Below are 279,487 nucleotides of genomic sequence, written 5' to 3'. Positions count from 1 at the left end.
CTGCCTTTTTGAACTGTTGCTGCCCATGTTATGTGGGCATGTCCATGGTTAAGAAGGGATGAGGATATATTTCCAGGTCATATGGTGTGTGACCTTTTGGAGATGGGGTGGGTGAGGGGCGTTGCAATCTTGCATACGATGGTGTTTCCATTCACCTATTTCCTTGGGCTTCTCGGCATTACAAGATGGGGATTTGGCAGATGCTGTAAAAAAAATGTTTGGGAAATGGCAGACGTTGTGTAAAACAGAGACACATGATTGGGTTGCCTAGTTTTGAGTGCAAAGATCTACATAATCAATCTGGCATGCAGAACGTGTAGCAAAGAAAAAGCATTTCTCTGAGGGTGAGCTTAGCGCTCAACAGAAAGTGGAGAAATTCATGTGAATTTTGAAAGAATATATTGATAAATTTTGATAAAACGTCACAGAACTGAAAGGATAACTGTGTCTCTGTTGAATGATATCACTTGATTTGCTAAGGTTATCAGGTACTTTTGTGTTTTTATTTTAAAACCATTATCCAGATACGACAGAGTAACCTCAGAAAATCTTCCTGTGTCTGGAGTTGAACTGGCAATAAACATACAAACAGCAAGTTTTTCCTTGTATTCTGCCCATGAATATTACAGCATTATGATGATAATCTCCTTGGGATAGAGACCATACTTAGATGTTTAACAGTCAAGTTTTATCCGTAATCATTGAAGGCAAAAGAAGTACTTGCTGCTTGAAAAAGGCAACAGCTTTGTGAAGACAGCTTAGCAATGAAGAAAGTGACTGATGCATTTTAGAACCTATAGGATTACCACCACCTGTATGTTTCACACCAAGTCACATATCATCCTGATTTGGAAATATATCATGGTTCCTGCATTGTTACTGGGTTGAAATCATGGATCTCAAACCATGCGTATACGTGTATCACATATACTGAAGTGACTGAAGAAGCCAGCTCACCACCATCCTGTCAAGGGCAATTGGCAATGAAAAGTGAGTCTGGCCCAGTCAGCAACAGTCACACATCCCATGATTGAGCAAAAAGATTGTCTCTTGCTTCTGCTGCGAATTCACAAGCTCCTTGCAAACGAAGTAACTGTTAGGATCTTTTTAAAAAGATGTTACTCAGTGTGGGCTTAAGTGCTTTAATTGGGATTTTATTCCTCATGTTAACTTATCTGCAGCAAAAGATCCATTAAAAGTCTATTCTTCTTGTGATTCATTAAAACTGTGGTTCAATTCTGTAATCCAGGTAAAATAAACTTGTATCTACAGCCGATAAATGCCTAGTATCCAATTTTCAGTTTAAATTTTGCTCATTATTTTCCCTTCAGGTATCTATTCACAAACACTTGTAATTCCCTGTTTGCATTATTTGCCATGTTTCCAGTTAACCTGTCATGTTAATCATGACAGGACATGTTTCAGCATCATTATAAGTGATCTCTAGTTATCAACCTTCCCAATTCTCCTTTGCAAATTTGCACAAACTACTGGGCATTATACTAAATAGTTGTTCAAGTCTTAGTTTGAAAGAGATCACCATTGTTTTGCACAGCTCACAATAAGAGAAAAAAGATCTAAAATAAATCTACATTACCTATGCAGAAATCCTAATAGTACAATTATATACATAAGATACAGAGGGTAGAATCTTCTGGATCAGCTGGGAGTGTTCAGTAGAATTAGAGGGGGAGCTCTATTGAATAGGAGGCCAAAATTCAGATTCTCAATTTCGAGTTAAAGATTTGGTGAGGAATTGTCAGGATATTTCAGACATGTCAGCCTTTCTCATCCTGGATATCAGGAACCACGTTTGCATTTGTTAAAATTCCTTTTATTCATTCATTAGATGTAAAGATCTCTGGTTGCCCATCCGTCTCCCTTTAGAAGGTGGTGGTGAGCTGCCTTGAACTACCTTAGTGCATGTGCACGTGCTGTCAGTTAATGCACAATGCAGTTCAGGAGGGAATTAGCAAGAGAATGCAATGAATACTCATAAACAGCCCAGCACACTGGAATTTTCTTCATGGGTGCCGTCTTGTTCAGCAAAAATGAGGATCGTGAGTTCACAAACCTGACACTATTGATTCCAAGATAATAAAATGTGAGGCTGGATGAACACAGCAGGCCAAGCAGCATCTCAGGACCACAAAAGCTGACGTTTCGGGCCTGGACCCTTCATCAGGGCTCTGATGAAGGGTCCAGGCCCGAAACGTCAGCTTTTGTGGTCCTGAGATGCTGCTTGGCCTGCTGTGTTCATCCAGCCTCACATTTTATTATCTTGGAATTCTCCAGCATCTGCAGTTCCCATTATCTCTGATACTATTGATTGCATGTTTGGTGCTCAGAGCTGAATGGTAATATGCAGCCACAGTCCTGAGCAGGAAAGGATTTCACTCCCTCAATAACCAACTTGTTTGTGGACATGGGCAACAATTCCTGCAGGTATTCGCCTGCTATCCAGGGAGCTGTCACATTGCTTAAATTCTATACAACTGTCGGGGTCCTCCAATGCTCGCTCTACTGCTTCATCACTGCCTTGTGTGTGACAAGGGATACCCCCAGAAGGCATAGCCAATGTCTCCAGTGCAGAACACTCGGAATATCAAACAGTGTTACAGTTCAGTACATTCATCCACTAGGGCCTTCCTCAAATAGACAACTGATCAACTGAAGATTCACTTCTATTGAAGGAGCACTCCTTAGCCCTGGGGGCAGGGTCTCCAGGAAATTATGTGTCTGCTGCACCCTGCATACCATGCCTGCACAACAGGGTAAGAACATGGCAGAGGTAGAGTTCATACAGCCACCTGTCTCCTCAGACAGGATGGAGTGGAATCTGATGGATATGCAGAGGGAGGCAAAGATGATGCTGGTGCTGAAGAATTCTGTGCAGCACTGAGACGTGGTTGTCTGACTCAGGTGTATCTTACTGTGGCTTTGATTTAAGATTGAATGACCTTGGACTAATACGTGTTCATGGGAATCAATTGTGACTGAGAAACATCTTGAAGGGACCGTTGCTTTCTACCATTTAGACTTTATGCTTTGTTGTATGGCATTCACTGCAACTTAGACCATAAGACATAGGAGCAGGAATTAGGTCATTTGGTCTATTGAGTGTGCTCTGCCATTCAATCATAGCTGGTAAGTTCCTCAACCCCATCCTCCTGCTTTCTCCCTGTAACCCTTAATTTCCTTTACAATCAAGAACCTATCTATTCTGTCTTAAATATATTCAATGACCTGGCCTGCACTGCCTTCTGTGGCAATGATCCATAGATTCACCACTTTGGCTGAAAACATTTCTCCTTAGCTCTGTTTTAATGTGCCTTCCTTTTACTCTACCATCGTGCTCTTGGGTCTTAGTCTCTCCTGTCAATGGAAACACCTTCCTTAAATCCACTCAGTTCAAGCCATTCAGTATTGTGTAAATTTCAATCAGATCCCCCCTATCCTTCTAAATTCCATTGAATATAGACCCAGAGTCCTCAAAAGTTCTTCATATGTTAAGACTTTCATTCCTGGAATCATTCTCATGAACCTTCTCTGGACCTACTCCAGGGCCAGTACATCCTTTCTGAGGTATTGGGCCCAAAATTGCTCATAGTACTCTAAATGTGGTCTGCCCAGAGCTTTATAAAGCCTCAGAAGCACATCCCAGCTTTTATATTCTAGTCCTCTAGAAATAAATGCCAACGTTGCATTTGCCTTCCTAGTTACCAACTCAACCTGCAAGTTTACCTTCAGTGAATCCTGGACTAGAACTCCCAAGTCCCATTGCACTTCAGATTTCTGAATTTCCTCCCCACTTCAAAAATAGTCCATGCCTCTATTCTTCCTTCCAAAGTGCATGACCTCACATTTGCCTACATAGTACTTCATCTACCGCTTCTTTGCACACTCTCCTAATCTGTCTAAATCTTTCTACAGTCTCCCTGCCTCCTGAATACTACCTGTCCCCCACCCCTCTTTGTATCATCTGCAAACTTAGCCAGAATGTCCTCAGTTCTTTCATCTAGATCATTAATGTATAAACTGAAAAGTTGTGGTTCCAACTCTGACCCTTGTGGAACACCACTAAAGCCACTGGCTGCCATCCTGAGAAGGACCCTTTTATCCCCACTCTCTACTGAATAACTGCACAGAGGCCAGTGTCCCAACACCAAATCACTCTCTATTTACTTGTGCACAGTACACTGGCTGTGGCCAGCCAGTGCAGATTCAGTCCTCAGCTGAGGAAGCTCTAATCTCCTGGTTATATTAGTCGGAAGACAGCCAATCTTCTATCCATGCTAGTACCTTTCACCATGGCTCCTTATCTTACTCAGCAGCCTCCTGATTGGCACCTTGTCAAAGGCCTCCTGAAGTCCAGATAGATAACATCCATTGGCTCTCCGTGGTCTATCCTGCTCGTGAACTCCTCTTGATGAAACGACGCTGACTTTGTACTATTTTACCATACATTTTCAAGTATTCAGAAATCTCATCTTTCACAATGGATTCCAAAATCTTACCAATGACCAAGATCAGGCTAATCGGCCTATAATTTCCCATTTTTGCCTTACTCCCTTCTGAAACAATGGGGTTACAGTAGTGATTTTCCAGTCCTCTCAGACTGTCCCTGACTCCAGTGATTCCTCAAAGATCGCCATTAATGCCTCCACTATCTCTTCAGTTATCTCCTCCTACATGTGGGTGTAGTCCGTCTTGTCCAAGTGATTTATCCACCTTCAGTCAATTCAGTTTTTCTAGCAATTTCTCCTTGGTGATGGCCACCATACTTTGCCCCCCAACTCTCTCTACATTTTTTTGGATATTACTCGTGTCTTCCACTTTGAAGACTGATGCAAAGTACTTATTCAGTTCTTCAGCCACTTCTTTGTACCCCATTACTACTTGTGCAGCATCATTTTCCATGGTCAATGTCCACTTTTGCCTGTTTCTTGCCCTTTATGTATCTTATTATCATTATTACTTAGCTTGTCAACTTTTCTACAATGACCTCCTGCTTTTAGACCCAATGCTGCACGAAGGGCAGAATCTCACCAGCCCACAAGTGGTGTGGGCATTGGTGAGAAAGTTGAGAGAATCACATGAGTTCAGCATACAAGAGCTTTGGACACTCAGTCAAGAGCAAAAAGTCCCATTATCCAAACAAGTGTTCAGAGGAGAGATGAGATTCTTGTTCATGATAGGTGAAAGGCCTATTTGCATGCATTAGCATCCTTATTATTACATCATGTCCTCTCATTAAGACACATTTTCCCATTCTCCCACCTGCCAGATAGAAACTAGTCAGTGACAATTGCACACGTGAAAGTCAGAGCAGTAATCTGGCAACTCCAACTCGCAACTTGCTCCTCACATCCCCTGTCATCTATCAACATCCAGGACACACTCAATGAGCAATGACTGCACTCACACCCCATCCACAAGGACCTCCAAATTCCCATCAGCAAAGCAGGCTGTCGATTCCCTTTGGGTCCAACATGCTTGTGGCAATTGACAGGATTCAAGCAGGACAGCTCCAGTCTGCCTGCCCTTAACTGTGTCCATGGCTGGGCTTTAAAGATGGCACCAATGTCAGAAATCCCAGGAGGTCCTGGCAGTGGCCAATACTCCGGTGTATGGCTAGTGGGAGAATCGGACAAATGGGAGGTCATGGAATCATAGTGCATACCTAATAAGGTGAGTTTGAGATTGTAGAACAAAAAAATCAGCTAAGCCTAATGGAGAGAAATGCTCCATAAAACTCGCCATATATGATACTAAGCCAATTTATGTTCAGATTCAGCCCCCAAGGCTCCAAAAAAATAAGATGCTGCCCCGTGATTCAAGTTCATTGGATAATTCCATGAGATTTACTCAGCTGTATCAGTTGTGCTGTTCAATGTGACAAGGAAACGAGCAAATCAGAAACAGGGAACACATTCCACCAAATACATTCCTCTGAAACCGAAATAACTGCACAGGCCAGAGTCCCATCACCAAGTCACCCTTTGTTTACTTGTGCACAATATGCTGGCTCTGGCCAGCCATCTAATCTCCTGGTTATACTGGTCAGCCAAGGCTTTCCTGATTAATAACCCCAATCAAAAACCTAACAAGGTTCACCTGGTTCCAATCACTATAAAACATTTCTCTTCCCTGATCCATTTTCATGTCATTTATCTCTCTAAGCTTGGGGAGGAGGTAGAATTGATTTTTGTCCTTGTAGCAATCGAAAAGAAATATCACCTTGCCTTAGTCAAGCGGAATTTTATATCATTTGTAAAAATTGTATTCCTAACAGGAATTTGGCACTTTCAAAAGACAATGGCACACATTACAATGTTTATCCATAGCTCTGTAACTACAATGTTATCTACATTATATAGCAAAAATACTGTCCCAAAGAACATTATTCCATGAATGGTTAAATGTTTTGTAGTCATCACTTTTTTTCTATCTGCCACATGTACCGCACTACAAGGAGGACAGAGAACTGGAATTAAAGCAAGTAACAGATCAAGATATAATTTCAAGTGATCATGATGGAGATGTTCATGGTAAGAGTGCTAGCTAACAAAACTGGGAGAAAAAAATTCCATACCCAACAGAGAAATATCTCAACTTGGTGAACTCAGAATTTTTCAGGAAATTCTCAGGCTGAAAGACCACCCCACCCTCCATTTCACTGGAATAATGATCCTTTCATGACAGATACGGAAAAGATCCATTTTGCTTAAGGTATTGCAAATCATTTTGACTGTCTCATTGCATTTGGTGATGCATGGTTTTCTTCAGCGTGTTGAGTTTGTTTAATGGCCAATTGAATATTCCCTTATTATTTTAAATTATTTTTTGCACATTTCAGACATGAACTTGTTCAATTGGAGTGTTCCTGTATTGTTTGCAGCAGTCGATTAAATGTTGCCCATTGCGTCTGTAACACAAATTCCATTTAAAATTATTATCTTTAATGGACAATATGTTATGCTCTGGGGCAGAGTTCATTGCCTGTCACTGACTGAGCTTCAAAAATATTCATTAGAAACAGCTCAATTTCAGTGACTATTGTATTCAATATAGCTGTATTTCTTCAATTTGAACTGTAAGCACAGATGATTAACTGGTGCTATGATGTTGTGGCCATAACAGAGACATGGGTGTCTCATGGGCAGGAATGGTTGCTGGATGTTCCAGGGTTTAGAACATTTAAAAAGAATAGGGAGGGGGGGAAAAAGAGGAGGGGGTGTAGCACTACTAATCAGAGAGGGTATCACAGCTACAGAAGCTTCCTTTGTCGAGGAAGATCTGCCTGCTGAGTCAGTATGGGTGGAAATTAGGAACAGCAAGGGAGTAGTCACCTCGTTAGGGGTTTACTACAGGCCCCCCAATAGCAGCAGGGAGATTGAAGAAAGCATAGGTCGACAGATTTTGGAAAAGTGTGCACGCAGTAGGGTTGTTGTAATGGGTGACTTTAACTTTCCTAATATTGATTGGAACCTCCTTCGAGCAGAAGATTTGAATGGAGCTGTTTTTGTAAGGTGTGTTCAGGAGGGTTTCCTAACGCAGTACGTTGACAGGCCGACGAGGGGAGAGGCCATTCTAGACTTGGTGCTCGGAAACGAGCCGGGGCAGGTATCAGATCTTGTGGTGGGAGAGCATTTTGGTGATAGTGACCATAACTGCCTCACATTCTACATAGCTATGGAGAAGGAGAGGATTAGGCAGAATGGGAGGATATTTAATTGGGGAAGAGGAAACTATGATGCGATTAGACATGAGTTAGGAAGCATGGACTGGGAGCAGTTGTTCCATGGTAAGGGAACTATAGACATGTGGAGACGGTTTAAGGAACAGTTGTTGGGAGTGATGAGTAAATATGTCCCTCTGAGACAGGCAAGAAGGGGTAAGATTAAGGAACCTTGGATGACGAGAGCGGTGGAGCTTCTAGTGAAAAGGAAGAAGGTAGCTTACATAAGGTGGAGGAAGCTAGGGTCAAGTTCAGCTAGAGAGGATTACATGCAGGCAAGGAAGGAGCTCAAAAATGGTCTGAGGAGAGCCAGGAGGAGGCACGAGAAAGGCTTGGCAGAAGGAATCCGGGAAAACACAAAGGCATTTTACACTTACGTGAGGAATAAGAGAATGGTCAAAGAAAGAGTAGGGCCGATCAGGGATAGCATAGGGAACTTGTGTGTGGAGCCTGAGGAGGTAGGGGAAGCCCTAAATGAGTTTTTTGCTTCTGTCTTTACGAAAGAAACCAACTTTGTAGTGAATGAAACCTTTGAAGAGCAGGTGTGCATGCTGGAATGGATAGAGATAGACGAAGCTGATGTGCTGAAAATTTTGTCAAACATTAAGATTGACAAGTCGCCAGGCCCGGATCAGATTTGTCCTCGGCTGCTTTGGGAAGCGAGAAATGCAATTGCTTCGCCACTTGCGAAGATCTTTGCATCCTCTCTCTCCACTGGAGTCGTACCTGAGGACTGGAGAGAGGCAAATGTAATTCCTCTCTTCAAGAAAGGAAATAGGGAAATCCCCGGCAATTATAGACCGGTAAGTCTCACGTCTGTCGTCTGCAAGGTGTTAGAAAGGATTCTGAGGGATAAGATTTATGACCATCTGGAAGAGCATGGCTTGATCAAATACAGTCAACACGGCTTTGTGAGGGGTAGGTCATGCCTTACAAACCTTATCGAGTTTTTTGAGGATGTGACTAGAAAAGTTGATGAGGGTTGAGCTGTGGATGTGGTGTATATGGACTTCAGTAAGGCATTTGATAAGGTTCCCCATGGTAGGCTCATTCAGAAGGTCAGGAGGAATGGGATACAGGGGAACTTAGCTGCTTGGATACAGAATTGGCTGGCCAACAGAAGGCAGCGAGTGGTAGTAGAAGGAAAATATTCTGCCTGGAAGTCAGTGGTGAGTGGAGTTCCACAGGGCTCTGTCCTTGGGCCTCTACTGTTCGTAATTTTTATTAATGACTTGGACGAGGGAATTGAAGGATGGGTCAGCAAGTTTGCAGATGACACAAAGGTCGGAGGTGTCGTTGACAGTGTAGAGGGCTGTTGTAGGCTGCAGCGGGACATTGACAGGATGCAGAGATGGGCTGAGAGGTGGCAGATGGAGTTCAACCTGGATAAATGCGAGGTGATGCATTTTGGAAGGTCGAATTTGAAAGCTGAGTACAGGATTAAGGATAGGATTCTTGGCAGCGTGGAGGAACAGAGGGATCTTGGTGTGCAGATACATAGATCCCTTAAAATGGCCACCCAAGTGGACAGGGTTGTTAAGAAAGCATATGGTGTTTTGGCTTTCATTAACAGGGGGATTGAGTTTAAGAGTCGTGAGATCTTGTTGCAGCTCTATAAAACTTTGGTTAGACCGCACTTGGAATACTGCGTCCAGTTCTGGTCACCCTATTATAGGAACGATGTGGATGCTTTGGAGAGGGTTCAGAGGAGGTTTACCAGGATGCTGCCTGGACTGGAGGGCTTATCTTATGAAGAGAGGTTGACTGAGCTCGGTCTCTTTTCATTGGAGAAAAGGAGGAGGAGAGGGTACCTAATTGAGGTATACAAGATAATGAGAGGCATAGATAGAGTTGATAGCCAGAGACTATTTCCCAGGTCAGAAGTGGCTAGCACAAGGGGTCATAGTTTTAAGCTGGTTGGTGGAAAGTATAGAGGGGATGTCGGAGGCAGGTTCTTTACACAGAGAGTTGTGAGAGCATGGAATGCGTTGCCAGCAGCAGTTGTGGAAGCAAGGTCATTGGGGTCATTTAAGAGACTGCTGGACATGTATATGGTCACAGAAATTTGAGGGTGCATACATGAGGTTCAATGGTCGGCACAACATCGTGGGCTGAAGGGCCTGTTCTGTGCTGTACTGTTCTATGTTCTATGTTCTATTAAAAATCTTTATTTGAATGAATGAAGTCTGAATCATGTCAATAAACTGCTTTCCTGATATTCAACTGTGATGATTTGTGATGATAGTGCCTCAATTAATTCTCCTTTAGTGTCTGCTGAGCTGATGATTGAGCTGTCTGTCTTCGCTAACCACCATCCTTGCTTCAGCCTTCCCTTTCCTAACCAAAGGTCTCTGCTAAATCTGTGTGCCTTCAACTGTGTGTTTCAATCTGTCTGGTCAGATTTCCTGTCCTGCAGCTTTCACTACAGTCATAAATGACAGCTTGTGTGATTGTGACTGAAGTAAGTGAAATATATCCACAAAGGCTGGTATCTCGTCACCAAGTCAGTCTTTATTATACAGGCACAGTAAATGACACTGATCCAGCTAGCTCAGAGCTGGCTCCAAGACATTCCTGTTTTTATTTGTCAGGAAAGGCTTCTTAATTGGGTCAGGTTTACTACCCCAATCAGGGAACTCATATTCTGTGAGGTCCACCTGGTAGACCTCATTCCAATCATTGTTTTATAAATGTGAAGCCTAACTTTATTGCTTTTTTAACAATGCTGAGCTTTACAGTGTCGAGGATCTTATTGCTTTTCTGACAGCCTTAGCAACTGTTCCTGCAACTTTTAAAGACCACTGTGCATGCATTGCAAAATATCTCCATTTCAGCAGCCCCTGCACGGTAAAATTTACCATGCAGCCCTCCTCATTCTTCCAACCCAAATGGATCAAGTCTTTACACTTCTATCTTCCCATCCACGCTCCTGTTTCATTTATCTGACCACATCCTCACAATGTCAGTTCCTATTCTCCTCCTAGTTGACTGTGTTTATGATTTTCACATCATTTGTTAGCATTGAAATTGTTGCCTGCGTACCTGACTACAGGTAATTCACAGCAGTAAAAGAGCAGTGATCCTATCACTCACACCTTGGAGACAATTGAACATTTTCCTTCAGTCTGAAAAACAACTGTTCAACACTACACTCTGCTTTCTGTCCCCACAAAACCACTGGGCCTTCATCCCATGGGATTTTCTTTAAACTAATTTGCAATAGTTTCACAGTCAGCTTCAATCCTGTTATTTCCAGAGTCCCTCTGTTCTTGATCCTTCCCATTTCTCAATTAAATGCTGCTCCTCAGCAACAAGATCTTGCCATATAAGGTAAGGTACCACATACACATGCTCAATTGGATTAACTTCACCATAATGTGTAATGGCTAGAATCAGAGAGTTAGGAGCAGATGTAGTATAATGGGTTACGGCTGACTGATATCCTAATGAACACTGTGTAGCTCATGATGGTAGGTGGGGGTAGGAGCACCCTCTTTTAAGTTCTCTTCCTATCTAACTTGTTGTGATTGTACACTATTGTGCAGCCTCAAGACAAGATAAAGCCACAGTCAGACATTTCTTAACTAAAGACCTTATTTTCCTTACAGCTGTGCAGATTTTAAAATATTCTTTGCAAGACCAACCAAACACAAAGTATTATAACCATCAGCTTTCTCAACTCATCCAGTTATTTCTGATTTGTCGTTTTCATTGTCTGACCTTCTGTATTGATGAGCAAAAATACCCTCCACTTAAATATGGGTAGCCAGGAACCATTGTCTTATTCCTTAACAATGTTCCTCAGCAGCAACACCATTCATCCCCCTGCTCACTATTGAAGTCTGAACCATTCAAAAGTTTGGCATGATATGCAATCCTGATCAGAGCTTCAAACTCCATACCCTCAATATCATGCAGCCCATCAACCCTCATTGCCATCTCCACCTTTATCTTTGTGCATCTACTCTTGAAATTCACATCCAAGCTTTGATGATCTCTAGTCTGAACTATTTCAATAAGCTTGAACTCATCCAAAACTCTGCTGTTCTTATAATTCAAATGAAGCCCTATTCAGCCATCAAACCTTGAAAATCTACACTGGGTCTCAGTTTGGCAGCATCATGATTTCAAAATCTGTTCCTTGATTTCAAATCTCTTTATGACCTCATCTCCCTATCTCTTAACTTTCTCCAACCCTTTAAACCTTGAGGATGTCTGTGTTCTTGAACGTCTAGATTTTCCTGATTTCCTTTGCCATTGACACCGGAGCTCCCTCAGTTTCTTTGCCTTTCATCTTTAAGATGCACCTTAAAAAATGAAACTTTTGACCATACTTTGATATCTGCACTAATATCAACATATATGGTTCAGTGTCAGATTTTGTTCAATAGCACCCCCTTGTAGCCGCTTGAGATATTTTGCTGTGTTTAATGCATCACGCAAGAGTTGTTAAATATTGACAGCATGGAACATACAAACCATTGGCATCTTCTCCTATTTCTACAGTCAGCAAAAACAAAAGAAAATGAACTTTTGAACCGCACAGAACTGATCTCACATGATTTCACACTCTACAGTAATATTCAGACTGCAATCTCATTACATGGTCCCTGATGTTGTCTTTATCTACAATAGGAATACATATTTATTCATGTTTTTCATTACTTTCTGCATCTGTAGTAAAGGGATTAGATAGGCTTTTGTACAGAAAAATACTGTGTATTTCTCTCAATTATAAATTTTAATCAATGAACATGTAGTTTTGGAATGTCAGTGCGCTGATTTTCTTCATGGTATGAGAAAATTTGATCCATTGTGATACTGAGCAATACAAATTGAAAGAATTTCTTAACCATGATTGAAGATCATTTTTTTAGGGAAATAATTTATCCAGTCCAATAGAACTGTTGTTTTATAGCAAAAACGGAATCTTTGCTAATATTGAGCTAATATTTCAATATTCATTCCAAATGACCTGCGCATTTGGGTGACTTACACTCTGTGCACTTCACTAAATTAGCAACTTTCCAGAACTCAATTAATTATCAGAGTAACCATTAATCACAAATTGCCCCTGATTTTCAGTCTCACATTTTCCTCAAGGAAGTAAAGCTCTTTAGTGGTGCTTATATGAAAGCATTTCAGGATCATTGGTTTGATTTTGAAGTTTTACTGCATGTCCAACACTCATCTTTTTCTAGCTTTGATGTACTGTTGCAAGCCTCAATGGTGGGGTGATTTTGAGTGAAACAGGAATGCATCACACTCAGTTGGGTTGAAAAATACTGGCAAATTTGTCCTAGCACCTGATCAATGTAAGCAATAATTAATCATTTAAGAATGAAGTATTTAATAATTATAAAGTAATTCCTCAAATGTTGGAATACTTGTCTGTGACAAAGGCACCATTTTATTCAGTCTTTCCATTTTTCTCCCTGTATTAAGCAGTTCTGTTGCATCTTCTTACTGAATCTTCCACAAGTTGCACAGCCACAATTGGAAAATTACCAAATGAGAAATGAAAAGGCAACTGGGTACCCGAAAACTTGCACCATCACATTTTACCATCTCCAAGTCTTTGAGCTAAGCAGCTGACTCTAAAGGCCATTTACATTAGCCATAAATGACTAAATAATCAAGATGAAAACCTAGCGCCCTGTTTTGCACTGTCTGTGACCACTAAGTGTAAGATAAGAATCACTTATACTTAGGCTACATATTGTCTCTGCTGCAGCTGCACTTGGGAACATGGTTGTCACTTATGCACTCTGTATATGGGGAATTATAGCAAATTTTTGGAGAAAAGTATAACCCATATTCACGTTTCTTACTGATAAGATGAGCAAAAATCATGACCATTTGCCTGAGATAACCATATTTAGAGGGTTCAGCTATTTTGAATGATGAATGATTTAATTCAGTGAAAGTTGACATAGCGTTGGCTTAGTATGACAGAGCATCAGACATGTCCATTCTCAGGTAAACCGTGAGGTTGGTTCCCAGGAAATTTTCTTTTCACCAAGACTTTACAGTAGAACTGAAAAACATGTCCATGGTTAAAAATTCACTCTAACTCTTTGAAAGGCAAGTTGACATGTTCCTGGGTGAAGAAGACATATTCATAGGTAAGCAGTCAGTGATGAGCCAAGATGACATGACTTGTGAGTAATCACAGTCTTCTGAAATATGACTGAATTAACTTGCTGCTTTCACAAGGAATTTCCCAAATGTTTCTTGAATTCAGTTTTTTCTATTTTCCTCCTAAAGAAATGGACAAATGTATGAGTCTGGATAAGTTTGACAGTCTTTACTGATCCTTTTCCTCACTTGTGTGCTTCAAAGATTGACATAAAGGACAATCTCTTCTTATAAAGTACTTAATTCCATCATTTGCATTTTGATACTTTAATGTGAGTAATTTTTAAAAAGACAGACCAACAATTGCAGTGAATTAGTCAGGAAGGCTGGAATGACAGTCTTCAAAGTGTGTCATGTAAATTAGCGCAAACATTCAACTCTGCAGCCCAGAAGGAATTTCTTGTGTAACACTGAGAATGTCTAATTGATCACAGCAGCTCCCAGTCACAGATGGAAAGAAATATCATAATTACATCAAAACAGCTTCTCACAATGGGCAGACAAACAGAGAATATCATTTAATTTAATGGCTGCAATATTACATTTACATCTAGCCCATGCTATACAACAGTGAATGTAGCAAAATTGCCCTGTCTTTAGTCATGAGACTCTTAGATTGACATGTGGCACTTGTTCTAAAATGTGACTCATAAGCACAGTCCTGCTATTGTTATGATCCTCCAAGTATTAATATTCTGAAATGGCAAGCTTCAAAAATATTTTATGAAAAGTTGCAAAACAAAACTGAGCTTGGCATTTGGCAAAGCATTGCAATTAGTTAAAAAAATTGACATTTCATAGCATCCATTAAAGCAGAATGCCAGACAGGACCTGAATATCACAATTATATCTTCTTTCTCATTTATAGTCTATTTAACCTCTCCTCTCCCTACTGCACAGACCACAAACACCATCTTCACTTCAGCACCCACTTACTCAGAAACAGCACCCTCACTCCTGTCCTGGCAAATTACCATGCTATCTTTAACATCTTTTTCCTCTCTGTATTTGTTGAGTGTGTTTTTACTTACCAAATTCCTGCGCATCTTTCTGACAATTCTTATTTCATCATTCTATTCAGATTTTAACCCTGTCAGTACTCCAAAGCATCTCGAACAAAAATTCAGAAAGGCATTCCTGTGACCAAGAAATATCTTTGCACTTTGATCACTGTGCCAAATGGAACCCTTTTCTATACATTCACAGCCAAAACATCTCAAGAAATGGCATTCTTTTCTCATCTTTTCTGAGCTTTCCTGGAGTTCCTCCTCTTGGTCATGCCAAAACATCTCAAGAAATGAATTCTTCTCTCCTTTTTCCTGAGCTTTCTTTGGAATTCCTCCTCTTGGTTATGTACAGGCAGGCTCTTCCCTAGAGACATGGAATTATGTTTCACACTGTATTTCCCTCTTTCATCTCTCATTCTAGGAGGTCCCTGTTTAACATCTCATCCAAAAGAAAGCAGTTCTAACAGCACAGCTGTCCCTCAACTAGAGTATAGACTTAATTCTTGTGCTCCCAAGTTCTAAAATGGGATTTGCAACTTCAACTTTTTACTCAGGAGAAAATATCATCTGATGAGTCACACAATCATAAAGATATGCAGCACTGAAACAGACACTTCAGACCAACTCGTCCATGCTGACCAGATATCCTAAATAAATCTAATGCTATTTTCCAGCATTTGGCCCATGCCCATCTAAACCCTTCCTATTCATATACCCATCCAGATGACTTTTCAATGTTGGAATTGTACCAGCATCCACACTTTCTCCGACAGCTCAGCTCATACATTCACCACGCTGTGGAAAAAATTTGCCCCTTTGATTCCCTTTTAAACCTTTCCCCTCTCACCTTAAACCTATGCCTTCTAGTTTTGGACTCCCCCATTCAGGGAAAAGACCTAGTATATTTACCCAATCCACACCCCTCATAAACCTCTACAAGGTCACAACTCATCCTCCGATGCTCCAGAGAAAATAGCCCCAGCCTATTCAGCCTCTCCCTATGGCTCAAACCGTCCAACCCTGGCAGCATCCTTCTAAATATTTTCTGAACCCTTTCAAGACAACACCCTTCCTAGAGCAGGGAGACCAGAACTGAATGCAGTGTTCCAATAATGGCCTAACCAATGTCCCATACAGCTGCAACATGACCTCCCAACTGCTATATTCAATGCACTGACCAATAAAGTTAAGCATACTAAATGTCTTCTTCACTATCCTGTCTACTTGTGACTCCACTTTAAGAAACTGTAAACAAGGGGAGGCGATGGCCTAGTGGTATTATCACGGGACTGTTAACCTAGAGACCCAGACAATGTTCTGGGGACTTAGTTTGAAACCTGCCATAGCAGATGGTGGAATTTGAATTCAATAAATAGCTGGAATTAATAATCTAATGAAAACTATGAATCTATTGTCACTGGTCGAAAAAACCCATCTGTTCACTAATGTCCTTGAGGGAAGGAAACAGCCATCCTTACCTGGTCTGGCCTACATGCGACTCCAGCCCCACAGCAATGTGGTTGACTTTTAACTGCCCTCTGGGCAATTAGCAATGGGCAATAAATGCTGCCTATCCAGCAACGCCCTTATCCCATGAATGAATTAAGAAAAAAAACCTACACTCCATGATTGTTTTATTCGGCAACACTCCCCAGGACTTTATCATTAAGTGTATAAGTCCTGCCCCGATTTGCCTTTCCAAAATGCAGTACCTCCACTTATATAAATTAAACTCCATCTACCACTCCTCAGCCCTTTGGCCCATCTGATCGAGATCCTGTTGTACTCTGAGGTAACCTTCTTCAGTGTCCACAACACCTCCAATTTTGGTGTCATTTGCAAACTTACTAACCATACCTCCTGCGTTCACATCCATATCATCTATATAAATGATGAAAAGCCGTAGACCCAGCACCGATCTTTGTGGCACACTGCTGGTCACAGGCCTCCAGACTGAAAAGCGACACTCCACCACCATCACCCTGTCTTCTACCTTCTGCCAGTTCTGCCACATAGCTAGTTTTCTCTCTATCCTGTGTGTTCTAACTTTGGCTGTGCTTTATTAAAGTGAAAACTATGATATATTTGAGCCAGCATTACTTTCAGAGTATTTTGTAGTAAAAATATAACAGCAGAAGTATGATGTATCAGGCAGCAAACAAGGAGCAAACACTTTCTTAGAAAGTGATAAATATCAGAGTTAAAATGATGGTTGGTCAGAGCTCTGGTATACCCTTTCCTAGAGAGAGTTTTATTTCAACTCACAAACTGTCAACTCCAATTCAACTGACTTTTTGTTTCCCCCTTTATGTACACTGATCATGTTTTATGCTAATCATCTTTATTTAATATGTAACCAATACCAGATCCTCACTTTATTTGGCCTCAGACCCTCCGAAATAATAACAATAGTAGATACACAACCATTTTTGCCAACAGCCCTAATTTTACAGTTGATTGCCAAGTGACTCGTCTCATTGGAAAACGTCCAAAACTCTTTACACATTTCATGGTGAAGCAATCAGATGAAATTATAAACAAGTTGAAATAATTTCTAATAGGACATGACTTTAGAGCTTCATTTAAGTCATTTCTCAATCATATCAGTTGTTTTTGGGCAATGCTGTTTACTTTTCTCAAAATGACTAATTGACTAAATTCCTACAGCACTCTTTGTTTTGAGGTTACCATTAGCAGCAACTATAAAAGCAATACCAAAACATTGAATTAAAAATCCCAAAAGATTTTATGGAACATTTTAAACATCAGCGTTACCTTCAGAATTTTGCGGAATGTCATAGACACATTTTCAAAACTTCACATGCTTTTCAAGTCTGCTGAGGACATGACATTTGAAAAGAAACCTGGTTATTTGCATTAAGGGGGATTAAAAATATACCTAACATTGTCCCAAAGAGTGACAACGATTGGAGAATAAATATGTATAAAAATAACTATTTCCATTGATATGATAATGTCCAAGGCCAGAGTTTAACCCAATGCATTTTACAGCAAATGAACTACTTTAGAAGAGTTATTTCAGTTGTGATATAAGATGTTTCACAGGCAATGTGTGCACAGCATGATGCCACAAACAGCAACATGATAATGACCAGATAATCTATTTTGAATGATGTTGATTGAGGAAAATGTATTGCTGAGGGCACCAGGAGAGATACTCTGCTGCTGTGAAATAATTTACCACCACCTGAGAACAGGCAGGGCCTTGCTTCATCATCTCAAAGGACACCACTTGGATGATCCACCGATCAATCATTACTGCACTGGAGTGTCAGCATAGAATTTTGACCCACATCCTTCTGACTGAGAGAGTGCATGTGCAATCAAGCATACATAGCTGACACCACAAAATTACTTGCAGCTTGAAAACCAAAAGGCAGAAGTCAGCATAAATCTGACAAGTTGATGCAGCAGTTGTGTTTGAAACCACCCAACTGTGAGTTGTCCTGTTTGTTTTGCATTCCATCTATGCATTCCACCTTGTTTGCACATCATTGATTGCTGTAAGCATGAACAAAGTTTCATATTCGTACTAATGGTCTGAAGCAAAAGAACCGCAAAGATGCATCTTTGCCTCGACTGGAATTATTCAACACGCAGTGAAGCAAGGCGCAAAAACCTTCTGACCCAGTCTCAAATCACTTGGCTTTGGAGGTCAGAGTAATTTTTCAGCTCCTTCTTCCTTTTTTTTAACATCAGTTGAAGTCACTTTGCATTGACGCAAAGATAGCCATAAGGATGAGTGAAAGGTTCTTTCTGCATCTGTCATAATTTTAGATGTTGAAGTTATTAAATTAGAGTGGGAACAGTTTATCCCAATTGTTTCCAAGCACTAACACTCAGGCATTGCACAAAGATCCACTGTAGTCACACAAAGAAAATTAGCTGGGACTGAAAATAGCCTTCCCAGTGATTGCATGTGAAATTGGAAGGTGAACAGGGGTTGGTGGAAGGATAATAAATTGCTTTTGAAAAATTGGGTTCAGAACTGCAAAACCTCAAATGACACAAACACTCTGAAACTTAGGTGAAAAGGTGCCTGGCCAGTTTAATATTGTTTGACTTCGTCATTTCCCATTGTCTGTCTGCTGCTAAAATACTCATCGAAACATAGAAGATAGGAGCAGGAGGAGGCCATTCAGCCCTTCGGGTCTACTCCACCATTCATCACAATCACAGCTGATCAGCCAATTTGATCGCATTGTCCCAAGTGCTATATCTTGCCACCTCTTGAGTACATTCAATTGTTAAAGTTCACACTTTACTTTTGACATTTACAGACATTTATGGTGTGCTTCTAAAGGGCATGATTAGTGAATTCTGTCTGGATAATGCAGTAGTCACAGTGGTCAAACTATCAGCATTCACTGTCATTATTTCTCTAAAAGTCAGCAACTTCTGGAGTCCACAGATATGCAGTTAAATGTAGCAATGGATGTCAGTGATTCGACACGTATATTGCTGTGTGCTTTTGACATTTCTCCTGTGTGGAAACAATTAGAAATCACTGAAGTGATGAGAACTTGCCCTTCTGCTCTGTCAGATTTTGTGTTAATAAACATGCCTTATTAAATTAGGTGTAACTGGACTTTAATTGGTACACCAAGTTCATAACCATTGCTGAATAATGTCTATCCTCTGAAAAGCTAATTTAAAAAATGTTTGACTTCAGATGAAAATTATCATGTACTTTTTTATGCAAGGATAAGATTTTTCAGCTTCTGGCTTAACATAACATGCACATATGTCCTTTTTTTATCACTCTCTGTAAAAGGTACAAAGTGAGAAATCTTCAATTGTTATGGAAGGTAGCCTAGACCCCATTTTTTTCTTATTTTAAAGGCGGATGTGAAGCGGGTGCTCCAGGTGTGATGTAATTGGTCAAACCACTCGGATTTAAGTAAAACAAAATTGTTTAAACACTACAGTCGAAACACAAACAAAAGAAAGCAGAATTTAAAGTAACTATTGGAAAATCTAACTGTCCTGATATAGCAATTTAACTAATTAATTGCTCCTGTAGAGTAGCATCCCATAAAATACCTCTTGGCAAAATTCAAACACAGATTCTTACAGGCAGGAGAGATTTCCGAGAAAGCCAGATGAGTCTTTACTGAGGTTTGCAACACTTCTGGACTCAAAATATCTTGTGACCACTACAGCTAAAAAAAAATTTGAGAAAACCTGTTTTGGGAGAACTGGCCATTCCCCTTCTGGTGTTAAATTGTTACTTCCTAGACACTTTGGTATTCTCTGTCTTTACCACCTCTCTTCAAAAAAAACAACAAACCTAACTTTTTAAATGTGGCAGCACTGTCGCATAGTGCTTTTAATTGCTTAGTTTAATGTGTGTGGAAATAATGCAGTAGTTACCCTGGTTGATGACATCCACATTCCTGGACACATGGAAATACACTTAATTATCACAAGGTTAAAATTAATCTTGAGGATAAAACGGGAATCCATCTGACAGAAATCACTATATCTCTGTGTGCAGATTCCTTCAAGGTCAGCAGGGAGTAGCATTGCATTCCTGCTGACTGCAAGATCTAAAACATTCATGCTCCAAATGGTTTACTTCCTGAGAATGTTATGCCGAAGACATCTTGGTTCCAGGGTGCACTGCACATGCTGGAAAATTTTGTGGCATAGCACTTTTGATGTTTAGTTTTCTTCATGTTTAAAAAATACGGGATAAGCGGATGTTCATCATGCGTCAAGGCTCCCACCTCATAGAATAGAATGAAGGCAGTGATGCAATATGCAATATACCAGATGCCTTAAAACAAGTTATACTTCAGTGACAAGTTGCACAGGACTTTGGGAAAAGGAAACCTGTGTACAAGTTTGGTCTATGCACCAAAGGAATGATGTCACTACCTTACAGGGGTTGCAACCGAGGTTCACCAGCCTGATTCGTGGCTATGAGAGAGTTCTCTTAGGAGCAGACATTGGGCAGAATGTGCACATGCTCTGTGGAATTTTGAAGAATGGAAAGTGGTCTCATTGAAAAATATAATGATTTTGAAGGTGTTTGATTGCTTCCCTTCAGCACCTAGCCCTTTTTACCTGGTCATCTCAGAACAAGGGGCTGGCCATTTTGGGCTGAATATGGAGGAGGTCCTTTACTTCGAGGATTTGGTTTATATGATTCAAATGACGTTCAGTTATTGGTTATGTTCAATACAGCAAGTCCCCATTTAAAATTATCCTGGTTTCAGTCTTCCTGCTTTCAAGTCCTGCAGCTTTTAGGATTTGCACCTTCAACTTTTAGTCAACTGTAGCATTTTGCTTTGTAATTGTGCATCATTGATTTGCACATGATTCAATCAGCTGCCATGACACAATATTTGCCACTCCATAGCGATTGGGACCAGAGGTAATCATTTACCCTCAAGGGAACTGCAATTTCTTTTTGTCATGAAAATGCTGAAGCAAAGTTCTCAACAATGAATATCCAAATCCAGGAATAAATTGATGCCTGGGCTTTTCATTTATGTGAAAAAAAGCTGGTTTTAATTTGGAATGCTAGTTATGCCTGCTGCAGAGTGTTACATTGGATGAGGCAAGAAGGTCATTTTAAAGACTGTGAGAGACAGAGATTTGCCATTATTCACAGATAAAAGTATTTGCCTTGTCTGGGGCTTGTTATGGGTGAAAAACAAAGGGTATAGTACTCAAGCTTCAAGAGCCTGGCTCTGCAATTTTCCAACTCATTGTGGAGTCCACTCTCTGGGCAGCAGGAGAGGCTGAGATGCTGTTCTCGAGCCAATGAGAGAGCCATTTACTGCAGGAAAGGCAGAGAAACCTTTTAAAAGTCTTTTGCAATTTCTCCAGGCTTATGATTTCTTTTTATTGCGATCCCTTCAATTCACTCTAAGGAGTCAACAAGTAATGGTCATGAATCTGCTGCTCACAGAGTTATGACAGGGCTTCCAGCAGCGGGTGGCGATGGTGAGGGAGGGCAGTGAGCAGGGATGCTTGAGCAGTCAAGTGGACCCTCTCAGGAGGACGTGTGTTTTAGGAAGGAAGGGGTTTCTTGGAAGGAGTTAGAGATTAACAAAAAGATTTCTTCAAACAGATGTGAACAACTTAATTCAAGGCAATTATCTTGATTTATTACTTTAATCTGAATTTCCCCTCATTTTAGTTAAGATCTCATGCTAGTGGAAGAAATGAACCTTGTTTGATGATTTTTGGGCTGATTGTGGGTTCCAATCACATATTAAATTTCTGGTATTCCATTGTACTGGTATCAATTCATGATCAACAAGGTTGCGAGGCATCTGGCTGAGATGGGAGAGATGGTGGAGGGGTTGACATTGGACATGTCTATGAAGGCCTCAGTGGAGGGAATCTGGCCTTTTGACCAAGGGGGTCCCTTTCTGCACCCATTTGACTCTTAGTCAGATATTCTGCTTGCTTGATTCAGCAATCAACTGATGAACCAGAATTTGAAAATTGGATTGAGGACCACTGGTTAAGTCATTGAGGAGACTCAACATGAGTGAGCAGGCACTATTTGTACGGAACATGTGTGCAGAAAAGCCCATTGGGAAATATGGAAGTTCACAGTCAATCATCGAGATCCTGACAACAGTTTTGACTTTTTAACAAGGGTTTCTGGGGATAACAGCAGCATGTCACGGCTCCAGCAGTGACTTGAGTAAAAGCATGCAAAAGGAGGGGACCTAGTGTGTGTGAAGTTGTTTACCTGGATCTCTCCTTCAAATTAGCCTGGGGACAAACAGCTGAAGGACTACCTAGATAAAGTTGTGAGGGATGGGAACTTTCAGATGGAGTTGAGGAAATTTAAGTCAAAAACCTCAACTCTCTTTCTTTGAAGCATGGAATCACACATCCAATCTACTGGAGACATCACTTTCAAGGAACTATGAACTTGCACTCCAAGGTCTCTTTGCTCAGCAACACTCCCCAGGACTTTAACATTAAGTGTATAAGTCCTGCTCTGATTTCCCTGTCCAAAACACAGCACTTCACATTGATCTAAACTAAACTCCAGCTGCCACTCCTCAGCCCATTGGCCCATCTGATCAAGATCTTATTGTACTCTGAGGTAAGCTTCTTCAGTGTCCACTGCACCTTCAATTTTGGTGTTGTCTGCAAATTTACTAACCATATCTCCTATGTTCACATGAAAATCATTTATATAAATGACAAAAAGCAGTAAGCTGAGGTAGATTATCAATCAGTCAGGCAATCAAGAGTTAAGTGGAGGGCAGAAAAGTGAACAAGAAGTGTCAGATCAGCCCATTGAAGGAGGTGGTCAGAGGATGCAGCAGGAATGATCCTATTGAATGGTGGAATGAGCTCAATGGGCCAATTCATCATGGTCTTGTGGTCAAACCAGGTAATCAATTTTGGCATTAACTATGACAAGCAGATCAACTGACTAGAAGAAATTGACAGTGTCAAGAAAAGAGATCCAACAACAAGTTCTTACAGTCATTGAGTCAACAGACCCTTTGGTCCAACCAGTTCATGCTGACCATAATCTGAAGCTGAACTAGTCTCACCTGCTTGTTCCTTGCCTATCTCTATCCAACCCTTTTCTAATCATGTAACTATCCAAATGTCTTTTAAACATTGTAATTGTACACACATCCACCACTTAGGAAGTTCATTCCACACACAAACCACTCTCTATGTAAAAAAATTGCCTTTTGTCTTTTTTAAATCTTTCTCCTCTCAGTTTAAAATGTGTCCCCTGGTCTTGAAATTCCCCATCATTGGGAAAAGACAACTACCATTTACAACATCTATATTTCTCGCTATTTTATTACCTTCTATCATGTCGCCTTTCATCCTCCGAAGCTCCAGTGAAAATCGTTCCAGCCTACCCAGCCTTTCCTTTTAACTCAAATCTTCCACACCCAGCAACATCGTAGAAAATCTCTCCTGAATCATGCCCAGCTTAATAACATCCTTCCTATAACTGTGCAACCAGAACTAGACACAGCATTCCAAAAGAGCCCTCACCAATGTCCTGTACAATCTCAACATAGCTTTCTGATCTGAAGCCAAACATGATCAGCATCAAAGGCTAAGTGCTCAAAGCCAATGCACTGAAATGTTTCAGGATTGCTGCACTCAAACCATCCCTGAAGAAACCAAACATCTCTACTAACTGTTGACCAACCAAAACACAACAAGGTCTTTCAGGAATACACTAGAGAGATGTTTTCAGGAAAATGCAGAGGTGAAGTCAAAGCAACAGAGAGAGTGCAGAAACCTCCAAATAACTTATCCAACCGCTCCGCTGAGGAACACCTGCATAACATATACATTAACAGAGACTGTAGAGTGCACTTTCATTTTAAAACCATGTGGAAACAAGTCATCCTGGAAGCCGCAGGACTGCTCCTGAAGAAAAAGAGACTGGTGAGTGTTATCTAACTTGAATTTATCCATGATTTGCCTTAGATTTAGTGATTTCTTTCAGATTGCAAGTGATTTCAGCTGATAATGCATAGTATTGCACATTTACTAGTAAATATCATGACTTGTACATTGGTTTTTTTTGTGGGCAATAAATACATAAATTCATCCATGACTGGGTTTTAACATCGATTCCTTTGGGAAGCTATGATTCATTTAAAACTATTACATTTACGGTCAGGATTTTATAGAACACAGTCATACTTGAATTGAGGACTTCCAGTAGTTGAGTACTTATAGATTTTTGGACTCCAAAGTAATAAAAGGCATGGGTAAGCAAGTGGAGTTGATATTGAGGATCATGTATGATCTTCTTGAATGGTCTTTCAGACTCAAATGGCCTCTTCCTTACATCGTTATCTTCCTATTCTTTGAAGTAGTCGTGTATGGTATAAAGAACAAAGCGACCATTATGTTTAACTTAATAACTTAAGGACCAAAAGGCAACATTATGTATCCAAATCAATTTAATAGAAATCACAACAGAGGTAAAATGGGGGTTCTGGACATTATTCTCATCAACTAGTCAAAATATCCGTGTCCCTGATAAAAGTTGCAGTTATTTCAAGAATATTTTTGTGTTTCTTCTTCCAAATGTCTTTTGAACAACTTAGAACGCCATCTTTAGGAGGATTCCAAAAATGCATTGTGCTTTGACAGTTGATTGTATCGACGTTAGTAAAAAGGTTATTGTTAAAATGTATCAGCAAAATACTTTTCATTTATTGAGTAATTCAGAACCATCAACCAGTGAAAAGCTGCAGTCTATATTTGGTATGCACATGCATAATTTTAAAAATCTAATGCACACTTCCCTCAAAAGGTTAGAAATATTGCTGTCAGAGAAAGTCTAAATGGCTTTTAAGTTTTGACAATAAGCATTTTTCTGCTCCTGCATTACTAGATTTGAAGAACTGATCTGTCTATAACGTTTACTCCTCTTCAAATTGTACTAAATTTCCCAAAATTTCATTAAGACTTGAAGATGTACTACCTGTGTTTACTGACTAATCTGTAGCAACTGCTACTTCTTCTGATCATATTTTACAGCTAATATTTCAAAACACATTCTCATCTGATACAATGTTACGATCCTCTGACATCAAAATGCAGGCAAATGATTTTATTAGCAGTTTACAATGCTCATGTAATTCAGTTTGTTCAGACCTACTATGCAATATCGATTGAAACACTCCAACGTTTGATATAATGGCTCACAGAGCAAATTCATTGTTACAATTGCACTGCATTGGAGTATTCATATACAACACATTATACATAAGTGTGGTGCTCTGTGTTCTCCAAATAATATTCCACCAAGCTTGCAATGAAGAGCTGTTAAAATATATTATCACATAACATGACAACATTCAACAAAATATGGCAACATTGATTTGACATCCTTCCAAAGATCAACACACTTTTCTCTCATCTTTTTCCTAATCTCATCAGAAAGTTCACTGATTCACATTCACCACATAGTGATCATGACTTGATGGAATCAGAAAAGCGGATGTGGAAGAGAAATTGGTGCAGATTGCATGTTTTTCAGTGCATAAATTGGAAAAAGGCATAAAAGTATTTCCACATGGGGGCATTCTATGCCCAATTTGCATCCTAATGCTAAATTTGTGGAGGTGATTCATCTATTGAGGGTCATATGCATCTTTGTTAGCATTGTGTTGGGTAGGCATCATGATTCTTCATTGACCCACCCAAACAAATATGAGTTGTAAATGTGAGATAACAAGTGTGGGGCTGGAAGAACACAGCAGGCCAAGCAGCATCTTAAGAGCACAAAAGCTGGTGTTTCGGGCCTAGAACTTTCATCAGAAAAGGGGGTGGGGAGAGGATTCTGAAATAAATAGGGGGAGAGGGAGAGGCGGACCGAAGATGGATAGAGGAGAAGATAGGTGGAGAGGACAATATGGGTGGGGAGGTAGGGAAGGAATAGGTCAGTCCGGGGAGGACGGACAGGTCAAGGGGGCGGGATGAGGTTAGGAGGTAGGAAATGGAGGTGTGGCTTGAGGTGGGAGGAGAGGATAGATGAGAGGAAGAACAGGTTAGGCAGGCGGGGACGAGCTGGGCTGGTTTTGGGATGCCAAAATGTATCCCCTCATCTATCCCCTCCTCCCACCTCAAGCCGCGCCTCCATTTTCTACCTCCTAACCTCATCCCGCCCCCTTGACCTGTCTGTCCTCCCCGGACTGACCTATCCCCTCCCTACCTCCCCACCCATACTCTCCTCTCCACCTATCTTCTCCTCCATCCAAGTTTAGTCCGCCTCTCCCTCTCTCCCTATTTATTTCAGAATCCTCTCCCCATCCCCCTGTTCTGATGAAGGGTCTAGACCCGAAACGTCAGCTTTTATGCTCCTAAGATGCTGCTTGGCCTGCTGTGTCCTTCCAGCCCCACACTTTGTTATCTTGGATTCTCCAGCATCTGCAGTTCCCATTATCTACGAGTTGTAAATGTGTTTTTGTTAAGAGCTGGAGTAAGAGAAGTGTTCCCGCAACTCAGCACAAATTGCAGTTGACCCCATGGCAAAGATTTACCAGCACAAAGAAGGTCATGACTTAAGTCTAGTGATGTTACAAGCATTTATGCTGACCCATTTCTCAGATCACAACTTAACCCATTTAAGAACATTATAAATAAGAGCAGGAGTAGGCCGCTCAAGTCTAGATAGTGGCTATTCATCAACCTCAACACTACCCCTGCCTCATCCCTAATTCCCTCAATTCCTGAGGGTCCAAAAATCCATTCAGCTCGGCCTTCAATGTAATTGACAGCTCAGCAACGACAGCTTTCTGGGGTCAAGAGTTCCAAAAATTACCTCTCACTGAGTTAAGTACTTTCTCCTGACCTCAATTCTAAATGGCTAACTCTTTGTCCTGAGATGATGCCCCACTGTGCAAGATTCTCTCATCATTAAGATTTCAGGACAAGTTTCCAGTGAATAATGTTGTTATGCTCAATAGGACTAAAATCATTTCAGTGTGTACTTAAATCATTTTTCTATACTCATTGGGTGTTTTCAGACTCACTCACAGAAAACCAATCCACGTGAGCTAGGGTCAGCATGTGATGTTGTACTCGTAATATTGAAAGACTGCTGAGTTTCTGTTCATGCTGTTTGAGACATTCCCTGATGGGAATTCCTGTGAAACCAAATGAAACTTAGGACATCTGCATTTTTTCTCATTGATCGAAATGACTGCCACATTTGGCATGTAAATAAGAACCCATAAAAATATGAAGAAATATATGACAGGTCTGAGAAATGGCATGTTTCATTTCACCAAGAGTGCTCAAGTCTTAAGAGAGGCTCAAGCAAATGTTATTAAGGCCCTGATTATATACATGTGCAGAGTGAAAAATCAAACAAAGCAGAACTCAGTTTCTCCCCACCAGAAACAGGGCTTGACCAGCCGGCAATTTTTGTTCCTCAATTTGTGAAAGGGGTATCAAGTAACTTACATTCAGAATTTTATGTTCACTTCATGCTGATCTTAGGTTTTGTTACTGCAGTTTCTCAGCACATGGGGACATTATTGCATCCAATCTGACTTTAAGCAGTTCTTCAAAATTATTTCTAGTGAAGAATTTGTTTTACTTCGACCAGACATCCCTTTAACAAAGGATCAGAAACAGAAATTTCAAGGACAGTGCAACAGGTCTGACAGCATCTGCGGAGAAAATCCAGGGTTAACATTTCGGGTCCAGTGAGCATTCTTCATGGTAGCCAAGAAAAGGCAAGTATTTGTGCAGAGGATGGGGTGGTGGGAGGGGTGGAGTAAACAATAGGTGACGATTGAGTCAAAAGACAGAGAAAAACAGTTGGGCAGGCAAAGGAAATTTTAAAGATCACCCTGGGAGAATGAGTAGCTGCTAATCGGAACTATTAGCAGCTGACATGGGGTTGTGTGTGGTAGCAGCCCATGTGATGACAAGACCTGGTGTGCAGGCGTTGCGGTAAGGATGTGGGATAAGGTGCTCAATCCATCACATGGCTGCTACTTCTTACAGCCTATTGTCAGCAAAGAAAAAAATATTTCCAACATCCACAGTTATTTTGTTTTTTTTCATTTAGCCTTTAACCAAGTATAGTTGGATGATAATAATGCTGTTTTGAGAAGAAGCACCAAAGAAAACAATGACATCAGTTCACGTTAACTTGCTAACAACAAGACCACTTTATAAAGTGGCACTTACTCAACTGAATGTAATTAAATGATACACAGATTGATAGTGGAACGGCAGCTCGAGAATTATAATGCCCATAATTTTGACAGCTGTTGTCAATGGCCTGCTGCATTAACATTCAATGCCTGTTAAATAGTCTCTTTACATAGGAGGCTTCACTGAAGTCTGTGTTTAAAAAAAACAATATTTTGAGATGTTTCCTAATCAACCTGTTCAGAGATGTTATTACACACTTCCATTTTTTTAAACACTACCAATTTAACAGTCCCAAAGAATCATATTGGACTTGAAATACTCTGTTTCTCTCTCCAAAGATGTTGCCAGACTCGTGGAATTTCTTCAATATTTTCTGCGTTTATTTCAGATCTTCAGCACCCACGGTATTTTGCAGTTATTCTATTTATAGTGTACTTTGAGATTCTCTGATATGCTGTAAAATATATTACTTTGAATTCTCTGCAGGGTGCAAATTCTGTTTAATAACCTGCACAGAAGTTCTGTATAGAGGGTTTTGGAAACCAATGTTCTAGATTTTCATCATTTCCCCATTGCAGCAGACTAATCAGGCATAGAGTCAGAGTCAGAAAGCTATACAACACAGAAACAGAACCTTCAGTCCAACTTATCCATGCTGACCAGGTATCCCAATTTAATCTAGTTCAATTTGGCTGCATTTAGACCATGTTCCTCTGAACCCTTTCTATTCATATACCCATCCAGATGCCTTTTAAATATTGTAATTGTAACAGAATCCATCACTTTCTGTGGCAGCTCATTCCATATACTCACCAGCATCTGCATAAGAAAATTGTCCCTTAGGTCCTTTTTAAATCTTTCTCCACTCACCTTAAACCTCTGCCTCTAGTTTTGGACTCCCCCACCTCAGGGAACAGGCCTTGACTAAGCACCCTATCCATGCCCTTTGTGATTTTATAAACCTCTGAAAGGTCACTCCTCAGCCTCCAATCTTCATGGAAAATAGCCCCAGCCTATTCAGCCTCTCCTGATAGTTCTAAACCCCCAAACTCGGCAACATGCTTGTACATCTTTTCTGAACCCTTTCAAATTTCACAACATCCTTCCTATAGCAGGGAGACCAGAATTGCACACAGTATTCCAAAACTGACTTAACCAATGTCCTGTGCAGCCTCAACATGACCTCCCACCTCCCATACTCAATGCACTGACTAATGAAGGCAAGCATACCAAACACATTTTTCACAGTCCTATCTGCCTGTGACTCCATTTTCAAGGAATTATGAACCTGTGCTCCAAGTTTTCTTCATTCAGCAACACTCCCCAGGACCTTATCTTTAAGAGTATAAGACCTGCCCTGATTTGCCTGTCCAAAACACAGCACCTCACATTTATCAAAATTAAACTGCATCTGCCACTCCTCGACCCATCTGTCCACCTGATCAAGATCCCATTGTACTCTGAGGTAACCTTCTTCAGTGTCCAATACACCTCCAATTTTGGTGTCATCAGTGAACTTACTAACCATACTTCCTATGTTCACATTGAAATCGATTATGTAAGTGACAAAAAGCATTGGATCCAACACCAATCCTTGTGGCACACTGCTGGTCACAGCCTCCAGTCTCAAAACCAAACCCCTCCCACCACATTCTGTCTTCTACCTTCAAGCCTGTTCAGTATCCAGATGATTAGTTCTACCTGTATTCCATGCGATCCAATCTTGGTAAACAATCTACCATGAGGAATCTTGTTAAATGCTTTACTGAAGCCCATATAGATCATGTTCATCACTCTGCCGTCATCAATCCTCTTCATTACTTCTTCAAAAAACTCAGTTATATTAGTGAGACACAGCTTCCCACACACAAAGCATTGTTGATTATCCCTAATCAGTCCTTGCCTTTCCAAATACATGTAAATCCTGTCTCTCCAGATTCCCTCCAACTACTTGCCTACCACCGATTTCAGGGTCACTGGTTTATAGTTCCTTGGCTTTTCCTTACCTCCTTCCTAAAACAGTGGCACAACTTTAACCAACCTCCAGTGTCCTGGCACCTCACCTATGGCTGTTGATGATACAAATATCTCAGCAAGGGACCCAGCAATCACTTGTCTAGCTCACCACAGAGGTCTTGGGTCCTTGATTAGGTCTTGGGGATTTTTCCACCTTTATGCATTTTGAGCTGTTGAGCACCTCCTCCTCTATAATATAGACATTTTCCAAGATGTTGCCATTTATTTTCCCACATTCTATATCTTCCATATCCTCTTCCATAGTAAACACCGATGCAAAATACTCATTTAGTATTTCCCCCATCTCCTGCGGCTCCACAAAGTGGTGGCCTTGCTGATCTTTAAGAGCCCCTATTCTCTCCCGAGTTACCCTTTTGACCTTAATGTATTTGTACAATCCTTTTGGATTCTCCTTAACCCTATATGCCAAAGCTATCTCATGAGCCCTATTTGCCCTCCTGACTTCCCTCTTAAGTAGACAACTACTACCTTCATACTCTTCTAGGGCTTCACTTGATCTCTGCTGTCTTAATCTGACATATGCTTCCTTCTTTTTCTTGACCAAAACCTCAATTTCTGTAATCATCCAGCATTCCATATATCTACCAGCCTTGCCCTTCACCCTCACAGGAACATACTGGCTCTTGCCACTCGTTACCTCAATTTTGAAGGCAGTCCCTTCACCTGCAAACATCTGCCCCAATCAACTTTTGAAAGTTCTTGACTAGTACCGTTAAAATTGGCCTTCCTTGAGAAATTTAACTTTTAGATCCAGTCTATCCTTTTCCACCACTATATTAAAACTAATAGAAATGTGGTCACTGGCCCCAAAGTCATCCCCCACTTACACCACAGTTAGCGGTCCTGGCTAATTTCCCAAGAGTAGGACAAGTTTTGCACCTTCTCTATTATGTCCATTCACTGGCTGAATCAGAGAAATTTCTTGTACACTCATAACAAATTCCTCTCCAACCAAGCCTTTAACAACATGGAAGTCCCAGTCTATGTTTGGGAAATTAAAATCCCCTACCGTTACCACCGTGTTACTCTTACAGATAACTGAGATCTCCTCACAAATTTGTTTGTCAATTTCTGGCTGACTATTGGGGTGTCTATTTTACAACCCCAATGAGGTGATTATCACATCTTCCCGGGAATATCCTCCCTAAGTACAGCCATAATGTTGTACCTAATCAAAAATGCCACACCCCCTCCTCTGCTATCCCACCGCGCGCCCCCCCCCCCCAAACACCACCACCCCACCGCTTTCTATCCTTCTGAGAGCATCTATACCCTGGAACATTAAGCTGTTCCTGCACCACACCTCTGTATTCATTTAAAATTCATTAAACCAATTGCTTAAACAGAACAATCAGTAGGACCACTTTGAAATCCAAAGTACTCAAATATGTAGGGAATCCACTTCAGAGTAAAGATGCTCATCCCATTCATATTGACACACACTATCATTTGCAGTCAAGATTCAGCATGCAATAGATCTTATAGAAACCCTTCAGTGTGGAAAGAGGTAAGTCAGCCCACCAAGTCTGCACTTCAAAGAGAATTCCAACCAGACGTAGTGCCCTCATCTTATCCTTGTAACCCCAGCTAATCCATTTAGCCTGCACATTTACAGATGGTTTAGCATGGCCAATCCACCTAACCTGTGCATCTTTGGACTGTGGGAGGATACTGGAGCATCTGCTGGAAATTAAGGCAGACTCAGGGAGAACATGTAAACTGCACATACTCAAGGTTGGAATTGAACCCAGGTCCCTGGCATTGTGAAGCAACAGTGAACCACTGAGCCACGGTTTCGCTTCTTAGTTTTGCTCCTATTTTACTGGTTTTGATATCACAAGAGATTATGATTTGTTTTTAATCGTTCTTTGGTTAATTCCTATTTTAATATCAATCTGGCATGAAGTTGAGAATGGTGCATTTCTACCTCTTGCTAATTTCTATAGTTTTGGGTAAAATTCGGATGTGCCTTTTTTTCTCGCAAAACATTTCAGAGGAAGAGAGAAGCAAGTCAAATGCCCTGAAGGCACTCAGATTAATTCTGTCCTGAAAAGGGCTTTACACCAAACTGTCAGTTTCACTGGAACTGTTTTCCGTTTTTGTTCAATTGGAATGCGATTTCAATGTTACTTTTGTCATCTACGCCTTTAGTTATTATTTAAAACAGATATAATACAATTTTAATCGTACACCTCCTCCTCTCCACCAGCCTGCCGCTATCAATATGAAACATTTTCCCATAAAAGTTTTATGGATATTTGTGCAGTCTCCTTGAATAGAGATGAGTGAGTCTTCAGGGAAACCTTGCTGAGATCTTCTGACAGTCGTCTCTGCGCACAGTGCCTCAGTTTCCCTTGAATCGTCTAAATAGCGAGGTACTCGAACATCCTCTCTAAAATTGAGACGTTATGCATATTCAGTTTATTGTCGATTTATCCCTGTCGTATTGTAGACCATTTTGCGACACTGAAAAGTGCAGGGGAGCTAAACAGTGATTGCACTAAGGCGACTGAAAAAAAAGACCAACAACCACATAGATGTAGTTTTCAACATTTATTTAAATTGTAAACAAAAATCATGAACAATGTTCATAAAGATGGCTTTGGAGTAATCACATGCAAAGTTCCATCAATAAATACACCATGTCCCGTCTAAGTTTCTCGACAGTCCTTGAGTCCTACCCGCCAGCCCCTTCCGCCTAATTGGCGTCTTCTGACTGAGAGCTCCAGACTGTGCCCTCCCGATTTTAGAAGGAAATTGGAAACGTTTGGAAGCTGTGATGGAGCCCTTGGCCGAGCTGCCCAGTGCGATTCACACACCTATAATATCGAAGAGGCAAACGATTTGCACATTTGAGAACAAATGTCTGTCGTTTCTTCTCGAGAACGTCCTTTGCTGCAGCTTTAGGAGCGTCCTGCGATTTGTCTCTTTCAGTGAAAGCAAAATGCGCGACAGTCTCCGTCGTTCCCGTCCATTTCTCTTTATCGAGGACTTGAGAGAAGCTGCAAACGTTTCCCGCTAAGGTGGAACAGTTGCAGGAGTTTCATCCTCTTCCTGAGCTTCAGTGCGATCAGAGCTCGAGTAATCTCCTCGCTGCCTTGGTTTGTGGAAATGATCCTCGCCCTCTCCTCGGCTTTCCTGTCTCCTGCTCGCTCGAACAGGCGTTGCAGAGCCGCCTGGTTCACCGACTCGAAGATGTTGGGCGCTGCTCCCTTGCGAAGCTCACTGTCGAAGCGTTGCCCGTAGACCAGAGGGCTGACGCGGTGCGAATAGCAGTACTCGGTGTCGGGGCAGGTGGCCATGCTGTGAACTCTCGATTGCCCACTTCTCCCTCTGTCTTTCTGGCTTTAAGGTTCGTGGTGTGCTGGCTGCAATAGCTCAGCCTCCCCGAGCCGGCTACTTATAGGGGATCCGAGACACAGGGAGGATACCAGGGCAGTCTGCAACAATGACCTCAACAGAATCCCTGGCGCCCCTTGCAATCTCCACCCTCGCCCCTACTTGGACAGACGCGTCTGGCAGCTAAATTTAAACCATTTCAAGGCTCGCCTCCAATGCTAAAATCGAGTTGGAGTTCATTTTCGCTGTGGAGATATTTTCAGTATTTTTTTCCAATAAATAAAAATTCAGTCCGTACTCTTTAAACTCTAATCGGTGCTCTTAGAATTGGAGGTGAGCGACCGAGCGAAAAAGCCTCAAATAATAACCACGTTCATCAATGAATGGACTGGTCAACACAAGTTCATTCCCCCAGCAAGTACAGAAAAATGAGGCAGCGTTAACCAGCTCACTCGCTCGTAATTTTCTGCCCTTTATCGCATAATTTCGTTCAGGGCGGTTTGAGATTCAAGAGAAAGGCGAACTTTATTTTAACCCGTGAAACCAAGTAATGAGGAGACGGTCTTGCTCAGACGGGATGTGGAGGGGGCGGTGTTGGACTGGAGTGGACACGGTCTGACGAATACCTGAAGAAGGACTGAGGCTCAGAAAGCTTGTGTTGTCAAATAAGCCTGTTGGACCATCACCTGGTGTCGTGTGATTTCTGACCTTGCTCAGAACTGAAACTGGTCGCTCAAATCTAAGATGATGGATGTTGAAGCAAATTGCGGTGTACTTATTGAAACTATCTACGATCTATCTGCACTGTTACTGACATGGAGTACCACACGCACACACACAATGTCTGTCACAGGCATTGCTGCAAATATCGAACGTGCTAGAGACTCAGCAGGCCTGGAATCATTTGAGGAGAAAAAAAGTTAACTTCTGAGCTTCTCCAGCACTCGTCTGTGTTTCAGATTTTCGTGGTCCGAAATTACTTTTTTGTTTTTATTAACGTCAGCAGTATTCTTTAAAATTGGTTGCATTGCAGAATAGCTGCCGTCACACCTTTCTATTATTCATTTAAGGTATAAGAACTCCTATTTACTTTCCCTTCACACCTCATCTCTTTTTACACAATCATAGTCTTTCTTCACACAATGGACATTTTCTTCTCAGAGTAACACCATTGCAATTTTAAATGACAAATTCTTGGTTGCACCTCCGGCGGAGCGCTGCCTGACTGCTGGAGTGTTCAAGGTCAGCACGAAAGGGGTTCAGAAAAACTCCCCTCTGGCCTCAAGGTAAACGACAGTCTCCCTCGCATCCTGAAGCAAATCTTGACTTCAGGACTCCCACTTAAAATGGACGGAATCAGCAGCTTCACCATAAATCCAACCATTCTGATATCAAAAAAAATCAGGTTTTTTGTCCAACTGTTTGGCAAAAACTAGTCTCCCACTTTCCGTAATGTTGTCGAACCAGTGTCAAAACAGAATTCACAATCCAACCTTGTATCAATAACAATTAAACATTTGAAAAATGTATGTTTGTGCAATTTTGTTCACAAAAGTAATGACAAGAAACATTGGGAAATTAGGACACCAGAGATGGGTTTCATCCTTGAGAAGGTGACAGTGAACTGCTTTCTTGAATACAACTATTGTGTGGCTTGCTTTGAGCATTTCAGAGGACAGGGGAAATCAGCACGTTACTGTCAGTCTGGAGTCACATGTAGGCTGATTCTTTCCCTGAAGGACATTGGTGAAGCAGCCGGGTTTTTAACAACAACATGGCAATTTAATGGTCCCATAAGTAATTCTAGTTTTGTTTTAAAGTTCATGTTTATTTAATTAATTGACTCTGCATTCTCCAACTGCCACAGGTTAAAACCACGTAAAGGATCATTAGTTCAGATCTCTTGATTATTTGCCTTGTAACATAATGACCGTGCAGTCTCCTCAGTCTTAACAAAGAGGTCCCTTTATCCATAAAAGCCAAATGAAAATAATAATATAAAATAATTACAACATGATAAAAAGAGTATATTTTAATTGTTATTCCTTCAATGGGATAGGGGTATCACTGGAAAAGACAACATTTATTGCTGTTCCCTAATTGCTCTGCTGTTAGGAAAGGAGTTATGGGATTTTGACCCAGTTATACTGACAGAATGTTGGACACCTCCACCAAGTCAGGATGGTGATTGGCTGGGATGGGAATTTGCAGATGCCAGTATCTCCACCTATCTGCTGCCTATGTCCTTCTTGATAGTAGTGGTCATGGCTTTGGAAGGTATGAATCACCTTTGCTGAATTTCTTAGGTGCAGTTTGTAGATGGTACATACTGCTGCTACTGTGCATTGATGGTGGAGGGAGTGGATCTTTATGGATGTGGTGCCAATCAAGCAGAATGCTTTGTCCTCAATAGGTCAAGCTTGGGTGCTGCACTGGTCCTGCTGGTAGCGTACCTCTGTGGACTTTGGATAAAAAGTAACTTAGCTGTTATACACTTTCAAAATGCTTGCCAATACTAAGCGTTTTGACTGGCATAAAAATGATTTACATCTGCTTATTTTTAGCATGCTGTTGGCATCTGTGCAACTGTATAACATCACACATCAGGAGAACGTTAGAAAAACAGCTTAAATCATAGTATTTCTTTCCATGAATTCAGAGAATGAGAATATAGTTGATAATACTGTCCCTTACCTTTCTGGAAAAACTCATTAAATTGCTTATTGATGACTAGCAGATAAAAGTATAATTTTAACAGAATATCAATCATTGCCATGGCCTGTGCTAAAATTACGCATCACTTAGCGTCAATATTTAGGGCACTGAGGTTACTCACTTCTACCACAAGTCTTGACCTCAGATGCATAACAAAAAAATGTAATAAAACAAAGAACTGCAGATGCTGAAGATCTAAACATGTTCTGGAGAGGGGTCACTGAACTCAAAATTTTCACTGTTTTCTATCCACAGATGCTGCCAGAACTGCTGAGTTTTCCCAGCCATTTATGTTTTTGTTTAAAAACACTGTGATGTTTAGACAAAAATTGGTTTATTGGACACATATTTTTGGGATGCTTCCCCATTTAGTTGAGCTAAGAAATTGAGATGGGTATCACAGATGGCATTACAAAGCCAACTGCAAATATTTCCACAATTAGCCCACATGAATGGGCAGAATTGGGATTTATTCATCAGCTCCATAATTTGATGCCACCTGGATAATCTAAATGCTGTAGAAAATTGAAACTGTTTTGGAAGTGAATTGATTCTATTTCTGGTTCATATTACATTCTGTTCAAATTACTCATTTTAACGTTGACAAATAGAATATACAAAAATGTTTGCATTTTTAACATTGTAATGGTTCACAGTTTTTAACGTTCCCGTTTGGGGCCTACAAATGGAAAAAAACACAACAAGCACATAAGTGAAATGGCAGCAATAGCTAATCAGTGCAGTAAAGAAAATACTGAGCATAGGATGGCAAAATAATCACACTAATAGTTTTTGCAAAAAAAAAGTCAGTGGCAAAAGTTTATTCTCAGGTGTTAAGAGTTTCTAGTATACTGGATGAAGTTATCTTGTGATATTCAGCTGTACAATAAAGCTAGTTAATTTTTATGTTCTAAGGTATTATTATGGATAATGGATAACTTTTCCATTTCAAACACACAGTGTTAACACACTAAGAATGGCTGAGCATGCTTACCAGTTCTGAGAATTTCCAGGTCTCATATGGCCTGCTGCAGACAGAAGCCTCTATGCTGTCCAACTGAAATGTTTCAAAATACTGCCTTAAAATTTTTCAAAATACTGCAGAAACTTCCATTTTCAACATTAGCCAAGTCTTATAGTGTCAATTGGTAAGGTTGCTAGTTCAGTGCCAAAGTCAGGGCAGTGCAATATGATAAACTTGCATGCAGAACAGGGGGATGACAGCACCCAAACTTCAAAACAGGATGCTTGCACAGTAACAGAATGCTTTCCATCTGCACCAATAGAAAGCAAGGCCCCAGAGGCAAAAAGACAATTTGGAAATTCAACGCACCAAAGAGTTTACTCACTACTTATGTATTTTACTTTTGCCTTTCATTTCCCCTGACAATCTCACTGACAGTATCTATTACTAGATGTGATCAAGAGCTGGCACTGTGGATTGCTTGGAGATAGTAAGAACTGCAGATGCTGGAGTCAGAGATGTCACAGTGTGGAGCTGGAGGAAAACAGCAGGTCAGACAGCATCAGAAGAGCAGGGAAATTGATGTTTTGAGTCGGTACCGTTCTGAAGAAGGGTCCCAACCCAAAACTTCAACTTTCCTGCTCCTCTGATGCTGTCTGACCTGCTGTGTTCCTCCAGCTCCACACTGTGTTAACTGTGGATTGCTTGTTTGTTTCATTCCTGAATATCACTTCTGATTCAAGTACTACCCCATTTGGAATTAGTTTGCAAGTTAGAGGTCAGGCTTTGAATTTAAGACATTTTTTCTAATTTTAAGGATCAGCTATTTGTTTCATTGACAAACAAGATCAATCTGAACTATCTGCCACTCTTATCTGAAAATGGAGGCGAGATTCAATGGCTTGAAGGGACAAGACAGCCAATTATTTTGAAATGTGTTGCTACTGTTCTTTAATGCAATACCCATGAATGTGAGCAAGACATTTAAACAAAGAAATGTGTGTGAATTTGCAACATCATTATCAGTCAAATATAGGCCATATTTTAAAAAATCTATGTATGAAAACAAAACCAAAAATGTAAAACAATAGGAGGTATGCCCTATCTGCTGCAGTGCAAACTTTTTCCAACTATTTAAGACTTAAAGTGCATGTTAGTTTTAGCCTTAAATATACAAAGTGAGGCGCTTGAACTGAATGTTCAAAGTGAGGCTGCTTTGGAATGAAACCAGTGTAGAAACTGAGCAAGCGTAGCTGCACTATCTCCTTAAATAGCAAAATGTGAAATAAGAACATGTTCTCAATATCATTAATCCCAATAACGGTTCAAAAATCTAGCCTCACTAATACAAATCTGCTACACAATCATTACAGGAGCTATTTATAGAACCATGAACCAATGTTGTGAAGAGGCGCCTTAAAAGGAAATCTGGATGACACAAGCGGCTGTGTATCGTTTTCCTTCAAGATTGTAGAACAATAGTGGACAGCGAAGTTCAATACAAGGAAACAGCTGAGAGGTGCAGTGACCAGACGTACTTCATCTTCAGGACATTTTATACAGATCCAGAGAACAAACGCTGATACACCCTGGTGGGGCACTTCTTGCAGCCAAACTGTATCTTTGCAGGATTTTTTTTCTGAACCATTTAGGGGATACAGATGTCCCTGACAAGGTGAATGTTTATTGTTCATCCCTAGTTAGTGTTGAAAAGGTGGTGAGTCGCTTTCTTGAATTACATAAATGGTGCTCCAAGAAAGCTGGTCTTTGTAAAACAAAATACCTTTCGATTCTGATATCTCTATTATCATATTACCAACTATTAACTAACCTGGAAGGTAATCAATCCTGCTGACCAGACAAAAAGAAATTATGGTTATTGGTACAAGAGCATTATTAAGTTAGTGCTTAATTCCATTCAACTAAAAATTCAAGAGCAGATATTCTTTCCCAAAGTTTGATTGTGAAACACCAGGTACAGTAGAAAATTACCCTGCTGCTGAACATTGAAGATCATTCCGCCCAGCTAAGAGGTCTGTCTCTCTGAAGGTTTGCCTTGGACACGTACAAGTTTTATCTCATTTTTGATATTTATTCCATCCAGGGCAACAGCCCATTCAACAGTAGCGTCATCATAATGAGTATATGCATTATCACGATCACACTCGTACTGATATTATGAGCATTGCTGTTTTTATGAAACAAATTATTTCTAATTGGATACTCTTGCAGAAATATTGTCCAATTCAGATTGATCAAAAATGCTTTTTAGCTGTTAAAAGAAACTTTGAGATTATTTTATTGCAGATGATTTTCTGAAACATTATAATGAAACGAAGAGCACGTATTTGCTCTGAGGAAAGTAGCCAGGCAGAATGAAAAGAGAAAGCCTGAAGGGCATAACATGTTTACCTATGACTCAATGTGATATAACTCACTTGCACAATATCACAGTTCCCTCCCTGTATTTTCCTAATACTTATAACAAGCTCACTCTAACAGCCACGGTTGAGTAAATGACAATGTCACCTCTTGAAACAGAAGGGTGTGGGTTCAAGTCCTGACCCTAGGACTTGAAGTCAATCAATCAGGCTGACACTTCAGTGCAGGACTGAGGGAGACTGTACTCTTAACACTATGAAATCAGCACAAACAATGAAGAACAACTTTATAGACTGGTGGAGGCAAGGGAAAATTGCCAAAAAAATGAAAGCAGTGGAGTGATACGTAAGAATCAGGCAAGTTCTATAAAATAATGTGCATATACGATGATCTAATGTAGATAATAGGTAGGCTTCAAATTTCTATGTATAATAGCCATTCAAAGTTTATTCAGAAGACATTTTGGTGTGATACTCTCCCAACTGAGTCACACGTCAATGACCTCATGGTACTGACCTCTCACATTGGGAATTAGAAAAAAATGCCAATTTTGCTTCCAATTTCCATCCTGCTCGCATCTTCACTTGGCCTATCTTTGATTCCTTCCTTCCCTTCCTTGACACCTTTGTTCCCATTTCTGGGAATAGCTGGCCACCAGTATCCATGACAAGCCCACTGACTCCTGCAGTTACCTTGACTGCTTCATCAAAGGACTCCGTTCTATTCTCCCAGTTGACTGTCTCAGTCGTAGCTGTCCTGATGGTGCCACCTACTGGAGGGAAGCCTTAGAAATGTCCACCTTTTACCTCAGCTGAGAACTGCCCAACACTGGCTAACAAGGCCCTTAGCCGTGACCAGTCCATTTCTTGCACATCAGCCTCACACCTTCTCTTCCCTCCCACAACAATGATAGGGATCCCAGTCCTTACTTTCTACCCCAAAAGAATCCACATCCAAAGGATCATAAGCTGTCATCTCCACCACCTCTAGCAGGATGCTACCACCAGACACACAGTCCCCTCCCTTCCCTGGGCCATTCTGTCTAGGATACCTTGGTCTACTTCTCCTCCACTCCTAACATTTCCCCACACTGCGACGGCCCTTTACCATGCAATCACAGAAGTTGCAACTATTGCCTGTTTACCTCTCGCTTATGACCCAAAGCCCCAGACACTTGAAGTGAAGTCGTAATTAACCTCGACTCCATTCAATCAAGCCTCCTCTATTTTGCTCACAATATGGCCCCCTTTACATCGGGAAGACAAAACGCAGAATAGGTGACCGCTTTGTGGATCACATGCTCTTTCTATAAAAGTGACACTGACCTTCCATTTGCCTGCCAATTCAACACACCACCATGTTACCATGCCAACGTTTCTGTCTCAGGCCTGCTGCATTGCTCCAGTGAAGTGCAACACAAGCTGCGGGAAGACCACCCCATCTTTCACCCAGGTGTCTTAGCCTTCAGGACTCAACATTGAGGTTAACAATGTCAGAGCTGAATACCTTCCTCCATGCTCTTTACCCATACCCGAGGTCAGGTTCTGTATGTTCTGATTGTTTCCAGCATAACCAACTCATTTTGAACTAATTACATTTCTTGTCAGTACCCATTCAGCATTTATCTCCCTTGTGTCTTTTCATCAGCAACCCCTTCATTCACCTCTCCTTTTTTCTCTCTCTCAGTGCCAGCTCCATGTATTCTACTCATCCCTTCTCACTCTCCCAACCCCCAGCCAGATCATCAGTGAAAATTCCACCATTTCCCGGCTGTTTTTGGTTCTTTCAAAAGGTCACTGGATTTAAAATTTTAGTCTGTTTCTCTCTCACAATGCTGCCACACCTGCTGAGTTTCTCCAGCGCTTTCTGCTTTTGTTTCAGGTCTCCAGTATCCACAGTTCTTTGTTTTATTTTGAGCCAAACAAGTGCTGGCTAGTGACTAACTTGAATAATAAAGTCTGCTGTTAACCTCCTGACAATTGGTTGGTGAAGGAGGAAACCAGAAGCTAATCCTTCCTCACAAAAGGTTGATTCTTATGTTTTTTTGGTGAAGTGCGAGTGGCATTGAGTTTTTTGGAGGGACTCTCACTGTGAGATCCAGCAAGATTTATCACCAGAACTAGTAGGAACTGCAGATGTTGGAGAATCTGAGATAATAAGGTGTAGAGCTGGATGAACACAGCAGGCCAAGCAGCATCAGAGGAGCAGGAAAGCTGATGTGTCAGGTCTAGACCCTTCTTCAGAAATGGGGGAGGGGAAGGACATTCTGAAATAAATAGGGAGATAGGGGGAGGCAGATAGAAGATGAATCAAGGAGAAGATTGGTGGAGAGGAGACAGACTGATCAAAGAAGCAGGGGTGGAGCCAGTAAAGGTGAGTGTAGGTGTGGAGTTGGGAGGGATAGGTCAGTCCAGGAAAGACGGACAGGCCAAGAGGGCAGGATGAGGCTGATAGGTATGAGATGGGGGTAGGGCTTGAGATAGGATGAGGGGACAGGTGGGAGGAAGGACAAGTTAGGGAGGCAGGGACAAGCTGGGCAGGTTTTACGATGTGGTTGGGGGTGGGGAGATTTTGAAGCTTGTGAAGTCCACATTGATAACATTGGTCTGCAGGATTCCCAAGCGAAATATCAGGTGCTGTTCCTGCAATCTTCAGACCAAACCTGCCTTATAAATACCTGCATTTGTGTCTCTCTCATTTGACTTAACTCCATCTTCCCAATCCTGGGTAAAAGACCTTGGCTATTCACCCTGTCCACGTCCTTCATGGTTTTATAAACGTCTGTAATGTTACCCCTCAGCATCTGATGCTCGGAGGCAAATAGCTATAGTCCATTCAGCCCCTCCCTTTAGCTCAAACTCTCCAACTCTGGCAACATCCTTGTAAATCTTTTCAGTGCCCTTTCAAGTTTAACAACATCTTTCCTCAAGGAGGGAGAGAAGACTTGAACACAGTATTCTGAAAGTAGACTAATTAACGTCTTGTACAGCTGCAACATGACATCCCAACTCCTATACTCAAAGCCCTGACCAATAAAGGCAAGTGCACCAAATGCCTTCTTCATAACCATGTCTGCCTGTGACTCCACCTTCAAGTAACTATGAATCTCTAATCCAAGGTTTCTTTTTTTCCCAAGAGGCTACCATTAAGTGTATAAGTCCTGTCCTGATTTGCCTTTCCAAAACACAGCACCTCACATTTTTCAAAATTAAACTGCATTTGCCTCTCCTTGGCACATCAGCTCATCAACCAAAGTCCCATTATACTCTGAGATAACCTTCTTCACTGTCCACTACATCAACAATTTTGGTGTCATTTGCAAATTTACTAACCTTCCTCCTATATCCACATCCAAACCTTTCAAGTTGAATAGAAGCAATGCAGAAGGATATAGAGAAAAGGCAGGAGAATGGCATGAAATCAGAATGTTCATTTTAGAAGACTGGTGCAGACAGGAGATACCAAATGGCTTCCTTCTGCACCTGAAAACTTCTTTGATTTTGTGATGTTCACACAATTCTTGACTTGGAGACATATCTTGTTTGGAGACATTGCCTTGTTGTTGCTGGGTCAAAAACCTGACCCTCACAATCTACTAATACGGGGACTTGGATTAAGTGGTTTAAAAAGGCATTTCTACTATCTCAAGGTCAAGTAGGAATGGGAAATAAATTCTGGCTTTGTCAGCAACACATAAATCGCGTGCATATATATGGATTCCACCCATTCCATTTAAGTTCATTAAATGGAAGAATCTTTATAATTACTGGGAGAGGTTAAGTTCAGTCTTGATGAATTTACTCACTGTCACCACTCCCTGATCAAAATATTTCCTCTTCGGCTCCTACAGCAACAGTTTCAGCTGCTGGAGAATGGCATGTTAAAATCTGCTATCGGGGTTGAGAGGGTCAGAAAAGCATCAAGTACTTGAGAAAAGGTTAAAACTCTCAAAAATTCAACACAACGCCTCCAAGGAATCATCGACTACAATGTATACTGTAATCTGGAAGCTAAGGTTTTTGAGAGTCAAGGTCTCATGGTACATAATGCAAACATACATCTCAGTCCTCACAATTCCTTTCCACACAAAATGAATGACATTTCTTTAGACAATGTATCAGTCATTGAGGACAAGATTAAAGAAAAAACTAAACTAAGATATACAACCAGTGTAAAAATTCATTTGCTTTTTTTCTAACAGTAAATTAGTTAAAAAATTAGCTTAAAAGGTTCTTTGACCTTCCAACAGACCATACTGAATTTTCTTTAAAAGATTGCTTTGCACCAATGTCATTCTCAATGAAGTCTGGAGAAGGAGATGAAACTGTGGACAGACCTGGGGATTTATAATTTGTCAGAATGTTGACAGAAAGTCATTTTAAATGATACTTTCTGCAAGTAAATCTTCGGATTCCATAAATCCCGACAATATTCAGCACTCAGGAGAATTGAACATGTTATGGTTACAGAAACTGCAAACAGGGCAGTAACTATGTGAGTCTTTTGTTGCAGACAAGACAGGAAATGCTTTGTGAAGTTGAGATAAGGGAATGGCTTCAGAGTTAAAAGGAAGTTATTGGGCTGCCAAAGTCTTTCATGTGTTCTGGCCTTTGTGGGGGATTTTTATAAAAGGTTATATCTGAAACAGATGAGGATCTTCAAATGAATATGTACCTGACAAAACTAATAGCTCTAGGAGTCTTAGCTGTACTAAAAGCTTTAATTTGGATCTTTGTTCATTTGCCTTCTCTGGCACTTGATGCATTCTTGCGCTTACCTCAGCCCGATTGCTGGTGTTCGTGCCTCCACTCTAAAGGTCACACTCTGAAACTTCCTTCACCATCTCACTATCTGCTATCATCACTTGTCCATTTGCATCTACCTTAAAACACAATGCTTAGGCAAAACGCCCTATACACCTGTATTCCTCATGCAAATGGCCTCAGGGCCCTCCGCTTCTTCCTGTCCCGCAGGCCTGATCAGTCATCCTCCTTCGACACCCTCATCCGCCTAGCCGAACTCGTCCTCACCCACAACAACTTATCTTTCGCTTCCTGCCACTTCCGACAGGCAAAGGGGGTGGCCATGGGTACCCGCATGGGCCCAAGCTATGCCTGCCTGTTTGTAGGTTACGTGGAACAGTCCCTCTTCCACACCTACACAGGCCACAAACCCCACCTCTTCCTCCGTTACATTGATGACTGTATCGGCGCCACCTCTTGCTCCCCAGAGGAGCTCGAACAGTTCATCCATTTCACCAACACGTTCCACCCCAACCTCAAGTTCACCTGGGCCATCTCCAACACATCCCTCACCTTCCTGGACCTCTCAGTCTCCATCTCAGGCAACCAGCTAGAAAGTGATGTCCATTTCAAGCCCACTGACTCCCACAGCTACCTAGAATACATCTCCTCCCACCCACCCTCCTGCAAAAATTCCATCCCCTATTCCCAATTCCCCCGCCTCCACCGCATCTGCTCCCAGGATGAGACATTCCACTCCAGCACGTCCCAGATGTCTACGTTCTTCAAGGACCACAACTTTCCCCCCACAGTGGTCGAAAATGCCCTTGATCGCATTTCCCGCAACACATCATTCACACCCCGCCCCCGCCTTAACCGCCCTAAAAGGATCCCCCTCATCCCCACACACCACCCCACCAACTTCTGGATACAACGTATCATCCTCTGACACTTCCGCCATCTACAATCCGACCCCACCACCCAAGACATTTTTCCATCCCCACCCTTGTCTGCCTTCCGGAGAGACCACTCTCTCCGTGACTCCCTTGTCCGCTCCACACTCCCCTCCAACCCCACCACACCCGGCACCTTCTCCTGCAACCGCAGGAAGTGCTACACTTGCCCCCACACCTCCTCCCTCACCCCTATCCCAGGCCCCAAGATGACATTCCATAGTAAGCAGATGTTCACCTGCACATCATCCAATGTGGTATACTGTGTCCACTGTACCCGGTGTGGCTACCTCTACACTGGGGAAAGCAAGCGGAGGCTTGGGGACCGCTTTGCAGAACACCTCCGCTCGGTTCGCAACAAACAACTGCACCTCCCAGTCGCGAACCATTTCAGCTCCCCCTCCCATTCCTCAGACGACATGTCCATCCTGGGCCTCCTGCAGTGCCACAAAGATGCCACCTGAAGGTTGCAGGAACAGCAACTCATATTCCGCTTGGGAACCCTGCAGCCCCAATGGTATCAATGTGGACTTCACAAGCTTCAAAATCTCCCCTTCCCCCACTGCATTCCAAAACCAGCCCAGCTCGTCCCCTCCCCCCACTGCATCCCAAAACCAGCCCAGCTTGTCCCGGCCTCCCTAACTTGTTCTTCCTCTCACCTAGCCCCTCCTCCCACCTCAAGCCGCACCTCCATTTCCTACCTACTAACCTCATCCCGCCTCCTTGACCTGTCCGTCCTCCCTGAACTGGCCTATCCCCTCCCTACCTCCCCACCTATACTCTCCTCTCCACCTATCTTCTTTTCTCTCCATCTTTGGTCCACCTTCCCCTCTCTCCCTATTTATTTCCGAACCCTCTCTCCATCCCCCTCTCTGATGAAGGATCTAGCCCCAAAATGTCAGCTTTTGTGCTCCTGAGATGCTGCTTGGCCTGCTGTGTTCATCCAGCTTCACACTTTGTTAGCTTAGGCAAAAGTGTTAGTTACACTTTCAAATGTCTCTGATTGCTCAACATATGTGTGATTATGCTGCCGTGCAGTGCCATGGCCTATTTTTCCCAATTTCACAAGAGGGGGCCGGAGTAGAGTTATGAGCCTTTGGAGTAGTAATCCAAAAATCGAGGCTAATATTCTAGGGGTATGAGTTTGAATTGCAAATGTCAGAATGTGAAATTTAAATTCAACACATACCTGGAATTGAAAAAAAAATGCTGGTATAATGTCAATTGTTGTTAAAAGATTTGGTTCACTAATAACCTGTAGGGAAGAAAATCTGCTGTCTGTAACTGTTGGCTGTACTCTGACATAGCCTAATAAACCACCCAGTTGTATCAAATCCCAGCACACTTGAGGAAGTGGTCATCTTCCAAGATTCATTAGATTAAAGTAACCCAACTGTTTAAAAAGGGAAGAAGGGTCTCGACCCGAAGCGTCAACTTTCCTTCTCCTCTGATGCTGCTTGGCCAGTTGTGTTCATCCAGCTTAACACCGTGTTATGTCAGATTCTGTAGCATTGGCAGTTCCTACTATCTCTGTTTAAAAAGGGAGATAGAGAGAAAACAGGGAGTTGTAGACCAGTGAGTCTGTCATCAGTAGTGGGGAAAATGTGAGTCAATTCTCAAGGATTTTATAAGGAACAAAGAACAAATACAGGACAGGAACAGGCCCTTTGGACCACCAAAGCTGCACCGATTACTAACCCTTACTTAGACCCATCTGCAGTTTCTTTCCCTCTGTTCATCTCCTGTTCATGTGGCTATCAAAATACATCTTAAATGTTGCTCATCTGCCTGCTTTCACCACTTCCGCTGGCGGTGCATTCCAGGCACCTACCATCTTCTGCGTAAAAAGATTTGCCTACACTTCTTTGCTTAACTTTCCCCCTCTCACCTTGGACTTGTACCTTCTTATAATTGACCTTTTCACCCTGGGAAAATGCCTCTGTTATTCACCCTATCTGTGCCACTCATAATTTTGTAGACCTCTACTGGTTTGTCCGTCAACCTCCATCTTTCCAGTGAAAACAATCCAAGTTTATCCAACCGCACCTCATACCTAAAGCCCTCCAGACCAGGCAATATCCTGGTAAACTTACACTGCATCCTCTCCAAAATACCCATAACCTTGTGGCGACCAGAACTGCACACAAATTCCAAATGTCGCCAAACTAAAGTTTTATACATCTGTAACATAACTTTCCAACTTTTATTTTTGATGCCCTGGCTAATGAAGGCAAGTGTGCTGTGTGCCTCTTGACCACCTTATCCACTTGTGTTGCCACTTTCAGGGATCTGTAAACCATGATATCCAGATACCTCTGTATGTCAATACTCCCAAGGGTTCTACCATTTATTGTATAATTCAAACTTGAAGTTGATCTTCCAACATACCTCACCTCGCATTTGCATAGGTTAAACTCCATCTGCCATTTCTCTGCCCAAATCTGCAATTTGTCTTAATCCCACTGTACCCTTTGACAATCTTCCTAACTGTCTCCAACTCTGCCAATTTTTGTGTCATCTGCAAGCTTACTGATCAGACCCCCTACATTTTCCTCCAGATCACTTATATATGTTACAAACAACAAAGGTCCCAGCACTGATCCCTCCAGAACATCACTAATTACTGAACTCCATCCCAAGAGCATCCTTCCACTGCTAGTCTTGGTCTTCTTTGACCGAGCCAATTCTTTATCCATCTAACCATCACACCCTGGATCCAATGAGACTCCACCTTATGTATCAGCCTGCTATGAGGTATCTTATCAAATGCCCTACTGAAGTCTATGTAGACAACATCCACTGCCCTTCTCTCATCAATCATCCTTGTCACCACCTCAAAAACTCAAGCAAATCGGTGACACAGGACCCTTGCTGCCTATCAGTAACAACCCCGTCTGCTTTCAAATATGAATAAATCCTGTATCTCACTATCTTTACAGCACTCAAAAAACAGTGGTAAATCAGTTACAGTCAGCTGAGATTTACAAAAGGGAAATCATGTTTGACAAATCTACTGGAATTCTTTGAGGATGTAACTAGTACAGTTGATCAGGGAGCCTTTGGATCTGTATTTTTTTGGACGTTCAACAAAGACCCACATAAGACATTAATATACAAGATTAAAATTTGTGAGATTTAGGGCAGTATATTGAGATGGATAGAAAATTGATTCGAGACAGGAAACAAAGGATAGGTATAGCCCAGTTTTGAATGGCAGGCAGTAATTAGAGGAGATCAGCACAAGGACCCCAACTATTCACTGTTTCTGTGAAAGATTTGATGATGAAACTGAATGTGATATCTCACAATTTGCAGATGACACAAAGCTGGGCAGAATGGTGAGCTGACAGAGAATGCAAGGATATTGCAGGGTGATTTGGACAGGTTGAGTGAATTGAATTGAATTGAATTCAGTGCCATGTTAGGCATAAAAGTATCCAGATACAGACTCTTAAGAACAAATTGTCTTAAGAACAAAATAAAATTTAAAAACTGAATTAATAAGAAGTCCAGAATTGCAAATTATAGAAATAAATTTAAAAAATAAAGAAATGAAATGTTCAGAACAACATTCGTTCCAAACCAGTCCATGCTGGCACCTGGCTCCAGGAACTAAAAGGGAGACCTCGATCGCCTCTCCACCACCTCGCTGCTGCCTGTGCCAGGCCCAACAATGTAGGAATTGCTACACTTTAGGCACCATCTCTTCACCAATTCCGCTGAACCCACACTCACCTCACAAAGTGAAGCCCCACTCTGGCTCTGCTGCAATCGCAACCAGGGGTTCCTGGCTCAATTGCTGCCTCAATGACATCAGGAGTCCCCATTTCAGGAAGAACACGGTACTGCCACACAGCCATGCCAGGAGTTCCCACTCTGCGGTCAGTGCAACTAGAGTCCCTGGCTCCACTGCCAGGCCAGGCCAGGCCACTGTCGGATTAAGAGTCCTGCTTTGGTTGCAGATGTCACCTTGCCAGCGCCACCATCTTGAAGAGTCTTCCACAACAAGCAATGGCACCACTGCTGTTCCCCTCCATCACTGAAGGAGCTTTGCTGCCATCACTACTGGCCCCAACTCATGGGAGGATGTTCTTGTTGCTGCCGCTGCCGCCTCCATGTTAGGGGTCAAATGCATGCTAAATGCAGATTGATGTGGATAAATGTGAGGTTATCCAATTTGGTAGCAAAAGTAGAGAGGCAGATCATTATTGAAATGGGTATAATTGAGAGAAAAATGTTCATTGAGATAGCAGTGTCCTTGTGCACCAGTTGCTAAAATTAAGTGTGCGGGCACAGCAGGAGGCAACAAAAAAGGGAAAAGTGTATTTCCCCTGATGAAGGGGAAAGACGATTTGAGTACATGAGAAAGGATGTTTTGCTGCATTGGTGAGGTCAGACCTGGAATATTGTGTGCAGTTTGGTCTCCTTATCTGAGGAAAGATACTTTTGCTGCAGAGGGATTGCAGCAAATTGATTGCAGGATGGCAGGATTGACGTATTCACTGGAGTTTGGAAGAATGACGGGGATCTCATAGAAATGTTTAAAGTTCCAACAGGTCTAAATGGTAAAATGGCTCCACCTGTACTATTTTCTTCTTTTTCTTTCTTTTCTCCCTCTCTCCTTTGTATTGGCCTCAGACACGCAGTCTCAGCCTCTGAAGCAGGGTCACTGGAGACACCAGTCGCTGGATGAACAATGCCAGTGACCAGCAGCCAGAACAGGGACACCAATAAAGAGTGGCCGGAGCAGGGATGCCAGCGGCCAATGGCCTGAAGCAGGATCGCCAGTGTCCGGAGGCCCAGTGTAGAGCATGGGGGTAGCCAATGGTCAGACCACATGGTGTCCTTTGGAGAGAGACTGTGATATTTGTATTTTTTACTTTGCTTCTTGTTTTTCTGACTCATACTGTGTGCAGCTGTAACGTAAATTTTATTTCTTCTTTTCTCTGTTCTATAACTAAAGATTGTAACTAGGCACGTTTGTACCTGTGATAGCACTATCAGTGGCACATTAAACTTTTCACTATACTCATTGAAGTACATGTGACAATAAACCTAATTCAGCTCAAGGCAGATTAGATGCAGAAAGGATGTTCCCAATGGTCGGGGAATCCAGAACCAGGGGTCATAATCTAAGGATAAAGAGGAAATCTTATAGCTGAGGAGAAATATCTTCAACCAGAGAGTAGTGAGCCTGTGGAATTCACTATCACAAAAAGTGGTTGAGGCCAAAACATTGTGCATTTTCAAGAAAGAAGTCAGTATAGTTCTTGTGGATAAAGGAATCAAGGAATTTTGGGGGGGAGGATCAGATTAGGTGTTGAGCACAGTGATCAGCCATGATTATATTGAATGGCAGAGCAGGGTTGAGGGTCAAATGGCCTACTTCTACTCTGATCTTCTATGTTTCAATCCTTACAAAATCTAAAGGAAGGAACAAAATCAGACAAACCATTGGTATTAACATAGAGACCAAAAATAATAGTGGCAAAGTCAGTCCTGTTGACCCTGTGAATTCCTTCTTCCAAGCATTTGAGGCTAGTGTCAAAATTGGGAGAGCTGTCCCAAACATAGTCTGACATACAGAATCATACCTTGCACACAATGTCCCAGACACCACCATCACCATCCTCAGTATGTTCTGTCCCAGTGGCAGGACAGACTGACCAGAGATGGCTGCACACTAATATACAGTCAGGAAGGCATTGCTCAGAGAGACTTCAAAGCTGACTCCAAGGCTCAGGAAGTCTCATGGCATCAGGTCAGACATGCGCAAGGATACTTTCTGTTGATGACTATGTACTGCCCTAACCCATCTTCCCTTCTGTTGACAAATCAGTGCTTCTCCATGTTGAACACCACTGAGTAGCAATGGCACAAGAATATGCTCTGGGTGAGGCATTTCAATGTCCATCACCAAGAGTGGTTTGGTAGTATCACAGCTGAGCTGGATTAGTCCGAAAGATCAGAGTCACAAGACTGAGTCTGTGGCAAATGGTAATCCAACAAGGCGGTACTGAAGAAGAGTCATACTTGAAACATTAGTCCTGTTTTTTCTCCTCTGATATATCCCGACCTGCTGAATTCATCGAGCATCTTATGCGTTTGTTTCAAACTTACTTTTATTAGATGGAAAAACCTTAACGGAAACAGATTCTTCAGTCCAACTCATCCATGCTGACCAGATATCCTAAATTAATCTAGTCCTATTTGCCAGCATTTCACCCATATCTGTCTAAACCCTTCCTATTCATATACCCAACCAGGTGCCTTTTAAATGTTGTTATTGTACCAGCCTCCACCATTTCCTCTCGCAGCTCATTCCATATACAGACCACCCTCTGCATGAAAAGTTGCCCATTAGGTCCCTTTTAAATCTTTCTTCTCTCACCTTGGACCTATGACCGGTTTGGACTCCCCCATCCTGGGGAAAAGACTTTGCCTCTTTACCCTATCCATGCTCCTCATGATTTTACAAGCTTCTATAAGGTCACCCCTCAGCCTCTGATGCTCCAGGGAAAATAGCTATCATTTGCACAATCCTCAAAGAAGGCCTACATGATAAACATGTTAAAACAAGTTCAGAGACACTTAGTTGATCTCATGATGCTTGGCAATTATGTCAGATTACATTAAATCTGTGGCCAGCACATTATCTGATAACTTCATCATGAACCTCTCAAGATTTATAAATAGCCACAACAGACACTTGTGTATGAAACAGGCAAAACAATACATACAAATACATACAGAACATACTGAGGATGGTGACGGTGGTGTCTGGGACATTGTGTCTGAGGTATGATTCTTTGTGTTGGACTATGTTTGGGACAGCTCCCCCAATGTTGACACTAGCCTCAAATGCTTGGAAGGAGGAGTTCACAGGGTCAAAAGGACTGACTTTGCCGCTATTATTTCCTGGTGCCTAGGCTAATGCCTGTTGCTATTTGTTCAGATGAATATACACAAATCTGTTCCGTCACCTCGAGTACAAAGTTTATGTTGCACTTACAGTGACATATGTTTAATTTTAACAGCAATAGAAAGTTCACTTTCAGTTTAAGCTTGAAGCTTTCAGTAAAAATCAACTATGACATGGCATATCACTTTCAGTGCTTTCTCGTGCTCCTTTCAGGAAAAGCAGTGATTTGCTTGTACTTCATTCAGTTTACAGCACTTCCTTCGCAAGAACCTGCTCACTGATGCCCAGTTTGGCTTCCACCAGGGTCATTTACCTCTTGACCTTATGACAGCTTTGGTTCAAACATGGACAATAGATCTGAAACCTCAAGACGAGTTGAGAATGACTACTCTTGATATCAAGGCAAACATTTGACCAAATGTGGCATCAATGTGCACAAGCAAATATGAGGTCCATACAGATCAGGGAAGGAAAACTCTGCTGGTTGGAGTCATGTCAACACAAAGGAAGGTGATTGTGGTTGCTGGCATTCAGCCATCTCAGCTCCAGGACATCTCTGCAGGAGTTCCTCAAGATTGTGTTTGAGGCCCGAACATCTTTAACTGCTTCATCATTGACCTTGCCTCCAACATAAGATCGAAAGTAGGGACATTCACTGATGATTTTAAAATATTTAGCACCATTCAAATCCTGAAACATTTCATGTTGAAATGCAATAAGACCTGGATTGTATCCAGGCTTGAACTGAAAAAATGATAAGTAACGCTTGTGCTACACAAATCTCAAGTAAATCCCTCTCCAATAAAATACAGTTTGTGGTGGCGTGGTGGCACGGTGGCTCAGTGGTTAGCACCGCAGCCTCACAGCGACAGGCACCCGGGTTCAATTCCAGCCTTGGGCGACTGTCTGTGCGGAGTTTGCACATTCTCCCTGTGTCTGTGTGGGTTTCGTCTGGGTGTTCCGGTTTCCTCCCACAGTCCAAAGATGTGCAGGCTAGATGGATCGGCCATGCTAAATTTCCCATAGTGTTCAGGGGTATGTGGGGGAAGGGTCTGGAAGGGATGCTCCAAGGGGCGGTTTGGACTTGTTGGGCCGAAGGGCCTGTTTCCACACTGTAGGGAATCTAATCTAATCTAATCACTGCCCCATGGCATTCAATGGTATTAAAATAACCAAATCTCCAACTTTCAGTATCCGCGGGTTACCCTTGACCAGAAACTGAACTGGATTCGCCATAAACAGACTGTGGCTACAAAAACAGGTCAGAGGCTTGGACTTCTGCGGTGAGTAACGCACTTCCTGTTTCCCCAAAGCCTATTCACCATCTACAAGCCACCAGTCAGAAGTGTGACTGAATATTCCCTACTTGCCTGGATCAATGCAACTCCAAAATCACTCAAGAACCTTGGCACTACTTAGGCCAAAGCAACCTACTTGACTGGCATAACATCCACAAACATTCAGTCACTCCACCACCAAAACTTAGCGGCAGCAGTGTGTATCAGTTACCAAATGCATTGCAAAATTCTGCTGAAGATCCTGACACAACGTCTCCATACCAATGACCACTTCCATCTGGAAGGACAAGGGAAGCAGACACATGGGAACACCTTCTCCTTCAAGTTCCCATCCAAACCACTCAGAATCCTAATATGGAAATATATCATCCTTCCTTCATTATTGCAGAGTTAAAATCCTAGATTTCATTCCCTAATGGCATTGTGGGTCTCCCTGCAGCACATGGACTGCAGCAGTTCAGGAAGTCAACTCACCACTGCCTTCTCAAGGGCATTAAAGCCAACAACAAATGCAGGCCAAACCAGCCACCTCCACATCCCAAGAGTGAATGAAAAAAGCTCACTGCTCAAAATGTACTAGGGAGACCAAATGCAAATTGGGTGTTCGCTTTGTGGAACACTCCAGCACAGTTCATGATCTTCTATTTGCTTGCCATTTCAAATTGTCACATAGGCCTCGCACTGACATTTCTGTGCTTGGCCTATTGTAGTGTTTGGTGATGTTTAAGGCAAGCTCAAGGAATATAAGAACATAAGAACTTGGAACATGAGTTAGCAATTCAATGCTTTGAGGCTGTTCTGCCAATGGATATGATGTGGTTGATCTCATCTTGGCCTCAACTCCACCTTCCTGCCCACTCTCCATAACCCTTCAATACATTTTGAATTTAAAAATCTTTCTGTTGCCTCCTTAAATATATTCACTGTCCTGGCATCCACAGCACTCTGGGGTAGTGAATTCCACATATTCATGACCCTTTCAAAGAAGGCATTTCTCCTCATTTCTGTTTTAAATTTGCTACACCTTATCCTGAAATGATGACTTCTTGTTCAAGATGGCCCCACATCCTTTCTATGTCTACTTTGTTAATCCCCTTTAGAATCACATATCCCTCAATTAGATTTCCTTTCATTCTACTAAAATCCAGAAATGATAGGCCTAAACTGCTCAATCCCTCTTCTCGAGACATGCCCCTCATCTCTAGAATCAATCTAGCGAACCTATTCTGAACTGTCCCCAATGCAGCTAGATCCCTCAGAGGGACCAAAATTATATGCTTACTCCAAGAGCAGTTGCAGCAACATGTCCCTATTTTTGTACTCGATTCCTTTCGCAATAAATTTCAAAATTCTATTTCTGTCCTTATTACTACTATACCTGCATACTAGTATTCTGCAATTCACGCAGAAGGATACCCAGATCTCTTTGCACTAAAGCACTCTAAGATTTCTCTCCTTTTAGATAAAAAGAAGTTGTCTTTCTGTTCCTCCAAACAAAATGGATAATATTGCATTTATCCATGTTAATCTTCATTTGCCAAATTTTGCTCCATTCACTTAGTCTATCCATATCCATTTGTAAATTTCTTATTTCTTCATTGCTATTTACATTTTCACCTATTTCAGTGTTATCTGCAAGTTAAAAATAGTATTTTCTAACCCCTGCATTCAAGTCATTAATATTGATTGTAAATCATTTGGGCTTGAGCACCAAACCCTGTGGCAATCCGCTAGTTACATCTTGCCACCAGAAGACTCATTTATCTTGACTGTCTGGTTTCTGTTGTTAGCCAGTCCTCTATCTAAGCGAATGAATTATTCCTAATTCTTTGTGATCTTTCCTCGTGTACTACTATTTTGTGCAGCACCTTATCAAAATGCCTTTTGGAAGCCCAGGTATACTACAAGATCCCCATGATCCATATTGTTCCTAACGTCATTAAAGAATTTTAGTACATTTGTCAAACATGATTTACCCTCATAAAAACGTGCTGAAGTTAATGGATTGCATTTTGACATTCCAAATGTCCTGTAATTACCTGCTTAAAAATAGATTCTGACAATTTGATTTGATTTATTTATTGTTATATGCATTTTGTTGCCAAATACGGTGAAAAATATTGTATAGTGTCGCCATTCACTGGTGTCATCTTAAAACTCTGAAAAATAAACCAAAACGCAGATTATAAAGGCAGAAAAATAAAGAAATGAAGAATAAGTGTTCAACTTTACATTCCACCTTGTTAAGTGCTCCACCATTGGCCTGGTTACCAGGTATGAGTCTCCTTTGCTGCGCTGTCACCATTAGAACAAAAGTCACCACTCTTCGGCACCATCTCACGTCCATTGATACTCTCACCACTATGACTCCTCACTGGACTTTGCCAAAGCAAATGCCACCGATGCCACTGGATACCACACCAGCCCAAACTCAACTCCACTGCCATGAGTCCACTTCAGGCCCATCTTGCCACTGCCAATGCTACGGGTTTCATACTGAGTTCAAACTCACATCTGCAAATGCCTCTATGAATCTCTGCTCCGTGCAGGCGCTGCTGGGAACCCAAACTTGCATCCACCCAGCGACCATGAATCACACGTGGACCACCCCATTTTTGGAGAAGGTGCCGGGAACCCAAACTCGCCTCTGATGCTGTCGCCACAAGCCTGTGCAGGGCCCATTCACTGCCAATGCTGTTGCCATGACTAAGCTCTTCAATAAGAGGTAAGTAAATTAAAAGATTTTTAAAAAAAGAAACAAAAAGAGAAACAGACAGAGTGGACGAGCCCTGGGGTCAGAAGATATACTCCACTGCCGTGTTACTGTCATTCACATTCCCTTTTACCAATTTAGCATTTTTCCAATCTACCGGAACCTTTCTTGCATCCAGAAAATTTTGGAATAATACAATCAATGGATCCACTATCTCTGCTGCCACTTCCTGGAAGTCCCTCAGATAAAGGCTGTGAGGACTCATCTGCCTCTGTCGCAAAGAATCACAGAATAACTGCAGTGCAGAAGCAGACTGTTCAGCCCATCACGTCCACACTGAAACTGAATGAAATTATGGCTTTGTGCCTTCCTCCCATCTCTTTCCCAGAACCCATATTTTACTTCCATTTAAATAGTCACCCAATACCCTCTTGTAAGCCTCGCCTGAACCTGCCTCCACCACCCTACCAAGCAGTGCATTTCAGACCTTAACTAATTGCTGTGAAAAAGATTTTCCTGAATCACATTCACTTCTTTTGCATCTTGCCTTTTACCTGTGACCTCTCCTTGGCAATCCTGTTATGAGAGGGAGCAGTTTCTCTCTGTCCATTAAATTTATTGAAATGAGTTTGATTTGAATTGTAACTCTGAACTGCATCTTTCAGAAAATATAGCACTTGTTAGTTTTTGTCATCATTTTTCTTCCCACATTTGTGCTTGAATTTCTTTTTCACACATCACAGTTGATTGAGGGTATAGGTGTTGACAAGTTATTTTTCTTGGTTTATCTTGTCTCTAGTCTGGAACATTATGCCAAAATGAACTTCTATTTTTGTGCTGTTTTGGAAAGTTTGCATTTTAATATTTTCCTTCTGGCACTTCATTCAAAAATTATTTTCAGAAATATATCTGTTCTTTGTCACATGTTCTGGCACTTCACTTCATTTGGGCACTGTATATCCAAGGAATATGTGTAAACTTTACAGTTTCACTAATTTTGAACTGAAATAAATTTATGAAGTGGTTGGCATTCAAACTCACCAAAAATAAATTATCTTGGGCAAGTGTGAGACTTCAAAATCAGAACTGAACTGGCTCCATTAGCCACCGAACATGCATTGTTGTGAAAACAGGCCAGAACTCTAAGCTCAAAGGTTAATGTTTGGTCAGAGCTAACTTCATAGCATTTTAATGAAGGTTTTGACATCAATGAAAAGGCAAGGCACTCATACATGGAAATTACTCACAAAAGTGGAAACCTAACACCGACCAAATATTCAAGTTCCACTACCTTTTCATCAAGTGTATGAGCATCAACTGCCATGGGTCAAACAATTTTTTCCACATCAACACGGAAGGTATATTGCAACACAATGCCATGTTAGGCAAGACTTGAACTCATACTACCAGACCTCAAGCTAGGGAAACCACCACTGCATCACTCTCTTCTACTAGTGTTACACCAAAATCCCTTCAGTTTGAAAGTTTGTGAATCATGGAGTACAAAGTGATAAACTACACCAAAGCTTTGTCTAAGTAGTCCAAACAGTGAACGCTTTTCATAGAATCCCTACAGTGTGGAAGCAGGTCCTTTAGGCCATCAAGTCCACACTAACCCTCAGAGCATCCCACCCAGACACACTCCCCTAAAACCCACCTAACCTACACATCCCTGAACACTATGGACAATCTAGCATGGCCAATCCACCGAACCTGCATATTTTTAGACTGTGGGAGGAAACTGGAGCACCTGGAGAAATCCCACACAGACATGGGGAACTCCACACAGATAGTCACTTGGGGGTGGAATTGAACTCGGGTCCCTGGCGCTGTGAGTCAGCAGTGTTAACGACTGAGCTACCATGTCGTCCCCAGTGAACTTGTTGCTTCAACCTTCTGCAGTCATTCTCCATAGTAACAGTGGTGCTGACATGATTCTCAGTGTTTCTCCTATCCATTTCTTTACAGGGATTCTTTCTACTGTCATCAGGCAAAGCAACAAAGAACAGTCCTAAAATTTAAAAAAACGAAAGTGCTGGAGAAACTCAGTAGGCCTGGCAGTAATTGTGTTGTATTTTCAGGATAATATAACTCTTCTTCACAACTGAAAGTACTCGTAGTTGTAGTTTTCATGCTGTAAACAGAGGGCGGAGGAGAACCCAAGTGGAAAACAGATGAAAACAGAGGGAGTGCTAATGGTGGTAAAGGAGGGATAGGGATGCAAAATAGGTGTAAACTATAGATGTGAAAAGAAAGTAATTCTGCTTTGCTGAGATCAAAGCTAGCAAGAAATGTAAAGGTGGCGGTGGTACTGATCAAAATAAAGGACAGAGTTTGCTTTGAAATTGCTGAACTCAGTATTGAGTCTGAGCAGAAAATGAATGTTATTCCTCCAGCTTGCATTGGGTTTTGTTGGAAGACTGTAGTAGATCCAGGATGGAAAAGGTAGCCTAAGTACACAATGGATCATTGATATGGCAAGCAACCGCAAACTAGAGATCATTCTTACAGACAAGCACATGTGTTCTTCAGAGTGGTCAACCCCAGTGTGTGTTTCATCCCACCAATTTAAAAGAGACTGTATTGTGAGCAGCAAATATAATGGATGAGATCAAAAGACGTACAATTAATACACTGCTTCACCTGGATTGTTTGTTTTGGGCCTTGAACAGTGAGGAGGGAGGTGACATGTTCTCCATTTGCTTCAATTGATGATTCCACCCCCCCCCCCCACCCACCCTTCCATCATGTTGACAAGGGCCTCAACTGTGTCTGACCCATTTTCTGCACTTCTGTCTCTATCCCATCCCCTCCCTCCAAGAACGACAGGGTTTCCTTTGTTTTCAATTACCACCCCATCAGTTTTTACATTCAAAGGTTCATTCTCTGCCATTTTCACAGGATACCACCACGAAACACACCTTCAACCTCCCCCCACTGTCAGCATGCTGCAGGGAATGTTTCCTCTGCAACATCCCAGTCCACTCCTGCAGCTCTCCTTTCATTTCCTCATCTCCCCCAGTCTTTTCTCACCCACTTTCCCCATTTTCTCCTTTTGACACCTAACGCTTAAATCTATTTTACATCTCCATCTCTTCTTCATCACCACTGGCACTCCCTTTGCCTTCTGTTCTTGGCACCCTTGTCCCTCTTTGTCAATTCCATAAAGAACAGCATTTTCCACTCCCTGTCAGTTCTGAAGAAGACACAAGCATTAACTCTATTCCTCTTTTCACCAAGGCTGCCAGACCTGCAGACTTGCTCCAGCATTTTCTGTTTTTTATTTCAGATTTCCATCATCATTTTCACACAGAGTGTAGTGCACATATCAAATGAGCTGCCAGAGGAAGTGGTAGAGGCTGGTGCAATTTCAATATTTAAAAGGCATCTGCATGGGTATATGAATAGGAAGGGTTTGATGGGTTATGGGCCAAATGCTGGCAAATAGGACTACGTGAATTCAAGATATCTGGTGGGCATGGATGACTTAGACCGAAGGGTATGTTTCCATGCTGTACAGGTCTATGACTCTATGTGCAGAATTTTGCTTTTGAGGAATAGTCTGGTTTTTCTAAAAATATATGTTTCAGTCAGAGGATCCTTCAAATGTGTTCTGTACCTAAATATTATGTTCATTCAAAAGGGCTGAAAGACAGACCTCGTCTCTGGAGTACTGTGTTCCAGAAGATTGCAATGCAGCAAGCCTGCACGTACTACAAACAAATTAATCTAATTTCAACTGCCTTACGTGCTCTCACGAATTTAAGAATTGTCCATAAAGATAATATCTTATTTGACAATGTGATTGCTTACAAAACAAAACTCAGTAGCCATTTAATGAACTATAAAGTTATCTCTTCGTCTGAAACCTGTCTTAAAACATTGGGATCTGAAAGTCAGTTGGATAGTTGCCTTTCCAAAAATAAATCTGCATTACAATTATTGCAATTTAACGGACATGGGAAGGAGGGGGTTTCTGTACACAGATTTATTTGAACAACCTACATCTAGCAATTATGATGGGTTTGTTAGAAACTACTTACCAAAAACAGCGCATGAGTAAGAAATTATTCAAATGTGCCTTAACATAAGTACACATTCCATGGAAACAAGGACAAATAAAGACACGTAGACTCTCCAAACTCCAAAGTGTTCACCTTACTTTAAGAAACCACCTTACGCAATCTATTGCAAACAAATGACCCTCTTCATACACAGAGTGGAATTTTATGTGCCGCAATTTGCTATGTTTTTCTCCTCATCTTCTTTAAGTGTGACATCTCGTTGTAGCTTCCTAACATTCTTTTATTATTCCTGAACTCAATGGTAGACTTTTTGTGGACATGGGAGAGGTTTTGCATAGAGACAAATACTTGTGATAAACAGACAGCAATAATGATGGGTCACTTTAATCGGCATATAAATTGGAATAATCACAGATTGCCAGGAGTGACCTAGATGCAAAGTTGCATACGTGATAGTTTCTCAGAACAGCATGATCTGGAAGACACCAGCAAACCTAGATATTGTCCACATCTGGCTGCATTTTGACATGGGCCTGCTTCAGTACCTGATAAATTGTAAATATTGCTGGATGTTGTGCAGTTATCACCAAGTAGCAGGTAGTAGTAGATGGAGGAAAGGTTAGTGATGAAGCAAATAAGTTTAGTTGACCCTGGTGGAACCCAAACCGAGCATCAGTGAGCAGGTTAATGCTTTGCAAGTGCTGCTTGACAGCAATTGATGGCATCTTCCATCACTTCACTGATAATCAAGAGTCGAACAATGGAGTGATAAATAACTCTGGTGGCTCTGTGCTGCCTTTTATATTTAGTACATAAGTGGGCAATTTTCCACAATGTCAGACAGATCCAAGTGTTGTAAGTTGACAAGGGGCGCCTTGAGTTCCAGAGCACAAGTCTTCTGCACTATTCCAAAGAAGGGTCGCCGGACCCGAAACGTTAATTCTGTTTTCTCCTTCATAGATGCTGACAGACCTGCGGAGCTTTTCCAGCAACTTTATTTTTGTGCCTTCTGCACTGTTGTTGTAGTATTGCCACAACTTATGAGTTTTACAGTATCCAGCACCTTTATTGATACCATGGAGACTGAACCAAATTGGCAAAAGACTGGTATCTGCTGGGGACTTCAGGATGAGGCCAAGGTAGATCATTCACTCAGCTGAAGATGGTTGCACATGCTTCAGCCTTATCCTTTGCATTGATGTGCCTAATGTTATTACTGATATTACAGTGTGATGACTTGCATGATATACCCAAATCATCCCTTGAGGGAAGAACTTCTCAGAAGGAGTAGTTCTTTTGGTGATAGAACTAGAGAGGCCATGAAACTGGTCATGTCTGCAGGAATTCTGCTTACAGTTTAAACTTGTGTTTAATACTTCAGTCCACATTAAAAATTACAGCAGGAGCACAAACCTCAACTGAATTCAGAGGCAGAGTTCCTGAGGTCAAGATTTAAAAAGTGACATAGGGCAAGAGGATTGGCTGCTTGGGAACGAACTTTAAAAACTGAGTAGGAGGAAGACAGAATGTGGAATCCTTATTTTTGTTGTATGTCGTTTGTTAGGACAGAGAGAGACGGAAAAAAAATCTGAGCAGTAAGGTTGATAATGTTGAGTAGTTGGTTCCTTGTTTATTGGATGTTGTTGATAAGATTCACAATAGCAGGAGAACTCAGCCCCGTGAAATGCTCCTTTTGCAATATGTGGGAAATCAGGGACAGTTCCAGTGATTTGGAGACTACTTATGCAAGAAGTGTTTTCAGCTACAGCTCCTGACTGACAGCATGGACTGCTGGAGCTGGGGATGGGGTCACTATGGAGCATCCGTGATACTGAGGACATGTGGAATGCACATTAAGGGTGTTGGTCACACCACAAATAAGGGCTCAACAGTCAGAAAAACTTTGGGTAGGCACCAGGAAGACCAGTAAACATTGGCAGGCATTGCAGGAGTTCTCCGTGGTCATTCCCCTCTCAAATAGGTGTCCTCTCAGGACGTTTATTTTCCTCTTGGCTCCTTCACCTCTTTCCACAGACCCAGTCTTGCATCTATTTCCTTTAGAACTCAACCGGCTTTGTCACTGTGCATGCTTGCATATCATTTTCAGTTATTATTATCATTCAGTAAATTAATGCTAAAATGTCAATCAAAAACTTAAAAAATAAAGTCTCATCAGTGACACAGGGATGGAAGGTGCAAAATTATCCAGCAATTTGACAACATTTGTTTTATTTTTCTCTTTAATATCTCTCTTTAAGAAGTGTGCTTTGGCAGACAAAGAACCAGGAATAGCACAAAAATGTGTTTTCCTTCAAACTTAATGCTGAGAGTTAACTTTGCTCAAAGATGAAAAGCCCATCACCAATGAAGGTTCTTAACTATTTAAACAAAGCTGGCACAGATGTTCTTTTGAACAAAACTCTCCACTGAACAAGCTGGACATTTTCTTGGTCAGTCATCCAGGTCTTCTGGCGATGTCCAGGGGAGAGTGGCATCTCAGAATTTGATGGCCAATCCTGAAATGAATCTTTCTGAAAATCTTTCTGAAATGTTCAGAAAGATGGGATTCTCCCTCCACCCATCAGTTTATCTTCTGGGCCTCCAATGTTTTCAAAGACAAACCAATGTTTTCAGACAAATACAGAAATTGCTAGAGAAACTCAGGATGCCTGGAAGCACCTGTAGAAAGAAATAAAGCAGAATAAACCTTTCAAGTCTAGATCTAGATTAAAATCATACTCTGTTTTCTCATGAACAAAAACAGAGCTGCTGGAAAAGCTCAGCAGGTCTGGCAGCATCTGTGAAGGAAAAAACAGAGTTAGCATTTCGGATTTAGTGACTCTTTCTCAGAACTGATGGTGGCTGGGAAAACGGCAGTATATATACAGAAAAAAGGAGAGGGGGAATAGGGTAGGGACTGAGCGATAGGATAGAGCCTAAACAGAGAGAAGAGCAGTTGAACAGACAAACAGTAGAGAGCAATCAGGTTGGGAGAGTGAATAATTGTTAATGGGGACTATAAGTGACTAATAACAGGTAGTGTGAAATGGCAGGCTATGTGATAACAAGGCCTGGTGTGTGGGGTAGAGGGCTGTGACATGGGAGAGTTTAGGCCCTAAAATTATTGAACTCAATACCGAATTCGGAGGGCTGTAGGGTCCCCAAACAGAAAATGACGTGTTGTTCTTCTAGCTTGCATTAAGCTTCAATAGAACACTGCAGCAAGCTAGAGATAGACATGTTGGTCTGGGAACAGAGTAGTGCATTAAAGTGGCAGGCAACGGGCAGTTCAGGTTCTTTTTTGTGAGCAGAAGGTAGATGTTCTGCGAAGTGGTCACCTAGTCTACGCTTCATTTCCCAAATGTAGAGGAGACCACATTGTGAGCAACGAATGCAGTTGACTAGATTCTGGGAAGTGCAGGTGAAGTGTTGCTTCATCTGGAAGGTATGTTTGGGCCCTTGGATACTGGGGAGGGAGGAGATAAATGGGCATGTGTTGCACCTTCATCGGTTACAGGGGAAGGTGCTGTAGGGCTGTGGGGAGGTGTTGGGGGTGAAGAAAGTGTGGACTACGGTGCACCTGAAGGAATGGGTCCCTGTGGAAGGTAGACAAGGAAAGGGAGGGGAATATGTGTCTCGTGGTAGCATCTTGCTGGAGGTGGCGGAAATGGCGCCTGATGATGTTTTGAATTTGGATGCTGGTGGGATTATAGGTAAGGACAAGCAGAAGAGAAGGGATGAGGGCGGAAGTTCAGGAGATAGGTCAGATCTGGTTGAGGGCCCTTTCGACCATGGTGCAGGGAAAAAGTGGACATTTCGGAGTTGTTGAAGTTGGCCTCATCTGAACATATATGATGGAGACAGAGGAACTGAGAGATTTGGATGGAGTCTTTACAGGAAGTAGGGTGTGAGGATGTATAGTCAAGTAGCTGTGGGAGTCAGTGGGTTTGTAATGGATATTATTGGCCAGTCTATCCCCTGAAATGGAAACAGATATCGAAGAAGGGAAGGAAGGAGTGCGGTGAAAGTGAGGGTAGAGTGGAAATTGGACCTGAAATTGATGAAGTTTACCAATTCTGGATGAGAGAGGGAAACAGCACCGATGATATCACTGATGTATTGGAGAAAGAGTGGTGGATGGGTGCCAGAGTAGGACCAGAACAAGGAATGTTCCATATATCTCATGAAGAGACGGGCATAATGAGGGACCATGCAGGTACCCATGGCAATCCCCCTTACCTGAAGAAAATGAGAGGAGTTAAAAGAGGAGTTGTTGAGGGTGAGGACAAACTCGGCCAAGCAGAGGAGGATAGTGGTGGGTGGGTTCAGGTCTTTGCTCCAAGAAGAAGCAGAGAGCCCTAAGAACGTCCTGGTGGGGAATGGACGTGTAAAGGGATTACATGTCCATGGTGAAGAGGACGCAGCTGGAAGCTGAAAACTACAAGTTTGGAACTGGTGTAAGGCATCAAAGGAATCATGGATGTATGTGGCCAGGGATTGGACCAGGGGAGAGAAGGCTGAGTCAACGGAGGAAGAGATGAGTTCTGTGGGGCAGAAGCAGGCTAAAACAATGGGTCTGTCCGGACAGTCCTGTTTGGGGATTTTTGGGAGGAGGTAGAAGCGAGATGTGCGGTGCTTGGGTCTATCGTTTTGGAAGCAGAGTGGGGGAGATCACCACATGAAATTAGATCAGTTACTGTAATAGGTATAATGGCCTGTGTCATGGTGCGGTCATGGTCCAGGGGAAGGTAGAAGGAGGTATCTGAGAGTTGGCGCTCAGCCTCTGCAAGGTAGAGGCCAGTACACCAGACTACAACAGCACCACACTTATGCGCAAGCTTAATAACGAAATCAGTTAGATCTGCGTGCACGGAGTGCAGTCAGTTTGGAGGGAGATAGGTTGGATTTGGTGAGAGGGGCAGAGAAATTGAGGCGTTTAATATCATGTCAACAGTTCTCAATGAAAAGATCGAGTGCAGCTAAAAGGTCGGAGGGAGGGATCCAGGTGGAGGGAGAGTGTTGGAAATGGACGAAATGGTCTGCGGAACGGGGAGAGGACTCTCGCCCAAAGAAATGGGCATGGAGGTGAAGAAGGCGTAAGAAGAGTTCGGTGTCATGTCATGACCTGAATTCGTTAAGGTAGGGATGCAGAGGAATAAAGCTGAGGCCTTTGCTGAGCACAGAACATTCAGCATCAGACAGCAGAAGGTTAGGAGAGATGGTGAAAACCCGACAGGAGGTGGGGGGTGGGGTGGGGGGGGGGCGGTGTAGGAGGGAGGGGATGAAGTCAGAGGGAAGGGGAGGAGAGTGAGGTTCCAGAGCGCCATGGGTATCTCTGTCTTGTGGGCCTTGAGACCTTAAAAGAAAAGTTTCTTGTTAGCACGACAAATAAGCCGGAGAATGAAGTGGGACTGCAGCGTGGTGCAGCCCTGAGCCAGTGTGTTGTGGTACTTTTGGAGGGAAAGGTTGAGACTGTGCATGGCACATAGTGTGGATCTCAGGATGTAGCGAGAGCAGCTGTCCTTGGAACGTTGAACATCACAGGAGATATCTGTGATTCTGGGAGAATTCAAAACGTGAGGGATGAAACTTCAGTTGGAACCCACGTTGTGGGAGGCAGTCACTGAGGAATATGACGTGGCTGTGGAAACCAGTTTTCTCAAATGCTTGGCCAAACACCAGGAGTGACACTGAAATTAATGTCTGTGGGCAAGATTACAGGTGTAGCCCTGTTGAGTTTCACTGGCAATTTCAGGGGGCCTTATTTTTCAGATCTTAAGCATCTGTAGTTGTGTTTTAATTTTATAATCAACCTGTTCAGAGACACGTCTGCAGCACGTCGGACTTGAATCCAGGCTCCAGCTGGGTTCAGGGATAGATAGGCCACTACAGCACCACAAGGAGTCCGCGAAATTAACCTTTTCAGATGTGTGAATGCCACCTCCATGGTGCAGGTGGGATGTGAAGCCGACTATCCTGGCTGAAAGACACATACACCATCGCTGCACCACAAGAGTACTACAATTATTCTGATTCTTGCCACCACCCCCCCCCCCCTACTACTTCCACCCCGACAGCCATAGGGAAACGGTACCTTCATATCCAGCTGCAAGCCTTGGATGGCACGTGTCGCTTCGCTGTCAGGGGCAATGGTCGGGGAGCGGGCTGCGCTGCACGCGCGCTGCCCTGACCGTTAACGGTTTCGGCTCGAGGCGGCGCGCGCGTGAGTGGTGCCGACGAGCTCCGTCATTCCAGCAGCATTGCTGGGGGCGCCACGCCAGGGAATAGGGCGATGCTAGGTAAGTAAATGTGTTTTTTTTTCAAAAAGTGTTCGGAGTTTATCATCTCCCGAAGTAGCTGCCGCCTTGCCCTGGGGCGAGGGTGTGTATTTCATCCGACCCCAGAGAAAAAAATAACCTTCAACTGCAATTGCATACCCCACCTGCCCCACACAAAACAAACCGCTGAACAGGTTAATTGGAAAACGTCTATTCCACTTTCGTACGAGATGTACTGTCCACCCCCTCCCTAAATTCTCCTTCCTTTTTCCTCCGCTGAAAATCTGTCAACGCATGCTTTCCGGACGGATTTCCTGAAACCAATGCAGTTAAAGAGTTGAACGACTTGCATTTACGTTTCACCACCACTGTGCCACTGTGTAGCCAACAAAACACTATTGAAGTGCCCTCACCTTTTAGAAAATTAAACCCACAGTCAACTTGCTTACCCCAAGGTCCCACAACCACTCAGTGCCTAAAAGATGGGGGAACTATCACAATATTTAGCGAGTATTTGAAAAAACACTTAAAACACCATTTCCTTCAACGTTACCAGCCTCGTGCTGAAAACTGGGACTTGAGTAGTTCGGTGCTTGATGACCGGCATGGACGCGATGGGCCACATCTTTCTGTCCTGTGAAATGTTGTGGGCTGAATGTTCTTTGAGCAAGTTCAAGTTGCATCGGGTTTTGGAGAGAAGTGAGTTTTCTTCCATGTCTTACCAAACTTGTCTCATTAGCTTCCTGACTTTCCCTCAATTCTGGCCCCATGTTACCACATGTCGCCAGTCTGCAGATATTTACTAATAGCTCTTGTGCCTGTGCCATCTTTAAATGCCTTTTGTGCATCTGGAAAAGCACTGTCAGTCTGGAGGTGCTCTGCACAATTCCTGACATTTGCGCCAGACAGGGGAGACAGGAGGAAATCAACACCCTCCCCCCATTACAGGCTGGAACCTGGAGGTCCTGCTGCATGGTGTGGTGCCATCACAGAATTTCCTCTTCTCCCAAAATTAAAAGTGGAGGACAAAATACTCTGATTGAAAGCTGTCCCCTTGACAGAGACCAGCTGAGAGCCATGACACCTTCCATCCTTTCGTTTGTGCTGAATGGCAAGGCAAGGCAGAAGTAATATAAATCTGGTATTGCTGGCTGAGGGCAAAAAAGCATAAAACAGCAAAGCATTGGCTGTGTAAGGCAGGGATGAAGTGAGCATCCAGCAAGGCTGAAAATGAGTGTGTGCTATGGCAGGGAGCAAAGAGCCTGGGGATGCCTCAGAATGATGTCTGTGAGCCGGGTGTCTCCACCCCCCACCAAGCACATACTGACCTTGCTGCAGTGTTACATAAAAGCTGGCACTGCAGCATTCAAATGCTGAAGTGACCTCTAAGGGGAGAGGAAATGTATACTGTAAAGTTTCTTCAAGGGTGGCACATATTAAATGCCAATATCTGTGGTCATGGATGCATGTGACCAATGCCTGAGATATTGGTACCTGACGTCCAGCATGGCAGTCCCTTAGAACAAGTGGTGAGCTGAACTTGACACTCTGTATCCACTCTGGTTTCCATGTTGAGTTTCATGACATTTTGCATGTATGGCAAGTTTAGTGAGAAAGAAATATGAATATTAATGAAGCGTGCTGGGTCTTAACAATGTGTTTGATGAGCACTAATTCCTATTCATTGGCAACTCATTACTGCATTTTGAGAAATTTATGGCAACGCTTGTGAAAAGTACAAAAGATGGAACAAAATGCTCCCAGTGTCAAGACCAGCCTCACCAGACTTGTCATCCAAATCTGCTACAAATCACTGCTCTAACCCCTGTACAATTCCAACACTAAGCAGCAATGAGATGATGAATAAATACTGTATTTGAAATGTTGGTTGGCAGTTAAGTATTGGTCATGACAAGTGGGACAAGCCCTCTGCTTTTCTTCATATCAAAACTGCAGGATCTTTTGCATTCTCCTGACCGAGCCTCAGATTAAGTTGCCCTCCAAAAGACATCATCTCTGACAGTGCAAAATTCCTCTGCAATGCAACAAAATGGCAGCTTTTCGTTCTTGCCTCTGTTGTCTTGATTTGTAAACAAGCAACTGCTGGAGACTGAGTATAGCTTTTACGATAATTTTATTAGAGTTACGGAAGGAGAGATCTGCCTCAGTTATTCGACTCAAGCAAAACACAAAACCGTGCAGAAGGATTGATTGTCATTATGCTTGATTGTCATTATGCTGTGAGCATCCTCTTATCCACATTCCAATCTTTTTTCAGACATAGCAAAGAAAACAAATGTCACTTATGAGTCCCAGGTTAATATATTAAATCTCCTTTGCCTCGTCAGGGAGTAAGTCACCAATCTCACCCTAAAATGCTAGATAACTAAGGTGTCAAGCTGGATGAACACAGCAGGTCAAGCAGCATCAGAGGAGCAGGAAAGCTGACGCTTCTTCATTTCTGAAGAAGTGTCCAGACCCAAAACATCACCTTTCCTGCTTCTCTGATGTTGCTTGGCCTGCTGCTTTCATCCAGCCCTACAACTTGTTATCTCAGATTCTTTGGCATTGGCAGTTCCTACTATCTCTGGATGATCGGACAAAAAAAAAATCAGCCAGTTGCATCACAGTTGATCTTGCAAGTTAAACACTTGAAAGGAAGCCACATGCAGATCAAGCTTCAGTCCAAACTGCCCAGATTTGGAAAAACACCTGAGATCATGCCTGAAATGGGCATTTTTATTGATGTGCATTGGATCATAATCATTGCGTGCTGCTAGCACATCACATGAACAATTTGAGAGCAATCATAAGAGATAGTAGTAATGGCCTTAGTTGAATTTGTTTTTCTTCACTAATGGGATGTGGGTGCTGCTGGCTGGCCAGCATTTATTGCCCATCCCTAATTGACTTTCAGAAGGTGATGGTGAGCTGCCTTCATGAACGATTGCAGTCCATGTGCTGTGGGTTAATGCACAATGTCCTGAGGGAGGGGGTAGCAGGATTTTGACCCAGTGACAGTGAACGAATGATGATACATTTCCAAGTCGGGATGGTAGAGCTTGAAATTCAACCACATTCTTTTGCAGTCCAGACTAATAAAAATATTTTTGTATTTTGGGTTTTCCTTACTCCCAAATGGTTTCCTACTGGTAATTTGTGTACTACCTGCAAAACCTCCTTTCTGCAAACCGCCTGTAATAAGCGTGATGAACAACTGCCCAGTTTTCATCTGTCTGAATGTGTAATGGTCTCCATTTTCTCTTTTTAAGATAATAACATTCTGAGATAGACTCAGATTCTGTGTGTGTTTTTTGATATAATTACTTCCGTTTTCCTGTTTGTATTGTAATTCAGCCAACTTCTCTGAACTAAAAATATCCACTTTATCCTCCACCTGTTCTTGTTTTTTCTCAACCATTTGATCAAACCTCATTTCTAACAAATTGGACTTCAACTTCCTTATCTTTACTCTTTGATTTCTTCTCCTGCTTCAATCCGTGGTTTTGTAACCTTGTTACCACACAGTCAAGAAAAATCCCACAATATACTTCTGACACCTCAGTTGTCTGATGTTCTACTGGCTTTTCAACCACAATAGGCATCACTCATATCCGTGATCCAGCTGTGTCATTACCAAGGATAACCTGTACTTCTGGAACCAAGAATTTCTCTATTATTCCACCTGCACTTCACCACTTTCTTTCAGACCTTCCAACCTCACTTGATATGATGGAACAGTACTCTTCATACTATGAATTCTGCATATTACCATTTTTTGTGGCAATATTCCTTCTAAGTCACGTATCTGCTCACCTTTCACCAAAGATTGACTTGTTATTGAAGCTCTTAAATTCTTAAATTTCTTCACCTGCTCCTTCTGGCATACATGAGGAAACCTTACCCATGTGAGTAAATTCTTTAGAGAGATCTGGAACTTTCTTCTCAACTGACGTGATCAGGCTGTATATTCTTTTGCAGCTTATTCGCTTCCACTGTGCTTTTCTTTACCATTTCAATGAAACTGACTGGCTTATCCTGTTTTTCCACATCCATCTTCCCAGTACTTTGTCGAAATCAGCAACATTCCAACTTCATGCGACCTACTTTATTGCAGTGAAAACACCTGAACTTTCCCTCAGGTTTCCTTTTTACCTTTTGGTAAGCCATCTTTACTACCTTCAATGAGATTTCCGTTTCTGTTACCACCTGAGGGTTTATCTTTTCCTCAGTTTATATCCCTTACTAGATTGAAATTGATGTTGGAAGCCAACATTTGAGTTATGAAACAATTCAATCATCTGCCACTTCCATTGCAAATCTTGCAGTATTAAATTTTCCCATCTTCTGCCAGAGTTCTCACTAGTTTAGCAAGTGAATATTTGAATTCCTCCAAAACAATTGTCTCTCCAAGATTGTCATATGTTTGATCTATTCTCAATGCCCTTATCCATCTATCAAAATTACGTTGTTTAATTCTTTTAAACGTACTGTATATTTGACCAGGTTCCCTCCTTGGATTCCTAAAGTGTTGTTGGTCAGCTTCTGGTGCTAACTTTAATGCACTTAAGATGGCATTTTTCACCTCATCATACTCCCCATATACCTCCTCTGATAGTGATGCAAATACCTCACTAGCTCTACCTACCAACTTTGTTTGGATCATCAATACCTATTTCACATATTTAGCCACTTTGTCAAATGAAATGAGAAAAGCTCCAACATAATTGTTGTCAAACTTTGGCTTGGACATATTTAAAAAGATCCCCACCAGGCCATTGGCTCTAATGGGATTGCTCTCCATCATGTCCTCATCACTACTACTTTTCACCTCTATTTTCACCATTTGAAGTCGACTTTTATTTCCAACTTCTGAAGTTCAAAAACTCTCTTGCTCCCTTCTGCTAGAGCCATCATTTCCTTTTCTTTATCTCCTACTATTAATTGTAATTCAAACTGTTTCACTTCCCTTTCCCTTTCTAGTCTTCTGCCAGGACCATTCTTTCCCTTTTTGTTCTGTCTGGGCTATTCACGTATGTAACCCTATTTTTCTCAATTTCATTCAATTTCCTTTCAGAATAAATTGATTGTCTGCACATCGACCATCTGCAGAGACAAGGAGTTCCAGATCAACATCATTACAACGTTAAACATTAATTCACTACCTGCTTGTACCTCTCTTAAATCTGTGTTTTCTCCCTTAGTCCGAGGATGCTATCTGTACTGGAAGGTTTAAGTTATAAGGAGAGGCTGAACAGGCTGAGGCTATTTTCCCTGGAATGTTGGAGATTGAGGATGCCCTAATAGGAGGTCTATAAAATCACGAAAGACATAGATAAACGTAGATGGCCAACAGCTTTTCCCCATGCTTAGGGCAGCAAATGAAAAAGGCTAAGGTTTAAGGCGAGAAGGGAGAAATAGAAAAGGGTATAGAGAGACAATTTTTCAAACAGACGGTGGTGAGTGGACCAGTCTGCTAGAAGAAGTGATGGAGGGGAGTACAATTTTGTCATTTAAAGGAACATTTGGATAGGTATATGGATTGGATAGGTAAGGAAGGATATGGACTAAATGCAGGAAAATAGGACTAGCTTAATTAAACTGGATGGCCTGGACAAGTTGGGCCAAGTGGCCTGTTTCCATGCTGGAAACCCCTATGATACTATAATTGTGTTGATGCAGAGAGGTTACTTCCCCTTCTGAGAGAATCTAGGACCAAAGTGTATCACCGCAAAGGAAGAAGTTGCCTGTTTAAGACAGAGATAGGAATTTTTTTCTGAGGGTGGGGAATCTGAGGATCTCTCAACAGAAAGATGTTGAGGTTGGGCCATTACATATGTTCAAGGCTGAGAAGACATTTTTCTAATCATTAAGTGAATCCAGGTTATGGAATACAGGATATAGGTGGAGTTGAGGATTGTCAGATCAGTAATGGTAGAGTGGACTCAATAGCCTGAATGATCTACCTCTGCTCCTAGGTCTTATGATTTTATGTCCTTCCTGAAACAACATGAAGAAACAGAATTATTTTAACTACATTTGGTTATGTCAAAGTGAAAGCTATTAAATCTCTGTTACCAATTCAGTGTTCAGCTCGATGCTTGTTTTTATGCGTTATGTAATTGTATCAAGCTGATTAGGGACAGAGCAACAGATGCGGGCCTTGCCAGCAACACCCACATGCCCAGCAAGAAATTTTAGAAGTAGTTAATGTCAGTGTTGCTACTATAGTGAAAATGTCAATGATTGCTGCTGATATTTGAAGATTTCACTGTTACTTCCCATTTAACCAATAAATAAGCTGCCTAGCTTCCTAAAGAATTATATATTAGTTAGATATTTTAACATAATAAATGAATTAATCTCCGTTGATCACATCAAATGTTATCGATCATTACTTTCTTAGTCGAATCTCGGACACTTTTAAGCAAACACATGATTCCTGATCCACCCGTTCCCCTTTCTGCTAAGGAATCTGGAGCTTTCTTTAAAAAAATTGCTGAGCTATTTAGCTTGGCTTTCTCTTCTTTTGCTTTGACTGCAGTTATCGTGATATACCGAGTGACGACTGTGATGTGATAGTTCCTCAGATCAACAAGCGCAGCTATGCAATCATTGTACAGCTCACGGAGAGGCGGATTTCTGCTGAGCATGATGTACTCTCGCACAGACGGTCCTGAGGCGATTAATTGGATAAAAGCCTTGTGGGAAGGAGGCATGTAATCCCTCATCCGGTGCAGGAATTCAGCTGTAACAAGAATTACACGTCAAATTGGATATCAAAATTGGGAACATATTCATTAATTTTAATTATACTCCTCAGAAGGTAATAGCTACATTTGAGCAGGTTTTACACAATTTTATATAAGCTACAAGAAAGCACATTTGTAAGTTTTACAGATACTGCAGATGACTTTCCATAATAAAAACTGGATCGTGCGATAAGAGCACTGTGTTTAATGTTATGGACATCGCTTACCGCTCTCTTCCTCATGATGTATCCTCAAAAACGCGTCAAAGGACTGCAAAGTGGAACTTTGTGCGGCACTCCCACCTGAGAAAAGCCTAGGTTTATCCCACACTCCTTCATACAATAAACCTTCCGGAAAGGCTGGATTATCCATCCATCTGCAAATAAAAAAGTGACATGAATCATAGCACATAACCTGTTCATTCAACTCGGTGAGGCAACTGTTTTTAACTTGGCTTTGAAAATGGTCCATGGAGCGCAATCAATTTATTTGTGATTCAATTTTTTTGATGTATCAGGCTTACTCTTTAATGTCCTTTCTCGAAATTCTGCTCAATCACATTCATATTCTGGAAGGAGACATGGATTTTAGTCGAATATGAGTCTTACCTTCTCCACATCTCCACATGATTGTTCTGATTTTCATAGGCTGTCAAGATCACTGTTCACTATCTGTGAACAAAAAACTTCAGCTTCCCAGAGATAGCAAGAACTGCAGTTGCTGGAGTCAGAGTCAATACACAGTGAGATGTTGGAGGAACACATCAGGCCAGGCAGTATCAGAAGAGCAAAAAAAGTTGACGTTGATGGTATGTCAACTTTCCTGCTCCTCTGAAACTGCCTGGCCTGCTGTGTTCCACTAGCTCCACATTGCTGTTTGTGACTGCAACTTCCCAACTGTCTCCACCTGACTCTTGGACATCTGGAACTGCATGTTTCAGGAATGGCACTGATATAGAGCCTGTGTTGGTTCTTAAACAACCACCAGATCATTAGAAAGAAGTCTATTTCACAGCCTTCTTCTGTAACAGAAACTTTGTAAAGTGGCTATACGCATTCATTGGCATGGTACTTACTACCCACCACACCAGTGCACACAATCACCTCTTGCAGGCTGCAAGATATTCAAGGTCACCGTAGAAGTGGAAAGATCCAGTTGCTATGGTCAAGGTACGCACTATCCATACAGGTACTAAGAAGGAATGAGAGTAGCCAGAGGATAAATTTAAAAATCAAAACTAAAAAAGGTAATAATGTCTAGATTACAACCTAAACCATAAACTAATTGGAACAAACTGAACAAGATTAAAGAGTTAAATGCATGGCTCAAAGATTGGTAAGGCAGAAATGGAATAGAATTCATGGATATTGACAGCAGTACTGAGGAAGAAGGGAGTGTTCCAATGGGACAGGCTCCATCAAAATCATGCTGGGACCCGAGTCCTGGCCAATCACAAAGCAGGGCTGCAAGTAAGACTTTAAATTAAACTGTTGGGGGCTAGGGGTGGGGTTTAGCATCATGGGAAATTATAAAATCAGAAGTAAAGGAGAAGCTAAGATTGCAGGTTAGTGATGGGTTTGATTGTTAGGAGAAAATAACACATGGGACAGAATGTGTGAATGTCATAATGTACTTAGAATCAATAAAAGTGCAGGGAAATTCAATCATAAAGCAAAATTTCAGGCTTTGTATCTTAATGTATGAAACATTGCAATAAGGTAGACCAACTGACAACAACTGAAAGGCAAATGAATATGATCTCATAGCCATTGCAGAAACATGGTTCGAGGGAAATCAAAATTGTGACCTTAACATTCAGGGATATTTGATCTTTTGGAGAGACAGGAGAAATGGAAAAGTTGGCAGGGCAGCATTGTTAATAAGAAACAAGATGAGGACAGTTAAGAGAGAATGATCTGGGCTCACATGGTGAAGAGTCCACATGGTGGATGTGAAAAAACCAACAATAGAAAGACAACATTAGGGATCTGTACAGTCTTCCTACCAAACAGTAACCAATCTATAGGAAAGGCTGCAAATCAAAAATATTAGGAACATATGAAAAGAATAAAGAAATAATTTTGGGTGACTTTAATCTTGTTGATAGGATTAGTCAACTTGAAAGGGTAGCTACAACAATGAATGCACAGAGTATTTCCTGAATTATTCAGCCAACCAGGGAGCTGGCTATCTTTGATCGGATAATGGGGAATGAAGCATGTTTAATAAATAACTTAAGAGTAAGAGATCCCCTTGAAGGTACTGATCATAATATGATTGTATTTAATATCCAGTGTGAGAATGAGAAACTTGCATTGGAAGCAACTGTATTTAACTTAAATAAAAGATATGATGAAATGAGGGTTGATTTCACTGAAGCAAATGAGTGAATGGATAAGCAGGAATGACATGAAGCAAGCTGTGGCAGACATTTCATGAGGTAATTCATGTCTCTCAGCAAAAATATGTCCCAGTCAGGAGGAAAGATTCTGCGAGGGTAAACCAATCATGGCAAATCAAGGAAGTTAAGGAGAGTATTAAGTTTAAAGAAAAAGCAAAAAAAGGAGGCCAAAGTCAGTGACATCCCTGAAGACCGGGAGAAACTCAATCCAGCAAAGGAGGATGAAAAAGGACATAAAGACAGGGAGACAATAAACAATGAAGGTAAACTAGCGAGGAATAGAAAAACTAGCAAAAATAATTTCTTTATAAGTAACCAAGGGAAAAGAGAGATCAAAGTGAACTTAAGCCCTTTTGAAAATGAATCTGGAGAGATGGTTTAAGATAATGATCAGAGTCCTTATAGCTTTGGAGGCGGCCATTTGGCCTATCAAGTCCCCATCAGCCCTCTGAAGAGTATGCCAGACCCATACCCTATAACCCTGCATTACCCACTGAGCCTGCACATCCCGGGACACTATGGGCAATTTAGCCTGCCCATCCTTGGACTTTGGGAAGAAAACAGAGCACCCAGAAGAAACCCACACAGGCAGTCACCCAATGTTGGGATCAAACCCAGGTCCCTTCGTGATGTGAGGCACTATTGCTAACCACTGTGTCAGCATGTAACATACAAGGATCAGGGAAACAAGCAAACAGCAGAGGAGTTAAATTGTTTTCATCATTTTTTTAGTGGAAAATACTTTGAAGGTTCCAATAATAAGAGAATAGTAGGGAGGAATTAAGGACCATCACCATCACTGAAGTAGTAGTGCAGGACAAATTCACGGGGCACAGGGTCAAAGTCATTGGACTCTGGAGATGTACTAAAGATTAGAAAACTGCTAACGTGATTCTATTCAAAAAGGGAGGGAGGCAAGCAGCCAGTAAATATGACCATTTGGTCTAACATCTATTGCTGGAAAAGCATAAAAATCAATTATTAAAGAAGTAATAGCAGAACATCAGCAAATCATAGTCAGATGAAGCAGAGTCAGCAAGGCTTCCTCAAGAGGAAATTGTGTTGGACTAATTCAAGGGGAACTGACAGATGTGTTGTATTTGGGCTTCCAAAATGTGTTTGTCAAGGTAATCACAACAGGCTAGGTCATAAGTCAAGAAATCAGTGTTGGAGGTAGTATATTGCCATGGATAGAGAATTAGCTCATGGGTAGGAGACACCCATGAGCTAATTCTCTATCCATGGCAATATACTACCTCCAACACTGATTTCTTGAGATAAGGGCTTCCTTTTCAGGTTGACAGTCTATGATTGGCAGGGTTCCACAGGAATCAGTGCTGGGACTGCAACTGTTTTCAATATATATTAATAACTTGGAGGAAAGAAGTGAATTCACTGTAGCCGTATTTGCAGACATCACAAAAATAGGTGGAGAGGCAGGTTGTGAAAGGGACACAGACAATTCACGGAGAGATATTAACAGATTAAATAAATGCACAATAAGTTGGCAAGTAGAGTTGTGTGTGGAAAAATGCAAAGTTGATCATTTTGGAAGGGAGAATGAAAGAACACAATATTACTTAAATGTGGAAAAAGTGCAGGAAGCTGTGACACAAAGGGACGAGGAGATAGTTGTGTACAAAACCAAAAAGGTAGCATATAGGTGAAGCAGGTAATCAGGAAGGCTAATGTAATATTGACCTTTGTTTCAAGGGTGTTGGAATATGAGACTACGCAAGTCTTGTTGCAACCGTACAAGTAGTCTTGAGATCAGACCTGGAATACTGTGAGCAATTTTGATCAGATCATAAGGTTTAGGAGCAGAATTCAGTCATTTACCCCATCAAGTCTGAACTGCCATTTAACCTTGTTTCAGAGATAGTAGGAACTGCAGATGCTGGAGAATCTGAGATAACAAGGTGTAGAGCTGGATGAACACAGAGGCCAAGCTTACCGCCTCAACCTCTCCACTCCTCTCACCCACTCCAACCTCTCCCCTGCAGAATGGGCAGCCCTCCGCTCCCTTTACTCCAACCCCAACCTCACCATCAAACCCGCAGACAAGGGAGGCATAGCGGTAGTATGGTGCACTGACCTCTACATCACCGAGGCCAAATGCCAACTCTCCGACACCACCTCCTACTGCCCACTAGATCATGACCCCACCCTGAGCACCAAGCCATCATCTCCAAAACCATCCATGACCTCATCACCTCAGGTGACCTCCCACCCACAGCCTCCAACCTCATTGTTCCCCAACCCCGCACTGCCCGTTTCTATCTCATTCCCAAAATCCACAAACTCGCCTGCCCTGCTCGACCTATTGTCTCTGCCTGCTCCTGTCCCACCGAACTCATCTCCACCTATCTGGACTCCATTTTATCCCCCTTGTCCAGGAACTCCCCACCTACATCCGTGTCACCACCCACGCTCTCCACCTCCTCCAGAGCTTCCAACTCCCTGGTCCCCAGCATCTCATCTTTACCATGGATGTCCAGTCCCTATACACCTGCATTCCTCATGCAGATGGCCTTAAGGACCTCCGCTTCTTCCAGGCCCGACCAGTCCCCCTCCACTAACACCCTCATCCACCTAGCTGAACTCGTCCACACCCTCAACAACTTCTCTTTTGATTCCTCCCACTTCCTACAGACAAAGGGGGTGGCCATGGATACCCGCATCGGCCCCAGCTATGCATGCCTCTTTGTAGGTTACGTGGAAGTCCCTCTTCCGCACCTACACTGGCCCCAAACCCCACCTCTTCCTCCATTACATTGATGACTCTATTGGCGCCACCTCTTGCTCCCAAGAGGAGCTCGAACAGTTCATCCTCTTCACCAACACCTTCCACCCCAACCTCTAGTTCACCTGGGCCATCTCCAACACATCCCTCACCTTCCTCGACCTGTGTCTCCATCTCAGGCAACCAGCTAGAAAGTGATGTCCATTTCAAGCCCATCGACTCCCACAGCTACCTAGAATACACCTCCTCCCACCCACCCCCCTGCAAAAATTCCATCCCGTATTCCCAATTCCTTCGCCTCCACCGCATATGCTCCCAGGATGAGGCATTCCATTCCCGCGCATCCCAAATGTCCACGTTCTTCAAGGATCACAACTTCCAACCCCGCAGTGGTCAACGCCCTTGACCGTGTCACCCGCATTTTCTGCAACACATCCCTCACACCCCGCCCCCACAATAACCGCCTTAAGAGAATCCCATCTCGTCCTCACATACCACTCCACCAACCTCCGGATACAACGCATCACTCTCCGACACTTCTGCCATCTACAATCCAACCCCACCACCCAAGACATTTTTCCATCCCCACCCTTGTCTGCCTTCCGGAGAGACCACTCTCTGTGACTCCCTTGTCCGCTCCACACCCCTCCAACCCCACCACACCCAGCACCTTCCGCTGCAACCGCAGGAAGTGCTACACTTGCCCCCACACCTCCTCTGTCACCCCCACCCCAGGCCCCAAGATGACTTTCCATATTAAGCAGATGTTCACCTGCACATCTGCCAATGTAATATACTGTATCCAGTGTACCTGGGGTGGCTTCCTCTACATTGGGGAAACCAAGCAGAGGCTTGGGGGCCGCTTTGCAGAACACCTCCACTCGGTTTGCAATAAACAACTGCACCTCCCAGTCGCGAACCATTTTAACTCCCCCTCCCATTCCTTAGACAATATGTCCATCATGGGCCTCCTGCAGTGCCACAATGATGCCACCTGAAGGTTGCAGGAGCAGCACCTCATATTCCACTTGGGAACTCTGCAGCTCAATGGTATCAATGTGGAGTTCACAAGCTTCAAAATCTCCCCCTCCCCCACTGCATCCCAAAACCAGCCCAGCTCATCCCCTCCTCCCACTGCATCCCAAAACCACCTCAGCTCGTTCCCACCTCCTTAACCTGTTCTTCCTCTCACCTATCTGGTCCTCCCACCTCAAGCTGCACCTCCATTTCCCACCTACCAACCTCATCCTGCCTCCTTGACCTGTCTGTCCTCCCCGGACTGACCTATCCCCTCCCTAACTATACTCTCCTCTCCACCTATCTACTCCTCTATCCACCTTCAGTCCGCCTCCCCCCTCTCCCTATTTATTTCAGAACCCTCTCCCCATCCCCCTCTCTGATGGAGGGTCTAGGCCCAAAACGTCAGCTTTTGTGCTCCTGAGATGCTGCTTGGCCTGCTGAGTTCATTCAGCTCTACACCTTGTTATCTGCCATTTAACCATGGCTGACATGTTTCTCAACCCCATTCACCTGCCTTCTTCCAAAAGCTTTGATTTCCTGACTAAACAAGAACCTATCTCTGTCTTAAATGCACATGATGACTTGTCCTCCACTGCCTTCTTTCGCAATGAATTGCAGGGATTCACCACTTGACTGAATAAATTCCTCCTTGTCTCAGTTCTAAAGGGTCATCTTTTCACTGAGGCTGTGCGTTTGGGTCTTGATCTCTCCGATGAGTGGAAACATCTATATCTAGATACAAGGCCCAAAGCTATTCATAATATTTAAAATGTGGTCTGACCAGAGCTTTGGTCTTTGCCATGTCTGGATATGTTTATGTCCGACTGAGTATCCAGGCAAAGTCCTGAAATATTCTTTAAGTTTGTCCAAAGGGAAAAGGATTCCCATCTGTCGTAGTCATTCTGAAAGTTTCTTGGATTGCTAAGTAACTGCACTTTTGTATTCGCAGTTTGACTGAATAGTTCTTTTATGAATTCCACCTCTTCACTCCCCATTTGTGTTCCCATTCCCCTTTGAACTCCACCTTTCCCAGAACAACTTCCAACTGTCTCCAGCCTTGCCCAATCCCACTTCTGATTCAATACTGACACCTTTCCTCACTCAGCCTTCTCCCATCCTAAGTCGCACTCTGTCAGCTCACCTGTGAATTCACCTAAAAATGACAAGTTGTTTGATACAGAGGTTGAGGGAGGAAAGCAATAAAAATAATTTTCTGAGAACATGTAACACACGGCATTTCTGCATTAAATCACTGGAGGACCTTTTGAAGATCTTGGATCTGGAACATTTTTGGCTGTCAAGTTGCAGGGTTTTATACTTTTGTGTTTTATATATTGAAGCAGAGAAATCTATGAAGCCGAAGACAAGGCAAGCAACATCCAGGTAGAAATAAATCCAACATCATTTTGCTGTGCTGGTAAGCTTACCATAACCTCTTTCAGAAAGCAATATAATTATTGTATCACTTTACAGTAAATCTTTTGTGTATTCTCACAAGTCTTATTACTGGAACATAAAATTGAGATCTGCTCAAGTGCTAGGGATCTCATAATTCATGAATGTGCAACTCTGTTCGGTTATTTAACAGTTTACTATAAATTAGAATGCAAAAACGTCATGATGTTCAGTTTCTCAAATGATTTGACTCAATATTACTCCATTTCATTTGTATTAAAGTCACTCCAAATGAAGATAGCTTCTGCCCAAGGTTCAGGGTGAATTCATGATATCAGAGATATAAATTTGGTCAGAGATGGCAGGATTGTAAGTAAGTGATTTCATGGGGGCAGGGAATGGAATGGTCAGTGATTGAGAAATCACAGTCATACCATGTCTCAAAAGATTTAAAATTGTGAACAAGATATATAAACTCAACTTTTATTCCCTTAATTTTAGGACTTGAGGGATGACTCAGTTGAAGTACAGTATTAAGATTGAGGTACATGACACAATCAATATAGACAAAGGATTTCCAGCAGAAAGGGAGGGTATAACCTTAAAATTTGAGCTGAGCCTGGAAGGGTGAAAGAAGGAAGCAATTTTTAGTACAAGTGCGCGTGGCTATCCAGAACACAATTCCCTAAAAGTCTTATAAGGTGATTGGAGGTAGACAGAGGGGAGATGCCAGAGGGAGGTTCTTTACTCAGAGAGCGGTGGGCGTGTGGAATGCACTGCCAGCAGTGGTAGTGGAGTCAGATACTTTAAAGACTTAAGCGACTCTTGGATAGGCACATGGAGGATAGTATAACGCAGGCTATACAGGGTAGTTTGATCTTAGTAGGACAACAGGTCGGCACAACAGTGGGCTGAAAGGCCCGTACTGCTCTATGTTCTATGCTTTCTGGGTCAATTAGAATTTTCCAAATTAAAATGTTTTTAAGTGATGTGGGACAAAGAGGGTTAAATGGATGCTAAGGAACAGATCAACAATGATCAAAATGAATGAAAGACAGGCTTCAGTTCATAAAGTGTTTACCTCTGAACCCATACCCACAGATTAGATACTGTCTGGAGTTTTGTGCTACACGTTATTAGCAAGATGTTGGAGCATATGGGAGAATATGGCATTGTTGTGGCAATGCAGGAGGCCCAGGATAGACATATCATCTAAGGAATGGGAGGGGGAGTTGAAATGGTTGACTGGGAGGTGCAGTTGTTTAGTGCGAACTGACCGTAGGTGTTCCGCAAAGCGGCCCCCAATCCTCCACGTGGTATCCCCGATGTAGAGGAGAACCAAGCGGAGGCTTGGGGACCTCTTTGCAGAATACCTTCCCTTGGTTCGCACGGAACTACTGCACCTCCCAGTCATGAACCATTTGAACTCCCTCTCCCATTCCTTAAACGATATGTCCATCCTGGGCCTCCTGCAGTGCCACAATGATGCCACCTGAAGGTTGCAGGGACAGCACCTCAAATTCTGCTTGGGAACCCTGCAGCCCAATGGTATTAATGTGGACTCACAAGCTTCAAAATCTCTCCACCCCCGACCGCATCCCAAAACCAGCCCAGCTTGTCCCCGCCTCACTAACCTGTCCTTCCTCCCATCTATCCCCTCTTTCCACCTCAAGCTCCAGCCCCATCTCCTACCTTATAGCCTCATCCTGCCCCCTTGACCAGTCTGTCTCCTTGGATTGACCTATCCGCTCCCCAACTCTCCACCTAAAGGTGAGTACCTTTACTGGCTCCTCTCCCACCTTTTTGACCTGTCTGTCTCCTCTCCACCCATCTGCTCTTTTAGCCATCTTCCATCCACCTCCCCCTCTCTCTTTACTTATTTCAGAATCCCCTTTCCCTCCCCCATTTCTGAAAAAGGGTCTAGGCCTGAAATGTCAGCTTTCTTGCTCCTCTGATGTTGCTTGGCCTGCTGTGTTCATCCAGCTCTATACCTTATTCATAAATGATGCCACAGTTTGAAAAAAATCCCTTCAGAAACAGTGGCCATAATATTGTGGAATTAGGCATTCATTTTGAAAGGGACGAACTTGGGTTGGAAACAACCATGCTCAACTTAAATAAGGGTAATTAAAAAGGCAGACCTACATGGATAAGTAGTTTAGCAGCAAAAATGGTTGAGGAACCATGTCAGACTTTTAAGCAAATGGTTTATTGCTCACTGTGAAGACATACTCCTGAGGAATGTGTCATCACAGTCTTAACAGATCATATGGCTGTTGTCTCATCACAGAGAGACGACTGGTGGTGGTTTAACCAGAGGGTCACCATGTCTCAGGTGAGGAGAGAGGTTGAAAAGTAGAGTCCTTAATGATAAATTCAGTCAGTCAGTCAGTGTGGGAACTAAATCCATACTGTTGGCATCACTGTATCACAAACTGGCTGTCCAGCCACCTGAACTAACCAATACCCAGAAGAAGGATTATTGGAAAGGGATAAGTCTGTTATGGTTAATCACAGAAGTTAAGGATAGCATAAGATTGAAAGAAAAAAAAGTACAACGTGGCAAAAAACCAATAAAATATGACCAAAAATGAAACAGAGACAGAAAATAAACTTCAAGGGTAAACTTGCAAGTAACGTCAAGACTGACAGCAAGAGTACCTTCACACATGAAAAGGAAGAGAGAAGCCAAAGTGAACATATGCCATTTGGAAAATAATGCTGGGGCAATAATAATGGGAAACTAAGAAATTGGAGAGGATTTTAATAAATATTTAGCATCAATCTTGAATGCCTCGTTTGAACTTGCCTTCACCACATTTCCATAAAGACAGGAACAGAGAGGCACATGAGATTAGGATTACTGTTTATATAATGAATCAATATTCATGTGGACATGTTGAGCTGAATGAGCTGCTTATGTGTTGCACTTGCACTTAATGGAAATCAGACAGTGTTTAGGAGTGAATACATACCCAGAAAGAAAGAGTCGAATTATTCCATAAAAAGTTTCAGGAACCACGTGCTCTGGGGAAGAGACAGAGAAACAAATTCTATGCGATTAAACAAACCCAAGATCAAATGAATCCATTCATGGAATAAAATTCATGCAGCCAGTTGCTGAACTTGAGATTGAAGTTTGGCTGTGGCCTAGCACCAAACTGGAAATGTTGTGTGCGAACGTTTTGTGTCAGAGCAGCATTCAAATAAACTGTTATTTATCACTATTTGAACTGAGTATGCAGTTCAGACAGACAAGCATGCAGAAGTGAACTAAAAGCTGTTTTACACTGAGAATAAATTCTGAAAATAGCACCAGGGAATTCTGATGCCTATCATCCAACATATAAGCTAAAACCCCTAGGTCTCCCTGTTCATTCCTCCCAGAGAAATATCAAAGGACACCTGCCAAACCCTTCAATGTGTCTATCTGTCAGCAATACACTCACAATCCTTTGTATTTTTTTAATCCATTGCTTTTCCACACATTCTAATGAAATATCAATATGAACTTACTATCCATCTTCTTCAGAGATTGATTCATCTTCCTAATTGATTCAGCGATATCATGCAAAGCGTTTTTAAGTGCAACATCATCATATTTCAGTATTGCTTTGGTTGCAATGGAAATAGCCTGTGGAAGGTGATGATGTAACACATTATAAATTGAAATAAAGATATCAAAACATATATCATGAAGCTGTTTTTGAATGATATCCATTGTGGCTAAGTTGATAGTCCTCTCAACTGAGTCAGCAAGTTATAAATTCAAGTTCCATGCCAGAATATGAACATACAAAGCTGACATTCCAGGGCATTACTCACAGAATGCTACACCTTTTAGACATTAAACCACTAATGGGCAAAAGTAAAGATTCCATGGTCCTCTTTTGAAGAGCAGGTGAGTTCTCTTGTTAACAATAATTCCCAGTTAATATCACCAAAACAATTTTGGTGCTCATTATCACATTGATCTTGAGTTTTCGGAGCACAAATTGACTGCCATGTATCCGACATGCCAACAGTGACTAGATTTGGAAAAATGCTTCTTTGGCTGGGAAGCATTTAAGGCCATCTAATGTTGTGAAAGGTGCCATATCAATGCAGTCCTTCCCTTTCCTTTGTCATTCCTCCCTTCCTTACTTCGTCTCTGTAATTCTGCTGGGTCTTATGATGGATGTCATGGAAATTGTGACTAGCATAGTTTCATGTCTGCTACAGCAGAAATTTATCAATTTTAATAAACATGCTTCCAGTTCAGTACATGGTGACAAATTGAGAATCTGAACACTCTAACCTGAGAAGTTTAGTAAGTAAAACCCACCAACAGTTTTCAAATGATGTGAGCTTGAACTGCAGCAAAATATTTCTTCAAATAAGAAGAAAGCTATTGTTCAGAGTAGATCATTAAGTAGCTCTAATACTGTGCCTGATCGATGAGATCAGGTACATCTGCAAGTTAAATGCGTCCGTGCAATTTCCTGGCCAGTCAACTAAATCTTTTGGGTTGAGAAACAAGCCCTTTAAAAAATATTTGTTTAAATTAACCACATCAGTCCCAAGTTTTCATTAAAATTAGTGTTTTGATTTTTGCGAAAAAGAATTAAAGTTTTGAACCAAATAACCCTAATTTAGACCACATTAAAGTATTACTGTGGTTGCTTGCATTTCCTTGGGGAACATAGAGATACATATAAAGAAGGCGCCCATTTGGACAGTCATCTCTGTGTCAGCTGTTTAAATAGTGCAATTCTATCAAGTGTAACTCAATTGCCTTTTCCACCTAGCCCATATAATTCAGAAAATAATCCTGTTCCCTTTTGAACAACTCAATTGAACCAACCTCCATCATACTCTCAGGCAGTGTGTTACAGATCCTTACCACCTGCTGAATGAAAACATTTTTCCCACTGCCTTTATTACTTCTTTTTCCAATTACCTGAACCAATTATTCTAGATCCTTCCATCAGTGGTGGAAAGAACCCGAGACCAAATGAACATCAGAGTATATAAAAATACTTCAAAGACAGAGATCATAACAGGGGAGAATTTAGCAGTCAATTTGAAAAGAAGAAACATAAACAGAAATTGCTGGAAATGCTTCTGTAGAAAGAAATTAGAGTTAATGTTTCAGGTCGACTGACCCTTCCTCAGAACTGATTGAGATATCTATGATCCTGGGTGGATTCAAAGCACGAAGGATGAAACTTGCCTTAGAATCCATGTGGGATGAATCTGAGCCAGATGCAGCCACTGAGGGATGTGATATGGCTGTGGTAAAGTTTTAGCAAAATACCTGATCAAACATCTGGAGTGACAGTGAAATTAACAACGGTGGACAAGAAAAAAAAAAGATTCTGAGGAAGATTCACTTAGCCCAAAATGTGTACCTCTGAGTTCTCTCCACAAATGCTGCCTGACGTGCTGAACTTTTCTGGCAATTTCTGATTTTGTTTCAGATTTACAGCATCGACAATTCTTTTGGTTTTTGGAAGGGAGAAACATCAGTTGGAAACACCCGTGCTCAACTCAAATAAGAGTAATTAAGGAGAAATGAACACAGACCTGACTGGCTAAGGGATTGTTTTACCACACTATTTTGTCCAAAAACCTCATGATTTTGAAAATTTCAATCAAGTATCCTCTTAAATTTCTCTTCTCCAGGGAAAATAGTCTCAATTTCTCCAAAATGTCTCGGTAACTGAAGCTCTTCATTTCAAACAATTCTTAAGAATCTTTTCTGCACCCTCGGTACAGACTGACTTGAATTGGGTGCAAAACGCCAAAGGCCAAATCAGTGCTTTATTCATAGTTAATGTAATTTCTTTGCTTTTATACATAGTGCTATTCAAGATAGCTAATATGTTGCATACTTTAACTATTTGCTCGGTCTCCCCTGCCATCTTCAGTGACTAAAGTGTAGAGACATGCATGTCTCTCTGCCCCGTACTCCCTTCAGAAGTGTACCTAGTATTTTGTATTCTCTCTTTATGATCATCCTACCACAATGAATGACTTCACACTTCCTTGCATTCCATTTAATCTGCCACTTGTTCTCCTATTTCAGGAACCTGTGCCCAATACTTGTCAATGCTCCAATTTCAGTAACTGTAGCCTGTAAACCAAAGCCTAAGTGATTAATACAAGTCAGGAAGAACAGAGGTCTTCATACTGACTCTGGGAGATTCACATCAAAAACTGCTCCAGAGTGAAAATTCTCCATTTCAATGCTGTAAGACTCTATGACTCTATCCAATAACCACTCATTTCCATTTCTAGTCAATTAAATTCATAACCATGTCCCTACCATCCATTTTATTCTGTGAGCGATAACTTTGCTCTTAAATCTGTTGTGCAACACCTCAGATATGTTTTTTTATGTTAAAAAGTTTTATTCTATAGCAATAGTTCATCATATAAGTGAAAGAATAATTTCCAAAGCTGAATTTATTGAGACTTAGTCCAGGGCAATCATGCTTCTTGCATTAATATTCATGAAGAAAATTTTAAAGTTATAATTAGTGAAAGGAATCACTTTCAATTTTGTAGTTAGTAATTTGTCTCAATGAAAAGGAACATTACATTCAGCCAGGAGATGAGCCATGCTGCAGTTTCAGGAGAGGGTACCATAAGCAATTCTATAGTATAAAATAAGTGATGTAAAGCATTCAGTTCAGCTCCAAAAGTGACTTCAATACAAACAGCTCCAAACAAAATCAGTGCTGGACAGTAGCCAAGTCGGTCTCACTTTAGAACAATGCATTCAAGTTTGGTGAGGCAGAAATAAAAGTCAAGTACTGCAGATACAAGAGATCCGAAATACAAACACCAAGTGTCAGAGGAACTCAGCAGGTTTGGCAGCATCTGCGGAGAGAGAAATACAATGTACAGAGTTCAGTAGGACTTCTTTGAAACAGTTCTGAAGAGTTGTATTGATTGTTTCTCTGTCCACTGACACTGCCAGATCTGCTAGGATTTCTCCATGACTTCCTGTTTTGCTTTATTGTCAATACAATGGACTTCGGAGCAGGAGTAGGCCATTTAGCCCTTCCAGGCTATTTTAGAAGATCATAGCTGACATGGGTGTGGTCCTAACTTCATTTTGTGTCAGTCCCCCATAACCCTAGACTCCTCTGTTTACCAAAAATCCATCAACAACCCTCAGTATTGAATAGACCCAATGGGCCAACCTCCACTGTTTTCTGGCAAGTAAATTCCACACCGTAACAGCCCTCAGAGAAAGAAATTCTCTTTCTCTCCAAGTTAAAATGAGATTTTTTATTTTTAGACTATGTCCCATAATGCTAGTTTCTTGTACAAGGAGAAATACCCTCTCAAGTACCTTCCATACTGCTGATCTAAGGTGCAAAGCATAACTATTGTGACAGTGTTCACCAAGTGCAGAATAAACAGGGTGGGAATTTGAGAATTTGATGAATAGAAACTTGGTACTGAGATGAAAAGTGGTGCTCCATCTCTCCTTTGAATTCCACAGGGTGGATATTACTAAGCAACTTGTTTAGGCTTGTATGGCACACCTCTGGAGGAGGCAGGACTTGAATGAAGGCTTCTTGGCTCAGAGGTAGGGACACTATAATTGCAACACAAGAGTGTTTTAATTCCTTAGAGTAGATTCCTAGGCCCAATGATCTTCAAATGCTTCAACAATGACCTTCTTTCCATCAATAGATTTGATGTGGGAATGTTCATTGCTGATTGCACAGTTTTCAGTGCCATTCACAACTCCTCAGATGCTAGAGCTGTTTAGGCTCAAATGCAACAAGATCTAAAGTAACCTTCAGTCTTGGGCTAATAAATGAAAGGTAATATTCGTGGCCAGTCGACCAGGCAATGGCCATCTCCAGTAAGAGAAAGCCTAATCATCTTCCTTTGACATTTAATATCATTGACATCACTTTCTATTGTCAACATCTTGAGTGTTGCCAATAATCAGAAAGTGAACTGGGCTAGCCATAGAAATACTGCGGCTATAAGAGCAAGTCAGAGATTTGTAATGTCATACAGAAGGTCCAAAACAGAAGTGTGTTGGAATACATGTCACTTGCCCAGAAGAGTGCAACTCCAAGGACACTTGGGAAGATTGACACTATCAAAAATAAAGCTACCCATTTGATTGACACCCTATCACCACTTTCACCATTCACTCACTTAACTGCCAACACACAGTGGTGGAAGTGTGTAACATCTACAAGATGCATGTCAGCACCTTGCCAAACTTCCTTTGACAGCATCTTCCAAACCTCGAACCTGTACCATTTAGGAAAACAAAGCAGCACTTCCTTCGGAACCTACAAATACCCCCTCCAATTGGGGAAACAGAGGTGCAGTGGTAATGTTACTGAACTAGAAATATTGCACCTGAAGCAAATGTTCTGACAAAGGAAGGTGGTAAAATTTGAAGTCCACAAAAACATTGAATGAAAAGTTAGTTCAAATATTGACATTAACCGCTTTTGATTGTTGCCTAACTCCATTGGGTTCACAAATGTCCTTTAGTTTTCTGCATAATCCTTATCAGTCTCACTTACATGTGAATCAACTTCAACATGGTTGACTCTCAACTGCTGTCAGGAGAACTAGCGGTGAACAATAAATAGTGGTGACTCGGTGTTGCCCACATTCTGTTTATGAATTTTAAAAAGTCACACACTGACCCAGCTTGGAACAATATCACAGCTCCTTCACTGTTGCAAGGTAAAAATCCTGGAACTCCTTCCCAAGCAATACCGTGAGTCTCCGTAGTTTGCAGCAGTTCAACAAGGTGGCTGGCCACAATGTCCTCAAGTGCATCACATCCAATGAATGAACAAAAACAAACTCTTAAGAGAGTTTGAAAGATTAGATGCTGAGCAGCTGTTTTCACTGGAGATTTGAGAAGCATGGATCATTGCTCCATAATGAGGGACTAGTCATTTAGGACTGAGATGAAGAGAAATTGCTTCACTCATGGGTTGCAAATCATTGAAATTCTCAAATCCAGAGCTGTAGAAACTTAACACATCAAAACTAAGACTGTCAGATTTTAGAGCACTGAGGGAATTGAGAAGTGTAGAGATTGAGCTATATCATCTGTGAATTTATTAAATGGCAGAGTGAGTTCGATGGACTGTCCAACTTCTCCTATTCCTATTCCTTCTGCTCTTATGAGCTCTTCATCCCAGTGGTGTTGTTCTTAACATAAATTGACTAATGACCGAGCATCCCTTAACAGAGAGAGAAATGCAGACAGGTGTAAAGAAAGCAATGTCACTTTCTTCCTGAAGAGTAGCCAAGGAGGGCATTGATGGATGTTTTGAACAGGATTTCATAAACCAGTCAATTCTGAAGGTTGAGGCTGCTGATTTAGGCAAGAAAATTGCACAACATTAATTGAGACATAGGAGTGCCAGTTTAGAAATGTAAGAGATAGAAGCTTCATTAAATCAGAAATTGTATGTTTAAACACACTTGTTGGGCCATGAACAGTTTGTTTGATAGTGTCAGCCATTTGATACCCAGTGCATTTTTATTCAGTAAATAAAAAGGTTAAGTTGCCATGGTCTTACCAGACCATCAACTTATCTCATTCGAGAGAGACACTGAGTGGTGATAACCTAACTTCAGGTGAGGGGAGAGGCTGAGGAGTGTCCTTAAAGGTAATCACAGCCATTGTGTGTTGAACCCACTCTGCTGGTATCACTCTGTGCTGTAAATGAACTGTCCAGTCATCTGAGCTAACTGACCAAGAAAATAGATCCTGAACAACCAACTTAAACAGTAAATTACTGGTAGATTTTAGGCAGTTTTAGAATCTCAGTTATATCCCAGCATACTCATGGAACATGCATCTCACAGTGTCATAGAGGCAGACAGCATGGAAACAGATCCTTTGGTCTAATCAGTCCATGCCAAACATAATCCCAAACTAAACTAGTCCCACCTGCTTGCTCCTGGCTCATATAGCCCCCAGAACCTTTCCTATTCATATATCCATCCACATGTCTTTTAACTGTTGGAAGTGTACCATATCGAACACTTCATCAGGAAGTTCATTCCAAACATGAACCACCCCCTGTGTAAAAAATTTGCTTGTAGTATCTTTTCAAAAATCCCTCTTTTCACCTTAAAGGTGTGCCCCCTAGTGTTGAAATTCCCCATCTCAGGAAAAAGTCAAATTCCATCAACTCTATCTATACTTCACATTATTTTATAAATTTCTCCAACTTGCATTTTGTAACAAGTTTTGTCTTTCATATTGTGTACCTTGATGCCTTGTACTGCTGCCAGTTCCACATCGAGTGTCACCAGGAAGAATCCTCTGACGCTATCTCCTCCCGGCAATTTGAAGATAATGTCCAAATTTCTGGAAGAAAAGGTATTACCATGTAATGACCATGCAAAGTCCTAACTTAAAAAGCTATGAATAGTTAACCCTTCTCTGACAGGTTGTTATCAATTCTTTATACAATTTACCGTGTTCCAATGTATAGCTTTTATCCTTGAAGTTTTGACCTGTTCAATTTCTACTTCTTTTACACTGAAAATAGTTGGAATGAAACTTCTTTGAAGAGATGACTTGTATTATCAAACATTCAAAGTAACAGATAGAAATAGGGCACAAAGAAGAAAAGGCTAGGTTTCAAATCACAAAGCATGAAATTATCAAATGAAAAACAGCAAGCTCTGGAATCGTGAAATAAAAAACAAGATAATTCCAGCAGACCACCACCAAACACATTTTCCCCTCACTCCTCCATCTACATTTTGCAGTAACCGGTCCCTCCAGGATATCCTAGTCCATTTCTTGCCCAGCAACATCACACCCCCATTTCCTACGGCACCTTCCCATGTAAGCGCAGGAGAAGCAACACCTGCTCCCTCACCTCTCCCCAGCTCACCGTCCAAGGCTCTCAACAGCCCATCCAGGTGAAGCAGCAATTCACCTGTACTTCTTCCAATCAGGTCTATTGCATTTACTGCACCGAATGTGGCTGCTGCACATTGGAGAAACCAAATGCAGACTGAAAGACCGCTTTGCAAAATACTTCTACTCTTTGTGCACAAATGACTCTGACCTTCTTGTAACTGGACATTTTAGCACAGCATCTTTCTCACGTGCCCACTTGTCTGTCCTTAGAATGCTGCAGTGCTCCAGTAAATCACAGCGCAAACTAGAGGAACAACGTTTCATCTTCAGACTAGGCACTTTACAATCTTCAGATTGTAAACACACTTGCATTCCTCAACTTTCCTTAGCTTTACTTGTTGTAATCTCTGTCACCATGTGCTCTCTCCTCTCCTGCCATGGCAGTGGAACTGTTCTTCCAGTTTGACAGTTAGACTAATCATTGTTCTGTGATTCTCATGTTCTGACTCTCACTTAATCTGCTCAATAAACATCCCTTCTCCCCCAGCACTCCACCCCCCTCCACTATTGCATAAATGCTGCCCTCTTCACACTACACATCAGCTCTGATGAAGAGTCGTCTAGATTTAAAACATTCGCTGGCTCTCTGCATAGATGCTGCCTGACCGGCTGTGATTTACAGCATTATTTGCTTGGAGTACAATTCCTATCATACTCGTTAGCATTTGTCAAGAGATTTTAGCCAGTTTCAGAATCTCAGTAATATCCCAACATACCTTGGGAACATGCATCACACTTACAGTTACAGAGTCATACAGCACAAAAACAGACCGTTCAGTCTCACCAGTCCAAGTTTGGATTGTACTGTATCCTGTGGAAGCAGTGGTCGAAATCCTACAGCGAGAGTTTTTGATAGTATGCGTTTTATTGAGATCTGTCTCATGATTAAACTTTACAAATATAAAACATAGTACTAAATTAGGTGGAGCAGTGTTTTTAGCGCAATAAGACTGTGCTATTTTCTGGATCTGCAGGTTGTTAAGATGCGAAGATGGGCTTTACTGGAGTGAGGTGCTCTTCCTGTCGGATGTGGGAGATTACGGAGAGTTTCCATAGAACATAGGCTTGATAGAACAGAACATAGAACTGTACAGCACAGTACAGGACTTTTGGCCCACGATGTTGTGCTGAACTTTTACCCTAAACCTAAGGTCTATCTAACCTCCATATCTAACCCTCCCATATACTATCATCCATATGCCTATCTAAGATCTGCTCAAGAGCCCCTAATGAAGCCAACTCCTCTACCCTGTCCAGCAATGCATTCCATGCCCCCACCACTCTGAGTAAAGAACCTACCTCTGACATCTCCCCTATATCTACTTCTACTCACTTTAAAACTATGCCCCCTTGTAATAGCTACCTCCACCCTCGGAAAAAGTCTCTGGCTATCCACTCTATCTATACCTCTGATCATTTTGTACACTCCTATCAAGTCACCTCTCATCCTTCGTTGTTCTAAAGAGAAAAGCCCGAGCTCTCTCAACCTTTTGTTGTAAGACGTTCCCTCTATTCCAGGCAACACCCTGATAAATCTCCTGTGCACCTTTTCCGATGCTTCCGCATCTTTCCTGTAATGAGGCAATCAGAACGAGACACAAAACTCCAGATGTGGCCGAACCAGTGTTTTGTATAGCTGGAGCATAACTTCACGGCTCTTGAGCTCAATCCTTCTATTAATGAAAGCTAGTACACCATATGCCTTCTTAACAACTCTATCCACCTGGGTGACAGCTTTCAGGGAGCTGTGGACATGAACCCCGAGATCCCTCTGCTCCTCCACACTGCCAAGAATCTTTCTGTTAACTCTGTATTCTGCTTCCAAATTTGTCCTTCCAAAATGAATCACCTCACACTTTTCAGGGTTAAACTCCATGTTACTGATGATTATGCCTGCAGAAAGTGTGCTAGATTGTGAATCCTATCGGATTGCATGGATTGGTTGGAGTGGCAGTTACAGGCAATGAGGAATTTCCAGGATCTGGGGGTGTGATGGATGGCGGTTGCAGAAAGAGAGATAAACTGAAGGCACAGTCAGATAGATGGGTGACCTCCAGGAAAGGTGGGAGAGGGAGGCAAGTAGTTCAGGAGTCTCTTATGGCTATCCCCCTATCAAACAAGCATGCTGTTTTGGAAAATGTGGACTCTCGGGGGAATGTAGCACTGACAGCCAGGTTTCTGCAACCAAAACTGGCTCTAATGTAACAAGGAATATGCCAGTTTCCATGCGGTCGATTGTGACGAGGGATTCTCTTGTCAGAGGCACAGACAGACTGTGTGTTGCCTTCCTGGCCAGGATCAAAGATAACTTGGAGAAGGTGCAGAATATTATCAAAAAGGTGAGAGGGACCAGCAGCAGATCGTTGTACACGTTGGAACTAAAAATAAGAAGAGATAACGACAAGATTCTGAGGAGAGAATATAGGAAGTTAGTCAGCAATTTAAAAATGGAGGTCCTTGAGAGGAATAATATCTGGATTATTCCCACTGCCACAAGCTAATGAGGGTAGGAAAAGAAGGGTAGAACAGATGGATGTGTGGCTGAGGAGAAGGATTTACATTTTAGGAACATTAGAATCTCTTCTGGGGAAGAAGTGTCCTCTGAGAAGGACAGATTGGAATGGGACTAATATACTGGAGGGGAGATTTGCTAAAGCTGTTTGGGAGGATTTGAATTACTGAGGGGTTGGGGAGGGAGCGGGGTTTGTGGTGGGACCCAGGAAGATAGTGAGGAAAGAAAGCAATCTGAGACAGTTGGGGAAAGGAGTAAGTCAGACAGGTAGGCCAGGGAAGAACAAAGCAGAGAATGAGATAGGACTGATAAATTAAACTACATTTATTTCAATGCAAGACACCTAACAAGTAAGGCAAATAAACTCGGGGCATGGCTGGGAACATGGGGTTTGGATATCATAGCAATTTCAGAAATGTGGCTCAGGAAAGGACAGGACTGGCAGCTTAATGTTCCAGGTATAGATACTATCAGAAAGATAGAAAGGGGAGCAGCGTTTTTGATTAAAAACAGCATTATGGTCATACTTAGGGAGGATATTCCTGGGAATACATCCATGGACGTTATGTAGGAGGAGCTGCAAAATAAGAAAGGAATGATCACCTTATTGTGATTGTGCTAGAGGCCCCCCAGGATTCAGCGGGAAATTGAGAAATAAATTTGTAAGGATGTCTCGGTTATCTGTGAGAATAATAGGGTGGTTATGATAGGGATTTTAATTTTCTAAACATAGCCCTGGACTGCCGTTGTGTTAAAGTCTTGGATGGAGAGGAATTTGTTAAGCGTATCAGGAAATTTTCTGATTCAGTATGTGATGGACCTACTAGAGAAGGTGCAAAATTTGATCTACTCTTGGGAAATAAGACAGGGTAGGTGACTGAGGCGTCAGTGGGGTACGACTTTGGGGCGATAAAAAGATAGACCGGACTTAAAAGTTAAATTTCTAAATTGGACGAAGGCCAATTTTTGATGGTATTAGGCAAGAACTTTGAAAAGTTGATTGGGGGGGCCCCGATGTTCACAGGTAAGGGGACAACTGGAAAATAGGAGGCCTTCAAAACTGAGATGACGAGAGTCCAGAGACAGTATGTTGCTGTTAGAATGAAGGGCAAGGCTGGTAGGTGTGGTGAATGCTGGATGATGAGGGAAATTGAGGTTTTGGTGAAGAAAAAGAAGGAAGCACATGTCAGGTATAGACAGCAAGGATCAAGTGAATCCCTGGAAGAGTATAAAGGCAGTCGGAGTATACTACAGAGGGAAATCAGGAGGGCAAAAATGGGACATGAAACAGCTTTGGCAAACAAGGTTAAGAAGAATGCAAAGGGATTGTACAAATACATTAAGGTCAAAAGGGCAACTAGGACCCTTTAAAGAGCAGCAGGGCTACCTATGTGTGAAACTGCAGGAGCTGGGGAAAATACTAAGTGAGTATTTTGCATCAGTGTTTGCTGTGGAGAAGGATATGGAAGATGCAAAAGGTGAGGAAATGAATCGCAACATCTTGTAAAATGTCTGTGTTACAGAGCAGGAGGTACTGCACATCTTCAAATGCATAAAGGTGGATAAATCTCGAGTACCTAATCAGGTGTACAGTACAACTTTGTGGGAAATGAGGAAAGAGATTGCTGGGCCTCTTGCTGAGATATTTGTATCATCGATAGCCGCAGGTGAAGTGCCAGAAGACCGGATGTTGGCTAATGTTGTGCCACTGTTTGAGAAAGGGGGTAAGGAAAAGCCTGGGAACTATAGACCAGTGAGCCTGACACAGTGCTGGGCAAGGTGTTGGAGGGAATCCTGAGGGACCCGATTTCCATGTATTTGGGAAGAAAAGGACTGATTAGGGATAATCAACATGGCTTTGTGCGTGGATCTCTCATCAACTTGACTGAGCTTTTTGAGAAATTAAAGAAGATGATTGATGAGGGCAGAGCAGTGGACGTGATCTATATGGACTCCAGTAAGGCATTCAACAAGGTTCCTTATGGTAAACTGGTTAGCTAGATTAGATCACATAGAATACAGGGGGAACTAGCTATCTGGATACAAAATTGGCTCAAAGGTAGAAGACAAAGGGTGGTCGTGGACGGTAGCTTTTTAGACTGGAGGCCTGTTATCAGCAGTGCGCCACAAGGATCCACTGCTTTTTGTCATTTATATAAATGATTTGGATGTGAACATAGGAGGCATGGTTAGTAGGTTTGCAGAGGATAGCGAAGAAGGTTACCTCAGAACAGAATGGGATCGCGATCAGATGGACTAGTGGGACAAGGTGTGGCAAATGGAGTTTAATTTAGATAAACGTGTGGCACTGCATTTTGGAAAGGCAATTCAGCGCAGGGCTTATACACTTAACAGCAAGTGCCTGTGGAGCGTTGCTGAATAAAGAGACCTTGGAGTGCAGGTTCATAGTTCCTTGAAAGTGGAGTCACAGGTAGATAGGTCAGTGACGAACATGTTTAGTATACTTGCCTTTATTGGTCAGTGCATTGAGTATAGGAGTTGAGAGGTCATGTTGAGCTGTACAGGACATTGGTTTAGCCACTTTTGGAGTATTGCGTGCAATTACGTTTCCCTCCTGTACGAAAGTTGTTGTGTAACTTGAATGGGTTCAGAGAAGATTTACAAGGATGTTACCAGGGTTTGAGCTATATAGCAAGAGGATGAATAGGCTGATGTTGTTTACCCTGGAGCATCGGAGGGTGAGGAGGTTTATTAAATCATAAGGGGCATGTTTAGGGTAAACAGACAAGGTTTGTTCCCCAGAGTTGGGGTGGAGAGGTGTGTGTGTGTGCGCGCGTGCAGAAGGTGGTGCATATATGGAATGAGCTGCCAGAGGAAGTGGTGGAGTCTGGTACTGTTACAGCATTTAAAAGACATCTGGATGGGTACATCAATAGGAGGGGTTTGGAGGGATATGGGCCAAGTGTTGACAAATGGGACTAGAGTCATGCAGGATATCTGGTCAGGATGAGTTGTCCCCAAGGGTCTGTTTCTATAGTGTATATCTCAATGACTCTGTGACTGGAGATCTCAAAGATGTTGCATGTGAAAACCTTTTTAGTGATAGAAGACCCAAAGTAGATTGGAGAAAAACATACTCACACAGTTGTCTTACATTCAAATTTTGAAAGAGAAACAGAAATTGCTGGAGAAACTCAGCAGGTCTGGCAACATCTGTGGGAAGAAAATAGAGTTAACATTTCAAGTCCAGTGACTGTTCATCAGAATGTTCAAGTTTTTTTGGATGGATCTTCATGCCTGCCCAGATGATACATGCCACTACCGGGAACATCGATAATTTTAGCATTCAGCACAACGGAACCTGGGATTGAAACTGCAGAGACAATGTTCCTTCCAAAGGCTTCTGAATGTCCTTAACCGCTCATAGAAATACACCCATTATTGTATCAAACATGGGTGTTTTAATTTCTGTGAGATCATCCTTGCAGTGAATTACAGATACATGCAGTGGTCATGCTTGTCTTTGTAGCATGGACTCCAAGAAATAGTCACTTGTTTCAGTTGTGATCTCCAGATCATAGTGGCGATACGCCCCTGAAAATTCCACTCCTGCTCAAACTCACGGGGTGTAAATGCAGTTCGTAGGTTGTCGACGTGTGTGAATACAAAGATATGTCCCCATTTCATCAACAACTGGTACAACTCGTCTTTGTAGCCAGGTAACCAGACTTGCAGCAGATAATTATTATTGCGCAGATTCAATCAAGCTGAAGACTCTTGTCCAATGTAGGACAGCATGAATGACAGGAATGTCATGACACTCATAAGGAGTGAACAAACAGTAACTTGAGAGTGAATAGGGCCCCTAAAGGTCAATAACACCATCTCTGTGTGGAATCACAGGAAATGGGTGAGATGCTAAATGAGTTTTTCACATCAGAGTAGAGTAAATAGGGAAGCTAAGAAGCTTGGGGAAATAAATAGTGATGTCTTGAAAAGAGTCTACATTATAACAGAGGTGCTAGAGGTCTTACACCATAAATCTCCGGACCCTGATCAGGTGCACCCAGAAATATTCTTGGAAGCTAGGGAAGAAATTGTGGGGCCCCTGGCAAAGATATTCATATCATCAACTACCACAGGTGAGGTGCCAGAAGGCTGGACGGTGGTGATTGTTGTGTCACTGATTAAGAAAGGCTGCAAGGAGAAGCCAGGGAATTATTGACCAGTGAGTTTGACGTCAGTCAAGGGTAATTTTTTGGAAGGGATTCTGAGAGATAGGATTTACATGCATTTTGAAATGCAAAGACTGGTTAGGGATAGTCAGTATGACTTTGCATGGGGAAAATAGTGTCTCACAAACTTGAGTTTTTTTGAACAGTTTACTCAGAAGATAGATGATTGCAGAGCAGTAGATATTGTCTACATGGACTTTAGCAGGCCTTCGATAAGATTTTGCACAGTCGACTGATTAGTAGGATTAAATCACATGGGATACAGGGAGAACTAGCCAATTGGGTATAAAATTGGCTTGATGGTAGGAGACAGAGGGTTGTTGTTCTTACTGGAAGTCTGTGACCAGCAGTGTGCCACAGGGTTCAGTGCTAGGTCCACTGATAGCCGTTATTTATATAAATTGTTTGGACAAGAATATAGTACGTTTAGTTGGTTAGTACGTTCGTAGATGACAACAGAATTGGTCAGATAGTGGACAGTGAAGCAAGTTATCTCAGTGTATCTCGAGGTCTTGCTCAGCTTGGCCATTGGACCAAAGATTGGCAGATGGAGTTTCATTTCAACAAATGGGAGATATTTTATTTTGCTAAGATAAACAAGGGCATGAATTACATAGTTAATGGTAGGGCCTGGGGTGTGTTGTCAAATTGAGAGACCTAAGGGTGCAGGTTAGCAGTTTCTTGAAAGTGCAATCACAAGTAAACAGGATAGTGAAAAAGGTGTATGGCACACTTGCCTTCATCGGTCAGGGTATTAAGTGGGACATCATGTTCCAGCTGTCCAAGACATTATTAAAGCCTCTTGTCGAATATTGCTTACAATTCTGCTCGCCCTGTTATCAGAAGGATGTTGTTACACTGGAAAGGGTGCAGAAAATATTTGCAAAGATGTAGCCAGGACTGGAAGGGTTTGAATTTTAAGAAGAGGCTGGATAAGCTGAGACATTTTTACCTGGAGTGTTGGAAGCTGAGGGGTGACCTTGAAGAAGTTTCTCAAATCATGGGAAGCATAGGGAAGGTGACTAGCTGAGGTCTTTCTTCCCCTGGGCAGGAGTCCAGAACTAGAGGGCATAGGTTTAAGGTGAGAGGGGAAAGATTTAAAAACACCCGAGGGGCAATTTTTTCACACAGAGGCTGATGCGTATTTTGAATGAGCTGCCAGATGAAGTGGTTAGGTCCATACAATTACAGTATTTAAAAGTTATTTGGACAGGTATATGAATAGGAAAGGTTTTGAGGGACATGGACCAAACAAAGAAAACTGGGACTTCAGAATACCTGGGTGGCATGGACAAGTGGACCGAAGGGTCTGTTTCCACGCTGTATGACTTTATGACTATGACAGTATCACTACTACCACATCTCATCCTGATATTCTATTGTTATATCAGAATAAGCTATCATTCTATGATGATTTTAATAAGGTACACAAAATACAAGTGCAATGCCAACTGTTTCAAGGTGGTACACTGATTTGTCTATAATCTAGGGTCATAGAGTCATACAACGTAGAAAAAGGCCCTGCAGTGAATTTATACTTCTCGAACACATTCGAGTTGTGGAACCTTACAACCCAGCCGAGAAAGGAGGCAAAAATTCTTTTCATCTGAATTGGTAACTAATGGATCCATCCAGGGGCTGCATTTGTGTGTTCAAAAATAAAACGTCAAATTCAGCTTCAGAGTTGCAACCAAGAACAAGCATAAACTCTAGCTCATCTGACGTTTGATAAATTTGTGTAATTAAACCTCCTGAGATCAAGTCAGGTTTCCTCTCCACACCAAAAGATAGGAAACTGTTACAAACTTACAAGTGCAATAAAATTACAAGTTACCTTTACAATTTGAGGAAAAAAAAAGGAAGACGGTAAAAGGCTATTTGGCCCAGAATTCTTACTTGCACAAACCACAACAATGTAGAGGCCATTGAACTGACTACCCATTTTAACCTCGAAACAGACAATTCTGTAAGTTTACTTCATAAGCCTAAAGCTATTTGAGTAAAATTCAACATGCCAAGTGAAAAAAAAAACTAATTATTGTATCTTTGTCGAAGACTCTTTAAGATGCTTTAACCACTAAAATGAAATTGAACCAGTTGTAGACTTGTTTTTACTGAACTGTAAAGAAGTTGCATTGGCCTCAGATTTGACAGGAGGCTATTAATTCCATCATCACACTGTCTGCTTACATCTGTTCCTACATTAAAAGGCATCATCTCGAAGGAGAAAAGATCAGTATTGCCCTTACCTCAGCTCCATTGTCCTGGAAATATTCATCAAGGATTGATATGGAGAGAAAAGAAAATGTTAGTGTTTTCTGCTGTTTACATCAAAAAACAACAATGAGTAGCCATCACAAATTCACATACATTTTTTATAATATGTAAGTGATAATTTTAATATGGAAAGTGATATGAATTTGTAGTCATAATAATGTCCCACAGAAGACGTGAGTACGCAAGATGGGATGGAGGGTGATAGCTGGCAGAGACTGACATTTGAATAGCAGAGTGGAAATAGAGAATAGGAATTAATGGGACTGTTTCAGAATGGAAAGTGTTGGTTAGTATGGTAATAAAATGTGAGGCTGGGTGAACACAGCAGGTCCAGCAGCATCTCAGGAGCACAAAAGCTGATGTTTCGGGCCTAGACCCTTCTTCTAGGCCCGAAACGTCAGCCTTTGTGCTCCTGAGATGCTGCTGGGCCTGCTGTGTTCACCCAGCCTCACATTTTATTATCTTGGATTCTCCAGCATCTGCAGTTCCCATTATCGTTGGTTAGTATGGTGTCAGATCTGTGCTTGAGCCCCAGCTCTTCCCAAAGGCATCAACTATTTCATTGAGCAAGTCAAATGCAATATTTTCAAGTTTGCTGATAATATAAAAATACGAGAAATTATGAGTGTTGAGAGGAAATATAAAAGGTTTCCAGACAGTTTAAACAATCTGTATGTGAACAAATACATAGCAGATGCAGCAAGGCATGCACAAGTATGAAATTATCCACTTCACCAGGTAAAACAGAATAACAAAATATTATTTAAGTAGATAGATTAGGAAATTTTGATACACAAAATAATCTAGGTGTTCTTGCAAATTAGTCCCTGATTGAAAGCATGCAGGTGCAGCAAGCAATTGTTAGGCAAATAGGAAGGCAAATCATACGTTGGCATACATTGCAAGAGGATTTGTACACGCAAGTAATGACATCTTGCTGCAACTGTACAGAGCTTTGGTGAGATAACACCTGGAGGTTTGTGCACTGTTTTGATCTTCTTATCTCAGAAATGATATACTTGCCAGAAGAGGAGTGCAGTAAAGGTTCAGCAGACTGATTCCTGGGATGAAAGCATTGTATGTGGAGAGATTGTGTCAACTAGGCCTGAATTCACTGGAGTTTGGAAGTGTGTAGAAGATTGAGAAAGTTTCTAACTGAAATGTACACAATTATGAGTGGGATGGACAGACTGGATGCAGGGATGATGTTTCTTTTGACCAGGAGGCTATTGAACAAGAGGTTATGGTCTCAAAATACAGGGTGGACTATTTATGATTGAGGTGAGGAGAAATGTCTTCACTTAGAGGGTGGTGAACTTGTGGAATTTTCTAATACAGAATGGTGTGGTGATGAAGTTCCTGGCCTATATTTATGGAAGAAATAGGTAGAAACTGAAGGCAACAAAGGGTATGGGTGCATAATTCTTTGAAATTTGAATCGCAAGTTGACAGAGTGATTAAGAAGGTGTCTAGCACGCTTGCCTTCATTGCTCACACCTTTGAGTTTAGGAGTTGGTACATCATATTGAGTTTGTATAGGACATTGGTGAGGCTTCTTTTGGAAAACTGTGTAGAATTCTGGTTGCCCTGTTATTGGAAGGGCATTATTAACCAGGAGTCATTTCAGAACAGATAAACCAGGATGTTGTCAGGAATGGAGGGTTTGAAATATAAAAATAGACTGGCTATGCTGACTCCTATCACTAGAGCATAGGAGGTTGAGGGTTGACTTCGTGAGGTTTATAAAATCATGAGGAGAATAGATAAAGTGAATGACAAGGGTCTTTTTCCCTAGGGCAGAGGAGTTATAAATTAGGAGGTATGTTTTAAAAAGTGAGAGGAAAAAGATTTAATAAAAAGGACATGAGGGGAATTTTTTTTGACTTAGAGAGTGATTCATGTGTCAAGTGATCTGCCAGAGAAAGTGATGGATAGAGCTACAGTTACAGTATTTAAAAGACATTTGGATAAGTTGATAAATAAAAAAGGTTTAGAGGGTACAGTCCAAGTACAGGCAGGTGGGACTAGTTTTAGTTTGGGAACATGGTTGGCTTGGACTGGTTGAACCATGCTATATGACTCTATGACCGTATGATCTGTGGATTGCCAAGGTTATAAAAAGTTATAAAGTTATAAAAAAGTTATACAGTTACGAAAAGAGGGTGATATGCAAGAAAAATATTCCAATAGGCTTTATTTCAAAGTCTGAACAAAAATGACCCAGTTTATAGTGAGAAGCATGTTTTCTATAATTTCTGTCTCTGCCTCTTGATGTAATGAAGCATGCTCCCCAATGACTTTCACACACAACCATTTGTTTCTAGCAGATGTGTGTTTATTGCAAAATCTGATGACACATGCTTCAATTGTGACATTGATGTAGCCCGGTTCCATGGAACAACATATCCATCCTTATTCATGACTATTTGTTGCTTCCCACCATGACAAGCTGTCTGCCTCTCCCTCTGTCTTAGAAACTAATGTAAGGCACAGAGGTCTGCAGCCTGAAAATGAGCACTGAAGACTGTGTTCTAAAAAAGGGGCAGAAAGTATGCAGAGGTTGGAACCTTGTGAGGCAACACAATTCAAACATACACTACAAAAGCAAGCTAAAATCCATAAGAAGCACCCTGTGCAAATGCATAAGGTACATGTGTGTCCTGCACACAAAGCAACCTGGCAGAAACATACAAGTCGTAAATGCCTATGAGTCCAAGGCAAGGTAGGAGGTAAATTGGTTCAAGAGTGGGCATGATAATGTGGTGAGGTTATGCCAACCTGTGTAGAAGTAGGAAGATGGCATTCATGTAAGATCCACTGACATTGTGCTGAAGACAAAGTTGGATGGTAGCTAGGATTTTCAGGCACAGAGTCATACAGCATGGAAATAGAGCCTTTGGTCCAATTAGTCTATGCTGACCATGTTCCCAAACTAAACGAGTTGAATTTGCCTGCGTTCAGTGAGTTGTTGCTATGTGATACCTACTCCAATTTACATGCCAAGAATTTATGCTGTCTAGTTTGTCTGGTAAGTAGCTGAGAATTAGAGGCAGTATACAGATTATGCCATTTAAAAGGTCTTAATGAGATGCAAATGCAGGGAAATAAGGTAGTCGACCCTCCTGAGCAAATTCTGAAATTGCCATTTAAGGGTTAAATGGAAAACTGGAAAAAATATTCTTGAAGCAAGATTTGAATTTTTCTTATTCTTGCCAATCTTTCTCCCCATTGCCAGTATGACACCAGGAAGGGAAAATTAACACGCAAAGTCTGCATACATGAATGGCAGAATCAAAGTTCTTACCCATTGCTGTCTTTTTTCTTCCAATTTGTTAAAACACAGTCTGCATGAACTAAGATAGGTGGTAGCCCAAGGATTTTGGATACCTCACAGTATGGCACTGCAAGACTCTTGGGCAGTACCTGGCGTTTAAAATAAATAGAACATATGTAGTAAGAAAATGAATAGGTCATTCAGCCCCTCACGCATGCTCTGCTGTCATACAATCATAGCTAATCTCCAATCTCAAATTTTATGTTCCAGCTGTATCCACATTTCCCTTGGCAACCCAAAATCTATTGACCTCTGTCTTGAACATACTAAGTGAGCTGATTAACTACAGACCTCTGGGGTGACTATTTCAAAGATCTACAACCTTCCAAATGAAAAAGAAACTCATCTCACTCTGAAATGGCAGACCCCTTAACTGGGGCCATGACTCCCCATCAATACCAAACATTTGAAATTAATCCTTTACTGCCAGTCAAGTACCCTTCAGCTTTCTAGACTCTTTGCTTTGGAATATTTTTTCCACACTTCACACTTTCTTCTCTTAAAAATCTCCTTATACCATTTTTCTAACAAATTTTGCGTTCACCTCTCCTCATTGGAATTTCTTCAGTTTCCTGTCTTATGTTAGTTATGCCATGCAACTTTTCTTTAAACTTTACACACATTAAATGAATGCAAATTGTTGAATCTGAACACATGATTTCATTTATGTCGAAGGATGCCACACAGTTGAAGTAATATCTGTAGAAATCTTTTTGGGAAATTACAGGCTCATCATACAAAAAAAATCTCTTAATTATCACCTTACCCAGAACTCAAACAATACCTATTTATCAAGACTACTGGATTAACTGACAGTTATTTTAGTGTTTTGGCCTTGTCCACTTGTACCATCTGGGATACTTTGCGTAGATCCACTCCCTCCAGTGCTTATCAGTATTCACCTATATTTCACAGTGCGAATGATAACCATGCAAAGTCTTCAGCAAAGGTAAGCTTAATCTTAACTAACAGTGAAGGTTCATTACATTGCACTTCATCCAAGCTACATGACACTTGATTTACATGTTTGTCTCATGAGTGACATCAAGCTCCTGTTATGAATAAGCCCACATTACTGTTAGCTGCATAGACTTGACACTCAAATTACAACAACTGAACAACTGGCAGTTCTGAAAAAGAGTATTACTGGACTTGAAAGGTTAACTGTTTCTCGCTCCACAAATGCTATCAGACCTTCTGTATTTCTCCAGCAATTACTATTTTTATTTCAGATTTCCAGCATTTGCAGATTTTTTTTCCCCATTTGAACAACGGGTTAGTTCCTCCCAGGAACTTTCTATCCCAATGGGCAGAGATCATCTTGTGATGTCAGTTACTAATGGCCTTATAGAACAATTATGACTCTTAATTCTTGCTGTATAGTTTCTGGCAATTGCCCAGACTTCACACTATAGCAATGTAAACAGTTGTAGTGGTGATGTCACTGGACTGGCAATCCAGAGCCCAGGACAACCTCCTGGGGTTGTGTTCAAAACCCACCACAGCAGCTTGTTGAATTTAAATTCTATCTAAATTCTGAAGGTGAGGTTATTCTCAGTGATGACAATCGTGAAACAATTGGCAACTGTCATGAAAACCCATCTGGTTCAATTATGTCCTTTTAGAAGGGCAAACCTTTTATCCTCTCTACTATGGCCCACATATGACTCTACACCCACGCTAATGTGGCTGGCTGATAACTTTCCTCTGAATGCTCTTCACAAGTCCCTCAGTTCAAGAGTAATGATTGGCCTACAAATGCTGTCCTTCCCAGTGACACCCAAATCCTTGTGAAAGAATAACGTAGAGATTAGTAACAAACCAGCAGCCAAGGAAAGAATCGTAATCAGCCCCATTGCTGTTTTACAAATGCATGGTCATGCATTTACAGCATAGAGAATTGTCCTGCAAGCCAAACCTGTACAGTGGCTCCCTATCACAGTATATGTACAGATTTCACCACCAGGATTTTCTGCAGTGCAAACTTGTTTTGACCTGTGACATAAAACTCTAACAAATGAGTGCAGGAATTAAGTTAATAATACAGATGCAGATATCATGACAAGTTTGTGACTACTTAATTTGTCAACTAAGGAAGGCAGTATTCACTCTACTTCCAGCTTAGTACTGGAATTTATAAAACTGGGCATATTAGAAAAACACGCAGAAATCAACAAATAATTATAAAAAGATAGAAAGCCAAGTATGAAGAACAAATAAAAATTCATAATCTTGACTTGCCCTCTGGTGATAAAAATGTTCTTCCAGCAATTCTTCAGATATTCAATTGCTTATTCGACCATTTCATTAACCATAAGGTTAAGAATTGGAGTCTTATTTTTTTCATTAACCGGATGAGCATCTCACAAATAGGAATCATTAATTGCCCAATCCCAATTGCCTAGAAGGCAGTTAAGAGTCAACCACATTGCTGTGGGTCTGGAGTCACATGTAGGCCAGACCAGGTAAGGGAAGGAAACTATCATCCTTAAGGACATTTGTGAACAAACCAACAATCAACAATGGATTCACAGTAACAGTTAGGCCCTTAATTCTAGATGTTTATTTGATTCAAATTCCAAAATCTGCCATGGCAGGATTTGAACACAAGTGCCCAGAACGTTATCCAAGTCTCTGAATTAACAGTCCAGCAATAATACCACTAGGCCATCACCTCCCAAGCACAGGAAAATAGTCCTTCTGTGACAGTATTGAATTTGCAGAGAAATTTGGTGGCTCCCATGATTCATTTTCATTTTGTGATTCCACAAATTATTTTATTAAATTCATTTTACAATTTGACAGATTGGGATTCCTTATCTCTAGTTTGCTAGGTGAACCCAAACAATGTTGCATGCTTTGTAAACTCAAGCTTTCGTTCATTGATATGTATCTCAAATTGGTGAGCAGACTCTGTTGTTCTGATTATTAGTGAGGAAACAGTGCTTAAAAGAGTCCTTTGCAAAGTTTCATTCCCAGGCACAGAAAATTAGACTGGATGCTGCCTGTCACAAGAAAACCGACTGAACAGTATCATCTCATAAGACACACAAACCTCACTCAATGAAATCATTAAGAGAGCCGATGATATTATGATCTTGAGATCTAGCCAAAGAACAAATGTTGTTTGAATCAGGACTTGTTCTAAGCCACCCGTCCTGATCTCTCTACAGCCCGAAAGGAGATTTGAAGAGTTCTCAGAGCAAATCATTGACCTATTGTTCTCCCCAGAGAAAGAAAGGCAAAATTAAGTGGAAGGAAAGTATGAAGACATAAAAATGCAAGGCCTCGGTAAAGCATATATTTCTGCATGTTTTGCTTCACCCAATTTGTTTATTTCCCTTCTTCCAGACAATTTCTGTGTTTAATGAGATGCAGCAACTACTTAAGGTTCACATTTGTTACACATTTGAAAGGTTGTGAAGCAGTTTCACTGCCAGACCTGACCATAGACTAACTTCAAATTGAATGTTAACATGAGAGATATTAATTCAAACCTTTGCGATGTTGTGTTCTCCCTCCTGCCACACATAGCCCATTGTAATAAAGCTGAGTGCCAGGTGTGCCAACCGTAGCTGTTTATACCCATTGAGAAAGTCTGTATTCAGGAGTTGCATCTGTTAAACCAAAGATTTGGAGACAAATGTAATTCAAGAGTCAAATAGACAGGCACCCAGCCCACTTCGTCCAATAGCATGTTTGAAACCTGTTCCCCCACCTATGTGCTCCTGAATAGCAACATACCCTGGATCTAACTTACTTGTGAACCTATCCATCAAGTGTCATCAAGCAATTGATCATTAACTTGATCAAAAGTGACACTTATTTTGAAATAGAAGCAGGAAAGCCAATGCCTCTCAGCAAGAGAGATAATTTAATTCGGGGATGAAGTTTGGTGCAGGAACCATAGTCATGGCCCTGTATGGGTACGAGGCAAGATTGACACGAGGTCGGGTTCCAAGACTTACAAAGTTTGGGCAGGTAATGTAGTCTTGAACAAACACATGGATCACCTGAAAGCTGTAACCTCACAAATGTTGCAGGAGGATGATATAATACCTGGACCATCAGAACAGCTTGAGGTATGTCAGAAACCGTAGGTTCTCCTTCTCCATCCAGTGCTGAGGAAATCTCAGCATTTAAGATGAATGCAGCATTGATACCATTACCACTAGAAGGAGAGGAGGAAACTCTCCCAAGATGACCTGGAGGCAAAAGACAGGTTATAGTCCCATACACACTGCCTGTTTCGGAGACTGAGTCAGAGGTACCAAACCCAGGCAAAAAACATTGCAGAGACAGCTAGCTGACCAGGCCTATATCCGTAGAGTGAGGGATGTAGTGATTGGAACCCAGTGAATCTTATTTACTCTGTGATCATTGTTTGAGGTTGTTAACCTGGGCCAATCAGAAAAGCCCTGGCTGACAATATAACCAGGAGATAGGAAGAGGCCTCTGTGCAGTTATTTCAAGTAGAACACAACATGGTCTTGGCAGCTTCCTGGCTTTACTGAAGCATATTCACAGGTAATTGAGTAACTCACAGGGAATGTTGAGGCAGTCATTTAAAAAAATGTCAGAAAACACACATCACCAGATTATAGTCCAAGGGGTTTAATTTGAAAACACAAGCTTTTGGAGTGTAATCCCTTCATCAGGTGAAATGAGAAAGAATCACACACAACACTGAATTTGAGTAAAAGATCAAAGGGTCACACAACAGCTGATGATATTTAAACAAACCTAAGATGCTGTTAAATCTTTAATCATTTAGCATGTTTTCATTGATTAATATGTGAATGTAATTCCCTGAATTTCTTTCAAGTCACTGCCCTCAGGGAAAGAAAAGTATATAACCAGGAGATTTAGAATCCCCTCAGCTCAGGGGACGACTCTGAGCTGGCTGGCCACAGCCAGTGTACTGTCCATTGGTAAATAAAGGGTGACTTGATATTAGCCTCTGTACAGTCATGTCAGCCTTGTTAGAAATCCTGGTACAGATTCCTCTGGTTCTCTGACAGCTGAATAAAACCGATAGCATCTCAGAATTAAATGAGGTTTGGCATAGTATATTCTTTCACCAACCAGTCAGCTCTTGCAAGGCTTTAGTGTCAGGGAAAGTTAAGCCCCTTACAACTGAAAAATGTTGAGGGTCTAAAGGCAGTCAGAAGGACTATTTGTTGCTGTTTATCTGCTCCGTTGTCATTTACCTGGACAAAAATACCACATTCCTTCCACATACTGGGCCCAGGCTTGGTCAGCAGAGTCAAATGAGTCAAGTTTCCAAAAAAAAAGGCATGATGCCAGAATTGCTTACTCCAACTCCATGATGACTATTGCAAGCAAATGTTCTTCAGACACATCCTGTTTTCTCTCATCGCCACTAAAATAGCTCTGCAGGAGCCATTATCAAGTCACTCCTTATTTACTTGTGCACAGTCCTTTAGCTGTGGCCAGCTAGCTCAGAATCAGTCACCCAAACTGAGCAGATGCCAAATCTCCTATTGATACTGTCAGGCAGGGGTTTCCTGTTTGGCCCAGGTTAACAATCCCAATCAAGTGTCTCAGTCAACAAGATCCATCTGATTCCAATCACTGCATATTCTGTCCAGATTTTAATGTTTGGAAATGTCCACTGGACAGCAGGCTTTATTGGGTGGAGATTGAGCTTGAAATGGTCAATTACTTTGCTCATCTAGGACAATTAAACAATATCCCTAAGCAGTATCCCAAGTATCTCCCAAGACCAAATTTAATTTCCACTCTTCAGTCAAATTGATGACAAAAGATATGACAGCAAGGGCATCATATTAAGCGTTAACATGAGGGAATTTGGAGTGCCCTTCCCCAGAAAGCAGTGAAGGAGAGTTTGTTGAATATTTTTAAGGCAGAAGCAGATACATTCATGATGAACAAGGGAGTCAGTGGATATCAGGAAATTGGTTCAAATGTGGAGTTAAAGCCACAAATGGGGCTGAATTGCCTACTCCTACTCCAAGTTCATATGTTCCTGTGAAAACAGGGAGTTAGGTGGGATAGGGAATAGGTGAAGCTAAGAGAATGAGTATAGTGCTCAGTCTCAGTTCAGGTGATTCAGAAAGTGACACAGTCCCAGTGGAAATAGCCAATTGCTGTGTTACCTGCACAGTATTTTCTTACAATTTATAAAATATAATAAATCAAGGTAGGGCCTTTCGATTGTAATAAAAGTGTTTCAAACAAAGGAAGGTCCTTAATTAATTAAAGTCTCAAAGTAATTAGCTTAATCGAGAGAGAAGTATGACATGAGACCTCAGATTCATGGTTGTTTCTCTTGCTTTCAGTGGTGTGACAACTACTTGTGAAAGAAGTGTGTCCAGCTGCAGTGACCGGCTAACTGCTTTTTTGGACCTGGAGCTGTGTGCAGACTTGCTGTGGAGCATCAGTGATGCTGAATGCTGTTGGTAGTATGTTTAACAAGGCTGTTATAGCACAGGATGGAATTACACAGGCAGAAAAGTAACAAAGTAAAAGGCCCAAGAAGGGAGTGCAGGAGTCCCCTTTCATCATCCCCTTTTCAGACAGACTGCTTTTGAAACTGTTGGGGCAAGTCGCATCAGCCAAGTACTTGGCGCCACAGGTGACTCTGCTGCAAAGAAGGGGAGGAAAAAGAGTGGCATTGATAGGAGATTGAATGGTAAGGGCTACAGACAGCACTTGTGTGGGCACAGACCTCAATCTAGGATGGTGTGTTGCCTTCCTGGTGCCACAGTCAGAGATGTCATGGAGCAGCTGGAGGACATTCTGGAGCAGGAGTGTGCATATAGGTATCAATGATATGGGTTAACAAAGGAATGAGGATCTGAAAGTTGGATACAGAAAGATAGGAGACAAATTAAGATACAGCCCCTCAAATGTAGTCATCTCAGGATTACTCCCAGACCTATGCATTAGTGAGAGTAGGAATAAGAGGTTGGATCAGACAAATGCATAACTGAAGAAATGGTGCACCAGGCAACAGGATAGAATTTTGAAGCATTTGGACCATTTCTGGGAAAATGGGACGTATACAAGGCTGATGGGTTGCACTTGGGCCGAGCTTGGACAAAGATCCTCAGGGGACCTTTTACTTATTCTGTTGAAAAGATTTTAACCTTGTATGGCAGGAGATGGGAACCAAAGTGTAGCTAAGATGGATCAGATTCAGATCACCTAACAGGAGGTAGTGAGTTAGTGATGTAATCAGTGACTCAGAAAGCCCAAAGAAACAATGATTAAAAAGTATCCAGCAAAGGAAATTGATGCGGTTGAACTGTTTGTGTATCAATGCAAGGCAGATTAACGAAGGGCAAAGATAGACATGTGGCAGTATGATGTCATTGTTCTAACAGAAACCTAGCTAAAGGAGGGATAAAATTGGCAGCTCCCTATCCCGGGAAGTGGAGTTTTCAGGGAATAGACTGGATGATGGAAAAGTAGGGAGGTGGTGTAGCAATATTGGTTAAGAAAGCATTACATTCATAAGAAGGGATGAGGAACTAAACAGGTTAACAAATCAGGTTTTATACGTTGGGTTTAGGAATAAGAAAAGGGGCATTCACATTACTAGGAGTCTACTACAGACCTCCAAATAATGAGAGGGAGATAAAAAACATTTATGTAGACAAATTTATGCCCGTTGGAATAAGAGGGCAATAACAGTAGGACACTTTAACCACCTCAATATTAGTTGGGTTTCAGCAATATAAGGGGCATTAAGGGTGAAACATTCATGTACTTGGTCCCGGAATTTTTTAAAACAATACATCTCAAGCCCCACAAAAGGAGATGCAATTTTAATTTGTTTTTGAGAAGATGGGGAAGTGGGTGAAATGACTGTGGGAAACCATATCGGGGATAATGACTACAATTCAGTTAGATTTAGTATTATGATGAAAAAAGACATAGATAAATCAGGAATACAAGTTTTTAACTAATTTTACAGAACTGAGAAGTGACTTGACTGTGGTGGACTGGACAGGACTGCTAAAGGAAGAATCAGTGGTAAATCTGTGAGAGGCATTAAAAAGTTAGATCTTTCGGGCATAAAGCAAAATAAGAATAGTCCTTTGTATTTTCCAGAGAAAGATTAAACAGAAAATGAAGGCTTAGAACAGTCATAGAAAATTCAACATAGCAAATAGCCAAGAGGAGCATAGGAATCAAGTTAAAAAAGAATAAGGTAATCAATGAGAGGGCATGAAAAAAATATTAGCAAGCAAGATAAAGGGAAACCTCAAAATATTTTACCATTGTACAAAGACCAAAAGGATGTTTAAGAAAAAAGCCTACCTGTTAGAGATGAAGAAGGAAATTTGTATGAAGATGCAGAGCATATATGAGCTTTTTGTCTCTGTATTCACAATGGAAAGAGATGATGTGAACATAATAATCCAAGAGGACCAGTGTGAAATATTGATAAAATAATTACAACAAGAGAGGAAGTTTTAGAGGAGTTGGAATCTTTGTCAGTGAATGAATCACCATGGCCAGATGAACTGCTCCCTAGGATGTTGAAGGAGGTCAGGAAGGAAATAGCAGATGCTCTGAGGATTATTCCCTAATCTTCATTAGACACAAGTGAGGTGCTAAAGCACTGAAGGAATGCAAATGCCATTCCATTCTTTTAAAAAAAAATGTACAAAGGAAATGCCACACAGTTAGAGGCCAGTTAGTCTTTTGTGATAGGTGAATTATCAGAATCAATCCTGAGATATCAGATAAACTGTCACTTAGAAAGGCATGGACTCATCAGGGACGGTCAGCATGGCTGTCGACGGAAGGTGATATCTTAAAAATTTGAATGCATCGAGGAAGTGTCAAGGAGGATCAAAAAGGGCTGTGCAGTGAATGTTGTCTGCACGGCTTTTTGGCAGACTGGTCAAAAAGGTAAAAGCCCTTGGGGACCACGGCAATGTGTCAAATGGGATCCAAAATTAGCTTAGTACAAGAAGCAAAGGTCAATTGCTGCCCTTACAAATGGTAAGCTGTTTCAAGTGATATTCCATGGGACTCAGTGTTGGGACCCCAGCTGTTTGTTTTGTCCATTAACTATTTGGACTTGAATATGGGCCACAATTGGGAAATTTATAGATAACAGAAAAATTGGCCATGCAATGGATAGGTTAAAGGAGAGCTGCAAGCTCCAAAATAATATACATGGATTGGTGGAGTGGCCAGGAAAGTGGCAGATGGAGATCAACTCTGATGAGTCATAGAGTCATACAGCAAGGAAACAGACTCTTCGCTCCAACCAGACAATGCCGAACATAATCCCAAACTGAACTCGTCCCACCTGCCTGCTTCTGGCCCATATACCTCCAAACCTTTCCCATGCATGAACTCATCCAAATGTCTTTTAAATGTTGTAGTTGTGCCCATGTTCACTACTTCCTCAGCAAATTCATTCCACACGTGAACGCCCCTCTTTGTAAAATATTGCCCGAGTATCTTTTTTAAATCTCTCCTCTCCTCGACTTAAAAATGTGCCTCTGAGTCTTGAAATACTCCATCCTAGGGAAATTATTAACCATTAACCCTTTCTATACCCCTCAATTTTATAAATTGCAATCAGGTCAGCTCCGAACCTCTTATGGTCCAGTCAAAAAGCCCAGCCTTTCTTTATAGCTCAAACCTTCCATATCTGGTGACATCATGGTAAATCTCTTCTGAACCCTCTTCAGCTTAATAATGTCCTTCCTATAACTGGGCAACCAGAACTGGATACAGCACTCCTGAAGATGCTTTGCCAATGCCCTGTAGAACCTCAGCCTAACTTCCTAACTGATGCTCAAAAGACTGAGCAATGAAGGTAAGCATGCTAAGCACCTTTTTAACAACCCTGCCTATATCTGATGCAAACTTCAAAGAATTATATGGTTCCCTCTGTCCTACAGCATGTTTCTATTATGTATTGTATTCCAAAATGCAATGCCTTGTATTTATCCAGATTGAATTCCATGTGACATTTTTCAGCCCATTGACCCATTTGATCAAGTGTCAGTGAAAGGGAACACACGATAAATGTGTATGAACCAAGAGGGGTACATGACGTGAGAGATCTTGCCATGCAAGTGCACAGATCCCTACAGGTAGCAGTACAGATCAATAAGGTTGTCAAGAAGATGTATATAATACACTCCTCCATTGGCAGAAGTACAGAATACAAAAGTAGGATGTAATGATGAAACTGTATTTGAGACAGGTGAGGCTACAACTGGAGTATTATGTGCAGCTCTGGTCACCACTTTACAGAAAGGACATAATTACTCCGTAGAGAGTGCAAAGAAGATTTATCACAATGTTGGCAGGAATGGAATTATAGGCACAGGGTGAGATTGGAAAGGTTGGGGTTGTTTTCCATTGACATAGAAGGCTGAGGGATGACATGATTAGGGAATACAAATTGTGAGTGGTAAAGATGGAGTAGACAGTTCATAAACAAGGGATCATAGATTCAAGTGAAATGGCAGAAGGCTTAGGGCAGATGTGATGAAAAACATTTTTACACAGAGGGTGATGGATGTGTAGAATTCACTGCCTGAGTTACTGGTGGAGGCAGAAACTCTTTTATTAAGTACCTTGATCTGCACTTTAAGTGCTATAAGCTGCAGTGTTGTGGGCCATGTGGATGAAGATGAGATTAGAAAGGGCAGCTGGTGTCTTTGGCTTGGCATAGACAAGAAGAACCACCATGGTCTCCTTCTGTGCTGTATCATTTCTATGGTTCTACCAAAACACCAAGATAGGAAACTATGGGTCTGTCAGCCTGATCCTAATCATTTGTAAGAATTTGGAGTATATTACTAAGGATGTGATCGCAAAGTACTTGGAAGTGTATGGTAAAATGGGTATGTGTCAACACCACTTCATCAAGGGAAGGTCATGCCTGACAAATCTGTTAGAAATTTTTGACGAGCCATTAGATGAAGGAGAGCCAGTGCTCATCATCTATTTGGCCTTTGACAAGGTGCTGCACAGGAAGCTGCAAAATAAGATAAGCACCCATGGTATTAGGGGTAAGGTACTGGCAATGGATAGAGGATTGGCTGACAGGCAGAAGGCAGAGAGTGGAAATAAAGGGGTCTTTTTCAGGATTGCAGCTGGTGACTAGTGGAGTTCCCTAGGGGTCAATGTTGGCACCGCAACTATAGATGTTATTCATTAATAACCTGGATGAAAAAGACTGAAGGCATTGTTACTACATTTACAGATGACACAAAGCTAGGTGAAGGACAGGGGGTTGTTGAGAACACTGGGTGGTACAGAAGGATTTGGAAAGGCTCGGAAAATAGGCAAAGAAGCAGTAGATTGAGTATATTATGGGAAAGTGTGAGGTTATGCACCTCAGTAGGAAGAACAGAGATGTGAACTAACTTCTAAATGGGGAAGGGCTTCGGAAATCTGAAGCATAAGGGGACTTGGGAGTCCTACTTCAGGATTGTCTTAATGTTAACATGTAAGTTCATTTGGCAGTTAGGAAGGCAAATGCAATGTTAGTATTCATTTTAAGAGGGCTTGAATACAAGAGCAGAGATATATTGCTGAGGCTGTATTAGGCTCTGGTCAGACTGCATTTGAAATATCTTGAGTAGCTTTGGGTTCTTATCAACAAAGGATTTGCTAGCCGTGGAAGTGGTCCAGAGGAGGTTCACAAGAATGCCCTTGAGGATGAAGAACTCACCATGTAAGGAGGGGTTGAGTATTCTAGGTCTGTACTCAATAGAATTTAGAAGAATGAGGGGGAATCTGATTGAAACCTTACAGAATGCTGTGAGGTCTGGATAGATTGGACATAGAAAAGGTGTTTCCACAGTCAGAGAGACCAGGACTTGAGGGCACAGCCTCAGAGTAAAGGACAACCCTTTACAACTGAGATGAGGAAGGATTTCTTCAGTCAGGGGGTGGTGAATCTATGGAACTCATTGCCGTAGCTGGCTGTGGAGACAAAGTCATTGAGTGTATTTAACACAGAGATAGATAGGTTCTTGATTGCTTAGAGGATCAAAGGTTCTGGGGAGAAGACAGGAGGATGCACTTCATTGAATGCTGTGATTAAATGGCGGACCTCACTTGATGAACCAAATGGCCTAATTTTTTTCCTATATCTTATAGTCTTGTGGTTTTATCCATTCTTTAATATCTATTAACTGCCACCAGAAGCAGCTGAAGACAGCAGTTCAGAAAAAAAGCTCAATGTTAAGCAGCTTTAAGATCCAAGCAGACTTGTAGATTTCCGAAAATGGCTTCACCAAAAATCACCAGAGTTAATTTTAATGGAGTGGAGGAAATCTAGAAAGAACCAAATGACCACATCAAAGGCAGAGTTACAAAAAGGAATAAAGGAAATCAAGAACTAAGAGTGGACTGAGAAAGCTAAGGAGCTGCAACTCCTTGCTGACAAGCATGACCACCAAGGTTTCTTCAGTGTTGCAGAGGCAATATTTGGTCGCAACATCCTGGACCTCACACTAGTGCAGAGTAAGGATGGAGTCCTTTTGAATGACAAAGCAGACATCAGCCTCCAATCGTGAGAGCACTTTTTAAAAAAAACTCCTAAAGTGCAATACAGTCATTGATGAGCATGTATTTGAGGAAATTACCAAACTTCCCAAACAAAATGATCTTGGAGTCCCAAATAGTGTAGCAGAAGTTGAAGCTGCCATTGGACACATGAAGAATAGAAAAGCTACAGGAGTAGATGGGATTCTTGTGGGAATTTTCAAACTTAGAGAACTAGAGCCTACCCATCACCTCCATCAACTGTTTTTAAAATCTGGGACAAATCTGCTGATCTCAGGGATGCAGCCATCTTAACCATCTTCAAGAAAGGAGACAAAGTGGACTGTGGGAATGACTGAGGAATCTCAACTTGCCGTCACTGGGAAAATCATTGTCTGGATCCTTGTTAGGTGCCTTTTCACAGTCTCTAAGGCAGTCTTCCTGAAAGCCAGTGTGGCATCTGATCAAATTTTGTCCACCGTAGTGGGTTGTGGATGCTGCACTGTCGAGTATACTTAAAGCTGAGGTAGACTGAGTTTTGTTTCTCTGGAATCACCAAATATAGACATCGTATCAATTTAGTGGAGTTCAGGCAAAAATTCAGCATGGTCATTTTGATGGCAGTTTGTTTGGATATATGGTCTACTTCTATTTTTATGTTGTCACTTCCACATTGCTATCTATGTTGATCATCACCCTTGAATATACTTTTCCTGTAAAGGTGCATATTTTAAGAGTCCAACTGAAGTTTCATTGTTAGCTAATTTGAATTATGAAAGGAATGTAAAGAGAGGTTATGTTGTAATAGAGTGAAGCACCGTTGGCAAGATTTCTTCATGTAGCAGTGAAAGTTGTAACAAGGAGTCAAGCATCACAGAAGAAGTAAGCTTACATGTGATTTTGTTCCATTTTATACCCGTATGCATTTCTTAAACAAGCCCAGTGCTGTCACTGTTCATGCAACGCAGGTGTTATAAATTAAAAACCTACATTATTGACTTCGCAACGAAGCTGATGACATTCAATCAAATGGGTTAAGTTGTTTGCGATATCCATCCATGGTTGGTACATTTTCGGCAGATCAGACTGTTGAGAAGAAGATGGTTATTCTGCAAGTGAGTCAAACATAACTTCTGTAAAAAAAGTATTTGTGTGATGCAAAACAATGTCACGTATTTTTTCATGAATTGATTTTTTAGCTTAATTTCTAATGTTCCTGAGAGGGATCATTAGTCCTTTTCCAAGTCTAAGTTAATGCAAATAATATCTGAGTTCATGACGTTCCTAAGTTATTTACATTCTTACACTGGAGGAAAAACATGAGCTGAAATGCTATGAAGGCTCTATTTGCATGTTACTTTGGTTCAGAAAATGTGGCACATTCTAGTTTCAAGTTTTTTTTTCTTTGAGTAGCTTAGTTAGGATAATGGTCCTGATGAATTAAGTGGATAGATTTTGAGATTATTCAAGGATAGAAAATAGAAGAGACTTGCCAGAAGTGTTCAAAATCATGAGGTGTCTGAAGAAAGTAGATTACAGGTGCGAATAATTGTAGCCTTGAAAAGGAAGTTGGATAAGCTCCTGAATGAAAAAAAAATGTCTGGTTTGAATGGAAAGAGCAGTAGATTGTGACAAACTAAATTGCTGTGGCAAGAGTCAGCATGAACTTAATAGGCCAAATAGCATGAAATATTACTACTCCACAATGCCATAAGTTGCCAAGTATTGTTGGCTGAAATGTGTATTACTGGAGTTTAGTACACATGACTTATTTAAAATAGCACCTTCCAAGGTGATCTCATAGAGGGGAAAAACGCATATTTGAAGTTGGGCCTCATCTGAAATATTGTTTAATTAAAGTTTCCTCAAGATTTTATTTTTCTTTCATAGAATGTGGACTTCACTAGCTTGTTGTGGATGGAGACAAGCTTCTTGAGTCTTTTTGGTGATTCACTCATCCAGTGGAGTGAAAAGTGCTATCTATGTACCCTCTCAAGTTATGCCTTGTGATGGACAATGGGGAACTGGAGTTGAGTTACTTGCTGATGAATTCTAAGCCTCTGATCTGCACTTGTAGCCACAGTGTTTAAATGGCCAGTCAGTTCAGTTTTTGATCAATGATAAACCGCAGGACGTTAGGGGCCAATAGTTTAAATAGATAGAATTTTAATTAATTGATTATAAAGTCGCAAGATTATGATTTGAGCAAGTTTACAAGCAACTGGAGTTTTATAGTATCAGAGATAATGGGGACTGCAGATGCTGGAGAATTCCAAGATAATAAAATGTGAGGCTGGATGAACACAGCAGGCCAAGCAGCATCTCAGGAGCACAAAAGCTGACGTTTCGGGCCTGGACCCTTCATCAGAGAGGGGGATGGGGAGAGGGAACTGGAATAAATAGGGAGAGAGGGGGAGGCGGACCGAAGATGGAGAGTAAAGAAGATAGGTGGAGAGAGTATAGGTGGGGAGGTAGGGAGGGGATAGGTCAGTCCAGGGAAGACGGACAGGTCAAGGAGGTGGGATGAGGTTAGTAGGTAGATGGGGGTGCGGTTTGGGGTGGGAGGAAGGGATGGGTGAGAGGAAGAACCGGTTAGGGAGGCAGAGACAGGTTGGACTGGTTTTGGGATGCAGTGGGTGGGGGGGGAAGAGCTGGGCTGATTCACCCGCTTCCAACACAAGTCCTCCTCCTGGACACCACCCCCAGGCCTCCTACCCTCCCTCAACCTCTTCATCACCAACTGCCGTCGAGACATTAACCGCCTCAACCTCTCCACCTCTCTCACCCACTCCAACCTCTCCCCCACAGAACGGGCAGCCCTCCGCTCCCACCCCAACCTCACCATCAAACCCGCAGACAAGGGTGGCGCAGTGGTAGTATGGCGCACTGACCTCTACATCGCCGAGGCCAGACGTCAACTCTCCGACACCACCTCCTGCCGCCCCCTCGATCATGACCCCACAGCCGAGCACCAAACCATCATCTCCAACACCATTCACGACCTCATCACCTCAGGGGACCTCCCACCCACAGCCTCCAACCTCATTGTTCCCCAACCCCGCACGGCCCGTTTCTATCTCCTTCCCAAAATCCACAAACCTGCCTGCCCTGGTTGACCCATCGTCTCAGCCTGCTCCTGCCCCACCGAAGTCATCTCCACCTATCTGGACTCCATTTTCTCCCCTTTGGTCCAGGAACTCCCCACCTACGTCCGTGACACCACCCACGCCCTCCACCTCCTCCAGGACTTCCAATTCCCTGGCCCCCAACACCTCATATTCACCATGGACGTCCAGTCCCTATACACCTGCATTCCGCATGCAGATGGCCTCAAGGCCCTCCGCTTCTTCCTGTCCCGCAGGCCCGACCAGTGCCCCTCCACCGACAGTCTCATCCGCCTAGCTGAACTCGTCCTCACCCTCAACAACTTCTCTTTTGACTCCTCCCACTTCCTACAGACTAAGGGGGTGGCCATGGGCACCCGCATGGGCCCCAGCTATGCCTGCCTCTTTGTAGGTTACGTGGAACAGTCCCTCTTCTGCACCTACACAGGCCCCAAACCCCACCTCTTCCTCTGTTACATTGATGACTGTATCGGCGCCGCCTCTTGCTCCCCAGAGGAGCTCGAACAGTTCATCCACTTCACCAACACCTTCCACCCCAACCTTCAGTTCACCTGGGCCATCTCCAGCACATCCCTCACCTTCCTGGACCTCTCAGTCTCTATCTCAGGCAACCAGCTTGTAACTGATGTCCATTTCAAGCCCACCGACTCCCACAGCTACCTAGAATACACCTCCTCCCACCCACCCTCCTGCAAAAATTCCATCCCCTATTCCCAATTCCTCCGCCTCCGCCGCATCTGCTCCCACGACAAGACATTCCACTCCCGCACATCCCAGATGTCCAAGTTCTTCAAGGACCGCAACTTTCCCCCCACAGTGATCGAGAACGCCCTTGACCGCGTCTCCTGTATTTCCCGCAACACATCCCTCACACCCCGCCCCCGCCACAACCGCCCTAAGAGGATCCCCCTCGTTCTCACACACCACCCTACCAACCTCCGGATACAACGCATCATCCTCCGACACTTTCGCCATTTACAATCCGACCCCACCACCCAAGACATTTTTCCATCCCCACCCCTGTCTGCTTTCCAGAGAGACCACTCTCTCCGTGACTCCCTTGTTCGCTCCACACTGCCCTCCAACCCCACCACACCCGGCACCTTCCCCTGCAACCGCAGGAAATGCTACACTTGCCCCCACACCTCCTCCCTCACCCCTATCCCAGGCCCCAAGATGACATTCCACATTAAGCAGAGGTTCACCTGCACATCTGCCAATGTGGTCTCCTGCATCCACTGTACCCGGTGTGGCTTCCGCTACATTGGGGAAACCAAGCGGAGGCTTGGAGACCGCTTTGCAGAACACCTCCGCTCAGTTCGCAACAAACAACTGCACCTCCCAGTCGCAAACCATTTCCACTCCCCCTCCCATTCTCTAGATGACATGTCCATCATGGGCCTCCTGCACTGCCACAATGATGCCACCCGAAGGTTGCAGGAACAGCAACTCATATTCCACCTGGGAACCCTGCAGCCCAATGGTATTAATGTGGACTTCACCAGTTTCAAAATCTCCCCTTCCCCTACTGCATCCCTAAACCAGCCCAGTTCGTTCCCTCCCGCCACTGCACCACACAACCAGCCCAGCTCTTCCCCTCCACCCACTGCATCCCAAAACCAGTCCAACCTGTCTCTGCCTGCCTAACCGGTTCTTCCTCTCACCCATCGCTTCCTCCCACCCCAAACCGCACCCCCAACTACCTACTAACCTCATCCCACCTCCTTTACCTGTCCGTCTTCCCTGGACTGACCTATCCCCTCCCTACCTCCCCACCTATACTCTCTCCACCTATCTTCTTTACTCTCCATCTTCGGTCCGCCTCCCCCTCTCTCCCTATTTATTCCAGTTCCCTCTCCCCATCCCCCTCTCTGATGAAGGGTCCAGGCCCGAAACGTCAGCTTTTGTGCTCCTGAGATGCTGCTTGGCCTGCTGTGTTCATCCAGCCTCACATTTTATTATCTTGGAGTTTTATAGTAGTTCACTTTTAAATGTATCTGAAGCACAAAACATTGACTGCAGTTCATGTATTGTTTTATTCAACATTGTTTTTTTTTTAAAAGACACAGATAACATGATTAGATCAAAACAGCATATTTGTAGTTTCACAGTTAAAGAGAATGTGGCCCCATTGTATTGATATAGTTTTAAACAAATCAGTCTCACCTAAAGTTGCAGCAATATTCCTGAAAAGTGTAACTTCAAGTGAATCAGATTATCCTCTTGACAGAAATAGAAAAGCTATAGTTTGCATCTTTCTTATCAGAGAAGGTATGATAACATTCAACACTATGTAAAATGCTCTATATTGCAAAATTCTTAGATTGGTAAATATACTAAGCTTCAAAATAGAATAAGTTTAAAAATATAGAAGAAATATGATATCTTTTTCCTCCAATTTCCTCCTACAGTCCAAAGATGTGCAGTTTAGGTGGATCGGCCATGCTAAATTGCCAGTAATGTTCAGGGCTGTGTGGGTTATAGGAGGATGGATCTGGGTGGGATGCTTCAAGAGGTGGTGTGGTCTTGTTGGGCTGAAGGGCCTGTTTCCACACTGTAGGTAATCTAATCTAATCTATTTTCCTAATCAGCCTGTTCAGAGATGTTGCATCAGTGATAATGGGAACTGTAGATGCTGGAGAATCCAAGATAATAAAATGTGAGGCTGGATGAACACAGCAGGCCCAGCAGCATCTCAGGAGCACAAAAGCTGACATTTTGAGCCTAGACCCTTCATCAGATTCATCTGATGGAAGGGTCTAGGCCCGAAACGTCAGCTTTTGTGCTCCTGAGATGCTGCTGGGCCTGCTGTGTTCATCCAGCTTCACATTTTATTATCTTGTTCAGAGATGTTATTTGACACGTGTGGAGCAGGTGGGACTTGAACTCAGACCTCCCAGTTCAAGGGTAGGGCCTCTTCCTCTGTGTCACAAGAAGGCCCACAATATGGAATGCTTCAAAAATTTGCATGTCATCATTGCACAGGGGACAAGCTAATCTTCTCTATTGTTCCAATTTTCATGTGCTGTCTTTAGAGAAGACAGAACAAAAATATATATTCAATCTTCCTGCCATTTCTTTGCACCCCATTGTAATTTGTCTGGCTTCTGACAGTAAAAGACTTACATTTGTCTTTATTAATCTTTTTCTTTTAACATATTTAGGAAAGCTTTTATAGTCAGTTCCTATGATTCCTGCAATTCTAATAAATTTTTCCCCTCTTGATCATATGTTTTGTTTTCTTTGGCTGAATTCTGAAATGTGCCCAGTCCTCAGGCTTGCTGCTCTTTCTGGCAATTTTACATGTCTCCTCTTTGGATTTAGTACTGTCCCTAAATTATTTTGTTAGCCATCTTTCTTCTTTTTTATTTTGCACCATACAGGAATGAATAATAGTTGTAATTCATGAACATGTCCTTTAAACATGAGCCATTGCCCATTGACCATCCAATTCCTTCAATAAAGGTTCTCCTTGAGTCTAAACTTGCTAATTCAGGCCTCATTCCTTGGTTGTTCTTTTTATATAGATTCAGGGATTTAGTTTTGGCTAAATTATCTCACTCTTCATAGAAATGTACAAAATAGGAGCAGGAGTAGGCTGTTTGACCCTTTGAGTTTGCTATGCCATTGATGATGACAATAGCTGATCATCCATCTCAGTACCCTGCTCCTGCTTCGTCCCCAGACTCTTTGATTCCTTTCACCTGAAAAACTTGAAAACATTCGTTGTTTTGGCCTCAATTACTTCTGATGGTAGAGAATTCCACAGGCTCACCACTCTCTGGCTGAAGAAATTTATTTTCAACTCAGTCATAAATGGCTGACTCCCTGGCCATTGGGAACATCCTTCCTCTATTTAACCTATCCATGCCTGTTAGAATTGCATAAATTTCTAAATTCCTAATGAAGAATTCTCGAGTATTATGATTATTCTTCCATAAGGGATTCTTTGCAACAAGATTGTTAATTAATCCTTTCACATTGCACAATACCTAGTCTAGAGTAGCCTATTCGCTGGCTAGTTCCTCAATATATTGGTCCAAAATGTCATCATGTACACACTCCACAAAATCCTCCTTCACAATGCCATAGCTAATTTGCTTCATCCAATCTATTTATAAATGAAAGCGATCATAATAAATAAATTACAATTGTACGCTTACTGCATGCATCTCTGATTTCCTGTTTAATGCCTCCCTTCCATTTCTAGTAGTGTTCTGGGGCCTATAAACAATTCTGAAAGACATTTTCTGCCCTTTGGTGTCTCATATCTGCAGCCATACAGATTTCACATCATGATTTTTAAAGCCAACATCCTTTCGCACTGTTGCACAAAATCTGTCTTCTTTACAATGCTACCCTACCTCCCTTCCTTTATTGTCTGTCTTTTCCACATATCCCTGGATGTTCAGTTTCAGTTGCTGCAGATGCATCTCTGTAATTGTAACGATATTCGAACCATTAATGTCAATTTGCACGACTAATTCTTCTACATTCTTGCGAATGCTCTGTCAATTAAGACAAAGAGCCTGAAGAATTGTCTTTGTAACCTTGCTTGTCATTTTAGTTTTATTTTTTTTCAATGGCCCTGTTCATTCCTCTCCCTTGTTTTCCTTTACCTTCCACTTTTCCTTCTTACATTTGTTTTTTTTACCTCTATCCTCATTCTTCCACCTCTGTCTCCCTGTTTAGGCTCCTATTCCCCCATCCATTCCAGTTTTAAAGGTCTCCAATAGCACTAGCAAGTTCCTCACATTCCCAATGACATTGATCCCTGTTCTGCTCAGATGCAACACATCCTAGTTGTACAGGTCCCACTTTCTCCAGAAACAGTCTCAATGCCCTACAAATGCCTCCATCTTACATCATTTTTTCACCCACTTATTCATTTGGTATATCCAGTTGTTCCTATTCCTGCCAGCACATCACACTGTCTTAATTTGACATTGTACCTTTGAGGCTCTATTTTGTTGTTATTTACATCCTAATTCTCAAAATTCTGCATGTGGGACCTCATCCTTTTTTTTTGGCCTATTGATTCATATCACGACTGCTGGCTGATCATCCTGACCTTTCTCAATGCCCTGTTCACAGACTTCCTTCAGTCTGGTACCAGGGAGGAAACATATCAGCCTGGAGTGTCTTTTGCAGCCACAGAAACAACTATCTGTTCCTTCTACTATTTAATCACCCATCACAATAGCCTTGGCATTCTTCTTCCTCCCATCTTGTACACCAGAGTCATTGACGGTGCCATGAACTTGGTTTCCATTGTTATTCCCTGAGAAGATTACCCCTGCCCCTGACCAGCCTCAACCATTCCCAAAACATATTTGTTATAGAGGAGAACAGCCACAGTAGACCCCTGCACTACCTGCCTTTCTCTGTTCTCCTGATAGTGACACATTTAATTTCTGTCTTTTCAGTCTTTATCTGCAATGAGACCACTTCATTGAATGTTCTGTCCATTATAGTCTCAACTGATGCCCCACAATTAGTCCACCTGCTGCTGCAGCTCGGAAATGTGGTGAAGCAATTGCTGCAGCTGGACATACATCCTGCACATGTGGATACTGGAAATTTTTTTGTGGCACTGCTGGTTGGTTCTCAATGTGATACACCTGTCTCTAAATTCTGCTGTAGATTAATACAATGGATAGGAATTAAAAACACACTCAAATATGCAATGAAAGACTATCATCAATGTTCCCTGTTTACATGCTTGCTGGATTTCTGGAAGAAAAGCCTGCATTTATTTCTTTCAAACATTTGTTTCTATTGTGCACTGCAAGTCTGCACAAGTTCACCAACAGATTGAAGTAGAACATAAAATTTCAGTTCATACCTGACACCAGTCGCAAAAGAAATACATACCAATGGATTCGGTAAAACAAATCCCAACTCTTTTGAAATGTGAAATTCATCCAAGTTTATATAATTTGTGCCTCTTGCCTCCCCTTCTTCTGTATTCATTGCTCAACTGCAAATGGTTCGTGCTGTTTTTACAAGAAAGACAATTATTCAGCAATGTTCTGTCAGTCTTGTTTTCAGATCTCTTTTAGCCACAGTCAGAGCAGTCAGCAGAAACAGTTCCAAATATAACAAAGTAGGACAAACATTGGACTTTACCTTCGATCTAGAACTGGTTGATTTAGAATGGCCAATCAGCAGTTTCGAAGTTTTGTGAAATGAGTGGTGAAATGCAAAATTCACCGAGGGCAGTATCACGGAACAGACAAACAGTATTTACTGTTTCAGGAGATAAATTAAATCAAAAGCTCCATGAGATAAGAAACCAGAGATAAGTCAGCGCATCCAGTAGAACTGACACGAAGCCGCAGTTGTCTCCTGTATTACTACATTCCAGTGACTATTTAATCTCCAGAAACTAGCCCTAAGAAATGCATAAACTAAACTTGGTATACCAGTTTTCTGTCACAAGCTTTACATCTTTTCCGAAATGACATTCATAATAAATCAGATGTTACTTTTTTGAGAGGAGGTGTGTCAGGTCACATGTTATGGTTTTATCTGCTGTGATACAGACTATAGAACAGTACGCAGCACAAGACCAGGCCCTTTAACCCACGATGTTGAGCCGAACATGACGCCAAATTAAACTAATCCCTTCTGCCTGCCCTCAGGCAATATCCCTCCATTCCTTGCATATTCATGTGCTTATCTATAAGTACCTTAAACGCCCCTATCAGCCCTGCCATCAGCACATTCCAGACTCCTTCCACTCTCTGTGTAAAAAGACTGCCGTCTCCTTTGAACTTCCCGCCCCCCTCACCTTAAATGCATGCTCCCTAGTAATGGATACGTCAACTCTGGGAAAAGGATTTTGACTGCCAACCCTATCTTGCACCTCATAAATTTATAGACTTATGGTGTATTAGCTTTCATTAATAGAGGGATTGAGTTCAAGAGCTGTGAAGTTATGCTCCAGCTATACAAAACCCTGGTTCGACCGTAACATGTGACCTGACACACCACCTCTCGAAAAAGTAACATGTGACTTTTTATGAATGTCATTTCAGAAAAGATATAAAGCTTGTGACAGAAAACTGGTATAATAAGTTTAGTTGTTATACCAGTTGGCCGTATAGCCCATACCTTCTCATCCAGGCAACATGCTGGTAAACCTCTTCTGCACCCACTCCAAACTCTCCAGTGTATCCAGTTCTGGTTGCCTCATTGCAGGAAAGATGAGGAAGCATTGGAAAATGTGCAGAGGAAATTTACCAGGATGTTGCCTGGAATGGGGGGAAGGTCTTATGAGGAAAAATTGAGAGAGCTGGGGCTTTTCTCTTTAGAACAACGAAGGATACACAGTGACTTGATAGAGATGTACAAAGTGATCAGAGGTATAGATAGCTTGGATAGCCAGAGGCTTTTTCCTCGTGTGGAGATAGCTATTTCAAGGAGGCGTAGCTTTCAAGTGAGTGTAGGTAGATGTAGGGGAGATGTCAGAGGTAGGTTCTTTACTCAGAGAGTGGTGGGGGCGTGGAATGCATTGCCAGAGAGGGCAGTGGAGTTGGCCTCATTAGGGGCATTTGAGTGGCTATTAGGTGAGCATATGGATGATAGTATACAGGAGGGGAGGAGGTTAGATAGACCTTAGGTTTAGAGATTTTGAAACTGGTGAAGTCCACATTTCAAAATCTCCCCTTCCCCCACCGCATCCCTAAACCAGCCCAGTTCGTCCCCTCCCCCCACTGCACCACACAACCAGCCCAGCTTTTCTCCTCCACCCACTGCATCCCAAAACCAGTCCAACCTGTCTCTGCCTCCCTAACCTGTTCTTCCTCTCACCCATCCCTTCCTCCCACCCCAAACCGCACCCCCATCTACCTACTAACCTCATCCCACCTCCTTGACCTGTCCGTCTTCCCTGGACTGACCTATCCCCTCCTCCCTACCTCTCCACCTATACTCTCTCCACCTATCTTCTTTTCTCTCCATCTTCGGTCCGCCTCCCCCTCTCTCCCTATTTATTCCAGAACCCTCACCCCATCCCCCTCTCTGATGAAGGGTCTAGGACCGAAACGTCAGCTTTTGTGCTCCTGAGATGCTGCTTGGCCTGCTGTGTTCATCCAGCCTCACATTTTATTATCCTGCCTAATACTGATATAAGTTATCCTCCCCCAATTTAGTACCTTCTGTCAAGGTCCTGATTTATCCTTATTTGTAGCTGTCTTAAAACTTAAGGAGTTGTGATCACTGTCTCCAAAATGCTCTCACTGAAAGGTCAGCCATCTGGCCCGCTCATTATGTAGTACAATGTCCAGTACGACCCTCCTGTAGTTGGACTATCCACATACTGTTTCAAGAAACCCCCAAATTCTGCCCTAGCTCAGGCTCTTGCTCTAAGAGAATCACAGTCAATATTGGGAAATTTAAAGTTACCCACTGTGACAACCTTGTTGTTTTTGCATTTTTCCATAAGATGCTTACATATTTGTTCCTCAATGTCCTAGTGGCTGTTGGTGGGGGCCTATCATGCAATCCTTTCAGAATGTTTGCACCCATCTTATTTTTGAGTTCTACCCATGTTGCATCAACGGATGAGCCATTCAATCTGCCCTCATTGAGTGCAGGTGTGACATCCTCTTTAATTAGTAATGCAACCCCACCTCCTCTTGTACAGGTCACCCCTGCCCCAGAAGAGGTCCCAACGATCCAAAACACTGAAACTCTGCCCCCTGTACCAATTACTTAGCCATGCATTCATCAGTCCTATTTTTCTATTACTAGCCTCACTGGCATTTGACACTGGTATTAACCCAAACATTACTTCGCTGGAGGTCCTGCTTTTCAGCCTCTTTCCTAACTCCCTGTACTCACACCACAGGACCTCATCCATTCACTGTGCAACTTGCCGGGGTGGGTGGGGGGCTGCCCAAAGCACAATTCAAACTACCCTGTGATTCTTATCAATGCAGCTGATGCTGAAAGTTGAATGGGAAATCTGCCCGGTCAACGTAATAGTTGAACAAAAAGACCAAGCTTTGAGGTCTTAGATGCAGGACATGAGCCTTGCTACAGGAGGTGGATGGGAAGAAGTTCCTTACCCACAGGAGGTAGAGGAGGAGGTTCTCTGGACAAACACTGTGAAGATACAGAGAGCAGAGGGCTGTGGCAATCACTGCAAGTACATGATGACATAAAGAAATTGTCAATGATGAACATCATTTCTTGATCTCAGATTTGCAACTGTCAGATCGGATACTGACACAGTGTGTATTTTAGAGGTCACATGGAAGTGCGGCACATACATAATGAATTAGAGTTACCAGTCAGGAGTTGTCTGAAGTGAGGTCTCCTTCAATTGCGTCATTTGGTGGTGCACTATGAGTTTGGGTTGAGGAGAAGGCAAAGGCATGGTAGTCTTCAGGCTTACACTTTAAAATAACACTATTTATCATACATTAAGAGTAAATATCACACTACATGACAATCATAGATATATCAGGCTATGATCTAATAGTTACAGTAGTTAAGGATAAATCTAAAATCTTCAAGTGTTCATATGACTTTATGACTAATATGATGCTGTCTATGCTGCGGTCTGTGTCTGGTGCGGACTTTTAGACTCTCTGAAGTTCTCAGGTCCTAGCTCCACCCACATATAGCTATGTATGTTCAGGTGATGTGCATCTCTGTGGCATCATTAGAAGATAGCTCAAGTGAATGAATATCCTTACACAATGTAGCAGAAGGGAAAGTACCACATATACCTGATCCCAGAGGAGAGAACGATACAAACATTTTGCTTCTGATGACTTGGATGAGGATTTTGATGGACTGGCATACATAAAAATGCTTGATGAGCATACACAGTTAAACGTTTGTGTACAGGCAGGTCTGTTGTCTCTGTCGGATCAAAAAGGAGCTTGGTACAGGGCCAACTTGGCACAGGACTCTCAACCAGTTTGCCCAAACTGCTGCCATCTGTGTTGAGGTAGTGCAGTTCATGGTTTGACCCACTCGAGAGATTGTGTAAGGCTTTCTATAGCACCCCCTCCTCCTGAAGTCAACAGCCTTTTGCACCTTTAATCAGTCATTGGGGTAACATGGCAAAGGGGCAATAGACCAGATAGAGGCATCCAGAAGACAGGCACCAAAGGATTTATTAGAGGTGAGAATATGACTTTTGAGATGGAATATTGGGTGGTTTGAATGACACCTTTGTTTGGAGTATTGTTTTATAGTCGTTCTGATTCCACATTAAAGTGAAGAGGATGCTGTCATCATCAGTAACAGAGGGTAGACATGGTTTGGACCGTTGATGAATTGGGAATTGGGATTTTGCTGAAGACTACTTCAGTTGAATCAGCTGGTAAAGGTTTTGATATTTATCTCTTCCCTTCCTCATGACTGTGAGTGACCCATCAAATAGAACTGGTAAGGACACACCTCTCATTACCGTTGTATTTGATTGAGTGGACTGTGACCATTTGTAACACAGTAAGTGTGAGAGGGTTTGTTCAGAGCAGTGCAAGCAGTGGGGATCTTCATGATCTGTTTACTAGGTAGTTACTAAGTGAATAACCCCTGTAACCCAGAAGACACCTTGTGGTTTAAGTTGGTGTCTCACATACTCATGACAGAGCAGACTGCCACAGAACAAAGGTGTCATGACATCTGCGACTTTCACCTGCGATTATAACCTGAGCCCTTGTTGCACACCATTTGCAAAGTGAACATAATGTAAAATTTGGTGATAATCAATTATGATTGTGTAGTCTCTTGTAACACCGAGCATGAAAATAAGAGGTCGTCTAATATTTTTGCAAGATGTTTAGCAGCATTACCATTGCTAAATTCCTTACATTCAACAAAGTAATCAAATTAGGCAATGCTTTAAAACCAAAAACCTGAGTTTTCAGCCCAATTCATACAAAAGACTGACATACAAACAAATACAGTTAAGGCAGAAATAAAACAAAATAAACTGGCCAGATTACTGGGGTAATGGGAACTGCAGATGCTGGAGAATCCAAGATAAAAAAGTGTGGGGCTGGATGAACACAGCATCTTAGGAGCACAAAAGTTGACGTTTCGGGCCGAAACCCTTCATCAGAAAAGGGGGATGGGGAGAGGATTCTGAAATAAATAGGGAGAGAGGGGGAGGCGGACTGAAGATGGATAGAGGAGAAGATAGGTGGAGAGGAGAGTATGGGTGGGGTGGTTAGGGAGGGGATAGGTCAGTCTGGGGAGGACAGTCAGGTCAAGGGGGCGTGATGAGGTTAGTAGGCAGGAAATGGAGGTCCGGCTTGAGGTGGGAGGAGGGAACAGGTGAGAGGAAGAACAGGTTAGGCAGGCTGGTTTTGGGATGCAGTTGGGGGAGGGGAGATTTTGAAGCTGGTGAAATCCACATTGATACCATTCCATCTCAGGCAACCATCTACAAACCAATGTCCATTTCAAGCCCTCTGACTCCCACAGCTACCTGGAATACACCACCTCCCACCCACCTTCCTGCAAAAATTCCATCCCCTATTCCCAATTCCTTTGCCTCCACTGCATCTGCTCCCAGGATGAGGCATTCCACTCCCGCACATCCCAGATGTCCTCATTCTTCAAGGACCGCAACTTCGCCCCCTGCAGTGGTCGAGAACACCCTTGACAGTGTCTCCTGCATTTCCTGCACCTCATCCCTCACATCCCGTCCCCGCAATAATGACCAAAAGAGAATCCCCCTCATCCTCACATATCACCCCATCAACCTCCGGATACAACATATCATCCTCCGACACTTCTGCCATTTACAATCCGACCCCATCATTAAAGACATTTTTCCATCTCCACCCTTGTCTGCCTTCTGGGGAGACCACTCTCCATGACTCCCTTGTCCATTCCACACTCCCCTCCAACCCCACCACATCCAGCACTTTCCCCTGCAACCACAGGAAGTGCTACACCTGCCCCTACACCACCTCCCTCATCCTCATCCCAGGCCGCAAGATGACTTTCCACATCAAGCAGATGTTCACCTGCACATCCGCCAATGTGGTATACTGCATTCGCTGTACATGGCATGGCTACCTCTACATTGGTCCCCAAGCCTCTGCTTGGTTTCCCCACTTTGCAGAACACCTATGCTCGGTTCGCAGTAAACAACTGCACCTCCCAGTCGTGAACCATTTCAACTCCCCCTCCCATTCCTTAGACGACATGTCCATCCTGGGCCTCATGCAGTGCCATAATGATGCCAGCCGTAGGTTGCAGGAACAGCAACTCACATTCCGCTTGGGAACCTTGCTGCCCAATGGTATCAATGTGGATTTCACCAGCTTCAAAATCTCCCCTCCCCCCACTGCATCCCAAAACTAGCCCAGCTCATCCCCGCCTGCCTAACCTGTCCTTCCTCTCACCTATCCCCTCCTCCCACCTCAAGACGCACCTCCATTTCCTACCTAACCTCATCCCGCCCCCTTGACCTGTTCGTCCTCCCCGGACTGACCTAACCCTTCCCTACTTCCCCACCCATACTCTCCTCTCCACCTATCTTCTCCTCTATCCATCTTCAGTCCACCTCCCCCCCTCCATATTTATTTCAGAATCCTCTCCCCATCCCCCTTTTCTGATGAAGGGTCTAGGCCCGAACATCAACCTTTGTGCTCCTAAGGTGCTGTGTTTATCCAGCCCTAACTTTTTTATCTTGGCCAGATTACTGGAGTAGTTTTCATTGGTGCATTGTTCCACATGCACAGGTGATGGTTTCTTGGTTGATTATTGAAGACTTCAATCAAGATCAACTTTCCACTTTACTCAGCAAAAGGCAGTATTACTTATAACTTTTGAGATAACAAGGTGTAGAACTGGATGAACACAGCAGGCTAGGTCACAGGAGCAGGAAAACTGATGTTTCAGGTCTGGACCCTTCTTCAGAAAATTTCTGTATTTCAGCTGCTGGAGAAACTGAGATAACAAGGTGTAGAACTGGATGAACACTGCAGGCCAGTCAGCATCAGATGAGCAGGAAAGCTGAAATATGTCTAGTTTGGCACGCACCCACCCTTGGAAAAAGGCTTTGGCTGTACATCTTATCTATGCCCCTCATGATTTTATAAACTTATATAGCATCACCCCTCAGCCTCCAACACTCAGGGGAAAAAAGCTCCAGCCTCTTCAGCATCTCCCTACAACTCAAACCTGGCAACATCATTGTAAATTTATTCTGCGCCCTCCAATGTTGAACAGCATCCTTCCTATAGAAAGGTGACCAGAATTCTACGACAATATGATTGCTTGACTCCCCTTAATAAAATCCAAGAGCCAAATATAGTAATGAAGTAAAATTATCTTTTGGAACAAATATGTGCTAAGATATTAATTGTGACAAAGTTGGGTGGCGTATTCATGAATTGGAAGGTAGGAAATTAGAACTTGTTGGAAAAAATGATTGTGTGGAAAAGAGTGCCGTGGCCTCTTTAACAGATTGTGCTTTCTCTGTGGTTTGATGTTTCTAAGTGTAGGTGCGTAGAGAATGTCCGATGGAAACATTTTGTATAGAACAGCCAAGCAGCACTTTTTCCAGACAGGATGGTTGAATTTAAATCTGATGGTGTTGCCAATCTGAAACCAGTCATTTTAAAAGAATTTGATTATGCCATTATGGGTCGAGAAGACGAGGGCATTTTGGAAAATCAGAGAGCATCTGCCACTTATCAAGAGTTAGCACCATTTAGTTCTCAAAGAAAGCCCATGTAATTAAAGATCAAAGTCCTCATTGAAGAAATTACAGAGACAAACAAAAATCCCTGACAGCAGAATTTGTGAAAGAAAGGCATTTGAAGAGAGTGGAGTAGACAGAATATTCCAGAAAACAGTCTGTGCAAACTTGGAGAGATTAAGTTTTGACTTGTTGTTTTCTTATTAATTGAGTTTATTAAGTGGGACTTGTCTTTATTTGAACAGTATTAGGAAGTAGTAGTTTAAGGTGCAATTATCGATTTGTTAGTAATTCTGTTAATTTCTTCATTGTTAAGGTTAAATAAGTAAATTGCTACTTGTTACTTGTCAAATGGAGATCAGGGATTTTCTTTCTTTTAACCACTCTTTTAAAAGATTACAAGGGGAAAGGCGAACCTCTACTCCCATCATAACAGGTTTAGGCTTGTGTTTTGGTTTAATTATCAGAGGGGTTTGGCTATCCTCCCCTTCCATGACATAGCCAATTATAAAATCCACCCTAATCTTTGGATTTTTGCAGTGTTTACTTTCAAGATCTGTGCAACGAGTTCTGGAAATTGAGTAGTTTTGTTGAGTGAAGTCCCTCAGCTGTTTCCTTGCATTGAACTCTGCAGTCAACTATTGTCTCAGTCTTAAAAGAAGGCGACCTGTTGTTACAGATGACCCACTGTGGCCCCTTTTTACACATTTGTTTAGATCCAAAAATAGCTAGCATGATGATCATATATTGTTGGCTGTCAAGTGGGGTAACTGACATTGTCAACAACAAAACTGAACAGGAAAATATGTTGGAAAGCTTAAAATATTTTAAAATCAAATCTTTAAAATGCTAACATAAATATTCAGTAATAAAGTAGGAACACAAGTAGTATGTTGATCTTTATTGCCAGAGAATGCAGTTACTGGAATCCAAATGTTTTGCTTCCAATGTATAAAGCTTCTTGAACACCCAGCCAGGGGAAAATATCATCTCTAAACTTCAGAGAATATAGATTGAGTTTTGTACAAAACTCCTGCCTTTCCCTTGATTAGATCTGTTACTCTCCATCGATGGAAAATATATCCTTCCTGAAGTAAATGGACCACAAATGAATACAGTACTCCTGGGAAGAATGCAGACATTCTTTATAATACTTCAGAGGATTCACAGGTTTATTGGGACATTGTATGCAGAACATTTGCATTTATTGCTGCAGAAGTAATAATAACTGCTCCATAACTCAAACAGTTTTCTGTTCCAAATGACTTTCAGTTCTAGCAGTCTCTTAGAGACTGTGCAGCCTACTTGTTATACACAAGTTCGGCACTGGTCTTTAGCTATACATGTCCTGCTCAGTCAAAAATCCCCATGCTCAGTGACCTTATGAAATTTAAAATTCTTATCCCTGTTTTCATGTTTCTCCATGATATTATTTCTTCCCACCTTTGTTAATAGTACCCAGGGACTTAATGTTTCGGTCCGGCTAGAAGATGAAAAAATGTAAGACATGGAGCATGCTGCTCTATAGCCTTACCATTTTATACTGTCTGTTAAAAAATGTTACATGAAGTTTCAAAGAATCCACATTAGAACATTTTCTGTGCAAAGTAGGAACTCATTTCTGGTGAGGAGTTTCTCATACCGTCAATCCATTGGAAGACACAATCATTATTTAGCCAGATGAATCAACGCACTGAAAACAGAAAACCAAAGGCAAATATAGCTTGCATGTTTTAAAAGTGGCAAAGATATAAAATTTGGAATATTAACAACACAGCTGTTCAGTGAAGGATAAAGCAAAACATCAAATCAAGTTTGGCCAAAGGTCAGAGTCACTGTCCTTATTAATCAATATATGATCATTATACTTCAAATAAATCTTGGCTAGATTAAATGAATACTTCAATTTAGAAAAAGAATCATTTTTATTTCACTATTGCTCTTTATACAGATTAAATAAAAGCCCTTTGTAATCCACAGGTGCATAATATCTTTACATCTCATAAGAAAAATCATTACTTTTGAAAAAAGTAAAACACTTTTAAACGAGTGCAAACATTCAAGTGAAGTGAATAGATTTTTAAAATTTAGATTGATGGATACCTGGGACTGAATTATAACCTCAAATCTACTTTGCTTTGGTGAATTTAAATTGCCCCAACAACAAAGCTTTAGTAGTTTCATCAAGGTTCTCTCAAATCTCATGTGGGGTTTCAACTTGGAATTCACTTCTCGATTATGTTACATAGCACAGATGCTGTTTTAGTCTGAAATGTATAAACAGGTAATCTACCTAAAAGAACACCAAAAAGATCCTGACTCATAGCATTTTACTTTATGCACAAAAGGTCACCAGTATTACTGCCTGGCTCACAGTAAGGTGCAATATTCTGTCTGTGCCACAAAAGAAAAAGACAAATGGCTCTGAGGGTATTTCAATCTGATGTATTTGTGTGGACTGCAATCTTGATATTGCATTCCTCCATCCAGAAACAGAAAAATTTCAATGAACACCAATTCTAAATGTGTAAAAATAGTTTTATCAGTGGAATGGAAATGTTTGAATGGTTTCATCTGTCACTTGGATATTTAATGAAAAGTCATGAGCTCATGCCCAGAGTACATTGAAGCCACAATCTGACAAAGTCTGGCTGCATCAAACATAACACATATTTAATCTTGGAGTCTATAGTCAACTCTCAAACCAAAGAACAGAGAGAGATTCAAACTCATTCAAAGATACCCATTTAGAGTTAAATTCCAGTCCATACCTTCAGAATCATACATTTAGATGCGTGACTGACTATGCTTCACGTTTAGGAATATTTTAGGAGGTGAACTTGACTATTTTAAAAAGCATGGTTAAAAAAAGAGGGTGTTACATAGATTAGTATTGTAATAAACCATTATCCAAACATAATTTCATGAAAGACAATGCATTCCTATGGGGATGTGAACAATAACCCTATACATAACAGCATCCCAAGTCTACGAGTATAAACCTGTTTTTTGTTGGAGACTACAAGGTTATTTGCTTCAGAGAATAGATTAAATATAAATCAACAGACCTTGAATCAGAAATGCCATTTTAAAACTCTGCAAAATACCACAGCATAGTAAATCACATCTACAACATTGTAAAATTGAGTTCCATTAAACACCTCATGTGCCATTTGTCCAGGGTACATACATTGTCTCTGCGGGAAATGAATAAGATTTATCCAAGTCTGTCGTTTTTTATTTGGTTAGAAAAACATTTTGGTTGCCAATATCTTTTCAGCTATGTTTGACTAAATTCTGCTGTTATGTCCACCAGATAGTATTTACCACAATATACAAGAGCTGTCAAGACATGGAGCGAAGCCTTTCAGCACCAGATGGAAGTTATGTACACTTTGCTGCATGAGATTTCCATTATAGTATCACTTAAAAAGGGTATTGAAATCAACATTCAAGACAGCAGCTGAAGTGTGTGCTTTCTTTAAGTACAAAAGCAAACGATGACAATAATGAATTGTCAGTGGTACCAAGGAGTAACTTTACAGCAGCCAGTTTAACATTCAGGGCAATGTTGTACCACATGGTGGTCAGATTCAACTTCACATCTGAAATTCACCGCATGATGAACACCCAGGGACTAAGGTTCTCTTAAAAAAACACTCAAGTCAAAAACCAGTTCAGAGCAACAGTCACAGCCTTCTTGCTGCTTATCACAATGCAGCATGAGCAGAGGTTGCCTCCCTTCCAACTTGGTTGTAGAGTGTCAGAAATTGCATTCAAGTGTAGAAACAAAATATAAAATAAACAGAATCTTGTTTTTAAACTGTTGATATTTCAAACTCAATTTAAAATTGAGACACAATTGAATCAAGAGTTGAGACGGATGATTACAAATTAAGTGCTAAATAAATTGAAAAGTCAAATAATGTTAATCTACTCTGCTACAGGTATAATAAGGGCCTTTCATTGATGAACCCATGTTTCTCTGCTGGTTGCCCAATGCCATCCAACAATATGAAGCACTGTCATCTTCTACAGAAAACATCAGAAGCAGGTTATTTAAACAAGCAAAGGTAGCAGTGACAGAACATGTTGATTTCGAGGGAGTGTAGTTCTCAAAACAGTAAAAATAATTACTTGTCAGTAGTGATAGTTTCATCCCCCTCCATGCTATTGCACAGCATGTATCTAAAGAAAGTGACTGGGAAAACTTCCAGCATGTTTAAAGAACAGAATTTCTCTAACCAAATCAAACATTTCAAATATTTCAGAAAAAAAATTAAAAACGTAAGAGGTATTTGGTTGTAATTTCCTTCAAAGATTGGAAATGGCAGATATGGTTTGCTTGACAAAAATGAAACATGTAAAATACAGAAGCATTAACTTTAACATGGATGCATCAGCAAAGGTGGTTGACACTCTAGCTGTGCGGAGGCAATATTGTAAATGAGCATACATAATTTAATTGTCTGCACAAACCCCTGGACAGTATCAAGTGTAACAACATCTATACCCTTTGGGTTACTGGGACAGGCCTTGAAGGTGCTGGGCATGGTGGTGGCGGCCTGAAAGGAAATAAAAACATTTTTAGGAGAGAAAATAAAAATATCATTATACTGGTAATCATTTGTGTATTGTCAAAAAATTGCATGGTAGTTCAGATCCCCGTCTAAAGAAACTGGAAATTCAGTCATTATAACCTTGTCATCCTGTACTATCTGACCATTAAGCACGAGTTTTATCAGTGATCTGCACAATTGACAATATTGAAAAAATTAGATCCCTGGAGCAACCTGCCTTATTACATCATAAGTTTTTGCATTTGCGTACCATGGCGGTTTATCACTTAAACATAATCACACAGCTGCCAGTGTTCTTTGACATAAGAAGGCGAGCTTATTAAACAAAAGAAAAAGAAAACAAAGCTTTAAAAAAAAAGACAGTTCAGAAGGATCCGAAGATAAACAAAAAAACAAGTTTCAACCTGTTTCCCAGTAATATCCTGATACAAATATTCAATTTGAGGGAAATATCACTCCCACCCCAATTCCTTTATTTCTTACTTAACTATTCCCAGTTCTCATTCTTGAACTAATTTGATACAAACTGTCTCACTTTGGAGACTTCACAAACTAAAGCCTTTGAGCAAGAGTGTTTTCTTCAACTGAAAACTCAATTCTTCTGCTAGAAGGAAGCTGTTCCCATGAACGCCTGATTCTTCTGATGTGAAGTCAAAAATAAATCAGTGACCTTTGGTCTGCTTTCTCTCTCCATCACATTCTCAACAGTATAAATATTCAAAAATAAACAGCAGAGGTATCCTGAGGCATTTGACTGAATGGAATGATAACTTGGAATATATGTAATTAGCTAACTGTTCCACTGGCTTGTTTACAAAATAAGTTACCTTCGCATAACTGAAACTAAAATCCATCTTCCTCTGTTTTGAAAACCCAAATTCCAATAATGATATCATCTGACACATTTTCTAAAATACGGTTTCATTCAGAATGGTAAGAAGAGATGTAGTCGTTCTCCCTCAAGGCAAATAATGGAGATTTATGGTCATTTGGGGAGGGCCTCAGTCTGCATTACCTCAAGCCTCAGACCAGATGCTGGTGCCACTCAAGATTTTGCCAGCTTAAGCTTTTGTTGGAAGCCAAAAAAAACTAGTTTCAAGAAAAATGATAGAAGCTTAAACTAAAATAGCAAATATCTATCAATATCCAGTGAGAGGCTTCAGATTCAAGAATGAGAAATTTACCAGGGGCAAGACAGCTCATTTGGAAGAAAAGTCAATCGTCAATGAGATATGCTACCCAGCAGTATCCAAGTGTACGATTGTGGGCCAGGCTGAAAACTTTTTTTTGAGTTTAGGAAATCCATATTTAAGTGCAATGCTTTGGTCTTCTGGTGCTTCTTAATCATTCTCACATTCCTTCTGAGGCACTGCAGTTGCTCAGCAACAATACCTTCTGTATTTGTGTTGATATAAAGAGGATGTTGTTTTCCTTTGCAGGAGAGAGAAGAATCACCCAATAATCCTCACTCCCTCATTAGATTCCAAGCCGCAATACACTGGAAAGCAATGTCTGAGACACCACGATATCTAAATTGACAACAATTTTTAAAAAATTCCCAATTATTTGAGTGTTCTTTAATCAAAGGGTGAAAAACATTTTTTTCACCTCTGCACCTTGCAGCCTCATTTCATCTTTGTGACCTCCCCCCAACGCCACCACCACCCAATCCCCCCCACTCCCTGCCTTGCTACCCCCAGCCTCACTCCTGGGCTTTATCCTTGGCCTTATGGACATCATCGATTCCTGTTCCTGTCCCACTTCCTCCAGACTTGCTTAGTCATCTTACCCTTTCGTCATATGCTTGACATGAACCTCTGTGCAATAAGCATGGAGGAATCAACCAATGATTGGAGGAGTAGCTCCTTATCATTTCCTTCCATTTTATTTGTTGGACAACTTTTCTCTTATCGGCAACACCATGCGAGTGGATCCAGGGACTTTTAAGGGTAGGGATTGATTTTGATGTGGATGTCAGCTTCAATCTGTATTTCCATCCTTGGGCAAAAATCCAAGATGCGATTTTGACATCAGCTGTTCTTCACCCATTTCTCATGCTCAGTGCCATAAACTATTCCTGTAAGCAAGATTCCACTCCTACTTGGCAGATTGTGGCTTTATACATTTAACATCAGATTTTGTAATAATGCAAGTGTGATGATGTTTTTAATATATTATTATTTAGTAACTTCGATTTAAACGTAATTGGTTTTTCAGTTTGATGCAGATCATTCTTTTATAAAGCATCAGAAACTCTTTTTTTAAGGTCTGGGTCAAAATGGCATTTCCAAGAGATCATGTGACTTAAGCTACCTGACTAGATAAGCTCTTTGGTGAAGTTTTTGCAAAGTTGAGCTTTAATGTCATTGACATGAGTCTTCACAAATGTTTGTACTCTGCAGAATAAAAAGCCCTTCAGACAAAGTAACTGGAACCAGACACTAGAAACCTAGCTTATGAAAAGTAATTTGTGTAAAATTCTTGAACTGATCTCACTTGAAAACAGAATGTTTAATGAGTACACATGAAAATCCAGTATAAGTGTCACTTCATTCACTCTTTTACTAATAACTAAACAACATGACAAGCATCTGTAATTAAAACCTTAAAGGACTAAATTTATTCAAATGTTCTCATGTTTCCCTGATGTCTGAAGGCACCACTGATGACCTCATGAATCCAAATTTTTTTTTCCTTATTACTATTTCTGAAATCTTCATGTGTTTAAAGATCAACTGTAGTGTTTCATAGCAATAACTATATACATGCACACTTCAAACGCACTTCATTGGCTGCAAAAGGTTTTATAACATCCTGGATTCAAGAAAAGTACTGTAAAAATGCAACTTACTTCTCAGCATACCAAGTTCAGGGCAGAATAGCATAATTGCATAAATGACTATTGGAAACATAGTAGACAGAGTAAGGTCAATTATGATCACGTGTATTTCAAAATTGGGAACATATATACCTTGCTGGTGATGGTCTAACGACATACGTTGGCACTGTGGTACTTGTTGTTTGAACAACCTGATTTGAAAAAAAGGTACATCAGTTGCACTTATAATGCTGCTTTGAATAATATATGTCCAGAAGTATTTTCCAGGTATTGCGTGCCTTCATCAGTTTTGTGTGCCAAAAATCATAAACAACAATGTTGTGAAATGTTCACCTACATTTTAAACAACTGAATAATGCGAAACTGGGTCAAATCATTCATGTTGTGGAATTTGCTAAGAACAAAGAATTCCTTTCTATTTACACATTATCATCGCTTCTGGATAATTGTGAAATCCTCAGGGTTTAAAAGGTATTATCTTTTTCTGATTGCATTTTTCCATCCTCGTGAGGTATTGGATGCTAAGTGTCACATAGTACAGCACATTTTCTCCCTCACTGTTGTAACTGAGCATGGCCTAGCCAGGTACAGAATGCCGACGTAAGCAGTAATGATTTCTTAATCAAATTGCCCTCATGCTTGTACATGTGGCCCCAGTACAAGAAAACTTTCTGGACTCAGAATAAAATTGTTCATTTGATTTAACCATGTGATAATTTGGGTGCTGTGCACTTCAACCCCCCAAAAATGAGTTGAGGTTATCGTTTCCCATCTGAAAGTGAACCCGCAATCTACTTCAGCAAGAATGGCATTTAACTGTCAATCAGGAGTGGATTCAGTCCTACTGTTGCAGGGATGAAGGGACAGTTACATATTACTTAGCCTACAAAATGTATTTCTCCTGACTATTCTCTCCCAGCCCTCCTCCAAGAAGAATTGTGTTAGTGAGATAACAAGGTGTAGGATGTGAGTTTGCTCGCTGAGCTGGAAGGTTAGTTTTCAGACGTTTCATCACCACTCTAGGTAACATCATCAGTGAGCCTCCGACGAAGCGCTGGTGTTATGTCCCGCTTTCTATTTATCTGTTTAGGTTTCCTTGGTTTGGTGATGTCATTTCCTGTTTTTTTCTCAGAGGATGGTAGATTGATTTGGAGCCAATCTACCATCCTCTGAGAAAAAGAAAGGAAATGACATCACCAATGCAGGAAATGACATCACCAAACCAAGGAAACCTAAACAGATAAATAGAAAGTGGGACATAACACCAGCGCTTCACCGGAGGCTCACTGATGATGTTACCTAGAATGGTGATGAAACGTCTGGGAACAAACCTTACAGCTCAGTGAGCCAGCTTACATCCGGAACAAAATAAAGACCCACTCTCTTGTGGACCGAGAGGAGGAGAGTGCTGTCTTGGAGGTGAAAGGAGGACGTTAGGTTGGCTGTGCACCCTTGCGACCAGCGGATCTTAATGCTGGCTTCGGCCTAACGCTGGTTCAGGGGAGCAGCCAACCTGCAACGATGGCTGCGGCAAGTGCTCGTGCCCCAGGTCAGGGGGTCCGGAACACCATCCGTGTTTCTGTAAAGAAGGTGGATGAATGTGTACCTGTGGACCGCACCTTCTTCGTGAAGAGGGTCCTGGTGGACTGTTGTGGGTTCGCTGCTGCGGACATTTACTGCCTGCAGGATTTCCCCGGAGGAGGTTTTTACGACGTGACCTTCAGGAGTGCCAAGCTTTGCGAGCGCTTCCTGGAGGTTTTCAAGGAGAAAGGAGGTGAGGGCCCCCTCTCTGTATTGACCGCTGTCCCGCTGTTTGTGATGCCAGCGCAGAGGAGCCGTATGGTGACTGTACATATGTACAACCCACATGTGCCAGCAGTTGATGTCCTGACCTTCCTCGGAAGGTACGTGAAGGTGGAAGGGGACCTAACTGACATCATGGACCCCTTTGGCATCTGGACGAGTAAGAGGCAGGTCAAGGTGATGCTGAGGATGGGCGTGGACGGGAATGTCTTACACCTACCGTCCAGCTTCGCGATCGGTGGGAGCAGGGGCTACCTGACCTATGCAGGGCAACCTAAAGTCTGCCATGCAGGTCACATGGCGGCCGACTGCAAAGCCACCATCTGCATGGAGGAGGGACACCTTGCAAAGGATTGCCCACGAGAGAGAAGCTGCAACCTTTGCGGGGAAGCGGGCCACTTCTATAGGGCATGCCCGTGGCGGGGTACCACCTACGCCCAGGTCACCGGCAGGGGAAATGTGGGGCCAGCCCCCCCCCCCCCCCCCCCCCGAGGAGAGGAAGGCACCAGGGCCCAGCAAGGACCCCACTAATATGCAGGAGGGCCAGGCCGTGCAGGAGGGCCCAGCCCCGCAGGATGGGCCCGAGGCCAGCAACGCGCCCCTCCAGGCTCCGCTCCACCCTCCCCCGACAACCCGGAGTCGATGGAGGTGGCGACTGGCGACCCAGGGGAGTGGACGACGGTCCAGAAAGCGAGGAGGAAGGTGCGTCGACTGGCCCAGGAACCGCAACAGTCAGGCGGGAAGAGACAGCTACGGGGGGCTATAAGAGCTCCTCTGATGAGGGGGATTCGGAGAGGGCCTGCCCGAAGCAGAAGTTAAAAATCTCGAGGGAGAAGGAAAGCAGCAACACGCTTCCAGGTGACGGGAGGTGTCCTGAGGCTCCCTCTGACACCCAGTCAAGAGCCGCTGGGGCACTGGGGGGCCCCCCCGGAACTTCCAGGCGGGAAGGAGGAAACAGCGCGTCCCCAGCCTGACCTGGAGCCGGACCCTCTTGCCTCCGCACCCCCGACGGGGGATGCCACCCAGAAGGCAGCACGGATGGTTTCCTGAGCCCGGAGAGCGTCCAGCAGTTAGCCCAGGCAATGGGCATGAAGGGACAGATGGAGGGGCTGGACCTTGGATTTGGCGGGGGGGTACTGCGGTCACTGCTCACAATGGGGGTACGAGTTGCGAGCATTAATGTGCGCAGCGTCAAGTCCACCGCAAGATGTGTATCCACGTTGGCCTACCTGACCACCATCGAGGCGGACCTCCTGTTTCTGCAGGAGTGCGGGATACCCGCACCTCGGCAGGTACGGGAAATGGTCCGGCGCCTGGACCTGTGGGCCTTCGATCTGGTCGGGGGGTAACGACTGTCACTCCTCGGGCCTGGCTATTCTGCTGCGGGGGCGCGACTTCACCATCTCTCAAGTTCAGGAGGTGGTGGGGGGGCTCCTCCTAGTGGCTGACGTCATCTACAGGAACGCTCCCCTGAGGCTGATCAACGTGTACGGCCCAGCGGTACGGAACGAGCGGTTGGCCGTCCTGCAGCGGCTTCCACCCCTACTGGCTACGTCCAGGTCGGTCATCCTAGGCGGAGACTTCAACTGCATCATCCATGCAGATGGAAGATCCGGTGTGGGGACAGCGGGTGGGGTGAGTCAACTGGACGTCATGTCCAGATTCCTGCTGGGCACGGTGAAGGACGCCAAGCTGCTCGACGTCTTCAGCACCCCTGCAGACGGAGCGCAGCGGATATACACCTGGTCGTGGCCAGACGGGTCTATCCGCTCAAGGATAGACTTCCTGTTTGTGTCACGGGCGTTCTCGGTCAGGTCCACCGGTGTCGAGCCGGTGTTCTTCTCTGACCACTGCCTCCTGCTGGCCGACTGTCACTTCCAGGACGACCAGCCGGCCGACCAGGGGACGTGGAAGCTCAACACGACTCTGTTGACCCCAGAGGACGTCGAGGAGCTTAAGAGGGAGTATGCCGGTTGGAGAACCGTGAAACCCCTCTTTGAGTCTCCGGGCGACTGGTGGGAGACGGTGAAGGAGAACATCAAGAGGTCCTTTGTCCTCAAGGGTGTTCGGAAGGCGAGAGAGAGGTGGGGAAAGCTGTCGCGACTCCAGAAAAGGGTGCAGAACTTGCTCCTTCTGCAGTTGATGGGGGCCGATGTCACGGAGGACCTCCGCGAGGTGAGGGGCCAGCAAGCCTCGCTCTTCGCCGCGGAGGCCTCCAGGATAATCTTCCGGTCCAGGGTCCGCTCCATGGAGCGGGACGAGACGTGCTCACGTTTCTTCTTTCAGAAGGTGCACAAAGAGAGCTCTGTACTTAGCCGGCTGAAGGAGGATGACGGCTCGGTGACGTCGTCTCGGCCCGACATTTTGAGGATCAGCAGATCCTTCTATGCCGGACTGTACGACACGAAGCCCACGGACAGCACGGCCTCTGAGTCGTTCCTGTTGTCTATCACGGAGGTCTTAGACGATGGCACGAGGGAGTGGCTGGACCGGCCGATATCCTTGGACGAGCTGACCAGAGCCCTCAAGTCCTTGGAGAGGAATAGGACTCCTGGGAGCGACGGTTTACCGGTCGAGCTGTATTCCGCTCTGTGGGACCTGGTCGGCCAGGACCTGCTGGAGGTGTACGATAGTGCGCTTCGGGCAGGGGAAATGTGCAAGTCCATGAGGAAGGGCATCATCACCCTCATTTACAAGAGGAAGGGGGAGAGGGAAGAAATTAAGAATTGGCGTCCCATTTCACTATTGAACGTGGACTACAAAATCCTGGCCAAGGTCATAGCCAACTGGGTCAGGTCTGTCCTGGAGTTGGTGATTCACCCTGACCAAACCTGTGCTGTGCCGGGCAGGAAGATCGCTGAGAGCCTCCCGCTCACCAGGGATACGATCGCCTACGTACAGCACAGGCGGGTGGACACCTGCCTCGTCAGCCTGGACCAGGAGAAGGCCTTCGACAGGGTGCCTCATGCTTACATGAGGGACGTCCTCTCCAAATTGGGGTTCGGGGAGGGCATCCGCAATTGGATCCGGCTGCTCTACGCCAACATCGTTAGCGCAGTCTCGATCAATGGGTGGGAATTGGACAGTTTTCCTGTTAGATCTGGAGTCAGGCAGGGCTGCCCGCTCTCTCCTGCCTTGTTCATGTGCTGTGTGGAGCCCTTCGCCGCATCCATCAGGAAGGACGTGAGCCTGAAGGGCGTGACTATCCCAGGCAGCGCAGGCCTTCAGGTCAAGACTTCCCTGTACATAGACAATGTCGCCGTCTTCTGCACCGATCGTCAGTCAGTGAGTAGACTATTGGACATCTGCGGCCAGTTTGAACTGTCCTTGGGTGCCAAAGTCAATAGGGGTAAGAGCGAGGTCATGTTCATCGGGAACTGGGACAACCGCTCCTTCATCCCCTTCACCGTCAGGACAGACTACCTGAAGGTGCTGGGTTTTTGGTTTGCTGGAGCTGGGGGTGTGCACTAAGACCTGGGAGGAGCGTATCACCAAATTGAAGCAGAAGCTGGGCAGGTGGACGCTCCGGTCCCTCTCCATCGCGGATAAGAACCTGGTTGTCAGGTGCGAGGGGCCTTCGGTACTGTTGTATGTGGCCCAGGCCTGGCCTATTCCCTGGACCTGCGCTGCTGCGGTCACCCGGGCCATCTTCCACTTCATTTGGGGGTCGAGGATGGACCGGGTCCGCAGGGACACCATGTACAAAGACCTGGAAAATGGGGGAAAGGGCGTACCAAACGCCACCCTCGCCCTGGCGGCTACCTTTGTGTGCGGCTGCATCAAGCTGTGTGTAGATCCTCAGTACGCAAACAACAAGTGTCACTACTTACTGAGGTTCTACCTGTCCCCAGTGTTGCGAAGGATGGGCCTGGCCTCATTGCTGCGGAACGCTCCGAGTAGTTGGACCGTTCCATACCACCTGTCCTTCGTGGAGAAATTTTTGAAAGGAAACACCTTTTGACCACAAGGCCGTCAGGCAGTGGTCAGCACGTAGTATCCTCGAGACCCTTCGGGAAAAGGAGAGGGTGGATCCTGTCGTGTGGTTCCCCATGCAGACTGCCAAAGTCGTTTGGCAGAATGCCTCATCGCCAGAACTTTCAAACAAGCACAAGGACATTGCTTGGCTGGCGGTGAGAGGGGCTCTGCCAGTGAGATCCTTTATGCATGCCCGGAATCTCTGCGCCACCACACGCTGCCCTCGAGGTGGCTGCAGGGGGGACGAGACTGTCTGTCTATCACCTCCTTCTGGAATGTGCCTATGCGCAGGAGGTCTGGAGGGGGATGCAGTGGTATTTGTCGAGGTTCGTCCTGAGCAGCTCTGTGACACGGGACTCTGTGCTTTACGAGCTGTTCCCCGGGACGCACACAGAGACCACCATCAACTGCACCTGGAGGACCATCAATGCGGTGAAAGACGCTCTTTGGTCTGCCCGCAACTTGCTGGTCTTCCAGCTGAAAGAACTGACCCTGACCGAATGTTGCAGACTGGCGCACTCCAAGGTCCAGGACTACGTGCTGAGGGACGCGCTAAAGCTTGGGGCAGCCGCCGTCAAGGCGCAGTGGGGAAAGACCACGGTATGAAACCCCTCGTCCAGAATAGAAAAAAGGGCCCTATCTGGTAACTGGGCCCAGCTCGTGCCTTCCCCAACTGATCAGGGGGCCAACTGGGACTGTGCGGGGTGACGACTGCGGGGGTATTTTCTTTGCTTTTTTTTCTCTTCTTTGTTTGTTTTTTTCCTTTAGTTGATGTATGTACCCTCTGCGTAACCCAGAGCAGCTTGCATGCCTGGGTAGGTGTATAAATATGTTTTTTTTGCACATCTTATGAATAAAGTATATTTTTGCAAATAAAAAGTGATGAAATGTCTGAAAACTAACCTTCCAGCTCAGCGAGCAAACTCACATCCAGAACCTCAACCTGAGCTACAAATCTTCTCAACTTGCTAACAAGGTGTAGAGCTGGATGAACACAGCAGACCAAGCAGCATCAGAGGAGCAGGAAGGCTGACGTTTTGGGCAGAGACCCTTCCGTAGAATTTTTTTTCCTGAAGAAGGGTCTAGGCCCAAAACGTCAGCCTTCCTGCTCCTCTGATGCTGCTTGGCCTGCTGTGTTCATCCAACTCTACACCTTGTTATCTCAGGTTCTCCAGCATCTGTAGTTCCTACTATCTCTGAAAGAATTGTGTTAGAGATATTCTTGTACATACTATCTGATACTTGGACCCAGAATTGTGTGGAGATTTACATCATTGGCAATGCCATCATTACGTAGATTATTTAGCCTATCAATTGTGTCATGCAGTAATTTATGAGGCTCATACATGACCTCTGTCTCTCTACTCTCTGAAACAGCGAAGTTAATTCCACTCTGAATGAAATACAATGACAAATAACCAATTTCCTCAATTCAGATGCTTTGGTTTTAGTTGACCCTTAAAACTAAAACACAGGTTATTTGGTGCAGTAGTAATGATCATATCTTTGGGCTAAATAGATGGCATTCAAGTCCCACCTTCGATTGTGATGGCAATGTTGAGATGAGCTCATTTAAAGCAAACACTAAATCAAACCACATCCATGCCACCAAGTGTCCACCTGAAACATTTTTTTAAAGATCTGAAGATCTTCTCAACATTTCAGTGTCCCATTTTTCCGAATAAATCACAAGAAATTACTTTAGTTACTTGTTGGAAGATTCATTGGAGGTTTATCACTTGTTACATTAATTTAATGTTCTATTCTTGGAATAGGGTTTAGTGAGTTAAAGCATGGTTTGTGAGTGGAACAATTCAATCAATTCAAAATATTCACCAATATGATTGCTGGAAATAATGGGTTCATCAGTCAATTTTCTTTATACTGTTATTTCTGCGTACATTTCTCACAACTGTGAAGTGAAACAAATGAGGTCCACTCAGCCTTACTGTTAGTAGAATAAAATTAAAGTCCTCAAATCGGCAAACAATGCATTCCTACAATGATTACAGATGCTACTTTACTTTATATCAGAAATTGACTTTGGAAATGTACTACAGCTATTTCAAATGCTGAATAATATTATAGTTTAAGGTTATTCTACAAAATACAAGCTATTCAAACAGAAAACATTAATGAAAAATCAACATTCTAAGAGAAAGCAAGCATATCTTAGTGTTGATGAAAATTTGTTTGAATTTATTTGGACTGCTTTATGTAACTGCAACTGAATAAAAGTAGAGTGTATAGCAACTGAGACAATGCATTTTTGGCACAGCTTATAAGTCAGTTAACATGCCCAGATCAAGCCAGAATGGGGAAAAAAGTCAAGCCAGAATGGGGTCAAAAGTCAAAAGTCACAAAAAAAGATGATGTATCCCCACTGGTTAATAGTTTAGATGTTCAACAGCTTTCAGTGGAATAAAGAATAATGAAGTCAGGGTTTGTTTCAACTGCACGTCAGTTTTAGCAGTGAATCATCAAACAGAGTTGAAATGGCGACAGACATTATGTCAAAACGTGGCCTGATGAGGGCCGCTGCACTAGATTTTTAGAATTTGTTCATGAAACATGGACGTCGCTGTCTGGCCCAGTCTTTATTGTCCATTTCTAACTGCCTGAAGGACACTTAAAAGACAACCAAATTGCTATGGGTCTGAAGTCACGTGAAGGCCAGACCAGGTAAGGATGGCAGATTTTCTTTCCTGAAGAACATTAATGAACTGGATGGGTTTTTTACAACAATCAAAAAAGTGGTTACATGGTTTCCATTAAATCATAATTTTATTCCATATTACAGGCAGTCCATGGGTTGCGAACAGGTTTCATTCCAAAATCAATTCATAAGTGTATTTGCACTAATTTGGACAATATAAAGCTGCCATTTTTCAGTATAGGAAACGTTCATACATGAGATGTATAGAATAATTCCTCTGTATAGGATCATGCTGCTAATTATAAGCATTCAGAAATCTGCGACCATCAATACTAGTGAATTTAAAAATTTCACCCACCTGCCTCAGTGCGATTTGAACTCATGCTCCTGAACATTGAACAAGGGTTTGGAATACCAGCCCAGTAGCAGTAGCATTACACCACCAGCACTTATTCAACAGCTTGAGGTTGGCAGGATCCCATAATGTATAGCATGGCCTAAACATGCAAATCTGCTGTTCAATGGCCTGTCAATTTTCCTGTGACAGGGCTGAAGTGCACTTACAGGCATAATTCTGGTGAAATTTAGAAAAGTCCCACAGTTCCATTGTCAATTGTGCAAAATCGTTCATCAGTGAACTTAACATTTCTATGGATGTTAAGAAAAATTGTGGACTGAGAAAGTATTCCTGCCTGGCAATAACTTGAACTGATTTGGCAAAGTTATTACCTTCAATACGTGTAGCTTTGGTAAATGCCAAAATAAAATACTGACATACTAAGGATTGTATGCTTTTTAGTATTTGTGATTCCAAGTTTTCAAATTGCCATCCCCTTCTGAAAATCCATATTACAAGTGCCTTTCAAGCAAACATTCAGTACATCACTATCCTATCTAATGCTGAGTTTAGGAAATAAACAAATAATAAATCTTAATCAAACAGAAAAGAACATATCCAAATGGATTGACATGCATACTTGGCTGTGAATTATGGGAACAATTAGGTCATAGCTACTCAGCGTTACAACTCTCATTTATCCGCACTGGATCTTATCTCTTGATAGCCTATATGAATGGTGTTGAAAGATGCTGAAGTCAGCTTTGCGACCTCCAAGCATGCACAGCTCCTGGGGTGTGGCGGAGGAGAATTGTATTCGCTTGGTGCGATTCCTCTATCAGAATGAAGTTTATCTGTATCTACACAATCAAAGTCTATTATCATTTTAAACACACCAATGAAACCAGTCCTCAAACTCGGAAACTCAGGAGAATGCAACAGATTTTTGGTCAACATGGCCTGATATTTGAAGCATTTAAGTCCTGATAGCGTTCTGTTAACTTGAAAAACCGGTCAATGCTCCCTCATAGCGAACCATTCTGTAGACATGTTCACACTGCGTCAAACGTAGCTACTCTGAACTCATCATAAACAATTCTCACAACGGGTAATGCTGAAAAAAGACAGCTTAAACAAAGAATCACTTGACTCAAAACATTAACTCTATTTTTTTCTTCACAGATGCTGTCAGATCTGAATTTCTCCAGCACTTTCTGTTTTCGTTCCTGTCAATGCACAGGAGCTGCAGTCATTTCAGGTTTTCCCCACTAGAGGGCAAAGTACAGGGATACAGAATTTGCTTCTGTGCAGCGAAGCAGAATGAAACATACTGTCCAGGGATAAATTGGTCTACAAAGATTTTTGTGGACCAATGTTTCATCCAGCAGTAATATATTCTGATTCTTGGATAATATAATACACATCCATAGTCCTGAGCTGCTGACTGCCAGTCTTACTTTTGCCTTGAAACTGGATCAGTTGAGGATATCTCATTGGCGGGGACAAGTTGGACGAAAAGGTCTGTTCCTGCTGCAGAATTCTGACTCCATTCAGTGAGAGCATGGATGGACTTTGGGCAGTTGACATCGGAACAGACTTTACAATGACCAAGGCAAAATGCAAAAGTAAGATCTTTCAATTCCGACGTTAAAGCAACATCTGCATCTGTCTCTTCGAGTAGATGTAAGGTTCTATCTATGGTACCATTTTCAAAGTGAGAATGAGATATCTCCCTGTCAACTGGCCAATGCATAGCCCTCAATCAGCATCACAAAACAAAATAATATGGTCATGAACATGTTGTTTCTTGAACTGGGTTATACAGAAATTGGCAGTCGCATATTCTGACAAAATAAATTATGGCATTTTCAATTTACTCAGCTAACCAATGAGCACTTTGGGATAACCTGACGATGTGAAAGGCACTATCTGAATGCAAATAATTTTCCTCAGGCTGCTTCTTATGTAAAAAGTTGAAGGCAGCAAAGGTCAAAAAAGGAACAATGATTAAATGGATATTCAAGACAAAGTTCAGACAAAATACCAGGAGTTTTATCACCACAACGCTCACGATTAAAAAACACATGGAAGTGCATCTCAATTATTTTTAACTTGAAGTTTATGTTGCATAACTTCTCTCCTTATGACCTTTCTCTAAAGATACTTGGAAGATTTTCATCATGACTGAAACAATAGTGATCACACAGCAGCAAAAAAGAGCAGATGACACATAAATGATTAAGTTTATCTGATTATCCTTCCTACATTGTGTCTAAATCATGCTTTATAGCCAACTACTCACATCAATGAAATGACCCAGTAAACCTGAGCTATGGTGCAGTTTCAGAAACATTCAGCTCTCCATACATTAGCCAAATGTTCATTCTTCATGCATGAGGGTAGATCAGAATGTGGAGTTCGAAACATGAAGAGATTCAGCAATATCTTACTGAGTAGCAGAACGCCAATACGAGGCTGAAAGATTTTACTTCTGCTCCTCTGTATTATGTTCAGACAAGCTTTGACTACTGTATATGCCCTCTTGCGATTGCAAGCTAATTCATTGCAAAATGTGTGGTCTGGACCATGTAAAGTAAAAGTCCATGTTAGTATGGCATGGAAATGTTTCAGTGTTATGATTTATGACTTGTCAAAGAATGAAGCAAACCTCTCAATGCACAACATTTTCATGGGACAAAACAGCAGACAAAATATTGAATTGCCAACAGGATAAAGTCATTTGGACATCACAGGTGGACTCCCAGCGTTTTGGGACTTGCATACCCAATGGGGGAGAACATAGGAAGCCATGTTCAAGAACACAAGTCTGGCCCAGTCTTTTTCACATGCAAATTTTCCAGCACTGACAGGCTATCCTGAAAAAAAATTTAATTTTCCCTAAACTATAACTGATGCATTGAAGTCAACCATGTCAGTCTTATTTAGTTGACGTCAACCCATTCTGTACAGACCAGGAGTCAAATTTTCAGACAAATTTGTCATTGGAAACATCATAATTATATAGTTTTAAGTATCACTAACTTTAACAACAGGTAGGTGTTGAAACATCAAGAAAATGCAATTGCCATCCTAAGATAGCTGCTGTTTTATCTGTGCAGATCATTTGTTGTGTGAAATCCCAGGCACAAATCAAAAGCATGCTCTAAATAGGCTTTAATTGAGAGAACAATTAAATTTTTAAGTAGAGACAAAAGTGTGGAGAGAGTGAAAATCATATTTTCCTGAAACAAACAAATTTAAAATGTGACTGTGAAAGCTGGAAAGAGAAAGAGACTAAGACAGCAAGATAGAATTCCTCTTGTGTACCTCACTCGAAAGTTTTCCTTATCTAGCCAAAACTATTGGTTTTACATCTGACTTCTGTCTACATATGGCAAGAAGAGAATTATACACAGAAAGAAGAAATATTGTGGCTGTGAAGAATAGTTAATTATGAACTCAGTGCACATTGTTCACAAGAGACTGGAATCAGAGGTGTTCCCCATAATTTGCCATGCTGCATGCAGAACCAGTATCACAGCTTTCTCACAAAGCACAAAGCTCTCTCGATGTATGTATCTTATTGGCACTTACTGGTCAGACAAATGACCTCAATATTTCCAAAAATCTAGTCATGATGAATTATATTGAAGAAAAATTGTAATAATGATCAAGATTCAGATCACAACCAAGAAATAGGACATGACATCAATGGGAGTTTTTTGACATTAATTGCACCTCACTGTGTCTTTTAACATGAATCATTAGCAGAGTTTTAGTCTACTTTTTGCCAGCTGATTTGGAAGCAGGCTTGCAATTGAGCAGAAATGCAAAGGAGCTTTGTGAATTGTATTCAAGAGAAATCACCATATTACTTTTAGAATGTTTCTTGATAGCAAGATACAGAGCACCAGCTCAAAGAAATATTTATCCCTTAAGTTTCAGTAAGTACAATTACCTGCTGACTTGTCAGTAAGTTGACCTGGTGTATTGAAAACATAAAAAAAGTTACTGTTGTGTTGACAAGATGGGCTAACAAACCTAAATTTGGACATTGTGCTTTGACAGAGGTTATTTTTGTCTCATCCTCCTTACTTTTGCTGAGACAACAGTATTTAAATGGCTTAAAGGTATTGTGCAGTTTGACTTATAAATATTGGTTAAATTCAAGAAGTCCAATTTTGACTGTCTACTTGTTGGAGGATTTAATACCTTGCATCTGAAATATGAAGTCCATATGAATATGGACAACAGAATTCATTGCACATGAAGACAGTGGACATGGCAGAGGTATTTAGTTAATACATTACATCTGTCTTTTTAAGAGAGTAAGATGCTGCCCAGCCCATGATTAGAGTAGATTCTATCACTCAATGGTTCAAAATGAACAGATCTTGGCCAGACAGTTGGCACTTAAAGTTGAAAAGGCATCCGGACTGGGTGAGATGCATCCAAAATTTTTGAAGTGCAGTGGTCATGGCTGTAATCTTTCAGACTTTGAGATAATAAAGTGTGGAGCTGGATGAACACAGCAGGCCAAGCAGCATCTTAGAAGCACAAAAGCTGGCATTTCGGGCCTAGACCCTTGATCAGAAAAGGGGGATGGGGAGAGAGCTCTGAAATAAATAGGGAGAGAGGGGGAGGCGGACTGAAGATGGATAGAGGAGAAGATAGGTGGAGGCGGAAGTATAGGTGGGGAGGTAGGGAAGGGATTGGTCAGTCCGGGGAGGACGGACAGATCAAGGGGGCGGGGTGAGGTTAGTAGGTAGGAAATGGAGGTGCGGCTTGAGGTGGGAGGAGGGGATAGGTGAGAGGAAGAACAGGTTAGGGAGGCGGGGATGAGCTGGGCTGGTTTTGGGATGCAGTTGGGGGAGGGGAGATTTTGAAGCTTGTGAAATCCACATGGGAACCCTGCAGCCCAATGGTATCAAAACGGAATATGAGTTGCTGTTCCTGCAACCTTCGGGTGGCATCATTATGGCACTGCAGGAGGCCCAGGATGGACATGTTGTCTAAGGAATGGGAGGGGGAGTTGAAATGGTTCGCGACTGGGAGGTGCAGCTGTTTATTGCAAACTGTTCTGCAAAGCAGTCCCCAAGCCTCCGCTTGGTTTCCCCAGTGTAGGGGAAGCCACAAGGGGTACAGCGGATGCAGTAAACCACATTGGCAGATAGGCAGGTGAACACTTGCTTGATGTGGGAAGTCTTCTTGGGGCCTGGGATGGGGTGAGGGATAAGGTGTGGGGGCAAGTGTAACACTTCCTGTGGTTGCAGGGGAAAGTGCCGGGTTGGAGGGCAGTGTGGAGCGGACAAGGGAGTCCCGGAGAGAGTGGTCTCTCCGGAAGGCAGACAAGGGTGGGGATGGAAAAATGTCATGAGTGGTTGGGTCAGATTATAGATGGCGGAAGTGTCGGAGGATGATGCGTTGTATCCGGAGGTTGGTGGGGTGCTATGTGAGGATGAGGGGGATTCTCTTTTGGCGGTTATTGCAGGGACGGGGTGTAAGGGATGAGTTGCGAGAAATGTGGGAGACACGGTCAATGGCGTTCTCGACCACTGCCGGAGTCGGGGGGAGGTGTTACGGTCCTTGAAGAACGAGGACATCTGGAATGTACGGGAGTGGAATGCCTCATCCTGGGAGCAGATGCGGCGGAGGCGAAGGAATTGCGAATAGGGGATGGAATTTTTGTAGGAAGTTGGGTGGGAGGAGGTATATTCTAGGTAGCTGTGGGAGTCAGTGGGTTTGAAATGGACTGGATTCTAGGTGGTTGCCTGAGATGGAGACAGAGATGTCGAGGAAGTTGAAGGATGTGTTGGAGATGGTCCAGGTGAACCTGAGGTTGGGGTGGAAGGTGTTGGTGAAGTGGATGAACTGTTCGAACTCCTCTTGGGAGCACGAGGTGGTGCCAATAGAGTGATCAATGTCACGGAGGAAGAGGTGGGGTTTGGGGCCAGTGTAGGTGCAGAAGAGGGACTGTTCCATGTAACCTTCAAAGAGGCAGGCATAGCTGGGGCCCATGCGGGTGCCCATGACCACCCCCTTTGTCTGTACGAAGTGGGAGGAATCGAAAGAGAAGTATTTGAGGCTGAGGACGAGTTCGGATAGGCAGATGAAGATATCTGTGGTGAGGGACTGGTCCGGTCTGCAGGACAGGAAGATGCAGAGGGCCTTTAGGCAGTAAACCACATTGGCAGATAGGCAGGTGAACACCTGCTTGATGTGGGAAGTCTTCTTAGGGCCTGGGATGGGGTGAGGGAGAAGGTGTGGGGGCAAGTGTAGCACTTCCTGTGTTGCAGGGGAAAGTGCAGGGTGTGGTGGGGTTGGAGGGCAGTGTGGAGCAGACAAGGCCATCTGCATGGGGAATGCAGGTGTTTAGGGACTGGACGTCCATGGTGAAAATGAGGTGTTGCGGTCCGGGGAATTGGACGTCCTGGAGGAGGTGGAGGGCATGGGTGGTGTCACGGACATAGGTAGGGAGTTCCTGGATCAAGGGGGAGAAAATGGAGTCAGATAGGTGGAGACAAGTGGGACCGCTTTGCAGAACACCTACGCTCGGTTCGCAATAAACAACTGCACCTCCCAGTCGTGAACCATTTTCACTCCCCCTCCCATTCCTTAGACGACATGTCCATCCACCTCCTGCAGTGCCATAATGATGCCACCTGAAGGTCGCAGGAACAGCAACTCATATTCCACTTGGGAACCCTGCAGCCCAATGGTATCAATGTGGATTTCACAAGCTTCAAAATATCCCCTCCCCCAACTGCATCCCAAAACTAGCCCAGCTCGTCCCCGCTTGCCTAGCCTGTTCTTTCTCTCACCTATCCCCCCTCCCACCTCAAGCCGCACCTCCATTTCCTACCTACTAACCTCATCCTGCCCCCTTGACCTGTCCATCCTCCCCTGACTGACCTATCCCCTCCCTACCTCCCCGCCTATACTCTCCCCTCCACCTATCTTCGCCTCTATCCATCTTCGGTCTGCCTCCCCCTCTCTCCCTATTTATTTCAGAGCCCTCTCCCCTTCTCCCTTTTCTGATGAAGGGTCTAGGCCCGAAACATCAGCTTCTGTGCTCCTAACATACTGCTTGGCCTGCTGTATTCATCCAGCTCCACACTTCATTATCTCAGATTCTCCAGCATCTGCGGTTCCCATTGTCTCTCATCATATCTTTCAGACTTCCCTGGGCTAAATGGAGGTGCCAGAGGATTGGAGCTTTGCAACCACTGTGATGTGTTCAAGAAAGTTTGGATGGTTAATCCCAGCAATTATAGACCAAATCAGTTTAGCTTCAGTGAGGGGAAAACTTAAAGAGGTCTACAGCACAGAAATAGACACCTCAGCCAGCTGAGACCAACCACCCCACTATTCTTACCCCATTTTCCAGAATTTGAGCCATAGCCTTGTACATCTTGGTATCCCGTGTGTACACGTAAATACTTGTTAAATGTTATCAGGGTTTCTTCCTCGACCACCCTTACAGGCAGTGATTCCCAGATTCCCACCACCCTCTCAGTGAATTAATAGATACAATGATTTGGGATTGAATAAGAATGTCACACGGAAAAGGCTGGGTTGATGAAAAATGAGCAAAGATGTGAAGCATTGGAAAGAGTACAGAAGTGATTTACTAGAATGGTTCCAGGAATGAGAAACTTCAGTCACGAGTTCAGATGGAAGAAGTTAGGATTGCTCTTCCTGGAGAGAAACCATGAGTGGGATGGATAGAGTAGACAGGCAGAAGCTGTTGTCTCTTGCAAAAGGATCAAACATGAGAGAGTATGGATTTAAAGTGACGTTCAAAAGAAGCAAACACAATGTGAGAAAAAGTTTTTTTTCACTCAATAAGTAGCTATGGTAGGGAATGTACTACCTGAAAAGTGTGGCAGAGCCAGGTTCAATCGAGGCATTTAAGGGGGCATTGGATGATTATTTAAATGGAAATAGTGTGCAAAGATGTGGGTACAAAGCAACAGACTGACACTCAGGAACGATGCTCATTTGAGAGCCATGCAGGCACCATGAGTTAAATGGCCTCCTTCTGCCTCCTCACAATTCTGTAAATCTGTAATTGTGATGAAAGCTTGAAGCAGACACTAAGTTCCTTAAATGGAAGTGCTACAGTCTAATGCCAGCTTCACGGATGAAGAAATGAAATCTCCATGTTTTGTATGCAATACAATGGTGTTGCATCTCTGATGGACATTACACTATTTTGGCAAGTCAGATATATGCTTAAACAGATGCTATGTGACCAAATTTAATGTCCAAATACAGCTTGTTTTAGATGGTAAATATAAAGCTGTAACAATTCATGGTGCAGTGGCACCTAACGTCTAACGTGGGCCAAGAAGGCATTGCACCACTGCTTTTATAAAGGCAAACATTCACAGAATGCTCACTGAGATGCTCATATCCTACGAATGAATGATAACAAGAGGAAAAAAAAAATCACTATCATGAAACTGAGAAACAACAAGATGGAGGGGCACAATCCATTGCTGGTCAGAATCACAAGTAGACATTGTAAAGTCAATCTTTAGCTCGGTTGTTAATTGGTAACAAGGCCAAGTGCAAATTGCAAACTCAGACTTTCAGGCAACCGTATTATCAAACAAAGCCACTTAAATGAGGAAGCAGATGGCTAGAAAAATATATTAATTCGGTAAGCCTTGCTTCTCACCTCAGAGAAACCACTATTGACTTTGAGGCATTGCCACAAATGTTAGATATACAAAATCTTTGTGTTTTGCAAATGAGTCTTGAATTTAGGCTGTTCTGAATTGTGCTGAAAAGGTAAACGATATCCAGGCTTTACAGAAAGACAGTTTCAGATATCCATACATGTAACAATGACCTCAGTAGTTATAATGACAATAGATAAACTGGCAGTCTGCAAGTCCATGGGTGATGTTCTCAATGTCTGGTTTTGTGAGTAGTTACACTTCAAAGTATCTGTTTACTTCCATGATAGAATGAAGATGGAAATCTACAGGGGAGCTACTAAACTAGGGCCCACTGGAAGGATTGAGTTGCAGCATCCCTGAACTAAATTACTGAATCTCAGAGACACGATCAGACTGTAACAATCTGAGAGAGAGAAATAAAAATAGCATAGAGATAGAGCAGCATGTCTCTTTTGTGCACATTGCAAGGATGTCAGTGGAAGTTCACACTCAAACTTAAGGGACCAACTTCATGAGGATTTAAAAAGAGTTGGAAGATAAGCCTACTTTGACAAGAGAGAGATATCTCCAGTTTGGCAGTTTGCGTGACAGTTCATTTGGGAAGTAGATATTAGCTGACTGGAAAAGGGGAAAAACCAACTGGCAATAGCTTTGGATAGTCCACTCAAGATACAGGGTTAAGAGTGACCATATTAGGGGTTTTCTGTTGCTTTAGAAGCTAAATGAGGGATTCTTTGCTGTAGTTTAGAATATAAATTGTTTCGTGAAAAGTGTTCAAACAATGTTGCTTTTGGTTAATTTGGAAGATTAACAGTCTTAAAACTCAAAACGTTCTTGTGTGAGATCCTTCCAGTCAATCACTAGAATTTCAAATATCTTTCTCAACATTATCAGCCTTTGAGTGAAGATTTGTCACTCAGGCACTGGTTCTAGATGTTGGTGTGTTTGCCGAGCTGGGAAGTTTGATATCAGACATTTCGTCCCCATACTAGGTGACATCCTCAATGCTGTGAAGCCTCCTGCGAGGCACTGTCGTCTTATGCTGGTTCAAATTTATAAAGTCTGGTTTTTGCTGCTTCCATTCCGGCCATGTGTTGTAATGTTGGTATATCGGGTCTAATTCAACGCATTTGATGATGGAGTCTGCGGATGACTGCCAAGCCCCCAAGAATTCCCTGGCTGTCCTCTGTTTGGCTTTTCCAACGATCGTAGTGTTGTCCCAGTTGAAAGTGTGGTTTTTCTCGTGTGTGTGTGTTGAAAGCAAGGACATCTGGTCATGTCATTTAGTTGCTAACTGGTGTTTGTGAATGCAGGTTGCTAGTTGTCTGCCTGTTTGTCCCACATAGTGTTTTGTGCAGTCTCTGCTTGGTACCTTGTAGACCATATTTGTCCAGTCCAAGGTATCTATTGGGTCTTTAACTCTGGTCATTTGCTGTCTTAGTGTGGCTGTTGGTTTGTGTGCTGTCATGATTCCTAGCATTCTGAATAGTCTGGCTCATACCATATAAATATATAAAAAAGTACCTCAGAACTTACAGTCAGACTTTTCAGACTGCTAGCAATCATGACAGCATACAAACCAGCAGACACGACCAGATATCCTTGGTTTGAATACACACAGACAAGAACAACCACACTTTCAACCTGGACAACACTACTATCATTGGACAAGCCAAACACAGGACAGCCAGGGAATTTTTGGAGGCTTGGCATTCATCTGCAGACTCCATCAACAAACACATTGACTTAGACCCAATATACTGACCATTACAATGCACAGCAGGAATGGACACCTACCAGTAGCAGCATACACCAGACCATATAAGTTCGAATCAGCACAAGACAACAGCGCTTCACCTCGGAAAGGGACGAAACATCTGCTATCAAACCTCCCACCTCGGCGAACACATCAACATCTATTATCAGCTTGTAAGGAGATTGCTAAAAACTTGTTGCAATTCTTGGACTGATTTGCTGCTTAAGCACTTACTTTCAGGAACGACTACTCACCCCTTCTTTTGCCGAGTTACTTGAGGCATTTCTTGGTTGAGCTCTGTTTACAGACCTAATTGAAGCAGAACAAACATGACAAAACAAAACAAGTTTCTTTCCAGTAATCTGCACCATTACATTCTTTAGAAAAACAATTTTCCTCATCCAGTTTCCATATACAATTAATACAAGGTTACAAATCAATGTTGAATTCTCGTGCACAGTGTCCAGAGATTAGCATGTCAATACAATGCAATAAGGAGTACGTGTGCATTACCACGTCCTTCAAGCACCTCCAGTATTTCACAATGATTATGCGTGAAATGCACAAGTGATCCAAATAGAAAAAGACATGTAATAGCCAGTTACTTCCTTTTTTCGGTTTTGTTGACTGATGGAGAAATATAGACTGGAATACTAAGACCTTCTTTCTTTCAATAGTTCCATGGTTTCACATCTCAACTCAAGTATGGTACAGTCAGTTAAGATTAAAATTGTGAATTACTGTCATAGTTGCTGGCTTAAAAACAGGACGATCGCAAGCCAGTGAAAAATCTGTCCAGAAGTCCAGTTAAATTAAGTGAAATCATTTGTCCAAGTCAGCACAAGTTAACGTGCATCTGTGATAATGGGAACTGCAGATGCTGGAGAATCCAAGATAATAAAGTGTGAAGCTGGATGAACACAGCAGGCCAAGCAGCATCTCAGGAGCACAAAAGCTGACGTTTTGGGCCTAGACCCTTCACCAGAGATCTCTGATGAAGGGTCTAGGCCCGAAACGTCAGCTTTTGTGCTCCTGAGATGCTGCTTGGCCTGCTGTGTTCATCCAGCTTCACACTTTATTATCTTAACGTGCATCTGTGGTAGCTTTAGCAGGTTGTGTGTTCAACTGTCATTTCAGGGACTTGAGCTCACGATCCAGGCTGACATTTCAGTACAGTACCAAGGAGGTGCTGCATTATCAAATGAGACAATAAAGGAAGGCAATATCTACCCCCTTACACCAATTTCAGAAGAATGATGAATTTCTATCCCTCAACCACTTTGAAAAAAGAAATCAGGTCGGTAGCACGTTCCTATTTGCGGAATCCCGTTGTGCAGGAAAAAACGTTCTGTTTCCTTCATTAGAATCATTCTTACATCTCTGAAGTACTTTGGTGACTGAAAATCATTTGGAGATGCCCCGAGGTACTGGTAGGCTCTCTCGGAAGTAAGTACCAAGTACCCTGTTTGTTCAGGTTCACTGAAATCAATATGTAGACACAAAAGCCACCTTCAGTCCAACATGTCTATGCCAACTAGGTTTCCCAAACTGAACTAGTCCCATTTGTCTGCATTCAGCCCAAATCCCTCTAAACCTTTCTGATTGATGTTCATGTCCAAATGGTCTCTTAAATGTTGTAACTGTGCCCGCATCTACCGCTTCCTCTAGCAGTTCATTCCATGTATGCACTATCCTCTGTGTGAAAATGTTCCCCTCCGGTCCCTAATAAATATTTCTTCTCTCACCTTAAACATATGCCCTCTAGTTTTGGACTCCCTACCCTACCTTTGATATTTACCTTATCTATACCGCTCATGATTTTATAAACCTCTATAAGGTCAGCCCTCAATCTTTTCCAAGGAAAAAATCCAAACCTTTCCAACATCTCCTTTTAACTCAAACCCTCCAATCCCATTAACAAAGTTGTAAATCTTTGCTGCACCCTTTGCAATTTAATAATATCCTTCCTATAAGACAGCAATTATAACTGTAGGCAGCATTCCAAACTGGCCTCACTATTGTCCTATACAGCTACAAAATGACATCCTAACTGCAATATTCAATGCTCTAACCGATGTTTGCTAACTGCAATGTGGCAGTAGCCCATGCACCATCTGACATGAAGGATGACACAGAGAGATTAATATTTGTCCAAGAGTATGATCCAACCAAGTTGCAGATCATATCCAATCGTGAGCTGGAGGCTGCTTGCTGACATCATTTGAATTGTCAGATGACGGCAAGCTGTCATCTTATTTTAAAAGCTCAATTCCCTCCTATTGCAGTCAGATTACATCTGTAGAGATGGCTGTAGCTGTTACATTGGCACTATCCCACCTCTTCCCCTGCTACATTGATGACTATATCAGCGTTGCCTCATGTTCCCACAAGGAGCTTGAACAGTTCATCAACTTACTAACATCTTTCACCCCAACCTCAAATTCACCTGGACCATCTCCGATTTCTCCCTCTCCTTTGTGGACCTCTCCATCTCCACCTGTGGTGACTGCCTCAAAACTGACTTCTATTTCAAGCCCACTGACTCCCACAACTACCAGGAATACACCTCCTCTCACCTACCCTCCTGCGAGAATGTGATCCCATACTCCCAATTCCTCCACCTCCACCACATATGCTCCCAAGATGAGGTGTTCCACCTACAAACATCCCAGATGTCCCCCTTTTTCAAGGACCGTAACATTCCCCTTCAGCGATCGAAAATGTACTCAACTGCATCTCTTGCATTTCCCGGACTTCTGCCCTCACACCCTCTCCGCCTGAGAAAAATAAAGACAGAATTCCCCCTTGTTCTCACATATCACCCCACCAATCTCTATATCCAACGTATCATTCTCTGTCACTTCGTCCACTTACAATTCCGACCTCACAACCAAAAGATATATTTCCCTCCCCACCCCTATCTGCCTTTCGTAAGGACTGTTCTCTCCACGACTCCCTCATCTGCTCAACACTCCGCACTAATCCCAACACCCCCGGCACTCTTCCCTGCAACCAAAGAAGTACAACATCTGCACCTACACCTCCCTTCTTACCTCCATTCAAAGCATAAAACAAACCTTCCATATCAGACAGGGGTTCACCTGCACATCCATCAACTGGGTCTACTGTATCTGCTGTTCCTGATGTGGCCTCCTCTACATTGATAAGACTAAGTGTAGACTCAGATACCATTTCGTAGTGCATCTGCACTCTCTTTGTATAAATGAAAACACCTCCCGGTCGTGAGCCATTTTATACTTCTCCCTCCCCCTCCCACTCCTTGGATGACACGTCCATCCTGGGCATCCTCCAGTGTCACAATGGCACTACCTGCAAACTGGACGAGCAACACCTCATACTTTGCCTCGGGAGCTGACAGCCCAATGGTCTAAACATGGAATTCATCAGTTTTAAAATCTCCTCACTCCTGGCATCATCCCATGACCAACCCTCCCTCTCATGCCCACCTCCTTGACCTGACACAACCTGTCCATCTTCTCACCCACCTGTCCGCCCCACTGACCAATCCCCACCATCCCTACCGGGCCTCACCTATCAGCTTTCCACTTACATTCCCCAGCCCCATCCCAATCCCTCCTCTCTCTCTCTCTCTCTCTATCTACCAGATCTCTTCGCCCTTATTTCTGAAGAAGGGTCCCTGTCCTGAAATGTCAACTTTCCTGCTCCTCTGATGCTGCCTGGCCTGCTGCGTTCCTTCAGCTCCATACTGTGTTGTCTCTGACTCCAGCATCTGCAATTCTTGCTGTCTCTCTTCAAAGGTATTGTCTTGCTAGTTTTGACAGCATAACTTGTTTTCAGTCACACACAACAAATTATTTTCTTTCTCAAATGCAGCAACCACTAAATTGACAGATTACCTTAGTATTCACAACACTTCAAGCCCTTGAGCTTAATCATCTTATATCACAAGAATGGACAAGGACAGTCACCTACACTGTTCATAGTGTTACAAACCAAAAGCATTGTGTTCCAAGGAAAAGTGTATGTCTGAAGCCTTTGAGTATCACAAAGCTTTCCTCCCTGATAATCTAACTCATTACAGAGACTTTGTGACACTTTCTGTTTCATTTCACACATTCAGCATGGTATTAATTTTTAAAAAGAAGCATTAACTTTGAGAAAAGTAAAATTGTTACTTCTGTGTTTGCGAACTTCGCTTCCGACAGAATCTTCTTGTGAGTTCATTTCTTTTCACGAATACATATATAGCCAAAAGGAGCAAAGGAACCACTAGGAGGAAGAACACCAGCAGACCATCCCGAAGTGCAGTATCTTTATCTGAAAAGAAGAAAAATATACTTAATTATCAGAGTCAGTAAACTTTGGGTATTGATTGAGTTCAGATGACTGGGAGTTTGGCTAGTGATGCCAGCACTGAGTTCAATTCCTACACCGGCTGATCTTATCACATCTCCTTCTCAACCTCTCTCCTCAATCGTTGCGTGGTGATTCCCAGGTGAAACCAGCAACAGTCATCACTCCCTAATGAGTGAGCAGCCTTTTGGTCTTCTGGGACAATGGCTCCTTGACCTGACTTTACCTCATTAAACCTTACTCTGCAAATTAAAGTCATGGTTATGAGGAGGTTCATGTTCACATGACATTGTTTTATCATTTCCACTGATGTCAAAGAGTCTGAGAGTGGAGGTGAAGAGTTCTCCTCCAGTTTCTGGGAGAAACAGATGCATCTACACTATATAATACAAATATATTTGTATTACTGCTGTCATGCATTAAATCTTCCTGTCATCTAAGACAAATGTCACTTTGGTAAGCACTCTACAATAAGGTATCCTCTGTCACTAAGAGATAGTGAGAAGACAAAGGAAGACTGGTCACAGTGAATGACCTCAAACAACCTTTCCCAGAACCACATACTGGTTGAAGTGGTTCATTCCATTCCATACCAGCAGTGGACGTCTCAAAAAAATATCGCACTCTTCAGACAATTCAATGGGACTGAAGGATTGCAGATCTATTGAAAAACTTTCACAGCAATGTTAAGAACACCACATTTACAATTGCAGTCATATCTTGCACCTAGGTCGGATCTAAACCTATATCATAACAATATGAAATATGGAAGGATTTTCCATTGTGGCTTTATTGACATCTCTTTTGTCAAAATTCAACTTGTAAACAATGATGGGATTGACAAGAAGGAATTTCCTCATTCTGAGAGCAGTGAATTTTCAGCATTCTATACCTGTGAGAGCTAAGAAGGTTCAGTCATTGAGTATGTTCACCGGCTCATTCACTGCCAGTGAATTTAAGACAGAGACTGATAGATTGATTGATTGACTTCTGGGCATTCAAAATATCAAGGAAAATGAAAATAGAGCCAGAAAATGGGATAGAAACAGTAGAAGAGTCATGATCAAATTGAAAGGTGAGCAGGCTAGAAGGGACAAATAGTTGATTCTTACTGCTAATTTTTAAATATGTATGGGAGCATGAAGGCCAAAAGTTTGGGAAATGCTACTGAAGCTGACTTGATAAATTGTTGCATTGCATGTTGAAGACTGGACACTGTGCAGCCATCAAATGTCAGCAATGGATATTTAAGCTAGTGGATGAAGTGCAACTCAAGCAGACAGCTGAGTTTTTTCATACCATCACAAAGCAAATAATTTTGAGCCTGATTTTGCTGCTACCACAACTGAAGGGCTCACAGTCACCACACATGCAGTCATGATACCTGAAATCACGCTGAAGCTAACTGGCTCCATCAAAGAGCAATATGTAGATATTTTAACAAGTGCATCATCAATAGATGTGCTTTTCTCAAATGTTTCTGTGATGTGCTAAATTTTAAATGTTATTTAATTTGCCCAGACATCACAGTATCATGGTTAAGGATTGCAGTCTTCACTGAATATTCAATTCTAAAACTCTACTTAACAATCCTGCTGACACTATTCAGATCTATTTGCCGTCCCACTCACTGCCTCATGGTTCACGCTTCGCTGCCTCCCATCAAGTCATTACCCTGCTACCTTGTTGAAGATGGCAAGGAAAGACAACAGGCATACAATGATGATATAGGTGGCATCAAAAATTTGCCCACAGGCAATATGAGTGTCAGCTTCCTGTTTTCAGTGTTTAACAACACCTTCAATAGGAATGACTTTCCGTTCCAGAACAGTGACACGAGTCACATTGTTCTCTGCTACTTACCATCATAGGTTGGTCCACTGTCAATGCTTCCTCCATAGCCAGTGTTTGTACAATCTGGAGGTGCCCACCCTCTATCACAGTGACAGTTCTTATTACTGTTGCACACCTGAAAATCCAAAAAATACACTGATGAGTTTGTGCATAGAAGGAATGCAGGGTCATGAATGAACAATACATAAAATTCCCAAAACTAAGTTACTTGATATTATCAAAGAAAACTAAACTCTTCTGTCAAGAGCTCAGATACGTATCAATTCTATTGCTTCATGCTACTTTAGCAGCAAGTGACTGATGTTAGATTACCCCTTTCACACTGCTGCTACTCTAATGAAGTAATTCACCAAATCTATCATCATCTGCTGTTAACCCATCATGCAAGCAGATTTTCAATTTCACCGTTATTCTTCTCAAGGAAAGAAAGCAAGTTTGTCAATTATGCATTGCTGAGTCATTTTTGAACTATTGTCAATTATGAACTATATTCAAAGTACGTTATTCCCACCTCCAGTTCCTTACTGGCTTTACAGAAGAGAGGTTCAGAATTAATTGAAACCCATCTCCTAGAAATTAAAAATACAGACTGTAAAACGCTCACACAACAGAGCACTGATACAAATTTCCACATGTGTAAAAGGTTCCTTTCAATGCTATTTCTCTCTTCATAAAGGCTGCCATATCTCTTCAGTATTTCAAGTGTTTCTCTCTGTTTATTTCATCATTTCAGAATTACTTGGTTTTTGTAATTGGGATCTGCATCTAAGTTGCACATTCTACACCATCTGACCAACATAGAAGCAATTTAACTTCAAAGAAAGTTAAACCACTTGTCATAGGCACCATTAAGTGTTTTTTCTAAGTTGTTATTTAATCTTATTGTTATGGATGGACAATGACATGGTGAGCACCTTACAACAGTTCTGCTACCTTTGTTAAACTTATCATTAATCCTTTCAGGTAGATTTCACTTCATTCCAGTGTCGCGTGGATAGAAAATATAATTATTCTGTAACATAACCAAAGGTAGCATTGCGTTCAGAACAATTCAAGGTGTCTGGAGCATTGCTTTTCAAAATATAATTTTCAGTTTAACAAGGGCCAAATGTTCATTCCTGACAAAGGAATATTTTCATTATTGAAAGATGAACACAAAATGCTGGAAATTTTCTGACAGGGTGGCAGCAATGATGGATAGAGGAACAATTTGTGGTTAATGTCAATGAAGAAAAGTTATACTTGCTTGACCTGAAAATATCCAAAGGGAGGGCACAGGAGTATGGTGTGGATAGTAAGAAGAAAAAGAATGATCTGTGATTGGGTGGAAAAGAAGAGAGATTCAGTGATTGAAAGTTCAAGTCAAAAAGAGATGCTAATGAGTCATGGAAAGAAACAAGAGATGTGGATGAGATGGACCAGAATAACCCCAAAGAAAAATACTATGGAAAACTGAACTCAAAATAATCATGAAAATACTCAACTTAGGCAGCATCTGGAGAGAGACAGAGAGAAAGAAAGAGAGAGAGACAGAGAATGAACATTGCAGGTTCTCATGATTTTTATTCTGAAATGGAATAATGATTCTGATTATGAACAACTGTCATCCAGAAATAAAACATTCAAACGGGAACTATAGTATGCTCTGTAACTGTTGAATTAAATGGGGATCTTAAAGAGAATATAGCACCTGATCAAAACATGAGATACTCTTTATTTAAGCTTGCATTGAGCTTCATGAGAGTGGTGTAGGAGGCTGACAACAAGGCAAAGAAGCTAAGTGAAGAGTTAAAATAATAGGGGATTAGTAGCTCTGGGTTACCTTTTGTGAACTGTGCAGGGATATTCTGCAAAGTAGTCATCCAATCTATGTCTGGTCTCCTTCATGTAAGAGGAAACTACATTACGAGTCACTATTATTAGATATAGTTCTTAACAAGAGTCATATTCAAATTTAAATGTTAACTGTTTCTCTTTCCACAGATGCTGCCAGTACTACTGAGATTTCCCATGATGTTCTGATTTGTTTCAGATTTCCAATATCCACTGTGTGTTGTTTTTCCTTACCTGAATGCAGCATACTCAACTGAGACAAGGTACGTAATTGAAAAAATGTGACACTAAGTCACTGTTTCACCCAGCAAAAATAAAGTTGAATTGATTCAGAAGCTGTTACTTACACCATGGCCGTTGCATTTGCTCTGTACATCACAGTCATAGTTTAGAATAGATGCATCCACACATTTGAAATCCATGCAAATCTGAAATGAATAAAAATAATGCTAAGTAACAAAGAATGAAACACGTATGGCTGATCTTCAATGTTCTTCAATTTATTCACAATCTTTGTTTTGAACAATGCAAGTGACTACAAGTTTGTCTATTATGAGATGTGGAAATTACTGTCGTCATTTGGGTGATGTTATTGGCACATCAGTAAAACAAGAATATTTCTTCGAGCAAGCGGTTTAACAGTTAGATGTAGACCTGTGTTCAATTTCTCCAAGATGTCAGTTTTTAACATTTTTTGTGCAGAAGACTCTTCTCTTAATTCTGGAACTCTAGGAGACTTCCTGACCCTACTTCCAAAGCATAGCTATGAGCATACCAAAAGTGAATAGATCTGTTGTTAAACAGCCCAAAAACATGGAAACAGACTCTTCGGTCCAACCAGTACATGCCGACTGTTATTCCAAACTAAGCTAGTCATACCTGCCTGCACTTGGCCTCTTTTCCTCCGAACATTTCTTATTCATATACATATCCATGTTATCTGCTTGTGTTCTAAGGAATAATGTTTTACCAAAATGCAGAAACTTAAATAATTTGATTTTTTTTACATAAAACTCACAAAAATTAAAATGTCTCATGACACAGTGAACTGTCTGATTTATGAAACCCTCTCATCTTTGCAAATGCCCAGAGTTTTGGAAATCCTCACTTCAGAATGAATGTTGTCCTAAGTCCTAGTTCTACCGTGAGTATCTATCTGCACTTGTTGGGTCATATAATTTCACTCTTGCAGGTACGCCAGTCATCTAGTCTCTTTTCCCATGTGACTTCCAGGGCATGGAGTTCATTGCATTAAACTCGGTCAAGTGGCTGGTGACTTTGAACACAAATCAGCCTGTGTTAACTGTTATTAAGTCAGTATCAATGCAATTTGCCAAGCAGCTTCACCTAATGAGTGGATCTGCTTTACAGTGCAATGATAAACCCAAGCTTAATACTAGGTCACGAGTAATTGGTCTGAGATATAGCAATAGCTCATCTTGTGTAAACAGTTCAGTTGTACATTTGGAGGCCAAGCAACATTGGTTCTCAATGACTGACAATCGGGACGAAAGCACTTGAGTCAGTGCCATCAAACGTGCCCGTGATCCAACTTTACACAGGTCCATAAAATGGAGGCTGGAAACATGGAAATTAAGTGCTTCCTTCTAATGATATTCTGAGATGGGTTGAACAAATTGTAGGTTTACAAATGTGGTACACAGCTCATTCCATGATTCCACTTATTCAGCACTTATTGGAACTCGGCCAACTCTGTCGCTTTTAAAACATTCCAATCGACCACAACCGTTGAATCCGGACATTTAGAGCAAGCATTAAATATATTTACCAACTTGAAGGTTGTTAGTTTTCTCACAGCACCTCTTAGCTTGCATTTTGAGTTTTATGCATCTTCAGGAACGTTTAGTTCCTATTCAGTGAGCCATGGTTTACAGAAGTTACCAACTGTAAATTACTCCACAACACAGAAAACACAGCAAATATGAAACAATCCAAAACACAATACTAGCCAGAGATTAGTAGTTTTAAATACACCTTGCCAGTGTCACATCGTGTCCCTGGGTTGACCATGCCAGGATCTGGGACATCTGATCCCAAGCGGAAGTCAACCCCCCAACATGTTGTCCCACCAATCGGTGTCTGGATGATGGAGGGTCTGATTCCAAAAACAGGTGCAAAGTTTACATTCTCACACTGCAGTTTCCCACACATGGCGTTTCTAGATAACGAAAAACACAATACTGTTACTGTCTAAATCAGTGCTAATTGCGTAAAGTAGGACACAGAACTGAAATAGTAGTAAAGTAACAGTTATGTTCATCAGGTTCTTGACTCAGCGACAGCTTTTTCACTTGCAAGTAGCACTCTCCACATCAGAAGATTGTGCATTCGAATTTACAGCCTGAGCACAAACGTCAAAGCAGACAATACAAGGATAATATGGAGGAAATTTTGGGTTGTCAAAGGTGCTGACTCCCAGGTTAGTTGTGAAATCAAGAAGCTCTCAGAGATCCAGCATCTGCAGTTTAATTAAACAAGTCACAGACAGTTGAAAGCAGCGGATACTGCAAAGGCTATGAACCCTGACAATATTCCGGCAATAGTACTGAAGATTTATGCTCCTGAACTTGCTATTCCCCTGGCTAAACTGTTCCAGTACAGCTACAACATTGGCATCTACCCAACAATATGGATAATTGCTGAAGTATGTTCTGTACACAAAAAGCAGGCCAATCCAACGTAGCCAATTACTCTTGATCATTATTAAAGTGATGGAAGATGTCATCAAAAATCCAATCAAGCAGCACCTGCTCAGCAATAACCTGCTTTGTGACACCCAGTTTGGGTTCTGCCAGCACCATTCAACTCCTGTCCTTTATTACAGCCTTGGTTAAAACACAGACATAAGAGCTGAGCTTCAGACACGGGGTAAAAGTGACAGTCCATGACATCAAGGCTAAATTTGTCCGAGCATGGCATCAAGGAGTCCTTGCAAAATCGAGTCATCAAGGGGCAAACTCTCTGCTAATTTGAGTCATAGCTGGCAAAGAGGAAGATGGTTGTAGTTGTAGGAGGTAAATCATCTCAGTTCGATGGCCATGTCTACAGGTGTTCGTAGACCCAACTGTCTCCAGGTGTTTCACTAATGTCAGAGGTGAGGACGTTCACTGTTGTTTGCACGATGTTCAGTACCATTCCCAACCGCTCTGATACTGAAGCACTCCATGTTCAAATGAGCAAGATCTGGACAATACAAAAGCTTGGCCTGACAGATGGCAGGTAACATTCACACCACACAAATGCCAGGCAGTGGCCACCTCCAATAACAAACAATCTAATCACCACCCCTTAACATTCAATGGTGTTACCATTATTGAATCCCCCATCAGTAACATCACACTTGTCTGCATAAATTGCTTCTGCGTGACCATGTCTTAGAATATGCTGAAGAGGCAGGAACCAGGATTAAACCACTCAATCAACTATTCCTGTGGTGTCATCCACTGCAGTGTTAGCTTTGATTGTCCAAAACACTTCTCTTTTTGCAAGAAGTGCACTAAAAATTGCCAACTGCCTTCCTCCTCCAACTGCGCAATTTGGAATGAACTCTCTGATTGAAAAGGCTCACAAATAAAATACTCTCACTTCGTCTCGTGGTTTATTTTTCCAGTGTCAATGTAACTTCTGTACTGCTTTCTCCTGTGGTTTTCAAGTTTATCTCACTTTTGTTTTGAAGAAAATCTCCAACATTGATCACAGTGACATATTTCTTATGGTTGCAATAAATTACACAGATTAAATGGTGTAGATTCAATTTACTTGAAAATTTCATCCAGGTTTATTTAACAACCCAGAATATAACTTGCAGGTGCACATACCAATATATGCATCAAGACTCTAGTTTGCTTCCTTCTGGACTGCATGTGATAGTTTGTCATGTGGTTTCATCTGGTTTTTGATCATTTGCAATATCCAGCTCCTAGAGCAACACAGCTCTGAATAACTGCACATCCAAGACTAGGTGATAAACCAAATCTTTAAAAGAAGTGGTGCAAGTACCATCACCCAAGAACTTCATAATATATCTTCATCTACACCAAGGAACAAATATACACCTTAACTCCCTGTTTCCTGTCACACAGCCAACATCGTATCCATTTGCTCACTATCCCTTTATTGCAAGGACTTTGAAATCTGCTGGTAAAAGATATCAACACAAATGTATCACTAAATTAAAATAAAGACATTTCAGATTTTGAAAATCTGAAATAACAGAATGCAGTAGCAAAACCAGGAGGCCAGGCAGCAACTAATGTTGTGTTGAGTGTAACTGTTCCGAAGACCTGCTCAGTTTTTCCTGCACTTTCTGTTTATCTCAAAGAATGTGTCATTGTCCTTCTAATTTAAAACTATACTCTTATTTTGGCTTTGGACAGAGATATTAGAACACTTGTTATTACATACTATCTTCCATATCTACCAGATACCTAGCTCTGGAACAACATGTTTTGCTTTATGGAGTGATTATTTATAATAATGATCCCATTACATCGGATTGTTGCAAGAGAACATGTTGCAGCAGGAAGGGCCTGTGTGTGTCCTGATGACACCATCACCCGTGCATGTATGACTGGCACGAGGCAAAAGTTAGTGCTAGGAACAAGAGGGTGAGGATCCAGCACCACAAGTGCAGCCAATCTCCATGTGTCCTTTTCATGTACGAGTTCTCACAAATTTATTTTCAAAAATTGAATTTTTCTAACCACACACTTCCTGAAGTGCTGTGTTTGAGACGAGCTGGTACTTTTCATCACTGGCACTAATGTTGCTTTCTATTTGTGCATGTGCAATCTTTGCATCATTTACAGGTGCCTTTAGAGGAACCGCAGCCTTCTAATTCACAAACATCACATCACTTACAACAGTTCTGTGTCAGTAGCTACAGTGTAATGTATGAAACCAACAGTAAAATCCAACTTGATCCCGAACTCAGTCAGATTAGACAGTTCCTGGCTTATAAAGCAGGCTTGAAGTGTACAATGATTGGAGTCTAGGGCTATTAGGTATATGAAGACAGTGAAATCAGTGTTATCAGTTGTATACCTTGAAATAAACAACCCACTTGATGCTCCAAACATTTTAAAGTTAAATAAGATACATAAAGCATGTTAGTAATGAGTGATACTAAATATTTAATGAAGAAAGTCCATGGTTGGGCAAATGGTCCTATGCACACCTCAGATATTTCCCAGGACAATTACCACAACTTGGAAACCACTGGACGAGAACCACTCAACCCCAAAGTAAATAATGATCCTGGTCAAACAACATCACATTAGCAAATAAATGCACATTTGTAAAAAACAAATAATTGAGTTTTTTTTACAACAATACAAAATACATACTGATCCTTCAATAATCCATTCACCAGAGTCTGTATGCTTGGTACCCCACTCATTGGACCAAGCATACTGGAACATACCAATCAAGAATTTAACTACACAGGCATAAAGTTCAAGTCAGAAAAGGTACCTGATCTCACATTTCTTATACCCAGCACCACTGGAGCCACAATTTCCAAAACGGTCACCTTTAGAATTCACTTCTTGGAAACAAGTATGTGGAGCCGATTTTGCATCTGCAAGAAGAAATAGATGCGAAAAGAAACAAATCATCTCCTACAGTCCTCCCAGACACTCATTTCCCACAGCTTTCCTAGAATAAAAATAACCAGGAAGCCTATTCGATATAGCAAAGTGTTCTCAGTGAGACTGTCACAGTGAAAAAGTCATCAAGGCACGAAAATAACTAACCTTTGAACTGTATTCAACCTGAACCAGCAGATTTAAGTATGGACTGCCAAGGATTTCGCAGGATGGTGGCTGGCATACATGCTATCTTCACAACTAACTATAGTACCTCATCAAGTGTATTTAAACGACTAGCTCTGTGCCGTCTTCTAGCAAGCAAGACAATCCTGTGGGAACATCTTCATACTTACAGTCCCCTTCCAGTCACATGTAGTTCCGAATACGTGGAAATATTTCAATACTACTTCATCACCACTTGGGAAAATCCAAGAATAACACACAGGTTGATGGTGGAAAGGGGATGAATTAGATTTTGGGAAGGGGATGAATTAGATTTTGAAAAGTGTGCCAACTCTCATCATGCTGAATTTCTTATCACACGGTTCTGGAAGTAACTCTTCTGCATTTTTTTTTACAGTAATGTTAATCTATTTGTGAATGATGCTTTTAAAGCAATGATACAAGAGACTTAGTGGTTACTTACTTTGTCCAAATAAACCTACACACTGGGCATCATAACTCTGACACGCTCCATTGTAGCAGTACGAATTGTTGTTATTGCAAGGGTGTCCATCCTGCACAAATACATCAGCTTGGCAAATTTGACTTGTTCCATTGCAGTACTCTGGGAGGTCACATTCACTTGTAGATGCTCGACACACTGTTCCAGCTGGACGGAACTGTAGTAGCATGAATGGTGAGGTTTAGGAAAGCATGGAGGTAGAGATGAAGATTAGATAGTTAAGCTCAGTCATGCAGTGTTGCTACCCAGTACCCACAATGTGTACACTTCCGACAGTTAAAAGATAAAATTTGAAATAGACTGCTGCAATAATTTTTTTCCCTTATCCCCAAAACAATTATTATTAGTTGTCAAACAGACAACAGCTTTCTTTGTAGCCTCACAAGGTGCTTCACAGGAGTGTTAGCAAACCAAATTTGACTGTCATTTAACGAGACACAATGACAGATGACCAAAAGCATTGCCAAAAAAATGAAAGAGGAGTGTCTTAAAGAAGGGAACAGAGTGCGTTTGGGGAAGGAATTCCATAATTTAGAGACTTTGCGGCTGAGGATGCGGTTAGCAATTGTGGAGCAATTAAAATTGGGAAGATCAGATTTGGAAGAGAGCAGCCACCTTGGAGAATTTCAGAGCTGGACAGAGCAGAGAAGAAAGAGGTTGAATGAGAATTTCAAACATCAAGGCTTTATTTACCCAGTCAAAAAGTTGTCAGTGAGCAGAGAAGTAATGAGCTAAATGAACGTAGTATGAGTTAGAACATGGAGACAAGAGTTTGAGGTGACCTCAAATTTACATAAAAATGACTTTAAAACTAAATAGCATGAAATATTCCTCACTCATGTTTTCAATTCGTAAAACAATTTCAATAACAGAGATACATAAATGCAAATAATGAGTCATGAAGTAGTTGCGTTCGAGTGAGATACTGGATTATAAATTCAGTGATTGCAAAGACTAATTGTGGATAGGTAGTTGATTAAGTTAAAATAAATGAACATACCAATTTCTGCCCTCAGTCATGTTACTCCTTTCCAAATGAAAAACTGGTTTGGCACATTGCTTTCTCTACCATCAAACCTGTGTCCGCTGATAATCGTTTGGCTTCAACTACCATCTGTGACTTCAGATATCATTCGTCTCAACTCCATCCAGTGATAGCAAGACAGAAAATTAGGTCTTCAGGCCTGACTTTGGACAGTACATAATTGAAAGTGGCAAACCACTGCACAACTAAGAGTGTGCTGCATTAGTAGAGGTGCCTATCTTTAGCTGAGATACTGAAGCACTATTTTTTGGAAGAGTTAATTCTTCAATGACGAATTCTTCTTTTGACAAGGTCCTTCTTCAACAAACACCACTGGTTTATGGAATATTGCTGTTCACAAACTTGCCAACATAACCCTTGTGGTTTAAAAGGTTTTCATGAGTTCTAAACCAATATGGGATGACCAGAAAGCCAAATAGACCAAAATATTTATTCACATATGCCCCCACCACTTGTTCACCACTGCATTCCAATTACAAGTAACAAGGTAAAAGTAATCCCCTATTCATCTCTGGTTCTTTCGGCATCTGAAATTTGATGTCAGCCAAAACAGCTCCCCTTATTCATAAATGGAAATCATTTGTTTCGAACTTTTCTTCTCTGAAACAGCCTAGGTCATAATATCACCTTCAATCACACAGGAAGTGATTCCAAATGTCAAATTATTTGATTATATCACATTTGCTTTGCCTATCATGCTGATTTACTCTGACTTTAAACATTTCTCTTAATCTTTTGCCTTCTGTCAAATGGAATACAGTGGGTCACACTCGCCAGTTATGAGACAGCCTCACTTTGTCAATCCTTAAGTTCTTACCTTACAGCTTTTGCAGCAAACTCCAAAAGCACATTGTGCTCCGTACTTGAGCTTACAGGTTGAGGCCTCACAACAAGGATCATTTTCACATTCCTGAAAAATACCAGGAGAACTTCCAACACACCACAAGCAATACAATTTAGTGAAAATAACACAAGATTATCAGCAGCTTTTATTATCCTTGCTCTCATGTGACACCTCTTCACCAACCAAAGGGCAAGACCCAGAATATTCTGCCTCACCATTCTAAACCGTGCCCCAAGTGTGTTCCAACTGTTTGGGAATAGATAAGTGGCAAGATTAAAATGGCACAGGAAGTCATTTCCAAAGATCATGATCCCAACTGTTCCAAGTCTGTATTGAGCCAAGAGTGCCAAATTCCAGGAAGAGAAAAGTCAGTGGAAAAAGCCTGATGTAATTCTTCATCCTGGCACTATGTGGCACGCTACACAAGCAAATCAAGGCCACAGGACTAAAGCTGAACCCAACAGAGAGCTTTCCCCTCTGTCAGATAATTATGATGCAATCCTGGAGAACTCATTCTCCAAACCATTTGTCTTAAAGCTCAGCTTCAACCCCAGTTAAAAAATCTCACAATTGTTAAATTCCTACTTATAGACTGTGGTGGTATAATTTTCAAGAAATAACCTTATTTTAATCTATCATTTCCAAAATATTATCTTATGAAATGATGCCAAGTGCAATTCAATTGTTACAGTGCAGGAAGAATGGGTCTCTACTTGTTTGAATCCCAACCAATATTTATGCCAAGATTCATTTGAGCAGCATGGGATTTATTTTGATAGACTCATAAATCTGTGAAAAATTAAAGCATAAGACAAACAGAGTACACAATTGAAACAGTCTCCCTAAACAAAACATAGGCAGCAGCAACCTGTAACACATATGGACAAGAATAGCCTGATCCTAACTAAAGTATCAGTAAAGTCAAAGGAGAAGAAGGAAAGGCTATCATTTCAACAAAAAAATCAGTTTGAAGAAAAGAATTCTAGTAATATCTTGACCTTCCTGATGCCACACTGCTACCTCCAAGTGGCACAAGTAGAATTATGTTCCCAGCTTCAGACACAATCTAGAGGGACTCCAATGAAAAATGAGTCTGCCAGACATTGTCTGGTTGGATCAGGGTTAATAACGTCCCAGGCCTCTTAAACTGGATAATGAAACTCAAAACTGTGCTGATTTAAGGGACTTCCTGACTGATGTACGACCTGGAATTTAACTTTGACATGTTGTATGTTGACATCAAATACAATGTGGCTCGGTCTACATATCTGCTTTGGCTCTTTTCTACAGGAATATGATTCAAAGCCCAGTGTGTCCTGTTTTCTTTTGACCCTGAATCTGAAATTAAAGGATTATGGGTAAAAGCAGAAAAGCCACAGTTTTACTGAATGGTGGAACAGAACCAATCGTCCAAATAGACCACTTCTGCCACTATTTCCTGTGGTCTTTTGATCTCCTTAGCTTCAGTTATTTGCCTATTCTCCCCTTCAGAAAGGATGCAAGGCTTTCTACCTCAATTACTTCCAGTGGCAAAGCATCCTGAGATACAGTAACATTTGGTCCAAGGATACATGCCCAGTATCTCGAGTTTTGCTTTATCCCTGAATTTTTTTATCCATGGAAGATGCTGTTTAAGAATTGCACATTTCTCCATTCACCATCTGTAAGTTACCCACAGCAACATTTAAACGTACATAATAAAACCATCCTAGATTCCATCACAGATCTGGTAACTATCTTCAGACAAGACTGGAACAGTTGCTTCAGTATCCTTCCTATTATGCACTAAGTAGCTGGTCATGAACACCAACAATTGGTAGCCTACAAAGATTCAGCCAAACCCAGGACGCATGTACACAAGAACAACAGTGATTTGATTGGAGCTCTGGAAAACTGCCTTGACTACCAGAACACAACTATGATTCAGCCTTTCAGGGAATGAGTGACAAGGATAAGGAAAGACAAAACTGTTGCAGAAATATTATTGGGGCTAGAAGAAATTGAGACATAGTCATGATAGATCGATCAGCGTTAAATTGAACATGGTGGACCAATACATTCAGGAGTGAACAGTGGTGAATTTACAACTGACCTTTGGTGATCCACAGTCACATTCTTCCCCCATATCCACCAGCTTGTTGCCACAGTAGGGAGGGCTGTATTCTTCCTCAGGTGTGGGAATGTTTAAAAGGCAAGAGCCCCCTCGATTTAAGATCATAGCTTCAAAATCATCAGCACTGCAGCTGCTGAAGTTCATCGCACCTCTGTATCAGGATTATAAACCAAGGGAATTATATGATTAAAACAAGTCAAACTAAGAAAACTAAGAAGTCTTAGAAGATCATGTTGAAGTCAACTTAGAGCATATCATGCACAATTTTCTAGATGGTATCAAGCAAGCAATGCACTGATTGCACCAACACATAGAAGACAGTGTTACTACATAGAAGTATTTCTGAACCATTACTTACGTGGCTCCAGCATTCATGATGCATGCTTCTGCTTCACACTTACAGTTCCGGTCATTATCATGGTTCATTCCCAAGTTATGGCCCAGCTCGTGAGCAACAATGGACGCAAAATAAAGAATGTTCTGTGAAAACTAGAAAATGAACCAGATTGAAAAACGTGCATACAAAGATCCAAAATTCAGAACCATGGATGTCCCCACCATATATAATATAGAGAACAACCTACATAACTTCACTATACCTACATAAAAAATTTCCTTAGGAGGTTTCTCACAGTTCCTCACAACCTACAACTTCCATAACACATTAGACCACTCTATTGGCATTTCTGCCACCAGACCAATGTGCCTTCCCCACTGACACAGTCTACAGATTGCACTAACTAGTCATTCTTAGTTCTGCACTACCTTCTCGCCCATACTCCGTATAACGTGGAAAGGCATTTGCAGCAATGTTCTGGGACATCAAAACTTCCAAGGCCCTCAGCATCATTACATGAGAACATTGCCAGTGCACTGCTCAATGCTTGGAGATCCCTACTCAACATTCTTTTGCTGACTGAAGAGGTTTTAGCCAACCCACTTTCCCAGTCATCAAACCAGGTAATCAATTGGCCTGCTCACTCACATAAAACTAAAATAAAACTAAAAATATTACTTTTTTGTTGACAGAAACGCAGAAACTGTTAAGAGCTTAGAAAGATTTTAATGTTTTCAATATGGTAAATATTACTGTGGTTTGGCAGGCTCCTTGTAATAAGAGCTCAAGAAGAACTGTGGCCTCTACCCATCCAAAGAGTCAGCAATTGAGTGACAAAAATGAGTAATTGCCCAACTAGAAAAGGGCCTGCAATTTCATCCATGCATCTGTCCTCAAGTAAAGAGTCACAGTGGATATAGAAACTCTGAACTTCTAATTTTTTGACTAAATCAGGGAACACATTTGCCCACAAGGGAGCCAGAGCAGGAGAGAAAAGAGAAATTGGAATTGTAATATAAACAAAGCAGACTCCCTGAAAGAGCAGTGGAGTAATTTGGAACATTGGTGCATAAGGTTCTTTTGATTCAGCTTAAACATAACAGACACTTTCCACAGCACAAGGTTAGTCAATTATTTGAAAACATCATTTCAATTAAATTAAAGGCTGAAAGCATTGTAGAACGTGATTGTTATCATCTAATATGGTCAGAAACAATGCATAAGATCTAAATGAATTAGGGAACAGATCATGAATATATTAATGAAGGTTAAAGAGTATGAGAATCTGTCACATAAGTAAGGGAAGCTCATAATCCTTGAGCTGAGAATTTTATAGCTAACTGAAATCGAGCTTTCACAAAGAAGTGTGGACTTGAATTCTGTTTAAATACAGTTATCTTTTGGAGTTTAACAATGAGTACTGGACTGTTGGATAGCTGTCCCTTCATTTCCTGGAACAAGACGTATTTCAATACATCATGCATTATACTTGGATAAAATTAACACATATGATTTTGTTTAACTGTGTAAACCAGAAACTTGCTTTTCTGGATGGGGTGTTATCACAGAATTGCACAAAAAAAATACAATTCCCACAGGCAAGAACTTGGCTTTTCTAAGAGCTGGTGATTTGCCTTGCATTCACAGTACAGCATTTCTAGGTCAACAGCCACCATTTATGTCACAGAATTCCCAAACTCAGCTGCAGCCAAGGAACAAATAAAGCAGAGAAAACATAGTCCAAAACTGAGAAAAGAGAAGGAGACTTTTGCCAGAACACAGCTTCTGCAGAGGATTAATTCCCTCTCCTGTCCACAACATTTTGCTTCACAGTTAATTTCTCCTTTCTTTTGAAAAAAAGAATGATTCCATACCACATTAATTCCTCCACTGTGGCTTCTTGAACAAATAGTGCTCACAAAGGCCATTCCCGCAGTCTCACCAAATCCCCTTTTCCTGAAAGATGTAAAAGTAATATGATCAACAAAAACAAGCTAACAGGTACATGCTTTATCAGTAAAAATTTTATGTAATTATAATTGTCTAATGATCGCTCAGAAGACACTGGTTAACTCTATGGGTTGATTCATTTAACACAGTGAAACACATTCCTAGTTATGCAGCAGATTTTGCAACAAACCAACTCATTTGTGTATGCAGCTTGCAGACACAAAGCTGACAAACCGCTAGGTAGCACTGCAACATTGTATATACACAGTGCAAAGTGTCCTCAAAGATCAACTCTCCTAAAGGGAAGGGGGACACACAATCAAAATCTGCCTGTTTGCATTTTTTGAATCGTTGCAAGGAATAGTATTTACGGTGCAACTACCGACCAATGGAATCGGCATTTAGAATTGAGATGAGGAGAAATGAGTTTATTCAAACGGTTGTGTGAATCCTTGGAAAACTGTCTACTGTGGAGACCTGTGAATGGTCAGCGATCAAGTCTTTGCAAAGTAGAGACAGAAAAATTTTTAGATATTAGGAAGGCAACAGATGAAGTATGATCTTATTGAATCATGAAACAAGATCAAGGTGCCAAATGACCCTCTTCTGTTTTTATTTCCAAGTAACTGCAGAAGTTTGTGGTTGCTTTCTAAAATAAATGCAAAGGAAAGGCGGAAAATCAACCTGTATTTTAAGAAGGAGGACAAAACATCTCTGAGCTTCACTAAATGGACAAACTACTTCTCCGGTTGATGAATTAAAAAACAACATTTGTTTTAAAATAACTCCTTCTTCCTGCACATCTTGAATCACTTCCTCTCTCACAATAACAACAATTTCTCTCCCAGGACCTTAGCTAATTAACAATCAGGATTTTGTCACATTAAGATGACAGGAAATAAATCACTGAAAAAGGCAGAATATCTAATGAGATTTCTCCACGTCTTTGAACAATATAAAAGTGTGCCTCCTTCAGAAAAGTAAGCTTTCAACAGACAATACATCATATTTCAAGTATTCTCCAATAAGAAACCAAAAACTTACAGAATTAAATGTGCGCTGTCATGCCTGCGACGAGGCAACAAGTCCTTCTCTCGCCATTGTACAAAACGCCCCAACACTTCACCTGCTCCTCCTTCAATGTTGATTTGGTTCCTCCTTGACCATATTTCCAAACCCACCAGGACAATGCGGATGTTCATGGAACTGTACATCTGAGGAAGAAGAAGTGCATTTCATTCATGACTATGGTTCTAATTTATTTCTTGTCAACTGGCCAAAAATTTCGATTTAATCAAGGCACTGGCAATGTAGAAAACAGTAAAGAAACAATTCCGTATTTTCCACAATTAAATATATATATATTTTCCTTGGATTCTCATGGGAATTTTCCCAATGTGAATGGAATGGAGTCATAAAGCTCCTTCTAGTCTCAAGCCCCAAAATGCTACAATACACCATTATGGCTCAGTGGTTAGCACTGCTGCCTCACAGTGCCTGGGACCCAGGTTCGATCCCATCCTCAGCTGACTGTCTGTTTGGAGTTTGCGGATTCTCCACGTGCTTGTGTAGCTTTCCTCCGGGTGCTCCCGTTTCCTCTCACAGTCCAAAGATATGCAAGTTAGCTGGATTAGCCATGCTAAATTGTTGGGTAGGTGGATTAGCCATAGGAAATACAGTTACAGGGACAAGATAAGAGGTTGGATCTGGGTAGGATGCTCTTTGGAGGGTCAGTGTTGACTCAATAGACCAAATAGCCACCTTCCAAACTACAGAGATTCTATGATTCTGTGATCCTTTGGGGGAAAAAAACTGAACAATTAACATTTTTGATGTGTCAAGCCACAAAGAACACAAATTTCTTTCAACAAGTGGTCCATCATGATAAAGTCATGCTGAATTTTAATTGTCAAAAAATTACAATCACAATCATATCAACAACCTGAGAAACATCCACCAGGCATCAGCATAGGCAATAACCATCATCTTCACTGACTCAAAATCCTGAAACTTCCTCAAAGCACTGTGGGAAAGCAGAAACTGCAAGGGCAAGAGTCAAGAGTTATGGGAGGAAAACAGGGAAGTGAAGTTGAGTCCGCAATTAGATCAGCCATGATCTTACGGAATGGTAAAACAAGGTTGAGGCTCCACATGGTCTGCTCTTTCACCTAAGTCCTCTATTCCTCCATCTATGTACCGAAATGGGTTTCAATGGTTCCACCGGTGACATCAACTACATAACAATAAATGCCAAAAATGTCCACATCCCACGAACAAATGGAGAAAATGAATCAACATCAAGAATTTTCCATTAATGAATATTTAGATGTGCTCCAAATTTGGTGCACCTCCATTTCTTGCAGCATATTTTTTAGGGATTATTTTTCTCAGAGCAGAAGGCTAAGAGGTGACTCAAAAGCAAGTTACAATATCATGAGGGGTTCTACACAGGGCAGCAACAGGGAGATATAGGGGAGAAACTGTTCCCACTTATAACTGGATTAAGTGTCAGACAGCACAGATTTGAAGCAATTTGCCAAAGAACCACATGCAAGGTGAGACAATTTATTTCAACACTGCGAGTAGTTAAGATGCAGCATGCACTTCTTGGAAGTGTAGTAGAGGCAGTTTCCATTGAGTCATACGAAAGATCAATGGATGATTGCTTCTAATTAAACAATAGGCAGAGTTTCAGAGTAAACCTAAGAAATTGGCATGAACTTAAAGAGACTCAGAGAGCTAGTGCAGAAGATGACCTGAATGGTCTCTTTCTGCCCAGTTCTGCATTTCTGCGTTATGTTGCAGAATTGCACGATGCTAAGGTTAAACCATTGCATCAAACAAGTAGACGTTTTTCCTCAGAAAAATCCGACAAGTGTATTAATCGTATCCATATACCGAGAATTCTGAATCTCACATTGCTGACTTTGTATATGCCTACTCGTGGAGGAGAAACATTCCTTTTTTGGAAAAGTCATCAGTTAACAAAAGCAATTGTACAGGAAGCCTCTTTAAGGTCCAACTGTTGTGGTGTTGCCATCAGCAGCTTGTCAACCACAAAGTGTAAAATCTGGCAGTTTAGCCATCTTATTCGAGCAACGGCCTGAATGAAGTAATAAACTGTTTCACGGAGACAGAGAGAGACTAGAGTTGGTGCAGCAGGAAACATGACTTTTAGCAGAGATCTTCCTCCCTCCCAGAGATGATGGGGTACAGTTACGTGAAAGCAAATTCCTGTTGGAAAGGAAGTTCTCTTCCTCATCAATTGTCAGCTGGAACTATAGGGAACAAGTCTGCTAGGTACAGATGGAGAATGCGTGAGACACAATCACCCTACTGGTTGCGACAGAAACCATATTCACTATTGGAATTTTGAAGCATCACTACGTGATTAGTCCTGAAATGCTAATTCTGAGACTATACAATCACACTGCTCAGCCACCTTCTGTGCCTTAGAAAGGACAGAAATGTCTCAACAGGAACAAAAGGCTAAATAGAGGGGCTACCCTCCAGCCATCCAGTAGAAATTATTCATCAAGTCAGAAAGCAAGTGCTGCCATGCAGTATGGAAGCAATTTGATGTTAGCTCCCATTATGACAACCAGTGAATCTTCGGGGCTAGTTGTTAACCTTGTACTAAAAGCTCAGTTTGGTCAGAGGATCCTGAAGGGCTGAGAGTTGCTGCGGAGCAGAGCTAGATTCAAGATGCAAGAACTCACTGACTACAAGCATTTAATTACATAATAAATGAACAACAGTACACATTGAATCCTTTCTACCTTGTGCGAAGCACAAGAACTGTTGACAGCCCACAGGATTAAGAGATTACCCAGAATAGAAAATTACATACAAGTATTTCTGTGTCTCTGAAACAATCATACATTGTGAAATTTTCTGTGGAAAGTATTCTTTTGCTGCTGGTGATGCTATTAATTAAGGTGAATAAAACGTTTTCTGAGGCAGGGTCATGCTGATTTTTCTTCACAGATGCTGCCAGACCTCCTGAGCTTTTTCAGCAACTTCTGTTTGTCGTCCTGAAGAAAACATTGGTTTGCTGAACAAATGTTGTTTGCTTAAGACTGGAAGGAAGAGGAGAGATGTCAGACGAAACTTCAAGTGTGGGTGCCATGAACTGTTCAACTAAAATGCTCCATTGGCTGTTGCAGAAAAGCTCTGTTTCTAGTCATCTGTTTGACCCTCCTTGCACAATATGGAGAAAGCCATTCAGCACTGACATGAAGAAAATTTCTTTCACTTAGAGGGAGTAAATATCTCATTCTCTAACTTGGAGTGCTGTGAAAGCTCAGTAGTTTATGGTGTTCAACGTAAAAATAGATAAGTTTCTAGATAAAAATGATATCAAGGAATACGGGAGGCAGCTCAGTAAAACAGAATTGAGACAGACGATCAGCCATGATCTCAAACAGCACAGCAGGCTTCAGAAGCTGAATAACTTAATCCTGCTTCTATGTTCCTGTTTTACAGTCTGCAGTACCCAGTCAGCCAGCTGAAGCAGTTGGCTGCAACTTCTTTTGCAATCATCTTTTCAAGATTTGAAAGCTTCATATCCTGCTCCTTGGAGAAGAACAGACACTTTATTCTTGACACTTTATTATTGACGCAACTCAGTTAGAAAATTAATGATCTTCCAACACATCACCTTCTCTTTGTTTGCCCTTGGTTTGTGCCAAGCTTCTGTCTCTGTTCTTCACCTTCGCACAGTAGAATTCACAGTGAGAAGGCACGTGTGGTACTAAAAGCTCCTTAACAATTCACAGTCTACTGTATTAAGTCAAAGCATGCCCACCTCATTTCAAGTCAAAAATTGAATACAAGTAGGATGCTAATTCAGACTAAAATCAACCCAAGCTTTCCAAGTCTAACAAACCAAGCAAGTGGGGTTTGTGAAGATTCTGGTCTATTCATAATGGAAGATTGAATTATTCAGTTTTCATTCGAATTTCTTCAGGTCCTTGTAGAATTTCCTTGTTCCAATTTAAGACCTGCATACACAGAAACTGTGAAAAGCCAATTTCTTACTCTTCACTCCCCAGTGATGCTGCTTGGTCTACGCAAATAGTCAGACTGCAAGAGGTCTCGAAACAGCTGTTCAGGGGGCAAAGATACACGAGCATTATAAGCCTGAAGTCGAGAAAAGGCAACAGTAATTTTCCCAAGAACATGAAATGAAATTGTGGAAATGCACTTACTCCATCAAGGTAATTTGCAAGCTGGACCATCTGTTCTCTCACAGCAGTCTCATTCTTGGTCATATCATACTGGAACACATTAAAACAAAACCATAACAAAAGTTAAAAGGAGCAGCTACACTTTTTCAAGTTTTTAAACTCCTCATTTCACTTTGGTTAGAGATTGCAGCTTTCATACTTACCAGGTCCTTATCGACAACCAAAAACAGCTCAACATATCGAGTCTGGGGCAATATAGCCCGTTTATTCTGTGAACAATACAAGGTAAAAAATTGTAGATTTTCTGTGACAATTGAAGATCTGTTTTTTTTTCCCCGGGTGCAAATACACAGCTGACATAAGAACAAACAGTCTAGATTCAGACCATTGGTTGCAATCATTACCTGTGCCATTGTACTTCAATCACTTCAGCTTTAAGATCACTGAATAGATCATTTTAGTGCCTGTCATGTTATTAGTTTTAAATATCAACTCTAGATACCCCCTCACTTTATTTCAGAATGAATCTGCTCACTCCAATGATAACAGAAGTGACATCAGAAAATCGTTAACACATTTGCGTAAGACAAACAGTAATTTTGAAGACATCACATTTGTTCTGCAACAACTACTAAAAGTTTTGCCACCATATTGTACCTGATAAAATATGTTAGATCATTGATCTCTGCCTTCGCTTTTTGAGCAGTGCAGATGGCATGATTTGGGAACAGCAGATTGGAGGTTGATCTCCAGTGTTTGCACCTTTGCAGTGGTAGATTTTGGTTTGGCTGTGGTCAGAATCCTATTCTGTGCGAACTATACATGTGAATCTGGAGTGTCCCAGTTCATAACATGACAAGTGAGCTCCAGTGACTGTTCTAATCTCCAGAATATACAGGTCTATAGGTTCAACAGTGCAGCTTTCAAGCTATTCCACAAGCCTTTTAGTTGGATATACAGACCATCGAAACATGCTGAAAGGTACAATTAAATTTATTACAAAAACAGTGCCAATTATGTGTTTGAAATATTTTGGTTCTTTGAGTATGAACCTTTACCTGCAATGTGGATGGAAAATGATGAGACACATTATGAGCTTGAGTCTTTGAATTTTTGTGCTATGTGGTTTGGAAAGTCTTAAGTCAACAAAACTTGTGATTTTTAGCCAGTTACACAAACATGTGGAAAAAGTTTCAATTTATGCTTGCCCATTCCACCACTGGTGACACCTGTGGCTAAGGTTTCAAACTGAGCTTGGAGTCAGCAAATCATTTGGAGACTTCAGCACGAAAGGGAGACAATGGCTTAGTGGTAATATTAATCCAGAAATTCGGCTAACTTTCTGGAAACCTGTGTCTGAATCGATGATGGCACTGAATTTCAATACAAATATCTGTAATTAAGAATCTACTGACAACCAGGAAACCATTGTTGATGGTCAGAAAAACCCATCTGGCTCACCAATGTCCTTCAGGGTCTGCTATCTCCACCTGGCCTGGCTTACATGTGACTCCAGACCTACAACAATGTGGCCGACTCTCAACTTCCCTCTGAAACAGCCTAGCGAGCCACTGGGCTGTATCAGTTGCTCTGAAGTCTCAACAAAGAAATGAAACTAAATGGGCCTCCTGACTTCAGCCAAGGCACCAAAAGAGACAACAGAAATGGCCCTGACAACTTGGCAAGGTCATCATTACTAATATCTGAGGGCTCATGCCAAAATTGTGACAGCTGTCTCATGGATTAGTCAAGCAACAACCTGACAGTAACACTCAAGGCATCAAAGAACAAAGAACAAAGAACAAAGAAAATTACAGCACAGGAACAGGCCCTTCGGCCCTCCAAGCCAGCGCTGATCCAGATCCTCTCTCTAAATCTGTCGCCTATTTTCCAAGGATCTGTATCCTTCTGCTTCCTGCCCATTCATCTATCTGTCCAGATACATTTTAAATGACACTATCGTGCCCGCCTCTACCACCTCTGCTGGCAGCACGTTCCAAGCACCCACCACCCTCTGCGTAAAGATCTTTCCACGCATATCTCTCAAACATTTTCCCTCTCACCTTGAAATCGTGGCCCCTATTAATGAGTCCCCCACTCTGGGAAAAAGCTTCTTGCTATCCACCATGTCTATACCTCTCATGATTTTGTAGACCTCAATCGGTACCCTCTCACCCTCAGTCTTTCTAATGTGAATAATCCTAATCTACTCAACCTCTCTTCACAGCTAGTGCCCTCCATACCAGGCAACATCCTGGTGAGCCTCCTCTGCACCATCTCCAAAGCATCTACATCCTTTTGGTAATGTGGCGACCAGAACTGTACGCAGTACTCTAAATGTGGTCGAACCGAAGTCCGATACAACTGTAACATGACCTGCCAACTTAGAATAGAATAGAACATTGCAGCACAGTACAGGCCCTTCGGCCCTTGATGTTGTGCCGACCCGTCATACCGATCTGAAGCCCATCTAACCTACACTATTCCATGTACCTCCATATGCTTGTCCAATGACGGCTTAAATGTACTTAAAGTTGGCGAATCTACTACCGTTGCAGGCAAAGCGTTCCATTCCCTTACTACTCTGAGTAAAGAAACTACCTCTGACATCTGTCCTATATCTTTCACCCCTCAATTTAAAGCTATGCCCCCTCGTGCTTGCCGTCACCATCCTAGGAAAAAGGCTCTCCCTATCCACCCTATCTAACCTTCTGATTATTTTTGTACTCAATGCCCCACCCGATGAATGAAAGCATGCCGTATGCTTTCTTGACCACTCGATCGACATGTGTTGCCACCTTCGGAGCACAATGGGCCTGAACACCCAGATCTCTGTGTATCAATTTTCCCCAGGGCTTTTCCATTTACCGTACAGTTCGCTCTTGAACTGGATCTTCCAAAATACATCACCTGGCATTTGCCCGGATTGAATTCCATCTGCCATTTCTCCGCCCAACTCTCCAATCTATCTATATTCTGCTGCATTCTCCGACAGTCCCCTTCACTATCTGCTACTCCACCAATCTTAGTGTCATCTGAAAACTTGCTAATCAGACCATCTATACCTTCCTCCAGATCATTTATGTATTTCAAAAACAACAGTGGTCCCAACACAGATCCCTGTGGAACACTACTGGTTACAGCTCTCCATTTTGAGAAACTTCCTTCCACTACAACTCTCTGTCTCCTGTTGCCCAGTCAGTTCTCTGTCCATCTAGCTAGTACACCCTGGACCCCATCAGCCTACCATGGGAAACCTTATCAAACGCCAAAAATCCATGTATAAGACATCCACAGCCCTTCCCTCATTTATCAATTTTGTCACTTCCTCAAAGAATTCTATCAAGTTGGTAGGACATGACCTTCCCTTCACAAAACCACACTACCTATCACTAATAAGCCCATTTCCTTCCAAATGTAAATAGGTCCTATCCCTCAGTATCTTCTCCAGCAGCTTCCCCATCAGTGATGTCAGGCTCACCAGTCTATAATTATCTGGATTATTCTTGCTACCCTTCTTAAACAAGGCGACAACATTAGCAATTCTCCAGTCCTCCAGGACCTCACCCGTGGTCAAGGATGCTGCAAAGATATCTGTTAATGCCCCAGCTATTTCTGCTCTGGCTTCCCTCAGCAACCTGGGATATGTTCCATCCGGACCTGGGGACTGGTCCACCCTAATGCCTTTTTGAATACTCAACACTTCCCTCCTCCTTATGCCGACTTGATCTGGAATAATCAAACATCTATGCCTACCTTAACATGTCGCTCTCCTCAGTGAATACCAACGCAAAGTATTCATTAAGAAGCTCACTCATTTTCTCTGACTCTTCACATAACTTACCTCCTTTGTCCTTGATTGGACCAACCCTTTCTCATTACCCTCTTGCTCCTTATGCATGATTAAAAGGCTTTCAGATTTTCCTTAATCCTGTTTGCTAAAGATATCTTATGACCCCTTTTAGCACCCTTAGTTCCTCACTTCATATTGGTCCTACTTTCCCGATATTCTTCCAAAGCTTCCTCTGTTTTCAGTCGCCTAGATCTTATGTATGCTTCCTTTTTCCTCTTTGCTAGTCTCACAATTTCACCTGTCATCCATGGTTCCCTAATCTTGCCCTTTCTATCCCTCATTTTCACAGGGACATGTCTGTCTTACACTGTAATCAACCTCTGTTTAAAAGCCTCCCAGATATCAAACGTGGATTTACCCTCAAACACTGCTCCCAAACTACATTCCCCAGCTTCTGCCAAATTTTGCTTGAGTTGGTGTTTCCCCAATTTAGCACTCTTCTTTTTGGACCACTCTCGTCCTTGTCCATCAGTATTCTAAAATTTATGGAATTGTAATCAGTATTCCCAAAGTAATCCCCTCCTGAAACTTCAACCACCTGGCCAGGCTCATTCCCCAACACCAGGTCCAATATGGCCTCTTCCCGAGTTGGACTATTTACATACTGCTCTATAAAACCCTCCTGGAAGCTCCTTACAAATTCTGTTCTCTCTAAACCCCAAACACTAAGTGAAACCCAGTCAATGTTGGTAAAATTAAAATCTCCCATTACCACCACCCTGTTGCTCCTACATCTTTCCATAATCTGTCTACATATTTGTACCTGTATCTTACACTCGCTGTTGGGAGGCCTGTAGTACAGCCCCAAAATTGTTACCGCAGCCTTCCTATTTCGGAGCTTTGCCTACATTGCCTCATTGCTCGAGTCCTCCATATTGTCCTCCTTCAACACAGCTGTAATATTCTTTGACCAATAATCCAACTCCTCCACCCCTTTTACTTCCCTCTCTATCCCGCCGGAAGCATCTATATCCTGGGATGTTTAGTTGCCAATCTTGCCCTTCCCTCAACTGAAAATGTCCCAGGCACCAACATCACCATTTCTGGATGTAGAATCTTAGAATTCCTACTGTGAGGAAGCAAGCATTTTTTTGCTTTATTCATTCACGGGATACGGGCTTCGCTCGTGAGGCAACATTTATTGCCCATCCCTAACTGCCCAAATTGCTGTGGGTCTGGAGTCACATGTAGGCCAGACCAGGTAAGGATGGCAGTTTCCTTCCCTAAAGGGCATCTGGCACACTGAGTGCACATCGACCCTCCGAAGAGCATTCACACAAAATTTTGTTGGAAGTTTTACTACAAGTAATAATTATTTGCGTAATAAAAGCACACAGAAAACCTCTTCAACCTCTGAGATTTGTAGCAACCTATTCAATTCATATGTAGGATGTTTAATGCTGAAGTTTTCCTTTAAAAAACATATTAATTGAACAGATTGTTACAATCCGAGGTTGAACAGCTGCATACAGTAACATAAGCTGCAGATCTGGGGCCAACTCAGGAAAGCAGTGAAATTTTAAAGTAAGGCGAAGTAGATTTTCTTATTTAATTGTGTTCCTGTACAAACTATTCAATGCTCACCGAGGTTTTCAGCATGTTTTTATTACACTAAGTTATTACTTATCGTAAAACTTGCAGCAGAATTTTCTGCAAAACTTAGGATTCGCTGGGAGTTGTAATGCTAACTCTATGCATGGTACCACGTGAGTATCTCCAAACACATCACAAATATGGCTTGACTTCAAAATGCAGAACTTATTTTAGATATGTGATGACTGTTTCGCTAAAAGGTCTGTTTCTACATTTTAGATTATGCCCTTAATCCCCTTAATATTCTCAATCAAATTGCATCTCAACTTGTTAAATCTGGGGAATAAAGCCCAGTTTTGTTTTGTCCGGTATCTTATAATTTAACACTTGAAGTTCAGTGACGTTTGGCATTGAACATAAAATTTGAATTACTCATCAAGTTTCATTGAGATGGTCATTTTATGCATAAATATACAGATCATGACTGCATTCAAGCATTTTCAAGTGATTTGAGATTGCAAACATGAAACCATTCCATACCCCATTTTGTGCAGTTATGAAGAACAGCACTTAGTAAAGTGAAACAATTATAAATAATGTCAGCAGCCTCTTATCTCTTTTATTTATCATCCTTCATTCCAGCCAGTTTCCACTTTCCCTCAAATTAGCTGAGAGCTTTTGAAGTTAAATCAGAAGGAGACTTGATAGGGAATGGAGAAGAGAAATTGGAAAGGTAGGGAGGTATACCTCATCATCATCATAGATGCAATTATTGCAAAGGTATGGGGGATAAACCAGCCACTGAGTGATCCTACATCCCTCCCCACCTCACTTACAATCCCACCTATACTTCGAACTTGTGAAATTGTTTGTTTATGTGCCCTCCAACTCTTTTTGGCTGCAGAGTTGCTCATATTTTCACAAGTGACCATGTTTTCCCAGATTGGGAAGTCAGAGTGGCCAACTGCAGGCGCAAACTAGGATCTAAGCAAGATATAGCACCAAAATCATGACAATGACTCCAGTACGGTTTTCTTTTACTGCTCAATCTCGACTTCATCACAGTGCATAATGAAAAATGCAGTGACTCCAAACCATGGTTGACTCTGATGACGCTCTGGCTCAACAACCACTCAGTTCAAGGGCAGTTAAGAATGGACAATAAATGCTGGCTGAGCCATCAATGCCGACATCCCATGAAAAATTGAAAAAGAATTTGTCACAAACATTCATCTGGTTAATGAATGGTAAAGGATATCTGCCATCTGCCAGTCTGGCCCTCTTGTGAAAACCAAAAGAACTGTGGATGCTGGGTTCTGAGGAAGAGTCATTCAACCCAAAACACAGATTTCTCTCCACAGATGCTGCCAGACCTGAAGTATTCCAGCAATTTCTGTTTTTGTTTCTGAAATTCTTTTGGATCATGGTACAAAGAAATCTGATTGACTTTCTAACCGATAAAGACCACAAGTTAAAGGTTGGTTTGACAATGTCCAAGCATTTACATTTTTCTTGTCAGTGGTTTATTTGGACACAGATCACAAAGCTCCAACAACCAAGAGATCAGCTGCTTGTCAACTAGTAACCTGACGTAATATACCAGAAACAGTTGCTTTCCGCAACTCAGCAACAAAACTTGTGCCCATAAATATACACATAAAATTTAACAGATAAAAATAGAAAGAATGAATACAAAATAAGTACATGTATATACACCCTGTTCATGCCCAATTATCCCTAAGTTAACATGCAACTGTCACCTGGCTCCTTCGTTCCAATTTGTCTGTGGCATCTCTGGCTGTCAGAACTGGGTGATAACATTCATAGTTTGTGAAAATGACCAAGTTACTGAATTGTTGAGACTACACAATTCACCATCCCCTCTCTTCAGCAATTACCCAAGCGCAAGAAATGCTGATCTTGCCAACAATGCGCCCATCAACGTAATGAATAGATATAAAACTCATCTGTGCATTCACATACATTTTGCGATTGAACAAAATATGTTAATCAACCTGCTCAGACATATTCTGACACACCTCACAGCCAGCTGAGACTTGAATATGGGCCTCCTGGTCCAGAGGTCAAAATGTTATCAGTGAGCTACAAACTCAGTAATTAAGACTCTGCAACCAGAAAGGCATGTAAGAAGGAGACTAACAACCTGACATAATCCATAGCAAATAATTTCTTTCCTCAACTCAGCTACAGTACAATAGTTAATTACAATAATAATTAAGGGATGTGCAAACAATTGACAACAATTGAATGCCAAAAGCCTGGACTTACGCGCAGGAAGCCCATCATACTGTGACCATCATGGGAATGTTCTTCTGCATTCTCCTCATCAACTGGCCGCACAGTGCTGGACAAATCTGACACTCCACAGACTAAATGTTCTTCAATCAGATCCTCCATACGATAGACAACATGTTGGAAAGTACTGGAGGACTCAAGTGGTTCAATTGCATAATGAGTATCACCTGTCTGCAGTAATCCTCTGTGGAGAAAAGATGACAAGTATATTTTGCTTACACCAATGACTTTTCAAAACACTTGATGCGCAGTGTTCAAATTTTTTTTTGAATTTGCGTTGAGAGAAGTAATCTAAAAGTAGTCAGGCTCCTACAAATTGCAGAATACATTATCATTAACTGTATAAAAATTGAATGCATCATAAGCATTTTAGTCAGCAGAGGGCATGAGGAATGCAGGACAGGACAGGAATAATGCCTCCTACATTTGTTATATTTCTGACTCACCTGTGGCTACAGAGAAGCCACCAAGCAGCTTTCAGACTTTCACAGGCACATTTAGGCATTAGTCTCGGTTCAGTTAGTTGTATTCCTGTCACTGGCTCACAAGAGTACAGATTTAAGTCCCATTATAGAGTTATGAGTCAGAATTCAGTTAACACTATTACAGTACGGAGGGAATGTTATACTGTTGGAGGTGCCATTTTTTGATGAGACTTCAATCTAGGATTGTCTTTGCTTTCTAGGGTGGACTTGAAAAATCCCATTTGAAGGGCAGGAGGGATTCTACTGCCAGTGTCTATGCCTGATGAAAAGCAAACTCATGTTATTTGATCATTATCAATTTGCTATTCAGACGAAGACTGTGCAAACTGGGTCCTGAAGCACATGTTACAAAAGCAACCACACTGCAAAATATACTTCATGAGAAGCAAAGTGCTTTGTCTTATCTTGAAGACATGTAAAGTGCCATATAAATGGAAGCATTTTTTTTGCTTTGTTTGACTCTGCAACCAGAAAGGCATGTAAGAAGGAGACTAACAACCTGATATAATCCATAGCAAATAATTTCTTTTCTCAACTCAGCTACAGTACAATAGTTAAGAAGTCAACAATACAAACTGAGTTCCTTAGGCTTTTTCATTTGAATCTGCAAATGGATACATAATTTCACAGAAAAATATATTTTCTCTATTTATACAAGCTGCACTCATTTTAATATTTTATGTTTATGATGTACTTAACAAAGCCCTGGTGAAATCTGAAGTGATTTGAAATAATCAGTGCAACAAAAGGTGACTTTTTGGGGAGATTTTAAGGGTGCTATACATCTCAACATCATTGCAATAAGTATAATTACAAAAATTTGACAGAAATTACATAATTAGACTTCAATTACATTTGGGGAAGGGCCCATTTGATTGGAAGATAGCAAATGTAACTCCTTTATTAATTTAACAAGAGAGGGAGCGAGGAAGCAGGAAACTTAGAATAGTTAGCTTAACATGTATCAGAGGCAAAATGTAAGGACTGATGATTGAAGTTGTGATAGGAGGACACTTCAATAAGTTCAAGACGATCGGGGACAAGCTAGGGTTTTATCACTGGAATTTAGAAGATTACAAGTAACCCAAGGAGGGTGGGGAGGGGGGGACGGGGGGGTTGGGAGGGAGGTGGAAGCTCCTCAAGCTCTTCAACCTCTTGAAGCAGCCTGATAGGGTTAGTGTGGATAGGAGAACCCAGAAATAGGGGTCATGCTTGACAAATAAAAGAGGTAAAGATTTAAGATAAAAATGATCACAAATTGTTTCTCAAAGAACACCATGAGTTGTTGGAAATCTATTTGTCAAAATGTTAATAGTTTTTGAATATTTTTACAGTTTTACGGTTAAATTCTTACAAAGTAAAAGAGGAGTTAAGTGTCATCAGGAGTAAGTGGGAATGTGAAGTGGAAAAAAGATCAGGCATGATCTGATTAAATGGCTGAGAATGTTGGGGGGGGGGGGGGTAGGGGTGAGGGGAAGCTAGCGGCCAATTCCTGTACCAAACCCCTATATTCATTATATTCATCCTAAGTATAAACGTCAAATCCCATTTTTCACAGCTACACTTGAAGAGCTCCTACTCCTTACAATAAGGAAAAAGTAACAAACAGGATTTCCATTTGGAAGTTAGCAGTAAACACAAGCTAAACTTGGTACATCTCAGAATTAATCTCATACAACCACATATCAGAAAAGGATGGAAATTGCAGTAAGCTGTAACTAGCAAATTGAGATTTTACCAAAGCAAAATATTACAAACGCTGAAGGTTTTAAATTTTTAAAAAATGTTAAAAGATACCCAATAAATCAGACAATCTGATAAAAACAATGATATTTTGGTTATTGACACATCATCAAAAATTACAAAGAAATGTTGCTCCAGGTTAAAATAAACTGCAGAGGAAAGGCCAATCTGTGATAGAGTTAATGGCAAGAGAGAGATTGAGTTGCCAAAGCAATGAGGATAAATGCAAATGGAAATGGTAATGTGATGAGTAAACAAAAAATAGATGCAGACAATTTGCAAATAGGAATTGCATAAATTTCATCAACAGCTGTAATTCAAAAACAAACAAACAAAAAAATCAGAGCAGAGGATTATGGTCTGAAAATGTTGAAGATAGGGGTGGCATGGTGGCTCAGCGGTTAGCACTGCTGCCTCAAAGCGCCAGGGGTCTGCGTTCAATTCCATCCTCGGGCGGCTGTCTGCGTGGAGTTTGCACATTCTCCTGTGTCAGTGTGGTTACCTCCGGGTGCTCCGGTTTCTTCCCAAGTCCAAAAACATGCATGCTAGGTGGATTGGTCATACTAAATTTCCCGTGGCGTTCAGGGATATGTAGATTAGGTGGGTTAGAGGTGGATGGGCCTGGGCCCCCTTCACTGCGGGTTGGTGTGGACTTGTTGGGCCAAAGGGCCTGTTTCCACAGTGTAGGGATTCTATGATTCTATTCATTGGGGTTGAGTCTAGAAGTCTGTATTCTTCCTAATTCAAAGATGAGGAGCTGTTCCTCGAGCTGACAGTGAGCTTTATTGGAGTGGAGGAGAATAAAGCAATAATGTCAGAATGAGAGTGGACAGAGAATTATAATGATAGGAAACCAGAAACTTGGAGTCAGCCCTTGTTTAAAGTGAGATTTTATGCTTGTGCTCATTTTGCTTCCAGCAAAAAGAAATAAATTGGTAACCCTTTTGAAAGATACTAAACCCTCACAGTGCTTTTAAAGTTAATCCTTGTCATACATGTTTGAGAGATTTGCGCATCAGCTGCGACAGAAATGAAGCAAAGATTGGCTTAGAGCAAACACAATATTTTCATGCATCTTGCAACCAATTTCAATTGTGCTGCATACAAGAACTCCTGTATGTTTCAAACCATTTCTTGTACAAGATTTTCTGAACTTAAATGGTAATAAATCTGACAAACATTCATCATGCAGTGCACTCCAAGACCTTAACTCCAATTTTTCTTCATTTTCTGATGAACCTGTCCAGAGATAGGAAAACTGCCACGAACCACAACTGCCCTCCCAATGACACAAAGTAAGACAATTAATACATTGTAGGAGGTAGATTAATATCAAGTTAAGAAACACAACTTCCACAGCATCATTGACCTCCCACCCTCCTGATATGTCGCTAGCAGTCACTGCTGTTTTGTGGATTAATGCAAGAATAGATGCAAACTTTACCTGAGCCCGTTGCAGGTGCTAAGAGCAACCATGGAATTTTCCATTCCTTCCACATATCCCTGGAAGTGACAATGATCCTTCAGAAATAAACAGTTAGGAAATGGTTAAACACATCGCCCAGAAACTGCATCATTGCTTTTCACAATAACGCTTGCCAAGGCTCTTTCAACAGCGTCTTTAAACCAATAACCTCTAACCTTCGCAGAATGTGGCAGACACATTCGGACATCACCACTGGCACATTCCCTTCTAAGACACACACAAAATACAGAGCAACAGGAGCAACAGTTCAAAACCGCAGTTGACTACCATCTTCTTTTAGGCAGTCAGCGAAGGCAATTATTCATCCTGCCACAAATGCCCACATCCAATGTATGAATTACAAAAACACTTAGACAGGGTGATTTTAACTCTTGCTGATCAATGAGAGCAGAGCAATGAAAACATACAAATTCCACCACTGTCAATGTGCTGTTTTAACACAGCTGCTCTCCGTAGTATTAATAAATACAAATTGGAGATCCATGTAAACATGCACATTTAGCTGGATCCCTGTATTTCTGATAGATAATCACAAATTCATCTTGCTACATCAGCAGAATGAAATCATTATTGTCAAACCAAACAATGAAGTAAAATTATTTCCATCTTTCAGTCATCCCAGAACCGGTCAAGAAAGTGTTCAAACCACAGTTCAGTTTTCAACATCAGCATGACTTAGAAACGAACATTCTTATCATACCGGAGAGCCACTAATCTGGACAAGTATGTGTTTCCATGACCTGACGTTGTCAGTGCACTATGATGGCCTAATGTTACGGAAATCATCATAAAATGTATAAATGTATAAAAATCCCATTGGAAGTATCAAACACTAATTTTCCTATCTGATTGCTACCCAAGACAAAAATAACACCAGGTTTTGCCAGTAACAGGGAAAAAGAAAATAACTTACACAATTAAGTTCAACAATAACAAGGATTTTGGATTTATGCAACTTAAATTAAGCACACCGAAACATAGAACATAGAACATTACAGCACAGTACAGGCCCTTCGGCCCTCGATGTTGTGCCGACCTGTCATACCAATCTGAAGCCATCTAACCTACACTATTCCATGTACGTCCATATGCTTGTCCAATGACGACTTAAATGTACTTAAAGTTGGCGAATCTACTACCATTACAGGCAAGCATTCCATTCTCTTACTACTCTCTGAGTAAAGAAACCACCTCTGACATCTGTCCTATATCTTTCACCCCTCAATTTAAAGCTATGCCCCCTCATGCTCGCCGTCACCATCCGAGGAAAAAGGCTCTCCCTATCCACCTTATCTAACTCTCTGATTATTTTATATGTTTCAATTAAGTCACCTCTCAACCTTCTTCTCCCTAATGAAACATGATTAAGACAGACAAAAGACAAATGATTAAACAATAAGTGATTGGTAGACAGAGCATTCTGAAAATCAAAATTACAGAGCACAAAGTGGAAATTCCTTTTTCTGTTCCAATGATTTTGATTTTTGCAATGTTGAAACGTATCTTCTGTAAGATTAGACTCTGCCCTTAATTTCGTGATTGATTTGATGAACCTAGGACTTTTTCTAGTATGCATTTTTTAAACGTTTTCCAGTATTTCCTGACTTTATCTTCACATGGAGAGAGCGAGATGCTGTCTGACTGCAGGGTCTGAATGCTTTTACCTTCTTCTGCTCTGAGCACTTCAACATTTTCTTAAAAACACTTTACAGCTCAGCCGATCAGAGGAATGTTGTCAGGAAGAATGCCCTGAACTTGAAAGCTTGCTGGTACATTTCAATCTCAGTTTATCCCTCCTGGTTGTTTCCACAAAGCAAAAAAGTGTACTGAACAACTCAATGATATGCAACGCTTGCTTTTCATGTTGAAAATCTATCAGGTTTTCAATTATATCAGTATAACTTAAAATTCAATTTATTGTTTCAAAAAAAATGAAAACTATTTGTCTCTTATCATGTCATTCACAGCTTCTGTTGTTCTGAGGAAAGGTCACCAGACCTGAAACGTCTCCTCCACAGATGCTGCCAGATCTGCTGAGCTTTTCCAGCAACTTTGTTTTTGTTCTGTTATTGTTCACGTCTGGAAAGGGGACAAGAAATCTCAAACAAGGATCATTGCTGTAGCATCAATTTGAGAATGGATCACGAGAAAATGACTGGGAAAAATACATTGATCTCAGAATAACTGGGTCCTATGAGCTCCTTCCTGTGAGCTACGGCTCACAACTGGTGGCTTGATACTGCACCTATAAATGTGCCCCCCTTTCCAGGAAAATAGTATTTATTGATGTACTTCAGAATGATGGAATGGTGATCAAAATTCTCTGGTCATCCTAACTTGGCTTTGGGGATTGACCTAAATTTGCATAAGGAAATTTTAACAATGCCTCCTCCAAAACCAGAGAGTGAGAGAATTATCAGTGAATTGTCAAAATCTTAAACATGAGCTAAAATGGTTTTGATCTAATCAGTTTCCAATTTTAACAGTAACGATCACTTTGAGAAGTCAGGGTGGGAGATTGCTCAATTAAATAATTTCATGAGACTATATGCCACTTTCAAGTTAATCTTGGCCCATCAGATTTATTGATCTTGCAAATGCAGTTGCTGAAGAGTGGCAAGATATGCAGCGGGAAGGGTGTTGGGGCCTTGGAGGCTAAGAGGAGGAGGTATGTTTCCTCTCAGCTCCCCTCCAAGCCAAACTATTTTCCTCTCCACGGTTAGACAACTGACAATATCATCATTTTATCATTCACTACTTGGTCCCCAGCATCACAATCTTGAATTAAAAGCTTCTACGGCAACAGTCCCCAACCAAAGGAATAAATCTGTCAATCAGTTAGGCTAGCAATGAGACAGGAATCATGTTTCACAAGAACACACACTGGACAGTCTAAAATCTACATGAACCTGACCTATTCCTCACCATCCTACAAACTCATTCCATCAGGAAATCCCAACTGTTGACTCTCACTGCCATAGTGTACCTAAGCTATTTTTCTCCAAATGAGGTGCGAAAATAAAATCTAATCCAAAAAAAAATCAATTTCAGTCAGCACTTCACGTTGTTTCAATGGTTCAGTCCATAAATACATCACATGTTACAAAAAAACATAAATAAAGTTCAAACAATTAAATTGTTGGTGTGATGTGTTATGGTCCCAGCTGTTATTACTACTGGACAAGTCAGTTCCCAGACTTATATCTAGCTTGACAGATCATGGATTTTCTTTGGTTTTAATAAGGCGTTCCTTCACCGATACACAAACACGCCAATGGTACAGAATCAGTTTTATCAATGAATCAGATATTTATTATGCAAAAGAAATGAAAACAAAATGGAATGAACCCAACTATTTACATATATATATTTATACATGTAAACATGCGTTTAAAAATTTAGATACATATGTTGAGATGCGATCCCACCAAGCCCAACAGCATCTCATTGACAGCACTCAAACACCAAAAAGAATTCCCTCTGGAACCCAGGTAGGGTTTGATTTGGCCGTGACTTTAATTCTCACTTGTCATAATCTGATAAGCTCATTCTTGATTCAGCATTTAACTTTGCTCCGATTTTCTTAGCTCCAAAAACGTCACCAGGATTTTAAACAAATACTTATGGTCTGGAATTTTTTAACTAAACTCCTTACATTGAGGTAATCTCTTTTTGAACAGTCTTAAAATTACCTTGCTTTCTCATAAACAACTGATTAACACATCCATCTTCAACCAAGACTTCTGCAAACTACCAAATGAAACAAACCTTTTTTTCAAGGTATAGATGTTTCTTTCAAGCCCAAAAAACTCCAGAATCTTTCATGTGAAAATCTAATGCAGTACACCGTTTACTTTCTTTGCTCATAAACTCCTCCAATGGAAACAAAACCCCAGTCCTCTCCAGGAAGTCTCCCTGACCTTGAGTGTTTTAAAACATATTACCATGGCTACAAAAATACCTACAAATTAATCTTTAAGACACACAGAATATCTAAACAACAAATCAGTCAAGACTTCAAAGTCCAAAATATATGATATTAAAATATATTTAAATCACATCCCTTACATACAGAGGACAATGAGAAGGGGGATCAGGCATCCTTCAGATACCCCCTGCTTCCAGTATTATTGGAAGAATAAGCTGTGAATAATCACCGTCTTAACCATAAAGACAGGCCACTAAAGAAACGTACAATATGCTAAGAGTTTTGATCCACACTCTGACACAAGTCAATGCTTTCTGAAAAATGAGACAACGTCAGCAAGGAGAGGCTCCACGTAATTCAAGATTTATGGGCCGTATGAGGAAAAAAGGCAGTTGTTGCCAAACTGTTGAATACCTGAACATCTGGCTGAGTTAAGATCAAGCTCCCATTGTTGCTGTAGGTGAACATCTTGAAGTCCTTTGGGACAATGTCTCTGAAGTAAAAGAGCATCAGCAGTCAGTACTAATACTTGGACCACATTTTAACAAACCCATGACATTAGAAACTTTCAAAAGTAGATATACAATGACCATAGGTTACGTGTGATACATTTATTGGTACCCTAAGCAATTAATTTGTAATCTGTTATACTTCTGCTTCATGAAATGTAATTAAAGTTTCAAAATGTTGCATGAAATATTTTGAAAATATTGGCAAATTCTCATTTGAAAGTAACACAAAAGCAACATGTTGCTGACCGAACCAAGATATTGAGGGCTAAAACAGAACTGCAGAGTCATAGAGATGTACAGAAAAGATGTACCCTTCAGTCTAATGCATCCATGTTGACCGGATATCTGAAATTAATCTAGTCCTTTTTTCCAGTATTTGGCCTATATCCCTTTAAACCCTTCTTCTTCATGTACCTATCCAGATCCCCTTTAAATATTCTAATTGTGCCTCCCTCCATCACTTCCTCTGGCAGCTCATTCCAAACACAATCCATCCTCTGCATGAAAATATTACCCTTTAGGTCTCTTTTAAATATTTCCCCTCTCACCTTAAACCTGTGTCCTCTAGTTTTGGACTCCATTACCCTGGGGAGGAGACATTGGCTATTCATCCCATCTGTGCCCTTCATGATTTTATAAACCTCTATAATGTCACCCAGACATGTTTAACTTGCCTTGTCTGGTTGCAAGGACAGACAACATCTGTTTTATCAGCGCTGCTGGGAGTATAGCAGTTCTTAAGTAACATCCCCAGTTTGTGGACTAGCAATTATGTGAGTGGCAATGGCTGAATTTCTCTGATGATACTTTAAAGCAAATATCATGCAGGCAGCAGTGCTGAGCCTCCTTTATACAACAGTTTCTATCATTATATCACTGCCCCTCGATTCTGTTGGTCCTTGGAGCCTGAGTTTTTCACAGCTTGTAAACACAACATAAGCTTTGATACATGAGGAAAGGATAAACACGATGTCACAGTCACTTCTTCATGTAAGCAGGTGCACACTTAGTCACTTCGGTGTTGCTTTTTGCACTCTTGAATGAAACAGGATCCTCAGTCTCTGCGTGGGTGTTTTCAAGAAAACAAAGGTGATCTCTCAGATAGAAATGAATGTGAGTGGGCTCTGCAATAATAATCAAACTACTCTAGACAACATGAACTACTGGGTGCTAGTAGATGCTTGGCTCCAATGTTAAAAGGCACATGTCAGAAAGTGAGACTTGTCAGCTTGTGTGAAAGAGACTGTCTCCTAATTGTGGAATGCAACACCCCAGTCTGGCCAATAGCTTCCTGCAATGCTTAGCGTGATACGGACTAGACCAAGCCCCCTCAAAAATATTTTAAGAATGTAGCCTAGGCCCTAACGTTTTCTTATTTTAATGGCAAATGTAAAGTGTCTCAGAAGCAACGTGATTGGTCAGACTACATGACGTTAAGCAAAACACAATTTATTTAAACACCGTGTTTAAAGTACAACCAAAGTAAAGAAATAGGAATTTAGAATAAAATTAACTCTACTGGAAAAATTAACAGAATAATAGCAACCATGACTAAGTAAACATTCGAATGTAATAACATCCCATCCACACACGCCTTGGCAAAATAAAAGGAAAATTCAGACACAGATTCTCACTTGCAGTTCTCCAATTCAGGAGGAATGCATCAAGAAAAAACTCAGAGTAGCAGCCATGAGACATTCATTGAAACTTCCAATTCTTATGAGACTTCAATAGCTTCTGCTTAAAGCTAAACCTAAAAACTAAATAAAAACCGAAGGAAGCATGATCTATGAGAAGAAAGGTCTTGATCCAAAACATCAAATTTCCTGCTCCGATGCTGCCTGGCCTGCTGAGTTCCACCAGCCGAACACTTTATTATCTCCAAAGCATCAGAAGTTGTTTACTTTCTTAGATATAGCTCAACACTTCTGCGTTGCAACTTCTCTTCAAATAAACCCAGAACAAAATAAACTCTTGAAAGCCACAGCATTGTCACAGGCACATTAATGTAAAAGATCTTAGGTGAAAAACAGTGAAAAGGAAGGTGAGGCTTGCATTTATACGACATTTCTCAAACTTCTCAAAGTGTTTTAGAGCCAAGAAATTCTGCTTTGAAGTCATCCCCGCAGTTACATCAGAAATGCATCAGCCAATTTGTACTCCCACTGAACAGCAAAGCAATTACCACCAAATCATTTATCTTCGCTAACAAGGCACTAATTGACCAAGTTGGATTTTTCCTATTTTTTGTGTATCTGACAGGCCTGGGAAATTTTTCCATATTCTTAGGAATAGGTTGGCTCAGGGAGCAGCAAGCTCTCGAGCACAAGTCTACAATACAATTGCCAGGAGGTTGTCAGGACCCATAGCCTTTGCAGTATCTAGTGCGTCCAATCATGATATCATATGGAGTGACTCGAATTGGCTGAAGTCTGGTATCTGTGATGCTGAGAACCGCTGGAGGAGGCCAAGATGGATCGTCTACTCTGTACCTCTGGGTAAAGATTGCTGCGAATGCTTCAGCCTTATCTTGTGTTGGGCTCCTCCATCAATTGAGAGCTCTGTTCAACTTGGCTCAAACTCTAGCCTGACACTGAACAGAGGAAGTGTTGCATTGTTAAAAGCACTACTTTCTGACACCATGTCAAACCCAAGTCTAGTTTGCCTGCTCAAATGGACAGAAAAAAATCCATAAGTGTCACCAGAATAAAAACGAGGAAACTCTCCCCACTGCCTAGTCATCATTTTTCTCTCCTAGCAAAAGAACCACAACTGATTACCAACAGAATGTTTTGGGCTCTCCTGATGTTGTGATCGGCACCAAAGTGCTTTTATCCGTCTTTTGTTTCAACTGGTTTTCACCAGTGGACCTTCCATCTGACAACGCACTCTGAGGGCTGCAGAACAGCACAATGGGAATCCTGAGAATTTTCTCGTGTGCTCTGGGTCATAACTAATGACGAAATGTTAATCTCGCTTGGTGAGCCAGAGTATGTTTCTGGCCACAGATATTAAATGCAGAGTTTGCACTCCACAGAAGTGAAAAACTGAACTGCGCTGGTGTTGTTAAAAAAGAGTTTAACCAACCACAGTCTGGACCAAATTGCAGGACATAAGACACTGTCTATTTGTAAACTTCTTTTGAGAAGCAGACTTCTATTTGCACTGGTCCATCTGTCACAGTAATCTGGAGAACGTGCATACCATCATTCATTCAAATTTTGACTGAAAACTCGTTTTCTAATTCCACCTGTTCCATTTATTTTGGAAAATAGCAGTGTTGAATTTTGATCTGACACAGAAAAACAACAACCCTTTGAAACAAATGGAATAATCTAAGAACTAGCAGCAGCATTCTCAGCCTTTACACATGATCAATGAGGCGGCCAGAAATGGAGAAGCTTTTGGACTTCTGAGCTGTTTGGAAATATGTCAATCAGGACACGGACTGAGACATCCCAGAATCTCAGCCTCAGTCTCAACTTGTGTCACAGCCATTCCAAGTACAGAAGGGTCCTGTCTGGTTTTTCTTTTTCTAATGGTTACACTGTTCATCATGACTAAATGTGCATGTACACACACGTACCCACCACACACACACACACACACACACACACACACACACAAAAAAAAAATCTGGAACAAAACGAAAGTAGGCACAATTCCAAAAAAGACAATGACATGATTCATTTGCTGTTCTGGTTGATACAACTACAACTGCAACATCTGCAAAAAAAAAAGCAGAGAACAAACAGCACAGCAAAATCAAGTTTCCAGATGAGTGTAAACATTGTAAGTTTTGTTTAGATTATGAATTTAGCACAGATGTGATTTCCTCATCTGTGAAAATTACCCCTACTATTGCATGTTTGCGTTCACTTTGATATGATACAAACTGTCTCCGTTAAATTGTACACCACAGAAGAGTCCTTTGGTACACAGACTAAACCTTTTCAGTGCAGGCTCAATGTATAAATCAGTAATCTATGTCATGGCTGGAAAGGACCAATGCTCCCAATGCCTTCATAACTACCTTATTAACTTGCCCTACCACCTGACTTCAATGATTTGTGGACATGAACCCCAAGATTATAAATGCAGGGAGGAGGCTGTGTTGGAACGGCATAGGGATTTGGTTAGGATCCATGTGGAGTACTGTGTTCAGTTCTGGTCTCAGCACAATTCAAAAAATGTGATTGTATTGGAGGGGGGGCATAGGAAATTCACCAAGATGTTGCCTGTGATGGAGCATGTTCGCCATGTAGCCAGGCTGCATAAGCTTGGGCTGTTTTCTTGGGAACACAGAAGGTTGAGCAGGGGCACAATAGAGATGTATAAGATTATGAGGGTCATGGGCAGTGTAAACAGAGTGTAGCTGATCCTCTTAATCACAGGGTCTTTAGTAAGGGGTTATAATTTTAAAGTGAAAAGCAGGAGGTTTAGAGTGGTGGTGGTGGGGTTCTGGAATGCACTGCCAAGGAGTATAGTTGAGGTGGGTAACCTTAAACCCTTTAAAAAGTACTTGGATGAGCACTTGAAATGTCATAAAATTGAATATTATGGGTCCAGTACTGCAATGTGGGATACAGATAGATTTAGTGTTGCTCTGGTGATAGAGACTTAATGGGTTGAAGTGTTTCTTCTGTGCTATTTGACTCTGCGACTCTATGATTCCTCTGTTCTTCTGAAGTCCTCGTGTCCTGCCACTTATTGAGTATTCATGTCATTTTTCTTCTTCCAAAGTACATCACTTCACATTTATCAGGTTTAAGTTCCATCTGCCCATCTGACAAATCTGTCTATATCCTCCTATAATGTTCGGCTTTCTTCCTCAGTGTCAACCACCCAGCCAATCTTTGTCATCTGCAAACTTACTCATCATTGCCACCACTACATTTCTTACGTATCATTTATAAATATCACAAATATAAGGGTCCTGGCATTGAACCCTGTGATATGCTACTCAACAATGTCACACAAACAACCTTCTCTCCTACCACTGAGCCAATCTTGGATCCAACTTACCAAGATACCCTGAGTCCTAGATGCTTGTGTGTACTTTAACAGTGTCACAAGTGGGACCATGTTAAAGGCTTTGCTGAAAGCCATTTAAACTACATCAACTGCCTTATCCCCATCAACACACCTGGTGTTTTCCTCAAAAAAAATTCTATCACTTTTGTCAGGCATGACCTCTTTCTGTCAAAGCCACGTCAACTTCCCTGATCAAACACTTGGTCTACGTGAAGATTAATTGGTTCAGAATTTTTACCAATAGTTTCCCTACCACTGATGCGGGGCTCACCGCAATTCCCTAGTTTGTCTCCAAGACCCTTCTTGCCAAGAAGAACCATATGAACTGGCTTTACCCTTCTTAATAAGTACAGCCATATGAACTGGCTTCCAGTGGTCTCTGCAGCCAGAGAGGAACTAAAAATTTGGGTCAGAGCTTTGTAACTTCCTCCCTTGTCTCACAACATACAACTCATCTGGAAATGATGACTGGCCACTTGTAAAGCTGCCAAAACCCCCAATACTTGCTCACTCTCTCTGTCAAACTGCTCAAGAACCTCACAGACCCTCTTCTCACATTCCATACCGACATCGTCTTTCTCCAAAGAGAAAACAGATGTGAAGTAAGAAAAGCAGAGATGCCATATATCTAAAACAATCAAAAACAAACTGCTGGAGAAACTCAACAGATCTGGCATCTTTGGAGAGAAAACATAATTAACATTTCAAGTTCTGTGACCCTTTTTCAGAACGAGACAGATATGAAATACTTAACATCCTACGAATGTTAGTCAGTGCCACACACAGATTGCCCTCTTGGTCCCGAATGTGTTTTGTTTTTTCAACGGTTATGCAGTCAGGGTCATACAGCATGGAAACAGACCCTTCGGTCCAACCAATCCACATCAACCACGCTCCCACACTAAACTCGTCCCACAGGTGTGCACTTGACTCATATCCCTCCAAACCTTTGCTATTCATGAGCTTATCCAAATGTCTTTCAAACATTGTAATTGTACCTGTATCCACCACTTTCTCTGGCATTTCATTCCACACAGAACCACTCTGTGTAAAGAAGTTGCTCCTTGTGTCCTTTCTCAATCTTTCTCCTCTCATCTTAAAATTATGCTCCTTAATTTTGAATGCCCTGACGTTCAGAAGGCCCTTTTCTTTCACCTTATCTATGCCACTCATGATTTTGTAAACCACAAGGAGGTCACCTGTCAACGTCCTAGGTTGAAGTGCAAAAACTCCAGCTCTTCCATTCTATTTTCAATGATCAAACCCTCCATTCCCAGCAATATCCTGGTAAATATTTTCAGAACTGCCTCTGGTTAAATAGTATCCCTCCCATAACAGGGTGATACACTGACAGAATATCTTGGATTCTCCCCACTCTTGCCCTCCCTTTACTCTCCTATTTGCTTTCTTAAGTTCCCACTGCACTTTCTGCACTCCACCAGCATCCCTGGTGATTTGCTCCCTTTGCATCCTCATTTTAGAATCCTATCTTTTCCTTCTTATCCAGTCCTAGACATCCAGCTTTCTCTGGGCTTGTGACTCATCATCTCAAATTCTCACAAAAATTTAAAAGTGCTTGACTTCCATGGCATTGTGGTACTTAATGCTCACAGGAAGATCCAGCACTCAATTCACGTACAGCAAGATCACAGAAACGTCAAGAAACAACTATCAACTTATCGGTTTCATTTTGACGTGTGGTTGAGGAAATATTTTTTGTGACAGTACTGGTAGAACCCTGCTTATATTTCCCAACAATGTAACAGCATCATTTATAATAATTCAAACTGACAAATTTGACAGAATGGACTCATATGCTTTTCACAGGGATCATAGAATCATAGGACCCTTACAGAGTGGAAACAAGCCATTTGGCCCAACAAGTCCACACCACCCCCTGAAGAGCATCCCACCCAAACCCATTCCCATACCCCTGCATTTCCCATGTCTAAACCACCTAACCTAAAAATCCCTGGGCACTACGGACAATTTAGCACGGCCAATCCGTATCACATCTTTGGAATGTGGGAGGAAACCGGAACACCCAGAGGAAACCCAGACAGCCATTGAGAGAAAGTGTGAAGTTTGCACAGACAGTCACCAGAGGCTGGAATCGAACCCAGGTCCATGGTGCTGTGAGGCAGCAGTGCTGACCACTGAGCTACTGTGCCGCCCACTGTGGTCAGTTTTATTCCAACTCACATCATCAACTCTAACGTTGTTGATTACTTGTTGCCCACGTGTATGAAATGTTGGCCACCCATTATCCTTTAATTAACATTATCATTTGTTTCCAAGTTCCATTTGGCCTCAAGCATCCCTACCAGACCTTCCCTGAGAGTAACATTTGGATGGATATTTTCTTTTCACATATTTCATCATACCATCTTGTATTTCCATCTCTCTAACATCACTCAACTCCACCCTTGCCTTAACTTCTCTGTTGCTGAAATGTCATCCATGCTTTTATTACCTCTAGATCAGACTGACCCAATGCATTCATGGTTTCTCTCCTGTCCTCTACCTTGTTGCAGACTTGAGGTCATGCTGAGGGCTGTTACCAATGTTCTTACTAAGTTCCCGTTGCCCAAACATTTGCAAACTCACACTGGCTCCTTAAAAGTTTTGATTTATTCAGACTCAAACAGACTGGGCATGCAGCATTAAAGACCACGTGTAGGCAAGTGGAGTTAGTTTAGAATGGCATCATAGTCGGGATAGACATGTTGGGCCGAAGGGCCTGTTCCTGTGCTCCGCTATTGTATGTTCTATCTCCATGAAGTAGAAGTCCATGTACATTGTACACTTTCTTGTACAACTGCTGACTCCATCATTTAATTAAACTATGGCTCATGGAACACTTCAATGCCTTCATCCCACACTATACCAGAACTCTATACCATTGGTCAACAAAAAAAATTAACAACTTCTACTTCAAACATACTCAAAGACTAAGCTTCCAAAACCCCATGTGGTAGACAATTTCAAAAATTCACCACCCTTTGAGTAAAAAGATTTCTCTTGATCTCGGTCCAAAGTGGCATCCCCCTGATTTTAAACCACATTGCTTGATCCTAGACTCTCCAACCAGGTTGAATATCTTGTTTGCATCTATCCTGTCCATCTCTTTCAGCATTTCGTAAGTTTCAATGACAACACCATTCAATCTTCAAAACTCAAGAGAAACTCCAGTTCAGTTTGCCCAATCTCTTATAGTGCAGTGCGATCATCCTCAGAACATGTCAGGTGAGCCTTTATTGGACTCCTCTCCCTTTAATATCTTTCCTTTGACAAATGAGGTCAAAACAGCACACATTGCATCAGATGTGGTCTAAGTAAGCTCCAACAAAATTCAAGAAATATTTCACTGCTCCAGAACTGAAATCTGCTTACAACAATGGTTTACATCCCCATCATCCTTCCTAACAGCTTGCTGCACTTGCATGTTAAGCTTCAGGTGACTTTTCAACAAGGATATCCAAGGCCTTTTCCATGTCTACACTGTCCAACTTCTCCCTGTTTAAAGGCATGTTCTGCACATCTGCTATTCCTAACAAAGAGGATAACCTCACATTTTTCCACAACATATTGGATCTGCCATGTTCTCACCCAATTACAAAGCCTTTCAGATTCTTCCTGAAAACATAATACACATTACACACATTACTGCTTAGCTTGTTCTCTCCTGTAAATTTGTAAATATGATAGTTGGCTCCCACTGTGCAAATTGTTGATATACATGTGAACAGCTAGGGCCCAAATACTGAACCTTGAGGTATACCTCTATTCACAGCCCGCCAATGCTTGTTTTCACCTCTAAGACAATCCTTAATCCATCTCAGTGCATTCACTCCTCAACCATATGTAACAATTTTTCTGAACAACCTGTGGGGGACCTTCTTAAAATCGAAATATACAACGCCCATCAATTCTCCCTTATCAATTCTGTTTGTAACATCCTCAAACACTCCAAAACGTTTGTCAAATATCATATTCTATGCTCAGATCCATGCTGACAATGCCCAATCAGATCACTTTTATACAAGTATCCAACTGTCACATCATTTCCGTTAGATTCTAGCATGTCCCCGATAACTAATGAAAAGACTGATGAACAACATTCCAGCAATAATACTGAAAACCAGCACACAACTACTTATTTTGTTACTGCCAAATATCTTCCAATGAAAACTAAATCCCCTTACATGCTTGGGTACAGTGTCACTGTTTTAAAGGAAATCACCAGACAGAAGTATCTCTCAGCTAATCATTCAGACACACAGACCAAAACCCACATGGTACTAGGTCGAACTTGATCTCAAAAATTAAATGATATTAAAATACAGATAAATTACTGATATCACATCACACCATATTGTTGCAGCTATACTCATTCTAGCAGGTGGAGATAATTCTCCTCACTCCTGATATGACTGACTGGACAATATCTGGACTGATCTTATTTATCCTCAGCTGTACTTTGCTTCCTGTTCCTGCAATGTTCTGACTCCCCTATCCTGAAGTAAATCTACTTTTACCTTTAGGAGATCAGATAGATCAACATCCACAGCTGTCTGGGACAAAGCATTCTGAAGATTCATGGCCCTCAAAGAAAACAAAGAATGACCTACAAGTTCCCACAAAAGGGCAACCATCCCTCATTGTCTAACTTCTGCATAATGGTATAACTTTCAATCATATCTTGAAGAATGGGTAAATCATGAGCAAAACATTAAACACAAATAAATATAAAATTGCACAATGTGGTAGGAAGAAGAAGAAAGTCACTAAATCAAAGGTGCAATTTGAAGGTGTGGTAGAGGAACAAAGGTATCTTTGACAACACATAAATCTCTCTCGAAAGCAGCACCACAGGATGGCAAGCCGATGAGAACTCAAACCAAAAAACAGGCTTTCTTTCAAATGATTTAAGAATTGACAAGTACATAAGTTAATGTTTAAACTGTATCTAACCTTGGTTGCAACATGTTTAATTTGACTGTGTGAAATTCTGATTGCCATATTTTATAAAAGAAAAAGGGTCAATCTATGGGGATCTGAGCAATGTAGGCTATGGTGAGGCGTAGCAGAATCTGACGCTCAAGTGATCCTAACACAGTGAGTCAAGGGCAGTCCAAACATTGCCACAGTTCAGATCATCTCCTCATTGGAGCCCAATGATAGGCAACATGCAACATGTCTTGGCCCTTTCTGCCTTATTGTCAGCTATTTTGTTCCTGCAGAGAGAGAAAGGTAGGGTATATGGCATGTGGGGAGGTGTCCAGAACAAGTGAGTAAATAACACAGATCACATGCGGGGTGAGTAATGACAGGGCCTGGGGTTGGTCAGGCCAGATGGAAGAGACATTTTAGGCAATAGTGAGCACAGTAGAGCATGAGACTTGATGACACATGGGTACAGTAGCAGAGATAAAGTGAGTTTGATATATTGGACAAACATGGTGGCATTATTTGACTCTACAGTTCTGGCATTCCAGCTAACCTGGGTGGAACAGGCTGGTATAGTTCAGTATTGTAGCCTCCACTCCAGGTCCCAGAGGTACAGAAAGTCCCACTTGCAGGGCAGCCATCCAGCAGAGCTCCAGGGTTCTGCCTGCAAAGCAGGGCCCTGATTTCCCTGTCTGCCACATCTGATGCATGTCGGGAGCTATGCAGGGCAGGTTTGGATGCACAATGAACTTTTAAAGTTGGCACCTGTGCCACAGGTGACAATGAATCTGGCATCTCTGGTGAGTGGCAAGTTGTTTTGAGAAGAGGATAGGGAAAATGGAGTGGAAAAAGGACATGATACTCACAACAGGTGTGTGAGCAGCAATTAATGCTGCATATTTGTGAGAATTCCATGACAAAAGCTGCTTGGATTCATGGCAACGATCATTCTTGCAAACTTGACGTGTCTTGCAATTAGCCAAAAATCTTTAACATTCAAGCCCTGAAGACATTGGATGGGATGGAAAGAAGATGTAAAACCATGATAGGATAAATGGGTGCGTATAGGTGTCAGCAAGTAATTAACAGGCTGGGGCTCTTAACTGTGAGCAAACAGAAAGCTGAAGGATGACCAAAGAAAGGTCATAATACTCTGAAAAGTTCTGACAACATGGATGTTTCCTCTTGCAGTGAAAAATACTAACATAGAATATTGATAAGAGATAGGAAGAAATTTTGTAGGGAATTCGGAAGAAGCTTCTTTACCCAAAGACTAGTAAGGACATGGAATTTGCTACCACAGGAAGCACTTGAAATTAATTCAATTGATGTATTTAAGGAAATGTTTAAGTTCATGAGGCAGAAAGGGACTAGGGGATTACAATGGTGGACACAGATAAGCAAAGATTGGAGGAGGCTTCATTGGAAACACTTGTAGGAACAGGTCAAGCAAAATGGTCCTTTTCTACGCTGTAGATCCTTTGTCGATAACCATAAAAGATCACGTCTCCTCCTACACTTTACAAATTAAGGTGCAACCTGCGCAACTTCTCCTCAATTTTGGTTCTGTGAACCAGGCAAGTGAATTTTCTCTGAGTTGCTGCCAATCCAATTATACTGCTTCCCCACATTCCTTTATACCAAAGCAGCCCAAAATTGTGTGCAATTCTCATGAATTGATTTCACCAACGTATCATACATGTGAAGCATGACTTTGCTATTTTTGTTCTCCATTCCTCTGACAATGAAAAGCAACATTGCATTTGCCTTCCTAATTACTTGCTGGTGTTGAAACTAATTACGAGAAAAATGTACAAAGAGAAGATTTATTTAAAATGTATTTCAGCCACAAGATTTTTTTAAAAAAACACTGGAAACTATGTGTTATCACTCATTCATTGCACGACACAATCTTTTGAAAACAGTTTTTCTTGAATGCCAACAGCAACTTCACATGTCCAAGCTGTAAAGCTACAAGCTGCAATTTACCTGATTCACATCTCCACTGTGATTGTTCGGAGAGCCCCAGCAATGCTGATTTTGACAGTGGCTTAGAATAAAGTACTGAGATCTTTCAAAAATCTGCACAGGCACTGCTCAAAACTTGTTCTCTTTTCTTGGAATATTACAAAAAGAAAACTAACAACACACTGCATGGTGGCAATGTAAAGATGACTTCAGGCAGTACAAGGAAATAGTCAAGTCTGCACGTTCACTGTCTGTGAAACTTTTCAAAACAGTCACTACATCGTGTCACATAAAAAGCACATGGGGGTTAGTTTGAAAGCAGTCTATGTACTGTCTTATTAATCAAACTTAACTTACACTTACTTTATTTTTAAATTTATTCATGGAACATGGGCTTGGTGTCTGGCCAGCATGTATCACCCATCCCTAGGTGCTCATGAGAAAGTGGTGGTGTGACAATGCTGCAGCTTTAAGAGGTCATTTTATCCTGTTCTTTTTTTTACACGTGAGGTTTTAAGGCAGAGATGATGAGCTGTCTAGGTGGAATGCCACCTGTGAGGCCTTGATGGTTTTTATTTTAAAAAGGATTAGGCAACAGAAGCAGCCTGAAGGGATATGGTCAACTCCCAAAGAACCAGGATCTTCAGTTTATCTTGCAGGAGAAGCTGATGGCATTGTGAAAAGTTGCCACATCTCTCCTTGCTACAGCCGAAAGCTGAAGTTCTCTCTCTCAGAACTGTCTTTTGATGTCCTTTCCTCCTCGATTGGAGAACTGCATGTGGAGACAATCTATTTACTGATTTTGCCTTTTGCCAAGAGTATGTTCATGGAACATTGCTGTATTGGAATAGTTAGTTACTAGCAGTTAGTGTATTTATTGTTCCATCAAGTTTTCCCATAGAATTAAGTCATTCCAAGTTCTTCTTTTTATTTTAACTAGCGTTTGAATAAACTGAGCGTTGCTTAACATTGAGCAGTTTGAATTACCTGTGGAACACAGTACCTCATATTTACCTTTAAAATAAGACAGGTTAGGGTCTCGGCAATCTTATCATATTTTCACAGGAGCTGGCCTGGTCCATAACAGTAGTGAGCTGCCTTCCTGAACCATTGCAGTTCACATGCTGTAGGTTGACCTACATTGCCCTTCGGGAGGCAATTCCAGGATTTTGACCCAGCGACAGTGAAGGAACAGAGGTATGTTTCCAAGTTGGGATGGTAAGTCGCTTAGAGGAGAACTTGCAGGTGGTGGTATTCCCATGTATCTGCTGCCCTTGTCATTCTAAATGAAAGTAGTCATGGTTTTAGAAAGTTTTTGCCAAAAAATCTTTAGTGAAATTTTGCGGTGCAGCTTGCAAATGGTGCATGCCACTGCTACATAGCATCGGTGGTGGAAGGAGTGGATGTTTGTGGATGTGGTGCCAATCAAGTGGGCTGCCTTGTTCTGGACAATGTCAAGCTTCTTGAGTGTTGTTGGAGCTGCACCTATCCAGGCAAGTGGTGAGCATTCCAAAACACTCCTGACAAATGCCCTGTACTAACAGGCTTTGGGGAGTCAGGAGGTGAGTTACCAGCAGCAATATTCATAGCCTCTGACCTAGTTTTGTTGCCACTGTATTTATGTGGCAGTTCTAGTAGAGCTTCTAGTCAATGTTAGCCCCTAGAATGTTAACAGTGGATGATTCATTGATGGTAATACCACTGAATGCCAAGGGTGGGGGTTGGATTGTTTATTAATGAAGATGGTCATTGCCTCACATTTGTGTGGCGCAAATTTGTGTTGCTTGCCACTTGATCAACCATAAGACCATAAGACACAGGAGTGGAAGTAAGGCCATTCGGCCCATCAAGTCCACTCTGCCATTTAAATCATGGCTGATGGGCATTTCAGCTCCACTTCCCTGCACTCTCCCCGTAGCCCTTGATTCCTCGTGAGATCAAGAATTTGTCGATCTCTGCCTTGAAGGCATCCCATGTCCCAACCTCCACTGCACTCGGTGGCAATGAATTCCACAAGCCCACCACTCTCTGGCTGAAGAAATGTCTCCTCATTTCAGTTTTAAATTTACCCGCTCTAATTTTAAGGCTGCATCCACGGGTCCCAGTCTCCCCGCCTAACAGAAACAACTTCCCAGCGTCCACCCCTTCTAAGCCATACATTATCTTGTAAGTTTCTATTAGATCTCCCCTCAACCTTCTAAACTCTGATGAGTACAATCCCAGGATCCTCAGCCGTTCATCGTATGTTAAACCTACCATTCCAGGGATCATCCATGTGAATCTCCGCTGGACATGCTCCAGGGCTAGTATGTCCTTCCTGACGTGTGGGGCCCAAAATTAGACACAGTATTCTAAATGGGGCCTAATTAGAGCTTTATAAAGCTTCAGAAGCGTTTTGCAATCACTGGAGCAAATGAAGATAGTTGGGTCAAGGACACTAGCCTGATCAACTCCTAGAGATGTCCTGGAGCTGAGATGACTGACCTCCAAGAACTACAATCATCTGCCTATGTGACAGGTATCACTCCAACCAGTGGAGAGTTTGCCATCTGATACCCATTAATACCACTTCTGCTAGGGTTCCTTGATGCCACATTCAGTCAAATCAGGCCCTGATGGCAAGGGCTGTCACTCTCCCTCAGCTCTAGAATTCAGCTCCTTGTCTAAGTTTGAACTAAAGCTATGATGAAGTTAGGAAATGAGTGACCTTGGTGGAACCCAAACTTGGCATCAGTGAACAGGTTATTGCTGAGAAGGTACTGCTTGACGCACTACTGTTGACAATGTACATTACTTTCCTGATGATCGAGAGAAGATGGATGGGGCAGTAATTGGCCCGGCTGGAACTGGCCTGCTTTTTTGTGTACAGGACACGTCCGGGCAATTTTCCACATTGTCAGTTAGATGCCAGTGTTGTAACAGTACTTTGGAAAGCTTGGTGAGAAGTGTGGCTAATTCTGGAACATAAACCATCAGTACACCTGCTGGAATGTTGTCAAGGTCCATTGCCTTTGCGCTAGCCTGTGTCTGCAACTGTGGAGTGAATCAATTTAGCTGAAGATTGATATCGAAAATGCTGTGAACCACTGGAGGAGGCCAAGACGGCTCATCCACTCAGCACTGCTGTCTGAAGATTGCCGCGAATGCTTCAACCTTATCTTTTGCACTAATGTGTAGAGCTCTTCCATAATTGAAGAATGGGACATTGGTGGAGCCTCCTCCTCCAATGAGTTGTTTAATTATTCACCAACATTCACGACTCTTCAAACAGTAAATTACGGGAGATCATAGGATTATGTAAAGTCATATAGAGATGTACAGCACGGAAAAAGACCCTTTGGTCCAATTCATTGATGCTAACCAAATATTCTGAATTAATTTTGTCCCATTTGCCAGGACTTGACCCATACCATCAAAACCTTTCCTATACATATACCCATACAGATGCCTTTTAAATGTTGTAATTATACCAGCCTCCACCACTTCCTCTGGTAGCTCATTCTGCACACACACCACACTGTGCGTAAAAAAGTTGCCCCTTTGGTCCGGTTTATATCTGTCCCCTCTCAACTTAAATTTATGCCCTCTAGTTTTGGACTCCTCCACCCTGAATAAAAACCTGTGTCCCTCGTGATTTTGTAAACCACTTTAAGGTTACCTTGCACGGCACTGCAGGAAGAATAGCCCCAGCCTCTCCCTATCGCTCCAACCCCAAGCGATATCCTTGTAAATCTTTTCTGCACCCTTTCAAGTTTAACAACATCCTTCCTGTAGCAGGGAGATATTGCAAAAGTGGCTGAACCAATGTCCCGTACAACCACAACATGGCCTTCCAACTCATAGACTGAAAGCACTGATCAATAACTGCCGAACGCCTTCTTCACTATCCTATCTACCTCCGACTCCATTTCAAGGAACTATGAACCTACACTGCAAGGTCTCTTTGTTCAGCAACATTCTCCGGGACCTTACCATTAACTAAATAAGTCCTGCCCTGACTTGCTTTTCCAAAATCTAGCACCTCACTTTTATCTAAACTAAGCTCCATCTGCCAATCCTCAGCCCATCAGCCCATGTGATCAAGGCTGCATTGTACTGAGGAAACCTTTCTCGCTGTTCATTACACCTTCCATTTTGTTGTCATCTACAAAGTTACTAACTGTACTTCCATTGTTCACTTCCAAATCATTTATGTAAATGATAGAAAGCAGTGGACCCAACACTGATTCTTGTGGCGCACGACTGGTCACAGGCCTCCAGTCTGAAAACCAACTTTCCACGACGACTGACTCCAACCTCCTGAGTGAGTTCTGGATCCAAATGGCTAGTTCTCCCTGTATTCCATGTGACCTAAACTCGTTAACCAGTCTACCATGAGGAACCTTGTCGAAAACCTTATTGAAGTCCAAATAGATCATGTCCACTACTCTGCCTTCATCAATCCTCTTTGTTACTTCTTCAAAAAACTCAAAACAAGTCAGTGAATCACAACTTCCCTTGCACAAAGCCATGTTGACTATCTCTAATCAGTCCTAGCCTTTCCAAATAACATGTAAACCCTGTCCCTCAAGATTCCCTCCAACATCTTGACCAGCACTGTGTCAAGTTCATTGGTCTACAGTTCCCTGGCTCTTCCCTACCACCTTTCTTAAATAGTGGCACCACGTTAGCCAACCTCCAAGTCTTCTGACACCTCACGTGCGGTTGTCTATGGTACAACTATCTCAGCAAGGGGCCCAGTAATCTCTTCCCTCGTTTTCCACAAAGCTCTTGGGTATACCTGATGAAGTCCCAGGGATAGATCCACCTTTATGCGTTTCAACCGATCCAGCACTTCCTCTGTAACATGGACATCTGAGATATTGCAATGTATTTCCCCACATTCTCTATCTTCCAAATCCTTTTCACAGCAAACAGTGATGTAAAATACTTGGTTAGTATCTCCCCCATCTCCTATGGTTCCACACATATGTGGCCTTGCTGATGTTTAAGGGGTCCTATTCTCTCCTGAGTTCCTGTTTTTCCCTTTGTGTACTAATAGAATATCTTTGGATTATTTCAAACTGTATTTGCCGAAGCTATCTCATGTCCCTTTTTTGCCCTTCCAATTTCCCTCTTACGTATATTTCCACTGCCTTTATACTCTTCTAGGGATTCATTGTTTCTCTACTGTCTATACATGACATATGCTTTCTTGTTATTATTGACTAAAACTTCAATTTCTATATTCCTACCAGCCTTGCCCTTCAACCTAACAGGAAAATACTGTCTCTGAACTCTTGTTATCTCATTTTTGAATTAAATTATACTTACTCATTTCTCTTCATGTGAACAATGTGCTCACGGCCTTCCACTTGAATGGAATATGACAGTCTGCCCTGAGGCATTCAGCACAAGAAAGAGAAAAGTGATTAGCAAAACCTTTTGGAGTAATTAAAATAATTTAATCAGCAAACAAGATGCAATCAATTACTTCTACAAACTAAGAAATAAATAAAAAGTTTCAGACCACATATTTTCCATGAATAATATAGGTACAATGAAACCTTTTACTTGGACAAATGAAATCCAGGAATTGCTCAGCAGGGGTAGTTACAAAATTGACATTTTTAAATGGTCTGGTATTTTGACTTGCAACATTGTTCACTTGCTAAATAACTGACCTCCTAACAGTATTGATATGATGGTCCCTTTAAAAATCAATCACTACTTGGTCCAAAGATAATAGCTTGAAGTTGATCCAAAATGAAGCAAACATTTAATGGTGATGGTGTCATAAGGTGTGAATTTGATTCTCACCTCTGATAACGAGCAAAACAGAGTAAGCTTAGGGAACAGAGGCTGTAGAACCTCTGGATAAAAGCCCAAACAGTGAGGCCTGAGTCAAACTCACTTGGAGCTGCAACAGGAACAGAGCAGAGCAGAGCAGAGTTAACCTGAATCTAGAGGAGAAACTCACAAAGTGATGCCACAATCAAAAAAGTGATAAGACACAAGTGGAGTATCTGATGAACAACCAGCTTTAGGGATAGTAGGTAATACCAGGAGGAAGGGAGAGTGTCAAGTCTTTCTTTGTAGTTTGTTCAGAACAGAGAGATGCAGAGAGAGAGGTCTGATTTGGTGAGTAGTTAAGGTTAAATAATTGCTTTGAGTTTATCGTATGGTGTTGAGGTTCACAATGTCAGAAGAATCTGGCTACATGGAATGTTCATGTGCAATGTGTGGGAATTCAGCTACAGTTCCAGTGTTATGGTGACGGCGTCTACAGGACACAACAAGGTGTAGAGTTGGATGAACACAGCAGGCCAAGCAGCATCAGAGGAGCAGGAAAGCTGATGTTTCGGGTCTGGACCCTTCAGGAATGGGGTCGGGCAAGGGGATTCAGAAATAAAGAGAGAGAAGGGGGAGGTGCATGATAGGTGGATAAAAGGAGCAGATAGGTGGAGAGGAGACGGACAGGTCAGGGAGGCAGGGATGGAGCCAGTAAAAGTGAGTGTAGGTGGGGAGTTAGAATGGGGGTTGGTCAGTTAAGGGAAGACGGACAGGTCAAGGAGGCAGGGATGAGCTGGGCTAGTTTTGGGCTGACGCTGGGGGTGGGGAGATTTTGAAGCTTGTGAAGTCCACATTGAAACCATTGGGCTGCAGGGTTTCCAAGTGAAATATGAGATTCCGTTCTTGCAAACTTCAGGTGGTATCGTTGTGGCACTGGAGTAGGTCCAGGATAGATTGGGTTTTTTTTGAGGGGGGTTTGAAGTGGTCCACAACTGGGAGGTGCAGTCGTTTGTCATGAAGCGATCGTAGGTGTTCCACAAAGCGGTCTCCAAACCTCTGCTTGGTTTCCCGATGTGGAGGAGGCCACATCGGGAACAGTGCATATAGTATACCACATTAGCACACGTACAGGTGAACATCTATTGAATGTGAAAGGTTTTCTTGGGGCCTGGGACGGGGATGAGGGGAGACGTGTAGGGGCAGATATAGCACTTCCAGCAATTGCAGGGAAAGAAGACGGGGTGGTGGGGCTGATGGGGAGTGTGGAGCGGACGAGGGAGTCACGAAGGGAGCAGTCCCTTCGGAAGGAAGATAAGGGTGGGGAGTGAAAAATGTCCTTGGTAGTGGGGTCAGTTGCACGTGGCGGAAGTAGCAGAGGATGATGTGTTGAGTCCAGAGGTTGGTGGGGTGGTACATGAGGACAAGGGGTATCTTTTTTGGTTGTTATTGCTGGGAGTGGGGGTGTGAGGGATGAATTGCGGGAAATATGAGAGATGCAGTCAAGGGCGTTTTCTACCACTGTGGAGGGGAAGTTGCAGTCCTTGAATAATGAGGACATCTGGGATGTACGGGAGTGGAATGCCTCATCTTGGGAGCAGATGCAGCGGAGGCGAAAGAATTGGGAATAGGGAATGCCATTCTTGCAGAAAGGTGGGTGACAGGAGGTGTATTCTAGGTAGCTGAGGGAATTGGTGGGCTTGAAATAGATATCGGTTTCCAGATGGTTGCCAGAGATGGAAACAGAGGCGCCCAGGAAGGAGAGAGAGATATCGAGATGGTCCAGGTAAACTTGAGGTTGGGGTGGAAGGTGTTGGTGAAGTGGATGAACTGTTTGAGCTCCTCGTGGGACCACGAGGCGGCCTCAATATAATGATCGATATAACAGAGGAAGAGGTGGGGGATGTGGCCAGTGTAGCTGTGGAAGAGGGGTTGTTCCACATTACCTACAAAGAGGCAGTCATAGCTGGGGCCCATGCAAGTACCCATGTCTACCCCTTTTGTCTGTAGGAAGTGGGAGAAATTGAAGAAGTTGTTGAGGGTGAGGACAAGTTCAGCTAAGTGGATAAGGGTGTCAGTGGAGGGGAACTCGTCGGGCCTGTGGGACAGGAAGAAGGAGAGCCTTTCGGCCATCTGCATGGGGAATGCAAGTATATAGGGACTGGACGTTCATGGTGAATATGAGGTGTTGGGAACCCAGGAATCAGAAGTTTTGGAAGAGGTGGAGGTGTGGGTGGTGTCACAGACATATGAAGGGAGATCCTGGACTAAGGGAGAGAAAATGGAGTTGAGATAGGTGGAGATAAGTTCAGTGGGGCAGGAGCAGGTGGAGACCCTCTTCCCTTGGCATCTACAGGAAGTGTTTTCAGCTTCAGCTCTGTTGAGTCACATGAAGTGGCTGGAGTTATGGAGGAACTCATTATGGAGCAGCCATGATGCATTATGCACATTTAGTGAGCTGGTCACATCACAAGTAAGGGAGCTGTGCAGGCAAAAATATTTGCGTGACGAACAGGAAAACTAGTAAGCATGGGCAGGCAGTGCAGGAGTCCCTGTGGCCATTTCTCTCTCAAATAGTGTGTTTTGGATACTGTTGGAGAGGGAAGCAGCAGCAAGAAAGTTTGTGGCACCACAGTTAGCTTTGCTGCACAGCAGGGGAGAAAAAGGATGAGGGACAGAACTTTTGTGATAGGAGACTCAATTGTGAAAGGAGCTGATAGGAGGTTCTGAGGCTGCAAATGAGAATCTTGAATGTTATGTTGCTCCCTGGTGCTGGGGTTGGATATGTCTTAGAGTGCCTGCAGGGCATTCTGAAGAGGGAGCGTGAACAGCCAGCTGTTGTGGTACATGTCGGTGCTGACAATATAGGTTAAGAATAAAATGAGGTTTTGCAGCGGAAATTTAGAGAGTGAGGTCACAGATTAAAGAGGATGACTATTCAGGTGGGAATGTCCAGAATATTTCCAGTGCCACGTGCTTCTGATCTAGGAATAGGAAAAACAAACAAACAGTCAGATGGCCACGTGGCAAAAGGAAAGATACAGGAGGGAGGGCCCTAGATTTTTGGATCACTGGGACAGTTTCTGGGGTAGCTGGGACCTATACAAGTTGCACCTGAACTGGAATGAGTGCAGTATCCTTGCTGGAAGGTTCAGTCATGCATTTGGGGCAGTTTTACACTGATTGGACAGAGGATAGGGCACAGAACAGATGTAATGCCAGGAGCAAAACCCAAACAGATGTGGAGGGAATGCTGAGAAAGGTAGAGAAGACAATGGGCAGGATAAGGCACATGGGAGATCTAGAAAGCTAAACTGTATCTATTTTAATGTAAGCTGCTTGACTGGTAAGGTAGATGAACATACAGCATTGATCAGCATGTAGAAATATCATACTGTTGCAATCACTGAGACATAATTGGAGGTAGAACAGAACAAGCGGCTCAATATTCCAACGTGTAGAAGTTTCAGGTACAATAGTGGGGGATGTAAGGTGACGGCGTTGCATTGTTGATAAAGGAACCTGTCACTGCAGTAATGGGGACATCTTGGAGATGCATATGAAATGATACCATCTGGTTAGAGCTTAGAAATTTTAAAAAAAGGGGTGATTACCTTGCTGGAGTTATCCTACAGGCCTCCTAACAGTCAGAAAAAGAGATAGAGTAGCAGGCATGTAAGCAAATCACACAAAAAGTGAGAGAGAAACAGAAATAGTTATGAGGTACCTCAACTTTTGGAACATTAATTGGTAACTAGTGTGAAAGGGTCAGATGGGGTGGACTTTGTAAAGTGCACCCAGGAGAGTTTTGTGTGCCAGTATGTAGATAGTCCTATTAGAGATGGGGCAGTGCTAGACCTCATCCAAGGAAATTAAGCCAGTCAAGTGGTCAAAGTTTCAGTGGACGAACATTTCAAGGATAGTGACCATAACTCTAAGTTTCAGTCATTATGGAAAGGGATATGGGTAATGGATCAATTCAGTGCCTAAACTATGGGATGGCTGATTTCAATATTTGGAAAATATAGGCTTGCAGCTGCTGCTTACAGGTTAGCTCATATTTGTAAAGTGGAATTATTAAAAAAGTAGGACAGTAAGAATTCAGGCCCAGCATGTTTCTCTGAGAGTAACAGTCAAGAACAGCATGTCCAGGGAACCCTGGATGTCACAAGTTTGATAAAGAACAAGGAAACATACATCAGATACAGTGCATTAAAAACAGGAAGGCCTTTTGAAGTATAGGCAGTGTAGCAGGTTGCTTAAAAAGTAATTTAGGAGGGCATAGAGGGGCCACAAAATATCTTTCACAGACAGGATCAAGGAAACTCCGAGGCTTTTTCCCAGTATATTAAGAATAAAAGAATTATCAGACAAGGGTGGAACCTATAAGAGGCTAAAAGGGACAACCCGTGCATGAAGCCAGTGAACATGGATGAGGTCTTAAATAAAGATTTCTCATCTGTGTTCACATGAGAAAGACATTATAGCTGGGGGTTTCCATTTGGGGCATCTTCAAAAACACATTAAGGTTAATAAGGATGAGGATTAATTGGAGGTTTCAGTAGGCATACAGGTACATCAATCCAAAGGGTTTGATGAGATGTATCCCATGCTGCAATGGAAGGCAAGAGAGTAGATTGCTGGAGCCCTGGCAGAGACATTTAATTCTTTGCTTGGCAACAGGAGAGAAATAATATTTGTGGAAGTTAGCTCATGTGGCTCTTTTGTTCAAGAAGAGCAGCAGGGATAAGCCAAGCAATTATAGACCAGCTAGCTGGAGGTCAGTGGCAGGGAAATGATTGGCAAAAAATTGTGAAGAACAGGACTAATCAATACTTGCATCGTCAGCATTGGTTTGTTAGAGGGAGATCCTGTCTAATTAATTGAATTGAGTTCTTTTAAAAAAAAGTTATGAAATACATTGCAAAGAGTAGTACAAGTGATGTGGTTTACATGGACTTCATGAAAGCCTTTGGGGGTGACAAGTGGTCATTTGAGCATGTTTTCCATGTTTTTGTAAATATTCATGACTATGTACCTATGCTGGCTGTGATACTGCTTTAATATTTACAATTCCTGTACATATGTTCATGAATGGGAGTTTTTGAAATCAAGTAGGATGGGGGTTACGTGTGCAGCTGAGCATGCTTGCTGCCCCTTAAAAGAGAGTGGGCCGGGTGATCTGGAGCAGGAGCTTTGGGTCAGTATTGATTTGACTGTGTACCTGTAAAGATTTGGTCTAAATTGTTCCTGACTCAAGCTTACAGGCCTACCTAGTGGTCTCTTTGTAATTTATAAGTTGACCCAAAAATATCACAGTTTTAGTCAGACATTGTATTGTATTGTCGCACTGACAAAGTCAAAAGCATGACAGATCTTTTGAACAGATCACATTGTTTTTTGCAACCAAGGGGTACCATGTCATGACAGACTTCACAGTTTTAGTCAGCAAAGGGATGAGGAATCATCCAGGTCTCAATGCAATGAAACTGAAGAAAACACAGATTTATCATTTGAAATGCAATGTTGAAGGTTTACGCCAGAGGGACATGAATCTAAAACTGACTACATAGGATCAGCAAGCATACAAGAATTACTTAAATAACTCCACAGAGGCCAATGTCCCATCACCAAGTCACCTTTCATTTTACATGTGGAGAATCCTTGACCCTGATAGAGCTCCATTAGAGACATCTCAGAGGGAACAGGATGTCTGACACTCCTGTTCTCATCCGTCAGCCAGGGCTACCTGATTGGACTAGATTAACAGCCAACCACAGAACTCATTCTATAAGGTCTTCCTGGTAGACCTCATTACAATCACTACATCCCAACACCTTGGAGTCCAAGGACAAGGGCCTGTTTTCCTTTCGTAGCCCCTCTAGGGGTATTTTAGTACCATGCCAGGCTCCCAGGACTCTGCCTTGGGTATGCACACTAGCTCGCCTCTTGTGCATGGAAAGTCTTGCAAGAAATTTATTCTCCTCTTCAGACGGCAAAGACATCGAGGCAGTGACATCTGCCATGCGCATCTCAGATTCCGAGGTCTCTTCAACTCTAGGTGGAGAGGGGAAACACATGTTCCGCCAGTCTTTCCAACTGTTCTAGGCAGCTGGGCACATTTTTCTCCCACCTCATGTGTGAATTTGCAGCTTTCATATGGGCCACATGCTTGTCCAGGACCAACTTTAAGAGTCGCTGGACACCGCCTCACGTTGACCATGCCTCCATGCCTCTTACCAACACAGTGCCATTTTTGTGGTTTCTACACCAAACTTTGTCCCCTAAAATAAACTCTCTCTCTTGCTTAGCCGAGTCATGTATCCAGCATTGGTATTCCTAATGCAGTTTCACCCTCCCCACCCAGGTCTGGGAAGATCAGATTTAATCTTGTGTAAAATCTTCTTCCCATTAACAACTCTGCTGGAACTATCCCTATAGTCGTATGAGGGGTGGTCCTGTGATCAAATAGGAATTGGGATAGTTCAGTATCTAGTGAGGCTGTAGGCTGTCCCTTTCAGAGTTAACGAGGTGTAGAACTGGATGAACACAGCAGGCCAAGCAGCATCAGAGGAGTAGGAAGGCTGACATTTCGGGCCCAGATCCTTCTTCAGAAAAATTTCAAAGTTTGGACTGCTCTTTCTGCCAGACCATTTGATGATGGATGTTATGGAACTGTCCTTATTTGTCAAATGCCATTTGACTTTGGGAAATACTCAAATTCCCTTTATTTATGACCTACACTTTCAGAAGTGTAATGCAAAAGATTCACGCAGTTTTTCTATTGTCATCCCCATGTTTGATGAATAAAATCTATGCTCATCCAACCACACAGTGAGCGTCCATGATGACTAAGAACATTGAGCCCATAAAAGGACCTCGACAGTCGACATGCAACTGATTCCCGGGTTTATCCAGCCATTCCCATGTATGTAGGGCAGCAGTAATTTTTGTCCTAGTCAGCAGTCTGGGCACTGCCCCACCAATGCAATTATGCCTGTATACAATCCTCGGGCTCCAGACATGAATACTCACCTATATCTTCATTTTGGAAATCCCTGGATGACCCGGTTCAGCCAGTAACTGGAGGTGACCAATAATCACTCTTGCTCCCCATCCTCTCTTGTGATCTGGCCTCTCCAGGTCCTAAAAGATTTCACATCTGGTTGTGCACTATTGTAGGTTGCAACAGGACATTGACAGCATACAGAGCTGGGCAAAGAAGTAGCAGATAGAATTCAACCCGGAAAAGTGTGAAGTGATTCATTTTGGAAGGTCGAATTTGAACGCAGAATACAGGTTTAATGGCAGGATTCTTGGCAGTGTGGAAAAACGGAGGGATCTTGGGCTCCACGTTCAAAGTTGCAAATTAAGTTGGTAGTGTTATGAAGAAGGCGTGTGGTGTGTTGGCTTTCATCAGCAGGGGCATTGAGTTTAAGAGCCCAGAGGCTATGCTGAAGCTCTGTAAAACCTTGCTTAGACCACACTTGGAATATTGTATTGAGTTCTGGTCACCTCATTATAAGAAGGATGTGGAAATTTAGAGTGAGTGCAGAGGAGATTGAACAGGATGCTGCCTGGACTGGAGGGCAGGTCTTATGAGGAAAGGTTGAAGGAGCTCGGGTTTTTCTCACTGGAGTGAAGAAAGATGAAAAGTGACTTGATAGAGGTGTACAAGATGATGAGAGGCATAGATAGAGTGGATAGTCAGAGACTTTTTCCCAGGGCGGAAATGACTATTATAATATGACTATTATAAGACTATTATGATTGGAAGAAGGCATAGGGGAGATTTCAGAAGTAGGCTCTTTTCAAAGAGAGTGGTGGGCGTGTGGAAGGCACTGCCGGCAGAGGTAGCAGAGTCAGATACTTGGAGACTTTTAAGCAACTCCGGGAAAGGTACATGGAGGATAGTAAAATGTAGGGTATGCAGGGTAACTTCATCTTGGTAGGATAATGGGTCAGCACAACATCGTGGGCCAAAGGGCCTGTACTGTTCTATGTTCTATTTGATTTCCCATTATCACCAGCTGTTTCAGTTTTGCCAGCACGAGATCTTTTTGGATCCAATGTCTGATATTATCATCTGTGACTGGAAATTTGTCTAGGAACTTTAAAACCATGAAGGGTTCTTCCAGTGGCAGGACCGCCGGTGGTGTATTTGCAATTTTAGGCAGCTCAGTGCATCCACTGTCGCTACTTGGCCTCCCGGATGGTGTTCCAACTTGTAATTATACACATTTAGTATTAGAGCTCACCACTGAATTCAGCCACACGCTAAGGGCGGCACTGCCTTGTCCTCTTTAAGCAGACGTAACAGAAGCTTGTGGTCCATTATTATTTACAGGCATAAAAGTATTGGTGGAATTTCTTGATTCCAAATATGACTGCCAAACCTTACCTCTATCTGGGCATATTTACTCACTGTATTAGCCAACGTCCTGGATACATACATTATGAGGTTTTCCTCTCAGCTGGGGCACTGATGAGCTACTACCATCCCAATGGCATGCAGGGAAGCATCATGTAACAACACCAGATCTCACTTGGGATCATGGTGTGCCAATATCTTGGAGGATGATCGCCTATTCTTCACTTCCCTGAAAGCTACTGCTTGACTACGCAATCATTTCTAAAGCAGGCCCTTTCTTAGGAGGTGATGTAAAGGTGCCAGAATGGAGGCCACGCTACGTATGAACTTTGTGTAATAATTCACCAGCCCAAGGAAAGACCTAGCCTCTAGAATAGACATGGGAGCCAAGCCATCTTTTCATCATGCTCACTTTATCTACCAATAGGTGTGACCAAGTTTGTGTCAGCTCTGTCATCCAACCAGGTAACTTGTGCTACCAGGAACACACAGTTCTTCCCTTGTAAGGCATATCCCCCAGGAGAAATGTCAAAGTACTATATCCAAGTTCTCTAAGTGCTCCGTAATGGCCTGCCTTGTTTTTCGCACATCCTCTGGATAAATGGAGACTGGGGGGTAGACCTTGTAAAATATCTCCACTGCCTGCTGTAAAATTGCCAGGCTGATGATACCCCCAATGGCAGTCTCATATATTGGCACAAATCATTATGGGTATTAATTGTAGCATACTTCTGAGATTCCTCATCTGAAAGCTGCAAAAAGCATTTTACTGTTTGTTTAAAATCCCCACAGAAGCAGAGATATCTGTTGAGCTTCTCTATCGGTACAACTAATTCCACACATTCCGCAAACTGCACTAGTTTCAGGATTCCTTCGCTTTCCAGCCTGCTGATTTCTGCCTCTGCTTTTGCCAAGGCAAATTACTGGGCTTGCAGATCATGAAATGCTGCCTGGACATCTTGCAAAGTGGCCTTGGTTCCTTTGATAGTCCCCAGACCTTCCTGAAAATCTTCCAGGTGTTTAAGTAGGGCTTCACTCAGGCAGCCATTTTCTACTCAAACTATGTTGAGCCAGTCTAGATTAATCTTTCTAAAACAATTTTGCCCCATTAAGCTTCAACCAGAGCCTTCTACTATGATCAGTGCTAACTGAACCAGCTGCTTCTCATAAGAAACAAAAACAAAGTTCCTGGAAAAGCTCAGCAGATCTGGCAGCATCTGTGGAGGAGAAAACAGAGTTAACGTTTTGGATCCGGTGACACTTCCTCAGAACTCAGAGCTTCTCATAAGAGGCTGGAACCGAAGTTGTACCCTTAATCTGCAATGGCTCCCCAGGAAAGGTACTCAGTCAAGCCAAGGTCTTGTACAAACTTGAGGATTCAAGTCCAGAATGAATTTTCTTAAAGACTGGTTTTATGGTCACTGAAACAGCCATAGCGGAATCAACCACCATTAGAACTGGGTGACCAATTAGGTAGATGTTTATTTTAGTTAGTTTTGTTTTGGATGTTGCTAAGGAATGTAACTGTTTCAAACCAGATGTAGGTGGTCTTTCCAGTGCATGCACTGTCGTGGATACCGGCCTAAGTTCTTTCGCTCAATTTAAGTCTGGTGGAACTCTTTTGCTGAGTCAAGTCTGCATACTGGCAGGTTGTACAATGGCTCGCCGGCCCAGATCCTGAAGAAAACTTTAACTGTTTGGCCAAGGCTTGCTTTTGTTTTGAGGTTTTGCTGCGGGCTGACCCAGAGTCCCACTGTTCAGTATATGTCCTGCATGAGGCTACGCAATTGCCTTCACTTGTGTTCCCCAAGCTCAGTTGGACTGGCGGGGGTGTCCACTTCCATTGGAATACCCTGTAACCCATGTGCTCCACTGGTTGCATTTTCTAAATGACAAAGCCAGTTGTAATGCCAGTCTCAAGTTCAGCTGCACTTCAACTAGTAGGGGCTTTTGTATTAATCCCATATACCAAATGGTTTCTCAGCATCTCATTAGGGGTTAAAATGAAGTCACATGCCTCTACCAGTCTTCTTAACCGAGTCAAGTATCCTGATATGGATTCCTTGGTTCTCAAATTGCCAAGAAAAAAATGACAGCATCTCAGAATTAGAGGCGGCTTTGGTCATAATATTTCTTAACTAAATCCATCAAGTTTTGAAAGATTTTCATATCTGGTGCCTCAAGGAAAGTTAGGCTTGGAATAACCAAAATAACTGTGGGTCCACATGCTGTCAGCAGAATTACTCATCTGCCTGGAGAAAATAAAAATGCATTCTTTCCACATACTGGGCCTAGTCCTCATGGAGGATCAAACGAGTTAAGCTTCCCAAATAACAGCATGATCCGGAAATGCTTACTTGAACTCAAAGATGACTGTTGCAAGCAATTTTCTTCAGGAGCATACTTTATTCTCATTGCCACTGAAATAATCTCCACAGAGGCTGGTATTCCATCACATTGTCACCTTTTATTTACACGTGCAAAGTCCCTGACACTGATGCAGTTCCTTCAAAGCCCGCAATCAGAGTCTGACAATGTCTGACACTCCTGTTTATATCTATCAGCCAGGGCTCCCTGATTGGACCACATTAACAGCCTCAATCACAGAATTCAGATTCTATGACATGTAGCTGGCTAACCATGTTACAATCACTACAGCTATATAAGCAGGAAAGGAATTATGAAGATGAAGCAAGGATGCTGCAAAGTGGTAGAAGTTTTGAGAGTAGACAAAGATCTGGCAAATGTGGGTAAATTTCAAAGCAAATGAAACTGTCCCATTTTGGCAGGAAGAATAAAAAAGAAGCATGTTCTCAAATTGCTGAGAGATTGTAGCACTCTGAGATACAGAGGGATCTGGGTGTCCCAGTGCATGAATTACAAAATGTTAGTGCACAGGTTCAGAAAGTTATAAGGAAAGCTCATGGAATGTACTGGTTTATTGAAAAGGAAATTGAATCAAAAGTAGGGAGGTTATGCTTTAGGGTAGTATACGTGCAGTACTGGTTTACATATTTAAAGGATGTACATTCAATGAAACAGTTCAGAGAAGGTTTACTTGGCTGGAATAGGTATAAATGTCCAATGCAAAAAGATTGGACAGTTTAGCCTTGTGTAGAGGATGTTTCCTCTTGTGGGAGAATCTCTAACTGGAGTTCACATTTTGAAAATAAGGGCCTGTGCATTTGAAACAGTAATGAGGAGAAATCATTACCTCTCAGAGAGTCAAGATTCTCATGCAGAACAGACTCAACGAATATTTTGAAGGCAGAAGTATTTTGATTCTTCATTAACAAGAGAGTCAATGGCTATCACAGTTTGGCAGCAAAGTGGAACTGTGGCCAGAGTCAGGTTAGCCATGAGCTTGTTATATGGTAGAGCAAGGTAGAGAGGTCAGTCTCCTCCTGCTCCCAATTCACATTTCCTCTCCTATGTACTAATAATGTGTGACAGCATGGTCAGTGTCAAAGATGCGAAATAAATCAAGGATGAGAAGAGAGAGCAAAATAATTTCTGCAGCAGCTCAGACTTTTGCTCATGATATGGGCAGACCAGAAACTGAAATTGAGAGATCGTGAATGAAGAAAGGTGAGCACCTACTCGGGTAAAGAGAACAATTTCAAAGAAGTAGGGCAACATCCACAGAGAGATAGTGTTTCAAGTCCATTATCTCGATTAGTCTCTGCATAAATTCAGCTTGACCAGCTGAGGATTTACAACGTTTTCTGTTTCTCTATCAAATTTCCAGTATTCACAGTATTTTGCTGATATTTGATAAGTTTAAAAGGTCTTGGATAGAAACATTACATTTGATATGTGAGGATGATTTTTTTTTTGAGAACATTTGGACCACATTTCTAAAATTGGTAATGTTGCTCTGTTAGAAAACATCCCGATTTGCAGTAATGATTCCTAAACAAGTTGGTTTGCTTTTTAAGACTGTTCTCCCTTACTTTGGATTACTTGCTCAGAGAAAAACATTTCTCTGCATAGACCCTCTTGAATCCCTTAATTGTTTTAAACACCTTGACTAGATTTCCTTCAAATGTTCCTAAACTGACAATAATACATGTCAGTTTACACGAGCTGATTTCAAACAATTTTCCCATACTTTTCCCTTGATCACAAAGACTGACAACACAGTTAAGTCAGACTTGTCAATGGCACAATTATTTTCCAACACACCTGTGCAAAAGGAGATAGGCCAGCATCTCGCTTTTCTCTTTCTGTCAACTGTTGTGGGATTGTAATCTCGTAGGCAGACAGTTTTAATGTTTGGTAGGATGTTGAATGCAAGTCATCTATAAAGTAAAACAGGAATATAAAATTGAGTTCAAGTGTAACACAGCAATACTGCTATTAACATTTATACAAGGAATTTGAAAAGTTGTGTTCATAAGTTGCAACAGGATCTATTTTTTGAGTCCCAGGAGCAGTGATGTGCCCCCAATTTGGTCAATATTTTTCAAGCTCAGTGCTGATAGTTGTGTGACAACCTCCAAACAGGATTTATAATGACCTGCTTTTTGTTGGCTTGTCTAAACAGACAGGTAAAAGAGATAAAGACATACTTACCCTCAAGAATGATTAAGTTATTTTGAAGATACAAACATTTTCTTCATTTTTGAAAGAAGATTGCATCAATATATTATGCCTTTCTTAATCTTTTCCAGCTTTCCAGAAGACGATGTTATTCCTGATAGAAGTGATCTTACTTTCTCCCACTGTTCCTGCATTCTTGCGCCAAGTCCCTTCAGCTCAGATGAACGCATCACGTGTCACTGCACTGTCATTGTCTCAAGCAGTCAAGTTCCAAAATGACAAGGACACCCAGCTGCACAGTTCACTTATAAAGTCAATGAGTTGTACAGCATGTAAACAGACCCTTCGGTTGAACTCATCCATGCCAACCAGATGTCCTAAATTACTCTAGTCCCATATGCCAGCATTTGGCCCACATCACTCTAAACCCTTCCTATTCATACACCTTTTAAATATTTTAATTGTACCAGCCTTGACCACTACCTCTGGCAGCTCATTCCATACATGCAAACCCCTCTGTATGAAATGTTGCCCCTTTGGTCCCTTTTAAGATGCACTCTCACCTTAAAACTCTGCCCTCTAGTTTGGGACTCCCCTACCTTGTGGAAAAGATCTTGTTTATTCACCCTTAGCCATGCCGTTATGATTCTATGAATCTCTACAGTGTCACCCCTCAGCCTCAGGCGTTCCATGGAAAATAGCTCCAGCCTACTCAGCCTGTCCCAATTGCTCGCACACTCCAAGCCTGGCAATATCCTACTAAATCTTTATTGCACCCTTTCAAGTTTGATAATATCCTTCCTAAAGCACGGAGACTAGAATCGAATGCAGTATCCCAAAAGTGGCCTAACCAATGTTATGTAAAGCCTCAACACGACCTCCCAACTACTATACTCAATGCACTGACCAATATAGGCAAGCATACCAAACGCCTTGTCCACTACCCTGTTTCCATGAGACCCCACTTTCAAGGGGCTATAACCCTGCAGCCCAACGTCTCTTTGTTCAGCAACACTCCCCAGGACATTACCATGAAGTGTATGAGTCCTGCCCTGATTTGCCATACCAAAATGCAAACCTCACCTTTATGTAAATTAAACTCCATCTGTCACTCTTCAGCCAATCATTTCATCTGATCAAGGTTTCTTGTTATGTTCTTGAGATAACCTTCGCTGTCCACGACACCAATTTTGGTGTCATCTGCAAACTTACTAACCATTACTCCTATATTCACATCTACATCCTTTATATAAACGATGAAGAGCAGTGGACCCAGCACCAATTTTGAGAGCACCACTGGTCATATGCCTCCTATCTGAAAAGCAACCCTCTACCACCACCCCGTCTCCTACCTTGAAGCCAATGTTATATCAAATAGCTAGCTCTCCCTGAATTCCATGTGATCTAATCTTGCTTACCAGTCCAGTGCAGCCTGATGGCTCAGTGGTTAGCAGTGCTGCCTCACAGGACTACGTACCCAGGTTCGATTCCAATTTAGAGCAACTGTCTGTGTGGAGTTTGCACATTCTCCCCCGCCCATAGTGTTCAGGGATGTGTGGGTTAGGTGCATTAGCCATGGGCAATGCAGGTTTACAGGGATCAGGTGGGATGTACTTTAGAGGGCGAGTGTGGACTTGTTGGGCCAAATGGCCTCTTTACACAGTGAAGGGAATCTGAAGTCTACTATGCGGAATCTTGTCGATCTAAGGCAGGGCAAGTGACTGACGTGTCAGTGAGGAAGAACTTTGGAGCAAGTGATCTTAATTCTATCAGTTTTAAAGTAGTTATGGAAAAGGATAGACTTGATCTAAGAGTTAAAGTTCTCAATTGGAGTAAGGCCAAACGTGGTGGTATTGGGCAACAGCTTTCAAAAGTTGATTGAGAGAGGCTATTCACAGGTAAAAGGGCAATGGTAAAGTGAGAAGCCTTCAAAAAGGAGATAACGAGAGTCGATATAGGCAAGTCCCTGCTCTGCCTTTATCAATCCTTCATCACTTCTTCAAACAAAAAACCCCATCAAGTTACTGAGATATAATTTCCGACAAACAAAGCTATGTTGACTATCTCTAATCAACTCTTGCCTTTCCTAACACATGTAAATCCTGTCCTTCAGAATCTTCTCCAAAAACGTAATCACTATTGACCTCAGGCTCACCAGTCTATGGTTCCCTGGCTTTTCCTGACCATCTTTCTTAAATAATGGCACCACATTAGCTACCCTCCAGTCTTCTGGCATCTCACCATGATACAAAAATCTCAGCAGTGGGCCCAGCAATTACTTCCCTAGCTTCGCACAAAGTTCGAGGATACACCTGATCAGATCCTGAAGATTTATCCACCTTTTTGTAATTTCAGACATCCAGCATCTTCTCCTCTGTAATTTGGAAACTTCGAGGTATCATTATTTATATCTCCAAGTTTTCTAGCTTTCATAACCTTTTCCACATTAAATACTGAAACAAAATACTCATTTAGTATCTCCCCCAATTCCTGCAGTTCCACACAGAGATGGCCTTGTTGATATTGAAGTGGGAATGGAAAAATAAGAAAGTTTTTGAAAAGTGATAGTACGGTGGCTCAGTGGTTAGCACTGCTGCCTCACAGCAACAGGGACCCAGATTCAATGCCAGCCTTAAGTGACTGTGCAAACTCCACACAGACATTCTCCACATGTCTGCATGGGCTTCCTCCAGATGGTCTGGTTTCCTCCCACAATCCAAAGCTGTGCAGGTTAGGTGGATTAGCCATTATAAATTTCCCATAGTGTACAGGGATGTGTAGGCTAGGTTGGTAAGCGACAGGAAACGCAGGGACTAAGTCGTGGTTGAATGCTCTTCACAGAGTCAGTGTGGACTTGGGCCAAATGGCCAGTTTCCACATCGTAGGGACGCCATAATTCTTTGAGGCGTCCTGTTCTATCCCTAGTTACACTTCTGTTTATAACGTATTTGTAGAATCTGTTTGGATTCTCCTTATCTTCATTTTGCAAAGCTGTCTTATGTCGCCTTTCTGATTTCATTCTTACGTATAATCCAACTGTCTTTATACTCTTCTAGGGATTCACTTGATCTCTGCTGTCTATATCTGACAGGTGTCTTTTTTTGACCATAGCTTCAATTTTTCTAGTCATGCAGCATTCCTTACACCTACCAGCCTTGCCTTCACACTAACAGGAACATACCGCATCTGGAGTAAGAGATAAAATGTGGAGCTGGATGAACACAGAAGACCAAGCAGCATCTTAGGAGCAAAAAAGCTGATGTTTTGGGCCTAGACCCTTCTCTGACGAAGGGTCTAGGCCCAAAACGTCAGCTTTTGTGCTTCTGAGATGCTGCTTGGCCTGCTGCGTTCATCCAGCTCCACACTTTGTTATCTCGGATTCTCCAGCATCTGCAGTCCCCACTATCTCTCATTCTGCATCTGGACTCTCGTTACCTCATTTTTAAAGACTTCTCTCTTTCCAAGTGTCCCTTTACCTGTGAATAACCTGTCCCAATCAACTTTGGAAAGCTCTTGCCCAATACTGTCAAATCTGGCCTTACTCTAAATTCGAACTTTTAGATCAAGTCTATCCTATTCCATAACTTTTAAAACTGAAAGAATTATGATCACTTTTCCCAAAATGCTTCCTCACTGCCACCTGAGTCACTTGCCTTGCCTTAGTTCCCAACAGAAGATCAAGTATTTCTCCTTCTCTAGCTGGCACATCTAATTACTGACTAAGAACATTTTCTTTTATACACTTAACGAATTCCTCGCCATCCATAAGACCATAAGACCATAAGACATAGGAGTGGAAGTAAGGCCATGCGGCCCATCAAGTCCACGCCGCCATTTAAATCATGACTGATGGGCATTTCAACACCACTTCCTTGCACTCTCCCCATAGCCCTTGATTCCTTTTGAGATCAAGAATTTGTCGATCTCTGCCTTGAAGGCATCCAACCCCTTAGCATTATGGCAGTCTCAATCAATGATTGGAAAGTTTATAACCGTGACCTAATTTCATCAGCCTTACCTGTCAGGCCTCTTGCATTGAAATACATGCAGCTTAATTCGTCAACCTTACCTTGTTTTCTGCCTTGCTTTTGCCTGCCTTGACTATTTGATTTGCTAGTCTTCTCAACCTCAGAGTCATCTCTTTTCTCAATACGTCTTTGGGTCCTACAACCCCCCAGCTTCCAAGTTTAATGCCTCCTGAGTAGCACCATCAAATCTCCTCATGAGGATATTGATCCCCTTTCAATTCAGGTGCAAGCCATCCATCTTATGTAGGCCACTCTCTGAGAAACAAGTCCAGACAGAAATCTTAACATGTTCAAATTTCTGTTCAGTTCTTTAGTCAATGTTCCTTAGTCAAGCTTTAGGGGAGCAGTTCTTTGTTTAACAAAAAAAACTTGGACTGCCTTGTACATTCCAACAGTAAAGTTGGCACTTTTCACATAATTGGCAAGAGGCCCAGTTCAAACCTTGCAAATCTACATGGATTCTACCTGCCACTTTTCCCAAGTGGATTTTTTAACCTACATCACAATTACTCCCTTCTTGTGACCATGTATTTTCAAATGACCGCTGATACAAACACAGCATAATATCTGGTGCATTCTTGGAAAGGGTCATGTAAACGTAACAACAGCTGCTTTTATTTTGTTGTCAGAAATCTGTGCAGCTTTGCAAATAAACACAGCTCACAGTGCTTAGAAGCACTATTTCATCATTAGTCATATTAGGGCAAGTGATGTCAGACAGTGAACTGTTCAACCTCAATTTCTTCTAACTCCCTGTTTTGTCTGCATCTCACTGGTTACATACGGAAAAGAACTCACGTTCAGAAGCTAACCATTTTGTCACTTAACTTCTTGTTTTTCTGTTTTGGATAGTTAGAGTTCTTATTACTTGATATAATTAGTTCCATTTCAGTATTTTTAATGCAAGACATGAGAAAACAGCCATCTACCTGCAGATCACAGACAAAGACTTGGAATTCTTTCGTCTTCTGTAATATTTGTACAATACAAAAAGCTGTGTTTCACTTTTGTCACAATGACATTACTAACCCACTACTTCCTGGAGTTACCTCCTCCTCTTATCAGCTTGGCTGTGTCCTGCAAAGTCAGCTTTCATGCTTGACCTTGTTTTCCCAGCTAAATAGGTTTGTCCACATACCAAGACAAAATTGAAAGATACTTTTGAGTCAATCTGCATTAGGAAAGAATCCAGAAGCCATTTTAATGAAGAAGTTGGCAAGGAACGAAGTATGTTTAAATGCTGTGCAATGACTCTGACAGAATTTGACTTGTACCCTCCAATAAGCATTAGTTGTACCATCAGCAGTTTCACCACATTTAGAATACAATGTAAATGAAAATTTTACAAGATCTGTGCAGTTAAATACCAACAGAATGTTTGACAGATTGCCAGTTTTTTTTTCAGAAATATTAACCATGGTTACCAGAAGAACCAATCAAGTGAGAACTTAAAGCCCCTGAACATAGGCAAAAATGCTTTGCCACAAGTGATCATCGACACAGAGACTAAAATAGGGTTCATGTAAACAGTAAATGTTCTCTCTGTGCTTTTTCTTCCCCTCAACATAGGGTAAACATTCAAAAGATTCAAAGTGTTGTCCATCCTTTAGTGGTCCAAAGCTGGTCTTGGTGATAGGCCACCTTTAAGAGGCCCTACTGTATTTTTCAGTATTATAGTCCAGACAAAAACTCAACCTGTTCACAATGCACCAGTAGAACAGTGGGTCAGTAACATACCCAGCTCAGGTTCTATCAATTTCTACAGAGTGCTATTAATGTCAGTCAATAAATAACAAAGGTCAAACTGCCGCCTGCAACAGCAAGAAATTTGTCGTATCTGCAGAGGGACCAGCAGAAAAGATTCTTTTTATGCCCCTCAGTCTTTTCATGATTCATGTAACTTTCTACCTCTTAGTTCATAATCCTGTGGGTTAAATCACTTGAAATGCATGTCCAGGTTTTTGTTTGAGGAGTTGAGGGTTTCTGCTTCAACCCTTCATTTTATGCACTGAATTCGAAACGAACAACTCTTTGGGTGAGAAACTTCTTACCCAACTCCCCTCTAACCTGTAGAAAGTTACTTTACATGTTTTCTCTCAAGTATTGGCCTTTCTGGTAAGGAGAATAGGTACCTCCTAGCCACTTGAACAAGGGCACTCTTAATTTTATACAAAGTAATTAAAACAACTTTAGCCTTGGTAATCTTCTCAAATGTGATTAGCTCATGATAAAACTGATACATACGTGTAAAACACTTAAGACTTCATTTCTTTTTCAATGTTGCATCTTCACAGACTGGAAAATGACTTTTCTGCTTAAAAACCACAACAGAAAATCCTCCTTATGAGCTCATCCCTGAGTGTCAGCTCGCTGTTCCCAGGCAGGTGGCATCTCCAGGAAGGCTACTCCCTTGATGTTCATTATTTCTAGGTAGGGCAAGATGACTGCATTTGGGATCAACAACTCTGGGTTTGTCTGCCAATCCTAACCCTGCTCCTTTCTACCACAGGGAGCTTACTTTAGTGCTGTTTCCCTTCTGAGATATTCCAGATCTCATTGGTTTGCTCATGTTTTGACATAGGCAGAAGCGAAACATTCCTTGCTGAGTGAATTTCTGTAACAGAATATATTTTCCATTAGCTTGGAATTGGAATAAACAAAAACCCTGTACGTATTTCTTTTATTTGTGCATGAGATGTAGCAGTGACCTGCCAAACTAACATTTACTGCCCATCACTGCCTCTTGCCAGCTAAGAGGCAATCACGCTGCTTTAAATCTGGATTCACACGTAGACTATACCAAGTCATGATAGAAAATTTCGTTCCCTAAAGAATATCAATAAATCAGATCAGGTTTTAAACAATCAACGTGGTTACACAGTTCTGTTAGAAATCAGCTAAGTGTCAGTTTCAGTAAGTTTCATAGGAAGCTTCTTTCTGTGAGCTGGAGCACGATTTCTCATGCTGTCTTTCTGAACTCTCCTCGTTACCTACACACCACCCCTCTAAAATGGCCTGGTTATCATGTCCTTTCAAGACAGGCAGAAATATTCACCATTGTTGGGGCCTCCTGGGATTCCTGGTGCTGGCACCATATTTAAAGACCAGCCGTACAGTAGGTCAAGAATTGTCAACCAAGAATTGCCTTTCGGTGATAATGGGAACTGCAGATGCTGGAGAATCCAAGATAACAAAGTGTGAAGCTGGATGAACACACCAGGCCAAGCAGCATCTCAAGAGCACAAAAGCTGACGTTTCGGGCCTAGACCCTTCATCAGAGAAGGGGATGGGGAGAGGGTTCTGGAATAAATAGGGAGAGGGGGGAGGCGGACCGAAGATGGAGAGAAAAGAAGATAGGTGGAGAGGAAAGTAGAGATGGGAAGGTAGGAAGGGGATAGGTCAGTCCAGGAAAGACAGACAGGTCAAGGAGGTGAGATGAGGTTAGTAGGTAGGAAATGGAGGTGCAGCTTGAGGTGGGAGGAAGGGATGGGTGAGAGGAAGAACAGGTTAGTGAGGCGGAGACAGGCTGGGCTGGTTTTGGGATGCAGTGGGGGGAGGGGACGAACTGGGCTGGTTTTGGGATGCAGTGGGGGAAGGGGAGATTTTGAAGCTTGTGAAGTCCACATTGATACCATTGAGCTGCAGGGTTCCCAAGCAGAATATGAGTTGCTGTTCCTGCAACCTTCGGGTGGCATCATTGTGGCACTGCAGGAAGCCCATGATGGACACGTCGTCTGAGGAATGGGAGGGGGAGTTGAAATGGTTCGCGACTGGGAGGTGCAGTTGTTTATTGCGAACCGAGCAGAGGTGTTCTGCAAAGCGGTCTCCAAGCCTCCGCTTGGTGTCCCCAATGTAGAGGAAGCCACACCAGGTACAATGGATACAGTATACCACATTGGCAGATGTGCAAGTGAACATCTGCTTGATATGGAAAGTCAACTTGGGGCCTGGGATGTGGGTGAGGGAGGAGGTGTGGGGGCAAGTGTAGCACTTCCTGCACTTGCAGTGGAAGGTGCCGGGTCTGGTGGGGTTGGAGGGGAGTGTGGAGCGAACAAGGGAGTCACGGAGAGAGTGGTCTCTCCGGAAAGCAGACAAGGGTGGGGATGGAAAAATGTCTTGGGTGGTGGGGTCGGATTGTAGATGGCAGAAGTGTCGGAGGATGATGCGTTGTATCCGGAGGTTGGTGGAGTGGTGTGTGAGAACGAGGGGGATCCTCTTGGGGCGGTTGTGGCGGGGGCGGGGTGTGAGGGATGTGTTGCGGGAAATACGGGAGACGCGGTCAAGGGCGTTCTCGATCACCGTGGGGGGAAAGTTGCGGTCCTTGAAGAACGTGGACATCTGGGATGTGCAGGAGTGGAAAGCCTCATCTTGGGAGCTGATGCGGTGGAGGCGGAGGAAATGGGAATAGGGGATGGAATTTTTGCAGGAGGGTGGGTGAATTGCCTTTCACTGTCTACAGAATAGGAGGATAAACCAAAACAAATACTTGGAGGTCCTGGCTGATGAGGTGGTACAGAGAAGGGCCATCTTCTTCCTTCAAGAAGAGGCAGAGCCCACCTTACCACCAGGAATTGCCAGCTTGATCTCAGGTTGCCATCTGGGTCAATACTATTTCCACAGTCCAGAGGAATGCCCAACAATATGGGAAGAAGGGCAAAGAAGAAACAAACCTGAACTGCCCCAAGTGGCCATCTGAATAATTAGTGCACAAACTGCCTTGTGCCTACAGTGACGAAGTGAAGGATAGTGTGTTGCCTCCCAGGTGCCAGGGTCAAAGATGTCTCAGAGATGGTGCAGAATATCCTTTCAACTCAAAGGTTGGGGGGTGGGGGGGTGGGGGTTGTTGGGTGGGAAACCAAGCCATAATGAGAAAAAAGGCTAAGGCTGGCATACTAGCCAAGGGGAGGAAGTCAAATAGCCAAGGTAGACAAGAGTTTGGCAGAGAATGAGGTAAGACTGATAAATTAAACTACATTTACTTCAATACAAGATACCTGCAGGTAAGGCAGATGAACTTAGGGCATAGTTGGAAACGTGGGGCTGCGATATCATGGCTATTACAGGAATGTGGCTTGGACAGGGACAGGTCTGGCAGCTTAATGTTCTGGGATGTAGATACCATAGGAAGGATTGAAGGGGAGCCAAAAGGAGGGGCAGTGGCATTTTGGTTAGAGGAAAGTTTATGGTTGTACTTAGGGAGGATGTTCCTAGGAGATCGTCCTGTGAAGTTACATGGCTGGGACTGAGCAATAAAATAGGGATAGTCCCCTTGTTGAGATTGCATTATAGGCCCCTGCAATAGCCAATGGAAAGTTGAGAAGCAAATATTGTATGTAAGGAGATATCAGATATCGGTATGAATAATTGGGTTGTAATGGTAGGAGATTGTAACTTTCCAAACATAGACAGGTACTGTCAGGGTGTTAAGGGTTTGAATGTGGAGGAATTTGTTAAATGTGTATAAGAAAATTTCGGTATTCAACAAATGGATATACCTACTAGAGAAGGAGCAATACTTGACCTTCTGTTGGGGAATAAGGCAGGGTAAGTGGCCAATGTGTCAGTGGGGTAGATCACTTTAAGTGATCATAATTCTGTAAGTTTTAAATAGTTATGGTAAAGGATAGAACTGTCCAAAAAGTTAAAAGTCTGAATTGAAGCAAGGCCAATTTTAATGGTATTAGACAGGAACTTTTAAAAGTTGATTGGGGGAGGCTCTTTGCAGTTAAAGGGACAATTGAGAAGTGGGAAGCCTTGAAAAATAATTAGCGAGTTCAGAGGCAGTATGTTCCTGTTAATGTGAATAGTATGACTGGTAGGGAATGCTGGATAACCAGAAAACTGAGGGTCTGGTCAAAAAAAAGAGGCATACGTCAGGTGCAGACAGCTGGATTCGAGTGAATCCCTAGTACAGTATAAGAGAAGTAGGAGTTTACATTAGAGGGAAATCAGGAAGGTAAGAAGGGACCTTGAGATAGCTTTGGCAAATACAGTTAAAAAGAAACTGAATTATCTCAGTATATTAAGGAACTCAGGAGAGAACAGGGCACCTTAAAGATCGACATGGCTGTCTATATGTAGAACTGCAGGAGATGGATGAGATGCTAAACAAATATTTCATGTCAGTATTTACGGTGAAGAACTTGGAAGCTAGAGAACTTGGGGAAATAAATAGTGATGGCTTGAAAAGAGTTCATATTACAGAAAAGCGGGTGCTGAAGCTAGACAAGAGATTGTATCATCGATAGCCATGGATGAGGTGTCAGAAGGCTGGAGGTTGGCTAATGTGGTGCCTTTATTTGGGAAAGGCCATCAGGAAAAGCCAAGGACCGAAGGACCAGTGAGCCTTACACCAGTGGTGGCTAAGTTGTTGGAGGAGATTCTGAGGGACAAGATTTACTTGCATTTGGTAAGGCAAGGACTGGTTAGGGATAGTCTACATCTTCTGTGCTTGGAAAATGGTGCCTCACTAACTAGATTGAGTTTTTTTGAAGTATTGACAAAGAAGATTAATGAAGGTAGAGCAATATATGTTGTCTATATGGACTCAGCAAGACGTCGGATAAAGTTCTGCACGATAGAACCAACTTAGAGTAAACAAAACCCTTGATACTCCTGTTCATAGAGATAGAGCTCCCTGATTTGACCAGATTAACAGCTCCCATCAGGGAACTCATATTCTATGAGGCCCACCTCACTGACCTTGTTACAATCACTACAATTGCCATGCTCTCATAGACCAGACTAATAATGCTGGTATCCAAAATCATCCAGTCCTAGGCAAGTTGCTGCTGGCCTTCCATTTATGGCCTACAACTTATATCTGCCCACATTCTCATTAAAATTGCTCTGCAATTTCTTAAATCCATGATATGGATTAAAATGCATGTTGATATCATATCATTTTGGGCAGAATGGCTATGCTGCAACAATTGAGAGGCATCCACTGTTGATGTAATTCATTTAAAGTTCAAGCTGGGAGAACCCTAACCATGTGGACTGAACAGATTTTATATAACTGCAGATCAGATTCCCAGTGTGGTCCTCTAAAGAAATTGGGGCAATTTGTTCATTCCAAGCAAAGTGCCAAAGCTAGACTTGTGCAGTGCTCTGGAATGCTGCAGCAGCCATAATGAATACCAGCCAGGGATATCAAATGATATCGACACTGGAAATTTGGGCTGCAAAGTGAGGACAAAAGGGAGACAAAAGCATTCGCCTCAACTCTAGGTGATCCCATTCATATATTAGCATTGTTATGACCCTCTCTCTAGGACTGTCTACCACATCTCATCAAACTTGCCTTTCTGGCAGGAGGAGAAACATTGGAGACATTCTACCAACTCAACAAAGAGTCTGAACACAATCAGATAACTGGCACACAACAACAATTGACAAAATTTGTTAACCAGCACATGGTGACGAGGGTACAGAAATTAGTGAATCTGAGACAAAGAGAAACATTGACACAGTGGAAGATGGAGACCAGACAATCTGTGAACTGACATACTGGAATACGGACCATGCTATTTGTTAGCTGGCACAGTGGAGCAGGAACAACATCTGCAGACTTCTGTGCGTAGGCAGTTTTCAGTTTAGAAGTCAACAGTTTCCAGCAAATCATAATTGATTACAGCCAAAGTCAGCTGACAAATCTAATGCCAGAGATTTCCTGTCGGATTTCCCAGTTGCTTAGATTGCTCATGGCATATGCCAGTTAGAGACTGTTATTTCCAATAAGGGGCTGTGAGATCCAGTCTCAGTCTTCAACCAGTTTCAGTTGATTTTTTCTGGATGTGGAAGCTTTAGGGGAAAGCTTCTGTTAATTTGAAAAGAACCCTTCGTTTAAAATAGTTAAACATCGAAAAATAATACCGGAGATCACTATCTCCAAATAGGTTGGGATACCTTAATAAAGATATACCTGAAATGCCAATATTTTTTGCTGTGCCTCCTTTTTTGCTTAGGTATGGAGTCTTTGCTGACCTACAGCTAGAAATACAGCAAATTTGGTAAAGACAGCAAAATACTGATCATAAACTACAATTAGTAAGTGCCAGGAAATCTTTCAACCTACTGTAAAACCAAAGTATCTACTTCTGAGCAAAGTTAAGGGAGGGATTTCCAGAGTTCAGGGTTGTCACAATCCTGTAGAAAAGCCTGAACCAAAATAGCGAAGTTAACCGAGTGATCCTGCGCCACCTCCCAGCCAAAGGTCATCACAAAGATGGCACAGCAATTAAAATTGGGCTGCTTCAGTGAGAATCTTTGGTAAATGTAACATTAAATTTCTAAAAATTTATTTTCCATTGAAGAACAGGGATTGTGACAATTCTGAGATCTGGAATTCCCTCCGTAAACCTCTGTCCACTGTCTCAAAATTTCAGATACTCCTGAAAATCTAGCATGTCCTTGGTCGTCCACACAAAAATCATATGTGACTGACAAATTTGTTTTATAATGTACTTGTGCAATGTCTTGGAAGCTGAAAGATAATGAGGCTGCAGACTTGCTCACTTAGCCAGAGTGTTTGATTGCAGACATTTCATCACCCTGCTCAGTAACATGGTCAGTGTGTCCCTCCAGTGAAGTGTTGGTGTTCCATCCTGCTTGTTATTGGATAGTGACAAAGGATGCTGTAGGTTGCAGAGAGACATAGATAAGCTGCAGAGCTGGGCTGAGAGGTGGCAAATGGAGTTTAATGTGGACATGTGTGAGGTGATGCACTTTGGTAGGAGTAACCGGAAGGCAAAGTACTGGGCTAATGGTAAGATTCTTGGTAGTGTAGATGAGCAGAGAGATCTCGGTGTCCATATACACAGATCCTTGAAAGTTGCCACCCAGGTTGACAGGCCTGTTAAGAAGGCATACAGTGTTTTAGCTTTTATTAATAGAGGGATCGAGTTCCAGAACCAAGTGGTTACGCTGCAGCTGTACAAACCTCTGGTGCAGCCGCACTTGGAGTATTGTGTACAGTTCTGGTCACCGCATTAAAAGAAAGATGTGGAAGCTTTGGAAAGGGTGCAGAGGAGATTTACTAGGATGTTGCCTGGTATGGAGGGAAGGTCTTATGAGGAAAGGCTGAGAGACTTGAGGCTGTTTTCAAAAAAAAAATTGAGACATATAAAATAATCAGAGGGTTAGATAGGGTGGCTAGGGAGAGCCTTTTTCCTAGGATGGTGACGTGAGCACGAGGGGGCATAGCTTTAAATTGAGGGGTGAAAGATATAGGACAGATGTCAGAGGTTGTTTCTTTACTCAGAGAGTAGTAAGGGAATGGAACGCTTTGCCTGCAACGGTAGTAGATTCGCCAACTTTAAGTACATTTAAGTCATCATTGGCAAGCATATGGACGTACATGGAAATAGTGTAGGTTAGATGGGCTTCAGATCGGTATGACAGGTCGGCACAACATCGAGGGCCGAAGGGCCTGTACTGTGCTGTAATGTTCTATGTTCTATGTTCTGTGTTATTTATATGCCTCGGTTTGCTGGTTGGTATTACTACCCCTTTTGTTCTTCAGCAGTTTGTATTTCAGGTCCAGTTCAATGTGTTTGTCGACGGAGTTCCAAGGCATTTAAATAACAAGCAGGATGGAACAAAAATGCTGACCTAGCAGGGTGACAAAACATCTGCAATCAAACATACCAGCTCAGTGAGCAAGTCTACAACCCTCATCCACAACTCAAGCTACAAGTCTTCTCAGAAAAAAAAGAGATTAAAAGATACTGCATAAATGTCAAAGTTATTATTGTAGCAACAAAGCACCTATACAATTTTTCACTCTAAATATCCTGTTGTTTCATCCTACTAACATACTGAATGGAAGCCCTCATTCATGGTCTTGTTGTTCAAGTTCCATTGCTGGTACTGAAACAGGCAGTGGGGACACAAAGCCAAATTCAGAATCTAAAAAGCCAAATAACATGCAGTTTCAAACATAGCATTTCTTGAATCAATGCATCAAGGCAAATAACTTGATGTTATATTCTACCTCCTTTGCTCAAAGGTCCTGTTCTTGTGCTTGGAGAACACGAATGAGCAGAAAATTTCCATGACCTAGGCTTGCACACTGTCAGTGACCTCAACTCTTGGCACTGACAGGAATGCATCTTGGAGGCTTCAATGTAGCCAGTAAACCAAAGGCTTGAGTTTTTGGTTTGCCTGATGAGTTGGGTCATTTTCACAACAGAATGGGTAACCTTACAAAGCTGGACTATAGACACAAAGAGTTTATCATGTACCACATTCTCTCCAAAGCAAGTTTGGCCACTGAGGTGCAGGACCAGTTGCATCACATTGTACATGCACAATTACACAAAGTTGGATTTTACAAATTTGAGGCTGTGTTATTTTCTGCGAACCTTCATGGTGAGTGATCTGTCATGACCCACAGATTTTTCTCACACCTGTCTTCACCTCCTCGCTATAGTATATCCTGCCTTTTTTGGCATCCTTCTCATGCAACAATATGGCACAAGAGACAAAATTCCTGTGTCTGAGACAACATGCTATGATCCAGCAGAATGGCAGCATGTAGAAGTTATGCGTCAACAATCCTTGTGAGGCATGTGTTATTAGAATCCATGTGTCACCAATCATTCTAAGGATGACATCAGAGAATGTAATAAAATCAGAAGAATTGTAGACTGTAAACCTGGTGCAGCAACTCTCAGCACACCACGGGGTCTGCCATTTTCACCCTCTCCCAATACTCAAATGAACTGGAACAAAAACAGAAATCCCTGGAGAAACTCAGTAAGCCTGGAAACATCAATGGGGATAAAAGAGAGTTAACATTTCAAGTCGAATGACCCTTCTCCAGGACTGATCGTAGCTAGGAGAAGTTAGTAATTATGCTGAAGACAGGGATGGTGGGGAGTTGGACAGAAACAAGTTAAAAGGATAGGTTGGGACAGGGCCTAGAAAGGGAGGAAGGCAATTTGGCAGATAAACAGATCGATGACAGTAAGCCAAAGGAGAAATGTTGATAACATGCACAATAAGTAGGTGCATGTGGGTCGGCTGTGCTGAAAGCAGCCAATGTCATAGTCAGGCCTGGGAAGTTGGGGTGGGTAAAGTTCATTGAGGAAGATGTACAGGTTATGAAAATATTTTGTTCAGGAAAAAGAAAGAAAGAGTCAGCATCCCAAGCAGAAAATTAGTTTCTGATCTTCCAGCTTGCCCTGAGCCTCACCGGAGTCCCATAGCAAGCCTAAGACAGAAATGTTAGCCAGAGAACACAGTGGTGTGTTGAAGTGACAGTTGACTGGAAATTCAGAATCATTTTTGCAGACAGAACACAGACATTCTGCAAAGTGGTCACCCAGTCTCGCATTCACCTGGTCCATCTCTTAACGCCTGCCTTCCCATCCTCAACATCTGTTTTCATCTCTGGGGATTGGGTAGCCATGCGTAACCACTCCAAACCCACTGACTCCCACAATTACTAGAACTATACATCCTAAAAATCTGATTCCTAAAAAGATCCCATTCCCTTTTCCCTTATTTTCCTTTCCCATCGCATCTGTTCCAATGACGCTACCTTCCGCAGGTGTCCTCAGAAACGTACACCTTTTTCCTTAGCCCAAGATTCCCTGCCACTGTGGTTGACAGGGCCCTTACTCATATTGGCACATTTCCTACACTTCTACCCTCACTAATTCCATCCCCTCCCACAACACCAATCATATACCCTGGCCCTCACTTTCCATCCATATCCAAAGGTTCACAAGCCACCATTTCTGTCACCTCCAGAGGGATGCCACGATGAGACACATTTCAATCCTCTCTATTGTCAGTATTTCACAAGGACTATTCTCTCTAGGACAGCCTGGTCCAGTCCTCCTTCACTCCCAACACTTCCCCACACCCCCATGTACCTTCCCATGCGATCACAGAAGAGGTAACATCTGCCCATTTACTTCCTCACCACGTTATGCAAGGTTCCAGACACAGCTATCATGTGAAGTAATGATTTATCGGCACTTTACTCAATCTAATCTACTGTATTTGCTGCTCACAATGTGGCACTGAGGAGACAAAACATGGACTGGATGACTATTTAAGGAGCACTTATGGTCAGCAGAAATGGCCCCAAGCTTCCAGTTGCCTGCCACTTCCACACAGCACCATGTTTTCTGGTCAACAATTTTGGTCTTGGGACTGCTGCAATCAAGCTGGAAGAAAAGCATCTCATTTTCTGCTTGAGGACCCTGCAGCTCTCAGGACTCAGCTTCAAGTTTGATAATGTTATGAATTGAACTTCTTCCACCATCCCTATTACTAGCTTTTCTTTCTCTTAAACTTACTATTTATACTATTACTAATAGTGAGCTTACTATCATCCATCTCAGTCTTCGGTGATTGTTGTTTTCTCTCTCTGGGCTCCATCTCCACCTCATCTATCCTCTCACTTCTTTGTCTGCCTAACACCCTTGCCTCCAGGAAAAATGCCACTTTTGCCTAGCTACCATCAGAACCTAAGGGTCACTAGATCGGAAACATTAATTCTGATTTCTCTCCACAGATGCTGCCAGACCTGCTGAATTTCCGCAGCAATTTCTATTTTAAGTTTCAGATTGCCAATATCCACAGTTCTTCATTTTAACCTCTTTCAACTCAGTTGGCTACAGATTTAACATCTCAGGATGGAATTACATTAAACTGATAATGGGATGTGCATTTATTTTTCAGCAGCATGTTCATCAGCTGGATCAATGTACCTCAATTTCCAAACATATAGATCAAATGACACAGCTGCCAAGATTTACCCATAAGAGCTTTGTTACAGTGTGAGCTGTAGAAATGACCTTCATTTTAGTATTTTGCTCTCCTTCTGCAAGCAGAATGAGCTTCTAATTCTAAGTATGAATTGGTACCTGGAGAAGGCATACCTCACTCCATCTGTACTTTACATTGACGCTACCCTCTGAACCTAATGCTGATCATTGCACACCTTGTACTAATATACACACGCACAAAATTGAGGCACACTATTGCAAACTCCAAGAATAGTTCATGGAAAATGCTTGGATTTAACCAGTGAATGAAAACTTGTACAGTCGGTGATTGTTTTTATAAACTGTTAGTGACTTTGGGAGCTAACAAGCCAAAATTTCTGCTTACCATATTCTCTGATGCGTGAGGTAGTGATAATTTCAATTGACCTTGTGAAACCTGCTTCAGAACACAGGATCTAATAAGAATTCACCCAAGGTATGTGGTCTAACATTATAAATTGAGCCACTTCTTGCTGCCCTTAGATTTTCATGACTTTGCCAATTAATGGAAATACCAAATTCAAAGCTCTTCAAAACATTTTGTATGTGGAAGTTTGTGGGGCAACGCAAATTAACTTTCCGATTAAAGCACGTCTCCTCTGGGATTATCCATTCACTCCCTCTTCACCAGCATCTTAACTTTAAAAAAAAATCCCCATGTAGTGCTGGACAATGCAGACTACAACAGACCCTGAGTAAACCTTCTGATTGTACTTGCTAGTCTGAAATGAAGTGTGACAAATCAAGAACTCCCAACAGTTCTCAGCACTCATAGGTCTTTACATTTCTCTCATGTTTTTAACCCACCAAGAGAGAATCCTGATTCATAGTGAAACAATTGGGAGGTGAAACTCAAATGAAGATTGTAAATGGGCTCAATGATACAGCGTTGGGTTAGCTACTGTTCATGAAATTAACAGCTAACCACTCAACAGCATAGCAATGCAGGAGTAGGTCATTCACCCCCCCCTGCTTAGGATAGATAATGTCGAATCAACCACCTGTTTTTGCTGTGGATAGTACAAGTCATAACCATCAAGAAAAACAGCCAACGGCCACTTTGAGTATGAGCAGCAGCGGAGGTAAGATGAACCTGGAAGACTGCAGCTAAGGTAAGGCAGTTTTTTAAAAATTACTGACCGGTAGCGGGCAGCGGTGTTTTTCTCTTTCACAGAAGGAGCGGGAGCAGCGGACGAAGTGACGAGGGCCAGAGGGGCAGCCGGGAAGGAAAGCAGTGACCATATATATCAGCAAGGCGGCTAAACCCGAGACTCTACAACCGTAGTGTCTCCCACCCACCCTCCTCCTCTAACCTAGTTAATAAGGTAAGGTTCATTCGAAACTTTCTCCATTGAATATAAGTTTGTTATTAATTTTATAGCAACTTCAACTAAGCTTTCTACTTTAGTACTGAGTGGGTATTCAGATAAGTGGGGTACGGATGCTAGGGCAGTTGCTTGCTCCTCCTGCAGAATGTGGCAGGTGGGAGACATGGCACACGTCTCCGCTGGCTACATCTGCGGGAAGTGCACCCAACTACAGCTCCTTGAAAACCGTGTTAGGGAAATGGAGCTGGAGCTGGATGAACTACGGATCATTCGGGAGGCAGAGGGGGTAATTGAGAGGAGTTACCGGGAGTTGGTCACTCCTAAGGCTCAGGACAAGGATAGATGGGTTACAGTTAGGGGGAGGAAAGGGGACAGACAGACAGTGCAGAGATCCCCTGTGGACATTCCCCTCAGCAATAAGTATACCGTTTTGGATACTGCTGGGGGGGATGACCTACCAGAGGAAAACCATAGTAGTCAGTTCTCTAGCACTGAGCCTGACACTGTGGCAAAGAAGGGAAGGGGGCAGAATAGAAAAGTACTCGTGGTAGGGGAATCGACAGGAGATTTTGTGGTCAGGATCGGGATTCCCGGAAGGTACGTTGCCTCCCTTGTGCCAGGGCCCAGGACGTCTCCGATCGGGTGTATAACGTTCTAAAAGGGGAGGGCAAACAGCCAGAAATCGTGTTACATATTGGCACTAATGATATAGCCAGAAAAAGGATTGAGGATATAAAAAGTGATTTCAGGGAGTTAGGATGGAAGCTGCAAAGCAGGACAAACAGAGTAGTGTTCTCTAGTTTACTACCGGTGCCACGAGATAGCGAGGCGAGGAACAGGGAGCGGGCGCAGCTTAACACGTGGCTGCGCAGCTGGTGTAGGAGGGAGGGCTTCAGATATGTAGATAATTGGCATGCCTTCTGGGGAAGGTGGGACCTGTACAAGAAGGACGGGTTGCATCTGAACTGGAAGGGGACCAATGTCCTGGGTGGAAGGTTTGCTCGAGTAGTTCGAGAGGGTTTAAACTAGTATGGCAGGGGGGCGGGAACCTGAGCTGTACACCAGACGTGAGAGTTGATGCAGGTGAGGCAGTAGCAAGAGGTAGACCAGCTAGTGGGAAGGATTTTCCTGGGAAGGAACCAAGGGATCAGTTAAAGTGTATTTGCTTTAACACAAGGAGTATCAGGAATAAAAGTGATGAACTTACAGCATGGATCAGTACCTGGTGCTATGATGTTGTGGCCATAACAGAGACATGGGTTTCTCGGGGGCAGGAATGGTTGCTGGATGTTCCAGGGTTTAGAACATTTAAAAAGAATAGGGAGGGGGGAAAAAGAGGAGGGGGTGTAGCACTACTAATCAGAGAGGGTATCACAGCTACAGAAGCTTCCATTGTCGAGGAAGATCTGCCTACTGAGTCAGTATGGATGGAAATTAGGAACAGCAAGGGAGTAGTCACCTCGTTAGGGGTTTACTACAGGCCCCCCAATAGCAGCAGGGAGATTGAAGAAAGCGTAGGTCAGCAGATTTTGGAAAAGTGCGGACGTAGTAGGGTTGTTGTAATGGGTGACTTTAACTTTCCTAATATTGATTGGAACCTCCTTCGAGCAGAAGATTTGAATGGAGCTGTTTTTGTAAGGTGTGTTCAGGAGGGTTTCCTAATGCAGTACATTGACAGGCCGATGAGGGGAGAGGCCATTCTAGACTTGGTGCTCGGAAAGGAGCTGGGGCAGGTATCAGATCTTGTGGTGGGAGACCATTTTGGTGACAGTGACCATAACAGCCTCACATTCTACATAGCTATGGAGAAGGAGAGGATTAGGCAAAATGGGAGGACATTTAATTGGGGAAGAGGAAACTATGATGCGATTAGACATGAGTTAGGAAGCATGGACTGGGAGCAATTGTTCCATGGTAAAGGCACTATAGACATGTGGAGCCTGTTTAAGGAATAGTTGTTGCGAGTGATGAATAAATATGTCCCTCTGAGACAGGCAAGAAGGGGTAAGATAAAGGAACCTTGGATAACGAGAGCGGTGGAGCTTCTCGTCAAAAGGAAGAAGGTAGCTTACATAAGGTGGAGGAAGCTAGAGTCAAGCTCAGCTCTAGAGGGATTACAGGCAGGCAAGGAAGGAGCTCAAAAATGGTCTGAGGAGAGCCAGGAGGGGGCACGAGAAAGGCTTGGCAGAACGGATTAGGGAGAACACAAAGGTATTTTACACTTATGTGAGGAATAAGAGAATGGTCAAAGAAAGAGTAGGGCCGATCAGGGATAGCATAGGGAACTTGTGAGTGGAGTCTGAGGAGGTAGGGGAAGCCCTAAATGAGTTTTTTGCTTCTGTCTTTACAAAAGAAACGAACTTTGTAGTGAATGAAACCTTTGAAGAGCAGGTGTGCATGCTGGAATGGATAGAGATAGAGGAAGCTGATGTGCTGAAAATTTTGTCAAACATTAAGATTGGCAAGTCGCCAGGCCCGGACCAGATTTGTCCTCGGCTGCTTTGGGAAACAAGAAATGCAATTGCTTCACCACTTGCGAAGATCTTTGCATGCTCACTCTCCACTGGAGTCGTACCTGAGGACTGGAGAGAGGCAAATGTAATTCCTCTCTTCAAGAAAGGAAATAGGGAAATCCCCGGCAATTACAGACCAGTAAGTCTCACGTCTGTCGTCTGCAAGGTGTTAGAAAGGATTCTGAGGGATAGGATTTATGACCATCTGGAAGAGCATGGCTTGATCAAATGCAGTCAACACGGCTTTGAGAGGGGCAGGTCATGCCTCACAAACCTTATCGAGTTCTTTGAGGATGTGACTAGAAAAGTTGATGAGGGTCGAGCTGTGGATATGGTATATATGGACTTCAGCAAGGCATTTGATAAGGTTCCCCATGGTAGGCTCATTCAGAAGGTCAGGAGGAATGGGATACAGGGGAACTCAGCTGTCTGGATACAGAATTGGCTGGCCAACAGAAGACAGCGAGTGGTAGTAGAAGGAAAATATTCTGCCTGGAAGTCAGTGGAGAGTGGTGTTCCACAGGGCTCTGTCCTTGGGCCTCTACTGTTTGTAATTTTTATTAATGACTTTGGATGAGGGGATTGAAGGATGGGTCAGCAAGTTTGCAGACGACACAAAGGTTGGAGGTGTCGTTGACAGTATAGAGGGCTGTTGTAGGCTGCAGCGGGACATTGACAGGATGCAGAGATGGGCTGAGAGGTGGCAGATGGAGTTCAACCTGGATAAATGCGAGGTGATGCATTTTGGAAGGTCAAATTTGAAAGCTGAGTACAGGATTAAGGATAGGATTCTTGGCAGTGTGGAGGAACAGAGGGATCTTGGTGCGCAGATACATAGATCCCTTAAAATGGCCACCCAAGTGGACAGGGTTGTTAAGAAAGCATATGGTGTTTTGGCTTTCATTAACAGGGGGATTGAGTTTAAGAGTCGTGAGATCTTGTTGCAGCTCTATAAAACTTTGGTTAGACCGCACTTGGAATACTGCGTCCAGTTCTGGTTGCCCTATTATAGGAAAGATGTGGATGCTTTGGAGAGGGTTCAGAGGAGGTTTACCAGGATGCTGCCTGGACTGGACGGCTTATCTTATGAAGAGAGGTTGACTGAGCTCGGAATCTTTTCATTGGAGAAAAGGAGGAGGAGAGGGGACCTAATTGAGGTATACAAGATAATAAGAGGCATAGATAGAGTTGATAGCCAGAGACTAATTCCCAGGGCAGAAATGGCTAGCACGAGGGGTCATAGTTTTAAGCTGGTTGGAGGAAAGTATAGAGGGGATGTCAGAGGCGGGTTCTTTACACAGAGAGTTGTGAGAGCATGGAATGCGTTGCCAGCAGTTGTGGAAGCAAGGTCATTGGGGACATTTAAGAGACTGCTGGACATGCATATGGTCACAGAAAGTTGAGGGTGCATACATAAGGATCAATGGTCGGCACAACATCGTGGGCTGAAGGGCCTGTTCTGTGCTATACTGTTCTATGTTCTATGTTCTAATACCAATGACAAAAAAAGATAAAACGTCTTCATATCTACACAGAGAGCAAGCATAAGATCCACACAAGAGTGCTCTTGTTTTCTTTTTATTGAACTTTTTCCCTTCATTTTTTCTTTGTTTTCTTTTACTTTATGCCTGGAGGGTGGTGGATGAAGGAGGGGGCCGCCAGCAGCAGCAATGCCAGGATGAGCCAAATACTATTCCAACCCAGCCTGGGGTTCTCCTGGGAGAGTGAGCAACAGGTCCTGGGCTTACTCCTCCAGCCCAGACTTGCAGGTTGGGCCAAGGCTCCAGGGCCTGAAGGAGGAGAAAAATGGTCTTGTTGCAACGTGGAAGCTTCCAGGTATTCCAGTGGCTCAGCAGGCAATCTCATCCAGGAGTTGTGGTCTCAACTCGGCTTGGCTGTTTGATCATCTCAGCTGCGTCTTCAGAGTATTCCAGTGTTCCTCAAATCAGCTTTCCCTGAACCTGGGAGCCATTAACTGAACTGTCATGAACTTTGAATACTTTTACTATTTTTCGGGATTATATATCACATTATATGTCACAGCCGTAGGCATCATGGTGACACAATTTATAAAACTTCTCACTATATTTTTTGAGGTACACATGACAGGAAATTTCTGTTCTATTCTCATGTCATGTCATGTTATCCAATATACATTCAGCAGTCCTTCCTCATTTGGCACTCGCACGTTTTAAATGCAGTATCCAGTTCCAAACCATCATCTATATGATTTCTCATGTGGGAGAATATTTGATAAATTCCAATTGGCTGAACTGCAAAATTGCCTTCATGTAAATGTCTCCATCACTCCGCCTCACTCATCACTATGCCATTGAAAGAAACACATAGTACTAGCTTTCAAAGCTTGAACTTCCTGTAGCCTCCTCCTTAATCAGTTCTCAGTTAAAGGCAGGGTGAGGCATACTTAAAGCCTATCTGAATCAGATAGCCTGTTAAGAGTAATGGGGAGTCATCCATTATTTCCTGAAGTCCCCTCATTTCTTTAAGTAAACAAACTTTGTAAATTATAGACTGCAAAATTACTGGAATTGTTTTTTCACGTTGGATTAGATGGGCTGCATAGAGTTCTGTGTCTTTTACTGGAAATGACCATTTGATACTTTTGGCACTCTAAGCAAACAAGAAAATTACAAAGCCATGTAGCAAATGTGACAGCAGAGCAGCCACACTGATGGTTTGCTAAGTGCTGTATTCCAAATATATACTGATGAAGGACAGAAGCATAAAAATACATGAAAATGGAATCTGTGACTTTTTTAGCCTAAATGTATAATGGTTGAATTAAAACATTTGTGGCTTTGCATTAACAATGTTATTAGGAGATGTGGCAATGGTTAAGCTAACACTGACTTCAAGAGATTGTACATCTTAAAAAATAATGTAAACAGGTTGCTTCACCAGGTCAGACAACCATGATGCCACCCGAGCAGCAGCACTAAACCCACGTGCCCATATCCAGTTGCATGTTCCTGAAAATTCACGTGGCCCTCGGAGAAATGACCATGTCTCTCATTTTCTGCAATTGCTCTAGCAGTTTTCACAACCTCAGGATGTGCCAATGTACTTTACTGTCAATTGTGCATCTTTGAATTGAGGTCATGGTTGTAATGCAGGAGCTATGGCAACAAATTTATGCACAGCAAAATCCCACATAACAGCAATATATTTAATGTTGTTGAGGTACACTTTTTTGATGCTGAATTCATAGGAGGATTTTTAAGCATCACATTGCAATTAAATTCAATCCATTCATGCACATCTTCTTTCAGAGGGTTGCTGCACAGCAAACAGCAAAGGGACCCCTTTGCAATTCTCTTTGCATAACCCATGAGGAAAGACACCAACTCAACATTCCTTGAGGCAAACTCACCATAAACACATTTGGCTCCTCAAAACAGTTCTATCATTCAGTGGGATTCTGACTTATCTGTAATCTAACTCTATGTACCTGCATGTTAGTTGCATATCCCTCTTATGTTTGATATCTATTTGTTGTGATTGTAATGAGGTCATCCAGTTGGATCTCATATAATACGAGTTCCCTGATTGGACCACATGAACAGCCCTAATCAGGGAGCCCTGGCTGACAGATATAAACCAGAGTGTCAGTGGGTCTGTTCACTCTGACAGCTTGGTCTAAAAAGCCGGACCAGTGACTATCCCTATGTATTTTTAATTCATACTTGGGATGAGGGTGACGCTGGCTAGGCAGCATTTATTGCCCATCCCTAATTGCCCCAGAGAGCAGTTCAGAGTCAACCACATTGCTATGGTTCTGGAGTCACGTATAGGTCAGACCAGGTGAGGATGGCAGTTTCCTTCCCTAAGGGACATTTGTGAACCAGATGGGTTTTTCCAACAATCCAGTCATCATTACACTCTGAATTCCAGATATTTTATTGAGCTCGAATTCCACCATCTGCCATTTCGGGATTTGAACCAGTGTCCCCAAAACATTATCTGGGTGTCTGGATTAACAGTCCAGTAACAATACCACTGGGCAATCACCTCCCATGTGTAAATAAAGGGTGACTTGGTGATGGGATACCAGCCTCTGTGGAGTTATTTCAGTCTTGATCGCAGTTTTAAATTTAATAAGTCATCTAACAACTTATCAAAAAGAGTGATCCAAATTTTATCACCTTTTCCTGAAGAAATCACCAGGGTGACTCCTTTGTTTTAAATGTTATGTCCACCTGATTGATTTGCTGTTCATTAGGGAATTACTGTGCCATTTGCTTTGAGAGTTGTCTCTACCTACTGAGCTATAGCAAACCTTCTGTAATTCCCAGATAAAACTTCATAAGTCTCACAATTCTGCACATAATAAGTTTTGTTGAGGTTCTGAGGACAGAAGACCAAATCAATAAGACTTGGCCAGGAAAGGCAATGGGCGGAGAATGGGAATGAGGAATTTGGGAATCAAAGAGGTTTTGTTTGTTGCCTGGAGTTAAATCCTTTAATCAAGATGTGCAATGTCAGGCTGAAAACCCCGTAGATTAACATACAAAGAAGGGCAGGGAGTAATGGGTAACCTGGGGTGCACTCACTCAGAAACGCAGCCTCCCGTGCGCGGTGCGAGAAGAATCTTTAACCAGGGAGCCCGTATATTCTCAATTATAGAATATTGTGTGTTACATATAGTGAAGAAAGATAGAAAATTTAGAACCTAAATAAGTAATTAGATTCCATGAATCATTTGTGTAAACCCGAACAGTTGACTGGGTCAGTTACCAAGACTATACTGTTTATTTGCTTTTACCCAGGGTACTGGCATGCTTATTGAATGAAAGAAGGATTCAGAAATGTGGATCAAGTCACAATGCTTTTCATTCCTATTAGTTCCCCAAGTATTCTACACATAAAGACAACAATAATTCTGCTCACAAAGTAAAGTAAATATTTCCAAAGAATCAAGCGTGCTTTATGAGATCTGGTCCTGCTTAGAGTCAGACAGACAGCACAGAAACAGACCCTTCAGCCCAACTCATCCATGCTGACCAGGTTTCCTAAACTGAACTAGTTCCATTTTCCTGCGTTTGGCCCATATCCTTCTGAACATTCTCTATTCATGTACCCATCCAAATGTTTTTTAAATGTTGTAATTGTACTCGCCTCCACCACTTCCTCTAGCAGTTCATTCCACACACAGACCACCATTTGTGTATGAAAAAGCTACCCTTCGGGTCCATTTTAAATTTTTTCCTCCCACTTTAAACCTATGCCCTCTATTTTTGGGCTCCCTTACCATGGGGAAAAGACTTTATCTATGTCGATCATGATTTTATAAACTTCTATAAGGTTACGCCACAGCCTTCTGTGCTCCAGGGTAACAAGTCACAGCCTATGCAGCCTGTCCTTATTCCTCAGACCACCTCGTCTCAGGAACATTCTTTTAAATATTTTTTGCACCCTTTCCAGTTTAGTTTGATGGTTTCTATAGCAAGGCAACCAGAACAGTACACAGTACTCAAAATGTGACCTCACCATTGCCTTGTATAGCCATAACACGGCATTCCAATTCTTGTATGCAGTGATCTGACTAATGAAAGCATCTGTGCCACACACCTTTCACCATCTTGACAAGCTGTGATTTCACTTTCAAGGAACTATGTATCCGCACCCCTGGCTCTCTGTTCAACAAGACTCCACAGGATCCTAACACGACCTCTAAGTCCTACCCTGGTTGGTTACTAAAATGCAGTACCTCGCATTTGTTTGAATTAATTCCTTCTGCTACTCTTTGGCCCACTGGCCCAGTTGATCAGAGTCCCACTGTACTCTGAGATAACATTCTTCATTGGTGATATAGCGCACAATTTTGGTGTCATCTGCAAACTTATTAATCATGCTTCCTGTATTCTTATCCAAATTATTTAGATAAATTATGAACAGTGGACCCAGTACCAAGCCTTGTTGACACTGACATTGCTTGTCACAGGCCTCCAGCCTGAACAACACGCCTCCACCACCACCCTCTGTATCCTATCATCAAACTAATTTTGCCTGCTGTTGGCTAGGTCTCCCTGGATCCTATGTGTTCTGATGTTACTAGTCTACCATGCAGACCTTGTCAATCTGTTAGAACCGTTGTGGAAGGGTTTCATGATCCTAAAGCAACCTTGTGATGATGTCACAGAGTTTCTTATCACTGAGCGTAAATAGCAGAGTATGTTGAAACCTGGAAGACTCTCATGAGTAGACAACATGAACTCACAAAGAAGTTTGATTCATCCTTCAGCATAATACATAATAAAATGGTGCACTGTTGTGTGTCTTTACATCTTTTGGTTCCTCTAAATTTGAAATAATCACAATTCAACTCAAAACTCTTAAGATTCTTCAAGTACGTTGCATTCAGCTCTCGAAGTCAAGGGGCAGAGAGCAAATGACAGAAAAATGTCAATGCGGAGATATGAGAAGAAAATCAATCTGGAGAAAGAAAAAGTAAAATAAAAAGGATTCTGAGCAGTGGGACTTGAGTATATATATGTTCACGCATGTGTACATGAGAAACCAAACAATGAAACAGACAAGACCTTACCCTCGGCTTCACTGGTAAGGACCTAAGGTACAAAAGCAAGCAAGTTAAGGGCTTGCATAAGACATTTGATCGGTCGCAGCTGGAAAACTGTGGACAGTTCTGGAAACCACACTTTAAAAAGAAGTATCAGAAGGCTGATAGATTAGAGTGTAGAAGAGGCTGACAAGAATGGCTCCAAGGATGAGAAACTTCAGTTATGCAGATAGATTGGAAAATTTAGGATCGGTTTCCCCAGAGAAAAGTAGGCTGAGTAGATTTGATTGAAGTATTCCAAATCTGGACGAAGTAGACAGGGAGAAATTGTCCCAAACGTGAAAGGAACAATTACAAGAGGGCATAGATTTCAACTAAATGGCAAAAGTAAAACAAAGTCAGAAAAACAAATCTGTTCAACCAGCAAGTGGTTAGGGTCTGAAATGCCCTGCCAAAGAGAATGTTGGAGAAAAGTCCAAGTGAAGCATTCAAGCGGGAGTTAGAGTAAAAAGTGCAAAGAAGGAATGTGTACAGTTAAACAGAGAAGACCAGTGAAGCAAACAAAAAGTGAATTACCCATTTGGAGAGCTAGTGTAGACATGATGAGCTAAGTATCTCCCTTCCAAGCTATAATCATTCCCTGAAACATATCCAAATTACTTTCACAGGCAAAAAATTAAGTTAAGATTAACAATTTATTCTAACATGTAAACTGAATTCCTCAAGCGATAACACGGTGTGAAGCTGGATGAACACAGCAGGCCAAGCAGCATCAGAGAGGCAGGAGAGCCTCTGTCTGCATAACCTAAGTTTCTGATGAAGGGTCCCGACCCAAAACGTCAAGCTTTCCTGCCCCTCTGATGCTGCTTGGCCAGCTGTGTTCATCCAGCTTCACACCATGTTATCTCAGATTCTCCAGCATCTGCTGTTCTTACTATCTCTGAACTCCTCAAGAACTTTGTTTCTTTTGTTAGCAATACATGATTCATCATATCATTTCGGAAAGTAGGATGTTGTACCTCCCACTGGTTAATTTTGCACTTGTCAAGGAAGATGAGCATGCTGTGTGTGTGATATTGTGCATACTGCTCCTCGTGTGGTCGAGCCGTATGTTACATCGCAATTATTGTCTAATTTGTAGTGATGTTGTTGATGATGGTTTGCCATTTGATGTATATGCTGTCAAACTATTTAGTAATGTTGATAACCTTTTCTGCTCTCCGAGCTCAGGGATGGGTCAACTATAAATGCCGTTCCTTCTCCTTTGCCTACTGGTTTCAGTTTCCATGACCTTAGAGATCTTGCAGTACTGAGTTTAAAAAAACAACAATGAACTGCAGGTGCTGGAAACCATGATGGGATCCTATGATGGGACACAAAACAAAAACGCTGGCAATCACAGCAGGTCAGGCAGCTTCCATGGAGGGTAAACAAGCTAATGTTAAGTCGAGAGATCCTGTACATGAATAGTTTGTCCTTTCACCCATTCAAGTAGTGATCTGCCACGTGTGGAGTGTTGACTCCCTTTTGCCTGTACGTCACCGAGTGGTTGTCTTACTTGCTCCTCGTCGCTTGGAGAAAGTATCTAGCTTTGAAGATTTGTCTAATGTCTCTTTCCATTTAATATTTCATAACAGCCTTGAGAGACGTTAAGGCAACTCCGACTAATCCTATGTCTTGTGATTTTGAGACATTTCTATCTATCATCTGGATCTATCTTTCCGTAGACTTGGGTAATGTCATGATAAGGGTTGAACCCAGACTGTTCAGTGAATCCCTTAAAGTCTCTGGAGGCAAACTGTGTTGATTGTCTTAACTATTTCAGGAAATTCTTGCTCAGAAACAGATTTTGTAATCCTAAAATGATTTTTGTAGCTGTCCCATTTTTTGCACTACTTTTGTTCCTGGCTTGCATTTCAGAGTGAAATCTTAACAATCAATCCTCAACAATATGCTCATGGTTTGAACAGATTCTGCTTTGTAAATTTGCTCCAGTGAAAGATTATGTCTATTCACAAAATTTCTTTCATTTAAATAGGATGTAATTTTCCACAACTAGACAAAAATTACAAAAGTGCCTTTTCCATGTTCATTGCAGTTAAACTTTTAGAAAAGAATGCTGTCAGTTCCTCTGTTTTACCAAGGCTGCTCCAAGACCTTTTGTAGAAGCAGCAACCTGGGGACAAAAGGATTTCCACTGTGTTAAAATGAAAAAGTTGAAGTAATCCAACTCAATCATTGAGTTGCTTGTTCATGAGTGACAGAAAGAGAGAGAGAGAGAGAGAGAGAACTGATAGTCACTATGCCTCAGGAGAGGGGACAGATTGAGACAAAAATTCCTTTCAACATGGGAATTGAATGCACACTGTTGGCATCACACTGTATTGCAAACCAGCCTACAAGCTAAGTGAGCTAACTGACCCCTTTAAACATGACAGACCTATCTCTTAGAATATTTTATTTTTCAGAATGAAGTACTACCTTTCACAGTTTGCTGAAACTTCTTTCATGACTCTGACTGAGAACTCAACATCTTGCTTCATTGATCTTGGAGATCGTCTTATGTTTTAACTCCTATACACAATGGTCAGTGCATTGAGCACAGGAGTTGGAGGGTCAGCTTACATCTGTACAGGACGTTGCTTGGGCCACTTTTGGAATATTGCGTCCAGTCCTGGTTGCCCTGCTATAGTAAGGATATTGTGAAACTAGAAAGGATTCTGAAAAGATTTACAAGGATGTTGCCAGGGTTGGAGGGTTTGAGCTATAGAGAGAGGCTGAATAGGCTGGGGCTATTTTCCCGAAGGCATTGGAGGCTGAGGGGTAACCTAGAAGAGGCTTATAAAATGATGATAGGCGTGGATAGGGCGAATAGATGAGGTATTTTCCCCGGCATGGTAAGTCCAAAACTAGAGGGCATAGGTTTAAGGTGAGAGGGGAAAGATTTTAAAGGAACCTCAGGGGTAGCTTTTTCATGCAGAGGGTGGTGTATGAATGGAATGAACTGCCAGAGGAAGTGGTGGAGGCTGGTTCAATTGCAACGTTTAAAAGGCATGGGTCTTGGAATAGGAAGGGTTTACAGGGATATGCCTCAAATACTGACTATAGGACTAGGTTAATTTAGGATATCTGTTCAGCATGGACGAGTTGGACCAAAGGGTTTGTTTTCATGCTGTACATCTCCACGACTCTATGGTTACTCCTGAATTGCTCTGCAATTTTCTTTTCTCTGGGAACTTTTGTAACCAGACATTTAATACAGTTGTATGGTACAACACCTATCGTGCTGTCCATCTCATTTTGGGTTTTATTTTCTTCTCATATACCCAGTTGTTCTGTGTTGGCTTATTTACCATCCTCTTGCTTAGTTTGGCAGCCATGTTCTCAGTGATTTGGCTTTCCATATGCTCTGCAAATTTGCTCTCTATCTCAGATATTAGTTTCTGTCTGTGATCTTGTATGGTAGCCCACAGTTCCTGCCTATCTTTGAGTCTGGCCCCCTTTCTTTTGCCAACGGTTCACTATATCATCAACCCTGCTTGCTTTCCTTTTGACTCAATTAATTGCCAGGCACTTGGGCAATCAGCATCTTCATTTGTCTACTCATGACTTCACATGCTATGGCAGTATCTTCAGCCCCCCAATATTTGAGCTTCTCCTTTCTAGTTAAATCATTATGAACTTCAATCTTTGCAGAACCTCAAAATAAGCCAAACTCTCAGTTTCCATATGTGATGTCAAATTTATACTTTTCACCTACATTTCCTTTTTCTTCTTAAGAAATGGTCATCAGCTCAACTGACTCATGCCTGATTTTGAAATTCACGTCATTAGATCTGATGATTTGAATTTGGTCGGAGATGGGTGATATTTTATCAAATGTTTTGTCCAGGTTTTGGCTGCTGCCCACCTTCAACTCCCAGCTACCAAACAAATTTAATGTTTACTCTCTCCTGCCCCCAAAGCACGATGGCTAACCTCCATTTTTCATGCAAGCTTTGGCGCACGAGTATTACAATATGATATACCAAGGTGATGCTTTTCTCTTTGTATTTTCAAACAGGTTCCAATATCAGAAAGAAGGGTTCTCAACACATTAAAATCAGTTTGGGTTCACTGTGAAATAATTTCATTGCCCGGCCAACGCAAACCCCTTGGACTCTGGAAGCACCAACGGCAGATCAAGAGCCCCACAAATCAGTACTGCCACTCAAGGAGATGTGTCTGATCTGTTTCTTAATTCCAATGCATCTAGTTCTGCTTTGGATTAAAATGATTAATTGAGCTGGTATTTTCAAGGAAATTTTTCCATACTGCTGCAACCCTTGTGTTAACATTTACTCCCTGAATTACCAAAATCTTCAGCACATCTGCCAGCATCTGTAAACAAAATCTTGAGAAAAATATGATAATTCACCAGAAGAAGTCCTATTCTCTTCAAAGTTTAAATTCTATACCTCTGTCCACAGAGGCACTACAGCCAATGAGAATTTCTAACATTTTAGTTTTATTCAGACTTTCCCAACTAGAGGCAGAAAAAGAGGGCACAAAAAGTGGTGGAGAAATAGGGGCATGAAAACACAGGGATGGGAAAATATGGTGGGGGGGTGGATGGGAGAACAGACAGTGAAGGAAACAGAAGGGCATTCTGTTTGTGCCCCTTTGCTTTGCCCCAACTGGTTCTCCCAGACTGCAGATTTACCTATATTCCCAATTTCCTTCGTCAATGACTTGCCCATGATTTCGTCTTTCTTGTCCTAAATTTGCCACGAGCAGATTAAAATATCCCTACATAACCTATTAATTCTTCTCACAATCCTAAACACTTGAATGAAATTGCAGGATAACATATTCAATCACTTAAGCAATCTTTTCTCACAATCTACTGCTTGGAGATCTGGTAATATCATAGTTAATGTGCACTGCCCTCCTTCCACAGCCAACAGATCTTCGTAAGATACATTGTTACAGACATGACTCCAGATGTAATTTCAAATCAAGGCTTTGTATAGCTGCAGCTCCCCTTTGTGATCTAGTCATCCAGCTGTAAAAGTTAGGATTCCGAATTTCTTTGTATCTCATGACTACATTTATGTGATCTGTGTACATGTGCCTAAGCAACTTTAGGTGCGCTGTCCTAGCTTTTCACTATTTTTAAGATTAAGCTTTTTATTTTGGATATAACTTGTCCTGCCACCTTCTAACAATTGTGAACATATACACCAAGGACCCACGTTCTTGCACGCTTGAAAACAATATTAGGCTCCTCCTGCAAATTGTTTCACCCAAAAAGTCAATCACTGCTGTGGAACTTGTCCTAGTGCTGCTCAAGGCTCTCTGAACTGGAACACAAACTCTTTCTCTCTCACTCTCTTTCCCCACTGCTGCTGCCAGCCCTGGTGAATATTTCCAGTATTTTGTCTGTACTCCACGTAAAGTAACTTAAGAGAGGTGTGACATAGGACCGTGTTAGGATAATCCTTTCTGAACTTGAAAGTTTACGGGGTTGAAAGAGGGATCCCTCACCATCAGGCACTTCTCCAATTTTTTTAAAATTCTGGTTTTGTAACCAAGCTGGCATCAGAGAATGGCGACTTTGTATAGTTTTCACCATACTTGAGTACACATGGCAACAAAATCTAATTCTAATTCATATTTACCCATATCTTTGGTGTGCTGGCCAAATCACCACTCCAGGAAAGTCTGCTATTATCTGACTTCTACTTGCAACCAAAACAAGTTTTGCAAAATCCCCAAACGTCAAATCACCTGCTCAAATCCAGGTCCATCATGAAGCGAAATTAAAACTTTTAATTCCAACTCCTAGAGGATGCCACTCAAAATTGTGATCCACCGAAAAGACAATAAATTCACCTATCCTGTCCACCTCCAATTCATTAACCAACATACCCAAGGTACCATTCTTTTCAACCCTATACTTGTCATTACTGACTATGTGTGCTACATTGTCAATTTATCAAATGTATCTGTTGTGCTATCCTCAACAAACTTCTTTGCTACTTCCAAGAATTTACACAAATTTGTTAGGTTCATAATCATAAACAAGTTTGTATTGGATATCTTATTTAACCTTTGCTTCTCCAAAGGAGAATAAACTGTGCTTGAACTGAATTCACCTTATACTTGTAACTACATTTCTAAAGATCAGTACTACAAATGACCCCAGCAAAACTGTGATGCACTGTCATCCATTTCTCCTCATTGTACACATCTGCACTGCCTCTTCGATTTCTACCAGAAGTAGAAAAACGGGGAAAAAGAAAATCAGAGTTGATTCAGCCTGAGTGCTGATAATGTGAATGTGAAGACGGTGGGTAATGACACAAACAATAATCTTTAATGCATACCCCCAACAAAATCCCAATGTGCACCATTTGCTGAGCAAGTTGATGCATTCTTTTGGCTTTACTTCAAAAATAAGAAACAGTTTTGTACATGTATTAAGTTACAAACACAGAATTTCCTGTGTTGCATATCAACACGCTTACACAAAAAGTTCTCAGTGCAGTGATTCGAGGGCAGATAATCTGATTTTGGGCCAATCAAGACCATTGACAGAAAACTGCCTCAAATCAGAAATGTTAAGTCTGAGTCACAACAGGAAAGAAGTAGCAAACACATCTGGACTACCCGTCATGCGGTCAGGGCTTCTCAAATTTAACCGAATAAATTACTTTAAGTATGGCAAGTTACAGGAATAGTGTTTAACCTAAATCTCGTAAACAAGCAGTTTTTGCAATTTCAACCATTTTTTACACAATGATCAATCTCTGTGATGTCCTGACGTTATCTAACTCACAGCTCCAGATCAGGAGCAAAGACAGGCCAATCAAATTGAGAATGGATAAACTGAATCTCGTAAAAAGGTAGATTAGATTGAAAAAATTCCCTTTAGTGGCATTTGCAAACATTGACCTGCTCATTTTTTATTAAAATGTAGGATTTTCCTTTCACTCCTTCTTGAACAAACTATCACATTTAAATTGACAAAACTGTCAATTGACCTCTTGAGTGAAACAACAGGTTAAATGTTTTGAAATAAAACTTCCCCGAAGTATCTCAGATTGAAGCCAACCTTGAATTTCCTTTCAGAATCCCTTTAGTCGACATTTCATGATCACTGTGGGCCCCAAGAAAGACTTTTTTGTTAATGTTTACGAAATCAGGGTTACTCGACTACGTGGCCAAATTTCATCTGAACTCCATCTACAAGTTCGTAGCTAACACTACCATCGTAGACCAGATACCAAACAATGATGAAACAGAACATAAGAGAAAGAGAGTGCTTGGTGATGTGACAACACCAAGGATAACAATCTCTCCCTAAATGTCAGGAAAACTAGAGAGCTGATCATCGACTTCAGGTAGCATGGAGAAGGGCACGCCAATATTTACATTGATGAAGCCAAGTTGGAGATGTTGTGAGTATCAAGTTCCAAGGACCGATAATCACCATTCTGACTTGGACCACCTGCATTGTTGCAATGGTCAAGGAGGCACAACAATGCCTCTTCTTCCTCAGGAGGATAAGGAAATTCACCATGTCTGCGAGGACTCTCACCAGCTTGTAAAAATGCACCACAGAAAACATTCTATCTGGGTGCATCACGAATTGGTACGCAACTGCTCTGCCAAGTGTCATAAGAAATTGCACAAAGTTATGAACACAGCCCAGGCCACCATGCAAGCCAACCTTCCATCCAATGACTCCATCTACACTTCTCAAAGCCTCGGGAAGGCAGTCAACATCAAGAAAGACACTTTCAACCTCTGCTGTCAGGCAGAATACACAAAAGTTTGAACACACGTACCAACAAATTCAAAAACAATTTCACCCCCACTGTATTAAGACTTCTGAATGGACCTCTCAAATTTCAAATCTAATGTTGATCTTGCCTTTTGTGCATTTTCTTTGCAGTGTAACTTTGTATTCTTTACTGTTCAATCACCCTATGACTTTTTGTGTTTCTATGCATGTAAAACAAAACTATTCACGGCACTTGGTACATGGGACAATAATAAGTCAAATTATATCTTGGCAACATAATTTTGCAATGATTTTCTGGTGTTGACAATCACGCCCATAAAGTTTAAACAGGGCGCCGGAACCTGAAACAGCCTTGAAAAGTCAATAACTAAAGTCCACAGCTTCAGAATAAGAGAATTTAAGGGGAACTGGGAGATGAAATGCAATCTACTACTATCCATTGAATCAAAGGGAAAGAGAAGAAACTTACTATCGTATTTCTTGATTAAAATCAAACAAATTTGAAATTCCACCTCAAACAAATATTTACATCCACAATCCTTTTCAGATAGTCTCGATATTTATTGAAACCACATTGCAATTCCCGTTCTTTCCTCCCCTGCCTTTCGAGCTACCATGTCCACATCCAAACATGAATGTGGGAGCAGTCGCTGGGAGATTTGCTCTACCCCACGGGGTCACTGTTTGTTCAAAAGCAAGCAACGTGACACGACTGAAATGTCAAGGAATGATCCAGTGGGTTCCGGGTTCCGCCGGGAGCTGCTCTGGCGAGTCATCCCAAGTCAAAAATCAAAAACCACAAGACCAGCCCACGGGAGCGACAGAAACTGGACTTGAGCCATCACCAATTCGGTGACTTCATGTTGACAAAAAAATCTAAAATGTGTTACACAAGGATATTCGTTTTCCCCCCTCCTAATGCGAGTTGATGTGTTCCTGTTGCGAGAGCCTTGCGATGCTTCCCTTTCAGCAGAGAACAGACTCGCTACGAAATGATGCTGGAAGGGACAAGTTCCAGTTTCATTGCAGACACTGGAAATCAACATCAGGCGCAGCGTAGGACTGGCGATCAATCCGCTACCGCCCGAACCAAACTGCCAGTTTACCCTACGATCGCCGGGAATTTGCAATCGCTAATCCAACACCCCCTTTGTCTTCCCCCGCCCGACTCCCCTTGGCAGGGACCTCGATCATCAAAGCTGTTCCGATGATTGGCCAAGCGAAACAAGATTGTGCTCATTCTGAAATTTGGAACAAATTTCAAAAGCATGGGTGCAGTCTACCAAAAAATACTCATCAGAACACAACAAAAACACCCGCCAGATAACTACTGTATTTATCGCCACTGGAAATGACTTCACCTCGGCAGTGGGAGAAAAAATAATTGACAAGGGAAACCTGACAATAGCCCAGTACAAACACTGGTGTGCTGAGAAAATGCCTTCCCCACACCCAAGGAGTTTCATTACACGATTCCGCAAACTAATTTGACTTGGTTTCCTTCCCCCGAGTAACTCACCGATCTTTGCTATCACAAAGTATAACAATGCCATGAAAGTTGGCATAAAAGCAGCGTAATATTTCCTGAAATTTCCAGCCATGTTCTGTCGCCAGTCCGTCCAAGGCTCTGCCGGTGCTCCCTCACCCCTGGTAGACCTGGCGTTGCTCTGGCTTCAACAGGCCAGAGAGCAATGCATTTCACCCCTCACTTTTAACGGAGCGATTTACAGGTGCAGTTGGTTTTATCCGGAAGAGCTGACTGTTACGTCCCCTGTCACCTAAATATAGAGTCAAAAAAGTGCACTTTGAAAGGACTTAGTCTGCAGCTCTCTCCAACTGCGATTCTGCTCTGATCATCCATTCATAATTCCCCAGCGACTGCTGAAGTAACGCATGCGCTTCCAGTTCACCCCCACCCCCACACACACATGGACTGCGCTGCGCCCTCTTTGCGACGCTTCGGAATCGGTCTTATCGGGCTAACTTTCCTGGGCTGCAGAATCGCCTTCGAGGAGAACCTGTTTCGAGCAAAAGACCTTGATTTCGCCGGTATTACACTGGGGAAAGCAACGAATCAGTTGGTCGAGGAGGAGAAACTTCTTTGTACTTGATACAAAGACTAAGTCCTCACAGATTGAAGGCGAAAAAAAAGGAGGCAATTTATTTACTTGTTTGTTTGCAATGAGTTGTAAACTGCGCGACATGATAGGGCGGTTTAAGCAGATCCAACTGCAAGACTCCCATGAGACGTGAGAAAAATTTATGTATGCCTGCATGGAAATAGCAGACGAGTGGAACTAGAGATAATGGGAAATGCAGATGCTGGAGAATCCGAGATAACAAGGTGTATAGCTGGATGAACACAGCAGGCCAAGCAGCATCAGAGGAGCGGGAAAGCTGGCGTTTTGGGCCCAGACCCTTCATCAGAAATGGGGAGGGGAACAGGGTTCTGAAATAAATAGGGAGAGAGGAGAAGATAGGTGGAAGGAGACAGACAAGTTAAAGAGGCGGGGATGGAGCCAGGAGAGGTGAGTGCAAGTGGGGAGATAGGGAGGAGATAGGAGGAGTCCAGGGAGGACAGGCAGGTAAAGGGAGCGGGATGAGGCTAGCAGGTAAGAGATGGGGGTGGGGCTTGAGGTGGGAGGAGGGGATGGGGGAAGAAGGACATGTTAGGGAGGCGGGGACATGCTGGGCTGGTTTAGGGATGCGGTGGGGGAGGGGGAGATTTTGAAGCTGGTGAAGTCCACATTGACACCATTGGGCAGCAGGGTTCCCAAGCGGAATATGAGTTGCTGTTCCTGCAACCTTCAGGTGGCATCGTTGTGGCATTGGAGGAGGCCCAGGATGGACATATTGTTAGGGGGAGTTGAAATAGTTCACGACTGGGAGGTGCAGTTGTTTATTGCAAACCAAGCGTAGGTGTTCTGTAAAGTGGTCCTCAAGCCTCTGCTTGGTTTCCCCAATGTACAGGAGGCCACAACAATTCCTTCGCTTCTGCCGCATCTGCTCCCAGGATGAGGCATTCCACTCCTGTACATCCCAGATGTCCTCGTTTTTCAAGGACTGCAACATTCCCCCCCCCCCCCCCGCCGACAGTGGTCGAGAATGCCCTCAGCTGTGTCTCCCGCATTTCCCGCAACTCATCCCTCACACCCCGTCCCCACAATAACAACTAAAATGTCCCCTTGTACACACATACCACCCCACTAACTTCTGGATCCAACACATCATCCTCCAACACTTCCGCCATCTACAATCCGACCCCACCCCCAAAGACATTTTTCCATCCCCACCTTTGCCTGCTTTGCAGAGGGACCACTCTCTCCGTGACTCCCTTGTCCGCTGCACACTCCCCTCCAGCCCCACCACACCCGACACTTTTCCCTGCAACTGCAGGAAGTGCGACACCTGTCCCCACATCACTCCCTCACCCCCATCCCAGGCTCCAATAAGACTTTCCACATCAAGCAGATGTTCACCTGCACATCTGCTAATGTGGTATACTGCATCCACTGTACCCGGTGTGGCCTCCACTACATTGGGGAAACCAAGCGGAGGCTTGGGGACCGCTTTACAGAACACCTACGCTCGGTTCGCAAGAAATAGCCACACCTCCCAGTCGCGAACCATTTCAACTCCCCCTCCCATTCCTCAGATGACATGTCCATCCTGGGCATCCTGCAGTGCGACAACGAGGCCACCCGACGGATACAGGAACAGCAACTCATATTCCTCTTGGGAACCCTGCAGCCCAATGGTATCAATGAGGATTTCACAAGCTTCAAAATCTCCCCTACCCCTACCACATCCCAAAACCAGCCCCGCTCACCCTGCCTCCCTAACCTGTTCTTCCTCTCACCTATCCCCTCCTCCCACCTCAAGCTGCACCCCATTTTCGATCTACTAACCTCATCCCCCCACTCCTTGACCTGTCCGTCCTCCCTGGACTGACCTATCTCCTTCCTACCTCCTCACCTACACTCACCTTTACTGGCTCCATCCTCGCCTCTTTGACTTGTCCGTCTCCTCTCCACTTCTCCTGTATCCATCGTCTATCTGCCTCCTCCTCTCTCCATATTTATTTCAGAACCCCCTTCCCCTCCCCCATTTCTGATGAAGGATCTTGGCCTGAAACGTCAGCCTCCCTGCTCCTGAGATGCTGCTTGGCCTGCTGTGTTCATCCAGCTCTACACCTCGTTATCACAAGTAGAACGAATTGGACAGCTGTTTCAACCCCAGTTGGTGCAGACGACAACAAAAACAAAGTTGCTGGAAAAGCTCAGCAGGTCTGGCAGTATCTGTAGAGGGAAAAAAACAGAGTTTACATTTCGGATCTGGTGACCCTTCTTCAGAGCTGATGGTCGCTGGGAAAACGTCCGTTTTTTGCAGAATATAGGGAAGTGAACAGGATAGGGAGTGAGCGATAGGATAGACCCTAAAGAGAGAGAAGGGCAGTTGGATGGACAAAGAGTTGATAATGATCAGGCTGCAGAGTGAATAGTTGTTCATGGGGACTATTAGTGATTAACAACAGGTAGTGTGCAATTGATAGCTATGTGCTAACAAGACCTGGTGTGTGGGTTAGCAGGCTGGGACATGGGAGAGTTTAGGCCCTAAAATTATTGAATTCGATATTGAATCCAAAGGGCTGCAGGGTCCCCAAGCGGAAAGTGAGGTGTTGTTCTTCTAACTTGGGTTTTGCTGGAACACTACAGGAAGCCAGGGACAGAGCTGTTGGCCAGGGAACAGAGTGGTGCACTAAAGTGGCAGGCAACAGGTAGTTCAGGGTCTTTTCTGCGAGCAGAATGTGGAGATGTTCTGCAAAGTGGTCACCCAGTCTATGCATGGTTTCCCCAATATCGAGGAGACCACATTGTGAGCAGCAAATGCGGTAGATGAGGTTGTGTAAAGTGCAGGTGAAGTGTTGCTTCACATGGAAGGTCTGTTTGAGCCTTTAGATACTGGGAACAGAAAAGGTAAATGGGCAGGTGTTGAGCCTGTGCTGGTTACGGGGAAAAGTGCAGTAGGGCTACGGGGGAGTGTTGGGGGTGAAGGAAGTGTAGACTATGGTGTCCCAGCGGGTAGGGTTCCTGCGGAATGCAGACATGACGGGAGGAGAATATGTGTCTGGTGGTGGCATCTTGCTGGAGGTGGCATCTTGCTGGAGGTGGCGGAAATGGCATCTGATTCTGGTCATGGATGCTGGCGTATTACCTGCCATCCTATGTGGTATCTTACTGGTGCTCAGTTCCAACAGTGAACATAGCTTCCGTACAGTTGTGTGCCTCAATGATAACTGACTGTCAAGCCAATCTTCTTATGAGCTGTGCACCTCTATGCAAAAATCACTGAATAGAAACTATGAGCAGGAAAAAAGTGACCTATATTTCTTCTCCCTCATGCAGAAGCTAATTCTGGATCTGCAATTGTTGCCTCAGCTGAGGTCAGTTAATTCAGAATGAACCAGAAATTGAGTTTTACTGAACGGAGAGACATGCTATCACAGCTTTTCATTTCACATTCATCAGTGCAAAAATGACATTCCAAAGGGAGCAGCAATACACACTACATAAGAATGGGTGCTGGTTGGTTTTCAAATTGACCTTGATTGGTTAGTGTTGCTCAGAGAATGCACCAGTGAACTGTTGTCCCCAGATTTTCATTTAAGTTTAGTGAAGTGCAATGCTTGGACCTATTCCTTATTCTTGTAGAAGACAGATCCATTTCTAGGAACAAATGTAGCTTGTGGAATGAATATCAAATCAATTATATCAAATTGTCTCTCTCACTTGGTGGAGTCTTGTGTCCAGCATTGGAGTTCCTGATGCCGTTTTACAGTCTCACTCTGGTCCAGGAAATAAGACTTAAGCTGGTGCAGAATCTTCATCCCGTTAGCAACTCTACAGGCGCTATCCCTGTAGTTGCATGTGGGGTGGTCCTATAATCAAATGAGAACCATGACGACTTGGTATCTAGCGAGGCTGTTTATTCAAGCCAGCCTTCAAACTTTGAACTACTCTTTCTGCCAGACTACTGGATGATGGGTGGTACAGAGCTGTCCTTTTATGTCAAATCCCGTTTGACTTTAAGAAATAACTAAATTCCCAGCTAGTAAATGTTGGCTCGTTATCTGTGACCATCGCTTCGAGACTCCATGTTTTAAAAAGATGCATGCAGTTTTTCTGTTGTCATCGCTGTGTTTGATGAATGAACCCTATGCACATGGCATCTACAATGACTGAGAACATTGAATCCATGAAAGGACCTGTTGAGTCGATGTGCAACCAAGATCCAACCATTCCCATGAATGTGAGGAAACTGCTTGTGGTAATTTTTGTCCTTGTTAACACTCTGGGTGCTGCCCCATCAATGCGGCTATGTCTGCGTCCAGGCCTGGCCACTAGACAAAACTTCCTGCTAACATCTTCATTTTGGAGACCCCTTGATGGCCATGATGGAGTTCAGCCAGTATTTGACAGCGACCTTCACTCAGAACAATCACTCTTGCTCCCCATAACAATGCGCTGTCCTCTCCCATTAGCTGGTCTCTTTAGGTCCAGTTGCGACAGCACTTTGGTTTATCCCATCATTACCAGTTGTTGAAGTTTTGAAAGGAATGGATCTTTTTGTGCCTGAAGTCTGAGATTATCTGCTGTGACTGGGAATGTGTCCAGAAAGTTTAATATAATTACAGGCTCCTCCACTGGGAGGGGGTGGGGGCCTGTGGCAGGCAACTCAATGCATCCGCATTGCATCTGCTACCCGGCCTCCAGGATGGTATTCTAACTTATGATTGTAAGCACAAGGTATTAGAGTCCACCACTGAATGCGGCCCAAAGCTATGGGCAGCACTGTCATGTCCTCTTTAAGTAGTCCGAGTAGGTGTTTTTTGGTCCAAGATTATCACATACATTTGCCCATAAACGTATTGGTGGAACTTCCTGAGTCCAATAAGACTGCCAATCCTTCTTTTTCTATCTGGGCCTATTTACAATCTACCTCGGCCAAAGTCCTGGATGCATAAGCTGTTGGGTTTTCCTCTCCATTTGGCTATGAGCTGATACTGCCCTGATGCTGTAAGGGGAGGCATTACGTGTAAGTATCAGATCTTTCATAGTGTGCCAATGCCTAAGACGATGATAGCTGCGACCATTTCCAAGGCTGACCCTTTTTTAGGAGGTTGCGAAATGTGCCAGGATGAATGCAAGGTTATGCATGAACTTTCTGTGATAATAACCTAAGTTCCTGGACAGACATGGGAGCCAACATACCTTTGATCACCCTCACTTTTTCTTCCAATGAGTGTAACCCAGTCTTGTCAATTCAATAGCCCAAGTAGTTCACTTGGGGGCCTGGAACAGATACTTTTGCCTTGTTAGGCGTATGCCTGCCTTGAAAAAAAGTCTTTGATCTATGTCCAAGTTCGCTAAGTTTTCTCATTTGTTGTCCTTGTTATTAAGATGTCATCTAGGTAAATGGCGACTTGAGATAGACCTTGCAAAATGTACCCCATTATCCACTGAAAACCTGAACAATACCCCAAATGGCAGTCTCGTATATTGGTGTTAATTGCATCATGCTTCTGGAAATCCTTGTTTAAAAGCAATTGCAAATAAGCATAACTCATGTCCAGCTTTGTGAAGGACAGCAACCTCTGCCAGTTTGCAGATAAATCCTCTATCCAAGGAATTGGGAATTTATCCAAGTGCTAAAAGCAGTTTACTTACAAGGTTTACCCAAAATCCCCACAAAGGCAAACCTTCCCATTGGACTTCACAATCAGTATGCCCCACGAATTGGACTGATGTGATGATTCCTTCACTTTCCAGCCTTCTGATTTTGACCTCTACTTTTGTGCATAAGGCAAATGGCAGTGGGTGGGCCTTGCAGATTTGCTTCTTGGACAACTTGCTAGGTGGCCTTGACTACTGTGATAGCCCTTAGACCTTCCTGGAAGACAGTGGGTTTTTAATAAGGACTTCCCTGAGGCAGCAATTTTCTAACTGATAAATATTGAGCCAATCTACGTGAATCTTAAGCAAACAATTTTGTCCCATCAAGTTTGTGCCTGTACCTTTTACTACAATCGCTGTTAACCGAACCCTCTGATTTATGCAAAAGACCTGAAACAAAGTGGTGCCCTTCATCTGTAAAGCTGGTTTCGGCCCTCAGCCTTGCTGAGATCTTAAGCAAAGTTAAGGGCTGGAGCCCAGAGTGAATTTTATTGAAAACTGGTTCTGCAACGTTGGTGTCGACTTCTATTAGACTGGGTGACCACCTAACTAGATGTTTATCTTGACTGATTCTCATTTTGATGTTGCTGAGCAATTGAACTGTTCCAAATCAGATGTAGGTGAACTTTCCAAGGTATGAGCTTTCTTGGATATCCCACTGGATGCTGGTCTATGAGTTATCTAACTCTCTGTAGGTTTAAAAGGACCTTTTTGCTGTCTTGAGTCTATGTACCAGCAACAACTACAATGACTTGCCAACTTGGGTCCTGAAGAAAATTTTAACCATTTCGCCAAGGCTTGACATGTTTTGGAGTTTTGCTGTGGACAACCTCAAGTGCCTGTAACCAGATATGTCCTGAGTGAGCTTTTATAATTGCTGCATTCAGTTGATGCTCTGCCAACTCAGTTGGACTTGGCGAGGCTGTCCACTTCCATTGGAGCACCCTGAAACTCAGATGCTCCCATTGCTGAATTTTCCAGTGATAAAACCGGATATAGTGCCTGTTTGAAGTTCAGTTAGGAAGAGTTTTTGCAGAGGCTTCTGACAATCATCTTAACCAAGTCAAAATCCCAATAGAGATTCTCCTGGTTTTGAAATTGCTGCGTAAAAGCAATAACATCAGACCTCTCAGAATTGGAAAAGGTTTGGGGTCATAATACTCTTTAACTATGTTCATCAATTTTTGAAAAGTTTTAGTATCTGGTCCCTCAGGGAAAAGTAGGCTCCTAATGAGAGAAAACATTGCTGCTCCACACAGTGTCAGGAGAATTACTCACTGATTTTCATCTGCGAAAATGTTGTTTGCCCAAAAAGATAACTAATTTTTTCTACTTACTGGGCCCAGACCTCGACAGCATGGTGGAACAAGTCAAGTTTCACAAACAAATAAATGCTTAACTCAGCTAAAAGACAACTGTTGCGGGTGGGTTTCTTCAGGATTGTGCTTTTCTCTCATTGCCACTGAAATAACTCCACAAGAACTGGTATCCCATCACCAAGTCTCCCTTTACTTGCATGAGCAATCTTTAACTATAGTATTGCTTCACACAGCATTAGGCACCAGTATGTCCGTATCCCTGACGCTCAATCTTTCTATATCAGCCAGGACTCCCTGATTGGACTAGATTAATAGCCCTAATCAGGGAACTCAGATCCTAGCAGGCCCCGCTGCCTGAACTCATTGCAATCACTATAGCAGCTCTTCACCATTATGTCATCAGCACCTCACAAGTTTTAAACCATGACCAAATGGAGGGGCAAGTGCAGCTGTTTCACTACCACCTTCAAGTTCGACTCCAATTTGACTCCAGTTCACACACTATCCATATTTGGAAAGGTATTGCTGTTCCTTCATTGTTGCTGATACGGAAAATAAAATGGAACATACCAAGCAATAAGATAATTGACATAGAGCTACATAGAACAAATTAAGTAGAACGAATTAATTATATATGAATGGAAGACGGTAAGAGGAGGTTAGTCAAGTCAAATCACGTGACATAAAGGTAAACAGGCTGAGGGCCATAATGACAAAATGTAATAGATTAGGTGGTATTAGATGGTACTATGTGTACTGGAACAATGGGAGCACAGTGTGATTAGGATAGTACCATCATGTGATATGTGATCTCAAATATTGAAGGCCATGATGACCTACTGTAATAGATTAGGTGCGGAGTGGGAGACCATTGCGGCAGAAAATAATCATAGTCTAATAAGTTTAGAAATAATTGTAGCAGAGATAATTCAGAAGACGAATACCTTAGAGAGATAACACTAACTAACACAATTGGTGATGCTGATAACCTGAGAAACAGCATGATAACTGAAAAGGTATAAAAGATAACAAGCCCTTAGGATCGGGGGCGATCGGGAAACCATTTTCTGATTGCCACAGCTTTTGTTTGCAAACAAAAGTTTAACTTCTTGAAGAATTCTCTACGTCTCCTGGTGATTCTCCATGACACTGATCATGTCCTTGATTGTAAGGGCTTTAATGGTTCAAGAAGGTGGCTTAGCCCACTGTCTTCTTGAGAGTAGTTAGGGATGGGCAATAAATGTTAGCCTTGCCAGCAATGCCCACATGTTTAAGAAAAGGTTTATATAGTCCCCTTCTCAGGGATCTGTGTGAATGTATGTTCACAATACCACAATAGTTTCCATTTCTGTTTTCTACTTATTTTGCAACTCTGTCAATTATTATCTACAGATGCTATTTAAAAGGCATATGAGAAAAAAGATCCATTCAGAATGTTTTTAGGATCTTGAAAGAACAGGTGTGTTTTAGTATCACTGGATTTGTTTGAAAAACATTGTGGATAATCTTAATGACTGGATGAAATGAACAGTTGTTCTTTCCTTTCAGACTAAACCCTTTGTCACGTCAGTTAATAAAGTAATAGAATTACTTCAAGATTAGCTCTAGGACAATAGCCAGTTTTCCTACAGCATCTTTCTGCTCTGCTGATTTTCTTTTAACTTTTTCATTAGATGTGGACATCCTGAGCAAACAAAGTTCTCTCTAAACTGCTCAAATGTGCCACAATGCAGAATTGAACATATGGAGCACATCTAGACAACACACAGGAAGATATACACATGTGTGGCCAGGTGCCACAAAGGAGCCAAAACAACTAAAGGAAACCAGAGAGAATGTTGCTGGCAAATTATGTGGAGGTGCCAGTGTTGGACTGACGATGACAGCCATGTCAGAAATCATACAACATCCGGTTATAGTCCACCAGGGATATTTGAAAGCACAAGCTTTCATCGCCTCAGTCCTTCTTTAGGTGTTGGTTAGAGGGGCAGTGTCAGACACAGAATTTAGTAGTAAAAGTAAACGTTCACACCACTGATGAGGATGTGTTAAGCAAACCTAAGATCCTGTTAAATCTTTAATCAGTTAGAAGGTTTAATTTATAAATGTAATGTGTGTGCGTGAGAGAGAGAGGGAGAGAAAGACTGTGTTAGTGGGAGAGAGAGACCGTGCGTATGAGAGATGATCTGTGTAAGTCTGTGTGTCTCCCTCGCACACAAACACACACATGCCACATTCATGTGAATCTATGGGGTGAATTTGTATTTGCAGATACATTTTATTTTGTTCAAAAAGAACAAAATTTTTAGACAGCCAGTCAATGTGATGTTTTATAAATTCCTACTCTAGAAATAAAACCAGTCTGACTTTAAACTTCTGTGCTCCTAAGATGCTGCTTGACCTGCTGCATTCATCCAGCTCCACACTATTATCTGACTTTAAACTAACATGCTTTACCTAACATGCATTGTCTGCCCTGAAATGTCACCTCTTCTTTACACTGATAAAACCTTCAATTCTCTCAGGACCATGATTTAAGGAATTCAGGGATTTACATATATATATCAATCAATTAAAACCTTCTAACTGATTAAAGATTTAATAGCACCTTAGGTTTATTTAATAATCCTCGTGTGAATTTTTGATCTTTTACTTACAAATTATGTGTCTGAAACTACCTCTCCAACCAACACCTGAAGAAGGCCTGAGGTTCTGATAGCTCGCGTTTTCAAATAAACCTGT

The 279,487-nt window shown here is 42.1% G+C and overlaps 3 protein-coding genes and 1 non-coding gene across 8 annotated transcripts; all 4 read right to left on the bottom strand.

The window, feature by feature from the left end:
* Nucleotides 1–33,150: 33,150 nt before the first annotated feature.
* Nucleotides 33,151–33,971, bottom strand: LOC125448062 (transcriptional and immune response regulator-like). The gene has a single exon (XM_048523037.2). The coding sequence runs from the start codon at nt 33,885–33,887 to the stop codon at nt 33,567–33,569; it is 321 nt and encodes a 106-aa protein (XP_048378994.1). The 5' UTR covers nt 33,888–33,971; the 3' UTR covers nt 33,151–33,566.
* Nucleotides 33,972–69,033: 35,062 nt separating this feature from the next.
* Nucleotides 69,034–126,359, bottom strand: ido1 (indoleamine 2,3-dioxygenase 1). Of its 2 annotated transcripts, XM_048522709.2 has the most exons (11): nt 126,247–126,359; nt 125,992–126,113; nt 117,983–118,078; nt 107,971–108,090; nt 104,444–104,562; nt 101,112–101,126; nt 91,491–91,590; nt 84,744–84,861; nt 84,203–84,254; nt 73,896–74,044; nt 69,034–73,664 (listed from the first exon to the last, which is right to left on the bottom strand). In XM_048522709.2, exons 2-11 carry the CDS (start codon nt 126,088–126,090, stop codon nt 73,294–73,296), a joined length of 1,239 nt encoding a protein of 412 aa, XP_048378666.2. In that variant the 5' UTR covers nt 126,091–126,113; nt 126,247–126,359; the 3' UTR covers nt 69,034–73,293. The 2 variants fall into 2 exon arrangements, with proteins under 2 accessions (XP_048378666.2, XP_048378667.2); XM_048522710.2 differs by lacking the exon at nt 126,247–126,359 and having other exon boundaries at nt 125,992–126,199.
* On the bottom strand, nt 123,058–123,160 carry LOC125448167 (U6 spliceosomal RNA). The gene has a single exon (XR_007246662.1). It is a non-coding gene; the product is annotated as a U6 spliceosomal RNA (small nuclear RNA).
* Nucleotides 126,360–134,971: 8,612 nt separating the features above from the next.
* LOC125448011 (disintegrin and metalloproteinase domain-containing protein 9-like) lies at nt 134,972–269,558 on the bottom strand. 4 transcript variants are annotated; one of them, XM_048522882.2, is made up of 23 exons: nt 269,213–269,558; nt 232,359–232,474; nt 219,347–219,411; nt 201,984–202,062; nt 197,600–197,676; nt 193,901–194,111; nt 186,429–186,494; nt 186,247–186,315; nt 182,081–182,250; nt 180,961–181,042; nt 179,108–179,238; nt 178,729–178,900; nt 176,610–176,702; nt 174,709–174,904; nt 173,947–174,052; nt 170,449–170,632; nt 168,801–168,881; nt 166,630–166,735; nt 164,589–164,730; nt 160,686–160,740; nt 153,947–153,970; nt 141,350–141,408; nt 138,196–138,363 (listed from the first exon to the last, which is right to left on the bottom strand). In XM_048522882.2, the coding sequence occupies exons 1-23, from the start codon at nt 269,292–269,294 to the stop codon at nt 138,306–138,308; spliced, it is 2,424 nt and encodes an 807-aa protein (XP_048378839.1). In that variant the 5' UTR covers nt 269,295–269,558; the 3' UTR covers nt 138,196–138,305. The 4 variants fall into 4 exon arrangements, with proteins under 4 accessions (XP_059497054.1, XP_059497055.1, XP_048378839.1 ...); XM_048522883.2 differs by lacking the exon at nt 153,947–153,970; XM_059641071.1 differs by lacking the exons at nt 141,350–141,408; nt 153,947–153,970 and having other exon boundaries at nt 134,972–138,363.
* Nucleotides 269,559–279,487: the final 9,929 nt, after the last annotated feature.

The sequence above is a fragment of the Stegostoma tigrinum genome, chromosome 40 (genome assembly GCF_030684315.1).
Source record: "Stegostoma tigrinum isolate sSteTig4 chromosome 40, sSteTig4.hap1, whole genome shotgun sequence".
In the NCBI taxonomy this organism is placed as follows: domain Eukaryota; kingdom Metazoa; phylum Chordata; class Chondrichthyes; order Orectolobiformes; family Stegostomatidae; genus Stegostoma; species Stegostoma tigrinum.
The sequence above is the reverse complement of the archived record's forward strand: the minus strand, read 5'-3'. Positions and strand labels throughout refer to the sequence as shown.

Bases quoted from the DNA above. Each gene is read 5' to 3' on its own strand.
- LOC125448011 (XM_059641071.1), bottom strand. From the start codon at position 269,294: ATGGCTGGAAATTTCAGGAAATATTACGCTGCTTTTATGCCAACTTTC. The intron at 194,112-197,599 runs GTAAAGTTTGCA...TTTTCTCCACAG, and splicing joins AGCACCTGCAACGGGCTCAG to AGGATTACTGCAGACAGGTG. The intron at 179,239-180,960 runs GTATGGAATCAT...TTCATTTTCTAG, and splicing joins ACAGTGGAGGAATTAATGTG to TTTTCACAGAACATTCTTTA.
- ido1 (XM_048522709.2), bottom strand. From the start codon at position 126,090: ATGAATACAGAAGAAGGGGAGGCAAGAGGCACAAATTATATAAACTTG. The intron at 84,862-91,490 runs GTACACAATATG...CACCTTCCACAG, and splicing joins CAGCAGTACAAGGCATCAAG to GCTATTTCCATTGCAACCAA. The intron at 74,045-84,202 runs GTATGTATTCAC...TTTTATTTGCAG, and splicing joins ATTCGACTCTTTCTTTCTGG to ATGGATGGATAATCCAGCCT.
- LOC125448062 (XM_048523037.2), bottom strand. From the start codon at position 33,887: ATGGCCACCTGCCCCGACACCGAGTACTGCTATTCGCACCGCGTCAGC.